This window comes from Staurois parvus, unplaced genomic scaffold, assembly GCF_062004578.1.
Source record: "Staurois parvus isolate SC_StPar_1 unplaced genomic scaffold, SC_StPar_1.0 ptg001090l, whole genome shotgun sequence".
NCBI lineage: Eukaryota > Metazoa > Chordata > Amphibia > Anura > Ranidae > Staurois > Staurois parvus.
Window position 1 is genome coordinate 1,605,187 of NW_028318886.1, and position 226,328 is coordinate 1,831,514.

Here is a 226,328-nt window from a genome sequence, read left to right on the forward strand (position 1 = left end):
AGTCTTTGCAGCTCTTGGCATTATATCTGCTTGCCCGTACAAGGTATGAGCACACAGATACACTGACAGGTCTGCAGGAGTCCTGCATGACACCTGCGATCTGATAGGCTCCTAATAATAAACAAAAATAATAAATGCACATTTTTTTACCTAAAAAAAGATGTACATTTATTTTAAAAAGGTAAACTTAAGTCAAGTCAGGGGCAAAAGAGCATAGTGGATGAGTGTGCTTGGTTTTAAAGTGCCCTTATTCTTTCATTGCATTTCATTCTTCCAACTCCAATCCAAACTTTATTTTGGGAATAGAGTGCTAAAGAAATAAAACCTGCCTTTTTATTTTCCTTTTTGCAGTTGCCTTTGGTTTGCTTTACCCACACTTCATATAAAACGACAGGAGGTGATAGTGAGTAGTCAAAGTGAAGACACAGATTGCAACAAATTTTTTTTTCTTTCAGGAAAATGAGGAAAAGTTAAAACCTTGGTTTATTGTGGTCTGTCTTAAGCTGCTTTCACACAGATCCATTTTTCTTCCGCTTGTGTGTTAAAAAATCAGAAATCAGAAGAAAAAAAAAAAAAAAAAGGGTGACCATGTATTCCTATGGCACACTGATCGGTTATGGGTCCGGTGCGTTTTCCAAAGTCCTGCATTTTTGGTGCAGAAAAAAAAAACAAAAAAAAAAACACCCAAAACACACCTCCCTATTGAAACCAATGGAAAACATGGTGTGTTTTTTATGTGGTTTTTGAGTCACATGTCATGTTAACACACTACAAATGCATTGTGAAAGTAGCCTTATTCTTGTCTTGCTACCCCATAGGCTCATGGTTGTCAGGCAAAAATTTGCTTGACGTATCTACTCTTCTCAAGTATCAAAACTACAACTAAAAAAAAAAACAAAAACAGTGATGTATAAGAAATGTTTTCCTATTAGTTGATCCTGTTTAGCTTAAAAAAAACAAAACAAAAAAAACATCACCATTCATTTTTTAAAATGTACTTTATATATTACAGTCTTCCATACATCACCGTAAGAATGTCCCCATACATTTACATTAAATTAGGTTTCTGGACTTACAAAAAAAGCCGTATAGATTTAGACTCCATGCACACTAAAGTTTTTTTTAAGCTCATAAAAAATGCTGGTAGCAGTGTTTTAGTAGCGTTAGTAGTTTAGTAGCGTTAGCGTTTACAGTACATGTAGAAAAAAAAAAAAGCTGTTAGGGGCCTTTCAGTAGCGGTTTTTTTTTTTTCTGCTGGAAAAACGCTCCCAAAAACTCTACAAAACCAATTTATCTTCTGCTCCTAGACATTGAAGCTCAAAAAATGCTAATAGCCTAAAGTAGTGTGCATGGACACATAGATTGACACTATTTAGCTTCTAGGAGCAGAAAAAAATGCCAATAACAGCATCTAAGAGCTTAAAAAAACGATAGTGTGAATAGAACCAACGAGTGTTTTACAGGTAGATTTACAAAGCACAAACTATTAAATAGGAGGATCAGTCACATTTTTAACATGATCTAATTCATGCAGTGCCTTGTACAATGCGCAATCAGACAAAGAATTGTGAGCCCCCCCCTCTGATCATTACTGAAATATACACGCAATTATTACATTACATATTGCATGTCTATGGATGTTGGAGAGTGGTAAGGCATTCGCTGTGAAATAGATCAAAAGTAGTATTTTCGGGTCAAAATAAAATGTAACTGACAGTAACACTTCCAATGGTTAATTGTAGCAGTAATCACAGCAAATCTTCCAAGCACAAAGTCCCTTTATCTGGATGATTATCATAAAGCATCACTATACAAGGCAGCATCTGGAACAATGCTAAACAATATACTTCCCACTGCCAGAGAAAGGCCCTGCAATTGCATAGAGCGTGGGAGGTTTTCTAAGCAGGGTGGGGGATGGAAAACCACTGCTATTCTTCATTTATTACTTGTAAAAGGGAATATTTATAAAAAGGTCCTGATCCTCTTTAAAGAGCACCACATCTATTGCTGAAGCATACCAACCGTATTTACAAAGAAGTGCTCCGGGAGGACGGAAAAATGTAAAAAAGGAAAAAAAAAAAGGATTTTCCTGGTCAGAGTCCACATACAAAGAGGAAAAAGAACCTCGAAGATCTTCTCACCTCTGGCCATCAGTATACTTTGATCATGCTTGTGTAAGCTTTATTGCAGCAAATCCTCTCCAGGTATGCATATGGACAAAGTGACTACTCATGCACCTTTATGAGGTGTGACAGCAGAGCAGTTCAGGGCGGAAATGCGGTCATACATACACATGTTAACAAGCACCAGCTTAAGTATACCCCAGAATGAGTTTAGGAAAGACAATTTGACAAACACATACATAAATCCATACACTGGGTGAGAATGTTGTGTCAGGTGGTACTCTCAAGGCAGACAAAGGACAAGATTCATCTTACTTTTTGGCCCTGAACGGAATAGGGAGCCTATAGAACATGTTCCATCTCGTACTCTACTAGGTAAAATGGAAAAGCACTGGCTATACATGTAGTATTCATTGTACAGGGTTACCCAAGCAAATAGGTACTGTATATAAAAGTACAAGTTCTTTAAAAAAAAAAAAAAATCCAGCACATTCTCCCTATTCCCCTAAACGTGCTTGCTTGCCTCTCCATAACATCCAGCGTTTACATCCTCGGGCTTTTTTTTTTTGTTTTTACCCCCCTTTTTTTCCAGCGCTGACAGCGAATACACTGTAATTCCTCATAAACATGAACGTGACTGTACTCCAACACTAGAAAACACTAGGGGTATGACATTGCTGACATGGACCACTGTTGATATGGAGAGCAGTTAGGTGGAAGGATTCTAGGTTAGGTGGTTAGATTAGGGGGTCTTGGTAGCACGGGCTTGTCCATCAATCAAAATGCTAGTTAACAGGGTCAAGAAGCACTAGGCACTCAGCTTAGCCCCTAGTTTTCGGAGTTCCAGTGTTCAAGTAGAACCGCACACCCTAAATCATGCCTTGTGCTAGGGTGAGTACTCCAATTTAGCAATCTCAAAGTTGAATTGGTTCATGGAAAAAAAATCATCTGCACTTACAGGAACTTTTAAAGTCTAACTCCAAGCTGGCACAAACTAACTATTTACTGCATTAAGGTCCCTCTCACATGAATGGTCCGATCGAATCCACCTATCCGTTTTTCAGGCTGACCCGATCGAACCGGCATTCTCCTCTATGGAGTGGCGGGTGTAATTGGACATATGTGCGTTTACTCCCACCTATATGCAATCTGATCCGATCTGCCAAAAACAGACGGATGAGATCCTTCCGTCAAGCGAATCGAATGGCAGTCGGGTGTAAACTGACAGGTGGTCTGTTTACATCCGATAGAGGAGAGCAGGCTGTAAATATGCAGAGTGGACATGGACCTGTCATTAGCCTGCTCAGCAGACAGATCCCTTGCCTTGCTGCACAAGTGGATCACAGGCGGTTTCCGCCCCGTGTGAAAGGGGCCTAACAGATGCGCTTACTGGGCGTGCTATATTCTGTAGGAAGTAAGATGATAACTTCCTGTCTTATTCCTGGAACAAAACAGAGTTGGGCTCAGCCATTCACAGGAAGCTTTGTATTCTATGAATCAATACAAAGCTTCATCTGAATGGCAGGGAGGGGAGGGGATGATGTCATGATATCCGCCTCAGTCAATCAGAGAAAGCTTTGCATGCATTCATAAAATACAATGCTTCCCATGAACAGCACTCAGTCTGACTATTTTGTTGTGGGAGTGGGACAGGACGTTTATGTACTACTGCCAGAGCACAGTGTTGTATACTGTAGGCCGCTGAGGATACATACAGTTAATACAGCGAGTGCCCCTGCAGTAAAATAGTTCATTTGGACCTGCCTGGCCCAAACTATTTAAAGGGACATTAAATGTAGAGTTAGCCTTTAAAATTTTTGCATGTATTCCCAACATACGGTAATGTGAACTAAACCTTAGATCGGGATGCCTTAAGACTGAAAATGCTTTTAAAGGGCACCTTGACTGGAAAAAGGTTGAGAAACAGCTTTTGGAGTTTCAGTGTCTGTTTATAGCAAAGTGTTAAGTAGATCGATTTTTACTTACTGAGCACCCAGTGTTTCTTGGGCTCTGATCGCTTTGATCAAAGTTTCTAAGAAGTCCTTAAGCCCCATACACAGAGCCAAATGTCAGCTGGTTCAACAGAAACCAACAGACTTTCATGCCCATGTGTACAATAGTCTGTCAGAACGGCCGACTTCTGTTGAACGGGCATGTTGAAAAACCAGCATCCGATCAGTGCTGGCAGCCAATGGCTGCGAGCGCAGACCAGTGTATTCTGGTGGGTGGGCAGTCTACTAACATCGGATAGTTAGTACAGCAAGCTCCTCCCAAACCCTTTAATTTTTTTTTTCATTCAGCCAGCTGGGTTGAAGGAAAAAAACAAACAAACTGATAGTGTATACCAGGCATTAGTGTGGATGATTTTTTTCCATGGACCAGCTCTTGGAATTATGAAGTTGAGTAGAATGGTGTAAGGGTCCCAGTAACTGTTGGGTTCTACTAATGGACACAACCATACCACAGCAAGTATGACTTACCAGCTAACTACATTCATATTGGACCTTTTTGTATACACCTAGCTAAGAGATGTACTATTTCAGACAACTGTGCAACCAACCAGAAATCAGGTGTACTTCTGTAATTTGTATTCTCTGAATCAGGGGTGTCCAAACTATGGCCCTCCAGGTGTTCAGGAACTGCAAGTCACACGAGGCCTTGCAAGACTCTGACATCCACAGGCAAGACACCCAGAGGTAGAGACTTGTAGTACTTCAACAGCTGGAGGGCCATAGTTTGGACACCCCTGTAGTCTAAATGGTCTTCATCTTTTGAACATAAGGCCCAAAAACCACATAAAAACACAATTTCACCACAAACAAAGTGACTGTGTACACAAATCCCAAGAGGAGATCGTAGAACTGCCCAGTACATTAAAAGGGGTTAGATTTAAAACACTGCAGGGCAACAGATTAAAACATATAGAAGGAAATAAAAACAAAATGCAGAAAACTTTTAGCAGCACAGAAATATAGAAGTATTGCAGCAACAGGTGGCTCAGTATCCACAGGTCAAGGACTTGATAGGCCACATCAACATGAGGACGGTAAGGCACAGTACCAAGTGTCAAGCTTTCTTCTTAGCTTGTTAATTTGTCCTGGTAGAACAGGACATAAGGCACATGGAGGTATAAAAGCAGTCTTTTATGTCCCTAAAAAAGAGACAGTATTAGAAATATTGCACTGGAATTCATGGCTATATCCAAGGCACTGGTTAAACACCAAGTGGATGACGGGTGACACAAGCTGCTGCTGCCAGCTCCTTGCAGAACTCCTCCAGCACTACAACCCCACGACACAGAGTTCCATGACCCAGCCTGCTAAAGGAAACAAAAAAAGAAATTATACTGAAAAGCCATTCAGTGATACTGATAATAACTGGGGAGTTGTTCAGACAACTTATAATAAATGCAGGATTAACAAACTATGACATCAAATATTTGTCATCAAATATTTAAAAGCCAATTCCACCAAAACCTCTGCATTGACATATTTCATGACACCATGGGGTCTAGATTAAAATGACTGAGATGACCATGGGGAAATAAATGCTGGTGTATGTTCGTGACACTAACTTGAACTGAAAAAGGAACTTGGATGAGGAATTTTAACCACTTCAATACTGGCACTTTTATCGCTTCCTGCCCAGGCCAATTTTCAGCTCTCAGAGCTGTTGTATTTTGAATGACAATTGCATTGTCATGCAACACTGTACCCATAAAATTTTTTATTGTTTTTTTTAATGCAAATAGGGCTTTATTTTGGTGGCATTTAATCACCACAGAGTTTTTTTATTTTTTGCTAAATAAACAAAAAACCCAAACCTGTAAAAAAAACAAAAACAAGAAAACAAAAAACAAAACACAAACCAAGGTGTATATATCTGACAAATGATCAATACTGATGTACTGATGGCCAATCTCATTTCTTGAGGCCCGAAAATGCCAGGATAGTACAAATACCCCCCAAATGACCCATTTTTGGAAAATAGAAAGTCCAAAGTATTAAGTAGAAGGCATGGCAAGTTTTTTGCAGTTGTAATTACTTGTCACAATTTTTTTAAAAATGAAGAAATTGAAAAAAAAAATATTCTGATTGCTAATTCCAATGTATTTAATTGATATTAGTGACCATTTTTACTGAATGAAACTTATGCATTCACTCTTTTGTTGTGATTAGGCAAAGCTCATCACATGGTACATATGGGCTGTGATTGGCCCTGTCTGTACCATGTGACCAATCACAGCTAACAACACAATTGTATACAAGGATGGCATGAAAGCAAGCCATCTATTGTCAATTCTCTATTATACAATTGTCATGTGATCTACTGTGATTGGTCACATGATGCTAGCAGCAGGCCGTTGTAAGGCTCTGTCATTGGCTGTGTCCCGTTGACACAGCCGGAGACAGATCGCTGCACCTTCTGACAGGACATCATATGACGCACACTCAAAAGGAGGGGTGTCCCGCCTGGCTGTCAATCTGCTATAGGCCGGTCGGGAAGGTGTTAAATAAATGGGTATCAGCATGATAAAATCCAGTAGAAATAGGACATGGACATAAGCAGACAGAGTTCACTCTTTGTGCTTATAGTAAAGGGATTCTAAAGGCTCAATATTTTTTTTACTTTAATGCATTCCATGCATTAGGGTAAATAATAACCCAGTGTTTGTATTGCCCCCTCACCCCTCTGCTTACTTACCCAAGTCCTATCTTGACCCAGAGCTTTGCCCATCTCAGCGGATCTCGACTCCATTTGCTCACAGAAGCAGTCAATCAAATCCTGTGAGTAGAGAGCAGGGGGAGGGACTGAGCTGCATTGTGTGTATCAATAGAAACACATAGCCCTGCTCAGAAGTGAGCCTGCAGGTGTGCCACCTTAGCAAGCATCTTGCTATAGGGGCATATAAAGAAGAGGAAGAGCCAAGAGCGCCACCGGGGGGATCTCAGAAGAGGAGGTTCAGGGATGACCTTCATTATACTGCAGCTTACCAATACTTAGATATACACCGACCAGCCAGTTTATTATCTACACCTGTTCAATTGCTTGGTAACGCAAATTGTTAATCAGCCAATCACATGGCAGCAAATCAATGCTTTTAGGCATGTAGACTTGGTGAAGACAACTTGCTGAAACTGAGCATCAGAATGGGGAAGAAAGGGAATTTAAGTGACTTTGAACGTGGCATGGTTTATGGTGCCAGACAGGCTGGTCTGAGTATTTCAAAAACTGCTGATCTACTGGGATTTTCACAACCATCTCTAGGGTATACAGAGAATGGTCTGAAAGAGAAAATATCCAATGCCTTGTTGATGTCAGAGGTCAGAGGAGAATGGGCAGACTGGTTGCTGCAACATTCAGACAGTAGGATCACAATTTGGCATAAACAACATGAAAGCATGGATACATCAACGGTTCGGGCTGCTGGTGGTGGTGTAATGGTGTGGTTGATGTTTTCTTGGCACTAGCAAGGTGTACCTAATAAAGTGGCCAGTGAGTGTAATGGCTGCATTAGTTTCTTTTCCATTTTTCTTCCATCTGGTAATCCTGCCAGTAATGCACAATGCTAATTTACTGTACTGTATTTTAGGAGCAGCAGTGTTGACAACCTAGGACAGAAAGAAAGAGGGGTTTTCTGTAGTGCACAGAAATAACATGGGCAGAAGTATGAGTGCACAGGATAACACTGAATTTAGGTCAGGATCAATATGTATTTTTGCACTAATCAAACAGATATGTAAAAAAAAAATGTAAATTAACCACGTCCCCACTGTCCTATAGCAGAAATACTGCTACATGGTGACAGGGCTGCGCAAAATCACATAAATATACGTGATTTGCATCTCCTGGTAGGGGGCGTGTGTGCTGTCATTGGCGGCTACAGATGTCGATCACCGGGTTCCGGTCGGAGATTCCCCACTGGCACCCAGCGATCGCCGAGTAACACTGACAGGGGAAAGATCTGTGTGTAAACAACACAGGTCTCTCTCCTGCCAACAGTAACATGCTGCTGTGTATTTCTCTGCACAGCAAAGGAATACACAGCAGCATGTTTCCCAAGTAAAACACACACAACACATTATGTTAAACAGCACACATTTAACCCTTTGATCGCCCCACACGTTAACCCCTTCCTGCCCAGTGTCAGTGCTTTTTATTAGCACTGATCAATGTATTAGTGTCATTGGACTGTCAGTCATTTCACACCCAATGTCAGAATGCCCGCCGCAGTCCCACTGTAAGTCGCTGATCACTGCCATTACTAGTATAAAAAAAATAAAAATTCCAGTATATATACACACCACCATTATATTGTTCACGTATTCCAATTAATTTACATGTATTGGGATTTTTTTTTTAGCAAAGACATGTAGCAGAATACATTTTGGCCTAAATTTATGACAAACTTAGATTTTTAAATTTTTTTTACTGGGTATGTTTTATAGCAAAAAGTCAAAAATCATGTTTTTTTTTTTCAAAATAGTTTTTTTTGTTTATAGCGCAAAATATTAAAAACGCACAGGTGATCAAATACCACCGAAAGAAATCTCTATTTGTGGGGAAAAAGGACATAAAATTGTATTCATGTACAGAGTTGCATAATGCAGCACCGTATCGCAAAAAATGGCCTGTTCAGGAAAGGGGGGGGGGGGGTAAATCCTCTGGAGGGCAAGTGGTTAAACTGTCTATTGTGTAGGGTAGTTAGTTGCATTGTTTACTGTTTTTTTTTATTGAAGTGTCACCAGTACGGCAAGTTGTACTACATAACATGCAGCATTTTCCTGCTATGCACCTCACCGCAGTGTTGTGGTGTGCAGAAGGCACATAGAAAACAATTGTGCCCTAGTGTTGTGCCCAATATGATCTATGCAGATCAATGCAGCCCAACGCAGATAGTGTGATCAAGCCCTTACAGATCTCAATAACCCAAAGCTGTAATTTACACACAACTGAATAAGCCACAGCAGCGAATAATAGGTAAAAATAGATCTATAAAAATTTTAAAACCTATATAAAACTTTGCAAAAATCTAATAAAATTGAAAGCTATTACAGTTTACTGTACTTAAAACAATCCAGGGCATTCAGCCTTGAAAAGGCATGCGTTTTTCATGCAAACAGGTCAATGGCCAGACTGTTTTTAGCCTTGATATATGGCAGCAGTAAGGGAGATAAAAAGGTGAGTGTCCTGTATTATTTTAACTCTTAAACAGAAGTGGGTTATTGTGAATACTGTTTTTGAGAACACTAAAAAGGTAAAATACAGAAAAATCAAGTATTTTAAATGTTGACTTTTCCATTAACAATCTTTCCTTCATTTGCAATGTGTTGTTGGACTTAGGGAATTCAACCAGTCCAAGAAGAGCTGCTTTCCTTGGCCAAAGTTGTCTCCTCCCTTTTTGCATGTCATAGCCCTCTCCTAATCTATGCTATTACGGGCTCTGCTGGCCCAGCTCCTTCACCCCTCTCTAAAAACACTTTTTCTGTAGCTGCCGGGAAATAAGTGAAAGGGAATACTATAGAGCAGGGGTGTCAAACTGCGGCCCTCCAGCTGTTGCAAAACCACAAGTCCCATCATGCCTTTGCGAGTCATGGTTGCAACTGTCAATCTTGCAATGCCTCATGGGACTTGTAGTTTGGTAACAGCTGGAGGGCCGCCTGTTTGACACCTGTGCTATAGAGTGTCATTTGAGTGACAACTGTCTTCTTGGGCTCCTGACATCACATCCAAGATGGCAGTGTCCAGGAACAGTCTCAGGGCTTTTGTATGTCTACACAAGGGAGGATTTTATGGGTAGAAACGTGTGCAAGAAACATTAAATGCACATTACAATCTTAGGGAAAGATCGGTCTATTTAATGTCTTGTGATCACTGGAATGATTTCCTGGGTCTTCACACTTGTTGCGGCCATTATGAGTGGCTCCTATTCTACTTGCTGGATTAAGATGCCTGGAGCTGGCTCAGCCAACACTCCAGCTATAACTGAAACATAGGTACTTACGATGCCTCAGGGGTTTCCCCTAGCAGCTGTCGTCTCATAAGGTGCAACATCTCCTGGAAACTGGACACTCGCAGGGAGCGCTGAGCAAGATCTGCAACCACCTGCAGCATCACCAAGTGTTAGTTAGATGTGGCAGGTCACAACAATGCATGAAAACATAATAGATATTGGGCAGCACAGTGGCTAAGGCTGGCCGTACACTATACAATTTTCTTACAGATTTCTGCCCAATTTCCTTTAGATTTACCTTCCACTATGTAGTGCAAGGGCCCGCCTAATTAGATATAATTGAAAGTGTTGTTTAGGTTTGACCTCATATTATATGGTTTTTGGTAAATCTAAAGCAAAAATCTCAGGAAAATTGTATAGTGTATGGCCAGCCTAAATGATTAGCACTTCCGCCAGGCAGTACTAGGGTCGTTGGTTCGAATCCCAGCCACGGCACCACCTGCCTGGAGTCTGAATGTTCTCCCTGTGCCTGCATGGGTTTCCTCCGGGTACTCCGGTTTCCTCCCACACTCCAAAGACATGCTGGTAGGTTAATTGGATCCTGTCTAAATTGGCCCTAGTATGTGTATGTATGAATGTAAGTTGGGGACCTTAGATTGTACACCCCTTGAGGGTTAGGGAGTGATGTGAATGTATAATATATATGTAAAGCGTTGTGTAAATTGATGGCGCTATATAAGAACCTGAAATAAATGAATAAATAATAGATATTTCCAGCTAATTGAACTGAAAATCAGTCACACGGCTGGGGGAAAAAAAAACTCAAACCTTGTGTTAAACTGGAACTAAACCCACTGATTTAACTGCTTCCCAAAACAGTAATATTCAAGGCATGCCTTGGGTTAACTGTTAAAGGTACACTCACCCCTGCTCTCCAATTAGATGAGAACCCCAGAGGGGGTTCCCAAGACTAGCAGTGGGAGGCAGACCCATTGAGGCTGACAGCTCCCATAGCTAATCACAGGCACTAGCATGTAACCGCTTTTGCGGCCATCATATGAGAGTAATCGGCCTTGAACACAAATTGCCTGTGTTCAGGGCCAATCACTTCTATCTGATTTCTGCATGAGCGATTACATGCGAGTGGCCATTTCAATTACTAAACAGGCTTATGTTAGCGATCAACCGAATAGTCAAGCCATCAAAAGGCTGATGTGATAGTTGATCACATGTGCAGCACCATGACAAATGCAGATTGAATAGAGGCAAATATGGCAGCTTCATTGGCTGTTAATGATAAGAGGGTTTAGTTCTGCTTTAAAGCTTTGTGAATTGAGTGATACAGCACAATATAAAGGTGTATTTGGGTACTTCCAGACTTCAGACAATGGTTGAATAATGTCATTTTTGGATTGGCTGGTCACCAACTGTCTCTGGGTAGCAGAAGAGATCCCCGTTGTTCTCAGGGAACCAACAAACTAGTGGGCTATATTTTATGCCAATTTATTTTGCTTTCCCAATTATCAAGCCTGGTTCTAGTTATTCCAGGCTGCTCTACATACACCCAAAGGCTTATGTACGAAGGCAATGGGAACAGACATGTTTACAGAGGAATCATTAGGAAGGTTGATCTTTAAGTGGTTATATTGTGCCCACATTTCCAATTACTACACAGTACTACATACCAAGGAACAATGCTGATCCAAACACTTCAGTGCTTTCGAAGTCTGACCCAGAACAAGCATGCAGACTTCAATCTGCCTTTCTTGCTCTCCATTGTTTTATTCTGGGTGAGTTTCTCAAAGTACTGAAGCCAGAAAACTAGCATTTTCAAAAAGGCCAGTAATGGCAGCCTTCACATTTACACTTTACAGAACAGTCTGAGGACGCTTGACCATCACACCCTCTCTATTGCAAAAAGTATGTGGACAAGCCTTCAAATGATCGATTTCAGGTGTTTCTAGAAAAGGGAAGCAATAATATTAATACAGTGTCCAAAGACATTTTATAAAATTGTGCACTTCCATTCTTGTGTCAACAATTTGAGGAAAGTCTCTAACTGTTCCAACATGACTGTGCCTGTGCAAAAAGCCAAGTCGACAAAGACATTGTTTACGAGTTTTGATGTGGAGAAACTCAAGTGGCCTTCACAGAGCCTGGACCTCAGAGCAATTGAACACAGCTCTGGGATGAACTGAAATGCCAATCTTTAGACAGGTCTTGTCTATTAACATCAGAACTTGACCTCAACAAATGTTCCTTTGGCTTACTGGGCATAGGACTATATTAATGCCCATGTTGTTGGAACAGAATGTCCAAAAAGCTCATACAGATGTGATGGTCAGGTGTCCACATAGTATATCTCTGTAGAGGTTTCCTTGGAGTAAAACAACCAACTTGAAGTATACAAGTAGGCTTTGGTTAAGGTCTCACCCGTACGAGCACAGAAAATAAAGACCGGACTCCTGGGGCCAGATTAATATAAGGATTAAGAAGATACTCCTGGATGTGCGGGTGAGGAAACAGGGCAATGCGGGTGAGTAATGAAGTGACTTGTAGATTCATCTCATATGGCTGAAAAACAAACCAGGAGAAACAGATGGGTTGTTAACATTGAGACACACAATAATATGGCCAAACAATTGTGCATGCACATTAACATGCAGGATCCCAGATATTTATAGTCATTAAGTAAGCAGCTATACGTTGAAGATTAAACCCATGCTCCTGCACCACAATACTCTCATGTGATTCAGTACACACCAGTCTTTGAAAAGAAGCTGGCTAATGTCAGCAAGTGATGTGCTGGCCAGAAACAATAAAATACAAAATACCTGATCCAGGATTCCCCCTAGCCGATCAAACAGAACCTGCAGGAACTGTCCCTCGTAGAATTCCTCTCCAGAGGGGCTGGTGCTCAAGGACTGTGGAGCTGATGGCCAATTCCAATTTGATGCCAGCTTACAACAACTCTGATGCTGCGTAGATGAGATAACACAGTGACTATTTACTAACATAAAACTAAATGTTATTGTCTTATCGAAAGAGTTGAAATTCTCAAGATGAACCAGATAAAGACTATGACATATGGATAATGGATCTGCATTAAAAGGGTTAATTCACCTTTATTGAATTTTGCCACAAACATCCCTGTGCATTACCATGTCCTAAGTACATTAACATGGTGCAGAGAAGCACATTGGCTAAATAGTTAGCACTTCCGCCTGGCAGTACTAGGGACGCAGGTTCAAATTCCAACTATAGCACCAACTGCCTGGAGTTTACATGTTCTCTCTGTGCCTGCATGGGTTTCCCTTGGGTACTCCTGTTTCCTCCCACACTCAAAAGGGTTATTTGGATCCTGTCTAAATTGGCCCTAGTATGTGTATGTATGAATGTAAGTTAAGGACCCTAAATTGTACGCCCCTTGAGGGTTCGGGACTGATGTGAATGTATAATATATACAGTTGTGCTCAAAAGTTTGCATACGCTGGCAGAAATTGTGAAATTTTGGCATCGATATTGAAAATATGACTGATCATGCCACAAAATGCTCTTTTATTGAAGGATGATGATCGTATGAAGCCATTTATTATCAAATAGTTGTTTGGCTCCTTTTTAAATCATAATGATAACAGAAATCACCCAAATGGCCATGATCAAAAGTTTACATATCCTGGAATGTTTGGCCTTGGTATAGACACACAAGGTGACACACATGGGTTAAAATGACAATTAGAGGTTAATGTCCCACATCTGTGGCTTTTTAAATTGTAATTAATGTCAGTGTATAAATAGCCAATGAGTTTGTTAGCTCTTACATGGCAGCACTGACTATGCTAGATACTGAGCCATGAAAAGAACTGTCAAAAGTCCTGCGTAACAAGGTAAATGGAACTTTATAAAGATGGAAAAGGACATAAAGATGTCCAAAGCCTTGACCATACCAATCAATACTGTTAAATCAGATGTGTGATGTTAACCTCTAATTGGCATTTTAACCCGTGTGTGTCACCTTGTGTGTCTGTACCAAGGCCAAACATTCCAGAGTATGTAAACTTTTGATCATGGCCATTTGGGTGATTTCTGTTATCATTATGATTTAAAAAGGAGCCAAACAACTATCTGATAATAAATGGCTTCATATGATCATCATCCTTCAATAAAAGAGCATTTTTGGCATGATCAGTCATATTTTAAATATCAATGCCAAAATTTCACAATTTCTGCCAGGGTATGCAAACTTTTGTGCACAACTGTATATGTAAAGCGCTGCGTAAGTTGATGGCGCTATATAAGCACCTGTAATAAATAAATGCTGTGCTCCTTTCTGTAAAAGCCAGCTTACTTTTCTTTTCCAGCTGCTCATTTTATTGCCCTCCATACTGCCATCTGCAGGACAGCGAGGAGAAGGCAATGATATGAGCAGCTGAAAAAGTAAAACATTTGTTTACAAAAAGGAGCACCACATGTTAATGCAGGGAGGATACTGTAATGTGTAGGGAAGTTTGTGACAAAAATCAGTAAAGGTGAACTAACCCTTTTATTTGTGCTTTTTATATTTGCCTAGAGTTCAGCTTTAACTGCAAGTGGCTTACCTGGACTAGAGCATCCTGCAGATAACTGTCAAATCCAGAGTCTGAAGACTTCATTTCCTCTGGCACCAAGGAAAGGAAACTAAATGGACAAAAAGCAGAATGGATCTGAGTAATTTATTCAAAGCTCCTCTTTTATTATATCCACTACCCACCAACCTGGCTTAGCATTTTTTACTGACGGTTGAGATTAGCTCACTTAGATTTAGGATGACCATACACAAATTGGATAAACATTGTATTTTCAAAGAATACTCAATAAATATTGTTTACTGAAAACACAGCATGAACTGCAGGAACATAATTTGTGATTGTTTAATGTGACTTGCTTGATTGAGTATTTAGTCACATCTTACTTGAATCTCATGAAAGATCTTCATTGTGGTCGGCCTATCACCATGTGGTTGGTCTAACCCTTACCACCTGCTGTGTTCCCCTTACCTTCTCATGCTTTGCTCGGCCCCCATGGACTCTCCATGACGTCCCTGGCTTCTTCCCATCATCTGTAGACCTGTGTCCGGGAGCCCATCTGTGAAGTAAGGGTCTTCTTCAAGCTCTCTGCAGGCAATAATTACATTTGTAAAGTTTAAGCATGAATATGCATAGCATGCATTAGAAGAGTAACTATAGATCATATCTACAGTCCCTTTCTGACAATAACGAACATCTCCAAAGTTTTCAGCAACAGACAGAAAATAAATGACTTCCTCAGTGAGTAAAGTATTATGGAGAGCCATTACAGTCTGCAGACTACAGCAGCCGTTTATTACCCAGTCTCTTTTCATACATCTTGTTTTGGCATAGGTAAAGTTGACTAAACCTTAAAAACACCAAATTTTGGAAAGATCCCTCAAACAAAATATGCAATTTCTCATGGATAGCCTAATACAATTTGTTTTTGGGCAATTCACACAGAACCAATATACAGAGGCAGATTTGCTGGACCAATGGCTATGTGATCCCTTTAAAAAAATTGAACACTATGGGGTTTATTTACTAAAGCTGGTTCACTCTGAATCTCGTGCACTTCTGCATAGAAACCAATCAGCATCCAGGTTTTATTGCTAAAGTTTAACTGAACAAGCTGAGGTTGGAAGCTGATTGGCTACCATGCACAGGTGCACGAGATTTTGAGTGAACCAGCTTTTGTAATTAAACCCCTATATGTGTATGTTTTTCATAAAATCTTCAGTTCTTAATGTAAGCCTATGCTTTGCCCATGCCTGCAGCAAAGACAGAACCTGGCAACCTGGCTTTCTTGGGTATGGGAGCAGGTCACTTTCTCCTCTTCCTCCCACAATGAGTGGCCAATTACCGAGTACCAAGACTGTCATGGGGTCAGAGGATCACAAGTGCTGTTTATAGCAGAACTAAAGTAAAAAATACCTCTGTTCCAATGATCCAACATTCACAAGATCCCTCACTAGAAGAGGAGTATGTGCACCTGGAGAAGGGGACCGTTAAATAAACCTGCTTTGCATGGGCAAATCACAAGTTCTCTTTAGACTTTTCCATTAAGACCTTCAACAATGAAGTAACTTACTCTGTGCCTTCAAAGGATTCCACATCCTGCACTCGGCTCTCTTCACTCCCCCCTGACAGGTAATGCTGATTCTCCAGGTTGCGGAGCACCAGACTGTTCAGGGCCATCTCATCAGATGACTGGAACATCTCCTCAAATAGGCGCATTGTGGTGAGACTTATCTGAAAAAAAAAAAAAATTACAAAGAAACAAAAAAAGGTCATGCTTTTTTTAACTGAAATAACTTTTTCCTTCAGTTTGTTTACTTGGCTGTCTTAGAGGACTGTAAAGCAGACAATGGCAAGCAGGAGAGGATAGGGCTATCAAGCGGTGGCCTATCTTAAAGTGCATCTAAACTAAAAAAAAAAGAAAAAAAAAAGAAAAGAAAAATATTACTACATATTGCAGCTCACCAGTCATTAGATACTGTAGCCTAGTTTACTTTATTACCCTTTATTTTCACCTGGTGATCCTACAAATAACAAAATTTCCTGTGCCTTCATATCTTTTTTTTTTATTCAAATATTTATTAAATTTTCACATTTATAATTACATATAAAAAGAGAAAGGAAAAAAGAAAAAAAGAAAAAAAAACAGGGGAACATGAAAGAAGAGCATAATGCATTTCATCTACATTCTCATATAATATTTTTACTCTTATTTTCTTTCTGTTACCTCCTTTTTCTTCCTTTCCCTTCCCTCTACCCTTATGCCCTACCCCATCCCTCCTCCCTCCCACTCTGCATTTTTCTCTTACTTCCATCTATATAAAATTAAGAATCTTCTCCTGGCATTTCTTCATATATATTCCTATGGTGTACAAAATCTTCCCATTTTTCCCATCTCCTGTTATATATCTCCATCTTATCTTCCTGGGTATAGTATAGTTTCTCCATCCTACTAATCTGATTTACTCTTTCTACCCAATCCTTCTCTTTCGGAACTTCCAAGCTATGCCAGAATTTGGGTATCAACCCCTTCGCTGCGTTCACAAAGTACCATATACCCGAGTTTTTATATTTATTCACTGGTAAATCTGTTTTATGTAGTAAACACACTTGTGGGTCTAATCCTATCTTTATTCCTGAGATTTTCTCAATTAAGTTGACTGTTATCTTCCAAAAATTTTGTATCCTTGGGCACTCCCACCAGATGTGAAACCATGTACCAATCTTTCCACAACCACGCCAACACTCTTGTGTTTTCTCTATATCTATTTTGTGCTCTAGAATTGGTGTAATGTGCCATCTTACTAAACTTTTATAGTTTACCTCCACCTCTCTCATACTAGTGTTCTCGTGCGTGAGTCTATATATCTTCCTCTGTTTATCCTCATCTATCTCCACTCCTAAATCCCTTTCCCATTTTTCTATATAGCTTGGTTTTAATTCCGTAGCTAACTCGGTAAGAATTTTATAAATTTTTGCCGTGCCCCGTTTTCCGTCTCCCCGTGATTCCAGTAACCTCTCAAACATGTTCCACTCCTTTCTCCCTCTTATGGGTTTCGGAAGACTCTCAACAAAGTGATTTAATTGGTGATATTTCCACTCATCAATCTTAATAAAAAGTTCCCTTCCACTCTTTCTTAAGTCTTTCAATGTTTTCAACTTCTTTCCGTCCATAATATCTCTTAGTTGAATGTCTTCCTTTTTAATCCATTTTCCCATACTCCCTTCAATACCTGGTGGGAAGTATTCTATATTCCTTAGTGACATTAATTGTGAATTAAAATCCCAGTGCATATACTTGTGTAGATTATCCCAAACCCTTAAAACGTTCAATGTAAACACGCTCGTGGTTTCTTTTAAACCTCTATATTGTGTTGGTGCCCATATGTTTCTACTCAGGTCAACTCCGCTCAAGTCATTCTCTATCTTTACCCATCTTTTCCCCCTTTTATTGTGTGTCCAATCATAAATTCTTGCTAAAACTACAGCATTATAGTATCTCCCAAAGTCTGGCACTCCCAGTCCCCCTCTCTCTTTTCGTCTACTTATCAAATCATACGATATTCTAGGTTTTTTATTTTTCCATATAAATTTTGTTATCATCCTTTTAATTTCTTTAAAAAATGCTTCTGGGAGTTTTATTGGGATCATTTGATATTTATACAAAACTTTGGGTACAATTATCATTTTTATCAGGTTTATTCGTCCTAACCAGGAGGGGATTCCTCCTCCCAATTTCTTCAGTTCCTCCTTAATCTCGTTTAAAAGGGAAATATAATTTAATTTATACAATTTTGAATATGAAGCAGAAAGTTTGACTCCTAAATATTTTATCTCTCTATCTCTCCATGTAAAAGGGAATTCTTTTTTTATCTTTTCTTTCTCACCATTCGGGAGATTTATATTCAAGATCTCAGTTTTTGTCAGGTTGATTTTTAGGTTTGATATTTCTCCATATTCCTTTAAGCTTTTCATTAAATTCGGGAGTGTTATCCTAGGATTACCCACATAGAACAAGAGATCGTCTGCAAAAGCTGCCACCTTATGTTCCGTTTCCCCTATTTGTATTCCCTTTATATCTGCATTCCTCCTAATTGTTTCTAGTAAGGGTTCCAATGTTAACACATACAACAAAGGGGACAGTGGACATCCCTGTCTAGTGCCATTTGACATCCTTATAGGTGCCGATTTTTCACCATTGACCAAAATAACCGCGGATGGCATTTTATACAATTTTCCTATCCATTCCCTCATTCTACTACCTACCCCCATGATCTCTAGAGTGTCCATCATAAAGCTCCAGTTTACTCTATCAAAAGCTTTTTCAGCGTCGATCGAGAGAATCACTGCCGGGGTTTTCCCTTTCTTAGCTTTCTGGATCAACAACAGAGTTCTAATTCCGTTATCTCTACCCTCCCTCCCTGACACAAAGCCAACCTGATCTCCCTGGATCCATTCTGGCATTAAGTCTTTGATCCTATTTGCTAAGACCTTCGCATATAACTTTGTATCTACATTTAGGAGTGCAATTGGCCTATAACTTGAACATTGAGTAGGATCCTTCCCTTCCTTGTGTATAAGTGTTACATGAGCTTGTAGGGATTCCTGTCTAATCTCCATTTCTCCCCCCAGGGCATTCATATATTCCTTCAACTTTGGTATCAATAGTTCACTATATTTTTTATAGTACCTCACGGTGTATCCGTCCGGGCCAGGACTTTTCCCCACCTTAGTGTCTTTTAGTGCTATTTTTATTTCCTCCTGTGTGATTTCTAATTCCAGGGATTTCAATAGATCTTTATCTATCCTTGGTAGTTCTGCATTTTTTAGATATGCCTTTCTTTTTTCTCTATTCTCATTTTCACTATTATTTACTAAGTTTTGAGACTTAATATTATACAACTTATTGTAATACTCCTCAAACACCTTCCCAATCTCTTTAGTAGAGTGAGCCATTTCTCCCTTGGGGTTTCTTATTTTTTCTATGTAATTTCTAGTTTTCTTTTTTCTCAGGGCCTTCATTATATATTTTCCTGGACGATCTCCCCATCTGTACCTCTCCACTGCAACTTTATTAAGTACTCTCCTCATCTCTTCTTCCATTAATATCTCCAATTCTTTCTTCTTTCCTATTATCTTCTGTCTTATCTCACATGTTATTCTGTTTTTATGGATCTGTTCCAGGTCATTTATATCTTTTAAGAGCCCTGTCATTTTCTTACTCCTTTCTCTTTTCTTTTTTGCTCCTAACGCAATCAATATACCCCTAATATATACCTTATGGGACTCCCAGACAGTGGCCATTGAGACATCTCCTGTTTCATTCTCCTGAAAATATCTTTCCATTTCTCGTCTGATCTGCTGATCGATCTCTTGATCTAATAGAAGGGCCTCGTTTAATCTCCATCCCACCCCCCTTGTCAGTTGTCTCCCCCATCTCACCTTCATTATAACTGGGGCATGGTCTGAGAGAGTCATTGTCTCTATTTCTACTTTGGCCACCCTCTCGATAAGTTGATGTTCTACCATTATATAGTCCAGTCTTGAATAAATCTCGTGTGCATTAGAGAAGAAAGTATAGTCTTTTTCCTTTCCATGCATTATCCTCCATATATCCACTAGTTGCCCTTCATATATCTCCTTCTTCAAAGTCTTCATAGACCTACCTCCCTCTCGTTGCACACGAGATGTTGTATCCATCTGTGGATCTAGACATAAATTCAAGTCTCCCGCCATTATCAGTCTTCCCTTTTTAAAGTCCCTCAATTTTCTTAATATCCCTTTCAGGTATACCTCCGGTCTCTTATTTGGGCAATAAATATTCGCCACTGTACACTCTATTTCCTGTAATCTGCCCCTCAGAAACAAGAATCTCCCCTCAGGATCTGTCTCTCTCTCTTCCACCTCCCACCTTACGTTTTTAGCGAACCCAATTGCCACCCCTTTGGCTCTCTTAATTGGGGAGTCTGCATAAAACCATGTTGGATAGTTTCTAGTATTTAATTTGATATTTGACTTAATCTCAAAATGCGTCTCCTGTAAAAAAACTACCGAGGCTTCTCTGTGTTGTAACTCCTTAAATAGCTTAAATCTCTTCCCAGGACTATTCAACCCTTTTACATTATATGTTATAAATTTTATATCTTCCATAATTCTTGAGTACATCTCGTCCCTATGCAGAGTATTTTTAAAACCTTCCCCCTATACCATCTTTTACCTCCTCCCCCCCCCTTACCCTCCCTCTTCACCTCCCCCCTCCCCTGGCCCTCCCTCCTCCCTCCCCCCTCGAACCCCCCCCTCCCATCAGGCCTATTTTTTACCATCTAATCCTTTGTGAGCTTACTGTCACATTTGGATCTTGGCCCTGAGGTTGAACTCTAACCTTGTACGGTTCACCGTCCCTCCATTTCCCTCAATGTTCCCCTTTCTATCCCTTCTTTATTCTTTCTTCTAATTTGCTGCCATTGCTCTTTTCCCTCGACGTTTTCCCCTCCCTCAACCTCCCAGCCTGGAACCTCTACTTTTTGAATGTTAAGTTTGTCAAAAAAGTCTCTCAAATCCTCAGGAAATCTCAGGTATGCAGTAACTCCATTCTTCCATCCGATTAGACACATTGAGCCGCTCCATCTATACTGTATGTTTTGTTTTTTCATCTGTTCTATTAAGGGTCTCAGTGATCTCTTTCTCCATAATGTCTCAGGTGTCAAGTCTGCAAAGATTTGTATATTTTTCCCTTCATACTCAATATTATATCTTCCTTTTGTCTTCTTCCATATTTCTTCTCTCTCTCCAATTTTATTAAATTGAACCACTACATCTCTCGGTCTCTCTTCCGCCCGATCTCGTTGGGCCTTTCCTGATCTATATATATTGTCCAATATGCATGTCTCTGTTCTAGGTCTACCCATAATGGAGTTTAAGATTTTTTGTATCGTCTCTCTTAATTCTTTATCTTGTATAAGCTCCGGAATTCCTTTTATCCTGAGATTTTTTTTCCTGTGTATGTTACCTTGTATCTCCAGTTTATATCCCAGTTTTTTTTGTTCTTGCCTAATCTCTAGTATCTGATTATTCAGTTCAGAAAGAGTTTGAGCATGTTTATTGATTTTTTCTTCTGTATCTTCTACTCTAGTCAAGAGATGACCCAGATCTTTCCGAATAATTCCCATTTCCTGTTTAATTGATTTTTCCAAATTTTTAAACATTTCCGCCATTTCCTTTTTATTTGGGATTTGTAGTTCTCCTTCATTTTCCTTTGACTCTATTTCTCCTGATATTTGTTGATTATTATCCATTTCTACTGGAGATCTGGCGCTTTTATCCATACTGTTCTCCATTATACTTTTTTCACCTGCCCCCTGAGTTCTTTCTGGGGTCACATTACCTTGAGATGTAAATTTTCTAATTGTTCCTGATTGGGCGTGTTTAGGGGCATTCCCTTTACTATTTTTGCTCTTCATATTTTTAACTGTATCCGAGTTCTCTTTTTAAACTTTAAGATATATACTGATAATAAGTCCTTTAGGTAAATTCTACTTTCTTCAAGCTATTTGGTGGTTCCCCCTTTTTCTCTATATATATTTCTTCTGCCACACCAAGAAGCTATCCATAAACAGATTTAATATATAGTCCAGATAGTCTCACTCACCCTCCTTCCCGCTGCTTCGTTCCAGTGAGGCTGTCAGCATTCTGGTGTGGCTCTGCTCCTTTTCCCTTCAGCTCAGGAGGGGAGGGGGGGGGAGAGGGGTTAGTAGAGGAGGGGGGGGAGAGGTGAAGGGGGGGTTTTCCGAGGCTCTTTTTCTTCTCTCTCTCTCCGTTTCTCTCGTGGGTACCGACGGTCATGTAAATCTCTCTGCCCGAGCGGCTTCAGTTTCAAAGGAAGCCAGCCGTTTCTCTCTCCCTCCTCTTCTGTTGGGTCGGAAAGCCGGGGTCTCCCTCTGCTTCAGGAAGCCGGCCGGCTTCTCCGTCTCCCAGTACTGCCCTTCGGCGGGTCACGTGACCACCTCCCGTCACCCGCACTCCCAGCAGTCAGAGGTGAGAGATTCCCAGCCGTCTCACCGTCCAGAACTCCCGCAGCTCCGTCTCCTCCACTTCACTCTCAGGACCCCCCCTCTGCCGTAAGATCTCAGGCGGGGAGTTTAGCAGCTTCCATGGGGAACGTTAAGGGAAGGAGGGCGGTTATCCTGCGGAGAGCGCTCACATCGCTCTCTCTCACACCGCCACGATTAGGCTCCTCCCCTGTGCCTTCATATCTACACTTTTTTTTCTCCACTGTATCTATAGGAGGGAGCCATGATTGTCACACAGACTGGACTTTTAAAAATTGTCTGCATTTGTCCATCTATTACAGGGACAGATTGATGGGACTAGTAGTTTATATACTGTAAAGAGGATAAAGACTTATGGGCTTTCATTTCAGTTTATAGGAAATGGCAAGGATATCGGCATTTGTGTTCTCAGGACTGGACAGCTACTACAGCAAATTATGGGGTGTGCCACTTCTTCTGATGGGGTTTTCCATTTATTTATATTATAAAACATGCAAAAGGGGAAACACCCCATTAATAGAAACCCACCACACTATACATATAAAACAAAAAATATTTTTGGCTAAACTAACCATTTAAAGAAGAATTCCTGGTATCAGAATGTTATACTTGGACCAGTGTAATTATGTATATCCATAATGTAAAGCGCTGAGCAAACTGTTGGCGCTATACAAGTCCTGTATAATAATATGCAATACCTGGCTGGCACCCTGGAAACTGAAAATCATTGAAGTGACCTCCGCTTGCTTCAAAGTGTGTGCTGAGTGACTGCACTCCTGCAGCATTAACACAGGAGGTTGGCTGCTTGCCATGGGCATCATTCACAGAATGCTTTGGAATGCAATGCGTTCTCTGATTGCACGAGGTGAAGTAGTGGGGTGGTGACCTCATGCTCTTCACCTCATCCTGAGTATACTTTGCATTAAGAAGAAAAGCAAAGCATTTTCTAAATGGCACCCGTGCTAAGCTGCCAACCTCCATGTGGGGATTACTGGAGTAGTGATGCTACTTCAGTGATTTCCAGGGGCATCGGCCAGGTATGGCATATTATTTGTTACATCGGTCCATACAGGAGCAATGTAACTATGTACAAAATGTGGATGCCTGGAATTCTTCCCTAAGGTCTAAATTTGACCCACTGCTGCTATAAGGTATACTAGGCCGAGCTGGTTACCTCATCAGAGAGATGGTTGCATCTCTGGATAAGCTGGGATCGGAGCTGTGGAGATCTGTCACTCTTTCTTTCTGGGCCTTTCTCCTCTCCCAGTATAAAAATGAGAAGCTGATGCAGCAATGGTGGAGAGTTCAGATGTTGGAGCAGAGCGGTGAGTAGAGCTGTGCTCTTCAGAATATGTAGTTCTGATCTACAGGAAGAACACAATTATGTATTACCAATGTGTGCACATCCCAATCCAATACATCACCGCATACTGCTAGGGAGTTTTCAACACTACACAGCAATATCAATAACCAAGGTCAAGGCTGGACAAATGCTATAGCTTGGGTAGCCTATATACTTAAAGCAGAGCTCCCCCCAAAAGGGAAAGTTCAGCTTTAATGCATTGTCCCCCGCTTCCTGTTAAGGATTGGTACCTTTGGGGAGCGGGTACCCGAATTTGACATGTACCCGCTCCCACTTCCGCTGTGATCGCCTAAGGCGACCAGAAGCAGAAGTTGTCCTCCTCCCTCCATGTAGTCTTCTGAGACACGTGACAGGTCCCAGAAGACTACGGGACCAATCACAAAGCACAGCGCTACTTGTGCATGCACAGTGGGCACCTGGCTGTGAAGCCGCAAGATGTCACAGCTGGGTGTCCACACTGAAGATGCCAGTGCTGGGGAGAATAGACGGCTGGTGAAACCAGCCATGGTGAGGACACTGCAGGATCATGGGACAGGTAACTGTCTGTATTTTAAAAGTCAGCAGCTGCAGTTTTTGTAACTGACATTTATTTATTTTTTTGCAAATCAACTAAAACTACGCTAAAAAAAAAAAAAAAAAATGCAGCTGTACTAACCCTTTTAAAGTCAGTTCTGTTGCTGTTAATAGGTGTCCATGTTTTCTGGCCCTTTACCATGCTGGCTACAAGTTTGCTCTGAATGGTTTCTAAAGCTGAATTCTAGCCTTCCCCTAAATCTTTCCCCTGTATTGAACTTGATTACTTTGATTTCACCTTTCACAGTGTGCATTAGAAGCTGCAGCAAGTCAGATAGAACGTGCCTCATTTCCTGGCTATCTTTATATCCATCACCCAGTAAATATCCCCATAACATCACAACATACTCTATGTGCTCCCAAATTCCTAACACTCACACTTGCAGCAGTTCGTCTTGGAGTTTTCCCTGCAGGTAGACTTCTGTAATTGCATTTGCTATGGACACAGCGACCATCTGTGATGAGGAAACAAAAGAGGGTTAGCTTGATAGATTCAGATAGAACAAAAAGTCCTAGAGAAACACAGTGAGGGTCCAAAATATGTTTTACCTCATGGGACTCCTGTAATAAAGAGTTACAGAACTTTAACCAGCACAGAAACCTCCGCACGGAGGCCATCTCTGGTGGCATGGTGTCATACTCCTCTTTGCTGACTTCTGTCCTGCAAAGCAGAGAGAATAGATTTAAGAATTATTTAACATTACGATATAGAATATATTGGCAGTAGTCCTGCATCCCACATTTTACTATAAAGCCCAAAAACTACAAAGCTATATTAGGCTTTGCTATAAAGCCTAATATCTAAAAAACTGCAGGTAACCAGTACGTCACGTTTGATTTTCTTTATTTTTCCCCCTAGGGACCCTGACAGTAACACACTTTTTGTGCTAGCCTGACAATGCTCACTCACTGTTCTGTATCTATGCAGGAGCAGCAATGCCTAAGAAACATATTAGGACTACAAAAAACCTTCCCCTTTGCTCATCTCCATAAATAGGGGGCAGTAGTCTGAAGTTTACCTGGGCAATGCCAGTAACAATGTTTGGAATGTCATTTAATGTTTGGGATGTCATTTTAAAACAGTAAATTGGAATGTAAAGTAACAATAAAGAATAATCTGGTGAATTCCCAGACAGCCTGTTTTACTTTAAACATCTTTCGCCGAGAGCAACCTTATGAATGTAGCACCAGGCGGCCAGTCAATTCAGGAGATCCTGCATGCAAGCTCCACAGTGGTGAAATGAGCAAGGCACGAGTGACACTATATGGGAGTAAAATGTTAAAGGTATGATCTGTACTGCATACTTACATTGGTCCTGCTTGGTCCAAAGTACGCATATCTCATACCTGAGGGATCGCTGGGAAGGCTGACAATCACTGTAACAGTGGTCTTGAAGGTCAAGTGGTTTCCCCTCTGCACACTGACCACAAAAGTTCACTGGCTCAGCACTGCCGCCATTTGTAGAATGCCTTGAATTTTTTTTCAATAAATACAAGGCATTCTTAGATTGGACAAGCTGGAGTTTGTGACACTGCCACCGTCTAATCCAATCAGAGAACACCTTGTATTCAGTGAAATACATTGGCAAATTGTAGCAGTACTGAGCAAGCCAAACCCTGTGGTTAGTGTACAATGGGGATCTGGAAAATCATGGCATGGGGCGTGGCCTGATGCTGGACCAAGCGGCATCTTAACCCGACGGCTCTGGCTCTGTTCACATATCCTTAAGATATCCTACACTGAATCCTCACATAAGATGCATCATTCTGTTCCCCCTGACGACGGGCACCTTACTGGGACATTACCGTGGTCAAAATCGGGCAAGCTACGGCTCCATTGGCAGCGGAAAAACAGGCCCCCTTTCACAGGCAGGATGGCACTGGCATCAGTCACTCTGCCTCCACGCTGCCGCCTCCTGCTTCCTCCCAGACAGGCCCTAATGGATTGGTGAGTGCTTCTCCCCCTGAGATCTCTGCTCTGCCTGTAGCCCTCTCTTCTCCCTTGGGCTCTCCTTCTGGCTCTGATAATGAGGGGGATACTGTTCAGCAACCTACTGAACCTACATTATCTCAGATTATGCAAGCCATACATGAATGCAAGACTTTTGACTAGGCAGATAGAGACCATCCATGTCGGGTTCTCTCTGTTGAAACAAAATGTACCAAACTTTATGGCCTAAAATATGCTATGCTTTTTCCAGGATGGGAAAGCTCCCTTTTACACCAAACCAACAGGAGGCAATGTCTTGGCTGGATGACTGTTTTGGACTGGAGCCCAAGAGTGGGTGACGTTAGCTCTATCAAGATCTCCTATACATGAACCCATTTTCAACTCTTTGGGGCTTTCTTCGGAGAACCTCACCAGTGCTGGCAGATCCTGTTGCCTTTAGCTTCTACTGAACTCCTCTTGCGGCGATGGACTGCCCATTTCTGTCTTTCTGGCCCTGCCTCAGGGACTCTTTCTACCCTCTTAAAAAATTTGATTTCTACCGTAAAGAGCCAAAACGGACTTCAGCATACCTTCCGACCTGTTAGTGGCGAGGCCACTGGACGTTCAAGAGTTAATGGGATCTAAGCTCTCTAAGTTGGGGATGGAAGAGCAGGGTGGGCAGGGAGGGTTTTGGGAGGTTCTTTGTTGGAAACAAGAGGTTTTTGTTTTTTTCTTGCTAATGTCACATGCCTTCTCTCCAGTTTTACAGTCTAGTTATTATTATTACTATACAGGATTTTTATAGCGCCAACAGTTTGCTCAGCACTTAACAATATAACGGGAGACAATACAGCAACAATACAGTTCAATACAAGAGGGGAAGGAGGGCCCTGCTCCTTGGAGCTTACAATCTAGAAGAGATGTAGTTGTAGAGATGTGCTCCATGTTACGTGGATATCCTGTGTTTATATCTATGTTTCTACTGATCTTTTATGTCTGTGCTACTGAAAGTTCTTTCCTGGAACCCTAGAGCAGTCATTGGTATTCTCCCTTTTGAAAAAACATAGACCACATACTGTTTGTCTCCAGGAGACCTATTTAATCGGATCTAAACTTTTGGCACTTAAACGTCCTTCCATTCTACCCATACTTCCTACTCTGGGGATTCTGTGTTGTGGGCTAAATCCCTCATAGCGGACATTATCCAAGTGAAAACAGATCGGGAAGGGAGATTTGTTGTCCTTACCATTCAGATTGTCTCTATTATGTTTACATTGGTAAATGTTTATATTCCACCTCCGTTCTCTCCAGATCTAACTAATTCATCCCTTATGACTCTGTCCCTCCCTAGTGGTCCCCTACTCTATGTTGAGGACTTTAACGTAGTATTGGACCCTGCTGTTGACCGCTTGGGGGGTGGTGGTAAAATGTATCAGACACTCTTAGACTGGGTACAAGTGTATAATCTTACTGAAATATGGCGATGGACCCTGATGCTCGTCAGTACTCCTGCCACTCTGACTCTTTTCACACTATGTCATGTCTTGATGTGGCCTTTGCTGCTGTGACCACGCTTCCTTTAGTCTATGCTGTTTACTATCTGCCTGGGGGCATTTCAGATCATGCCCCACTCTCCATGGACCTCCTCCTGCTTCCTTGCACTGGTTCTACACTGTGGCGCTTGAACCCATAGTGGTTGGAGGACGAGGTGGTACAGGGAGAATGTACACAAGGTATTGCTGACTATTGGAATACAAACTTGGACACTGCTGACCCTTCCACGGAGTGGGAGGCATTTAAAACTACCCTCCGTGGGAACCTTTATGTCTGTTACTGGTATGCTACGTAAAAATACTCAAATAGGCACTGAGGAACTGGAGTCAGCCATGGTGACCGCTGAAAGTAATGCTGCTAGCCCTGATCCCCTTACTAGGGTAAAATGGATGCTGAGGCATAGAGATTATGAACTTCGATTGTTAGACCTTACTAAAAAAAAAACAAAAAAAAAAAAAAAACACATTACACAAAAACATGGTCACAAGGCTGGCCGCTTACTTAACTAGGCCTGAATTTGCCCATACTTCTATCCCCCAGATATACTTACCTTCTGGAAAGTTGGGTACAACACCTCTTGAAGTTGCAGATGCCTTTCTGTCATACTATACTGATCTTTATACTACAACAGCCCATTACTCCACAGATCGCTTGATCAGCTATTTGACGCGGGTCACCCTCCCCTACTTGTCCCCGAGTGTAAAAGGGGATCTGGATGTACCTATCTCAGTTGAGGAGCTAGACCAAGCTATTTCTCAGCTATCAGCTCATAAAACCCCAGGCATTGATGGCTTTCCAGCCGAGTGGTATGCCTGTTTCAAATTGCTGATTAGCCCGTTTCTTCTTTGGACGTTTAATGAAGCCCTAAAGCCAGGCACCTTACCTCCCACTATGCGAGGGGCACTTTTTGTTCTCCTTTTGAAACCTCATAAAGACCCTCTTAAATGTGACTCATATATGTCGATTACCCTTATTAATGTTGATGTTAAAATTCTGGCGAACGTTTTGGCCAATCGTTTGAATGGTATAGTGGAGGCCCTGGTGAGCGGAGACCAGGGGGGCTTTATACCTAGTCGCTCCACTAGAATGAACATTCACAGATTGTTTCACAATATGCAATACCTTCATGACTGTTCCTCTACACGCTATTGTCTCTCTAGATACCTGTAAGGCCTTTGATAGTGTAGAATAGCCCTACCTATTTCAGATATTACGTCTCTATGGCTTTGGCGATAATTCCCCTTCTATTAGAGGTCTCCCTATTGATACGATAGAAGAACGCATCTCCCTAGATGCAGACGACACCTTGATATACTTAGCTGGTCCCCACGACTCCTTGCATACTTTACTACAAGAAATTACTGTCTTTGGTGACTACTCTGGCTTCCGGGTGAATTGGGATACATCTAGCCTATTCCCCTTAGATTCTGGTGCTGTGTCTGTGATTCACCCAGAATCCAAAGTACAAGTTGTTACCATGTTCACATATCTAGGAAAAACATGGCCAGCCATCACTGTATTAGCACCAACTACTACAGCAATTGTAAGCTTCCCCAGCAGTCCCTGCAAATGGTACGTTGGACCAATGTATGTATGCAAATCATATCACACCTGGAATTCAGCTTTAAGTAAGCAGCCAAGGCAAACCTCACTATAGATTTTTTTTTTTTTGAAAAGGAAAATTAAATTTTTTCATGAAAAGGATCTCATTTCAATAAGGAATAGCTGAAGTCAAATGATCTTAAAAAAGATGAGGTACCAATTACAAACACAGTTTTAGAGAAAGGAATCTGTATAGAATGACTAAAATATGACCTCCAATCAGTGTCCTCTTCACTGGTGATATCACATGGGTGAGCACTCAGAGGGATGTCATTGTGCAAGTCACATAGTCGTTCTGACAATTGCTGTCTCAGGTCGCTGTGTGCAATAATTCGTGCTGGAGCCTCCTGCTGGGCGGTACGGAGGACCCCAAGAAGAGCCTCTTTTGCTCGAACTGCTACACGGCCTTTCTGTGACTGAAGGGAATACAAGTTAGATGCCTGCTGTACAAACAACATATACCCTTTCCATTCAATATTAAGCCTCCGTACCTGACATAAACACAGTCTGAGTAAAGCTTTGAATAACGTCTGTTTAGGTTTGCAACTAGCGGATCCAGTAGCTGGCTCATTATTATCTTCGGTGGAAGTCGTCCTGTTCACAAGCTCACCCTGTATTAAGAAAAGACAGTATCGCTCAACAGTGAATTTCCTGAACATACAAACTTGTGTGGTGTGACTAGTGACAGGGGGTATAAGAATTATTTATTTATACAGCACCTGCCTTTCTTAAGCCTTTTATACAGATCACTTAACTAGGTATATCATAGCTAACCTAAATAGAATGTATATGGCAATGTCCCTGCCACAGCCTGACAAAAGATTACAGCCAATGCATATGTATACAAATATTGAAAACAATGTATGTTAAAGTTGTTGTAAACCTCTGACAGAAAACATTTACAAAGCATATATTTCTATAGTGTGTACTTGCCTCAATCCAAATCACCAAGTGTGATTTGTTTCTGCAGTCTCCATCCTTTGCCATCTGCATGATATCTAAGGGGACAAGGAGGGGGCCTCCAGCACACAGCCTGTGATTGACAGCCTCACCTATGCATGTTTCCCTATGGGATTGTGTAGAGGGAGTTATGTGCCTGCAATGCTTTTTAGTCTCCAGGGGGAAAAATAATGAATTCAAAAATATGTGCATTTATTATTTTGTCCCTAAAAGGTAAACTTATTCTTTAAAAGAGTTGTAAAGCAGAGAGTGCTACAGATAAACAGGTACAACCTGTATAGGAGGTTTTGTTTTATCTTGATGCATCACCAGAGGCTAGTCAATTTACTGGATATGTGTAAGGGTTTACAACCACTTTTACCATTGCTGCTATATTAATTTAACAGAGGCTCTCAAAACAGGACTCATGGTCTCTGCAAAAGGGAATTGTGTCTCACATTGAGACAGTGTCATCTAATGAATGGCATTCCGCCTAAACACAAATCCACCTTGTGGGCAGAGAATTTGTGACAAACAAAATATACAGATGTGTGAAACCCTTACTCAGCACCCCTAAAGCTATATTGTGTTCATGAAAATGTCCTAAAGGAATGACCACAAGAAAGGGTAATAATGACAAAGTCCAGCCAACTCCTGCAGCTCCTTCGGCAGATCAGGGATGGATTTCAGAACATAAGACAGGGCACTGGCGTAAACCACCAACATAGCACACTTACATGTGGAATACATGAAGACTGGCAGAAGTGAACAGGCTGACCGGCAAGATACTCAGACGACAGGTGGATATAGCTCCGCAAATGGCTGCATCAGATAGCTGGGATGTGCATACGGTCCTCTGGGAAGCAGTGGGCAAGGTGGTGGCATGTACAGCCACAACGGGGAGGAAGCAGCTGTCACAAACGGCATGTGATGTTGGGGTGGGACCTTAAAAAGGAGGCAGAGCCTCTGAAAGACGTTGCTGCCCCACCCCCAATATCACAGGCCGTATGTGACAGTTGGTGCATCCCCATCGCGGCCATACATACTGCTGGCTTGCCCGCTGCTTCCTGGCATGGCTACATGCCCATCCCAACCATCTTCTGCAACCAACGTGGAGCTATGTCTGCCTATCATCTGAGTATCTTGCCTGTCAGCCTGTTAACTTCTGCAGGTCTTCATGTATTCCATATGTCAGTGTACTATGTTGAATAAAGTGGTATCCATGATGGTTTACTAATTCCAGCTCCCCGTGCCTTGCCTTTCCTAGAGAATTTGTGACCAATGTCGTAACAATGGTTGAATGGCAAGCACTCACCAGGATTTTTTTTTCCTAAAAGGTTAGTTCACCTTTACCAAAAAACTTCCTATGCAGATAAAGAGTGTCTGTAAATAAAAAACTGTAAGTCGGAAAGTCAAGCGCAAATATTTCACCTTAAGGGGTCACTACTCACTGCTGCTGTTGAGCACGAAAAAGGAGTGAAGCATATTAATCCAAAAAAAACTGAAAAAAAAATAGACTCCCTCAAGTGTTGGTTCTGGCCAGCTCAGTGGATTGCTTCAAAAAAGGCCTGGATTGTTTCTTAGATACACAGAATATAACTGGATACATTTATAGGTAAAGTTGATCCAGGGAATATCCGATTGCCTCTCGGGGGATCAGGAAGGAATTATTTTCCCAGCAGGAGCAAACTGGATCGTGCTTTGCTGGGTTTTTTTACCTTCCTCTGGATGAACTGTGGGTACAGAAGTATAACTTTTTTTTTTCTATGGTTGAACTGGATGAACTTTTGTCTTTTTTCAGCTAGACTAATTAACTATGTAACTACGTATGTAACAGCGCTGTAAGAGTATAGTTGGATAATATTCACCTCCCAAGGAGGTATACCTTTATTGGTGTAGGGTAAGTCATAAATGAATGACATTAAAAAATGGCAGCCAGGATAATGTGGTGGAACTATCAGCTCCTCACGAATCCCAAGCAGGCAGAAGGTTCCGTAGCAGTGTGTGGCTGAGCCAGCTGGAGATCGTGGCGTTCCGGAGGTGATGTCACCGCGACCAAGGTGAGGGCGGAAGCTGGATCCTGGCCTTGGAGCACAAGTAGAGATGGTAACCATGACAATGTGTTTTGGGCGCATGTGCGATCCCCAGCTGGCTCAGCCGCACACTGCTACGGAGCCTTCTCCCTGCTTGGGATTCGTGAGGAGCGGACGGTTCCACCGAATTTTCCTGGCTGACACTTTTTAAGGTCATTCACTTATGACTTATTCTACACCAATAAAGGTATACCTCCTTGGGAGGTGAATATTGTCCAACTATACTCTTACAGAGCTGTTTTTTTGGATTAAATTAGAAAAAACTGTGCAGTTCTGAATAATGCTTCTGCTATAGGAGTAGGCCATTTATGTACCTCCTGAAGCCTGACTGTAATACTCCCACGATGTTGCTAAAGGAGGCCTCTCAAACACTGAGCTCAAAGCTACTGAATCGGGAAAAGAAAAACAGCATGTGGGGGGGGGGGGGGGTTTGGGAGGTATGTAAATGACCTACACCCATAGCAAGGGTATTATTCAACTTTAGTCAAAGCTGCACAGTTTGTTTTTATCTACAAACACTCCTTACCTGCATAGGCAGGTTTTTTTTTGTAAATGTGAATTAACCCTTTAAATTGAACATGATCTGACCTATAAAGTGCTGAAGTTAACAGTGCTGAAAGCACCTACAGAAGTCTGCAAATACCCATGTTCCAGTCTTCCAATCAATCCCTGTATGCCCGTGGAGCCCCTTGGATCCTTGGCCTAGGCAATACTATCAATTCTGTCAAATGCAGCAGAAATATTAAAAATTTAAAGTTTAGATTTTTTTTTTTTAAACAGTTTAAGCTACTAATTTAATTCTGGATACATTTAAAATAATTTAAAATGTGCTATTTTATTTGAATAGTTCCCCTTTAAAGAGATCATAACTGGGGGGAAGGGAGGAGGGCATGAAGTGCAGGCACCTACAGGTGCATACCTACAGCAACCTCCCAACCTTTTCAAGGCTGAATGCTGGACCACTCTTGCTGGAAAATCGCCAACACTTGCAGGTAGTAGTGAAGCCTGCCGCTAAGCACTGTCTCCACACATTCCTATTAGGCCATCACTATAATGGACACCTCAATGGCCAATAGTAGTGCACAGGAGGCAAGAAGAACAGGCAAGGCATTATCAGGAGGGGCACGTTTTCAGAGAATGGAAAGAAGCTCATATACATTTTGCTTTAAAAAAGTCACAAAGTAAAGTTTTCTAATAGCGATTGGATTAAAAGTACATTAGGAATATCAGCTTCTATCCAAAGCTTGATTGCTTCCACCAGTATACCTCTAGAATGTGAATAATAAGTGAAGAGTCTTTCTCTAGTTTACTGCAGACTGAGGTCAGGAACTGTAATTCCTCCTTATGTGCGGTCACCCCAACAGTATCCCCACCAAGGGCAATCAGTTTCTGTGGACAGAAAAGATAACAGTTATGTGTAAGTATGGCCCCACCCATGATGACACACACACACACACACACACACACACTTATTTATCAAGTAAAAATCTAGACCAGTGGTTCTTAACCTTGTTGGAGGTACTGAACCCCACCAGTTTCATATGCGCATTCACCGAACCCTTCTTAATTGGAAAAATAAAATATGATTTTTAAAATTCAAAACATAGGTATATATTTATACATAGGTGCACAAAATGAACAAAACCGTTAAGAACAAAGAACAAAACCATTAAAACATGATTTTCACACAAAAACAAAAACATAATAATGAATATTTACTGCACGAATCATATGAGTCGGGTGTGGGTCTTCACCTCTGCCGAACCCGCGAGACTGACTCACTGAACCCCTGGGGTTCGATCGAACCCAGGTTAAGAACCACTGTTTTATAGTAATTCATCCCCCATAGTAATTCATCCCCCATATAGTAATTCATCCCCCATATAGTAATTCATCCCCCATATAGTAATTCATCCCCCATATAGTAATTCATCCCCCATAGTAATTCATCCCCCATAGTAATTCATCCCCCATATAGTAATTCATCCCCCATAGTAAATCATCCCCCATAGAGTAATTCATCCCCCATAGAGTAATTCATCCCCCATAGAGTAATTCATCCCCCATAGAGTAATTCATCCCCCATAGAGTAATTCATCCCCCATAGTAATACATCCCCCATATAGTAACTCATCCCCCATATAGTAATTCATCCCCCATAGTAATTCATCCCCCATAGTAATTCATCCCCCATATAGTAATTCATCCCCCCTATAGTAATTCATCCCCCATATTAATTCATCCCTTATATAATAGTAGTAAGTAAGTAGCAAGTAGTAAGCCAAGTCCCCCCTGTGTCAATTCACTTACCTTTGCTCCACGCGTTCCTCTCACCGTATTCCCGCGCCGTTCCAGTCTTCAGGGCGGACTGTGAGAGGAGCCTAGCTCCTCTCACGTTCGTCACGCTGCCCCGCCTACACACATCCTGACAGCCAATCACTGGCTATCAGGATGTGAGTGGCAGCGAGACTGGCCAATCATTGCATTTGAGCGCGCTGCCCTGGCTGTTTTTTTTTTTGGATCACGCTGCAGAGTCCCTGCCGCACGAGAGGAGGGAGGGGAGCGGGCGCCCGGCACACAAGAGCCGCATTAAAGCGTGTAAAGAGCCGCATGTGGCTCGCGAGCCGCGGCTTGCCGACCACTGGGCTAAGCGATGTTGCGTGACCACCTGCAGCCAATGATGGACAAGCGGGGCATGTCATCACGAATCATATGAGTCGGGTGTGGGTCTTCACCTCCGCCGAACCCGCGAGACTGACTCACCGAACCCCTGGGGTTCGATCGAACCCAGGTTAAGAACCACTGATCTAGACAAACCATACCAATAAAGTGACTATGACACTGAAAAGAATGTTGAGAATCACTAAAAGCAGATATTAAAAATAAAGGTCAAATGAAAGTTTTTTTTGGCTAATAAGGGCAAAAGAGGGCACCTTTAGAAAATATTTACAATAGTTGGCAGGATTACTTTAAGAAAAAGGTTAAAAACTAAGGAGCTCTAATATTTAAAGCAGAGGTGTGAGCAAAAAATCAAAAACGACACAATGCAGTCTGTCATTAGCATACGTTTAGCACTTTTGTTTTTCAGAGCTCCCCCTGTAATATTGTTTTATTACAAGTTGATCCTTCTAGTGGATCCATCGTTTTTCCAGTTCCTATAATAAGCAGACAATGCTGCTACTAATTGTTAGGCAGTGACTCAGCACTGTCCGCCTACAACAAATCTAACAAGTTGAAAAAGCAATCTATATTCTGTATTTAAGAAAGGACAAATAAATTAAGGCCTAACCCATTTTGAGCAGTTAAAACAGTAGGATTTGTTTTGTACTGGACAAAAGTTTTAATCCATACAATAAAAGCTGACTGTTGTAAGCACTTTAGGCAGTGATATATGATTTGTTCCAACCCCTTTAACTGGGCTGTTTGACCTGTTAAGTAAAAAGAAAAAAAAAAAAAAACAATGTTATAGTAGGACCAAGTAAAAAAAAAAAAAGAAAGAAAAATATTGTGCTGATGATATTGATTGACTGCAATTTTTGATTTTGTTTATAGTTCCACTTTAAAGAGGAAACTCATCTGTTTTATTAAAAAAATTGAAAGTCAGGAGCTGAAAATACTGCAGCTTTTAACAAACAGGTACTTATCAGCCCTTGGAGTCCAGTGATGTCTTCCTCAGAACGGAGACATCTTCACCAGGCTTTTAATCCCCGGTGACCTCCAGATGCCTCACAGCTAATATGATATAATTCTCACCTAGACAAGGATTAAGGAAATGGAAGCAGGTAACCTGTCAAAGATGGTTCCCACTCCACCCCCTTGAAAAAAAAAAGGCTGCATTTCAGTTATAGTCTGAGGAGAGGAACGTTAATTTTTGGCTGAAGTTCTGCTTTAAAGCTGTTATGGATACTCATCATCTTGGAGGCTAAGGGAGGAGGCGTCACAAGACAGGTACTATCAGAGGTTTTATGCAACCTAATGATTCCAACAAAATGGTTTAGAGAATAAAAAAAAAAAAAGAAGGATTAATATGCTTTTACTACTCACTTGTACAGGTCGATGGATATTATTATAGTGCAGAAGAGGACGCTGGACCTTTGACAAAAGGCGACTGAAGAAGAGCAGAACCTGCTGCCTCATTCCAGGGGGGTACTATGACGGAGAGAGAGATGTAAGTACACTGTGCAGTTACTAAAAGCTATATTTACACACACACACACACACACACACACACACACACACACACACACACACGCACACACACACAATATTGCCAAACAAATTGGGCCAGCCCTCCAAATCATTGGATTCAGGTGTTCCAATCACCTCCATGGCCACAGGTGTATAAAATCAAGCTCCTAGGCATGCAGACTGCTTCTACAAACATTTGTGAAAGAATGGGTCGCTCTCAGGAGCTCAGTGAATTCAAACGTGGCACTGTGATAGGTTGCCACCTGTGCAATAAGTCCATCCGTGAAATTTCCTTGTTACTAAATATTCCACGGTCAACTGTTAGTGGGATTGTAACAAAGAGGAAGCAACTGGGAACAGCAACACAGCCACGAAATGGTAGGCCACGTAAAATGACAGAGCAGGGTCAGCATAATAGCTAAAGACCTCCAAACTTCGTGTGGCCTTCAGATTAGCACAACAACAGTGTGTAGAGAGCTTCATGGAATGGGTTTCTATGGCTGAGCAGCTGCATCCAAGCCTTACATCACCAAGTGCAATGCAAAGCATTGGATGCAGTGGTGTAAAGCACGTCGCCACTGGACTCTAGAGCAATGGAGACGTGTTCTCTGGAGTAACAAATCCTGCTTCTCTGTCTGGCAATCCGATGGACGTGTCTGGGTTTGGCAGTTGCCAGGAGAACGGTATTTATCTGACTGCATTGTGCCAAATGTAAAGTTTGGTGGAGGGGGGATTATGGTGTTGGGTTGTTTTTCAGGGGTTGGGCTTGGCCCTTTAGTTCCAGTGAAGGGAACTCTTAAGGCATCAGCATACCAAGACATTTTGGACAATTTTATGCTCCCAACTTTGTGGGAACAGTTTGGGGATGGCCCCTTCCCGTTCCAACAGGACTGCCCACCAGTGCATAAAGCAAGGTCCATAAAGACATGGATTAGCGAGTTTGGGGTGGAGGAACTTGACTGGCCTGCACAGAGTCCTGACCTCAACTCGATAGAACACCTTTTCAAAGGTGTGGAAATTTTTGAAAAAACTACTTGTCCAGGGACTAAATTGGTGCCCCAATCTACTTGTCCAGATTTAAAAAAAAATACATTTTTACCAAAACCGTATTTAAAATCGGAGGCGATTTTAGGAATGTCTGGGGCTTTTAAAAACAAAAGGGGCTTTATGGTGACTTAAACATGTAACAATTTTAACATTGCTGTTCATTTCCTCCTCCCCTCCCTGCCTGTCTCCAGCACAGCACACGGGGACTAGCAGGGAGGGGAGAGACCTTGCAGTGTCATGAGCACCAATTGGGTGCTTGTCAGGAAAGGGGAGTGTCCGGCTTTTCCTTTATCCCTTTGCCTGAGCCGTTTTTGCATTTTTTGCATAAGTTTAAAAAATAATTTTAGGCCTGAAGATTACATAAACCCCCCAAACATTATATATTTCCTGAAAGCAGAGACTCTAGAATAAAATAGTGGTAGTTCCAATTTTTTATGTCAAATGATATTACTGCAAAATTTCAGTAAAAAACCAAGTACATTAATTTTAGGGCACAAAAAAGCAATAAAATTACCCTATTTTTTTCTATAATATAGAAGATGAGGTTGCACTGAGTAAATAGATATCCAACATGTCAAACCATAAATTTGTGCTCGCTCGTGAAATGGCGACTGAAGTGTCAGTGTCCTATATTTTCTAAAGGCGACACTTATGAATGCCCCTTTAGTGCATATCGCACTGCATTACATTCTTTCCCTGCTTGCCCACAGCAGGGCTAAAAGGTAAAAAAAAATAAAAAAATAAAAATACCACCTGCCCAGCATCCGGAACTACATGTCCCGGGCATCGGGCGATATCAGTTGGGATGAATTAGCAGTGGAGACTGCAAATCAGGCCTTCTCGTCTGTCATCAATGCCTGACCTCACAAATGCTCTTCTGGAAGAATGGTCAAACATTTCCATAGACACACTCCTAAACCTTGTGGACAGCCTTCCCAGAAGAGTTAAAGCTGTTATAGCTGCAAAGGGTGGGCCAACTCAGTATTGAACCCTACGGACTAAGACTGGGTGCCATTAAAGTTCATGTACGTGTAAAGGCAGGCGGCCCAATAATTTTGGCAATATAGTGTGCGTGTATATTTTACACACACACACACACACACACACACACACACCCCCCCCCCCCCCCCTTGCTAGTGCCAAGAAAATATCCGACACACCATTACACCACCACCAGCAGGTTGAATCATTGATACAAGGCAGGATGGATCCATGCTTTCATGTTGTTTATGCCAAATTCTGACCCTACCATCTGAATGTCGCAGCAACTAGTCTGCCGATTTTCCTCTAACATCAACAAGACATTTTCGTCCACACAACTGCAACTCACTGGATATTTTATCTTTTTCGGACCATACTCTGTAAACCTCAGAGATGGTTGTGCGGGAAAATCCCAGTAGATCAGCAATTTTTTAAATACCCAGAGCAGTCCTTCTGGTACCAACAATCATGCCACATTCAAAGTGACTTAAATTACCTGTTTTCCCTATTCTGATGCTAGGTTTGAACGTCAGCAAGTTGTCTTCAGCACGTCTACATGCCTAAATGCATTGGAGTCATTGCTGCCATGTGATTGGCTGATCAGCAATTTGTGTTACCAATCAATTGAACAGGGGTACCTAATAAAATGGCGTGTGTGTGTAAAAAACACATACATACATCATAGGACATCACTCATAATCATGTGGATACATTTTTACAGATGCTAAAAGGGAACCAATTGGACTATACATTATACAATTTTCTTGAGATTTTTGGTTTAGATTTACCAAAAACCATAAAATAGGAGGTCAAAACTAAACAACACTTTCAATTGCATCCAATTAGGCAGGCTCTTACACTACATAGTTGAAGGTAAATCTAAAGGAAATTGGGCAGAAATTGGACAGAAAATTGTATAGTGTATGGCCAGCCTAACAGACCTGCATTGCCCACATCCTGGAGCATCAAAGAAGAGGACAGCGCCACAGCGTGAAATGCAGCAAATAGTAACACCCTTTCTCTACCTCCAAGAGTTAACATGCATTTAACTTTTATGGTGCAGGGGGGCACACTTCCAAGGGTATTTTTCTCCATCCCAGAGGTTGATTTTAATACTAGTACAGAATATCCAGATTCTTGCATGAATCAAATTGCGATTCACTTTAATGGTAATGGACATCATTGCTGTAAAACAGCATACAGCATTAAATTTGGAAGAAACCCTATATGACCACATGTCATGTGTTTAGCAATTTAAGGCTCCATTTACATTTAGCACTTCTGAAGGATGGAAACTGACTGTTGGAAAACGTAGCTTAAAAAAACGTCTGTTTAGCCGCATTTGCATACTGCGTTTATGCACGTTTATGAGCGTTTGCATTTAGAAGCGTTTTTTAAAGATAACCTCAGAGGACCTTCCAAAATGCTCAGAATGCACTGAAAAACAGTAAAAAATTAACTATTTCAGACATTTTGAGAGAAATAGAGAGAGTAGAAGCAGAGAGAGCAGTATTTGTTAAAGATTAGCTTTTTTTTTGTGGTGTTTGGATGTGTTCCAGCTCATTTCTGTGCAGAAATTATTGCAGCAGTGTCTAACATATTTTCTTTCATGTGAAACCTCAAAGTATGGTGTACCAGGTCCATTTGAGTACCGGGAAAATTTTTGCCTTTTTCATGATGAAAAAAGGCTCTGGACAGCATCTGGAAATGGAAGAGTTAAAAAAAAATTCAACCGCAAACGCTTATAAACACGGTTAGCCACGTTTACAAGCGTTTGAACCGCTGATAAAATCTACTTCTGAACGCAAGTTTTCAGCGTTCAAAAAAACTACTGTAAACTCAACTGCCTGTAAATGACATAGTGTACATGGACACATAGGAAAACAATGGGGAGAGTTCAGGGGCTGCTGAAAAAATAAACATGGGTTTATCAGCTGCAGTGTACATGAGCCCTTATTTGGACAACATTGTATAGTGAGTACCTCTGCTTTTGCCAGGGTGCAAAGTGTCTCCAATATCTTGTGCTGTAAAAGATACTCCATGCAGGGTCCAGTATTGTCAGCAGGTCCACTTTTTTCTCCACCCTCTGAGCCTTCTCTGGCCAATGCTTCTCCCTCCTCGTAGACAAGGATGTCCAGGAGCTGGCGGAGCCTCCATGGGATGTCTGTATTACGTGCTTGGCAGGATTCATCTGTGGAAAAAACAAAAGCAACAGTAAACACAAAGTACAATATAAAAGAAAATTGGTGATGTTTAGTGGACACTGGTATGTTTAAAGTAGAACTGCACATTGCATTGGTCTGAACGTGGCCTGATCATTAGCACCTAGTCTCTGTAACTGTATCAAATCATAGAATTACATACCTCCTGAAGTGACTATGTGAAAAAGCTGCTTACAAATAAAGATACACGACACATAAAGATGAGCTGCCTTACTGACATATAAATGTGCATGAAGTAGAAGGTGCTATTAGGTGTTGATGCTACCAGAAGTATGGGAGCTTTGCCCAATCACAACAGCTTAGAATTCAGAAGGAGCATCTGAGACTAAAGGTATGTGCAGAGCAAGAAACTGTCACTAACTATTGGGCTCTGTTATTTGATGTTGTCATGCACACTCAGGTGCTGGGAGAACAAGCTGAATTGCTAAATTAACTAGTTGCCGACTGCAGATAGCCGAATGACGGCTACACTGCGGCCGGCCAGTTCTGAGTGGACGTCATATGACATCCTCCCAGAACGCGCTCTCCTGCGCGCCCCAGAAGGCACGCACCCGGCGATCTCCGTGATCGCTGTGCCCTACGGACACAGCTGATCACATGATGTGGTAAAAGGCCAATCACAGCGGCCTTTTACCACGTGATCAGCGGTGTCCAATGACACGCTGATCAGAGGGAAATGCAAGTGCCGGTTCTCGGCTGCACTGTCAGATCGTGAGGAAAGTACTGCCGAGAACCGGCAGTTGTCAGAGCGGGGATCGGCACCGATCATCAGGGCACTGATGATCAGTGCCCTGATGATCGGTGCCCAGCAGTGCCACCAGCAAGTTCCGCCCACCTGTGCCCAGCAGTGCGCCCACTAGTTCCGCCCACCTGTGCCCAGGAGATCACCCACCTGTGCCCAGCAGTGCACCCACCTGTGCCCAGCAGATCACCCACCTGTGCCCAGCAGTGCACCCACCTGTGCCCAGCAGTGCACCCACCTGTGCCACTCTGCAGTGTCACACACCTGTGCCCAGAAGTGCCACCTACCTGTGCCCAGCAGTGCCACCCACCTGTGCCCACCCACCTGTGCCCACCAGTGCCACCCACCTGTGCCCACCCACCAGTGCTGCCCACCAGTGCCGCCCACCAGTGCCCAGGGGTTGTGCCAGTCAGTGCCGCCAGTCAGTGCCCGGCAGTGATGCCAGTCAGTGCCGTCTATCAGTACCCATCATCAGTGTCACCTATCAGTGCTGCATATTAGTGCCGCCTATCCGTGCCACCTCATTAGTACTGCCTATCAGTGCCCTTTAGTGCTGCCTATCAGTGCCCATCAGTGCCGCCTATCAGTGCCCATCAGTGCCGCCTCATCAACGCACATCAGTGAAGGAGAAAAAATACCTGTTTGAAAAATTTTATAATAGAAACAAAGAAACTTTTTTTTTTTTCAAATTTTTTGCACTATTTTTTTATTTATAGCGCAAAAAGTAAAGCGCCCAGTGGCGATTAAATACCACCAAAAGAAAGCTCTATTTGTGAGAAAAAAATGATCAAAATTTCATATGGGTACAATATTGCATGACCGCGCAATTGTCAATCAAAGTGCGGCAGCGCTGAAAGCTGAAAATTGGCCTGGTAAATAAGGGGGTATAAGTGCCTGGTAGGCAAGTGGTTAAATTGTGTGAATATTGACTGTATTTATCCAATCATGTGAAGTGCAAAATCCTGTCTACTTGTTTCATCATTTCATCTGTACATGCAGAGGTGTGGAAATTTTAGAAAAAAACTACTTGTCCAAGGGACTAAATCATTGTCCCAATCTACTTGTCCCTCATGGCCATCTACTTGTCCAGATAAAAAAAAAAACATTTTTTAACCAAAACCTTTTTTAATGGGAGGTGATATTAGGAATGTTTTAAAAACAAAAGGGGGTTTTATGGTGACTTAAACGTTTAATATTTGTAACATTGCACTGTATATCTTCTACTCCCCTCTCCTGCCTGTCTCCAGCACCAACCCCGGGGACTAGCAGGGAGCAGAGAGATACCATGCAGTGTAGTGAGCACTGATTGGGTGCTTGTTAGGAAAGGGGAGTGTCAGGCTTATCCTTTATCCCATTTTGCTGCCAGAGCTGTTTTTGCGGTGTTTTGCACAAGATAAAAATAAATTATTTTAGGCCTGAAGATTACACAAAACTCCCAAACATGATATATTTTCTGAAATCAGAGACCCTAGAGAATAAAATAGTGGAAGTTGCAATTTTTTATGTCGCATGATATTACCACAAAATATTCCATGTGGTTGCGGGGTGCTTGCAGAGTGACCCATTCATTTGAATAGGTCAGGCTCTGCACTTGCCAAAAGCAAAAGGGGGTATATTTCCTGTCATGGCCACTAAATAAAACCTTGTGGCCGTGGGATGTTCAGTATCTCACAGAAGTGAGTCCACCCTCACATTTTTGTAAATATTTTATTATGTCTTTTCATGTGAGAACACTGAAGAAATGACACTTTGCTACAATGTAAAGTAGTGAGTGTACAGCTTGTATAACAGTGAAAATTTGCTGTCCCCTCAAAATAACTCAACACACAGACATTAATGTCTAAACCGCTGGCAACAAAAGTGAGTACAACCCTAAGTGAAAATGTCCAAATTTGGCCCAATTAGCCATTTTCCCTCCCCGGTGTCATGTGACTCCTTAGTATTACAAGGTCTCAGGTGTAAATGGGGAGCAGGTGTGTTAAATTTGGTGTTATCACTCTCTCATACTGGTCACTGGAAGTTCAGCATGGCACCTCATGGCAAAGAACTCTCTGAAGATCTGAAAAAAATAATTGTTGCTCTACATAAAGATGGCCTAGGCTATAAGAAGAGTGCCAAGACCCTGAAACTGAGCTGCAGCATGGTGGCCAAGACCATACAGCAGTTTAACAGGACAGGCTCCACTCAGAACACGCCTCGCCATGGTCGACCAAAGAAGTAGAGGGCATGTGCTCAGCTTCCTATCCAGAAGTTGTCTTTGGGAAATAGACATATGAGTGCTGCCAGCATTGATGCAGAGGTTGAAGGGGTGGGGAGTCAGCCTGTCAGTGCTCAGACCATATGCAGCACACTGCATCAAATTGGTCTGCATGGCTGTCGTCCCAGAAGGAAGCCTCTTCTAAAGATGATGCAAAAGAAAGCCCGCAAACAATTTGCTGAAGACATGCAGACTAAGGACATGAATTACTGGAATCATGTCCTGTGGTCTGATGAGACCAAGATAAACCTATTTGGTTCAGATGGTGTCAAGCGTGTGTGGCGGCAACCAGGTGAGGAGTACAAAGACAAGTGTGTCTTGCCGACAGTCAAGCATGGTGGTGGGAGTGTCATGGTCTGGGGCTGCATGAGTGCTGCCGGCACTGAGGAGCTACAGTTCATTGAGGGAACAATGAATGCCAACATGTACTGTGACATACTGAAGCAGATCCCCTCCCTTCGGAGACTGGGCCGCAGGGCAGTGTTCCAACATAACGACCCCAAACACACATCCAAGACGACCACTGCCTTGCTAAAGAAGCTGAGAGTAAAGGTGATGGACTGGCCAAGCATGTCTCCAGACCTAAGCCCTATTGAGCATCTGTGGGGCATCCTCAAATGGAAGGTGGAGGAGCACAAGGTCTCTAACATCCACCAGCTCTGTGATGTCATCATGGAGGAGTTTTAGAGGACTCCAGTGGCAACCTGTGAAGCTCTGGGTAACTCCATGCCCAAGAGGGTTAAGGCAGTGTTGGAAAATAATGGTGGCTGCACAAAATATTGACACTTTGGGCCCAATTTGGACATTTTCACTTAGGGGTGTACTCACTTTTGTTGCCAGCAGTTTAGACATTAATGGCTGTGTTGAGTTTGAGGGGACAGCAAATTTACACTGTTATACAAGCTATGCAGTTACTACTTTACATTGTAGCAAAGTGTCATTTCTTCAGTGTTGTCACATGAAAAGAATAAAATATTTACAAAAATGTGAGGGGTGTACTCACTTCTGTGAGATACTGTATACACCCGTGGCCACTGCCTCTGCAGCTAAAGGGGAACGGTTGGGGGGATGGTATTTAAAACAACAACCACGGGGTTTAACCGCCCCTCAGCCGCTAGTGTCAACGTAACCTTAATCAGCTAAATCTGATGGAGGACAGTGAATAAACCAGGAGCTGTCCAAATTAAAAAATAAAGATTTTCCAGATAATAAATGATCAATATAAATGCTTGCAAACAATGAGTAGGTCATTGGTCAAAGTGACCCGATGGAAGTGTTGGGTTACTTACCAGTTGTCTCTAGGTAGTACTGAGTCACTCCTTTCCAGTGCTGTACAAAGGACTGTAGTAGGTCCTGGGCTGGCTCACGCTACACAGGAAGAATAAACAATATTTGAGTCAATGTTCAACACACCTTCCCTCAATAGTAAGCTTTATTGGTGCGTAGATCTTAGTTAACCAAACACCAATAATTTTGTGGATTTGGGGATCCACTCGGATTTATTTTTCAACTCAATTTCTAGTTGTATATTTGGGATTTCAACTTGTTTAGTAAAGCCGGCCATACAAGGGTCGAATTTTTAAAGAATTTTCGTTCGGATTTCACACCATTAGTGAGCCACAGCAGCGCCGATTTTCGAATTTGAGTGATCGGGCATGTTGGAAATTCTATGAAAATCAAACTAATTTCTAATTACTGATGGGAGAATCGTGCGAGAAATGTAATTGAAAAAAAAAAAAAAGGCGCCTGGGCTGTGACCTGGAAAAAAAAGAAAATTCTTGGCCATGAAAATTATTTTCTGTAGCAACATGTGAAATTGAAGGCTTGGTTGATTGAATTTCGAAATCAACGGTGGCATCATCGGATTACAAAACGCACAAAATTTACAATTTTCTAAAGAAAATTATTTCGGAATTCAACCCACGTATGGCCTGCATAAGGCCATTCCAAGGCATTCCCCTAAGCCACATGTATTCACACCCCTTACGGGTGCAGAGTCAGTTACGATTTGACCAGCACAGTGACCACTTCTTGGTGAGCTTGCTCGGGTGGCATTGGAATAGGATCTGAACATGCCCTGCATTGTTTATCCCCAGCCCCTCAGGAGGTACAGACCTGTTATAGGGCTGGAGGAAGTAAACAGTAAACTACCAATGTGATGACGTCACTGCACTTGTGTTGGCACAGTCTGAGTCTCTCTGCTCTGGACTTGTAGTCCTTCCATAAACCGGTCCCTGTAAATGAATGATACAGTTGTATGGGCTGAGCCATGCACAGCCATGATAAAAATCAAATATCCCCAGGGCGCTGCAGGGGAGAACACCCGGCAATCCAGGTAGATATGGAGTGGGGCACGTTAAGGGTGCGGGGGTTGGGAAAGTGTCAACATTTTCCTGTTAAACTCCCTCCCTCCTAGATTGTAAGCTCGAAAGAGCAGGGCCCTCGAACCCCTCGTGTATTGTATTGTTACTGTCTTGTCTCATGTTCTGTCCCACTTGCTATTGTACAGCACTGAGCAAACCCTTTGGCGCTATATACTGTATAATAATAATAAATACAGTGGTAATATGAAACATGGTCAAAAAGGTGAACACTTGTGAATGGGTCCATGAGCTCTTAGCCCTGGTTCACACTTGTGTGGGCCGTGCGGCCCACGTTTGCATAGGCATAGCAGCCCATTCATTTGAATAGGCTGTTGTGCCTGTGCTTTGCACAAAAAAAAGGTTCATGCACCTTATTAACCACTTTCCCTCCTGAGAATTCACCCCCCTTCCTGACCAGGCCATTTTCTGCATTACAGCACTGCGTCACTTTGACTGACAATTGCGCAGTCATGCAACGCTTCACCCAAATTAAATTTGCATCCTTTTTTTCCCACGAATAAAGCTTTTTTGGTGGTATTTGATCACCTGTGCGTTATTTTTTGCGCTATAGAAAAAAAGTGACACTTTTGAGAAAAAAAATATTTTTACTTTTTGCTATTAAACATGTCCAGTAAAAAAATGTAAATAAAATAACATGTCATCATAAATTTAGGCCAAAATGTATTCTGCTACGTCTTGGCTAAAAAAAATCCCAATACATGTAAATTGGTTTACGTGAAAGTCATTTTTATTTTTACTAGTAATAGCGGCAATCAGAGACTTATAGCGGGACTGTGGTGGGCATTGTGACACTGTGGGGAACTGTGTGGTGCTGAAAAATTGCACCACACAGGAAAGGCAGAGAAAAGTGGACTGTGTTCCTGTGTGATTCAGGCATGAACGGGACCTGAGAGCAACAGGAGGCTGACAGTTCCTGCAGCTAATCACGGTCTCTTGCGTGTATTTGCTCATGAAGCCTTTACCTGCAACTGATCAGCACTGGACAGAGTCTGCAACCAGGCTGATCATTCACTGGTATTTGCTGCGTGAGCGATTACATGTGAGCAGCAAAGATTAGCTGCAGCAGCTGCCTGCCACTCTTTGGTTTCAATGGAATTGTTGCCCACAGCTAATCACCAGGACATCCCTGCCGGGTCTCCCTCATGTAAGCACTAACTGCTCTATCAGCGATTACCGTAGCAACCAGTGATTGAGCAGTACTTATCTCCAGCCATCACCCATAGCAACCAGTAATTGATGAGTGCTTATCTCCAGCTGTCACCCACAGCAGCCAATGAATGAGTGCTAATCTCCAATTGTCACCCATAGCAACCAGTGATTGATGAGTGCTAATCTCCAATCGTCACCCATAGCAACCAGTGATTGATGAGTGCTAATCTCTATCCATCAACCAGTGATTGATGAGTGCTAATCTCTAGCATCAACCATAGCAACCAGTGATTGAGGAGTGTGTATCTCCAGTCATCACCCATAGCAACCAGTGATTGAGGAGTGTGTATCTCCACTCATCACCCATAGCAACCAGTGATTGACAAGTGTGTATCTCCAGTCATCACCCATAGCAACCAGGGATTGATGAGTGTGTAGCTCCAGTCATCACCCATAGCAACCAGTGATTGATGAGTGCTAATCTCCAATCATCACCCATATAAGCCAGTGATTGATTAGTGCTTATCTCCAGGCATCAACCACAGCAACCAGTGATTGTGTATCTCAAGCCATCACCCATAGCAACCAGTGATTGATGAGTGTGTGTCCCAAGCCATCACCCACAGCAACCAGTGATTGATGAGTGCTTATCTCCAGCCATCACCCAAAGCAACCTGTGAAAGAGTACAAATCTCCAATTGTCACCCATAGCAACCAGTGATTGATGACTGCTAATCTCTAGCCATCAACCATAGCAACCAGTGATTGATGAGTGTGTATCTCCAGTCATCACCCATAGCAACCAGTGACTGATGAGTTCTAATCTATGGCCATCACCCATATCAACCTGTGATTGAGTGTTTAACTCCAGCCATCACCCATAGAAACCAGTGAGTGATCAGTGCATATCACCAGTCATCACTCATAGCAACCAGTGATTGATGAGTGCTTATCTTTGGCCATCACCCATAGCAACCAGTGATTGTGTGCTTATCTCCAGTTATCACCCATAGCAACCAGTGACTGATGAGTGCTTATCTCTAGCCATCACCCATAGCAACCAGTGATTGCTTATCTCCAGTCATCACTCATAGCAACCAGTGACTCAGGAGTGCCAGTAACCCCAGTAGCCTGCATGTGAAGGTCTTCTCCACACACACATATATATATACCAGAGGCGGGAAGATCCGGCCCAGCAGCGCCCTGACCCCCATGTCTGCATCAGGTCAGCCGGTATTGCCGTACGGTTGCTGTGACCATCCGCTGACGATGTGGCAATACCGGGCCGAGTCCTCACTCACCGACTCCACCGCCTGCTGCAGGAAGGCGCCCAGTCGGCTCCACATTCTCCCCACAAGCCTCAGTACCCCAGCCTCACTAACAACACCCGGGGGTCTGGTAGGCCCGGGGAAGTCTCCGGTGTTTCCTGAATGTCTCCCGCCCCGCCTTCTCCAGCTCCACCTCTTCCATAACACTGACACGCCCGGGCCTTCTGGGTGCTGCAGGGTGACAGGCCGATAGGGAAGGGTTGTCACGTCCCTGGACTCCGCTGGGAGTTGATGTGTATTATTGGAAGTATTATCACGTGCATTCACATACAGGGTTCACAAGGGGCTGACACTCCAATCACAAACACCTTTTGTTTTGCATAGAGCAGGCAAGGGTTAGAGTGTCCCTCAGGTGTTCATACTAGCTGTGTCCCCATTAGGTAGATTCCTCTCTCACTTCCTGTCAGAAGAGCTTTACTGTGGGATATAAAATATATCCCAGTGTTCTGGGGTGCAGAACATGTCCTGCTAACACTTGGCTTGCTTATCTCACCATTACCAGTGATGGGCATTTTTTTTTAATGTGTTGACGCTAAATCTGGGAACATTTCTTATTCACGAACACCAGCTTTTACAGCAATGATTAGGAAAGCACTCTTCCCTTCACTGATTGCAATAGTTGAGGCTCTCATCTCTTGACTGATGGTCACAACCAGGGCATTCTTGCCTAAAATGAAGGCCAAAATCTGGGCACTCTTCTTTTTACATATGGCCAATGTTGGGACACCCTTTCCTTCACTGATGGAATACTACTCTTCACTCATGGCCAATGTTGGGTACACTTCTCTTCACTGAAAACCAACACTGGGGAAGTCTTCTCTTCATTGATGTCAATAGTCAGGGTGCTTGTGCCTTCACTGATGGCCAAAACCAGGGTGCTCTCCCCTTCACTGATGACAGTAGTCAGGGTGCTTGTTTCTTCACAGATGGCCAGCTCCTAGTTACACTTTCCTTCACCCATTGCCAAAATTGGGGCACTCTTACCTTTATTGATGGCCAAGGTTGGGACATTTTCCCATCACTGGTGGCCAATGCCATTGATGGTCATCACTGGGGCAAAAGATGGTCAATGTTTGGGTACTTAACCCTACAATGATGGATAACACTATGGCACTCTTCCCTTCACTAATGGCCAATGTTGGCGCACTCTTTCCTTCACTGTTGGCCAACGTCAGGGCAATCTTCCCTTAAATTACGGCCAGTGCGGGGGCACTATTCCATTCACTGATGGCAATAGTTGGTGTGCTCCTCCCTTCACTGATGGCCCAGTTAGGGCATTCTGTCCTTCACTGATGGCCAAAATCAGGGCACTCTTCCCCTAATTGTGGTCAGGGTTGGGACATCTCTTCACTGGTGGCCACTGCCAAGGCATTCTTCTCTCCACTGATGGCCAACGCCAGGGCACTCTTGACTGCACTAATGGCAATACCTAGGGTGCTCATCCTTTCACTGATGGCCAACATCAGGGTACTCTTACCTTCACTGAAGGTCAGTGTCAGAGCAACCTGCCCTTCCATAATGGCCAACACCTGGGCACTCTTCCCTTCTTTGATGGTTAACATCAAGACTTACATCCCTTCATTGATGGCCAACACCAGTGCACTTTTCCTTTCCATGAAGGCTAATCCCGAGGCCCTCTTTTCACTGATGGCCAGTATTGAGATACATTACCCCAAAATGAAGGACAACACCAGTGGACTCTTCCCTTCACTGATGACTAAGCCCCCATCCTGAGAGGTGACACCAGGGCATTCTTTCTCCCAGTGAAATCCAATGTTTGAGAATTCTTCATCCCCCTGATGACTGATACCATGGCATTCTTCCCTCTACTGATGACTGATGCCGGGGCATTTCCCCCCTCTGATGAATGGCAGCAGGGCATTCTACTTGCCACAATTTATCCACACCCATTTTTCTCACTGCATATCTTTCCCACTACTAGTGTCCCTCTTTATCATGTTTACATTTTTGGAGACATGTTTACGCCTGTAATGTTATTTATCTTGAAGTCAAAGCAGGAGACATCTACTGTAGATGACATAATGGATTACACTGATATGTCTCAGTCAACTTCAGACTACCTCAGGGTTACTTATTTCAGTAGGGTAGGCTGGTATATTACAGACTGCATGCGACCGTCTTATTCCTTCTCTGTGGCTCTCAATGGCATAAGAATAGAAAAAAGGAATGCACCCTCATCTGTTCTTCAGTTGACTTGCAAAACGTTGCAACTAAATACTTCAGGAAATGTTTTTGTCCCCTTCTCTGGGATTAAATATGGAAAGTTGCAATTTGCACTATAATGTGAAGTTCAGAAGTTCCATAAACTTTTCTAGAACTGAGACGTTGTGGCTCACAGAAGACATAATAGGCCCTTTAAAAATGTAGCCAATTGTTTTATGTGAGTTTGACATCCCCTGCTATAGGGTTAGTATAATAACAGATGCCAGGTACTATGTAAATTAAACATATATAAATACAGTATAATACAAAACTGCAGTAGAGTGGACAAAGGGTGAGGAGGCACAGGATACCTGAGAACATGCTGCTGAACACATACTGTACCTTTCTTCTTCACATTCTAGGTGGTCCCCCTACCTATACAGGCTATGCTGACTGCTTACATATTTACTGATATTTAGGTCCTCAGGGACCAAGGTTCAAGTAGTATCTTAGAAAGTCACTTATCACCTCCTTTCACGTTGAAGACAGGTTCTTCCTCAAGGTCAAGTATTCTGATTTCTTTAGTAAGCTAACATCCTGCAGCCTCCCAGATAGGGAGACATCTCCCCCTTACTCTTTGATGTAAGCCCAGAGGAAAGAAAATGCAACATGGTATCCCAATGGGCAGCAGCACAGAGAACAAAAATCACTGTGGGAAAAAAAATGTGTGCTGTGCAAAGCCCTTCCATGAGCATCTTTAAGGTTAATTTACAAGTTGGAGCAGCTGCTATTTTTTTTTTTCATTTTCTAAAATTGGCTTGGGTACACTTTGGACACCTGCAATTGTGATTTGCTGTGCATTCAGTGTGTCCTTGCAGCTTTATAGAGGTTTGGGCTACCTCCATGCATACCTGCCTATAAACTATCCATTTCTATATAGTATACTTCAAAATAAAAACTCTCAAAGATTAGATTTAGGACCACACCATACAGAAGACCCTTGACAAGGCAGTGCAGCTTCCACAGATTTTTTATTTTTTTATGGGAACTAAACTGTCTGAGCACCAGAAACTGAAAACACTACTTATTTAATATTCAAAGCAAACTCACCTATCTTTCCATACTTCATTTTGTTGAAAAATCACTTTGAAAAATACTCCCCCAGTATTTCTAGCTGTTGCCAGCCTGAGTAAGGGCAGATGATTCATGCAGCATTTACTGAATAGGATCCATCTGCCCTTAGATCAGGTATGAAGACAGGAGGGTGTGCTTAAGTGAGAAAGCCCCTACCCTATAAAATTACCTAAAGTTTAAGTCCTCATGCACACTGGATGTTTTTAAAGCTGCTGTTTTGGCTTTTGGCATTTTTTTCTATAACCAGTAAACTCCACAGCATGTTATCCTATGTGTCCGTGCACACATAGACTGTAATCAGCATTTTTTGGCAGGAGTGTTTTTTGGCTGGAAAAAAACCCAGGACTAGTGGGTTTCTAGAGGAGTTTTTTAGCTGTAAAAATGCGCTAACGCTGAAAACTGCAGCAAAGTGGTGTTTTTAGACTTTTTTTTGGTAAAAAAACACTAAAAAAAACGCAAAAAAAGTGGCAAACGCCACTAAACACTATTGCAAAAACGCTAAAAAATGCTGAAAAACTCACGTTTTTAACGTGACTTTACACAGCTAACATTACCAGTGTTATTAAAGCGCCCAGTGTGTAGGAGCCTTAGGGTCCTTGCACACGATACAGATGTATGAACACTGGATCTTCCTGCCAGAAAATTCTTGCCCAAAAAATGCAAGTATGGTAGTGTGTGTGTTTTCAAATGCATATATGCATGTAAAAATTCTGCGCAATACTATACTATAGGAGAGGTGTGATTTACACACGTAAAATACTGACTAGCAATACCAATTTTTGTGTTTTTGTTTTTTTACTGATCTAAATGCAGTGAGAATTTACTGATATTTACACACCTGTGTTTATAGGCTCATTGAAAGCAATGGGAGGAATTCAGATTAGTAACGAAAAAAAAAGGCCTGAATGGTGTGGTTTTTGGTCCCATGTTCTAAGAAGAAAATATTTATATCTGCAAGCAGTGCACTGAAGTGTATATTTACTCTGACCTTTTATTTGTTTCTAGAGAAGCAGCAATGAAGAGTGTCCAGTTTAATCTATATGGTAAAGTATACATTTCTTGTAAAAAAATGTTATATCTTATTATGTTTTGGTGTGTCCTAAAATTTATTTTGAACAGCTCAAGGTGAACATGGAGAAATGCCATTTTTAGATGCCCTAAAAGCAAAATGATTTCCCACAGCAAACAAAATCCACATGGTATTAACTTGCAAGGTATTAAAGGGATTCTAAAGGTTCATTTTTTTTTGTAAAATAACAAACATGTCTATACTTACCTGCTTTGTGCAGTGGTTGCACAGAGCAGCCTGGATCCTCCTCTTGTCGGGTGCCCCGCAGATTCTCTACTGGCTCCTCCTGTCTTGCCGGTGCCCGGTGATTACCGAGGATCTCCAATGGGGGGAACTGTTTTGTTCACTAACAGTTCTGCTCACTGTCAGCTTGGGCACACTGCTTTGGATGGCAGTGTGCTTACAGTGAAGCACACACGCCCCATAGTAAAACTCACACAGCACACAGTTAATCCTTTGATCGCCCCTCATGTTAACCCCTTCCTGCCCAGTGCCATTAGTACAGTGTCAGTGCTTTTTTTTAGCACTGATCACTGTATTGGTGTCACTGGGGATGTCAGTGACACCAAGTCAGTTCCCCCCAGTGTCAGAAAGTCCTCCGCAGTCCTGCAGTTCTGTTATAAGTCACTGATCGCAGCCATTACTAGTAAAAATTAAAAAAAATCCCATTGTATATACTGCCATTTTGTAAACACTATAACTTTCACGTTTTGTTTACTAACAGTTCTCCTCCCTGTCAGCTTGGGCACACTGCTTTGGATGGCAGTGTGCTTACAGTGAAACACACCCCCCCGCCCCATAGTAAAACACACCCAGCACACAGTTAACTCTTTGATTGCCCCTCATGTTAACCGCTGCCTGCCCAGTGCCATTAGTACAGTGTCAGTGTTTTTTTTTAGCACTGATCACTGTATTGGTGTCACTGGGGATGTCAGTGACACCAAATTTGTTCCCCTCAGTGTCAGAAAGTCCGCCGCAGTCCTGCAGTTCTGCTATAAGTCACTGATCGCAGCCATTACTAGTAAAAATTAAAAGAAAAATCCCAAATTTTTTTTACTGGACATGTTTAATAGCAAAAAGTCAAAAATATTGTTTTTTTCTCAAACTTGTCCGTATTTTTTTTTTTATAGCGCAAAAATTAAAAAACGCACAGGCGATCAAACACCACTGAAAGAAAGCTCAATTCATGGAAAAAAAGAATGTAAATTTCATTTGAGTGCAACATTGGATGACCATGCAATTGTCAGTTAAAGTAACGCAGTTCCGTAACGCAAAAATGGCCTTGTCAGGAAAGGGGGTAAATCCTCAGGAGGGCAGGTGGTTAATTATCTTTATGTCCTTTTTCATCTATCTACATTTTCCATTCTTAGCTGCTAATATTCTTGTGGTCAACCTGGGGTCCCTGACTATGACTCTAAATGAAGCGGATTGCATGGAATCCCATTCTCTGTGTCTCAGGACTTTTTTTCTCTCAGATAAATTCTTAGCTACTTCAGTCATGTACATAATGCTTCCAAAGAGTGAAGGGCTAAGCACAAGCTGATGGCAACAGTAAGCAGTCATCAGCTAATGCCCACTTTTTGCAGCCAGCTCCCGTTTGTAACGTGAAAGTGATCTGGTGGCTGTATAGCCACCATTCACTTTCACAGTACGGGCAATGCTTTCTTCCCCTGTGCAATTTGAAGACTTGGCATATTTAGTATCTATTTACTTGACACAACACCATATTTTTTATAGTACCAAAAAATTGGATATTGTATTGTGTTTGTGTGTACTACAATTAACTTTATTATTTTTTTTTCTGAAAATATGCATTTGATAAACAGCTGCTCAGATATCATTCAACATAAAACACTGTGACTTCTAGCTCTTTATTTTGCAAAGCCTCTGCTTTCAGAAAATGTATAATGTTCTGGGGATTTAAAGTAATTTTATAGACAAAAATGCAGATTTTTACATGTGTGCAAAAAATAAAACAAATGCTCTAGAGCAGAAGTGTTTCTTCCGTGGCCACTGTCTGTCCTGTCCTCTCCTTCCTTCTCAGAGGATGTACTACCTCCTTCCCAGGATTTTTCTCCTCTCAGATAGGAAATGCCCTTTGAAAAGATGGTGGCCACCACGCCAGTTGCTTTTGAACATGCACAAGCGGCCATAGTGTAGTAATTTTGTAAGTGTGATTTTATATTTAGGTGTATGTGCATGTCTGGATGTGTGTGTAGCGCTACCCCTTTTGAGGGCCACTGAGTTTTTGGGTCCCCCCTAAGCTCGGCACAGCCAGGCAACATGCAATATCCAACATTCTCATCCAAGTAAAACAGTCCTTGAGCTTGATTTTGTTTTGTTTTTTATTGGGGGTTAACTTGGATGGGGTCAAAGGGTATATGGGATGCCTAACTGTACAACTTTGAGGATGACTTCTTAGCTATAATGGACAGGAATCAGCAACAGTCTTGGGTGTAGAATTACTCACACTGCCCTTTTCCTGTAGCTTAGTGGGTTGCAGCAGCTTTCAGGCCTTATGCTGGGCAGGCTCCTTCCCTGCTGACAAACTGTCTTTACCAGTAGACTGTGGGTCAGTGGAGATTCTTCTGTCCAGCTTCAGCCTTCAGGTAGGGCCCTCTTCCAGGCTCCACACACCAGCACCTTCCTTCACTTCATCTTCCACCCAACTCCCCTACTGGTCAGGCTCTCCCACATTTAAGGGCTTTCCTAGTCACCAGGGCAAGCCTCCTGCCTAGGGATTGGCCAGGTTCCCTCAAACATGCAAATCCAGGCCTCCTCCCTTCCTCCCCCCCTCTTCTAGAAAGTTCCAGCAGTTTCTAGAAGGGTAGGAGCCCCAGAAGCCCTGACCTGTAGAGCCTCCCAGCCTTGCCTGAGGTAACCTCACTACCTCATTCCCAGGCTCACTCATCTCAGACTTCTAAAAAGCCTCTGACTCACTGACTCCCCTGTCGGAGATACTTGGCAATCACTGGATGCCAGCGAGTAATCACCATCCGGGACCCAGTGATTGACAGCCGTATATATACGTGATTTTGTGCACCCGTGCCGCCCTGTAGCAGTATTTCTGCTATAGGGCAGCGCGGTAGTGGTTAATTTATGTGTAATAAAATGTAATAACACAGGGAATAAGTATTGAACACATGAAGGGAGGTGCAAAAAGACATGGAAAGCCAAGACACCAGCTGAAATCTCTCAGTAATTAGAAAGCAATCCTGCCCCTTGTCAGTGCAAATTAATATCAGCTGGTTCAGTCTCAGCTGATGGCTTATAAAAAGGTGTCTCCTTACCAAGGTGTCACACAACAAACATCTCATGATTGGTAAAAGCAAAGAGCTCTCTCAAGACCTTTGCAACCTTATTGTTGCAAAAGAGACTGATGGCATTGGTTACAGAAAGATTTCTAAACTTCTGAATGTTCCAGTGAGCACTGTTGGGGCCATAATCCAGAATTGGAAAGAACATCATTTCACCATAAACCGACCACGACCAGGTGCTGCTCTCAAGATTTCTGACAGAGGCGTGAAAAGAATTATAAGAAGAGTTGTCCAAGAGTCAAGGTCCACTTGTGGAGAGCTTCAGAAAGACCTGGAATTAGCAGGTACAATTGTTTAGAAGAAAACAATAAGTAATGCACTCAACCACCATGGCCTGTATGCACACTCACCATGCATGACTCCATTGCTGAAGAAAAAGCATACTGAAGCTCGTCCTTAGGTTTGCTGCACAACATTTAGACAAACTTGTGAAATATTGGGAGAATATAGTCTTTGGATGCCATAATACACACCATGTTTGGAGGTCACATGGCACTGCACATCACCCCAAAAACACCATCCCAATAGTGAAGCATGGAGGTGGGAATATCATGGTGTGGGGCTGTTTTTCAGCACACGGTACTGGCAAACTTCGTGTCATTGAAGGAAGGATGAATGGAAAACTGTACCAAGACATTCTTGATAAAATTCTGCTGCCACCTACCAGGATGATGAAGATGAAACGAGGGTAGACATTTCAGCAAGGCAATGATCCAAAACACAAAGCCAAGGAAGCTCTGAATTGGTTCCAAAGAAAGAAAATAAAGCTGCTAGAATGGCCCAGCCAATCGCCTGACTTGTATCTAATAGAAAATATATGGAAAGAACTAAAGATCAGAGTTCATAGAAGAGGCCCACAGAACCTTCAAGATTTGTTTGTGTGGAAGAATGGGCCATAATCACACCCGAGCAATGCATGCCACTATTTTCTCCATACAGGAAGCATCTTGAAACTGTCATTACCAACAAAGGATTTTGTACTAAGTATTAAATAAATGTCAGTTAGCGTGTTCAATACTTTTTCCCTGTGCCATTCCATTTTATCACACATAACTTAATTTCTAAACTTATTTGTTTTGGTTTCATTATATGTATGGATTGCATGGGTTGTTACCGACATGTGAAAATTTCATGTCAATAGTATCTTTAGAAATATATTTACTGAGAAAAATGGTGATGTGTTCAGTACTTATTTTACCCACTGTGTGTGTGTATGTATATATATATATATATATATATATATATATATATAAAATACATGGCAAGAACTGTATATAGCAAAAAGCAGCTAGCACAAAAGATAATGACAAAAAAATCTCACAATAACATGTGTATAAAGTGCAGTGCTAAATCATATAGTGAAAACATCCAAGAGTTTACACATAAGTGCAAACAAAACATAAATATCATTGAGAATAATAATGTCCATACATTGTAAAAATTAAGTGATTAATTGCTGGTGTGAATCACAAACAATGTGACATATTATAGTCCATACATGTGCCAGTGATACTGCAGATTGCAAAGCAACAACATTTCCAACTCCAATACAGTGCCAAAGGATCCAGTGAACACTCCACCACCACTATGCACTCACCAGAATGCTACTGGTATAGTAGCAATGATCGATGGTCACTATTCATAATCCTGGACTGGAGATCCTCCTAGAAAGAAAGTTCCACTCCACTAATGCAACATCTGCATGCTTCCTTTTCAGCACTGATATCTCCTCACAGGCTTTTTATGGCTTCTGATGTTTGGTCAGTTTGATAGGCCAGGTTGGAAGATGATGTAACTCCTGTGCTTGCACATGGGAATTAATTCATCTCATCATCTGGCATATGCTTGGATTGCACTTTAAACTGTGCAGCTCAGTTTGAGAGGAGAAAGGTAAGAATCCTCAATTGGTGGAGTGGAACTTTCTTTCTAGGAGGATCTCCAGTCCAGGATTATAAATAGTGACCATCGATCATTGCTACTATACCAGTAGCATTCTGGTGAGTGCATAGTGGTGGTGGAGTGTTCACTGGATCCTTTGGCACTGTATTGGAGTTGGATATATTGTTGCTTTGCGATTTGCAGTATCACTGGCACATATATGGACTATAATATGTCACATTGTTTGTGATTTACACCAGCACTTAATTTTTACACTGTATGGACTTTATTGTTTTCACTGATATTTATGTTTTGTTTGCACTTATGTTTAAACTCTTGGATGTTTTCACTATATGATTTAGCACTGCACTTTATACATACACACAGATATATATATATATATATATATTTCTGACATACATGACATGCATAGACGAGTGGACAAGGAGAGCGGCGCCCTCCAGGGCACCGGGTCCGGGCGGCAGAGCTGAATGAGGCAAGCCGTGGGAGCAGCTGTGATGCTTTGGGAAGGGAACTGCTGTGATAATGAGTCTCTCTCCGGGGCGGGGGGGGGAGTTGCGGAGGGGGGAGGTTGCAGTTGGGGGAGCTGGTGGGTGGCAAGGACTGGATAGGAGGGCGGCACAGATTCTAAATACACTACTGTGTTGGGGTGAAGAAACTGTATATCAAGAAAAGATTTTGTGACTGGTAACACAACATCATTATGGAAGTACAGGCCTGGAAAATAGTAAACATTATTGCATGCATGGAAGCTACCTAGGTGCATATTATAGATTGGATATATGTTGGACAGATCGAATATCTCTATGCATGCTAACGTATCATCAAAGCAGGATTGGGTACTTTGAAGGCTTCTGATAATTGTTTTATTTGCAAATACTCTGTGGACTCTGTCCTGTGCTGGGTCCCAACAAATGCATCTCTCTGGATGAACCAAGTTGCTGCGGGACCATTCATTTTTTGAATAGAGGAGTTTTGCATTCCTTATTGGCTAGTGAACTCTTGCCTCAATCACAATAATTATGACAATAACTATCACTCCTCATCCTTATATTACAACACATTGTCCTTGTGCAGCCATCCAGTCTTTGGTGTCAGCTTCCAAGATGGCAGCTGCAACATTTCTGCACATGTGTGGATAGTCGTGATGCATGGGCTTGAGTTACAACAGCTGCATTTTTAAAATAGCACTTCTATGTCAACCAGAGGTCTCTCTTTGGTTCACAGAATAGTTGCGTCATTGCCAGTGCCCCTCTTGCTACACTCCACCCTTCTGTGAGCACACACTCTCCTGCTCTCTGGCTTTCCTGGTTGCTCCTGGTCTTTTCTCTTTTCTCACCATATAGAATTGAACCAGTGAGTCTTACAACAGTGAAATTCATAAGAAGCATAATTCTTTCCAGTTTGTCCAACGTTAAATAAATCACCCTCCTCTTTGTGTGATCATTATATCCCATTGTGTGCTGTCATGATGTCTCCAGGAAAAGAGAATTTGTTTGTTTGTGTTGTCGGGGCTAAATGCACAGTATGCATTGGGCCTAAGAGGAAAAACTAAATGGTTTATTACTAAAACCTTGTATTTTCCATTTACCAGTTTAATTTTTCCCTTATATTCATGTAGCAAAATAGAGCTACAATTTAATGTATCACATAAAATTCTCCACGTTTCTAACTGTACTTGTATCGATGTTAGAAAATGATTACTCATGTTTTAGATTGCAATTATAGCACTTTCATCAACATCACATTTTTTTAAAAACAAATAAGATAAGACCCTACAATTTACTTCTAAAAGTACCACATTACATACAGTATTGTCAAGGATAACTGTATATTTAATTTGAAAATGTGTTATTCCAATTATGTGTGAGTTTACTGGTTTGGTTTATTGTCCCTGTTAGGGCTGTTTAGTCAGTCTGTCATCATATATAGATTATATGTTCTGCAACTATCAAGGATTTACCTCTCATCAGCCATTGCTTGTGCATTTGTGTTAGGTTCATTTAACATTTTTCGTTGTAAGAACTTTTGTAAAATCGTTTTCTACCAGAGTGATGAGAAAATTTGAAGGAACAGGATGGAAAAATGTTCTCAAATATATAGGTTTCTAATGGTGAATGTGGTTTATGTTTGGTAAAGTCCATTCATTCCAAAATTGATTGTTAAAGACAAACACAATCTTGAACTACTTTCAAACGACATTTGAATGTACTGAGAATTTGAATGTACTGAGAATTCTAAGAATGTTTGTACACATTTTCCTAAGAAATTTCATTGAAAATTCTGCTAATGTATGCCCAGCTTTCAGTAAATGCATGAATTTCTTTCATTCTGCCCACAGGCTTAATTAAAGAAATCCAAGCAGACTGCTCTATCCCAAAACAGTGTGGATAAACAAATCTCCTGACTGTCAGAGTCCATGTGTACTAGCAATTGCTCCAGCAAAGGCCAAGCACTCCTGATCCCTGCATCCTGGTGAGAGCCATTTACCATCAGCTGGCAATGTAGAGTATCAATTTGTGTATCTCCTGTTTCTAGTCCATTTTGCAATTGTTTATTCATTGTATGTCTAAATCTGGCCATACACCAGTAGAATTTAATTAGAAAAGTTTTGTTTTAAAAACGTTTGTCTGATTTTCTAACAGTGAAGTCAAATCGACATTCATTTTCAATAGTAGTGACAAGAAAATTTGACAGAGGAGATCAGCACTGTCTTAGTCTATTGACACTTGCGGCAACTCAGTAGCTGATAGCCTATACAGAGATATAGACAGAGAGCTGTAGAAAGTGTCTGCAGGAACATGATCCAATGATCGCGGGTGCAATGCTTTCCAAGCTCCTGTATAAAAAAAAATAATAAATGCATATGATTTTACTGCCATAAAAATATGCATTTATTATTGTTTATACAAAGCTGAACTTATCAATTAATACAATTGAGATGAAACTCTAAAGACTTTTGAATGGAATTAAGTAACTCGATGGCAAGACAGAATGCTCTGATGAACAATTTTTCAGATTTTCCAGATTCAGATTTTCCATATGTTCAAATGGAATTCTACAGGTGTATGGCCAGCATAAGGCTCTGCTATCAGTAAAGTATAAGCATCCATCAGTGGAAGACTCTGATAAGGTGGTACTCCATAGGAATCTTCTTAATGAGAAAAAACTTGGTGTTCTTAAACTGATAGCCCCCAAAAATAGCGTTTAGACTTTTTTGATTTTAAACTTTTGTTATGTGTAATATATAACATTTTGTATTTTTTTTAGCCCTGGCAAAGCCAAGTGAAATTTTGTGTAGAGGTAAACTGGACAGGTAAATCAGATAAAACTAGACCTGGAAGGGAACCCTTTCAATGAGATTAAGAAGTTACAGAGAGAATCCATGGATTTAGAAAGGCAGCTTTATAACAGTTTTTCATGGATGGGAAAGATGGAAATTGGGTACATTTTTCTAAATCTCCCCCCTGATAACTAACTTTTAGTTAGTTATCATAGTAATGATATTAGTAATACTCCTATTTCCTATATCAATCCAGCTAGTCAGCACAAAACGAACAAAATAAATAAATGTCCCTCATGACTTCTCCTGCCAGTGCTCCACATTACACTTCTGCTTCTTAAAGCAGAGCTCCAGGCTCCCCCCCAAAAATTAAAAGTCAGCAGCTACAAAACCTGTAGGCTGCAGGGAAAGGATGGGGGTTGAACTTACGGCTCAGATCACTGTGTCGCATCTTACTGTAAGTGGGAGTGGGTACCTGTCAAAACCAGGTACCTGCTTCCACCCAAAAAGTGGCAAATGTGGAAATGGAGGAGGGGAGGATACAAACAAGCGGAATTTCTCCTTATGGGTGAAGTTCTGCTTTAATAATCTGAATGGACATCCCCATTTCACTTGGCCTATCCTCACTTTGGTTTATGATAGTATACACAACAGATCAGAATATTAAGTTACCTTTAATAATTATAATAATATTAATAATTATACATCAGAAGCCAAAAATTAAAAAAAAGAAAAGCTTGAACATTGAAGGTAGACACCGGACACATGTAAGAATGAGTGAAAATAAAACATTTGAGTGCCACATAAGGGTAGGGGGAAGGTAATATTCATGAGGACAAGTCAGGAGACACAAGGGACAGGGTATGTGGTTACATTATGGGATGGGAAAAAGAGGCTTTGGGGTATATAGGGAGAGTGCAGTTAAAAATTAGATATGTATATTATGACATAACTTCGGTGAAGATGAAATAGACCAATAACTTATACACACTATAGGCAGCAATTTTGTGGGGGGCAGAAACAACAATCAGCCTAACAGTTAACTGGAATTAGCGGCAAACCCTTGTGTTTTATTTATGTCACTACTCACCAGTGAATTACTGGCCAATAGTTGACCCCTCCACACCAGTACAGCTGTAATGGTACAGGGGAGGCTGGCACAGCAGCCTCCGTGTTCCTTTTACCATCAGCTGCTGCATTTCTGGGTATACTGCAAGCCAACTGTGCCATATAAATTCAGGCTTAGTACCTGGAGGTTGCAATAAATTGAAGAGCAGGAATAAATCTTGAACTGTGCCCCCTTTCTCCTCCATAGTGGCTTTATAGAACACAGTGGCTGCAGTTCATACAAAGATGCCTTTGGTTTGTATAAATGACAGGTACACTTTAATGGGAAAGGAATCAGTACATGTACACGTGTACACAGAAACATAGATATGAAGGGCCTGTAACATTTATGTGGGCAATAAGTTGGGACAGCTGTTGCAAGGAAAAAACATGTACCAAAAAATCCAGCATGTCACAAACCACACGCAGCAGGTGAGCATGAAATAAGCTGCCTTTTTTTTTGGAAATCTGCCATGTTGTTCACTGAAAGACAGGGATGCAGAAAATTGAAAGCATTCACCCATAAACACACACACAGCACTTGGCAGCATATGACAAAGGGGTAGTAGCACCTCTGCCCCTACTTACTAATGATAGTGTACATTTGGGGGTACAAAGCCTGCGTTTAATCTCTAATCTGGGGGGGCGGGGGCAGTGGAGTGATAGAGGCTGTCCATATGGAAATATAAGTGTAAATTAAAGCCCCTAAAGGCTATAGGTGATCTGATATGTCACTGTGATTAACTGTGTATGTCATCTACTATGTACAGGGTTATATACATTAGTGTAAAGCATCCGGTGTGTACAAATGTTCTTATCACCAAGTAGTGTATGGTGTATCTGTTGTGTAATAGTGATCTGTCGTTACAGATTTCAATATATAGAATCTTGTGTGTATAAGTGACCCATTCTATTGTACTATGTTTTGTATTATAAAGACTGAACTTACATAATGAAAGGATAGATTGTGTATATTAATTTGGTCCTAAATGAGAATCTGGGGTTTTCCCTGCTATTGATCTTGGCTCCATGATTGGTGTTTGATGCAAGTTTAGGTTGATTTCTAGCCCTGTGACCTCACCCATATCAGACATGCCAGTTACGCTCTTTTAATCCCATCACAATGCCATGTAACAAGAGTCCATCTGATTATATGACCCCATTGACCCCACTCTTTCCGTGGGTTGAAAGGAGCAGTTTTGTCCCCAAAAGAGTTAAAAAAGAAGCAGTTTTCGTTTCATCTCATTTCTCCTCCACAATGGCAGCTTCACAAACTCTTCCAAAGGCATACCAAAAAGACGCTGGAATTCTTCAGGTGGGAGATATCGCTGGAGGAAAAAGCACAAAAGATACTTTTAGGAATGGTCTAGTAACCTATCCAAAGTACTTTACAACATGCCTAGATAAATTCCACAGAAACTTGAGGTTCTGCCCCATGACATGCTAACCCTATTTCTCTGTCGTGTCTAGTTCACTTATTTGACAGTATCAAATATTGGCTACCATTAGGCTTCTGTTATGTAGCTTCGCATATTACACAACACACGAATATAAATGCCCAAAGGGATGCAGTAAGTGTGTGTTTTTATAACAGAAAATGTATATGCACACTCATAATATTTCACATAAACCTATTTCAGTACAAAGAGAGTGTGCAGAGACTAAAGACGGACCAGGCCCCACAACATAAGGATGAGCTGATGAAGCTTTATATTCTTCTTTCTCACCTCCAGTTGAGTTCTGTCTACACCAGGGGGCAGTTTTTGACGTCCTCTGTTTGATACCATCAGTGTCTCGTATCGGATTACCTGGGAAGAGAACATTTCAGTACACTTGAAAGACAAAATGTGATATACAAAATGTTTAGTTCTGATCTGTCCAACTGGTGTCCAGTGGGACCTTGGCAGGCAACTGCATCCTTGCGCTGTGCAGGACCAAGCTGTCAAACTATAACCGGTCAGTTCTGTGGATTACACAAGACAAGCATCACATCCTAGACATGACATGTTCAAGACAAGCTACAAGCTACTGAGTAGATAGAAAAGTCATGATTGTGATATTTATTCCAGTATTTAAATCAAATAGCTAGGATTGTTCTCTGGCCTCTTCCACTGATATATACTGTAAATATTATCAGTTGGACTCATAATTCATATTTGGGTACACACCTTTTGTTCCAGCATGCTGGGTAGAGAGTTTCCTCTGTCCATTCTGGACCTTTGTCCTTCTCCGTTCTGTGGGATACAAAAATATGTCTAGCAGTTGTGATTCCTGCTGCTCAGCTCCCAGTCGCTTCTCCTAAACCTTTCTACGTAGATGCTTACCTGGAATCCTGTAGAAACAGAAAATCATAAAAGTAAAGTTTCTGTCAACCTAATTTTTTTACAGTTCGCTTTATGTTTGAAGACAATTATCAATTGTTGGTACACTAATATTGTAATCTGGGAAAGGGATGAACAACTCCAGTCCTCAACAAATATACAGGCCAAGATTTTGGGACAGAAAGTAATAATTTGAGATGAAATCCATGCCTTAGGCAAAAAGGAACTCTGCTAAAAACAAGTATTTCAAACTTTATTGGCAAGTTGGGAGCCCTGACAAATTTTTTTATTTCCTACAGTAGTTTGTATCTCCACCATTTTCATAATGAAGATGCCACTGTAGTACAATGTATTTAATTATTGGTTTATTTTCCATTATTTTCTTTGCCAAGAAAAGCATGACACCATAATACATTTTTCCAGTCACAGCAGTTTGGGTAACTGCACATTTTGGTGTGGCAGTCTTGGCCCTGCTGTCCCCAGGAGATTAAACATGTAATTTAGCTTTCAAGTAAACATGCAAAACTGCAAGACCATTGCATTTGGGGATGGAAGTTGTGCTCCCTGCCATAGTAAGTAAGGTAGATCTTTTAAGGTTTTTAATATACATCTGCTTTCCCATAGCAGCCCACAGCAGTAGTTTTTTTATTTTCTGACTTAGAAATACTGTTTATTAAATGACTAAAATTCCTAAAGACTAACTGAACTCTGGAAGCACTTCCTCAAAATAGATTAAAGGACTAGTGACTAGGAGCCAGTGATCCTTCAGCAGCTAATCTTTCCCCTACTACGGATTTACTGTTTTGTTCTGCGTAGCAATGGCCGTCTTGGTCAAGGCAGGACTTTTGCTTCCTCGTGTCACATCCACCAGCAGAAGAACAGTGAGCAGCACAGTAGTGACATCACTAAACCTCACTCTAGATTTCATGAGACCAGCAGTCAAAGGCAGAAAAGCCTTTGATCTCACACTACAGATACACAGCTATGAGGCTGAAGGCAATGCTATTTTTCAAAAGAAATCCAGACAAAAAGTACATTTTCCAGGATACTGCTTAGGCACAATTAACATTTCTAAATTTTACATAGAAACATCAAATCTGCCCCTCTTTGTATTTTTTTTTTTCATATAAATCTACATCTTTTGACTGACTTACTATCTCTGCTGGAAGTCTGTTCTTACTCTGTTCAGTAAAATAATACTTTATAAACATATGCAGGCCATATATGGGTTGAATTCTGAAAGAATTTTCTTTCGTAAATCGTAACTAAGAATTTTCTTTCGAATTTTGCACCATTAGTGAGCCACAGCGTTGGTCGATTTTTGTGTGGCCATTGAATTTGAGTGATCAGGCACGTTGGAAATTTTTTGAAAGATGAACAAATTTCTAATCAATGGTGGGAGAATCGTGCGAGAAATATAATTGAAAAAGAAATGAGCATGAGCTGTGACCTGGAAAGAAAAGAAGATTCCCAGCCACATAAATTCTTTTCTGTAGCAACAGATGAAATTGAAGGCTTGGTTGGTCGAATTTCGAAATCACTGGTGGCACTGGATGACAAAACGCACAAAATTTCTGATTTCATTCAGAATTTGACCCATGTATGGCCTGCCTAAGTTTAGAACTTTTCTCCCGCTAGTTAGAGGTAATATCCTCATGTTGTTGATCTTAGCTTCATAATGAAAATACTCCCCTCTTGAACCTTGTTCACTCACCAGTACTCTATATCGGAAGATTATTTTTCCCTAGGTGCATTATTTTGCATTTAAAAAAGTTGACCTGCAGTTTTCCACTGCTTTGACCAATCTTCCAGCAATGCGAAATCATGTTCCACCTTGCAAACACCTCCAGGAATGTCAACCCTATTGCACATCTTTGTAACATCAGCAGAAACAATTGAGTACTGTCCGTGATACTTTTTTTTTATTTGCACCTTGAAGAAGAAGGGGACATATCCCAAAATCTTGTCCTGAAAATTCTATGTTAGTGCAAATAAAAAAAGTATCACGGACAGTATTCAGTTGTTTCTGTCGCAAGTGCACTCATACGGCTACAGTCACCTCTAACATCAGCAAAAAGACATACCTTACCCACCAAACCTTTACTTATATCACTTACAAGCAGAATAAATAGAACAGGACCTAGTACAGAGCCTTGTGGTACATTACTAGAGACTGGTCTACAATCTTCAGTTTTTGTGCTCAATTCCCCTTTAAGTGATAAACAGTTTCTAATGGTACAAGGTGGAATCACATAGGTATCTATGGGAAAACAATTTTCACTCCTTTTTATAAATCAGTCATAAAATATCTTGCAACAGTAAATTACAGGTAAGGCATGATGTGATAACACCATTCTACTGGTTATTGGTCCTGTTTAAACATTTTGCTCACTCATTTTAGTTAAAGCTGAGTTTTAGCCAAAAAAAATCTTCTTTATAGCTTTAGTGACCTAACTTATGTGTAAATAAATTATGTCCCACATAATGCACACATAATAGCTGCCAGCAATAATGGCATGTAAAATACGACAGGCTGGTTGAACCCAAGTTGATAGATCGATCAACTTGGGTACATTCAGCCTGCCCATACATGCTTCGATTTTTGGCTAGTCCCTGCTCATCAGGCTGAGATTCGAATTGTCTATGACCAGTTTAAGACTATCAGCCATGCTGATCTTCTATAACCTGTAGAGCTTTTAAACATGCATCCCTGCTCACCTGTGCTCTCTCTCTGCTTGTCAGGAGCATGGAACTCTGCAGACAGAAGCTGGAGATAGAGAAAAAATTACTTATCATACTTATGAAAAAAAATTCACTAATTTGTTATATGTGGAATGAATTATCTGCCATACGGACCACATGTAACATTAAACACAAGATGTTTCGTTTCTCAATTTGGACTCACCCTCGATAAGCTACTTCGTCCATATCCAGAATGTATAGCTGAGGAATAAGACAGTGGACATATATAAGCGTGATACAAATGCCACATATGTACATTTTGTAGGTAGATGAGGAACCAGTAATGGGAAGGAACCACTAAAACTTTGACCATGTTGTCAAAACTAATATAAACTAAGTTTAACAATTCTTAGATTTCCCATATAGAAGCTAATCACTAGGTTGTTTTAGAGGCAATTGTCTAATTGGGCTATATATGGGAACACATTGCTCTCCCATCAACCACTATCTACTCAAATATTTGTGAGGGTTCAAAATTAAAGTTGGATATTGGTTGTATACTGTATGCCTGTGACTGCACAGCTTTTTTGTACATGGATACATCTGATGGTCCATCTGATCATAAGGGTAGGGTTAGGAGAACTTAAGTGCTTACGAGTAAGAATCCTGTTGAAGGCTTTGTTGAACAATTTTGTATAAACTTGAACTAAAAAATCATCTGGTACCATTAATCATTTTTTTTCTCTTAAAATATCTTACACTTTCAACTTTTTAGCTAATTATCCTCCACAAAATCTGGACACCTGTAATAAATTTTATTTGCATAAAGATACAACAACCATACTGCTTGCCCTTCTGTAATCAGGACATCCCACATCAGACTTCCCCCAATACTTAAAACCCAGATATGAGGAGAGGTCCGAAGAACAAAACCCTTTTAAACTGATGCCAGTCCTGTGCAGTATTTTCCACAACTGCCATCATTCTTTGCTTCTGCACTCTGTATGATCTGAAAATTTCTTTGTAATTATCAGAAAAGAGAAGAAACACATGAGTCCTTGCTTTGCATATTTGAGCAGAAAGACTACAACTACAGTTTTTTGGGTGAAATCTGCAAGAACTGTACAGGAAATTAAAAGACCATTTCATGCCTTTCTTTACCAAATGCCCTCTACTGCTAAATAATCACTAACATGTTGGCTTTCAGATTCTATGTTAATTGTAGGCTTTAAAGTGAGGTTAGATTGTGAACGGGCAAGGTCTGGAATGCATAGTGCCATGTTGCTAATAGAGAAGTAGACGGGACCTGGAAGAAGAAAAGACTTACGTGTGTAGATTGGTGTCCTGTCAGGCAATGAGCGGGTTTTTCTTTTTGGAGTACCCCCTTTCATCATTTCCTCTTTTAAAATTAGTTTTCCTAGATTAGATTGGATCTGTATGTAAAAGATAAAAAGTGTGAAGGATATAAAACAGAAATGAAGGACAACCTTAAAGGACACCATTTACTAGCGTGCAGGTACCTAGTGCAGCCACCAAACATAAGTAGCTCATTGCTGTTACTTTTCTGCATTCTGGCTCCAGCCGATTATCATACATATTTATCTTGTAAAACCAAGCTGTCAATACCAGTGGCAAGACTTTTTTGTCATGAAAACTGGCTCCTATTTCCTGTAAAGACTCAGAACAAAGGAAGATGCCTATATTGTGCCTTTCTTTACTTTTCATAGCGCCTGGGTGCAGACAGTAAGGGCCGGTTCACACCACATTTTCTGCGTTACAGATACGTTGCTGCATGCACATTTTTTGTGCGCTTTTTCCCCTCTTTTTTTTTTATTCATCTCAATTCAGGACATGTGCATTCCAGTTTGGTTTTGATGCATTCCAATTTGTTTAGGGCCATTGGAATACATGAAAAACGCCGTGCATGCATTTTTGATGCAGATTAACAACTCACTGGACTGCATCTGGTGTGAACCAGCCCTATTGGTCTTGGCTTTATGTCAGAGTGCCTTCTTTTACCTGTGCCTAGGACAGCATAACCCCTAAACTTGGGCCTTAATACAACAATAATATAAGTGGTAGCACATATTTTTTTTATCTTTACTCTACAATGACAGCCACCTTGTTCAGCTCCCTTATCTGTCGATGACTCAGTTCTTTCACATCTTCTCTTTCTTCACTTTCCTCCTCCCCACGTTGAGACTCCCTGCGATATCGTCTCTCAGATTCTGCAGTGTTCAGAAAATTTTTGGTCAACACCTTGACATAGGGCATGATGCATTAAAAAACATGATGCATCATTACTCAAGAATGTGGCTGAGAACCACTCTTACCTACAACAGCCAAGGAAGGTGGACATGGCCAATAATCTGTCTCAATTTTTGCTGGCTGGTTTGGATCAGGAGGTTTTGCAGCTGGAAATTTTGAAGATTCAACTATGGGGTCATCGGTTAGCCTGTGAGGGAGTGCTGACTCTGAAGGGAAATAAAATATTGCTTTTAAATGGCGTTCATTGAGGCATTAGCTGTAACAGCATAACAGCACCTTATGTGAAAGACAAATACAAAAGGCCCAAAATGTCATGGGGATAAGGGAGTGTGAGTTCAAGCAATAAGGCTATGGGGTTGATTTACTAAAACTGAAGAGTGCAAAATCAGGTGATGCTCTGCATTATAACCAATCAGCTTCCAGGTTTTTTGTCAAAGCTTAATTCAACAAGCTGAAGTCAGAAGCTGATTGGCTACCATGCACAGCTGCACCAGAATTTGCACTCTCCAGTTTTAGTAAAGTAATCCCCATATGTATTTTTCATCTTACCTCTCTGTTTGTAGATTGGAGGTTTTTTGTACAGGTTCGGCTCTTTTTGTGAAATTTCTGTAAATAATGAACAGGTTAAATAACAGATAAATATATATTTACGTTAATGTACATATTCAGTGCAGCACCAAAATATTTGAATTATTTAATACCATAGTGAACAAACTGGTGGCTAAGTGGTTAAAGTATATATGAATCTCTACATTGTCCTTGTCTGCATAAGGGGCTTAGGGGCTTAGAAAAGTGGGGGTGGAAACTCCTTGTTGCGAAGGGGGGTGGCAGCAGCAATTTTTGCTGTGGTGATGCAGCATTTACAGGGTAATTGAGCACTGAGGAAGTGATATATTGCCTCCATTCCGTCTGTCGAAAAGCAAATTACCACGGATCGCTTTTCAGAAGTGCGGCAATAATAGCCACACATCTAAATATAGTCGTACAGAACCAATAATTTGTGCAAGTATTCAGGTGATGGATATGTGACATTAAGTGATGGGCTAGTGCAAACAAAAAAATTCCTGGAAAAGGCTTTCAGATTGCTATTTGTGCACCCTGACCCTGGCAGAGGCCTCAAAATCCACTACCCTGCTATCTGATAGTCTGGTATCAGATAAGAATCTGATATTGAATGTTAGAGCTGCAGGAGTAGTGATTAGCTCACAGCAGGGGCAAAGGCTGAGCTTTTTGTGGGCTCAGAATCTCTTGCCATTCCAAAAGAAATCTGGAGGAATTAGAAAGTAGTTTCAGTCATCATTTTTGCCTGACCTTCAGCCATATTCTTAGTTTTGTCTAAAACTGCAACAGGACACAAGAAAAAAATCTGATGGGTTCTAGCAAGTTTTGTTTTTGCCTTTATTGCTGCTGGAGAGTTCCCTTCACTTTCTGCCTTGTAAAATATTTTCAGCAGGACAGGAGGGCAAATCTAGCAGTAAAACAATTATTGATAGCACTAAAACTGATGTTGGTTCTAACAATTCCCCATTCTTTCCAAAATAAGGAACAATATTTTGACTTTACATACTCCAGTGGCCTACTAAGGGGGTTGAGGGTTGCGACTCGCACCGGGTGCAAACCCTCACAGGGTTCTGAGGCCACCTGACATTTCTTAATATTGTATTGCATGGTGCTACTGCAGCACAGTATGTGGATGGGGAACTGAGTCATTTTTTCTTTGTTCAACCTACTGGTTGAATGAAAAAAATAATACTCTGTGGGCTGTCTTACCTTCAGAGACCTATCTCTGTGAGATTTTCTTACCTGGACAGTGAAAGTGTTGAACTCCTGATCTAGGTGAGTTGCTTCCTCCTCGGGGTCCTTGTAAAGTAGAGCTGCTTACTATAGACTTGGTATCAGCCCAAAGTGCTGCGACCTGTTTAAGCATCAATAAACATCAATTTAATCCCTTGAAACTACAAAACTTGTTCTTCATCTAATGTACCATTTAGGTTATCATTATCATTTTGTATCATTTGCAAAGTCCAATGTAACCTTTCTAACTAATTTTACATTAAAAGCACTGCTTCCAACTAGACATGTACACGCTGGAAATTTTTGTTTCATTTCGGGTGCATTATTTATTTGAAACATTTCGTGTTGTCATATTCGTTGTGTTGATCCGATTCATTTTGGGAATTTGTTTTGTATCTTTGGCATTCTTTTTGAATATTCTTTGGTCCAGATGTATTCAAAAAAATGTAGCAGTTTTTCCAGAAGATTCCTATATATTCAATATATTATCGAATTGGACAGGTTCAATATTTTCGGACACTAGTCCAACCCTCCATGAGAAATGGTATGAGTTGATAGGACAATATCGACTGGCATCATGTGCACTCGAATTAACAAATGAAATTAAAATATCCTAATTCCAAATTATCAAACAAATTGAAAAATAAAATTAATTTCCCCATGGGCCCGAACTACTATCGCATCGTGTGACATCATCCGAATGAAACAAATGCATTCATTAATTTTGTTATAACTTTTTTTCAGATATGTTGTCATTCGTTTCTGTGTCCATTTGGAAGAAATTTTTATCTGATAAACAAATCAAAACGAAACAAATTGCACACGTCTACGTCCAACATTGCCAAATGTTTGGGTAATAAAAGGTATGGTGCTTTTCAAGGGTTGGTAAGGTCTGTTCAGAGTTTGTCATACTGGATTAGGATTTCAGCTCTACAGAATAAAATAAAAAACATGATCCTTTATGGTTTTAAAGGCTTTTAGGAACATGTTTGTGCATTGTGGGATATCTGTATTTTATTTGTTCTGTTAGGAGGGCTACAAATGGCTATGTCTATGGAATATTCTGTCTGTATAGATTGAGAGCATTCCACATCTACGTTCAGTAGTATCAAAATTACATAAAACTGAATGGCACTACAATGCTGTATGTACACTCACCGGCCACTTTATTAGGTACACCTGTTCAATTGCTTGGTAACACAAATTGCTAATCAGCCAATCACATGGCAGCAACTCAATGCATTTAGGAATGTAGACATAGTGAAGAAGACTTGCTGAAGTTCAAACTGAGCATCAGAATGGGAAAGAAAGGGGATTTATGTGACTAAACATGGCAAGGTTGATGGTGCCAGATGGGCTAGACTGAGTATTTCAAAAACTGCTGATCTACTGGGATTTTCACACACAACCATCTCTAGGGTTTACAGAGAATGGTCCGAAAAAGATAAAATATCCAGTGAGCGTCCTTTGTGTGGATGAAAATGTCTTGCTGATGTCACAGGTCAGAAGAGAGTGGGCATTCGATTTCAGCTGCAAAATTCAGATGGTAGGGTCAGAATTTGGGTAAACAACTTGAAAGTATGGATCCATCCTGCCTTGTGTCAACAGTTCAGGCTGGTGGTGGTGGTGTAATGTTGTTGGGGATATTTTCTTGGCACTAGCAAGGTGTACCTAACAAAGTGGCCGGTGAGTATATGTTGGCATGCATTGTGAAGTTGTGGTTCAACAAGTATTGCTACAATGTAATAATGTGGGCACTAAATACTATGTACCAAACTGATGATTCTACTGCCCTACTTCATTATATTAGATTTGTCTGAACTTACCTCAGGTGATGGAGGAGGTGATATTGACTTAGGAGACAGAGATCGCTACGAAAACAGAGAAAAGTGTCAAATAAGCATTTAGCAATCCGCTGTATGTATTCTATTATTTTACATGTTTTTGGATTGAAGATTCCAAAAAGAACAAAAGATTGAATGTTTATGTAAGCCGGTTTCAGAAATCACGTGAGAATTTTTAAACAGTTCATTCTTTGGATGAGGACTCACCTCTCGGCTGCGGAGTGTCTCTGTGTTCTCCAGAAGTGTGTATGTAAAATGTGGTTCATAGATCATCAGGTCAGGCCGCTCAATATCCAGTATGGCCTTGTCACGAGGGAGGGCTGCGAGATCCTTGTAACCAATGACACGACTGTCCATGCGGGCCTGAACAGAGATCAGGGGAAGTCATTAAAGCTCAGTTCTGGGCACAAATACTTTCATTTACATATATTCCTCAACCCTAGTGGATATAAATTTACACTAAATGCCTTCACAGACCCAAAAGAGGGACACAGCTTGTCTGCCCACTATAGGCATCCTGCAGAAAACTGCAGGGGGCAGAATACAAGGCCAGTCATCCTGTACAAGGAGAGGGAGTATAGCAGTGACTGGTCTCTATTGTAAGAAATTCCTGCACAGAGGCAGAAGTTGTTTCATGCTGGATTACTACACGTCTAGAGGAAATTTACATAGTAACCAAGATTCAAGTGTGAGAACACATATCTATGGAGAGGTGTCAATATTCCTGCTCTGTTCTTAACCAGAGTTTAGGACATTGGTGGCAGTACCAGTCTACAATGTGAGTCAGATGTGATGGCATGTAATAGAGGTGGATTTCTAGAGGACCTATACCGATTTGCTTGATTATGTTAAAATACTATGATTGACACACAAAGTACTATGAACCCATATAAACTATTTGAATACTGAATGGAGTGGTGTTAAAAAATATTACACCATCTGAATCAAGACAGGGTGAGGTTTCTCCAGTTAATTAAATGTGGACAACAGTGGGAGATGAATGTCTGAATGAATGGGAGATAGGTCTGCTGATAGGAGTGATACCTGATTCCCATTCTGGTGGGCACTTCCCTTTCTGGTGAGGTTTGAAAGTGCTGAAAAAGTTTTGTGCGATAAATAGGTTCAAAGCCTCCAAAGTTTTTGAAATGTATTTTGAAATTTCACTTATGGCCTGTAATGGGTTGAAAAGGAATGTGCATGGTTGAGGGATGAAAAAAATAATATTATCAACCTAGACTGCTATATTGTGGTGGCCTGATGTTTTGGTAAGCGTGATTATGTTTTGATCAGCCCTTGTAGACCATAAGAAGGGTTCTAGTGGGAGGACAAATATTAGTCGGCGAAGCAGGTCAGTATCACTAACTTTACCTGCAGCAGTTGCTGCAGGAATAACAGGTTTGATTCTTAAATGGATCCATCACAGAAGGTTCTTTAAGTCTCCCTTAAAGCTAGGAATACACACACTCTGCTAGATGCTAAATCTAACTTGTAATTTTGGCACAAATGATGTCTTTTTAATCCTTTTTATCTTGATTTGTGTACCATACAAAAACAGAAAAATAACTTTTACTGATATTAATGGCGTTATTTGTTGCCCAAGCCATTACGTTTTAAGGTTGACTTCAAGAATTGCCAGTAGAAACCAATGACAGGGTCTTTGACTAGCATTTGGTGGCATGTATGATGTTTATGAGTCTTGCAGTGTAATCTTGTACTTCCTAAAGCAGGGGTCCTCAAACGTTTTAAACAGGGGGTCAGTTCACTGACCTTCACACTGTTATAGGGCCGGAATATAGTTTGAAAAAAATATGAACAAATTCCTATGCACACCACACATATCTTATCTGTAGTGCAAAAAAACAGGAAAAAATACAATATTTAAAATGCACTTGATACCAAAATGCACTGTACACTGTAACGCACTTGACACCAAAATTCACTGTACATTCTAATGCACTGGACACCAAAATGTACTGTACACTGAAACACACTGGACACCAAAATGCAATGTACACTGTAACACACTTGTGACGGTTGCGGCGTCAGATCCCCAGCCCTTCTCTCCAACTCGTGACCGAAGGACTAGCCAATCTAAAACTGCGCTGTCACGCTCAGCTGCACCCTGCACAAAGATTTTCCAGCTAATGGACCACAATCTATGTACCTGCAGCCTGAGAGCGATTGTTACTGGGTCAAGCTAATTACGCAATTAACCCTTCGCACTGCCACCACCGCCTTTTTGTAGAGAAAAGGAGGAAACTCGCCAATATTAGCAATAACACTATGATGTTTGAATAAGCGTCTGTATACACACTGTCACCGCAGGCAGAGATATACAGAAGTTTAAAAACACACAGTAGCGCTCTTCAGAGACAGGGATTCTTAGTTTACATTAAAGAGCTTTAGAAACAGTTCAACACTTTTCAGAAAATAAGATTTATTACTAAAAAGGTCAAAATGGTGCAATAAACGTATTTGCAGAAAAAGATGTAGCCAATATATATATATAAATACAGAGAGCAATAACACAGCAAAGAGATAACAGAAAGAAGTTTAGAGAGGTAGAGTACTTGCCAAAAATCCTGGGTTAAGCAGATCAAGTTTCAGAGCAAAAGGGTACCGTCTCCCAAGTTGGTTCCGATGTTAAAAGGGAGAATTCTTCAACTTCAACTTACTTCTCCAAACCTGACAGCCCTTTTCTAGGAACTCAGCAGGGTGTCTCCTTACAGCAGAGAACCAACCGCCTCATTTGGGGAGGGGTGTTTTAGGCGGGGGACTCAGGCTAGAACCAAAATCCCTCGCGAGTTATACCAGGGTCAATAGCCTTTCCTAGGTACATGTAACATTCTATCCACGGGTAGGATAATCTGCAGAATGATATTCTGAACATCCAGACATCAAATATGGCATAGTTCACTATTCCAGATAGAACTATATGGCTTTCTGCTCTCCTGTATATGTAATCCAGGGGTGCAAGATATCAGACGACTCGTATTAAGCTGAGGTATCCGAATATGTGCTTTATTTTTATGTAATTATTTCCTAACTTAAGATATGAAATTATAGGAAAAAGTGGGTTTTAAATGTGAGGTCTGTTTTACGGCTACCTAGGAATTCATTGAAGCCCAGCGAAGGACTGGTTTATGGCTTTACGATTATCTCAGATTGAGAAGCTAACAGACACCCGGGCACCAGCTCATTTGGGATTTATAACCATGAAGCTGTCCCGCTGTGCCTGATTGCCTGTGCACTTCTGAACCCAGCACACAGGGACCACGTGTCACTCAACAGAGGGGGAGGGGGGAAGCTGATTTGGAGTAGAAATGATACAAGATGGAGGGCCTTTGGCAAAATGGAGGTTCGCATCCATCTCTCTACGTACAATTGCTACAACACTGGACACCAAAATGTACTGTACACTGTAATGCATTTGACACCGCAATTCACTGTACACTGTAACGCACTTGACACTAAAATTCACTGTACACTGTAATGCACTGGACATCAAAATGTACTGTACACTGTAATGCACTGGACAACAAAATGCACTGTACACTGTAATGCACTGTACACTGTAACGCACTTGACACCAAAATGCATTGTACACTGTAACATACTGGACACCAGAATGTACTGTACACTGTAATGCACTTGACACCGCAATTCACTGTACACTGTAACGCACTTGACACCAAAATGCACTGTACAATGTAACGCACTGGACAACAAAATGCATTATACGCACTGGACACCAAAATGCACTGGACACTGTAATGCACTGGACACTGCAATGCACTGTACTCTGTAAAGTACTTGACACCAAAATGCACTGTACTGTGTAACGCACTTGACACCAAAATGCACTGTACACTGTAACGCACTTGACACCAAAATGCACTGTACACCGTAATGCACTTGACACCAAAATGCACTGTACACTGTAAGGCACTTGACACTGCAGTGCACTGTACACTAACGCACTTGAAACCAAAATGCACTGTACGCTGTAATGCACTTGACACCAAAATGCACTGTACACTGTAACGCACTGGACACCAAAATGCACTGTACACTGTAACGCACTTGACACCAAAATGTACTGTACACTGTAATGCACTTGACAACGCAATTCACTGTACAATGTAACACACTTGACACCAAAATTCACTGTGCATTGTAATGCACTAGACACCAAAATGCACTGTACACTGTAACGCACTGGACACCAAAATGTACTTTACACTGTAATGCACTGGACAACAAAATGCACTGTACACACTGGACATCCAAATGCACTGTACATTGTAACGCACTTGACACCAAAATGCACTGTACACTGTAACACACTGGACACCAAAATGTACTGTACACTGCAATGCACTTGACACCGCAATTCACTGTAACGCACTTGACACCGAAATGCACTGTATACTGTAACGCACTGGACACCAAAATGCACTGTATGCACTGGACACCGCAATGCACTGTATTCTGTAAAGTAATTGACACCAAAATGCACTGTAGTGTGTAAGGCACTTGACACCAACATGCACTGTACACTGTAATGCACTTGACACCAAAATGCACTGTATACTGTAATGCACTTGACACCAAAATGCACTGTACACTGTAATGCACTTGAAACTAAAATGCACTGTACACTGTAACGCACTTGACACCAAAATGCACTGTACTCTAATGCACTGGACACCAAAATGCACTGTACTGTGTAACGCACTTGAGACCAAAATGCACTGTACACTGTAATGCACTTGACACCAAAATGCACTGTACACTGTAACGCACTTGACACCAAAATGCACTGTACTCTGTAATGCACTTGACACCGCAATTCACTGTACTCTGTAAAGTACTTGACACCAAAATGCACTGTAGTGTGTAAGGCACTTGACACCAAAATGCACTGTACACTGTAATGCACTTGACACCAAAATGCACTGTATACTGTAATGCACTTGACACCAAAATGCACTGTACACTGTAATGCACTTGAAACCAAAATGCACTGTACACTGTAACGCAATTGACACCAAAATGCACTGTACTCTAATGCACTGGACACCAAAATGCACTGTACTGTATAACGCACTTGAGACCAAAATGCACTGTACTCTGTAATGCTCTTGACACCAAAATGCACTGTACACTGTAATGCACTGGACACCGCAATGCACTGTACTCTGTAACGCACTGGACACCGCAATGCACTGCACCTGGTGCCTGGTGTGCTCTCCTCCTCCTCTCCTGTTCCAGGTGAAATCAGTGGTTTCCAGGCTGCTGTTCGCTGGTTTCTCCATTTTTTTTTCTGCCAACCCGGGGGGCCAGGTAAATATCTTTGGCAGACCGTAGTTTGAGGACCCCTGTCCTAAAGGTTGGCACTGTACTTGATCGACATATATATTTTGCATACTAGGTAAGGATCTGCTGGTGAGTTTTTTTTAGGAGTTTCATGTCTACATTCAGGAGAGCAGTTGGGAGGGATCCTGTATTGTGAGAGATCCTTGTCTTCCCTGGGAATAACTGCTTTGTGTGCACATTGTCACTGTGCGCTATATAAATCCTGAATAATAATAACTGTATCATCTCTCAAAATGAAGTTATATGCTTGTAGAAAAAGTTTTTGGATGTCTTTGAAGATCTTGTAATATGTGATGGAGCACCCATTAGCCCATGGTGCCTCCCTAGTGTTTGTGGATACTATAGAATGCTCTAATTCTCTAATTGTAATCATAGATTCCATTACGTCCCTAATTGCTCTTGGGATCGGTGGGTGTCCTAAATTTTCTCAAATAGGATTTTGTATCTATTTCTCTAGTGGTTTCCTGGACTGTTCCTTTTACTGAGTGCAAATTATATATTTCTGTTGTAAAAAGACCATAGTTCAGTGTTTGTCTGGATTTATTTAGTTTACCACCTATCAGGGAAGTTGCTTTTGCTGTTTTTGTATGGTTCATAAATCAAGATAAGGAGGATTAAAAAAGCCATCATTTGTGCCGAAATTACAAGTTAGTTTTAGCATCTAGTGGAGTATGTGTATTCCTAGCCTTGAGGGAGATATATAGAACCTTCCTAGAAGGACCGATTTAAGAATCACACCAGTTATTCCAGAAACAGGGTCAGGGTATCAGGCATGTGCTTACCAGTGCAAAGCACCTTTCTGGAGCAGTCCAATTGCACTGCTCTGGGGATTTACTGTATCATTGTTCTTTTTTTTTTTTTTTAATTTAAATATTTATTAGTATTTTTCACATAAGTAACAATAAACAACTTCATCTCACTCATCATAAAATATACGATTTTTTCTTATTGTTTCAATTACCTCCCTCTTAAAACCTTGACTCCCTCCCCCCCCCCCACTCTGCATTTCCTTGACTTGTATCCAAAGCAAGCATAACCTACCCAATTTTTCTCTATAACATTCTACTCTTCACTTTCTCATACTTATTACGAAATTTTCCCATTTTTCCCATTTCAAGAGATATATCTCCAACTTATCTTCCTGTAGATAATATATCTTCTCCATCTCCCTAGTCCAATTTACTCTCTCTATCCACTCCTCCTCTTTCGGTATTTCTTTTTTCTTCCAGTATTTGGGGATCAGACTTTTAGCTGCATTCAGATAGTACCCTAAGCCTAATTTCTTATACATACTAACTGATATCTCTGAACTGTGTAGCAAGCACAACCCAGGGTCTAACCCGATGTTTACTTCAGTGATGGTCTCTATTAAATATATTATTTTTTTCCAGAATATTTGAATCTTTGGACATTCCCACCAAATATGGAAAACTGTCCCCACTTCCCCACACTCTCGCCAACACCACTGTGATTTCTCTACACTTATCTTACCCTCCACACTCGGAACAATGTGCCATCTTGTCAAACATTTGTAATTTAATTCTACATCCCTCAAACTTACGTTTTCGTGAACTAATCTATTTACTTTCTTCTGTTTTCCTTCATCTAACACCACCCCCATATCTCTTTCCCAATTCACAATGTGCAATGGTTTAGTGTTTGTGTCTAAATCTGTGAGAATTCTATATACTTTAGCTACTCCATGTTTCCCATCACCCCGTGAATCCAACAACCTTTCAAACACATTCCAATCCTTTTTCGTTCTCAGGGGCTTTGGGAGGTTTCCCCAAAAACATTTTAATTGATGATAGCGCCACTCATCATTGTTCTGAAGGGTTTTTTGTCAAATTGGATTTGTGTAATGACAACCAAGGCTGTGTCTTATGGCTACAAGATTTTAGTCTTATGTCAGTTTTACAACTTTGTGACATTCCTGTATATTATACTATATATACTGTATATATTAGTATGACTAAAGGCAAAACCTTTGTGGCTAGAACACCTCTCAGGTTCTTATTGCTATCTGTGCCCCCGTTATGGAGGTTCACCCTCTCTATTTGTCCTGGTGATCATTATCACCAAGAGTGGAAGTGAAAGAAAATCCCAAATTTGGAGTTGTCACCAGAACACAAACTAGAGGGGAAATCTTGCAATGGGGACACTAGTTCTAGTGATCCTGGCATGAAAACCAGATATTCCCTTACTTCAAAGGGATTTTCTTACAACTTCCACTACCATCACCTGAAGGGACAAAAACAAACAAACAAAAAGTTTTGGCTTTAGTTCTATAATAATCAAGTCTTCATGAAGTACGCTGCACAAAAAAATTAAAGGAACACTTTGAAAACACATGAGATCTCTGAAGAAAAATAGCATGCTGGACATCTTTACTGATATGTGTAATGTGTTAGGAACATAACATGGATAAATGCATGCACTAGCTGTTGGGATTTGAGCACAGGAATCTCTTGTTTGTTGTATTGTTGGGTCAGTAGCCAGACCTGAACCTTGTAGCTCTCCCCATTGTGTCTTTTCCCCTATGCTAGCATTGTGTCCACAGTAGCATTTGCGTAGGCAGAGCAGAGTAGGACTGGCCATAGAGGGATTAATTTGACGCAGTTGGCCAGCTTAAGTATGTATTGCAATATGTGTGAACTAAATATCCCTATTTATTGCACAGTCTGCTTGAAAGGGTATATACCAGTGTGCAGAGGGCCCTTCAAAATTTCTAGGAACATAAGAATGCCCCATCGTTTGATAGAAATGAAAATTATCAACCTACAGAGGACTGAATTCAAAGACACTCCGAAAATCAAAGTGAAAAAATGATGCAGCAGGCTAGTCCATTTTGCTGAAATTTCATTGCAGCAATTCAAAATGGTACTCAGTAGTTTGTATGGCCCCCATGTGCTTGCATGCATGCCTGACAATGTCGGGGCATGCTCCCAATGAGCTGAGGGATGGTGTCCTGGGGTATTTCCTCCCAGATCTGGACCAGGCTATCACTGAGCTCCTGGACAGTCTGAGGTGCAACCTGGTGGCTTTGGATGGACCGAAACATGATATCCCAGAGGTGTTCAATTGGATTTAGGTCAGGCGAGCATGGGGGGGCTATTCAATGGCATCAATTCCTTCATCCTTCAGGAACTGCCTGCATACTCTCGCCACATGAGGCCGGGCATTGTCGTGCACCAGGAGGAACCCTGGACCCACTGCACCAGCGTAGGGTCTGACAATGGGTTCAAGGATTTCATCCCGATACCTAATAGCAGTCAGGGGGCCTTTGTCTAGCCTGTACAGGTCTAGGCGTCCTTCCATGGATATGCCTCCCCAGACCATCACTGACCGACCACCAAACCGGTCATGCTGAACGATGTTACAGGCAGCATAAACATTTTCTGCGGCTTCGCCAGACCTTTCCACGTCTGTCACATGTGCTCAGGGTAAACCTGCTCTCATCTGTGAAAAGCACAGGTCACCAGTGGCGGACCTGCCAATTCTGGTGTTTAATGGAAAATGCCAATCAGGCTCTATTATTATTATACAAGATTTATATAGCGCCAACAGTTTGCTCAGCGCTTTACAATATAAAGGGAGGCAATACAGCAATTATACAGTTCAATACAAGAGGGTTAGGAGGGCCCTGCTCCTTGGAGTTTACAATCTAAGAGGGAGGGGCTGGTGGTACAAAAGGTATTAACTGTAGGGGATGAACTGATAGGGGAAATGGAAAATTCAGTTATTAGCTAAATGCAGGATAGGCTTCCCTGAAGAGATAGGTTTTCAGAGATTGCCTAAAAGTGGGCAGAGTAGGCAATAGTCAGATAGATTGGGGTAGAGAGTTCCAGAGGATAGGGGAGGCTCTGGAGAAGGCCTGGAGATGAGCATGGGAGGAGGAGACAAGGGAGCTAGAGAGCAGGAGGTTGTGGGAGGAGCGGAGAGGACGGTTTGGGTGATATTTGGAGACAAGATTGGTGATGTAATTTGGGGCAGAGTTATAAATAGCTTTATATGTTATTGTTAATATTTTGAATTTTATTCGTTGGGCAATGGAAAGCCAGTGGAAGGATTGGCAGAGAGGGATGGCAGATATGGAATGGTTGGTAAGGTGGATGAGTCTGGCAGCAGCATTCATAATAGACTGAAGAGGGGATAGCCTGCAATTAGGTAGGCCAATGAGGAGGGAGTTACAATAGTCAAGGCAAGAGATAACAAGGGAGTGAATAAATTGCTTAGTGGTTTGAGTAGTTAAAAATAAGCGTATCTTAGAGATGTTGCGAAGGTGAAGTCTACAAGATTTGGACAGTGATTGGATTTGGACCAGAAAGGACAGATGGGAGTCCAGGATTACACCTAGTACCCTGACAGGAGGGGAGGGACTGATGGTTGTATTATTGATCTTGATGGAGAAGTCAAGGGAGGGGGCATGGGCTGGAGGTAATAATATGAACTCCATTTTAGAAAGATTTAGTTTGAGGAAGTGGAGTGACATCCATGCTGATATGTCACTTAGTAGGTTAGTAATGCGAGAGGAGACCGAAGGGGTGAGGTGAGGAGTAGAAAGATAGATTTGTGTGTCATCAGCATAGAGGTGGTACCTAAAGCCATGGGAGTTTATCAAGTGACCAAGGGAGGAGGTGTAGATGGAGAAGAGAAGGGGTCCAAGGACAGAAGCTTGAGGGACCCCTACAGAAAGAGGAGAGGAGAAGACCGAGTTATAGGTAACGCTGAAGGAGCGCTGCGATAGGTAGGAGGAGAACCAGGAGAGAGCAGAGTCTCGGAGGCCAAGAGAGTGGAGTTTTTTGAGGAGGAGGGGATGGTCAGCAGTATCAAAAGCCACAGAGAGGTCAAATAGTAAGAGTATGGAGTAGTGACCATTAGTTTTAGCAGTTAGTAAATCATTAGTGAGTTTTAGTGTAGTGTAGTGAGCGAAATCCAGACTGTAAAGGCTCAAGATGGTTGTTGTCAGTGAGGTAAAAGCTCAGGAAATTGTAGACTAAGCGTTCTAAGAGTTTCGAGGTAAACAGGAGCAGTGAGATGGGTCTTAAGTTGTTCAGATTGGTGGGGTCGAGTGAGGGCTTTTTAAGTATGGGAGTGATCTGTGCATGCTTTAGAGGGGAGGGGAAGGCGCCAGTAGAGAGGGAGAGATCGAAGATGTGAGTGACGGAGCATAGGATAGAAGAAGAGGGTGACCGTAGTAATTGTGAGGGAACAGGATCCAGGGGGCAGGTGGTGAGATGGCCTTCTGAGGAAACTTCAGTGAGCTCTTCAGTAGTAGCAAGGACAAAAGAGGAAAGTGTTGAGGGAGGTTTAGAATAAGGAATGCTAAGTGGGATAGGTGTCTGTGTAGTGGAGATGCCCCTATGAATTGCATCAATCTTGTTTTTGAAATGATTGGCAATCTCGTACGCAGTGAGTGAGTTACTGGGTGGAGGTGGAGAAAGTAGAGAGTTAAAAACAGAGAAGAGACGATGAGGACTGGATGACAAGGTATTAATAAGAGTGACAAAGTAGGCTTGTTTGCAGCATGGAGGGAGGAATTATATTTTAAGAAAGCAGATTTATATAGGGTGAATACTTGCTGGGATTTGGTTTTACGCCACAGTCTCTCCAAAGCACAATTATGTCTCTTAAGATTTCTGTTGTTGTCAGTCTTCCAAGGTTGTAATGGTCGGGGTCTGATACTTCATGTAGTTAGAGGAGCAAGTGAGTCTAGTGTGGATGAAAGCGAACTGTTGTAGACAGATGTGGCCAGGTCAGGGCAAGACAGGGGAGAGATTTTGCAATAGAGGGGGTCAGTTGCAGAGTGGAAAAGAGAAGAGTTAAAGTTGTGAAGGCTTCTGCGGGTAATTGTTTGCTGCTTGGAGGGATAGGCGTTTGAAGATGAGGACACTGTGAAGGTGATGAGATTGTGATCAGAGAGAGGAAAGGGGGTGTTTGTGAGGTTGTAGGGAGTGCAAAGATGGGAGAAAACAAGGTCTAATATACAGTTGTGGCCAAAATTATTCAACCCCCAATGCTGTAAAGGGGTTTAGGGACTATAGTGTACATTTGGAATTGTATTCAGAATCAAATCCTACAAGGACGTTGTAACTACCCAAATGCAACTAAAATGACATCAATTGTTTATGTAATACAGTAGTAAATGGTTCTTATGTGGTTTCTTCATTGCCACAATTATTCAACCCCTTAAAGACTACCACTCTGAAGAACAGAGGTTCATACAGGTGCTTTCCATCAGGTATTGAAAACACCTGTGGATGTCACCGAGCAGCAATCAAGCATAATAAGCACCAATTAGGCAGCTTTAAAATGACTGTGATACTCAGCTCCTTCTAGACATTTACTGGTGTGGTTACAAACATGGTGAAGGCAAGAGAATGGTCCAGGAAGACAAGAGAAGAGGTGATTTCTCTTCACAGGAAGGGCAATGGCTATAAGAAGATTGCAAAGATGTTAAACATACCAAGAGACACCTTAGGAAGCATCATTCGCAAATTCAAGGCAAAGGGCACTGTTGAAACGCTACCTGGTCGTGGCAGAAAGAAGATGCTGACTTCGACTGCTGTGCGCTACCTGAAGCGTAGAGTGGAGAGAAGTCCCCGTGTGACTGCTGAGGAACTGAGAAAAGATTTGTCAGATGTGGGTACAGAAGTTTCAGCCCAGACAATAAGACGCACACTGCGTAATGAAGGCCTCCGTGCCAGAACTCCCAGGCGTACCCCCTTGCTGTCTCCAAAGAATAAGAAGAGTCGACTGCAGTATGCCAAAAGCCATGTGGACAAACCACAAAAGTTGTGGGATAGTGTTCTGTGGACTGATGAAACAAAATTAGAACTGTTTGGGCCCATGGATCAACGCTATGTTTGGAGGAGGAAGAACAAGGCCTATGATGAAAAGAACACCTTGCCTACTGTGAAGCATGGTGGAGGGTCAATCATGCTTTGGGGCTGTTTTGCTTCTGCAGGTACAGGGAAGCTTCAGCGTGTGCAAGGTACCATGAATTCTCTTCAGTACCAGGAGATATTGGATGGAAACGTGATGCAGTCCGTCACACACCTGAGGCTTGGGAGACGTTGGACCTTTCAACAGGACAATGATCCCAAGCATACCTCCAAGTCCACTAGAGCATGGTTGCAGAGGAAAGGCTGGAACATTTTGGAGTGGCCATCGCAGTCACCAGACTTAAATCCGATTGAGAACCTCTGGTGGGACTTAAAGAAAGCAGTTGCAGTGCGCAAGCCTAAGAATGTGACTGAACTGGAGGCCTTTGCCCATGAAGAATGGGCGAAGATACCCGTAGATCGCTGCAAGACACTTGTGTCAAGCTATGCTTCACGTTTAAAAGCTGTTATAACTGTAAAAGGATGCTGTACTAAGTACTAAGATTGAATGTCACTTGGGGGTTGAATAAAACTGATAATGCTGTGAGCACAGAAAAGACATTTGTGGTTATTTCATTATAACTGTTATGTTATATTTGTCTGACCTACAAGTGCCTCTTTAATGTAAATGTAAGCAAGATGACTGAATGATCAAAAGCAATGTCAAACTGGCCAAAACACTCAATTTCAGTGGGGGTTGAATAATTTTGGCCACAACTGTATTCCCATCACAGTGAGTGGAGGACTGTAGCCATCGTGTTAAGGCAAAAGATAAGGTTAGGTTGAAGAGTTGAGATGTAGCTGAGTTGTTCACATTAATGGAGATGTTAAAATCTCCAAGAATGATAGTGGGTATTTTAGAGGAGAGAAAGTAAGGTAGCCAGGCAGAGAAGTCATTAGGAAAGCGTGACACCGGTCCAGGAGGCCAATAGATCACTGCAATCCTCAGAGCAATGGGAGAAAACAGCAGAATGCAGTGAGTCTCAAAAGAAGAGAAGGATAGAGAGGGAGAGGTAGGGAGGACTTGAAAGGTGCTATGGTGCCAGGCAGTGAGCACAGGGCCCACTAGAGGACGTCAGGCCCTCAGACCACCCTCATGAAGTCTGTTTCTGATTGTTTGGTCAGAGACATTCACACCAGTGGCCTGCTGGAGGTCATTTTGTAAGGCTCTGGCAGTGCTCATCCTGTTCCTCCTTGCACAAAGGAGCAGATACCTGTCCTGCTGATGGGTTAAGGACCTTCTATGGCCCTGTCCAGCTCTCTTAGAGTAACTGCCTGTCTCCTGGAATCTTCTCCATGCTCTTGAGACTGTGCTGGGAGACACAGCAAACCGTCTGGCAATGGCACATATTGATGTGCCACCCTGGAGGAGTTGGACTGCCTGTGCAACCTCTTTAGGGTCCAGGTATCGCCTCATGCTACCAGTAGTGACACTGACCCTAGCCAAATGTAAAACTACTGACTAACAATCAGAAAAAATGAGAAGGAAAAAAATGTCAGTGGCCTCCACCTGTAAAAGCATTCCTGTTCTGGGGGTCGTCTCATTGTTGCCCATCTAGTGCACCTGTTGTTAATTTCATTAACACCAAAGTGTTGTCACTGAGACAGCAGGAAGTGAGGGGATTACTCTAACACAGACACCAATTTAACAGCAGATGGATGTTTTGACCTTTCTCAGCTAATTTAAAAACAAAAAAACAAAAACATTTTTGGCTGGAGTTGAGTTATTAAGCCCCAATATAGTCTACCTAAAAACTTGTAATTTTAGAAGATAGACTTTCATTTCTACAAGATAAGGGGGCATAGTGGTCCTTTGTGCAGAGAGGTGCCTGTCATGAACAGTTTCACTTGATTTCATACCATAAGTAAAGGATAAATTTCTAATATCTATTGTTGTGGAAAGACCAAAGCCAACAAATGACTCACAGTGATAGCAGAAGGGGAACCCGGTACACTGGGCCCTCTGGAGGAAGTGACACTGCCAGGAGACGTAAGTGGGGTCTGGAAATAGAAAGAACAATACTGATATACATATATGCATAATTAGATACTAGTTGTTAAACACAATGGGATTCATTTATGGAATGAAAATGATGTTATTGATTATTGTGTTTGTGGAAAGCAGTCACATCCTAGTTGTCATTTTTCTGATGACAGTTTAAGCGCCAGTAATAATTTGAAGACATTTTGAGGATCTGGTATTTTTTAGCCTGACTGAGAGACTAAAAGCGGCGATAGACAATGCAATTTTCTTTGCTGCGCAGTCAGTGTTGATGGGGGAATCCCTCCCGTGGGGCTAGTGTGTTATCCTGGCAGGGTGGGGAGCTGTCCCTGCCAGGAGAACACAGTGATTATTGCTAGCGGCTATAGCCACTGGCAATAATTGCATGCAAAACTTGACAGGCTGGTTGTACCCAAGTTGTACAACAATCGAATTGGGTACAATCAGCATGGTTTGAATCTTGAACTAATTTTTAACTAATGTCATTGAGCACCTGCAGACATTAGTGACCAAGGAAACAGTTATTGGATAGCTTGAAAGGTCTTGTTTGTTTGCTAATTGCTGATATTTTCCATATGGTAAGCTGGCCTTGAAAAATTTTAAAACACATTTCTACTTTTGCAGTCAAATTTGAGAACCCCCCGCTATATGTATGTAAGGTGTTCTATTCACACAGTATGCATTTTTTTTAACTTACATTTTCAGGAAGAGGTGTCATGGCTGACTGCAAGGTTTCTTGAACAATGTTAGTATGAGCCTGTCCCAAGTCTGTCTTTATTAACATACAATGCAAGATGTCCAGCCTCTAGACCTTTAACCCATTGTTAGGACAGACAGTGTTCAAATCTAGTTACAATTGGTAATGGAGATCTGCACAGTACAGACAGGGTTAATTATGGCATACACAATTGCTCAGCCCCTTCATAAAAAAAGAAAAATACCTTACTTACAGAAGGGTCCAGAACAGAGCATCTAAAAAAGGTAAGCCACAATTTTGTTTATGCTATGCTATAAGAATGGGAATATGTTACATTTAACACCTTCACGACTAACGTAGGCAAATATGCGACTCCACCAGACTGGGCTTTTTTCCGTGGGGCCACTAATTTGCGTATCTGGGAATTATTAATTATATTTTATGAATTATTAATTAATAATTATTCTGGGAATGCGCTGCATTGTGCGCTCCCAGCACAGAGACCAGGGTCTCACTGAGAGTACAAGGTCTCGTAGTAATGATCGGGACCTGGAACACCTGATTCCGGGTCACCTGACCACCGTGATAGCCTCTGATTGGCTATCACAGTGATCAGTCACTGTGAAACCTGCCCCCGTGTTTTCTCTCTCTGGAGGAGAGAGATACATTATATCTCTCTCTGTCCTATCAGAGACAAAAAAAAGTGTGTGTAAAAAAAAATAAAATAATAATAAAAATACCTAGATCAAGGTTTGATCTAGGTCAGTGTCAGGGTTAGTGTTTGGGTGTTTAGATTTGTTTTACTCTTAGGCACGAAGGGGTTAAAGTAGGCATTATCCCAATTTGGCTACAAAAGTGGAAATAAAGTTTAAGGATCCCTCCCCTGCACTGCTTAGTCATCAACCATTAGACTGGAGGCAGAGGGGACTGTCACTTGTATCCATCATGGGCCCAGCCCCCTGAAAAATGTATGCTGTCTGTTACCAACCTACAGCTTTGCGTTAATGTATTTTTCAGTAGTACAGAGTAATTTTAACATGTGCATAACAACCTTGAACTCCAATCTAAAATAACCCCTAATGCTACATCTAAAATAACAACCTAATCCCTTCACTTGCCCCATTAAGCCCCCGGCCACATCAAAGCCGATTTTGAAATCGTGAAACTTGCAGTGAAGTTGCACAATTTAAAAAATCGGGTGACCTGCTGATTTCAGTTGCGATTTGCAAGACATCTGACACAGATGTCTATGCAAATCGCAACAAAAGTAGTGCATGCACTACTTTAGAAATCGGTGCGGCTCCGACCAAGTCGGAACCGCAACGATATGACCGCTGTAATAGTGAACAATAGGGAGCGACTTGGCATACGATTGGCAAGTCGTACGGCATGCAAATTGCATGACAATCGCACCCGATGTGATTGGGGTGTTAAGTTGAACTAAACTATAACCCCTACCATACCGTTATCCTTAATACAAGCATTAATACTGACCTGCACCTATCTCATAAGGCACCAAAATGCTCAACCTGGTCTCTTGCTCCAAGATCTACATGCACTCAGATGTCACCATAAACCAATTTCATGCACATTGCCAGTTAGCTGCAGCCACTGTTCAGTGTATTCTGACATCCACAGGTGCAGCTGTCAGAATATAATGTCCCAGCTGGGGAATTCCTCCATCTACCTCCTTTGTGTGGATGTGAAATCTGTTAGTTATACTAATGCAGGCCATAGACGGGTCGAAAATCGGCCGTTTTCTCGGCCGAAAAAAAAAATCAGCCGATTTTCGCACCGTTAGTGGGTTAATTGGTCGGCCGTTTTTCGAGCACATTTTTTTTATCACTAAAGTTGGATTTTGACGATCGGCCGATTTTCCTGGCAATGATGGGAAAATCGGCCGATCATTTTACCGATAAAAAATCTGCGCATGAGCCATGACCTGCAAGAAGAAGAAAAAGAAGAAGAAGAATTCCAGTTCGCTATTATATTTTATATGAAAAGTCTTGCGGTTGCAACAATGTATCTATTTGTATCCGAATAAAAACATCTGTATCCGAAATGGATACAAATGGATAGATTGTTGCAACCGCAAGACTTTTCATATAAAATATAAAATATAATGGCGGATCTCTCTGCAAGGGACAGAAGTAAAAATTCCGGCCGTAGTCGGGACAAAAATCGGCCTATTTTTTTACCGTTAGTGGTAACGTCGGCCAATTGAACGACTGATTTTTCATTTTTTTTTTTTTTTTTTTAAAACCGGACGATTTTTGACCTGTCTATGACCTGCATAACCCTGTATGGTCATCCTTTTTTAAACAAATTATAAATTAATGCAACACGACACATATTTGCCTCACCTTTGGAAGCTTTTCCATTCAGCTTTTGTATGTCAATGTCCTGTGCGTATACCGGAGATCTACAAGAGATAAAGTAAAGGATAAGGTTACCAGATAAATTGTGTTTATCCAAGAATGATGAGCAATAAAATAATGGTCTAGTCTTGAATGAGCCATCAGTTTATCTGGTTCTGCCACTGTTAACTGACAGTGGTGTATTCTTCTCACAGTCATTACGTTTTCTGTACAGCTATGAATTAGGCCAATGTACTGGGAGATATTCCCAATGCAGTATCAAGCCTGTCTGTCTGCTAGAGGCACTATTGCCCCTCCAAGAGTCCATAAATGGACCACTTATCACAAGCGTTGCACTAAATCGGAAACAACTCTTCTTATAATTGGGCTGTTTATGACCATCCTAACAATTTGTTTGTCCATTAACCTTGTATAATGGCTTTGTTTGTCCATTAACTTTTGGAGGCATTGCAATAAAAAAAGTTGGAATTTCCCCTCTGGGCCTATATATTTTCTGCTCATTGCTGCTGCCATAGGCTTCTGACCATATCAGCCAAGGTGCACACCTACATATGAGTAAGGGTATGTATTAGCATGTTGGAGACATTAGACAAAAGCTGTTCTGGGGCAGGTACTAAAGCATATGGTTCTAAATACCCTGTAAAACTATAGTATATATTATATCAGATTGTAATAATTATAGGAATTAAATAATATATAGGACTGTTTTCATATTGCAGTTATTTGTGTGGGAGTTGAAGCTTACGAATAAAGGTATAAAACACCAGATGGCTCACCAGATCATAAGTAGATGTCCTTAGTCCCAAAAACATTTAAAAAAAAAAGTCTATAAGGGACTCAAACACAAGGAAAATGCATGTAAAGCCAGTGATGGAAGCAACCATTCCCCAATATGCTGTAGACTAGCTCTAGGACAGAGATTTTGTGGTTTAGCTTCAAAGCCATACAACTATTTTGTGGCCATGAGTCAGGCTGCTTTCAGCACAGCTTAATCAGGCTGCTCTGCTCTGTGACAACGTCCCTTAAAGACCAAGAACACTAATTACATCTTAGCTGTCCTGTCACTGTAGTGCAATTTCTGGACATGTATTTTATCTTTAGCAGCTCCTAAACCCACTTGCTGGCTAAACACATCATTATGTTGCCAGACTGAGGGCATATTACTGGCTCTTTTCTGCCAGGTCCTGATGTCTCACAGTTGAAAAACAGTCTTTGCTATCGAAGCACCAGAATGGGCTGGTGGGAAATGGGGTAAGACAGGTCCGTGAAGAGCAATTGTTCATAATATGCCAGGCTTAAGCTACCAGCTCGGTGTTGGCAAACGAAACACAAGCAAAAGTTGCATATGTTGGGGAGAGTCCACATAGAATGGGTGTAGCATAAAAAATATTTCAGACATTTCCAACTTTTTTTGTTTATCAAAAGGATCAATAGTGAACAGAAAAAGTTTTTTTAGGGGACAACACCATTATCAAGAAGCTGTCACTGGCAACATGACACATTGGGGTTGATTTACTAAAGGCAAATAGATTGTGCACTATGAAAAGTGCAGTTGCATTCTGCAAGTGCAGTTGCTCCAGAGCTCAGTAAATAAGGTAAAGCTTCACTTTGCAAAGAATACCCAATCACATGCTAGAAAAAGTAAAACAAAATGCATTTTGTTTGCACATGACTGGATGGTGGAAGTCAGCAGAGCTTCTGCTCATTTACAAGTTCTGAAGCAACTGCTCTTGCGGAGGTCAACTGCACTTTGCAAAGTGCATAGTCTATTTGCCTTTAGTAAACCAAACCCAATGAGTGGTTTGTTGTAGTTGTCACTGGTATAATTCTGCACCATCTGAATCCCTTGCAAGCAGTTTTGCTGGCATCTGGTTCCCTATGTCTATTCAAACATTTGCAAATATTGCTGTGCACTGATGAAGGAAATGTGTGCTTTGCCTCTGAAATGCACTGGCTGTCTTGTAAATCATTATGGCTGTTTTGGATTACTTTATGAATTTGGTCTAGTGCTCCTTGTTATGGTTTAAATCAGAGGCCTCCAAACTTTCTAAACAAAGGGCCTGTTTACTGTGCTTCAAACTTTAGTGGGGCTAGCCTGTGCCAATGGGAGTAGAAAATGACCTGGAATCAGTAGGAGTAAACAGTGTTCATCTTTGGTATCAGGGGATATATTAGTGCCCCATTGTTGGTGTCAGTGGGAGGAATAGTGGCCCATCATTGGTGTCATTGAGAGAAATAATGCCCCATCATTGGTGTCATTGGGAGAAATAGTGCCCATCACTGATGTCAGTGGTAGGAAAAGTGCCTCAATATTGGTATCAGTGGGAGGAATAGTGCCCCATTATTCGTGTCAGTGGGGGGAATAGTGCCCCATCGATGGTGTCATTGGAATAAATGGTGTCCCATTATTTGTATCAGTGAGAGGAATAGTGCCCCATCATTGGTGTCAGTGCAAGGAATAATACCCCATTGTTGGTGTCATTGGGAGGAATAGTGCCCCATCATTGATGTCAATGGGAGGAATAGTACCCCATCATTGGTGTCAGTGAGAGGAACAGTGATCCATCATTGATGTCAGTGGAAGGAATAGTGCCCCACTGTTGGTTTCAGTGCAGGACTTATTGCTCAATTGCTGGTGTCAGTGGAAGGAATAGTGCCCCAAGTCGGATAAAAGTATGCAAAGGGCCGCATTCGGCCCCTGGGTCACAGATTAGAGACTGCTGGTTTAAGTGATAATGAGGATAGCCCTTGTTGCATGTGAGCCACCTAATCAAAGTCAGTGAGCTTTTCAAATGATCATCATCCTTCCCTTTACTACTCTGTATCAATAAGCATCTTGGATTTATCCCCTTGAATCCTAAATGAGGACCACTCATCCATAGAAATTTACTTGTGAACTCCAAGACTGCATACAGCATAGTACATTTGTCCTGAAGAAAACTGCATTAACACAGTGTAGTCCGGGGCTGGCATAATGTTTACTAGCTGTGGCACTTCATAACCCTGGTTAGAATTGGGAGCCTGCCCTAAGCTGAATATTGAGAAAACAGAGTCTGTTGCACACTGTCTCACAGAAAATAATGACCAGTTTGCTATAGACCTTGTTTACCCCAGCTACCTGATCTGCAGCATGGTGCAGGTGCTGGATTCTGTTAAATGTATGGGAGAGGGCATGTGCACAACTGTATGTACTATAATCATTGGTCAGTGCCTAGGACAGCAGAGTAATGGGGCCATCACCAGGCCTTAAAATATACAGTGCTTCTGTAAGGGGTGTTGAGAGGGGCTGACAGAATCTTTAAGGTTCAGGGTACACATAAAGCCATATCTTCTCTCTCTTGTTTGGTGGTCTATACAGCTGAAAAATAGTTCCACCTATTAAGCAATAGCTTGCTACCTTCAGTAGTTAATTCTGACAAAAGCTTTTACTAAAATTATTATAGGACAATATGGGGAAGAGACTGTACAAAAAAGAGTCATCCTTTAGCTGTGGCTAGGGCAGCATGATGTCTAAATATGGCTTTGGATGTAGGTAAGAAACCATGCACATGCCCCAGAAGAGCAGAAAGGATTAACAGTGTTGTTCAGGACAGAAGAATTGTGTTGTATTCAGTTATGGACTACGAAAGTGCTCTTATTTTTTAACGTGTCTCTATCTAAAGGGATTGAATATCAATAGATGAACAGTTCCTCAATAGACCCATCCTTGGCAAACTGCTTATAATTTAGTATCTGGTTATGGACTCCTCTGTGTTTATAGGACTGAAGGGGTTGGATCATATTTGTATGGTTAGTTCCCCATTAGGTGTTTTTCATACTTGTAGGACAGATCTGCTCTGAAGGTGCCTAGTGGGCTGAACCTGTTGCACAGGGTGTGCAGCCATTCTTGTCAGGAGGTAAGGTGAAAATGTTCACCTCTAGTGAAGGAAATTTCTTACCTCACCCCTACTAATGCTGAGAAAATAGTGCAGGTATGGTTAATCTGTATACCTACTGTTCCCCCAGTATCTAAGGACGAAGTAGATCATATGACTGCTTTTATCAAGGTTAGAGGCTCGGTACTAGGGTGGAACTTTGCAGCTGTAACTGAAAAAACAAGTAGCAATAATATAAAATAAAGTATCAAAGTGATTGACATTCATTGTATGTATATATCCATTTAGTCATATTCGACTCTCAATGATCCTATGGGCCAACCTTCTGGGCACCATGTCTGATAAACTTGAAAGCTTTTTTGCCAGGTCTTTCTGCAACCTAATTGCTTGAATTGGGAAAGGCATGCAGAATGTGATAACACATATGCATGCCAAATTTGTTCACACTGTGACAGTGTGACGATCTGTCACCCAGGATTCTCAACTAGGCAGGTTGAGGGGCTCCAGGGTAAGTGTTTGATACGGAGGAGAGTGGCTTTTCACTTTCCTCCTTTGTTTGTAAGGTCTGTTTTGGGATCTGGAGCCTGGAGATTTCAAAGAGATCTGGGAGGGATGAAATCTCCAATCCTGGGACCAGGTTTTGGGAATGGCCAGGAGACTGATGGCACAGGTGTGTGCAGGCCTCTTCATAGAGTCAGGACCAGGGTTCTGGGCTCCACCCCGGCAGCTAGGAGTCAGCAGGGCTCCACCCCGGCAGCTAGGAGTCAGCAGGGCTCCACCCTGGCAGATGGGAGGTCTCTGCCTTGGAGTCAGGTGGAAGCCAGACTAGCTGTGTGCTAGTGGCTATAATTTGGGAAGAGTCTGCAGGAGACAGACATTGAACTGTGTGTAAGCCAGAAGGCTGAATCGTTGTTTAATTTGTGTGATGGTGGAAACCCCTGCGTGGGAAGCTTTATGTTCTGGGACATTTTCTGTAAATAAAATTGGGCAAAAAGGCCCTTAAAGAAAGCGAGTTGCTGTGTGCGTTAACAAAGCTCTACAACTTTGAAGCGAGTTCCCACAACACATATTAGGGCAAATTTAGACAGAAGCCAATTAACCTACCAGTGTGTTTTTGGAGTACCTGGAGGAAATCTACATAGGGAGAATGCAGTGATTGTACAACTGTTAACATTTGTCTTCAAACTGATCTAAGAGTTCTTTTCGGACACACAGTGCTTAAATCTTTCATATTTATTGATTAATATGAGTTACAAGATCAATTCAGTACCTGGCTTCCTAATACTCTGGCAGCAAGGCATATCTGCTTAGAAAGGGACAATTTGGTAAATTTTGTGGCTAGGGATACAGTACGTTTGAACATGATGTTTTGTAGTTCTTACCAGTCTGTGTGTTTCTCTGCATCACGTGACTCCCTAGGTTCTACTCCGATGCTGAAGGACGAAAAAAAAAATCAGAGCATTAAAGCGGAACTTTGCTCATTCAATTTATAGAAAATAATGGTTTTTTTTAGCAAGGAACATACATTCCCCATTAATAATTCTGCAACCAACATTAGTGTGTGCTGTAAATTGCCTCCAGCATTATTCCTGTTTTTTCTTGCTGGAGGCTGCCATTTTGTTGAAGCTCGATATTCGACTCATGCTCGATATTTGGCCCATGTATACTTAGCTTAAGCACTCCCTATATTCCTCTGGAGCCTCAGGTTTCTAAGTCCAGGATTCATGCTGGGCTCCAACTTCTCTCACTATCTTCTGCCACTTTCATCACAAAGTCCAACCCTCTGACATTTATTAGTAAAATGCAGGAGACTCTAATGACCACTGAGGTTCTGGCCAGTGGTCTGTGTACTCAAAATGCACGCCAAAGCCTGGGGGCAGGCACTTAATAAGGCTCTGCTGACCCAAGATGGTCACCAAGGTCAGGAGTATGCAGTGTAGCCAACCAGAACACTGCCTCAGGGGACCAAGGAAACCACAAAGTAACCAATTTTCTTTTGACTTCCTCTCCAGCTGCAGCACCACTCCAGTTGAGTGCCACTTGCAATGGAGAATTGGGATGGCACCTGCCTACACATTTCTTTCTGTTAACCCTTTTATTACCAGGGGTCATTCACCTTTGTTACTAGATTGTATTTTTATTTACAGTCCATGCCAAACTTCTGTCTTAGGGAAGATGATTATTATGGTGGCATGGCAGCCTTGCTGTGAAAAAAACATAAAATTACAGTCTTTATTATTTTGAGTTTATTATTATCCATAGTTTATTAGATACCAACATATTATGTGGCACTGTACTTTAGATAACAAAGGGTAATAAATGGATTTCAAACAAAGTATAAAGCATTAAACAGGTATCAAAGAGGTGTCACCATCAGGAAACCCAAACCGTCCTCTCTGCTCCTCACATGACTTCCTGCTCTCTAGCTCCCTTGTCTCCTCTTCCCATGCTCATCTCCAGGACTTCTCCTGAGCCTCCCCCATCCTCTGGAACTCTCTACCCCAATTTATCAGACTATCGCCTACTCTGCTCACATTTAGGCGATCTCTGATAACCTATCTCTTCAGGGAAGCCTATCCTGCCCTCAGCTAATAATGGAATCTTCTACTCTTCCTACCAGTCTATCCCCCACAGTAATTACCTTTTGTACCACTAGCCCCTCCCTCTTAGATTGTAAGCTCCAAGGATCAGGGCCCTCCTTTCCCTCTTGTATTGAACTGTATTGTTGCTGTATTGTCTCCCTTTATATTGTAAAACGCTGAGCAAACTGTTGGCGCTTTATAAATCCTGTATAATAATATAATAATAATTGCCTGAATGACCTTACAATCAAAGAAGCCAGGAGCACTAGTTACAGTACAGTGGATAAGAGAGATGACAGGAGGAGGTTATTTGTTAGGAATGGTTAGACAGGGAGGAGAAGGTAGTCTGAGGGACTGTTGAAATATAGGAGCAAGCCTATTAAGATGGTGGAAGAGAATTTGAGATCACAAGGGCTACTCTTTAGACGACTTTCATTGGGTGATCTTATGAGTGAGCATAAGCGGGTCTTTGGTAGAGCAGAGAGGGTAAAGTAGCTACAATTCCCTGTGGATGATGGGAACTGTAGTTTCCTTTTACTGCAGAGAGAGAGAGAGGAGATGATATGATGTAATCCCTGCTGTTATACCTTCTCCTTGGCAGAGCAGATGCATTTCTCTGTTGAATTACAGAAATGAGGTCATGAAAATTCAATCAGACTTTTCTCCTAAATGGTAAGGATTTTCTAAATGTTATTAACTGTTTAGTGTTTTCTGTGGGGGGGGGGGTGTAGTAATGGGTGATGATCCTGGAGTTCTTCTTTAAGTTTTAGGGACATTTCAGAGATCCAAAAACAAGTCTACAAAGGCAAGGTGCAACAATTTTTAGGACAGAGGGAGACAAGTCAGAAGTGGATAGGTACCATAGATCTGGTTATCATCTGCATGATATTAGAGGTATCTGGTATTAGAGGTCAAAGGAAAAGATATATTTGCTAAAGAGATTGCATAAATAGGAAAAAGTATCTGGCCAAATAATAAACCTTGGGATCTCCAGCAGAAAAGGTTCTACCAGAGGAAGAGGAGCAATTAAAAAGAAGCTGGATAAAGTCACCTTTTGATTTGGCTCTGATTAGGTCATGTACCAGTTCAGTTTTAGTTGGATTTGCAGGAAGAATGTCAGGATTGAGCTAGATGTGTGGAAATATTTAAAGCTAAATTGAATCATCAAATATCTAAATACAAGTGGCACATGTACTCTTACTTAAAACTTTTGCGCTTTCTGTATTACTTCCAGATCTGTACAGTAATCCAGAGTGAAACCTGTCCTTAGTGCAGAAGCTTCCTGTAATAAAGACCAGTCACTGCTGCTCTCTCTCCTTGTGCAGGCTGACTAGTCTTATATCCACTCCCCTGTAGTTTTCTCGAGGCAGTCTGTAATGTTTGTAGGCTGCTTGGTTCCTCCCACATCTCTGCTTTCTGCACAGGCTATGTATATTACAGTGATGATATCACCACTACTTTTACAAGGTAATAACTGGGTTTGCAAAGGCATTTGGAGAACACAACCGGATTTATATTCTTTCTGCCTATTGAAAAATATATTTGAATGAGTGCTTTTTTTGCCTAGAGTTCAGTTTTTACTCTCTTATATACAAGGTATTAACACAGATTGGAAGGAAAAGGAAAATAGAAATGGGGTGAAAGTTGAAAGATGAAGAGTGTTTTTTTTTCAGTATAGGAAGTATCATTGCATTGTATGTTTGAAGGGAGAGATTGAATAGTTCAGTCGGTGTAGCTGCTTGATTGAAATTATGACAGGACAATGGTGGCTTCAGTGCCATCTTATTGCTCAGGCAGTCCCCCCAAGAAGGGATAATCGCACATGGACACTGGACAGAGTGGGTGATCAATGCGGTGGTTGGGGGAAATAACTGGAACCAATCTTCTATGTGGCTCTTATTGCAACAGCTGAAAGATGGCATATCCTCCTCCCTCTGGCTTTTTAGCTGTTGCAGGGTGAGCTACAAAAGATTGGTTCCTGTAGTTTCCCCCACCCACTGCAATGATCACCCACTCTATCCACTATCAGATTCCCACCTGTGTGTCCCTGTGTGCCCCCTCCCAGGGCTGCCGGCTTCCTTCCTCTCCTGCCAGCAGGTGCAGGGATCTTCAGGATGGAGAGCGGGAGAAGCAACCAGGAATTATGTAATTTACTAGTCCCTTCCTTTTCTAAATGGACACAGTGAATGATTGGTACCAATCACTCACTGTGTCCATTCATAACTGAATCATAGAAAACTGTGTATAATATGCTTCAGTTTATGAACAAACAGGAGCCTCTGTCTCCTGTTCATTCATCTGCCGTGCAGCTGAGGCTGCAGAAAGGAACTGGGGAATGTGTTTCCTCAGTCTCTTTCTTTGTTTCAAAAGTGAGACTTCAGGGGTCTTTAGACCCCTTATATCTCACCAAAGACCACCCCCCAACAGAATTGGGAAATAAGTATAAAAAATAATTTTATGAAAATGTAAAAAATAAAAGAAGACAAAAACTTCTAATCAGACTAAAATTCCACACCCAATATGTAGCATAATTTAGCCACATCCATTGCTGCAGCCTACTACGTGCATTGCAGGTCACCATCTCCCTGATAGTGGCCCCAGTGCTTTTCATTGCCCAGGGCCCCATGATGCTATTAAGATGGCAGTGGATAGCTTTAGCTATGGAGTTAAAACAGTGGAAAAGCTAATTGCATATAAATGGAGTGAGCTTAGAGGAGGTAGTTTGGTGCATTGAGATGGTTCATAGTTCTATATCACTTTTTCTCTCTAAAAAAAAAAACAGTGCAGATAATAGCATCTAGCCTAAACTTTCAGAGATTGCTTGATCCCATTAACTACAGGTCGCTGTTTATGGTAAAAATCCTCTGTTCAATGCCTCATTCATAGCTGCTAGGTATTGCCATGAGTGGCTGTCTCCCAGCACTGTGAAAATTAACAGTAGCTGCTACTGAGAAAAGTTGTGGCACAGACTCACCCCTTCCACTTCGCCATTCATTATGCAAATATTACTATGATCACACAAATCATCGTGTTATGTGTATGGGCCATTAAAATGCCAAATAACTGCTCATCCTCCATTCTCAAAACACAACGCATTGTGTGATCATTGTAACACCCGCAAAATGAATTCCTGAGGGATCAGAAGGGGGTGGTCAAGCGGAACAACTCAATAGCAGAGGCTACTGTTAAACCTCACAATGTCGCAAGACAGCTGCTTGGGACAGTATTTGCTGGGTATGAAGGAGGCACTGAACAAAAGATTTATATCACAGTCAGCTACACACCATTACAAAACCAGTGTTTCGTGCTGTATCCCAAAAAAGTGGTGAGGTCTTGGGAAATACAAACAGTAGTGGGGTGGGGTGTTGGGTTGAGCAGGGGGTCAAAAGAGGCTTGGGAGCATATAAATGTTGAATCGTTAGGTGTGTAACCCTTTGAATATCATGCCTAAATGGTTAATAAAAAATACTTTGTTTTGCTATGATAAGCTGGCTGTACAGAATTTCATTAGAAATGTTTTATTTTAGGAATGTTTGTTCGATTCTCTAATTGTTAGCGGGTTAATTCAACATTCATTTTTGACCATAATGATGAAAATTCAAATGAACGGGATGGAAACTTTTTCTCAAACAAATTCATTTCTAACAGTGCACGTGGTTTTCATTCTGGAAATTATAGAAATTCCAAAATTGAATGGAAAAAGTAAACACAATTTGAATATTTCTATGATTGTTTGTTCACAAATATGCTAGTTTATGGCCAGCTTTAAGGTTGCAGTTAAAATGGTATAGCTTTAATATTTTTTTTTAGGAAATCGATGTTTAAGCCAGTATTCCTTCAATTTTGTTGAACCAGGTATGTACAGTAGCTTATTTGTGACTTGTGTGCCAGGGTTGCTCCTCCCTGATAGCCCTGATCCTTCTTTTCTAAGGTCCCCCACCAATGCTCCTGTCTTTTTCTGCTTTCCCAAAGGGGGTACTCATGCGGGCTCGATCCCAAGCCACACTATGTGCATCTATTGATACACACAGTGTGGCTTGGCCCTGCCCCCTGAGTCACTGGATTTGATTGACATCAGCAGGAGCCAATGGTTCCCACTGCTCTCACTAAGTCCAGTGAGGAGGCAGAGAAAGAGCAGTGCTGTTTATCTTGGGCACAGCGCTGGATCGAGATCAGGCTTAAGTAAGTATTTAAGGGGACGGGGGAAGCTGCACCTAAAAGTTTTTTTTTTCACCTTAATACAGGAAATAGCTAAAAAAGCCTTTATCCTTTACAACCACTTTAAAGCTCAGTGAAATTAGAATTAGCAAGTGATCAATATCGATATACGGATCTTAAGCAAATGTTTCATTAATTGTTGGTAGCAAGTAAAAAAAAACCTCTTTCAATGTGCTTTTACATGGTAAGAAAAACCAGTCTCATGTGAAATGATGGCAGAAGTTTAAAAGTAATGGTGAGGAGTGACAGGTGCTGGACGTATAGTGAGCTGTCAGGAGCCAGTATGGAAGAACTCCGCACCTGTGTCACTGTCTGACCTCTTGTGCACTTTCCATGTGTAAGCTTTCCTCTCCAATAGACTCACTTCCCTTCTCATAGCCCAGACTTTACAGGACAACCTCTACTTCCTCTCCCACTCTATAGGACAATGCAGTCAATGAGATCACTGTGACATGAGGGAAGACAAATATATAAACAAGCTGTACAGAAAATAGGAGGTTTACAGTGTGCCATGTAAATAATTCTCAATTTTCTGACACAGGAAAGAGACACCTTTTAATACCAATATTTTTCTCCAGTTGTCAGAAAACAAAATGGACACACCATCAATACTTCATTTGCCAAACTTCTTGCATTTGCCGACATGAATAAGTCAACACCACCAGCATAAAAAAGGGGTAGTACAAAAAACACGTACCACATAAATACACTAGTGGGCCATCTATAACGAGACACAGAGGAAGGACTGAGCTTTATACACTGAGACACAGAGTGAAGACCGAGCTTCATACACTGAGACACAGAGCAGAGACTGAGTAATATACACTGAGACACAGAGGAAAGAATGAGCTTCATATACTGAGACACAGAGCAGAGACTGAGTAATATACACTGAGACACAGAGGAAAGAATGAGCTTCATATACTGAGACACAGAGCATAGACTGAGTAATATACACTGATACACAAGCACAGTGTGAGCCCTGTACACCAAGACACAGAGGATAGAGTAAGCCCTGTACACCGAGACACAGAGCACAGAGTGAGCCCTGTACACCAAGACACAGAACACAGAGTGAGCTCTGTACACCAAGACACAGAACACAGTGTGAGCTCTGTACACCAAGACACAGAGCGAGTCCTGTACACCAAGACACAGAACACAGAGTGAGCCCTGTACACCAAGACACAGAGGATAGAGTAAGCCCTGTACACCAAGACACAGAGCACAGAGTGAGCCCTGTACACCAAGACACAGAGCACAGAGTGAGCCCTGTACACCAAGACACAGAGCACAGAGTGAGCCCTGTACACCAAGACACAGAGCACAGAGTGAGCCCTGTACACCAAGACACAGAGCACAGAGTGAGCCCTGTACACCAAGACACAGAGCACAGAGTGAGCACCGTACACCAAGACACAGAGCACAGAGTGAGCCCTGTACACCAAGACACAGAACACAGAGTGAGCCCTGTACACCAAGACACAGAACACAGTGTGAGCTCTGTACACCAAGACACAGAGCGAGTCCTGTACACCAAGACACAGAGCGAGTCCTGTACACCAAGACACAGAGCACAGAGTGAGCCCTGTACACCAAGACACAGAGCACAGTGTGAGCCCTGTACATCAAGACACAGAGCACAGTGTGAGCTCTGTACACCAAGACACAGAGCACAGAGTGAGCCACGTACACCAAGACACAGAGCACAGTGTGAGCCCTGTACACCGAGACACAGAGCACAGAGTGAGCCACGTACACCGAGACACAGAGCACAGAGTGAGCCCTGTACACCAAGACACAGAGCACAGTGTGAGCCCTGTACATCAAGACACAGAGCACAGTGTGAGCTCTGTACACCAAGACACAGAGCACAGAGTGAGCCACGTACACCAAGACACAGAGCACAGTGTGAGCCCTGTACACCAAGACACAGAGCACAGTGTGAGCTCTGTACACCAAGACACAGAGCACAGAGGGAGCCATGTACACCAAGACACAGAGCACGGTGTGAGCCCTGTACACCAAGACACAGAGCACAGTGTGAGCTCTGTACATCAAGACACAGAACACAGTGTGAGCCCTGTACACAAGACACAGAACACAGTGTGAGCTCTGTACACCAAGACACAGAGTGAGTCCTGTACACCAAGACACAGAGCACAGTGTGAGCTCTGTACACCAAGACACAGAACACAGAGTGAGCCCTGTACACCAAGACACAGAGCACAGAGTGAGCCCTGTACACCAAGACACAGATCACAGTGTGAGCTCTGTACACCAAGACACAGAACACAGAGTGAGCCCTGTACACCAAGACACAGAGCACAGTGTGAGCCCTGTACACCGAGACACAGAGCACAGAGTGAGCCACGTACACCGAGACACAGAGCACAGAGTGAGCCCTGTACACCAAGACACAGAGCACAGTGTGAGCCCTGTACATCAAGACACAGAGCACAGTGTGAGCTCTGTACACCAAGACACAGAGCACAGAGTGAGCCACGTACACCAAGACACAGAGCACAGAGTGAGCCCTGTACACCAAGACACAGAGCACAGTGTGAGCCCTGTACATCAAGACACAGAGCACAGTGTGAGCTCTGTACACCAAGACACAGAGCACAGAGTGAGCCACGTACACCAAGACACAGAGCACAGTGTGAGCCCTGTACACCAAGACACAGAGCACAGTGTGAGCTCTGTACACCAAGACACAGAGCACAGAGGGAGCCATGTACACCAAGACACAGAGCACGGTGTGAGCCCTGTACACCAAGACACAGAGCACGGTGTGAGCCCTGTACACCAAGACACAGAGCACAGTGTGAGCTCTGTACATCAAGACACAGAACACAGAGTGAGCCCTGTACACAAGACACAGAACACAGTGTGAGCTCTGTACACCAAGACACAGAGTGAGTCCTGTACACCAAGATACAGAGCACAGTGTGAGCTCTGTACACCAAGACACAGAGCACAGAGTGAGCCCTGTACACCAAGACACAGAGCACAGAGTGAGCCCTGTACACCAAGACACAGATCACAGTGTGAGCTCTGTACACCAAGACACAGAACACAGAGTGAGCCCTGTACACCAAGACACAGAGCACAGTGTGAGCCCTGTACACCGAGACACAGAGCACAGAGTGAGCCACGTACACCGAGACACAGAGCACAGAGTGAGCCCTGTACACCAAGACACAGAGCACAGTGTGAGCCCTGTACATCAAGACACAGAGCACAGTGTGAGCTCTGTACACCAAGACACAGAGCACAGAGTGAGCCACGTACACCAAGACACAGAGCACAGTGTGAGCCCTGTACACCAAGACACAGAGCACAGTGTGACCTCTGTACACCAAGACACAGAGCACAGAGGGAGCCATGTACACCAAGACACAGAGCACAGTGTGAGCCCTGTACACCAAGACACAGAGCACAGTGTGAGCTCTGTACATCAAGACACAGAACACAGAGTGAGCCCTGTACACAAGACACAGAACACAGTGTGAGCTCTGTACACCAAGACACAGAGTGAGTCCTGTACACCAAGACACAGAGCACAGTGTGAGCTCTGTACACCAAGACACAGAACACAGAGTGAGCCCTGTACACCAAGACACAGAGCACAGTGTGAGCCCTGTACACCGAGACACAGTTCACAGAGTGAGCCACGTACACCGAGACACAGAGCACAGAGTGAGCCCTGTACACCAAGACACAGAGCACAGTGTGAGCCCTGTACATCAAGACACAGAGCACAGTGTGAGCTCTGTACACCCAGACACAGAGCACAGAGTGAGCCACGTACACCAAGACACAGAGCACAGTGTGAGCCCTGTACACCAAGACACAGAGCACAGTGTGAGCTCTGTACACCAAGACACAGAGCACAGAGGGAGCCATGTACACCAAGACACAGAGCACGGTGTGAGCCCTGTACACCAAGACACAGAGCACAGTGTGAGCTCTGTACATCAAGACACAGAACACAGTGTGAGCCCTGTACACAAGACACAGAACACAGTGTGAGCTCTGTACACCAAGACACAGAGTGAGTCCTGTACACCAAGACACAGAGCACAGTGTGAGCTCTGTACACCAAGACACAGAACACAGAGTGAGCCCTGTACACCAAGACACAGAGCACAGAGTGAGCCCTGTACACCAAGACACAGATCACAGTGTGAGCCCTGTACACCAAGACACAGAGCACAGAGTGAGCCCTGTACACCAAGACACAGAGCACAGTGTGAGCCCTGTACACCGAGACACAGAGCACAGAGTGAGCCACGTACACCGAGACACAGAGCACAGAGTGAGCCCTGTACACCAAGACACAGAGCACAGTGTGAGCCCTGTACATCAAGACACAGCACAGTGTGAGCTCTGTACACCAAGACACAGAGCACAGAGTGAGCCACGTACACCAAGACACAGAGCACAGTGTGAGCCCTGTACACCAAGACACAGAGCACAGTGTGAGCTCTGTACACCAAGACACAGAGCACAGAGGGAGCCATGTACACCAAGACACAGAGCACGGTGTGAGCCCTGTACACCAAGACACAGAGCACGGTGTGAGCCCTGTACGCCAAGACACAGAGCACAGTGTGAGCTCTGTACATCAAGACACAGAACACAGAGTGAGCCCTGTACACAAGACACAGAACACAGTGTGAGCTCTGTACACCAAGACACAGAGTGAGTCCTGTACACCAAGATACAGAGCACAGTGTGAGCTCTGTACACCAAGACACAGAGCACAGAGTGAGCCCTGTACACCAAGACACAGAGCACAGAGTGAGCCCTGTACACCAAGACACAGATCACAGTGTGAGCTCTGTACACCAAAACACAGAACACAGAGTGAGCCCTGTACACCAAGACACAGAGCACAGAGTGAGCCCTGTACACCAAGACACAGATCACAGTGTGAGCTCTGTACACCAAGACACAGAACACAGTGTGAGCCCTGCACACCAAGACACAGAACACAGAGTGAGCCCTGTACACCAAGATACAGAGCACAGAGGAAAGCCCCCTGTACACACGGTGAGAATATTGGATAAATGATCGTCCTTTTTTTTTTATGCATGCTATTTTCATATTGCAAGTGAAGAGGTTACCAAAATTACCAAAATTCTTATACGACAGAAAATTTGAAAGTGATGTAATGTATTTGTTTTGTATTTTTGGACAAAAACTGTACCGATTAAACGAAAATTGTACGATCTGGTATCATGCGAGAAACATTTTCGTGCTTGTCCCTTCAAATAATTGAAATTTAAGTATTAACAATCAGATTATTGTACAATCACTTCAAAAGATGTATTTTTTGTACGATTTTCTGATCGTGTGTACTAGGCTTAAGCCCTGTACATCAAGATAAAGAGCACAAAGTGAGCCCTGTACACCAAGATAGAGAGCAGGGCAGAAACTCAATCCTATACACAAAAACAATGAGCCGAGACTGAGCCCTATACACTGACAAACAAAACAGAGAATGGGCCATGTACACTGACATTCAGAGCAAAGTCTAAAACCCTTACAGTCAGGCAGAGAGGAGAGTCCTATACACCAAGGTACAGAGGAGAGACTGAGCCCAAACACTGGCAGTAAGGCTCAGGGGCGGACTGACAACTCATGGGGCACCCGGCAATAGGGGATCATGGGGCCCCTGTGTCCTTGCCCAAACTAAAAAAAGCCTATGAAAAAGGTACCAGGGGCATCTCATGGGGCCCCCTACTGACCCCGGGCCCTTGGGCAGTACCCGAGTTTCCAAATGGTCAGTCTGCCCCTGGTAAGGCTACTTTTACACTGATCCGCTGCGAAAACACAGCAAAAATGCATAGGTGGTTTTCTGTGCTTTTGCCGCACTTTCTGAGCGTTTTTTAACCACTTGCCCTCCAAAAGATTTAACCTCTTCATGACCAGGCCATTTTTTGCTGTTCGGCACTGCTTTATTTCAACTGGTAATTGCGCGGTCGTGCAATGCTGTACCCAAACTAAATGTATGTCCTTTTTTCACACAAATAGAACTTTCTTTTGGTGGTATATGATCACCGCTGTGGTTTTTACTTTTTTGCGCTCTAAACAAAAAAGACTGAAAATTTTGAAAAAAAATTTATATTTTACACTTTTGGTTATAAAAAATATGCAATAAGCTCAAAGTTAATTATAAAGGTAGGCCAAAATTTATTCTGCTACATGTCTTTGGTAAAAAAAATCTCAATACATGTATTGGCTTGTTTAAAAGTTATAGCGTCTACAAACTATGGTTTATATATTGGAATTTATGTAGCTTTTACTTTCTGACTGCCTATCACAATTCTTGAGGTGCTAAAATGCCAGGGCAGTACAACCCACCCCCCCAATGACCCCTTTTTTGTAAAGTAGACACCCCAGGATATTGCAGATTGCACATTCTTCTTCTTCTCTTGAGTATGGGTATACCACATGTAAGAGACTTTTTGGCAGCCTAGCTACATACAGGCCCCCAAAATCCAATGACCACCTCCAGGTTTTCAAAGAGCATATTTCCTCATATCACTTCCCCACTACCTATCACAGTTTCAGAGGCTCTAGAATGCCAGGATAGTACAAACACCCCCCCAAATGACCCCTTTTTGAAAGTAGACACTCCAACCTATGGGTTTGGAACACTTTCAGAAATTTGATAAGAGGCATAGTAGTGAGTATTCTACAGATATTATTTTTGTAACAGGGTTTTGAAATAGAAAAAAAGAAAAGAAAAAATAAATTTTTGTTTTCTTTTTTCATTTTCCAAAAACGTGGCAGCAAATGAGATCTGCAAAATACTCACCATGCCTCTTAGCAAATACCTTGGAGTGTGTACTTTCCAAAAAAGGGGTTATTTGGAGGGGTTGCTTCTACTATCCTGGCATTTCAGGGCCAACATTAGAAGCTTATGCCACACATCACCCACTCTTGAAGACCAAACCTTTTCTGACACTTTTTGTTCATGTGAAAAAACAGTTTTTTTGCTCGAAAATTACTTTGAACCCCCAAACATTATATATTTTTTTTAAAAGCAGAGGCCCTAGAGAATAAAAATTCTCAATATGGTGTTTTTTTTATTTTACTTTTTTTTATTTTTTTTAAATACTTTTATCAGAATAGTACAATGTTACATAGTAACATTGTACTACTCTTGGAGAAGGGGGAGGGTTGGCAGAGTTTTTTTTTTTTCATGTCTCCTTCAATGCAAAGTTTGCTTTCATGAACCTAACTCATTCATGAACTGTCATCAATGAGTTAAGTTTTTGACAACTCAAGATAGTGATCTGTGATTGGCTGGAGCTGGTCACATGGTACAGGGTGCTGTGATTGGCCCCATGTATCATGTGATAGCTGTGGGCCAATCACAGCTCACTAGGAAAAGAAGCAGAGCTGTTATGAATGAGATTGATTCATAACAGTTTTGCTTACATTGTGATTATGTGATTGCATAGCGTTCACATGATCAACGGGTCCTGTTTACCGGGATCTTCAGTCTGCTGTGTCCTCTGGACACAGCAGTTGCGGTGGGGGAATGTTGCGCCCCCTTGTGTTGGTACAGCCAGAGCGACATACGGGTACGTCGCTTTGCCTGTAGCTGCCACCCGGCTGCAGTACATTGCGGTCGGGAAGCGGTTAAAGGACACGTGACTTTAAAACTGCACCAAAAACGCTACTCAGAGGCGTTTTTCAGGCGTTTTCTATTGATTTCAATGGGAAGAGGCTTTTTTTAACTCACCAAACATGTCCCAAATATGCTGCAAGCAGGAGTTTTTAAACCGCACTGCAAGCACAACGCCTCAGTGTGAAAGTAGCCTAAGAGCAGAGACTGAACCCTTACCCAGGGGTTCAGTAACCTGTAGTTCACAATCTACCAGTAGATCATAGGTGACTGGTAGATCGTTGTCTGGGCTTGCTGACCCGTCATCCCAGAACATTAATCAGAGTGCAATGCAGGGGGATTTGGAGATGTAGTAGGGAGCAAGAGCCGCATAAGCCAATGCCTCCTCTGTAGTCCTGGCTCCTGTCTCATGCGGAGTGATACCAATTGCACTCCACCTCTTATACCGGCTAGTGGTCTCCAGAGTGGTGCCAGCAGCAGAAAAGAAGAGATCTTCAGGTCGGTGTGAAGACACTGGGTGTAATAGTATAGGGCTGCTTTCACACTGATGCGCTGTGGTTTACCCACATTACGGTACAGTGCAGTGTACCTGCAGGTTTGCCATAGACTTCTATTATATCCTGTGGGTTTGGAGCACTTTCTGAAAGCAAACCAAAACTCCTGAATGCTGGAGAAAGTGCACCATACATGAAGGATATAATACATGTCTATGGCAAAGTGCAGCTAACCCAGGAAAGTCACAGATGCACTTGCAGTGCAGGTAAACTGCAGCACATCAGTGTGAAATCAGCCTTATAAGGCCCAGGACAGTAAGAGTTTTTATTTACATTTGAATATTGGGGGGTGGTAAAAACCCAGTAGTTAAGATGTGGTTTTACCAACCCCCCCCCCACCACCCCATCCCAACCACACCCCATTTAGCTGCAGTGGCCAGGGGTGTGCACATGTCACAGCTGCCCTTTTATGGTTGGTTCAAATGAATGAGGCTGCTCTGCAAGTGCCCTGCAAACAAGGGATAAAAGCAGACAGCGTTGTGTTGCTTTCTCACCACCTGCTTTAACTCCTTGGACCCCGCAGAAGCATGCAGTTGTGGGGAACTTGCAGAGTGGCTCCATTTACTTGAATGGGTTGTTATTGGCAGACAGTAGCACCCACCAAAAGCTACAGAGGGTTTAATTCTATGTGTACACCTTTGCTGCTGCCTCAGCAGCTAACGCGGTTGGGTTTCGGGGCGGTAAAAACCACAACTCAACCACGTGGTTTTTATCATCCCCCAACTTTACGTGTGAATGAGCCCTAAGGATGCCTCTGCCGAATGCAACTAAGGGCTTATTCACAAGCTCAGCATTCACTGCTGCTCCTCTGAAAAGCAATACAAGTGTGCTTGACAGGTGGTGAGGAGGCGATATGTTGCCTCTTCATCACCTAATTTTAAACCCATGATTGCTGTGCAATGCACGCGATTGCAATACAGTATTATGGCAATTTGAGGTTTAACTGGTGTGAGGAGGCTACACTGTGCCCGGTGATCTTTGACTTCTCGCATGTTGTTCAGGCAGATCTCCACCTCTCTAAGGTTTCTACCCCACCTTACACTCTAAGAAAGAGGGCAGATATTGATCCAAACCCTGGCATACAGAGCAGAGACAGCCCTTGAATTATGATATACAAAGCAGAGACTAAGATTAGTACAGTGATATGCAGGGCAGAGACTGAAGCTTACTCATACATAGGGTTTACAAAACTATTTTACATGCTTTTTGGCACTTTTTTCAGTCTGTAAAAGCATATCTACTGTATGTTAGCCTATGGGTCCATGCACAAATAGGCATTTACAAGCATATTAGAAGAGAAGTGTTTACAGGCTGAAAAAACTCCATCACCAGCGCATTCAGGAGAGATTCTTTTGAACACCAAAAATGCTGGACGAGCCTAAATGTATCTAAATGCATCTAAACACGATGGTAGACCCGTTTAGCCCTTCAGCGTTCATTCATTGAAATGGCCAGAATAAATTATTCTGCCCAATGGAATCCATTGATGCTCAAACACTTGATGTGCCTAAACAAACCTAAGTGCACTTATGTGTATGCAATACATTTATTTATTTCAGGTACTTATAGAGTGCTGTCCATTTACACAGTGTTTTACACATATATATGTTGTACATTCACATCAGTCCCTAACCCTCAAGGGGCGTACAATCTAAGGTCCCTAACTCACATTCATTCACACACATACTAGGGCCAATTTAGACAGGAACCAAATTAACCTACCAACATGTCTTTGGAGTGTGGGAGGAAACCGGAGTACCCAGAGGAAACCCACGCAGGCACAGGGAGAACATGCAAACTCCAGGCAGGTGGTAGCGGGGTTGGGATTTGAACCAACGACCCTAGTACTGCCAGGCAGAAGTGCTAACTATTTAGCCACTGTGCTGCCCTTTAGGTACGTTTTTTACGCAGCTTTTTCCTACCGGAATTAAAAGGTGTTCAGAGGAGGAAATCCAATGCCCTGCATGAGGCCTTAGGCCTAATTCGCACAGTTGTAAAAAAAACCGCACATACAAGCATTTTTTAAATTGTGGATCTGAATACAGCTACATTGCTTTCAATGAAGCCATTCACACAGGTGCGTAAACATGACATGCTTTCAGATCCATAACACTTAATCCAAAAATCTGTGTCTAAAAACGTGATTGCTGCGTGTATGCATGTGTGAGTGTTTATAAGCACATATATTATGTCTTAACAAAGGGGAAAAATAAATTCTAATAGGAAGAAATTATGTACACATGCATGTTGTTACGCGTCTTTACGTGTTTAAATGTGTCTATATTTATTTATTACAGGTACTTATATAGCGCCATCAATTTACACAGCGCTTTACATATATATATTGTACATTCACATCAGTCCCTAACCCCCAAGGGGCGTACAATCTAAGGTCCCTAACTTACATTAATAGATACACATACTAGGGCCAATTTAGACAGGATCCAATTAACCTACTAGCTTGACTTTGGGGAGTGGGAGGAAACTGGAGTACCCGGAGAAAACCGACGCAGGCACAGTGAGAATATGCAAACTCCAGGCAGGTGGTGCCGTGGTTGGGATTCAAACCGACAACCCTAGTACTGCCAGGCGCAAGTGCTAAGCATTTAGCCACTGTGCTGTCTATATGAAAGTATTTTACTGATCATTGCACAGGAACTTTTCTCCTAGAAAACTCATGTGTAGTAACATCAGTAAAATTTTTACGGCCCTGTGAATGAGGCCTTATACTCAAACTGGTATACATAACAGCCACTGAGCCCTACACATTGAGATCCAGAGCAAAGACTAAAGCCTAATACACAGGGGCCGAATGTTTGGTGGCATTGGTTGGTTCGATAGAAACTGGCTGACATTCGGCCCGTGTGTATGATCGAAAAAGGTCTGCGGATCGGCTCCTGATCAGCATCTCCCAATGGCTGAAAGCACTGACCGAAGTATTCTGGTGGGGGGCCGTCCCCCTGTCAGAACACAATTGCACAGCAGGGGAAATTTCTCTACTAACATCAGATATTTAGTATAGCGGCTACTCCTGAGCGGTCAGTTTTTTTTCTGTTCAACCCGCGGGGTTGAAGGGAAAAAAACTAGTAGTGTATACTAGGTTAATGCAGGCCATACATGGGTCAAAGTCCGAACTAATTTTCTTTAGAAAATTTAAAATTTTGTGCATTTTGTAATCCACTGATACCATCATTGATTTCAAAATTCAACCAACTAAGCCTTCAATTTCACATCATATTGATAAAGAAAAGAATTTTTGTGGTCGGGAATCTTCTTTTCTTTCAAGGTCACAACTCATGCTAATTTTTTTCAGTTTGAAACATGCCAATCACTCAAATTCAATGGCCACATGAAAATTCCTGCAGCACACTAATGGTGTGAAGTGCAAATGATAACTCTTAGTTACAATTTTTGAAAGAAATGTGTTCAGTATTTGACCCATGTATGCCTGGCTTTAAGCAAACCCTATACACTGGACAGGAGGTAGCCTATCGTCACTGGTGCAGAGTGAGAAACATCCTAGTATATAAACAAGAGGCTTATTTTAGAGACCCATTCTGGATATTAGCATGTGTACATGTATGTTCATAGCCCACACGTGGCTATAACACATCCTTGTCTCTTATCATCCAACACCGCATGGTGCACCCCACCCTGAACATCACACGTCCATGGAAACTATCAGCCCAGCCCATCTGTGTGCTGGTCACATGGAAAGATGATAAACTGATGTTCTGCAAGACCTGGACAGTGGAAGGAGTAATATAATTCTAGGCATAGTGATAACTCCACAAGATGACATTATCATGGTGCTCTGTTTTCTGTACTGCATGGCCAATTTCAGTTATGTATATACTGTACATGTGAAAAGAGACTCCGATAAAGATAACACGCACACTTGTTTTTAAGTGCACTTGTTATGTTAGTTATGCAACACTTTAAATATTATACCCAAATGGTTAGTACACTTTCTTTGCAGCACTAGGTCTTGGATTTAACCCCACCAGGTACACAGTATGCAATAAATCTGATTGATCTGCTCTTGTGTGTGCGAGTGTTATGTGGCCGTCAACCAAAACATAGATTAATCAGTTTCTCAGAACTGTCATGCGATTCTGCATTAATATGTCAGGGATGGATTTAAATAGTTCTGTGCCCCAGTTAAATACTACAGAATATGTTGTCACTAAATAATTCTCTTTACTGTAAGTCAAAACACAAAGAATGTTTACATACAATACACTGGCATGCATTTTCATTAATGTAGGCATGCCAGTACATTTACATTGGGCAATGACAAAGTGACTCTTTTACACATAATGATTTATGATCTTGGGAACAAAGAATAGACATGTTGGTATTATACCCAATCAGTCTCAATGCTTCATTTTATCTGTACAGGACAGGGAGTAACAGCTACAACCTGATTGGCTATTACAAGCAACAGCACTAGAGACTAATACAATATAGATTATAGACATACAGTACATCTTCTGAACAGACACATATAAAAATGCCTAATACAAATCCCAGCATGCCCATAAGGACACAGACAAGTACCAATCAATGTAGTCATACAGGGGTTAATAATAGCTCTCGGAAATCAAGTATTAATAATTAATAGAGGATGAGGTCACGATTTCCTTGAACAAAATAAAACCAACAGGAATACATACACATACAGTATTGATCATGAGAGCGGCTGTTTCATGTTTACAGATATATAAATGGCTTTCTTATTGCTGACCATGTACTGTCACACATAGCACTGCCTTTTAGTGTCCTCTGTGGTCCCCGTCACCCTTTACCATTAAATACTCTCCCACTATACGTCACCATGCACAGAGCTGCTAAACCCCTACTGTCATTTGTTTTTATATTTCTGTACAATATGTGTCCATAACTAGAATAAACATGGTTCAGCTTAGAATGACTATCTCGTTTTGCTAGCTGACATAAGCAAAAAGCAGCACTTGGGTTAGGATGTGGTCAATGCAAAACTTAAAGTGGTGCAAATAGATTTCCAGCATGCTGGATAACCCATTCCAACACTGGCATGTAGCACTGAATAGACAACAATGGCCATGACTGTAGTTTAGAGGGCATTCAAATCATGTGCCACTTAACTGTTCAGTCTTCGATAAAAGCATTAATATGCAAAAAAAAATGCACAGAGAAGATAGATTACTAGGTGTGTATGTTCTAATATTATTTAGTGACTCTATAGATCATACAGTTTTCTCTTCAGCATCCTTAACATACAGCATTTGCTAACTCATCTACACTGCACATGGCTGATAATACATTTGCATTGTGTCCTGTTGACAAATTCTAATATAAACTTGTCATGTACAATCCATCCAGCTATTTAACTCCTGATCTTAGGATCATACATGTTCTGCAAGCTCCCATCATATCCCCCTATTCCAGTTCTCCATCCAGAACAACATCTCTGCTGCACACACCCCCCACAGTCCTGTCACTGCACCTCGACCCATGTGGTTTCCTGCTCTCTGATCAGACCCCTAGCCCCCACAGCCAGGACAATGCACCTTAGTCGAATTGGCGGATGTCTCCTGCAGGTGCAGTCTCTTTCTGAGGTCTCGTCTGTGTTCGCAGATATCCAGGCGGTCTCCCACTGCCCCTCCCTGCACTCAGGAGCAGTACTATGCAAGGAACTGTCCTAGCCAGGGAGGGGATGTACAAGGAGCACAGGGTGTCTCTTTAGATTAGAGGGTAGGAAAGGAAGACAATGAGCCAGACACAGGCAGAGGTGTTAGTTAGAGGGGAAAGTGCAACAGATGCAAGAGTGTCAGAGGAAGGGATGAAGGAAAAGAGAAAGCAGTAGAGGTCAGCATCACACAGAATTGGAGAGAAGAGAGATAGCAGGAGGGAGGAGTACAATACAGGCAGAGGAGACAACCTTGGCAGTTTTCAGGAGGGGAATGATGAAACAGATATATACTAATGGGACGCACCATGTCTCTGTGGGCTGACACTGGTATTATGATACATTAAAAGGTTTTGCAGCTAGTCCATTAACTGCAAATTCCAAAGCACAACACTGCAGACTGCTCATGTCCAGAGACATGGTGTGAACCCCCCTATTGATGTCAGTGCTGCCCAGTATATATGGGTAACCATGCACAATGAAGATATTTTACTGCTTTTGCTGGTATGCCACATCCTACAACTGACATATTCTTTTTTTGCCAGCTCAAGTATTCTCTGGTACCAGCCTGTGATGTCACTAATATCAGACTTTTTTTGCCATTCTCTGACACCTTTCTAGCAGGAGTTAGGTTATCAGTAGTCAAAAGGGCCCTAAACCCCCTTTCCAGCACTGACTATTTGAGCATAAATGGAGCTACTATAGAGCTACTTTTCGTGGAGTACCTTGAAAAAATTATTTTGGCCCATAACCCAGCAACCAAAAATCCAGAAAAAAAAAACACATGATACAAATGTTATAAATTGAGTTGCAGTCCAGTGAGTAAAATAGGTATTTGATCCCCAAACAAAACATGACTTAGTGCTTGGTGAAGAAACCTTTGTTGGCAAGCACAGAGGTAAGACGTTTCTTGTAGTTGGTTACCAGGTTTGCACACATCTCAGGAGGGATTTTGGTCCACTCTTCTTTACAGATCTTCTCTAAATCTTTAAGATTTCTTGGCTGTCGTTTGGCAAGTTGAAGTTTCAGTTCCCTCTATAAATTTGTTATAGGATTAAGTTCTGGAGACTGGCTAGGCCATTCCATGACCTTAATGTGCTTCTTCTTGAGCAACTCCTTTGTTGCCTTGGCTGTATGTTTTGGGACATTCTCATGCTGGAAGACCCATCCATGACCCATCTTTCAGTGTTCTGGCTGAGGGAAGAAGGTTCTCATCCAAGATTTTACAATACATGGCCCTGTCCATTGGCCCCTCAATGCGGCAAAGTCGGCCTATACCTTTAGCAGAGAAACAGCCCCAAAGCATAATGTTTTTACCTCCGTGCTTGACTGTGGGGATGGTGTTGTTAAGGCCATAGTCAGCGTTTTTCTTCCTCCAAACATGTTGAGTTGAGTTAATGCCAAAGAGCCTTAGGCTGAGGACAGTAATAGGGGGAGCTGAGGACATGGGGGGGGGCGAGGACAGTAATGTGAAGAGGGATTTTGATGTGAAGGGGAGGGAACTGTGCTGTAAAGAGAGGGACTGTAATATGAGGCTCAGTCCAGATCTGTGCATGCACATTTGCATGCACACGTCGCAGGTTGGGCAGCCCATTTATTTTAAAGTGCTGCCCTACCATAAAGAAAGACAGGGAAGAAGTCCCTGACCCTTCTTTTAAAATTGTGCTGCACCAAGCCACTTGGTGCGTGTGAAAATGTGCCATAAGTGGCGATATGTGGGGATGCATTTAAGAATTATGTATTTGTATTTATTCCAGTTGCGAATAATCACTCCAACAGTTGTTTCCTTCTCACCAAGCTTCTTGCTGATGGTCATGTAGCCCATTTCAGCCTTGTGCAGGTCTACAGTCTTGTCCCTGATGTCCTTTGACAGCTCTTTGGTCTTTTATTGGTGTCTTTTATTCACGTAATATGTCTTATGTGTCTTTTATGCACATAACGAGTTGTTGTTAGGAGCACCTTCTTAAATTGACAGGACTAATCTATGTACCACATGAGCACATAGCCAGTCTGTAGGAGCCAGATTACAGAAGCGGACTGACCATTTGGAAACTCAGGCACTGCCCGAGGGCCCAGGTCAGTAGGGGGCCCCATGAGATGCCCCTGGTACCTTTTTCATAGGCTTTTTTGAGTTTGGGCAAGGACACAGGGGCCCCATGATCCTCTATTGCCCGGGGGCCCCATGAGTTGTCAGTCTGCCCCTGAGCCAGAATTATTTTTGGTTGGTAGGGGATCAAATACTTATCTTACTCACTGAACTGCAACTCAATTTATAACATTTGTATCATGTGTTTTTTCTGGATTTTTGGTTGATATTCTGTCTCTATCATTTAAAATACACCTATCATAAAAATTATAGACCCTTCATTTCTTTGTAAGTGGGCAAACTTATAAAATCTGCAGGGGATCAAATGATTATTTTCCCCACTATAAAGAAAATAATCGAGTACTAAGGTAGAACCATGGCTTCGCATTTTTTTAAAAATGTGTTACAGCATTTAGGTAATTATAAGTGCACCTGCTACAGTTTTCTCTTAGTTAAAAGTGAAAACTACTATAGGGAATCAAGTGCAATACTGTATGCCAACTTGCTTATAATTGTACTTGCTCCTGATGGGTATGAAGGCAATTAAGTGACTAAAAGTCAAGGCATAGACACCCTGAACTAAAGCGACCAACATCCTTAGACCCCCTTTGCATGTACACAGTTAATTAGAACAATGGTTTAAATGCCATTGTTTTATTACTCATAATTGCTTGGTATTAAAAACTTATGACAGTAAAAAGTCTAAATCTGGCACCCTTCACCACACACCCTATATATAAGGCAGTGTTGTCTTTGGCAATTTACACCAGTCAAGACGTTACACACCTACTGAGTTTAGGTCATACACTCCTCATAGTACAGAGCAACTTCAACATGCATACTAAAGTCAGAGTTATCAAACCCAAACTCAATATTACAACCACACCTGGTTACCAGATTAAACAAGTAAATGGGTAATGATAACCCAACCAACCCAGGAAGGCTGACCAGTCCCAAATTGCATATTAACACAAAGGGTTGTGGAAATTATTAAAAAAAATACTTGTCCAAGGGACTAAATCGAGGTCCCAATCTACTTGTCTTGCATGACAATCTACTTGTCCCGATAAAAAGAAAAAGATAATTTAACCAAAGCCAGATTTAATTCTGAGGTGCTTTTAACAATGTCTGGGGCTTTTAAAAACAAAAGGGGCTTTATGGCGACTTAAACTTTTAATGTTTTTAACATTGCGCTGTTTATCTCCTACTCACCTCCTTGCCTGTCTCCAGCACCGCACCCGGGACTAGTAGGGAAGGGAGAGACCTTGCAGTGTTACGAGTACCGATTGGATGCACATCAGGAAAGGGGAGTGTCAGGCTTTTTTAACGCTCAGCAGAAGAGCATCTGCTGAGCAAGTAAATGAGGCACTGGCACCAATGGGTATAAAAGTTGTGGAGAGAGAGAGAGAGAGCCAACAAAATTGCACCTGTACTGAAATCGCATAGAAACCGGAATGACATTGAAATTTCAGTTCACATATGTGTGAACCCAGGCTAAAGTGGATGCTTGCCCTTAGCTGGACTACATTTAAAAAAAAATCACTTTCCCAGCACCTGGACCTGTATGTCCCGGGTGTCGGACAATATAAATTGTGCATCCCTGACACATCAACATTAATATTGAAAAATTTCCAACAAAGTTCTATGGATCAGCAAGCTGCTGGTCAATGTGCCGTCCGAACTGGTGTAATGTGACAAAGACAACATTGTCTTTTACACAGTCATAAGTTTTTGACACTAAGCAATTATGAGTAATAAAGTATTAACTTTTAAACAATTGTTCTAATTAGCTGTGTACATGCCAAGGGGGATCAAGGATGGTGGTCACTTTAGTTCAGGGTTTGTATGCTTTGACTTTTAGTCGAGTTTTCTCTTAGTCACCCTGCAATCCCACACATTTCTGTTGAGTGCAGGGGTGGACTGACCATTTGGGAACTCGGGCACTGCCCGAGGGCCCAGGGTCAGTAGAGGGCCCCATGAGATGCCCCTGGTACCTTTCATAGACTTTTTTGGGTGTGGTTTGAGTGTGGGCGAGGATACAGGGGCCCCATGATCCCCTATTGGGGGCCCCATGAGTTGTCAGTCCACCCCTGGTTGAGTGTGTCAGGGAAATCCACCTAATGCAGCTTCCTGCGGTTGTAAGGTAACAATACTGCACTGCTCCTGAGTTGTGTTTAGAGTTGCCACTCTCATATAAACTGTGCATTATTGTACTACAGTAATATGAAACATGTTGCTGGGAGCATGGCTATCAGCATTGACGCTGCTGATTCACAAGCTTGTCAATCAGCATCTGACCACACCTAACCTTGTCTACTGCTTTCTGTATTGACAGCACTGCCTCTGTTGATGAAACCCTCCCAGTGTGAGCTGCAGTGTTTGGGAGAGGGAGTGTGTAAGACACAAAAGAAGGAGAAGAGTAAAGAAAGTTTTTTTTGTTTGCTGTTTGGGGCTTGAGCATCACATAGTAACTGGATTTGGGCTTCACTAGACTGTCTTGCAGAAGCATTTAGATGCACCTTAACTACTTTAGTACCATGCTATAGCCAAAAGCCAGTGCAGTTCTCTTGTTTTGGGAGGGCATTCATGGATGTCCTCCCAGAACGCGCCTTGCATGCGATTCCTGGGGCATGCATCGGGTGCGCTCTGTGACTGCTGTGTCCTTTGGACACAGCTGATCACAGATCTTGGTAAGGGCCAATCACAGCGGCCCTTTACTATGTGATCAGCTGTGCCCAAGCACAGCTGATCTCATATAAACAGACTTGTCAGTTCTCAGCAGTCTTTTCCTCACATGCTGTATCTGTGTGAGTAAAGGACAATCAATACCCAGCAAGGCTGTCAGTACTTTGTTTACACTGATAATCAGTGCCCATCAGTGCAGCATATCAGTGCTGCCTGTCAGTGCCCATCAGTTCAGCCTCATCAGTGCCTCTTCATCAGTGCCCATCAGTGCAGCTTATTATTATTACTATTATACAGGATTTATATAGGGCCAACAATTTGCTCAGCACTTTACAATATAAAGGGAGACAATACAGCAACAATACAGTTGCTTATCAGGGCCTATCAGTGCTGCCTCATCAGTGCCCATTAGTGCACATCAGCACAGCCTCATCAGTGCCCAACAGTGCAGCTTCATCAACGCACATCAGTGAAGAAGAAAAATTACTTATTTGCAAACTTTTATAACAGAAATTAAGAAAAACTTTTTATTTCTCAAATTTCTTTTTTTCGTTTAACAAAAAAAAAACCAGCGGTGATTAAATGCCACCAAAAGAAAGCTCTATCTGTCTCAAAAATGTATAAAAATTTCATATGGATACAGTGGTGCATGACCGTGAAATTGTCATTCAAAGTGTGAGAGCACTGAAAGCTGAAAATTGGCCTGGGCAGGAAGAGAGTGAAAGTGCCCTGTATGGAAGTGGTTAAGTGGTAATTTTATACAGTGTTTTCATACAGATCATGGCATGATGCCAATTCAGATGCAACATAGATACGAGCTAAATTATCATATGGTGTCAAGTTTAGCCTTCTAATTAGTTACACATTAATAGGTCATTTTGTAATTGTATAATAACTAATGATCATTCTTAGTCTACAAGCTATTACAGTATAGTACAGTATATAGCGCCAAACATTTTGCTCAGCGCTGTACATTATAGTGGGAGACAGTACATGAGACAATACAGTAACAATACAATACAATACACGAGGGGTTCGAGGGCCCTGCTTCTTGGAGCTTACAATCTAGGAGGGAGGGGATAGTGGTACAGGAGGAAATGGCTGTGGGGAATGGAGTGGTAGGAGGAGTGGCTGAGATCGGCTGTTAGGTGAGGGCGGGGTAGGCTTCCCTGAAGAGATGGGTTTTCAGGGTATTAACGTGTATTATCTCCCTGTTAGAGCAGTAAGACCCTGTGGTAAAAACAGACACTAAACATGGCATATTACCAAAGTGCTATCAGGATAACATGAAATAAAATGAAAGGTTTTTTTTATTGGCAGTTTTAGCCTTTTCCAGCAAACTAAGGAGTGTGCTAGTTTATTAGCCCTGAGCTCAGGCCAGGGATGAGCCAGCCCCTACAGAGGCCCTATTGCCCAAGATTGACATGACATTTTTGCTCCTGGGAGAAAATCCAAGTCATTAAGAGGACACATACTTATTTCCTATAATTACCGATTGCTACAAATGCCTAATAGTGACTGGTTCTCTTCGTGTTTCATATACCATGTCTGATTCCCTGAGATGCTGTATAAACAAATATAAACGTGGTAACACTTTTACAGTTGACAGGATCCTGTTTGTGAAAGACTAATCTTGGCAAGACTGGCAAAGGGGAGCATGGGACAAATTCCTTGGGGTCATTATTTGTTCATGACTCAGAGATTATGGCAAAGCCTTTATCTGTAGGACATATACAGTAACTGCTCAATAAAACATAACATATGGTATATTGGATCACATGATATATAGTTTTTAATAGAGTAATTGTCCATTATAGAGTAAATGCTATTTTACAAATATCACTATGCTTTTTGTGAGACAAATAGTTATAACCATGACTAACCTACAGGTGAATTATAACTGGAAATCTTCTGACTATACCTCATTTATGTAGCAGAACACCTTATTCTTCATAATTCTCATTTATAATAAACAAGTAACTACTAGGGCTCGTTTACACTTGCATCAAAATGTGGCACTGGACACGCTTTTTTAAAGCACTCTGAATGCCAATCAAAGCACCTGTCACTAAATAAAATGGTAAGCTTTCAGTCCTGCTCCCACGTTGCATTTGCTTTGCTTTAAAAATTGTACACATGTCACTTTCTTGGTGCTTCAAGTGCCTCCAAAGCCTCCATAGAAGCCTATGACAAAGCTTGTTAACAGCAGCTGCAGCTTTTGAGGGGCTTTTATTCAGAGTTAGCTTTACTTTATGTTGGAGGTACTGCAGGTATGAGATATCCCAGAGTGCATTGGGAAACCAACAAGCGAACCGGAAAGACATCACCAGCAATCAACTTTCGGTTCATATGTATATATTATGAGAGTGTCTGGTGCAGACGTCACATCTGGTGTGCTATGTGGAGCAGCAGGAAATTAAGTGGGGTCTGGGCCAGAGTCGAGCAACTAGCAGACGGCACATGTGGTGTGCAACATGGGAATGCTATAGCAGCATGTGAGTGGGGACCAAAGAGAGAGAGAACTGAGCAGTGGAAAATCAGCAGAGTTGGCGGACTGGAGCATGAGAAACTAGCGATGTCACATGTGGTGCACAGTGCGGGAGCAACATAGTGGGAGGTAAGTGGAGAACAGAGAGAGAAAAGGATCAGCAAAACAGAGGATCAGCAGAGTTGGGGATTACTACTGAGTTGGGGATCAGCAGAGCTGGGGGTTACTACTGAGTGGGGGATTAGCAGAGCGGGGGGATCAGCAGAGCTGTGGGTTACTACTGAGTGGGGGATCAGCAGAACTGGGGGTTACTACTGAGTGGGGGATCAGCAGAACTGGGGGTTACTACTGAGTGGGGGATAAGCAGAACTGGGGGTTACTACTGCGTGGGGGATCAGCAGAGCTAGGGGTTATTACTGAGCAGGGGATCAGCAGAGCTTAGGGTTACTACTGTGTGGGGGATCAGCAGAGCTGGGGGTTACTACTGAGCGGGGGATCAGCAGAGCTGAGGGCACTAATAACCTGGAGATCTGCTGAACAAGGGTACCGGTAGTAGCTAATGATCAAAACACACACAGGGCATTTGCCAAGCTTCATTAAAGCTTCAAAAAAAGCACCACCAAAGCATCAAAGAAGCATCAAAAACACATCAAAAAAGCATGTTGAAGTGGTAGGTGCTCTAATCTGTGCTAAAGTCACAGCAAGTGTAAATGAGCCCTTACTGTACCAGACTGCCTCTGCCAGAAGTAGCCAGCTTTCCATGGTTTTGGATATAGATTCAAGATAACACAAATATCTTTACCTAAAATGCTAAATTCTCCCCATTATATCTCTGGCACTGACAAATGTAAATTTCTATATGTGCAAGTTTCCTTTATATTACTGGGCACATGAAGCAATCATTTCTTAATTTTGATGTGTACGGCTACTGTAGTTTTGCACTCAAGTCTCCTTTCCCAGCACAGACCTGGGACTGCACATGGCAGTGTAGGAAATTGACTTGGGACAGGTCACCTCCATGTATACTTTTTTTTTCCTATGGTTGGAAGCACACACAGACACAAAGCAAACGCACAAACTCCATGTAGTTTACATTGGAATATAATTCAGGATGTCAGCACTGTAAAACAAGAGTTTGAACTGCTTCCATGCTGCATGATGTGTTCATGCCTGTACAAATATACATTGACAATACCAAGGCTTAGATATAATACTGGACAGGGATTTTGTAATTCCCTTGGAATTTCTAAATTTTTTTGTGTTGGAGTCAATTTCTGCCAATTACCAGAAGATAATTTTTCTTTGATGGATGGGATATATCCCTCATCCACTTTACAGAAGGGTTGAGGTCACCATACAAAGCTTAAAAAGCACAGATTAAAGCATTGCCTGTGACTGTCTTAGGCTCCATGTACACACAGAACGTTTGGAAAACACCTCTGAACGATGGAAACTGCTGGAAAATGTAGGTTAAAAACCGTCTGCTTAGCCGCGTTTGCATACCGCGTTTATGCGCTTTTATGTGCGTTTGCGTTTAGAAGTGTTTTTAAAGATAACATCAGGAGACCTTCCAAAATGCGCAGAATGCACTGAAAAACAGTAAAAAAATAACTATTTCAGACATTTTGAGAGAAATAGAGAGAGCAGAAGCAGAGAGAGCAGTATGTGTTGAGATGACCTGTCTTTTCTAGTTGTATTCACTAAGGATCCCATCATGAGCATAATGCGGCACGTTCTACCATTTTTTCCTTTGCGCAAAACCTGAAACTGATTGCGCTGGTGTGCTAGGTCCATTTGAATACATGGAAAATGCTTTGCATGCATTTCTGATGATGAAAAAAGGATCTGGACAGAATTTGGATATGGAACAGTTAAAAAAATGCTTCTAAACGCAAATGCTTATAAATGCGGTTAGCCATGTTTGCTCATGTTTACAAGCGTTTGGCGTTTGAAACGCTGATAAAATCTACCCCTGAATGCAAGTTTGGTGCATTAAAAAAAATGCCTGTAAACTCAATTGCCTGTAAATGACATAGTGTACATGGACACATAGGAAAACATTAGGGAGAGTTCAGGGGCTGCTGAAAAAAAAACGCAGAAAAAGTCCTGAATGTCAGTTTATCAGCTGCAATGTACATGAACCCTTATAGAGCTTCAGTTATTTTAGAAGCATTCATATCATGTGCACTATACCTATGTATCAACTAAAGTGTGAAGAAGACTAACATGGCTTTTAGTAGCATATGGATCACTCGGAGATAAATTTTTTACTTTTCCTCACTTTTAGTGTGAGGATTACCTGTAAACAGCCATCATTGAACTGTAAGCTCCATGGCCCAAAATGAAATGAAATGTGAACTTGTATGCTTTCTTTGAAAGGGCTGCTTAAGTATGATAGATTCATAAAACAATTTATAATATTAGTAGAATTGCAAGGATGTGGTTGATATAAATGTTATGAGACTCACACCTACAGAATACAGGATATGTGATTTCAGATGTGTGATATTTTCCTCTGTTCAGTAGCAGCCTGGAATGAGGAGCAGTAAATTCCTACACTGGGTGAGGATTTGCTGCCCTGCCCAGCACAGAGATCGTCACCTGAGTGGGTCAGGATCTTCCACCCAGGTCTGATGGTATTTTACAGTATGTTCAGCTAAAAACAATATGCAGGCAAACTGATTATGTGTATATATTGCAGTGGCTCTAGTGCATATCTTGTCTTAGGCATCAAAGTATCCTTTATAAGAACTGTCTGTACTGTCTTTCACTGCACTGGAAATTGACAGGATAAGCAGTATACACAGTAAGCTAGGAACAGGGATAGCAGAGGTTGTGGTTTCAATCTGGACTGTCCTACTGGGGGCCTGTAGGGGCAAATTAGCCACATCCAAATGTAGAATTAAATCATTTCACTGAGATGACTGGAGAAATAATGTGGAGGGGATTACAAGAGGTTTGGGGACTTAGGTGAAGAAAAGGAGATTTGAGGGTCGGGGATATCAGGTACTAGAGGTTACAAGGTGGGTCTGTTAGCTATGGAGGAAGTTCTAGTGGTTGGGTATAGATCTAGGACAATGGAAACAGAATTGACCTGTTCCTTCTGTACTGAACTGTATTGTAATTGTACTGTCTCCCTTTATATTGTAAAGCACTGCATAACCAGCTTAGACTGAAAGCAAAAAAAAAACACAGAGACTGAAAGCAGAAAAAAAAAATCTCTGAGAGAGCTCTGGCACTTCTGGCTGATCATAACTGAACTGTTCCACCTTTTTTTTTATTATTATGGGGCAGCACAGTGGCTTATGGTCCTTGGTTTATATCCCATGCAGGACCCTATCTGCATGGAGTTTGCATGTTCTTCCCTTGCTTGTGTGGGTTACCTCCTCCACTCAAAGGACATACTGGTAGGTTAATTGTCTCCTGTCTAAATTGGTCCCAGTATGTATATGCGTGATGTGAAGCCCTTAGACTGTAAGTCCCTTGAGACTGATGTAAATGTACAATATGAAAAGCACTGCTTAAATTGTTGGCACTATATAAATACCTGTTATAAATAATTAAACACTTTAATAAATTTGAATAAAATATTAATAAAGCATGGCCCACTAGTCCACACAAATGTAGTTTATATGTGTTAAACTGTAATTCTCAGCTCTTGTATGTATCTTTACACAATCCTATATCATTACATTGTCCATAAAAATAAAGAGTAAAAATCATTATAGAAATTTGATGTAATCCACCAGACTGGACAAAATCATAAATAAATAAAATGTCAATCAGCAATTCATGAATAATGGATGAAGCCATCATTCAAATTTATGCAGTATATATACACAGATATAAGATATTTAATAATAATTCCATCATTGATTTTACATATCGGTAAGACATTACAAAAATGGCAAATTCATAGGTCACATATCCATTAGGGATAGGGTCACAAATTGTTTTATTCAATTAAAAGTTTTTCACTCTTGAAGCAACTCTAGATTGTTAGATTAAAAACCTTTAAAAAAATGTCCGTGGACAGAAAATAACTGATACTTACCTGTCCTGCTGCCTGCGCTGTGAAGCTTCAACCTGCTGAACCTGCTAAACAATGCACATTTTTTTTACCTGCTAAAAAATTGTGCATTTATAAATTTTGTCCAAAAGGTGAACTTATCCTTTAAGTACTAATTGTAAAAGGTAGACTGCCCTTTACATTGATAACATAATGACTTCTGCAGCATTGGTGTCAATGGTTACTAAACGGAGGAGAAATGTAACCAAATTAACAGAAATGAACAAAATTATACAAAAGTAACATTGTGTTACTTTGTATCTTTCTATATTGTGTCTTGAGCAGTGTTATTCATAAAGTAACTAATTCAAAAACTAAAACGGTACTATACCAAGGTATACAACCCCATTCAGGGTGATCTCAACATACAGACACTGTAGAAAAGTCACTGTCTCGCCGTTTTGACAGTGTTTTATAAACACTGATTCAGGCTGCTTTTTTTGACAGCTACAGCTGCCGACACCTGCTCTGACCATGCAGCAATCCTGGCTTTGATTAATCAAAGCTGACATTTGCTGTATACTGTGAGGGGTCCCAGCAACAGGGCAAATACACTGGATGTGCCACACACATCCTGTGTACAATGATGACTTTTTTTGGGCATGTCTAGCACACCCAAAGCCTGGAACTAGTTAATTAACTATAAAGGGTGATAAGGAAATTTTTTGTTATTGGGCTATTGTAGTTATATTTTTACATATTTTTTAGTGTATAATTGTACAAACACAGAATAACTTGCTTTTATGAAAAAATTGTATGTTATTGGAGTGCCTTAAATGTTCAACTATTTTACTGGCCTCCTTTATATATAAAGAGACATCACAACAGACAGCATTTGCTTAGAGATAAAATTTGCCTGACTTAAAGGCTAAGTTCACCTTCTGGGAAAAAATAAAAAGCGCACATATTTTTTCAGGGAAAAAATGTGCATTTATTATTTTTTCCCTCAGGAGCCTGCACATATGATCAGTTGATCAGGGGTGCAATGTCAGGCTCCTGCAGACAACCCTGCATCGTTCAGCCTGTACCTCTGATACAGGTTGTCTGTTTACAAGCTGCAAGGTGAATGAAGTACGAGAGTGCTCATCAGCACCCTCGCAGTTCATTGAGAACTACAAGTTGTTAAACGCAATGGTGGTTCTCTCATTCACAGCTGTGAATTAATTATGTGTATATGTGAGCGGAGCCCCACACAGCTGCTCTATTTTCAAAATGTGACAGCGGATGTGGGGAGAAAATCCTCTGCCCACTGTCACAGGGAGGAAGGGGGGTCGGGGGGCAGGGGGCAAGTCTGAAGCATGTTACACATTACGAAAAACAAAAAAAGAAAGCGCCAATCAACAATATCAATCCTCTCCAGCAGCAAACCTTTAACCCAAACTATTGGTAAAATGTAAAAAATCAGCAATAGGAATGCGCTAAATATATATCAAAATTAACATCATAAATATATGTGTAAAAAGTCCAAACATAAAAAACTTTTTAGTGAAAATAATCCATAAATTTCGTGTATATAAGTGTACAAAAGAAAGTCCAACACCACAAAGAACAGAAAATTTTTTCTTCTTTAAACATATAATTCCACCGTGCTTTATCCACCACCAAATGAATGGAATGAACTCACCAGAGCTCAATGCTGATTATGCTCGTCCATTCCGTATACTTGATCGCTTGCTATACCAGTGTCAGGTGGACACTTCATTTTGTGAGTAGGATGCAATTGAAATAAAAGTTTTAAATGGTTCTTACTTGCTGCACCATCATGCCTTTTCTTTATTTTTGAGTGATTTTACTATACAATTGGAGGATGATCGTTGTATAAGGAGTCTTGGCTATACCTCAAAATCACTGCAGAGTATTGTTCCTGCTATCTGGAAGTGTCTATACTATAGAGTGCTACTTCATGATCTACTTACTCATCGCTCCCAGAGCAAACGCGCTTGTGCTGATTTATAATCTAATCAGCATTGAGCTCTGGTGAGTTCATTCCATTCATTTGGTGGTGGATAAAGCACGGTGGAATTATATGTTTAAAGAAGAAAAAATTTTCTGTTCTTTGTGGTGTTGGACTTTCTTTTGTACACTTATATACACGAAATTTATGGATTATTTTCACTAAAAAGTTTTTTATGTTTGGACTTTTTACACATATATTTATGATGTTAATTTTGATATATATTTAGCGCATTCCTATTGCTGATTTTTTACATGTTACACATTACACCTGAATTATGGGTGTATCCTGCTCTGAAAGGTGAACTTATGCTTTAAATTGTAGACATGATAAATGCTGAGTCCCCACTCTGACTTATTGACATCTATAAACAGGCCTTTTTTCATCAAAGTGAGTAGGGAGGCTATGAAAGTGTAACTAAAAGCAATACTTTGTTTCTCATTTTGGGAGGGTTATGACTCATCTTTTTTTTTGTCATCTGTGTCCCATTGGGCAGATTTCTCTTCACTTCCTGTCCCATAGCCAATACAGGAAGTGAGGAAATTCCTCAAAAGTGAGGAAATCCTGGGGTGTCACCAGGGTCATCAGAATTAGTGTCCCCATTGGAAGATTTCCCCTCTATTAGTGTTCTGATGTCAACCCAAAATGTGGAATTTTCTTTTACTTTCACTTTTGCTGATTATGATAAATAGTACAAATAGAGAGGGTGAATCTCCCTAATGGGGGCTCAGACAGCAACAAACACCTGACAGGTTTTCTAATCCCTCTCCACTATATCCAAAACTTTTGCCTTTAGTTACACTTTAAATTTGAAAAGGAACCCAAAGCTCCACTTTCTGTCTCAAATGAAGAGTACTAAATAATAACATGCAATATTTTATATTCACATGACTATTATATATTACATACATGCTTATGTATGTATGTATCTTTCTTTTAAAGAACATTTAAAGGCTACCGTGTGATAATCTAAACATTTCTCAAATCCCAGGCACTATGCGATTTACAAGCCTTAAAGTAGAACTTTAGGACTTAGACTCCCCAACCTCCCCTTTTTTTTACCCCTACTTACCTGGTTGCAGGTCCTGCACATTGAAAGTACTCACCGGCCCAGTGGATCCAGCATTGTCCTCTTGAGATCCGCTTTGTCTCTGGACCTCTCTCAGTTCCAAGCCGCCATCTTCTTCTGTGATGTCATTGATAAGCTGCTCGCTTTCCCGGGTTAAGCCGATGGCTTCACCGATGAGGTGCCGCCTGCCCCCCCCCCTTTTCCCAGTGAACAACTATTCCTCCTGGGACACATTGTCTCACATCCCAGGAGGCATAGTTGTTCATTGGGAAAAGAGGAGGGGAACCAGGCAAAGTGCATGTCATTCACATAGGTTTGGGGTCACCAAACTTTCTAATCAAAGGGCCAGTTTACTATCCTTTAGACTTTATGGGGGCTGGACTGTGGCCAGTGGGAGTAGAAAATATCCTGGCATTGGTGGGAGTGAGCAATGACCCATTGGTGTCAGTTGGATGAATAGTGCCCAATTGTTGGTATCATTGAGAGGAATAATGACCCTTCATTGGTATTGTGGCAGCACCCAAATATTGCAGACTTCGCCTTTAAACTTTAACATTTCTAACAGCCTCTGTTTGCAAGGTCATCAGCTCACTTCCCCTCTCCTTTATTTCCTGTGAAGTAATGTGTTCCAGTCTGTAGCTGGTACTCTTATTTTTAGCTGGAGATAAATTATGTAGCAAGGCCATATTTTGAATTGCTTAGAAAGTCTTTTGAATGTGCAGAAAGTGAAAGAGGAAATATATGCATTGTGACGTAATTGCTGATATGTATACCCTGTGAGATGCTTTTCAAGGCACTTAGCTTGCAGACACGAGTCCTTGCTAAGTCTCAACCAGCGCTGGTTAATAAAAAGTTTGTTTTCCTCAAGTTCGTGTCTGGAGTTTTACCTGGTATTCTCAAAGTTGCCATTACAGTATCAGTGTGAGGAATAGTGTCCCATCACTGGTATCAGTGGGAGGAATAGTGTCCCATCACTGGTATCAGTGGAAGGAATAGTGCCACACCATTGGTGTCAGTAGAGGAATAGTGCCCCATCATTGGTATCAGTGGGAGGAATAATACCCCATCATTGGTGTCAGTAGAGGAATGGTGCCCCACTTTTGGTGTCAGTGGCAGGAATAATACCCCATTGATAATGTCAGTGGGAGGAATAGTGCACCAAGGGCCAGATAAAGGCAAGCAGAGGGCCGCAGTATGGAGACCACTGACCTAGATGAATGACTTGCACATGCAGCAGAGGAGAGAAGGGGTGGATGAGAGGTAACATGCCCTGGGAGGTGAAGTTCCGCTTTAAATAAAACTACTTTCTTTACCCTAAGTGAGCTTAATCTTCCTTTTATTGTGCCTCATATGCTCCCCTCCCAGACACTGCAGCTCACAGTTTGAGAGTTTCAGCAACAGATGGCAGATGCACTTACAGTTAAGTTCTGAACCACATATTTTTTTATGGGAGGCCATAGTTCATTTTTAAGTCCTGACTATGATAAAGAAACAATTCTATACAAAATCAAAATACATTCGCCTTAAAAATAGGAGCTTATTATTGAACAAGTCCAAAAGTCTTATGAAAGTGGTTTTATCTATCTCCATTGGATGTAGACTGCACCTTCACTTCTATTTGTATAACCGAGGTCACACACATAACAGTGCCCTGCTCTTTAACAGAACCACATACATTCACTATACACAACATTACACAGTATAACAGCATGAACTGTAATTATGTGGAAGTGTCTCACTAGTTTACCTCCTGTGTGCAACTCTATATCATAACAATACAAACAAAACTGAGTTACTGCCCCCCGGCATAATATTAGTTTAATATACTTTTCTTGACAGTCTGAAATGTTTGCTGTGTAAGAACTTGCTCCAGCGGGTCCAAGAAGGTCAATCCTTTAGAGGCCAGTACTAGCAGTCATGTAAAGGGAGAGAATGAGCCAAAGATGGATAGAAAATCATCAGGGCTCCTAGTGTTGAGGCCACCAAACAAGTCTTACGGTTTTATATAGGTTTGGGAATTCACGGGTGGTATACTTCTGCTATAATTAGCTTTATAACACTTGTATAACCAATCATTCTACGTTATCTTTACATTCTATATAAAATGCTTTTTTTTTAAAGTGTTACTAAACCCACAACAGTAAAATCATTCTGTGTATGCAATAAAACATGCTTGCTATAGTCACTGTGGAACCTAAGGGGTTAATACTTTGCATTGTGTAAAAAGTCTGTTTGATCCTTTCTTCTCTGCCAATCCTCTTGTTGAAATGACCACCTGATACAGACTGAATCCGTAGTCACATGCACATGCTCAGTTTGGTGTGTATTGCTAGAGAGGTTTTTTTTTTTTTTCTTAGGAGAGTGCATGTGATCAGCGCAAGTGCCAATGAGCACTGTCCAGACAGACAATCTAGGAGGGAGGGGATAGTGGTACAGAAAGAAATAGCTGTGGGGGATGGAGTGGTAGGAAGAGTGGAGGAGATCAGCAATTAGTTGAGGGCGGGGTAGCCTTCCCTGAAGAGATGGGTTTTCAGAGAGCGCTTAAAGGAGAGGAGATTAGGTGATAGTCTGATGGATTGGGGTAGGGAGTTCCAGAGGATGGGGGAAGCCCTGGAGAAGTCCTGGAGATGGGCATGGGAGGAGGAGACCAGGGAACTAGAGAGTAGGAGGTCTTGTGAGGAGCGGAGAGTACGTTTTGGGTGGTATAAAGATATCAGGTCGGTGATGTAGCTTGGGGCAGTGTTATGAACAGCTTTGTACGTCAATGTTAGTAATTTGAATTTTATGCGTTGGGCAATCGGAAGCCAGTAGAGGTATTGGCAGAGGGGGGTGGCAGATACAGAGCGGTTAGTAAGGTGGATGAGTCTGGCCGCAGTATTCAGGATAGACTGAAGTGGGGATAGCCTGTGGTGTGGTAAGCTGGTGAGGAGGGAGTTACAGTAGTCAAGTCGTGATATGATAAGGGAGTGAATGAGTTGCTTAGTAGTTTCCAGGGTTAGGAACGGACGTATTTTGGAGATGTTGCATAGGTGGAGTGTACATGAGTTTGTCAGTGATTGGACCTGGGGCTGGAAAGACAGATTGGAGTCTAGGATGACACCTAGTACTCTGGCATGGGGGGTGGGACTGATGGTGGCATTGTTGGTCGTGATGGAGAAGTCGGGGGCGGGGGGGGGGGGGGGCGTGGGCTGGGGGGAAAACTAGGAGCTCAGTTTTGGAAAGGTTTAATTTGAGGAAGTGGAGTGACATCCAATCCGATATGTTGTTCAGTAGGCTAGTGATTTGGGTGGAGACTGAAGGGGTAAGCCGAGGGGTAGAGAGATAGATTTGCGTGTCATCGGCATAGAGATGGTAGTTGAAGCTGTGAGAGTGTATAAGTTGGCCAAGGGAGGAGGTGTAGATGGAGAAGAGAAGGGGCCCGAGGACAGAACCTTGAGGAATGTTAGGTGGGGTGGAGGCCTGGACAGTGGCGAGGTTGGAGGAGAGGGATGTTGAGGGGGTTTTTGTGTGAGGGATGCTAGGTGGGGTGGAGGGTCTTCTGCTTACCTTTCTTCTGGATATGGCTCCCTCCTGGTCCGACTAGTCACTGTTTTATTATTATTTTAGTCTCTGTGAGTAGGTTCTGTGTTAGACACAGGCATTGATAGACTCCTTGGTTGTATCCAGAAGAACCACGCACCAGGAGACAGGTAAGTATCCATGCTAATGTACACAAATCCCATGTATCACTAGTATCCCCCATTAGTGTGTTACTTATTTGTGGTTTATTAAATATCTGATTAAAGAGGCTCATTCATATCAGATCAAAGTTTACTTTACAATTTGGGACCTCACAAACTAGTGCACTATCGTCACATTTTTGTACATCCACATTGCACTAATCATCCTGACAGCTTCCGGGTGGAAATTGACTGATTCTCAACATCTTGAAATTCTAAGACTGCTTTCACACTGCTCCAATGAAAAAAAGCAATAAAAATGCATATGCATTTTTGCTGCATTTTTTTGCTGCATTTTTTGTAATGCATTTCCAGTGCATTTTTGGTGTGTTTTCTGGGTGTCTATTACCCAGCATGCACCTGAGAGCTTGGACTCAAAAAATGCACAAAAAAGGCAACACTGGTGCATTTTTTATGCACTTTTGCCATGTTTTCTATTAATTTCACCTTACCAAAGGTGCTGCAAACAGGGCTTTTTAAAATGCACAGCACCCGAAGCACAGTAGATTTAAAAGGGAATGTTTGTCTTTTAGTTTCTTCAGCAAGGTAAAACCTCAGAAATGCATCAGTATGAAAGGACTCTAAGTTGTGTTTGCCACCCACATGTTCTTTTGCAACTTCCCCAGATATACCAGTGACCTACCTACAGTGGATATAAAAAGTCTACACACCCCTGTTAAAATGTCAAGTTTCTGTGATGTAAAAAAAATGAGACAAAGATAAATCATTTCAGAACTTTTTCCACTTTAATGTGACCTATAAACTGTACAACTCAATTGAAATCTTTTAGGGGGGGGAAGTAAACATAAAAAACTAAAGGCATTAGCAGGGGCGGACTGACAACTCATGGGGCCCCCAGGCAATAGGGGATCATGGGGCCCCTGTGTCCTTGCCTAAACTCAAAAAAGCCTATGAAAAAGGTATCAGGGGCATCTCATAGGGCTCCCTACTGACCCCGGGCCCTCGGGCAGTGCCCTAGTTTCCAAATGATCAGTCTACCCCTGGGCATTAGATATACCATGCAACACAGTGAAGACAGTCATCATCAAGTGGAGAAAATATGGCGCTACATTGACATTACCAAGAACTGGACCTCCCTCCAAAATTAATGAAAAGATGAGAAGAAAACCGATAGTCTGGAAGGCTGCCAAGAGGTCAACATTAAAGGAGCTGCAGGAATTTCTGGCAAGTACTGGCTGTGTGGTACATGTGACAACAATCTCCCGTATTCTTCATATGTCTGGGTTACGGGGTAGAGTGGCAAGGCCTTTTCTTATGAAGAAAAACATCCAAGCCTGGCTAAATTTTGCAAAAACACATCAGAAGTCTCCCAAAAGTATGTGGGAAAATGTGTTATGGTCTGATGAAACCAAGGTTGAACATTTTGGCCATGATTCCAAAAGATATGTCACCAAAAGGACACCATACCCACAGTGAAGCATGGTGGTGGGAGCATCATGCTTTGGGGCTGTTTTTCTTCAGCTTGAACTGGGACCTTAGGTAGAGGGAATTATGAACAGTTCTAAATACCAGTCAATATTGGCACAAAACCTTCAGACTTCTGCAAGGAAGCTGAACATGAAGAGGAACTGGCTTCACCAGAAGAAGATTAAAGATTTGGAATGGCCCAGCCAGAGCCCAGACCTTAATCTGATCGAAAATTTGTGGGGTGATCTGAAGAAGGCTGTGCACAGGAGATGCCCTTGCAATCCGATAGATTTGGAGTGTTTTTGTAAGGAAGAGTGGGCAAATATTGCCAAGTGAAGATGTGCCATGCTGATAGACTCATACCCAAAAAGACTGAGTGCTGTAGTAAAAATCAAAAGGTGCTTCAACAAAGTATTAGTTTAAGGGTGTGCACACTTATGCAGCCATATTATTTTTCTGTTACTTACCTCCACCTAAACAATTTCAGTTTGTTGTTCAATTGAGTTGTATAGTTTATAGGTCACATTAAACGTGCAAAAAGTTCTGAAATGATTTATCTTTGTCTAATTTTTTTACATCACAGAAACCTGAAATTTTAACAGGGGTGTGTAGACCTTTTATATCCACTGTATTTTTTTCTGAGAAGACCAAACCTTAAGAAGGTAAGTATCCAGTGAAAGACTTTTCTTTTTATAGGGCAGCAGCAAGGGGGAGTGACAAAAGTACGTTTTTGACTTTATGGTTGCGTTAATTTGTCTGCTGCTAGGAATTATTCCAGTGTATTTCCAGTGTAAACTATGAGCTCTCAGAGTGTGCACACTAAATAATTATCACCAAACCTCATTGTTTTTGCATGGGACCCTCTGGGTAATTAAAAAGCAGGAAGTTGTCTTAAAATTGAGACCTTCTGAAACTGTAGAAGAGTGCCCCTTTATTTTCCTTCCTTATCGACAGACTCCATTTGCCTCAGTGCCCCAGGTTCCCATCATCCCTTATGAAGGCCATACATGGGTTGAATTCTGAAAGAATTTTCCTTCAAAATCGTAACTAAGAATTCTTGTTCAAATTTCGCAGCATTGCCTGATTTTCATGCGGCCATCAAATTTGAGTGGTTTGTTGGAAATTTTTGGAAAAACAAATACATTTCTAATCAATGATGGGAGAACGGTGTGAGAAATATAATCAAAAAAGAAATGAGCATGAGCTGTGACCTGGAAAGAAAAGAAGATTGCAGCCATTAAAATTCTTGTCTATAGCAACATGAGATGAAATTGAAGGCTTGGTTGGTCAAATTTTGAATTCAATGGTGGCACCATCAGATTACAAAATGCACAACATTTCTGATTTTCTAAACAAATGTTGTTCAGAATTCGACCAATGTATGGCCTGCCTTAGGGGTTGATTTACTAAATGTGAAGACTGCAAAATCTAGTGCAGCTGTGCATGGTACCCAATCAGCTTCTAACTTCAGCTTGTTTAGTTAACTGCTTCCCAACCGCCTTATAGCAGAAGTACTGCTACAGGGTGGCAGGGATGTACAACATCACGTATGTAGGGGGTGTGCGCACATGCTCCCTGCCCGTGCCACTATTGGCTCCTTGGCATGTCAATCACCTGGTCCCGGCCACCGATTGATGTAAACAACACAGATCTCTCCCCTGTCAGCACAAACAGGCTGCTTTGTATTGCTCTGCACAGCAGAGCAATACAAAGCAGCTTGTCTACATAGTAAAACACACACAGCATACTGTTAACCCTTTGATTGCCCCAGATGTTAACCCCTTCCTGCCTAGTGTCATTAGTACAGTGACAGTGCTTTTTATTAGAACTGATCACTGTATTAGTGTCACTGGGGATGTCAGTGACAGTTCCCACCCAGAGTTTAGAATGACCGCCGCAGTCCCGCAATAAGTCGCTGATCGCCGCCATTACTAGTAAAAAATATATACATATATATATATACTCCCATTTGTAGACGCTATAACTTTCATGTAAACTGATTAATTTACACCTATTGGAATTTTTTTAAGTAAAGACATGTAGCAGAATACATTTTGGCCTAAATTTGTGAAGAAATTTTATTTTAATTTTTTTTTACTGGCTGTTTTATAGCAAAAAGTAAAAAATATAATTTTTTTTGGCAAAATTGTTGATTTTTTTTGTTTATATCACAAAAAATACCACCAAAAGAAAGCTCTATTTGTGGGAAAAATGGTCAGGAAGCGGGGTAAATCCTCTGGAGGGCAAGTGGTTATGCTTTGATAAAAATTTTCAAAAAAGCTGACTGGATTTTATGTAGCAGATATAAGAAGTGCCACAGAAAATGCAAAATAAATCAAATAAGCAGCACCTCTAACCAAAAAAGGTAAAATAGTGTACAAATAAAAAGTGCACTAATTATTCACAAAACATGCAAGGATAAATAATAAAAATAAATGAATTCATAAATATAAACATAAGTCCAGCCACCATAACAGTGATAGTCCAATATCAACTTAATGTCAATCTTGAAAATAAACACCTATGTGCAAATCCGACACCAGATGAAATGAATACACTCACCAGAGCTATATGCTGATTATATTATAAACCAGCATGATAGCATTTTGCTCTGGGAGCAATGATCTGCAGGATATCCCAGTAGAGGAACAGCAACCAATAGTAATCCAATCAGCACATATGGAACAGCTAAGCAGCAAATGATCTTCCAATAACATGGGCAAAGCTTGAGGAATAAGAAGAGATATGATGGTGCAGTACGTTTAAAACCAGTAAAATTTTATTAATAAAGTATTGCACTCACAAAGAAGGTGTCTAGCCGACACCAGCAATGACAGCCTCTAAAATGCCACATCCACAAGGGAAAAACCAAGGGACGAACCTCCTGCACTGTGATCAAACAGCCGACAGCTGGGAGGAACGTTCCAACATCACATCCACTAGGCCAGGCCCAACGCGTTTCATCACTTGACGTCTTCAAGGGGCGGATTTTAAGCAGAGCTGCACCAGATTTTGCACTCTCCAGTTTTATTAAATCAACCCTTTAGAGCCCTGGACATGCCCAGAGGATATAACTACTAGATTTTCCCACGCTCTGGGACCATGCCTGAGAGGACAGCAATTATTGGGCACATGAGTTTTCAACAGGTATCAGGCCCTCTAGTGTTGTAATCAACATGCAGGCTGCTGGTGAGCACAAGAGCAAGGAGCTTCTTTCTTGTAAGCCCCAGTCACTGTACAGACTAGCTTCAGCATACTGCCCTTCCAGTGGGGTGACATTACTTTCAGCCACCCTTAGTTCCAGACCAAACACTCCTCCAGCCATAACTTTTTGGAGCCTGTCTGGAGTTCCCTGTGACCCACTACTTCTAACAAGAGAGATGGTAAACCCCAATTTCCAGGGAACCACAAGCAACGGAATTTGTTCTAGTCTGTGCTACATTGTTTTGCAAGTGCACTTTCCTGATACTTTATTATACTGTATTGCGCTGCCACCTAGTAAGCAAGTGTGGTGAGTATTCCTAAACATCCCTGTTACTGAGATAGCTTCAATGACTGTTATTCTTTTTTTCAACATATTCTGTTTAGTCAATTCATCCCGTGTTCAGTAAACATCCTCCATGTCCAGTAATGCGCATCCCTTCAGTAAACATCATTACTGTTTTGCTGGTCATTTGGATGATACTTTTACATAACAAAATCAATAAATCACCCTAACTAGGGAGCACTTTCCTTAACACCTTCCCGCCCGGCCTACAGCAGATTGATGGCTGGGCAGGACACTCGCCGTTGTAACTGGGCATCATATGAGGTTCTGTTAAAACGAGCCGCAGCAGTGCGATCTGTCCTTGGCTGTGTCAACAGGACACAGCTGATGGCATATCACTTCACCGGCCCGTTGCCAGTGTCATGTAACTGCTGTGACCAATCACAGCTCAATTGTATACAATAGATGGCTTCCTGTCATGCCATCCATTGTCTACAATTATGTTGTTAGCTGTGACTGGTCAAGGCAGTCACATGATACAGACAGGGTCAATCACAGCCCATCTGTATCATGTGATCAGTCTTGCCCAATCACAGCTAATCAGAACAAAATACTGAATGAACCAGTTTCATTCAGTAACAATGATTACAATTTTCAATGGAATACATTGGTATTAGAAATCATAATGTGTTAAAAAAGAAAAAAATCCTGGTCACTTGCCCAGAGTAGTTCAATGCAGGGGCGGACTGACCATCCGAGCACTTGGGCACTGCCTGAGGGCCCGGGGTCAGTAAGGGGCCCCATGAAATGCTTCTGGTACCTTTTTATAGACTTTTTTGGGTGTGCTTTGAGTGTGGGCAAGGACACAGGGGCCCCATGATCCCCTATTGCCCGGAGGCCCCATGAGTTGTCAGTCCGCCCCTGGTTCAATCTTACTATGATAACATTGTATTGCTTTGGTCACAGTGTGCTGAAAAATAAAATAGTAAAAAAAAAGAAAAAATGTAAAAAAAAAAATAATAGAACCATTTGAAAAAAAAATACATATTCAATTATTATTATTATTTTCACCATAAAAATGTAGCAGAATACATTTTGACCTAAATTTATGAAGAAATTGTATTTATGTGCAAAATGTTATAACAGAAACGAAGAAAAGTGCGTGTTTTTTTTCAAAAGTTTCAGTTGTGTTTTGTTTTATTTAGAAAAAAATAAAAAACTCAGTGGTGATTAAATACCACCAAAAAAGCCCTATTTGTGTGAAAAAAAATAATAAAAATTACATATGAGTACAGTGTTGCATGACCGCGCAGTTGTGATTCAAAGTGCGACAGTGCTGAAAGCTGAAAATTGGCCTGGGCAGGAAGAGGGTATAAGTGCCCGGTACTGAAGTGGTTAAAATCGGAGAGCAGTTAATGTACAGTTAAAGCAATTTTAAACCCAGCCTTTTTCTTCTTTCCTTTAATGACACCTGTTCATCCTGTTATTTCCACTTCCAGACCGCCTTTTCTGCCACCTTTTGTTTACATGTAACAATCAGTATTTTGTGCTAGAAAATTACTTAGAACCCCAAAACATTCAATATTTTTTTAAGCAGAGGCCCTAGAGAATAAATAGGTGGGTTTTGCAAATTCTATGTCCAGCAAAAGTGGCAGTTAGAAGGTTGGCTTTAATTTGTTAGTTAAGCCCATCTAATTCTGCTAGTACAACAATACCACCCACTCCCCAGATGCTGTTGTTCAAAGGTGTCTCCATTGTTTCTCCATCCAGAGTGGAGACACCCTAAGTCAGTAAGTGTGTTCATGGCTGGATCACCAGAGGAAAGTAAAGGTAAAAAAAAAGAAAACCAATGCAGCTACCACTTTTAGCCTGGGTTCACATATATGCGGCACAGTATATCGCATGTGATTCGCACAGGAACTGCACCACATTCCTGTGCAAATCACATGTGATTTGTGCGCGGTGCGATTGGAGCCATACATTTTGTATGAATCTAATCGCACCACACCCACACCAAAAACGTGCAGGACCCTTTTTTTGGTCCACACTAGAATCAGATCACATGGGTATTCACACCTTTGCGACCCGTTTCTGCACATTGCAGCGCGTTTTACAGACCACTTTCGGGGTGTTGTTAACATACACACCTGCAGCGGTTCCCATGAAGGGGGTGCGATTCTGATGTGGTGCGGAATTCACACAGAAAATGCTGCAAATTCCACACCGCATCATTGTGAACCAGGGCTTAAAGCGGAGTTCCACTCACCCTGTCAAAAAATAAAAGTCAGCAGCTACAAAAACTGTAGCTGCTGACTTTTAAAAAACAGCCACTTACCTGTCCCTCAGTCCTGCGGTGTGTCCCTTGCAGCCCGTTTCACCGGCCATCCTGTATTCCAGGAGGCCGGCATTTTCAGTGTGGGCACCCGCCCTAGGCGATCGGACCAGAAGTGGGAGCGGGTACCTGTCAAATTTGGGTACCCGCTCCCCCCCGCCCCCCAAAGGTGCCAAACCTTAATGGGGAGTGTGGGAGCAGTCCTTAAAGTGGAACTTCCCCTTTTGGATGGAGCTCCGCTTTAAGGATTAGTAAACTGCAATATATTACCATTTTGTTTTTGGGTTTAATACTGTTTTGAGCACCTAACATCCAGCAAAATAAATGTGTCTGAGGAGATTACACAATATCATTTTAAAGTGTTGCCCGAAACAGGGAAAACTCACATTTTATCATGGCATCACTTTTATCATGGTTAACATTGCCCAGCTATGGCAGTATGAGCAAAAAGCACACACACAACCTAGAATGCAAATCTCTCCTTTGTGTGAATGGCATGTTTCTGTCATTAAAGTGGTGACTCCACTGCTTCTCAGAGTGGGATCTGAGTCTCTCGGTATGTCAGGGTCATAGTCACCATCCTGTGAACAGGAAAATCCACACAAATGCGTTTCATGAACATATACAGATGTTATCACAGACTGTGCTCTCAGCAGCATCCTCACATTACTGCAGCCTATGAAATGTAAAGTGGTATTAAACCCCAAACAAAAAATGGAATATATTGCAGCTTACCAATTATTAGATATAGGGGCTGCATTAGTTTTCTTTTAGGCTACGTAAACACCTATACAGGTTGCATTTGAGCCGTTTCTGCATTGCGTTTTGCATTTTTGCACTTGCATTTTTTACGCGTTTTTGATGCATTTTGCTTTTTTTTTGCATTATTTAAAATTTTTTCTTGTTTCTAGGCAGATTTTAAATGCAAAACACATAAAAAACATGGCAAAAACACATAAAAATGCAGCAAAAACACAATACATTCTTTTTGGCAGCGTTTCCATTGAAGTCTATAGAAACAAAAACGCAACTTTTTACGTTAAAAAAAGTCCCTGACCCGTTCCAAAAAATGCACCAGGTGAAAACACACAGGTGGGAACATGTCCCATAGGAAATCATGTTAAATGGACTGTACTGCGTTTCTGCAAAACGCAGAACGCTGCCGAAAACGCTTAGGTGTGAGCCTATGGTTAAAGGCTTTTCACCTCTGTTTTCACCTGGTGACCTGGCCAGTAACACATCTCCTGTATTAGCGTTCCCTCTCTGGATTAATGCGCAGGGGGGCACCTTTGGACAGCAGCATTCTTAGGCTAGGTGGGAGGGGAAGTGTTAGATGTCCTAGCAGATTTACTTGTAAATACGCAAACAAATTGAAGGCAAACTCTAGCTAATATTTTATAATCAATTATAACAAACAATTTTTTCCAATTGAGATAAAAGTTTTACATAAATAAATAAAAGCTGATTATTGTAATTATCCCCGCTAGTGTTAAATGGTTTGTCTCATCCCTCTAACTGATACATCTGCAGGACAGCTTGTTCGTTCGAAAAATAGACTTATTGGCTGGATTTCCAGATGAAAATAAAAGAAAGAATGCCTAAAAAAAGAAAATGAATACAGCCTTCACATCTAAGAAATGGTAATCTGTGATATAGTAAATGTTTGCTCTTGGGTTTAATACCACTTTAGAGTATTTTTATACAAATAGAAGCTTTTTCATTATTCTTGTAGGCTAACTTGTCTAATGTATCTATTATTTGCATTGAAGAAGATGCACTAATTCCCATATAATACATATACATCTACCACATATCTGTCATTGATTCTGTGCATGCACCTCCCTTCCTGCTCTCATTGACTTCCCATAGGACTTTCATAAACTGACAACTTCTCAACATGTCCTCGTGCCTTGACACACGTGTCTGCTCCAGTAGCTCTGTCCATCGTCTCACACACTGAAGACCTTTCTGTTTAGGAACTGCTATATTTAATCTACTGAAGGTAGCTTGTACATATACACATATGCTCACATTTGTGTACACATAATGCTCTGACCACAATCATTGTAAATAAGAATCTAAAAGTGCACTCCTGTATACATATCCTATGCACCACACATACTGAAAAAATACATGATTCACCTTTGACTATAGTTTCTACTGATGAACTACAAGTTTCATAATTCCCTGCCAGCCTTCATTGGAATTTACAGCTCCCTGGCAGCTGGATGGCCAAGGTTGCTCATGGTCATCTGATTTTCCAATTTATATGTATCAATGACCACTATGTTGCTCTGATTCTAGAAGTCACATTCATGCCATAGCTGCAGAGATATATTTTAATCAGAATGATGCTATATGCAGTCTGCAGTAATGTACCATCCATCTATCAAAGTGAATATTTAGATTTATCTGCACACTCAGTCACACTAACAAATGATCAAGATGTATAAGTCTAGACATACTATGCACAAGGAAGTATACACACACCTGGATATACAGTACATATATATATACCTTCACAATGGCCAGGCCCAGCTCAGTGTTACGCAGTCACAAGATGCACAGTCACATTTCCTCCTCCCTCCCCATGTTACCCCCTTTACGCACCCTCAACTCTTCCCTGTTCACCCTGCCCACCCCCTCATGCTTGTCAGCCCCCCTCCTCTCCCACCATGGTGTTACCGTAGGTTCCCGTGCAGTACAGGCACTGTCAGCATCATCTGCTGCTCCTGACTTCTGTAACTATGGTAACAGTTAATCCTCAGCATCACCAGGGAGATGGCCGGTCCCCTCCCTGCCTGCAGAGCAGCAGCGGCCCCTCCCTGCAGCACATCTCCATCCCTTCCTCCCAGCCACCAGACCATTTATTTCCACACAACAACAATTGTTTCACCTTGCTGCTGACAGTCATCCTCTGGCTGTATGCTATTATCCTCTCAGTAGTACTAAAAGGGGGCAGATACGGTCTTAGATTAAAATAATCGCTTGGAGTACAAATCAGCTGCAAATCTGGTGCTGGCAGTATATTGCATCCCCTCTCGCAACCTAATTGCAGGGCACATTGAAATGACCTTTCATCTCAGTAAATCTTTCTAATGGTGTCGTACCAACCCCCAGCCCAAGGCTGCGCAGCATCGCAGTGTGCGCGAAGATTAAAATGGATGTAAACAGGTAAATATTATTGCTTCAGTGATCCACAGATGCCCACATCCACATAGACATTAGACTTCCCGAAATAAATTGCCCTAAATGATAGATTAAGATGCAGCTGCTAACACTAGGCTACAGCTCATTATACAATGCTTAATGCAAGAACAAGGAAAAAAAATTTTTTTCAGCTAACACTGTTGATGGAATCCTTTCCAAGGGGCCACAATATCTAAACTAGGACAGTGTCATCATGTCATATTTACTAAACAGGGCTAAAAAATATTTTGTGTGTGTGTTTTAATTGTGTTTCTTCAACTCCAATAGTTTGTAAAATACCAGAGAATGAAGATAGTAAGAACCGATTTGCAATTTTCCAAAAACTAGTTTTTGTTTTTAACAAGGGCGGGCCGAGGGGTAGGCAGAAGAAGTGGCAGACGTGGCTACTTCAGCAGAAGGGGCTGCAAAAGGGACAAGACCTGAATCCTATGCTGCTGAAGTAGTTCACAAATCGGGGGGGATAAGATGTGTACAATTTTACCTTGTCCTGGTGGCTGAAGGACCTTGTCCTGGTGGTGCTTTTAAATAAATCTTGCCCAATTTTAAACTTTTAAAGCCCAACTCCAGGAATTTTACAAAATCTACCCTTGCAGTGGGACCCATTTCTGCAGCCAAGAAGGATTTGAAGGTTTGCTCCTCTTTTTCCTCCTTGCTGCCAGGAATGTGATTCCGACACAATGGGAATCAACTTCCACCCATACTATGAAGGAATGGAGTGCTGAATTGAGCTGTTTACAAAGAGTAGAAGAATTAATGGCTCAACACAATGACAGATACTCTACATATATTGCCCCGTGGGCTTTCAGGATCGTCTTCTTGGGGGCAGCAAATTTTAAAGCCATTATATACTGTCTGTCAATTAGACTTGAACATAGGAAGTGCTCTACCCTGAGCTGATTACCAATGACCACTTTTTTCTCTGGTTCCCAAGGCTCTTGTTTTCCCTTCCCCTCCTAAACCCTCTTCTTTATTCTTCTTCTCTCTCTCTTCACTTACTGCACATAGGCAACAGAAAGATCCTTGTAAGGGCAAAAAGTATCCAGAGAGCTGGCCTATCTTGTACCTGGCTTGAGATCAATGTTAATAAATCACCTCAACCATGTACTTTTGCAACAGTGGGGTGAGACCGCACTCTGTGACTTCATGGGCAAGATCAGCCTTCTTCTATGTTATCAATCAAAGTTGAAAATGTTTTCAGATACACTGCTGGACACCACTATGTGCCTTTGCCCTGTCCCTGACAATGTGTTGGAATATTATTATTATTATACAGTATTTATAAAGCGCCAATAGTTCGCTCAGCGCTGTACATTACAAAGGGGGACAGAACATGTGACAGAACAATACCAATACAATGTGATACACGAGGGGTTCGAGGGCCCTGCTCTTTTGAGCTTACAATCTAGGAGGGAGGGGGTGGTGGCACAGGAGGAGATAGCTGTGGGGGATGGAGTGGTAGGAAGAGTGGAGGAGGTCGGCAAGTTAGCAGGGGGTGGGGTAGGCTTCCCTGAAGAGATGGGTTTTCAGGGTGTGCCTAAAGGAGAGGAGAGTAGGTGATAATCTGATGGGTTGGGGCAGGGAGTTCCAGAGGATGGGTGACACCCTGGAGAAGTCCTGGAGGCGGGCATGGGAGGAGGAGACCAGGGAACTAGAGAGAAGGAGGTCTTGTGAGGAGCGGAGTGTGCGTGCTGGCGGTACTTGGATATTAGGTCAGTGATGTAGTTCGGGGCAGTATGGTGGACAGCTTTGTACGTCAGCATTAGGATTTTGAATTTGATCCGTTGCGCAATCGGAAGCCAGTGGAGGGATTGGCAGAGGGGGGTGGCGGAAATGGAGCGGTTGGAAAGGTGAATGAGCCTGGCAGCCGTATTCAGGATCGACTGAAGCGGGGATAGCCAGCGGCGAGGCAGGCCAGTAAGGAGGGAGTTGCAGTAGTCGAGTCGTGATATGATGAGAGAGTGGATGAGCTGTTTAGTGGTTTCTGGAGTTAGGAACGTGCGGATTTTGGCGATGTTGCGGAGGTGGAGTCTGCACGAGTTTGTTAAAGATTGGACTTGGGGCTGGAAGGATAGGTTGGAGTCCAGAATGACACCCAGTACTCTGGCCTGCAGGGCGGGTTTGATGGTAGCGTTGTTGGATGTGACGGAGAAATCAATGGGGGGTGGTGTCCGGGCTGGGGGGAAGACAAGAAACTCGGTTTTGGAGAGGTTCAATTTAAGGAAGTGGAGCGACATCCAGTCTGATATGTCGCTCAGTAGGTGTGTGATTCGGGCTGAGACCAAGGGGGTGAGGTGGGGGGTTGAGAGATAGATTTGTGTGTCGTCGGCATAGAGGTGGTAGTTGAAGCCGTGAGAGTGTATGAGTTGGCCAAGGGAGGAGGTATAGATGGAGAAGAGAAGGGGCCCAAGGACAGAGCCTTGAGGGACCCCAACAGAGAGGGGGAGTGAGGGGGAGGTAGTAGCATTATAGGTAACGCTGAAGGAGCGTTGTGACAGGTAGGATGAGAGCCAGGAGAGAGCAGAATCTCTGAGGCCGAGGGAGTGTAGTTTTTTGAGGAGGAGGGGGTGGTCGACTGTGTCGAAGGCCGCAGAGAGGTCAAGGAGTAGGAGCACTGAATAGTGGCCATTAGCTTTGGCGGTTAGCAGGTCGTTGGAGAGTTTGAGTAAGGCAGTTTCGGTGGAGTGTAGGGGACGGAAGCCGGACTGTAGGGGATCGAGGAGGTTGTTGTCGTTGAGGTGAGAGCATAGGCGGGTGTAGACTAGGCGCTCGAGGAGTTTAGATGTAAATGGGAGCAGGGAGATGGGTCTGAGGTTGTTCGGGTCATTGGGGTCCAGGGAGGGCTTTTTAAGTATGGGGGTGATGTGTGCATGTTTCAGAGGGGAGGGGAAAGTGCCTGAGGAGAGGGAGAGATTGAAGATGTGGGTGAGGGAGCGTAGGATGGAGGAGGAGGAAGGTCGTAGGAGTTGTGAGGGGATAGGGTCGAGGGGGCAGGTGGTGAGGTGGGCATCAGAGAGGATCTTGGAGACTTCCTCGATGGTAGTAAGGTCAAAGGTGCGGAGTGTGGGGGGAGCTTCAGTATGAGGAATGCAGGGTGGGGTGGAAGAGGAGGTCAGAGCAGTGGTGGGGCCATGGGAGAGGGGTGATGAGGGGGTAGCTGAGTGAGGGTGAAGGGGGTTGGAGAGAGTTTGAGCAGCGATGAAGTCCCTGCGGGTTATGTCGAGGGGGGATAAGGGGGTAGCTGTGTGAGAGGGGACGGGATGAGAGGGTGTGTGAGTTGCGGCAATGTCCTTGCGAATTGTGTCAATCTTGTTTTTGAAGTGATTGGCAATCTCAAGGGCAGTGAGTGATGTGCTGGGTGGAGGGGGGGGGGGTGGAGAGAGTAGAGAGTTGAAGGCAGAGAAGAGTCGGCGAGGATTGGAGGAGAGTGCCTTGATGAGGGTCAAGAAGTAGGCCTGTTTGGCAGCATGGAGGGAGGAGGTGTAGGTGTGGAAGGCAGATTTGTAGCGGGTGAAGGCTTGTTGGGATTTGGTTTTGCGCCATAGTCGCTCCAGGGCACGACTTTGTCATTTGAGGGTTTTGGTGTGATCAGTCTGCCAGGGCTGGAGCGGTCGGGGTCTGATGTCGTGTGTGGTTAAAGGCGCTAGTGAGTCAAGGGCTGTTGAGAGCGCATTGTTGTAGGCGGTCAAAGCCAAGTCAGGGCAGGACAGGGGGAGGATGCGGTCGTGGAGTTGATCAGCTGCAGAGTGGAGGGAGGCAGGGTTAAGGTTGCGGAGGTTACGGCTGGTAGTAGTGTGACATTTGGAGGGGTAGGCGTTGGAGGACGAGGAGATAGAGAAGGTGATCAGGTTGTGGTCAGAGAGAGGGAAGGGGGTGTTAGTGAGGTTGTGGGGAGCGCAGCGGTTGGAGAAGACAAGGTCCAGGATATTTCCGTCGGAGTGGGTGGTGGATTGTATGCACTGTGCAAGTGCAAAGGAGGAGGTTAGGTGGAGGAGACGGGCTGTGTCTGGGTTGTCGGGGTTGACAGGAATAAACCTTTATTCTTTAAAAAAAACTTTCAACAAGGTTAACTTCAATTAATCTTATTAACAGTGAAAGTAGATGTAAACCCTAAGTGAATGACAGTTAGCACTTTGTATAATACTCAACTGGCATGTTAAAAATACCATATTTGTTTTAAAGCAGACCTCCACCCAAAAGGAGAAGGTCTGCTTTAAGGCTTTTTCCCCCGCTCTCCATTAAGGATTGGCACCTTTGGGGAGTGATGGGGGGGGTACCCCAATTTGACAGGTTCCCACTTCCATTGTGATCGCCTAGGCGATTGGAAGTGGAAGTTGTCCTCCCCCCCTCCCTCCCTGTGTCCCAGAAGACTATGAGATCATTTACAAAGCACAGCGCTACTCACAGATGCGCAGTGGGCACCCGGCTGTGAAACCGCAAGCTGTCACAGTTGGGTGCCCACACTGAAGACGTTGGCACTGGAGACAGAGAACTGCTGGTGAACCCAGCTGATGTGAGGAGGACACCGCGGAATGTGTGTTTGTTTTAAAGTCATAGGTACACTTTTTGTAGCTGCTGACTTATATTTTTTTTTATTTTGTCTGGACCTCCGCTCTAACCTCTTTTTTTTCACCTTTTGTTGCATCTCGGGGCTGGTGATCTCCTGAAGCTTGCATGCAGCCACTTCATGTGAAGTATGTGTTTCAGCAGTGGCTGCATGACAGGTTTACTGACAAGAGTGAAGCATCCCTACATAATGTAATGTAACTGCCCACTTGTAGTCTCCATCAGAATCCCATGTGACAGGGAGACAATGCAAGAGAACACTTGGAAACAATGTCACCCTAGAACAGGGGTGTCAAACTCATTTTCAACTTGGGCCGCATCAGCATTATGTTTGCCCTCAAAGGGCCAGTTGTATCTCTAAGGCTAGATGTCCAGAGCACCCCACCTGCCCTTACATCAGATGTTCAGAGCTCCCCCTATGATCAGAAGTCAAGCCCCCACCTCCCTTACATCCCTTTCCTTGTGCTACGTCCAGGAAGAAGCTAGGGGCAGAGCTTGAAAGCAGAAAGTGCAGGGTCTGGAGGAGGACCTGAGGAGGGCTGGAGTCAGCTTCTGGAGTCTGCTAAAAGCGGAGGCCAGGGTATGGCTGGAGACGAGGGAGTGCTGAGGCTGCACAGAGAGGTGCAGGATCTGGTGGAGGAGTTTTGTCCTCCTCTCTGCTGCTGACTGCTTAGATAAGGTAGGGGAGGAGATGAGGGGGTGGTTGCAGGAGAGGTGTGACTGCCACATGATATGGCCTGGAGGGCCAAATTCAACCCACGGGGCTTGTGTTTGACACATTTGCCTGCCTTCGAGCAAGAATAGCCAGAACCTTCATGGTAGGGGCATCAGGTATTCTTTTAAAACAGAAGTATGGATATGGTTTTTATTTAAAAATCATATTTACCTAGGTGGATGCAGCATCAGTCTGATGGTGCATCTGTCCCCCTCCGGCTGCAAGGGTGAGAACTCAGCGATCACATGACCACTGATCGCTGAGTTCTCACAGCCGCTTTGAGCAGAGAGAAGTGTCAATTACGGCTGTATGCTCTGCCCCCCCACGCTCACTGGAGAGCTGAGCTTTGAAAGGGGAAGGAAGCAGCTGGCTCAGGCTCTCAGCAGATCACTGCCAGACTCTGAGGTGGATCCTGACTTTACAGAGCTTTAGCTGTACTTCTCCTTTAATGAAGAGATTTAAAAATAATGAAACTGCGTCTTGAAATTACATGAACACTTTTAAGCAGTTTTAAAGGCATTTTTTCAAATTAAAATAATATACATAGTTACATAGTTAGTCTGGCTGAAAAAAGACAAACGTCCATCCAGTTCAACCAAAATATAAAAAAAAATGTTATAATCCTATACCCAACATTGATCCAGAGGAAGGCAAAAAACCTCAGCAAAGCATGATCCAATTTGCTCCTGCAGGGGAAAAAGATTCCTTCGTGATCCACCGAGAGGCAATTGGATATTCCCTGGATCAACTTTACCTATAAATGTTTGTATCCAGTTATATTGTGTGTATCTAGGAAAGAATCCAGGCCTCTTTTAAAGCAATCTACTGAGTTGGCCAGAACCAACTCTTGAGGGAGTCTATTCCACATTTTCACAGCTCTTACTGTGAAGAAACCTTTCTGTGTTTGGAGATTACATTTCTTTTCCTCCAGACATAAAGAGTGCCCCCTTGTCCTCTATGATGACCTAAGGGTGAATAACTCTACACCAAGTTCACTATATGGACCATCTATGTATTTATACAGGTTGATCATATCCCCCCTAATCTCTTCTCAAGAGAGAATATATTCAGTTCCTCTAATCTTTCCTCATAGCTGAGCTCCTCCATGCCTCTTATCAGTTTGGTTGCCCTTCTCTGCACTTTCTCCAGTTCCCCAATGTTGTTTTTGTGAATTGTTGCCCAAAACTGAACTGCATATTCCAGATGAGGTATTACTAATGATTTGTACAGGGGTAAAATGATATCTCTCTCTCTGGAGTCTATACCTCTTTTAATACAAGAGAGGAATTTGCTCGCTTTAGAAACTGCAGTTTGGCATTGCATGCCATTATTAAGCTTATGATCTACCAGAACTCCTAGATCCTTCTCCACCATTGACTCCCCCAGTTGTACTCCCCTAGTATGTATGATGCATGCATATTCTTAGCCCCCAAGTGCATAACCTTACATTTATCAACATTAGACCTCATTTGCCACATAGTTGCCCAATAAAACAGTGCGTTGCGGTCGGCTTGTAAGTTGGAGACATCCTGTAAGGACGTTATTCCACTGCACAGCTTGGTGTCATCTGCAAAGACTGAAATGGTATGTTTCATCCCAGACCCTATATCATTTATAAATATATTAAAAAGTAAGGGTCCCAACGCTGAACCTTGGGGTACACCACTGACAACCCTAGACCATTCAGAGTATGAATCATTAACCACTACTCTCTGAATACTGGTTTTTCCAAGCCTGTAGACTTTATCTTACACATTAGCGTGTGGGGGGAACTGTGGGGAACCGTGTCAAACGCTTTTGCAAAAAGTATACCACATCCACCGCCACCCTTCTGTCCAAGGTTTTCCTCACCTCATCATAAAAAGAAATCAGATTTGTTTGACAACTTCTGTCTTTCATGAATCCATGCTGTCTGTTGCTTAAAATATTTTTTTCCAGCAAGAACTCATCTATGTGGTCTTTTATTATATTCTCCAGTATCTTTCCAACTATAGAAGTTAAACTAACAGGTCTATAATTTAGTAAAGATTTTGACCCCTTTTTAAATATATGCACCACATTGGCCTAACGCCAGTCCAGTGGTACTATGCCAGTCATTAAAGAGTCCCTAAAAATGAGAAACAATGGCTTTGAAAAGACAGAGCACAATTCGTTAAGGACCCGTGGGTGTATGCCATCCAGTCCAGGTGCTTTATTCACCTTTATTCTGTCTAAATATTTCTGGATCATATCAGTTGTGAGCCAATGTGGATCATCTGGGGCTGTGTCAATACCATGCCCATTGTGGACAAGAGCTCCCCCATGCTCCTTTGTATACACAGAGCTGAAGAAGGTATTTAATAAATTTGCCTTCTTACTATTAATATATTTGAAGAATTTTTGGGGGTTTGTCCTTCTATCTTTTGCAATCTGTCGTTCATGTTCAATTTTTGTAGCCTTGATTTCCTTTTTTCAGATTCTGTTATAATCTTTGTAATGTTTAAGTGATCATAGCGTTCCTTCATTTTTATATTTAATAAAAGCTCTTTTATTATTATTTATAGCTTTTTTGACTTTGGCCATAAGCCACATATGTCTGATTGTTAGCCTTTTAAACTTGTTGCCCATGGGAATATATTTTGCAGTGTGTTCACATACAGTCTTTTGAAGAACTCCTATTTCTGTGTTGTGTTCATCGATACCAGTATTCCATCCCAATCTATCTTGGAGAGCAGCTCTCGCCATGGAAAATTAACTCTCTTAAAGTTGAGTGGTTTTATTTTTCCCACGTGTGCTTGTTGTTTACAGCTATCAATAAATGAAATCATGTTATGGTCACTGCTACCCAGATGTTGTTTTATATGGACATTAGTAATAAGCTGTAAACAACAAGCACACGTGGGAAAAATAAAACCACTCAACTTTAAGAGAGCTAATTTTCCATGACGAGAGCTGCTCTCCAAGACAGACTAGGATGGAATATTGGTTTAGCTGATGCGTTTCGAAGGATGTTCCTTCTTCATCAGAGCTCTAATGAAGAAGTAACATCCTTCGAAACGCGTCAACTGTTCCCTGAGTGTCCACCAATATGATGGGACTCGCGCAGGTCTTACCATTCCATAGTTCCTTTGAAAACTGACATGCTTGAAATACTTCATTGTTTGTGAGTATATTTTTGTATTCAATAAATATCTGGTCTACTGAGGTAATGCGCAAGGTTGGTGCACTTCTTTTTTGTTTTTGCTTCACAGTATTGGTCGGGCTTCCCCAGCCTTGTTTGGAGCTGCACAACCCCATATGCACAGGTGGTCGAATTTTTTCAAGTTCTGGTTCCATCTATCCACCTCCTTTGGGTCTCAGAGCGCAGGAGAGTTCGTTTCTATTTTGACCTTTCCACTTACACCAGGTCTTTAGTCGTGCATTGAGATCTCTAATCTTTCCCTGTCTTTCCTGAGTTGTGCATGGCACAGGTAATATTTCAGAGAATATCACCTTGGAGGTCCTTCCCTTAAACTTGCAGCCTAGTTCTTTAAATTGATTCTTATTGAGCCTTCACCTTCCATGTATTCTGTCATTGGTTCCAACATGGACCAAGACAGCTGGGTCCCGCCCAACCCCACCCAGTAATTTATCAACCCGGTCCACCACATGCTGAACCCTGGCATCAGGGAGACAGCAAACCATTCGGTTGAGGCGATCCTGGCAACAAATTATTCTATCAGTCCTTCTGATTATAGAATCCCCTACTACCACCAACTGTCTAGGCCTTCCTGCACTACCTTCACCACCCCTCCCAGATGATCTGCCCTCCCAGCTGTTAGAAATAGCAGAGACATCCAGGGCTGCCACCCCTGAGCTTGCCACCCCCACATCTTCACCCAACTTGGCAAATCTATTTGGGTGCTCAAACCCAGGGCTGGCCTTCCTTTTCTGTGAGCCCCTACCACTCTGTCTCGTTACAGTGACCCATCTTCCTACCTGATAATTCTGACTAGCCTTTCCACCTTCCACATCAATCCCATTAGCTACCTGCTCAGAGAGCAGAAGACCCCTTTCAAGGTTGTTGGTTCTGCCCAGTGTTGCAGCTTGCTCCTCCAGATCTCTAACGCAAGCTTCAAGAAGGTCAACCCGCTCACATCTGTCGCAGCGGTACCCATCCTGGAGCTGTTGCTCCATTGTTGCATGTATGCGGCACACTGTGCTCTGCACAAAACCTTCAACCCTGCTAGTACTCATCCCAAAAACATGTTATACTCTGCGCAATTCCCAATACAGCAGATCTTAGATTTCAGGAGGGGGAGCAGGACTGGGAGCCAGGCCTGGATCTAGGAGGGTGCTGGGGTGGGCTGTTCCCCCCAGATACTAGTTGTGCCCCCCCCCTCTAGATCTCTGAGAGTGCATTCACTAATGCATACAGACTTGATGGGGACAGTTGATGTAAGGGGCATTCTAATAAGGCAATTTATGTAAGGGGGACTCTAAGCCCCCTGATTTATTTACTGCACCCTCAGATCACATAGGTAGATCCGGATCTGCTGGGAGCCAGCCAGGTGTACTGCATGCAAATGTGCTGACAGAAAGCATTCTGATAAGAAGAGAGAGCAGAGTGATGACCTCATCAACCACTTGCTGCTCCTTCCTTGTTGTTTTAAAAATGTTTGCCTCCCACCTTGTCCCTAGTTTGTATCCTAGCTTGTCTTCTGATCCCTGGCTGGAGGATACATGCACTAAATAAAGGACTTTGTTTAAAAGTGTGGCTTTATTGTTTATTACAGTAAATTCCATCCTGCCCAGGATATTTACGAATATCCTCTGGTATGGGTAATTTTTCCAGTCTGCTGTGCCAGCTAGTTTTTGAGGCAGCTCCCATGTGCTTGGTGGGCCTTTGCATGATGCTTGGGGTAAGGTCTCAAGATGTGTAGAGATTTAGAGTGCCAAAATATGGTTGCCAGTCCAAATAACGTTTATCCATTAGCAGGGCTTAAAATTTCAAGTCCTGAGCTACCAGCTAGGCCTTAGAGTTACTCGCCACCAACAAACACACACAAACAGAGACACCTGTACACACACACAGACATGTACATACACACACACAGAGACACATGTACACACACACACATGTATACACACAGAGGCATGTACAGACACGCAAACACACAGATACATGTACATACACAGAAATACACACGCACAGACACATGTACATACATACACATGTACACACACAGACATGTACATACACACATAAACATGTACATACACGCACAGAGACACGTACACACACACACATACAGACACATGTATACACACACAGGCACGTACAGACACGCATACACACAGATACATGTACATACACAGAAATACACACGCACAGACACATGTACATACATACACATGTACACACACAGACATGTACATACACACACAGAGACACGTACACACACACACATACAGACACATGTATACACACACAGGCACGTAAAGACACGCATACACACAGATACATGTACATACACAGAAATACACACGCACAGACACATGTACATAAATACACAGACACATGTACATACATACTCACACACACACACATGTACATGCACACACACATGTACACACATACATGTTAAGTGCTCTCTCCTCTCCCCTGAATCCACCACTGGCTGACATAGAGGATCAATTAGGTAGGCACACACACACCCCCTATAAAAAGTTGCAGTACTTCATTTGTTGTTCACTCACAGATCTGGGTACTGCACTCTAGGGGGAGGCAGAGAGCACAGCACACTCTTTTCTTTGCTTTCCCTGCGCTCAGCTATTGAGCAGTCTGACGGCTCCCAGTGCCAATGACAGATCCGGTCTGAGCTCCGAGCCTGCTCAGCAAGACGGCCCTGGGGGACACACTCGCCCCCACCATAAGTTCTACTCGCCATTGGCAAGCAGGCGAGTGGAAATTTCAAGGCCTGCATTAGAGTACTAATGAAAAAACAGCCAACCATCTTTTTATGATGAATCAAGTGATGATTTCACATGATAGTTATATTAAGTGATACACCCTAACTTAGCCCAGTGTCGCATCATCCATGGGTGCAATGTGTGTGCTGCACACAGGCTCCAAGGGAGGGGCCCACTGTGCCCTCAAACATTGCACAACATGAGGAGACACTGGTTCCCTGTCTTTTTTGCCAGGAAGGACCATGCAGGCTGCACATCATAGTTAGATCTATGCCTGCTGGAGGTGGAGCCCAGTGGGAGCTGAACCCCACAGAAGTCAACCATATCTATATTACAGTGCATCCAGAAAGTATTCACAGTGCTTAACTTTTGCCACATTTTGTTATGTTACAGCCTTATTCAAAAATAGATTAAATTCATTTTTTTCCTCAACATTCTACAAACAATACCCCATAATGACAACGTGAAAAAAGTTTGTTTTGAAATCTTTGCAATGCATTAAAAAAAAAAACCACATATACATAAGTATTCACAGCCTTTGCTCAATACTTTGTTGAAGCACCTTTAGCACCAATTACAGCCTCAAGTTGTTTTGAGTATGATTCTACAAGCTTGGCACACCTATTTTTGGGCAATTTCTCCCATTCTTTTTTGCAATACCTCTCAAGCTCCATCAGGTTGGATGGGGAGTGTCGGTGCACAGCTGATCATGTGATCAGGTAAAAGGCCACAGCGGCCTTTAACCACATGATCAGCTGTGTCCAATGACACAGCAGATCATCGAGTAAATACAGTTGCCAGTTATCGGCTGCACTTTCCTCATGCTGCCACAGCATGAGGAAAGTACTGCTGATAACCGGCAACTGTCACAGAGCAGATCGGCACTGATGATCAGTGCCCAACAATGTCACCAAGCAGTGCCGCCCAGCAATTGCGTTCATCAGTGCCCAGCAGTGCCGCCAGTCAGCACCGCCCATCAGTGCCTATCAGTGCCCATCATTGCTGCATATCAATGCAGCATCATCAGTGCCTCCTCATCAATGCCCAACAGTGCCGCCTCATCAGTGCAGCATATCCATGCTACCTCATCTGTGCCCATCAGTGCAGCCGCATCAACGCAGTGAAGGAGAAAAATTACCTGTTTCCAAAACTGTATAATAGAAACAAAGACAAACTTTTTTTTTTTCAACATTTTTGCTCTTTTTTTGTTTATAGTGCAAAAAATAAAACACCCAGTGGGGATTAAATACCACTAAAAGAAAGCTCTATTTTTGTGAAAAAATGATAAAAATATAATATTGGTACAATGTTGTATGACCACGCAGTTGTCATTCAAAATGTGAGAACACTGAAAATTGTCCTGGGCACGAAGAGTGTAAAAGTGCCCAGCAGGCAAGTGGTTGAATAAACACAATTTAGTCTAAAAATCTGAGGTTGCCATTTTCCCTTACAGCTTTCAAAATTTGTAAAATAACCCCAAGCCATATATGTTCTGAAAGCATATGACCTGTAGAATAAAAAAAATGTGTTATTGATTTTTTAGGCCTCGCAATAGTTACATAAATATTGATCAAATTACTATTTTCACTGAAAATATTCTAAAATTATTACTGGTGGGCACAAACTCAACATAGTTTACAAAATTCCTGCTAAATTCCTACTTAGGCCTCATTCACATGGGGTATACTAAGGATACACATGGAAAGCCATTTTTACCTTCACAGGGATGCCCAGGTGTTCCATGCATCCCTGTGCAGACAGTCCTATTCATGTCAATTGGGATGCAGCGGCTGCAGTGATGCAGCAGCTGCTCCCAACTTGACTTGTGGGTGTTTGTGCATGGCCCTGACAGCTGAACTCCGGGACATGCACATGGACCCATATGGATGTCAAATTTGGAGCAGCAACTGTGTCTGTGCAGCTGCTGCATCCTAATTGATATCAATGGATCTGTCTGCATGGGGATACACGGAAAAACTTCATAGAGAGAATCGGTGCTGCTGGGTTTAGTGAGGTGGGGAGAGGAGAAGAGAATAACAAGGGAGAACTGTAGGTGACAGTGAGGGGGGGAGGTGCCACATTTTAGGTGAATAGCTCTGATCAGCAGATTGTCATCCACTGATCAGAGATATTATTTTATTCAGCTATTGTATTCAAATCTACCAATGCATTTAACACTCCCATCCCTCCCAGAATGACAATGCTGCTGTGTCCTATGCTCATTCCTGCAGAGTCTCACTAATACTGGAGGTGTCTTACTGGCCAGATCACCAGGGGAAAACGGGGGAAAAGCCTATAAGAAGAAAACTGATGCAGCCACCACATCTAATGATTGGTAAGCTGCAATATATTACATTTTTGGTTTTCTATTTAATGCTGCTTTAAAAAAATATATTGCATGTATATTGTTTTTTTCATATTTTGCAGGAATTGTCGAGGGCTTTTAATCTCACCATGGTGTGTTTTTAAGAATTTGCGTAAATATAAAGTGTATATTCTATATTTCAATGAGTAGTCTCATTCTTTGTATTCCATGTATTATGAATACATAGAATACAACAACCCCCCCCACACACACACGCACGCAATGTTGGGTGTTTGTTGAGCTTTAATTACGCTTTTTTGGGGTTGGGTTACATATTGGTCTTTACCAGGAGCTCCTATGTCACTTGCTACTGATCTCGGAACTCTGCCTTACTTACTACTGAACCTCAGTATTCTGCTTCACTTTTAACCACGGCCAATATTCAGCGCAATAAAAACCACACCCAATTTCTGTAGATGCACTCTCTTTTTCTTGCTCAGGAGGGCTCAGCCTATGATCCTGCTCACAGGCCCACTGATGAACAGGGTCAGTCCACACAAAACTAATACTTCCCTTACAGGTAGATACTGTAGTCATGGGCTGCTTATATCCTTTTGGGACTTGAGTCCTAAGATCTCCTTGCCATATTTCCTGGCTCTGTTCTACCTACCTTGAAGTTTTGGAAGTTACCATAATCCGTTTGGTGTTCCCACTCCTCCAGTTACATAGTACCCAATTCAAAAAATAGCACTGAAAGCTCAGTCTGTGAAGGTTCTCATCCGGGTCTTTGTATTTCTTGTAGTAGTTAGTCACATTCAACAATGTTAAAGATTTTTCTTGGCTTATCCAAGACAATCCAAGGTTTTTAAGTCTCTTCTGAAGAAGCGGCTTGGATAAGCTATGAAATGTCTTCAGTATTACAGAACATGAGCAGTTGAATGTGACTAACTGCTACTAGATACCAGAAAGCAAACTGCCTAATTTCAGATTGGATTGACATTTTCTATTACAAACACCTGGTCATCCTGCCATGGCTTGGGTCTTCTTCCAACAGGATGATAACACAGACTCCCCTGTAGTGAAATCATTGCATTGCGGTCACTCTTTTGAGCGTTGTGCTGTCACTGGCAGAAGAGAAGGGTCCACAGGATGTCACCTTTGAGAAAGCTCCTCCTAAACACCAGTCAACACTGGTTATGTCTATCTCCTCCCTATTCATAGTGACTGACAGCACAGTGCTGTTCACATCACCTGATGAAAGAAGCAATCATGTGTCCATAGGAGGTGACAATGGGTTCCCTCTTTAATCCCTCCTGCTATACAGCAGTCTTCAAAATTCTGTAGCCTGTGCAATGACATCACAGAGAATACTAAAAAGGCCTCCAGCATCCCTGGAGCAGGTAAGTAAAAAAAAAGTAAATGCAGGCAGCAAAAGGAGCAGGGGCACATTATTTAAAAAAAAAAATTACTGTAGATGGATTCCAAATTGAAAACAGAAAGTATATACGTGTTGTCACTTTCTACATAGATTCAAAAAGAAAAAGGGGGCTAGGGTGCTACTGCATTTTGGAATAATAGTTAGAATCATGGAAATCATGCCTGCATACACCTGTGGCTAAGATTCATCCAGAACTGTAGGTTTATAGCACAGAGAGAGCTTAAAATTGCAGAGAATTTGGGAGCACCAAGATAACAAGTCAGGTTAAAGAAAAGTAGCAAATACTCTGTTCAGCACTGCCTTCTTAAAAGAAGAGGCGCTCATGTGTCATCAAATCCATTATAATTATAGGATAGTGGGTGAAGCCATGGAAACAATTTAAGATTCACCACGTGGCCAGTTCTTTGTGCCGAAATGCCTCTGAGCATCCTGATACATTATTCTGAACCCCCTGTATTGTATTGGATAATAATAAGAAAAGAAGACTGTTATAAAGATGATATTATTATTTGTTATTTTATAGTACACCTCTACTGAGAAATATGACCTTATTCTGAAAATGCAAGTTGTCTGTCTTCGGTCAAAGTATTTCCTTATGTATCTCCTTGGAATAGGGAAGGTCACAGATTAAACAGAACTTCTGGATCTGCATACTTGTTCTTGGTCAGGGATTCAGAAAGTGGGACCTCAAATTATCATGACAGCCAGGGAACTAGAATTTAAAAAAAGTGGTTCAGCACTGGTAGCTTCCACATTTCTTTTACACCATTTAACAATCTTCCCATATGTTATACAGTTGCAAGAAAAAGTATGTGAACCCCTTGGGATTACGTGGAGTTTTGCATGAATTGGGCATAAAATGTGCTCTGAATGTCATCTAAGTCACAACAATAGAAGAACACAGTCTGCTGAACATAATACTACACAAACATTAGATGTTGCCATGGTTTAATTGCACATAACATGTAAACATTCACAGTGCAGGGAGGAAAAAGTATGTGAGGCCCTAGCTTAATGACTTCTCCCAGAGCTAATTGGAGCCAGGAGTGAGCCAACCTTGGCTCCAATCAGTGTGATGATATTGGATGTGTTGCTGACAGCTGTCCTGCCCTTAAAAAACACACACCTGTTTTGGGTTTACTGGTTTCAAGAAGCACTGTCTAATGTGAACCATGCCTCACAGAAAAAAGCTCTCAGAAGACCTACGATCAAGAATTGTTGACTTGCATGAAGCTGGAAAGGGTTACAAAAGTATCTCCAAAAGCCTTGATGTTCATGTGTCCACGGTAAGACAGACTGTCTACAAATGGAGAAAGTTTAGCACTGTTGCTACTCTCCCTAGGCGTGGTCGTCCTGTAAAAAGGACTGCAAGAGCACAGCGCAGAATGCTGTATGAGGTAAAGAAGAATCCCAGAGTGTCAGCTAAAGACCTACAGAAATCTCAGGCACATGCTAACATTTTTGTTGACATATCTACAATAAGGAAAAGATTAAACAAGAATCGAGTACATGGGAGGACACCACGGAGGAAGCCATTGCTGTCCAAAAAGAATATTGCAGCACGTTTGAAGTTTGCAAAAGAGCACCTGGATGTTCCACAGCACTACTGGCAAAATATACTGTGGACAGATGAAACCAAGATTGAGTTGTTTGGGAAGAACACACAACACTATGTGTGGAGAAAAAAAGGCACAGCAAACCAACATCAAAACCTCATCCCCACTGTAAAACATGGTGGAGGGAGCATCATGGTTTGGGGCTGCTTTGCTGCCTCAGGGCCTGGACGGATTGTTGTCATTGATGGGAAAATGAATTCCAGAGTTTATCAAGACATTTTGCAGGAAAACGTACGACCATCTGTCTGCCAACTGAAGCTCCGCAGATGATGGGTGATGCAACAGGACAATGACCCAAAGCATACAAGTAATTCGACAAAACAATGGCTGCAACAGCACAGAATACGCCTCCTGGAGTGGCCCAGTCAGAGTCCTGACCTCAACCCGATTGAAATGCTGTGGCATGACCTTAAGAGAGCGATTCACACCAGACATCCCAAGAATATTGCTACACTGAAACAGTTTTGTGAAGAGGAGTGGTTCAAAATTACTCCAGATCGTTGTGCAGGTCTGATCTGCAATTACAGGAAACGTTTGGTTGAGGTTATTGCTGCCAAAGGAGGGTCAACCAGTTATTAAGTCCAAAGGTTCACATACTTTTTCCTCCCTGCACTGTGAATGTTTACATGTTATGTGCAATTAAACCATGGCAACATCTAATGTTTGTGTAGTATTATGTTCAGCAGACTGTGTTCTTCTATTGTTGTGACTTAGATGACGTTCAGAGCACATTTTATGCCCAATTCATGCAAAACTCCACGTATTCCCAAGGGGTTCACATACTTTTTCTTGCAACTGTATGTATTTTATGCACATACAGGTGAAACTCGAAAAATTAGAATATCGTGCAAAAGTTCATTTATTTCAGTAATGCAACTTAAAAGGTGAAACTAATATATGAGATAGACTCATTACATGCAAAGCAAGATAGTTCAAGCCGTTATTTGTCATAATTGTGATGATTATGGCTTACAGCTACAATCCAGCCCCCTACAGTCCGGCTTCCGTCCTCTACACTCCACCGAAACAGCCTTACTCAAACTCACCAACAACCTGCTAACCGCCAGAGCTAATGGCCACTACTCAGTGCTCCTACTACTCGACCTCTCCGCGGCTTTCGACACAGTCGACCACCCCCTCCTCCTCTTGTCCTACCTATCACAACACTCCTTCAGTGTTAGCTATAACGCTACCACCTCCCCCTCACTCCCCCTCTCTGTTGGGGTCCCTCAAGGCTCTGTCCTCAGGCCCCTTCTCTTCTCCATCTACACCTCCTCCCTTGGCCAACTGATACACTCTCACGGCTTCAACTACCACCTCTATGCCGACGACACGCAAATCTATCTCTCGACCCTCGCTCACCCCTTCAGTCTCCGCCCGAATCACTAGCCTACTGAACGACATATCAGATTGGATGTCGCTCCACTTCCTTAAACTGAACCTCTCCAAAGCCGAGCTCCTAGTTTTCCCCCCAGCCCACGCACCCCCCCCCCCGACTTCTCCATCACGTCCAACAATGCCACCATCAGGCCCACCCCGCAAGCCAGATTACTTGGTGTCATTCTAGACTCCAATCTATCTTTCCAGCCCCAAGTCCAATCACTAACAAACTCATCTAGACTCCACCTCCGCAACATCTCCAAAATACACTCATTCCTAAACCCAGAAACTACTAAGCAACTCATCCACTCCCTCATTATATCACAACTCGATTACTGCAACTCCCTCCTCACTGGCCTGCCTCACCACAGGCTATCCCTGCTTCAGTCGATCGTGAATACGGCGGCCAGACTCATCCACCTCACCAACTGCTCCGTTTCCGCCACCCCCCTCTGCCAAACCCTCCACTGGCTTCCAATTGCCCAACAGATTTAATTCAAAATGCTAACACTGACGTACAAAGCTGTCCATAACTCTGCCCCAAACTACATCACCGACCTGATATCCAAATACCACCCAAAATGCACACTCCGCTCCTCACAAGACCTCCTTCTCTCTAGTTCCCTGGTCTCCTCATCCCATGCCCACCTCCAGGACTTCTCCAGGGCATCACACATCCTCTGAACCTCCTTACCCCAATCCATCAGACTATCACCTACTCTCCTCTCCTTTAGGTGCACCCTGAAAACCCACCTCTTTAGGGAAGCCTACCCCGCCCTCTGCTAATTGCCAATCTCCTCCACCTTCCTACCACTCCATCCCCCACAGCTTTTCCTCCCATACCACTATCCCCTCCCTCCTTGATTGTAAGCTCCAAGGAGCAGGGCCCTCAAACCCCTCGTGTATCGCATTGTATTGTTATTGTACTGTCTCATGTAATGTCTCCCATTGTAATGTACAGCGCTGAGCGAACTGTTGGTGCTATATATATACTGTATAATAATAATAATAACAACAGCTCATGAAAACCCCAAGTCCACAATCTCAGAAAATTAGAATATTACATGCAATCAATAAAACAAGGATTGTACATAGATGCATATGTACTCAGTACTTGGTTTGGGCCCCTTTTGCAACAATTACTGCCTCAATGTGGCATGGCATGGAAGCTATCAGCCTGTGGCACTGTTGAGGTGTTATGGACGACCAGGATGCTTCAATAGCGGCCTTCAGCTCTTCTACATTGTTCGGTCTCGTGTCTCTCATTTTTCTCTTGGCAATGCCCCATAGATTCTCTATGGGGTTCAGGTCAGGCGAGTATGCTGGCCAATCAAGCACAGTAATCCCACGGTCATTGAAGCAGGTTTTGGTGCTTTAGGCAGTGTGGGCAGGTGCCAAGTCCTGCTGGAAAATGAAGTAAGCATCCCTATAAAGCTCGTCTGCGGAAGGAAGCATGAAGTGCTTCAAAATCTCCTGAAAGACGGCTACGTTGACCCTGGACGTAATGAAACACAGTGGACCAACACCAGCAGATGACATGGCTCCCCAAATCAAAACAGACTGTGGAAACTTCACACTGGACTTCAAGCATCTTGCAGTGTGTTCCTCTCCATTCTTCCTCCATACTCTGGGTCCTTGGTTTCCAAATGAGATGCAAAAGTTGCTCTCGTCAGAAAAGAGGACTTTGGACCACTGAGCAACAGACCAGGCCTGTTTTTCTTTAGCCCAGGTAAGACGCTTCTGACATTGTTTGTTGTTCAGGAGCAGCTTGACAAGAGGAATGCGACATTTGAAGCCCATATCCAGGATCCGTCTGTGTGTGGTGGCACTTGATGCACTGACTCCAACCTCAGTCTACTCCTTGTGAAAGTCCCCGACACTTTTGAACTATTTCTTCCACTGAAACCAATGATGGGGTACTATTCTTCCCACAAATATCATTGATGGGGCACTACTCCTCCTACTGACCACCAACCCTGAGGCCATGTTTGTTCTCATTGATGCTAGGCCTGGGACATTTTCTACCTCCACTGACCACAATCCAGCCCCCCTAAAGTCTGAAGGATAGCAAACTGGCCCTTTGTTTGAAAGGTTTGGAGACCCCTACTCTATAGTATTATCCTTTCGCTCCTCCCCTGCATATGTAGGGAGGTGAGGGGAGTGGCTGAGTAGCTGGGCAAGCACAGAGAGTAATACCACACTCCTAGAAGAGGAAAGGACTATCACGCGCAAGTAGGGAGTGGGCTTTGCTGGGAAACTGACTCTTTCTGGAGGAGACTATTTTAGCAAGTTTAAAAGCACATTGCCTGTAAGAAAGTAATTTATGGAAAGGAACAACACTGCCAGCAAGCATTGATTTTCTGTGATTTTACTGTACCTGCATTTTTACCTAGGTCTCTGAAGTATACAATCTATGTACCTGCATTTTTACCTAGGTCTCTTTAAGGAAGTATACAATCTATGACTTGCTTCACCTCTTCACTGTGTCAGTAGTCAGCAGGATCACCCTGATCCAGCAAGGCAGTGTGGCCTCTGCAGAACATATTTTACATTGTTCATGCAGTACTGCTCACAGTGAGAGAAACCTGACCCAACACATACAAAAACAGTATTTGGATGTGTTAAAAGAAAAGGTTGGGGATGTACAATGTCAGCAAATACCAGAGAGAGAGCGAGAAAAACAGGGAGGGGGAGCGAGTACACTATGAAACACTAAACTGAAGCACAAGCCAGAAAAGTCCCATTATATCAGTGGAATATACGTCATCGATAGATCTGGGAGCCAGGATAATGCTGACAACAGCTGACACCTAATATTTTTCTCTTTTATTACTGCTGTTTTTAGGACATTCATGAATTGCTGGTAAGCTGCAGCCAGTTGTTGCTGTGCAGCCTCCCCATCATCAAATCCTTAATCCAAACCTGCCTTGTTTGATAATGGCATAGATAACTGCACTTCCATCACCGGTTAGTGATCCATTGAAATGATGTATAAAAATAATAAGTTAACTATTTTTCATTAGGAAAACAAATCCAAGGCTAGCAGGCAGTAAAGAACTGACCATGCTTGCATAGATTGCTGCTAGGACCCCTGTAACTATTTTGGGCAGCATTCCTATGCATACAAGTTGGAGGAAAAGATACAACAGCTGAGTGATCAAAAATATTTCCCAACACCCTGGAAGTTCATTGTATGCAATGATAAAACACAGAGAAACTGGGCGCTCAAACAGATGTCCCTGGAATACTATTGTTTAACACCACGGGGAAGGCAGCTCACAGATACCACATGAACTAAATGGAAAAGTACTACAAAGATCAGCAAGGAGCGCTGTTCCAGGTGCAAGAATGTCATAAGCAGAGCCCAAGAGATGAATGACATATAGTTCCTTGAAAAAGTATTCATACTCCTTTGAATTTTCCACATTTTGTCATGTTACAACCAAAAACGTAAATTTATTTTTTGGGGATTTTATGTGATAGACCAATACAAAGTGATACATAATTATGAAGTGGAAGGAAAGTGATAAATTATTTTCAAAACTTTTTACAAATATATATCTGAAAAGTGTGGCATGCATTTATATTCAGCCCCCCCGAGTCAATACTTTGTAGAACCACCTTTCGTTGCAATTACAGCTGCAAGTCTTTTTGGTTATGTCTCCACCAGCTTTGCACATCTAGAAAGTGAAATTTTTGCCCATTCTTCTTTGCAAAATAGCTCAAGCTTTGTCAGATTGGATGGAGAGCATCTGTGGACAGCAGTTTTCGAATCTTGCCACAGATTCTCAATTGGATTTAGGTCTGGACTTTGACTGGGCCATTCTAACACATGAAGATGCTTTGATCTAAACCATTCATTGTAGCTCTGGCTGTATGTTTAGGGTCGTTGTCCTGCGTTGTCCTCTGCCCCAGTCTCTAGTCTTTTGCAGACTCTAACAGGTTTAATTTTAAGATTGCCCTGTATTTGGCTCCATCCATCGTCCCATCAACTCTGACCAGTTTCCTTGTCCCCGCTGAAGAAAAGCATCCCCATAACTTGATACTGCCACCACCATGTTTCACGGTGGAGATGGTTGGTTCAAGGTGATGTGCATTGTTAGTTTTCCGCCACACAAAGTATTTTGCTTTTAGGCCAAAAAGTTCAACTTTGGTCTCATCTGACCAGAGCAACTTCTTCTACATGTTTGCTGTGTCCCCCACATGGCTTCTCGCAAACTGCAAACAGGATTTCTTATGGCTTTCTTTCAACAATGGCTTTCTTCTTGCCACTCTTCCATAAGGGCCAGATTTGTGGACTGCACGACTAATAGTTGTTGTGTGGACAGATTCTCCCACCTGAGCTGTGGATATCTGCAGCTCCTCCAGAGTTACCTATCTGTTCTTGGCTGCTTTTCTGATTAATGCTCTCCTTGCCCGACTTGTCAGTTTAGGTGGACAGCCATGTCTTGGTAGGTTTGCAGTTGTGCCAAACTCTTTCCATTTTTGTATGATGGATTGAACAGTGCTCCATGAGATGTTCAAAGCTTGGGATATTTTTTTATAACCTAACCCTGCTTTAATCTTCTCCACATCATTATCCCTGACTTGTTTGGTGTGTTCCTTGGCCTTCATGATGCTATTTGTTCACTAATGTTCTCTAACAAACCTCTGAGGGCTTCACAGAACAGCTTTATTTATACTGAAATTAAATTACACTCAGGTGGACTCTATACACACCACACTTTTCAGATATTTGTAAAAAAAAAATTTATCATTTTCTTTCCACTTCACAATTATGTGCCACTTTGTGTTGGTTTAAAATCCCAATAAAATACATTGACTTTTTTGGTTGTAACATGACAAAATGTGGAAAATTTCAAAGAATATGAATACTTTTTCAAGGTACTGTATATAATATTTATTGAGACCATGCAACTTGATCATAATAAAAACCTCCAGAGAGGAGGCTGCTTACAGACATAGATTTTCTGAACCTGACATCTCTTGGGCTCTGTTTATGACATTCTTGTACCTGGAACAGCGCTCCTTGCTGATCTTTGTATGCAACGATTACCACTTAGGACTAGATTTCTAACTTGGCTACACAGGCTTTGGGGCCGGACAGTGGTTTTCAACCCTAGCGAAAGCAGTGCCTGCAAATTCTTTTAAAACCTTTTATGTCGCAACAGAAAAAAAAAGTTTACACTCATATGAAAAAATCATGGGAATGCAAAATATGTATTTAAAATATAATAACACACAAGACACACTTTTTTTTAGCAACACAATGCACAGGACACTATAGAGTCTATGTATAAAACATTCACTATACGAATTTGCCAAAGATCCGCACAGTCAGAACAAAAATTGCCATAAATGTGTAGTTCCTATGTCACCAACAAAATCTAGCGGCCATAAATTTTTTTTTCCCTGATTGAGATATTTCTGGAAAAAATGCATTATGGACACTAGATGGTGCTGACAACATAGGAACTAAACATATTACTTAAAATATGGCAATCTTTTATTCTTGAAATAAAGTATTGTTGTTTCTGCACTACCCTGTGATAGTGCAGTGATAGTGATAGTACACATAAAAACAGAAATAAAAAAAACTGATTGCAGCCAACACTGACATGCACACCAGCACCAATGATAATATTATTCCTTGAAAAAGTGCAGCACAATCATAATATAATCAAAAGAAATGCACTACTGACATGCGTTAATGTGCAATTCCAACTTCAGTGGAATATGATCTAACAGTTTCAAATGGAATATGAATTCATGTGAAAACAAATTACATGCGTTAACATGTATCAAAAATCATACTAACTAAAAATACCACAATATAAAGTACATATATAAATGTGAATAAAATATATTATGTACAAAAGTCCAGTCCACAATTTGGTTGATATACTCCAAAGGTGCTCAATGTCCAAAAACAATCTTCAGTGATAATGGCTCAAGATAAACTGTCACACTAAAACAACCAACACAGCACTTCATGTTGAATAAACAGTACTTAGGAGATTTGTAAGCCTCAAAAGACCTTATATGAAGCCCTGTCATAAAATTTCCATCTCATAAGACATCATTCATAAATCTTGATATAATAGCTCGTGATAACTTCATACCAAGCATCTATCTAAATGTACACTGCTCAAAAAAATTAAAGGAACACTTTGAAAACACATCAAATCTCAATGGGGAAAAATATCATGCTGGATATCTATACGGATTCCCCATTGTTTGATGGAAATTAAAATTATCAACCTACAGAGAACTGAATTCAAAGACACCGCGAAAATCTAAGTAAAAAAAATGATGTAGCTGGCTAGTCCATTTTGCTGAAATTTCATTGCAGTGACTCAAAATGGTAGTTTGTATGGCCCCCACGTGCTTATATGCATGCCTGACAATGTCAGGGCATGCTGCTAATGAGACAACGGATGGTGTCCTGGGGTATTTCCTCCCAGATCTGGACCAGGGCATCACTGAGTCGGATAGACTGAAATATGACATCCCAGAGGTGTTCTATTGGATTTAGGTCAGGCTTGCATGGGGGCCATTCAATGGTATCAATTCCTTCATCCTCCAGGAACTACCTGCATACTCTCGCCACATGAGGCCGGGCATTGTCATGCACCAGGATGAACCCAGGACCCACTGCACCAGCGTAGGGTCTAACAATGTGTCCAAGGATTTCAGCCCCATACCTATTGACAGTCAGGGTGCCATTGTCTAGCCTGCAGAGGTCTGTGCGTCCCTCCATGGATATGCCTCCCCAGACCATCACTGACCCACCACCAAAATGGTCATGCTGAATGATGTTACAGGCAGCATAATGTTCTCCACGGCTCCTCCAAACCCTTTCACATCTGTCACATGTGCTCAGGGTGAACCTGCTCTCGTCTGTGAAAAGCACAGGGTGCCAGTGGTAGACCTGCCAATTCTGGTGTTCAATGGCAAATGTCAGTCAAGCTCTATGGTGCCGGGCAGTGAGCACAGGGCCCACTAGAGCCCTCAGGTCACCCTCATGAAGTCTGTTTCTGATTGGTGGTGAGAGACATTCACACCAGTGACCTGCTGGAGGTTATTTTGTAGGGTTCTGGCAGTGCTCATCCTGTTCCTTCTTGCACAAAGGAGCAGATACCGGTCCTGCTGATGGGTTAAGGAGCTTCTACGGCCCTGTCCAGCTCTCCTAGCCATTTGGTAACTGCACTATAGCAGAATGACGGCTATAGTGTGGTTATTCAGTTCTGGGAAAGCGTTAGATGACGTCCTCCCAGAACGCGCTCCCAGCGTCGCAAAGCCAGCGATCTCCGTGGTCGCTGTGTCCTACCAACACAGCTGATCACATGATGAGGTAAAAGGCCAATCACAATGGCCTTTTACCATGTGATCAGCTGTGTCCAATGACACAGCAGATCACGGAGTAAATACAGTTGCCAGTTATAGGCAGCACTTTCTTCACGCTGTCACAGTGTGAGGAAAGTACTGCCAATAACCAGCAGCTGTCACAGAGCAGATCAGCACTGATCATTAGGGCACTGATGATCGATCAGTACCCTGATGATCAGTGCCCAACAGTGCCACCCACCAGTGCCCAGCAGTGCCACCCATCAGTGCTGCTCAGCAGTTGTGCCCATCAGTCAGTGCTATCATTCTGTGCTGCTAGTCAGTGCCGTCAGTCAGTGCTGCCCATCAGTGCCACCTATTTGTGACCATCATTGCCGCATATCAGTGCGGCATCATCAGTGCCTCCTCATCATTGCCCACCAGTTCCACTTCATCAGTGCCACCTCATCAGTGCAGCCTATCAGTGGCCATCAGGGCTGCCTATCAGTGCAGCCTCATCAACGCACATCAGTGAAGGAGAAAAATTACCTGTTTGCAACATTTTATAATAGAAACGAAGAAAATCTTTTTTTATTCAAATTTTTTGCTCTTTCTTTGTTTATAGTGCAAAAAATAAAAAACACAGTGGCAGTTAAATACAACCAATAGAAAGCTCTATGTGTGTAAAAAAAAATCATAAAAAGTTCATATGGGTACAATGTTGAATGACTGCGCAATTGTCATTCAAAGTGTGAGAGCACTGAAAGCTGAAAATTGGCCTGGGCACGAAGGGAGTATAAATTCCTGGTAGGCAAGTGGCTAGATTAATTGCCTGTCTCCTAGAATCTCCTCCATGCTCTTGAGACTGTGCTGGGTGACACAGCAAACCTGGCAATGGCCCATATTGGTCTGCCATCCTGGAAGAGTTGGGTTGCCTGTGCAATCTCTGTAGGATTCAGGTCTGAACTGTCATGAAACACTTCAACACTTCTCAGCACACTTTGCTCAGCACACTGACTCTGTCAGAATCAAATTTGTACAACAACTTAATATTATAGCCCGTTCATTTTACTGTTGCTTGCAAACTATTTTTACAATGTCTTTTTTGTAAATTTTTTTCTTGCACCATTTTTCTTTTCATTAACCGCTACCTGTCCAGTTCAATATTCAGTGTTGTGATAGTTTGACTGACAGTTTCTCAGTTATGCAACACTGTACCCAAATAAATTTGATATCATTCTTTTGAGACAGATAGAGCTCTTGTTTGGTGGTATTTAATAACAACTGGGTTTTTATTTTTCATTATATAAAAGTTAAAAGACTGAAAATTAAAAAAAAAACAAATAAAAATTCCAGCTTAATATAAACACCTCCAAAATGACCCCTTTTTAGAAAGTGGACACTATACTGATTGAATTTTTGCCATTATTTTCAGAAATGAGGAAACATGCTGATATTTATGTAGCGCCAACTTGGTTATTGTGAGGTATTGTGAGGTAAATTTATTTTTTGGCTTGTGGTGGTGAGTGAGCCTGAATTTACTGTGGGTTCAGTGTGAAGTCAGGCTGGGTTACTCAGCAGGTTGGAACTATATTGCCTCCACCTGGTTCTGGGGACCAATGGAAGCTTCCAGAAGCCAGTGGGTGGAAGGGTGGAGACCTCAATCTGCATATTCATGGGAGTCTGACCAATACCAGGCTAAGATGCCCTGGTAGAGTGGTAGACCAGCACATAAATATGAGAGAGCCATGCTAGAGTCAGAGTCTGGAATTGAGTGGAAGATGGAGGATTGAAGTGCCAGGCTGGAGGAGGATGCTGAAAGTGGGAGCTCCACTGCCCTGCAGTCCACAGGGAAATGACTGCCTGTAAAGCCTGGAAAAAGAACCAGCCCAGAAAAGTCTGAAATCAGTTCTGTCCACAGCTGCAGGACAAGGACAGTGTGAGTGTGAGTACTTCCACACCCCCAGGGCCTAGAAGGGAGAAGTCTGCTAGATGCATGTTCTTGGCAAGTTGTCAGGGGCCAGTTTAATGTTTACCCAATTCCTTTCCTGGGATCAGGGGGGGAGGAGGATCAGGGCTGCTCTGTGCAACACCACTGCACAAAGCAGGTAAGTATAACATGTTGGTTGTTGTTTTTTATTTTATATATTACCTTTAATATAACTTTAAACTCCCACCCCTAAAAACTATCCCACAGTTGATTTGTCAGTGGCACTTACTTTAACCCCCCTCCCCCCAAAAAAACCCAATCCCACCATAATTGTTGTAGGAATTTTAACACCCCCCCCCCCCCCACACTGGAGGTCAGCAACACATTACATCCACATTCTCCATTAAGGACACTGTTTAGTTACAATAGTGTACATAAAGTGGGTAAATAATATTTTAAACTTGTTAAACTGACTCTATAAATGCTCTAAAAATGATAGAACATAGAAAACAGAAATATTTTAATCTCTATTACCTCCCCTTTTGTGTGGCAGTGAGATCAGAATTGGTACAGCTGATACCATGAAACATATGATGGGCACAAAGAAGTCTTTTGCAATATCACTTGTATACACAGTAAGGGCCCTTTCATGCGAATATTCCGATCAGGTCCACCTGTCAGTTTTTCAGGCAGACCTGATCAGAAGCTTTATGCAGCCTTATGGACAGGAGGGTGTAAACGGACCTTCAGGTCTAAAAAAAAAGGACATTTCCCTTTTTAATTTTTCCAAATCTAAACATAACTGATTGAAGGTGGCCTGATGTAAGTGAACAGGGAGTCCCTTTACACCGGCCACCCATAGAGCTGTCACAGGTTCGCCTCTGTTTGTTGGGCACAAACTGAATGGGCTTGAATGTAAAAAAAAAACTGGCATTCATCCTGTTCAGCTCATTTTCAGCAGGGATCTGCTGACTGATCCCCTGCTGAATGCAGCCGACTCTACTCTGTGTAAAAGGAGCCTAAGGAAGTATAGGCCTCTCCAGGGGCGGACTGACCATTTGGAAACTCAGGCACTGCCCGAGGGCCCAGGGTCAGTAGGGGGCCCCATGAGATGCCCCTGGTACCTTTTTCATAGGCTTTTTTGAGTTTGGGCAAGGACACAGGGGCCTTATGATCCCCTATTGCCCGGGGGCCCCATGAGTTGTCAGTCCGCCCCTGGGCCTCTCTGAATGCTATTCCTGTCTGCAGAGAGGTTTGGGATGTACTAAACTGCATATTGGGATGATTGAATTATTGGCTGCAATGCTCAACACTCTCATTAGGTGTCAGTATATCTTTACACACATTCATGGTAATGATGTTGTTGTTACTCAAAATATGTTTTTCTTTTCTGCACTGCTTGATACTATGTTGCAGGTAGTAGTGGCTAATGGTTCTTGTTGCATGGTAGTAGTGGCTAACTCTTCACTTACTGATATATGTGCAGCTGTAAAATGGCATCATAGTAAATTTTACAGAAATAAACAGGAAACATTATATAGATTTACTGATTTCATACAGTACACGTATGTGTAAAGCACTATATTTTGAAATGTTTTGTTAGGAACCTGTAAAATGATTTTTAAAAAGTAAAGATTAAAAATTACAAACGCCAAGGAATAAATGTATAAATTTCTGACGACAATGTGGTTATTATTCATCTGCATGGGGATTATGGATTGAATATAGTAGTTACACATCCCATACAAAATACATTTCACCATTTTAGATAAAAAAATATGAGTAAAATCACTGTTATGTTTGGGGATTATGGGGGGAATATTATGGTTACACTTAACCTATTCCGGATAAGCAAATGCATATCATTATTTTTCTACATGGGGATTATGGGTGCATTTTTGTGGATACACATACCAAGGATCATATTTGATCTATTTCTGAAAAGATTATGGGTATAGTTATTTTTCTAAATGGGGATTATGGGTGGAATATCATAGTTAAACATGCCTAGGTACACATTTGACACCTTTCTGATAAGAATATGAGAATAGCTTTTTTCTACATGGCGATTATGAGTGGAATGGGTTTTTTTTAACATGCCTAGGAACACATTTGACCTATTTCTCATAAGAATATTGATTTTTCTACATGGGAATTATGGGTGGATTATTGTGGATACACATGTCAAGGACCATATTCGACCTATTTCAGAAATAATTATATAGCTATTTTTCTTCATGAGTAATATGGGTGGAATATCATGGTTATACATGCCTAAGAACACATTTGACTTGTTTCTGATAAGAATATGTGAATAGCTATTTTTTCTATATGGGGATTATGGGAGGAATTTTGTTTTTTAACATGCCTAGGAACACATTTGACCCCTTTCTTTTGATCAAAATATGAGAATAGTTATTTTATTACATGGGAATTATGGGTGGATGATTGCAGATACACATGCCAAGGACAATATTTGACCTGTTTCTCATAAGAATATGGGTATATTTACTTTTCTATATGGGGATTATGGGTAGAATATAGTTTTTTAACATGCCAAGGAACACATTTGATTTGTTTCTCATAAGAATATGAGAATAGTTATTTTTCTGCATGGGGATTATAGGCGGATGATTGTAGATACACATAACAAGGACCATGTTTGACCTATTTATAAAATTATTATGGGTATAGTTATTTTTGTACATGTACATTACGAGTGGAATATCATGTTTAACCACTAGCCTACAGGGCACTTATACCCCCTTCCTGCCCAGGCCAATTTCCAGCTTTTAGCGCTGTCGCACTTTGAATAACAATTGCGCGGTCATGCAACACTGTACCCATATGAAATTTTTATTATTTTTTTGTGACAGATAGAGCTTTCTTTTGGTGGTATTTAATCACCTCGGGGTTTTTTATTTTTTCTTAAACAAACCAAAAACCACTGAAAATCTTGGAAAAAAAAGTTTTTTCTTAGTTTTTGTTATAAAATTTTGTAAATAAGTGATTTTTCTCCTTCACCAATGTGCGCTAATGAGACTGCAGTGATGGACACTGATAGGCTGCGCTGATGGACACTGATAGGTGACACTGATGGGATGGACCGTATTTGACCTATTTCTGAAAAGATTATGGGCACAATTATTTTTCTACATGGGGATTATGGGTGGAATATCATGGTTAAACATGCCTAGGAACACATATGCCTTGTTTCTGATAAGAATATGAGAAAATATATTTTTCTACATGGGGTTATGTGTGGAACATTATTTTTTAACATGCATAGGAATGCATTTGACCCTTTTCTGATTAAAATATGAGAATAGTTATTTATCTGCATGGGGATTATGAGTGGCTACACATGGCAAGAACCATATTTGACCTATTTCTGAAAAGATTGTGGGCATAATTATTTTACTACATGGGGATTTTGGGTGGAATATCATGGTTAAACATGCCTAGGAATACATTTGACCACTTTCTGATAAGAATATGAAACATAGTTATTTTTCCACATGGAGATTATGGGTGTAATATTGTGGATACACATGACAAGAACCATATTTGACCTATTTCTGAAAAGATTATGTGCATCATTATTTTTTTTACATGGGGATTATGGGTGGAATATCATGGTTAAACATGCCAAGGAACACATGCGAATTGTTTGTGATAAGAATATGAGAATAGCTATTTTTCTACATGGGGATTACGGGTTTATTATGGTGGATACACATGCCAAGGACCATATCTGCACCATTTCTGATAACAATATGTGTATAGTTTTTTTTTTACATGGGGATTATGGGTGGAATATCATGGTTAAAAATGCCTAAGAACACATTTGACTTGTTTCTGATAAGAATATGAGAATAGTTATTTTTTCTATATGGGGATTATGGGTGTCTTATTGTGGATTCCCATGCCAAGGACCTTATTTAACCTGTTTCTCATAAGAATATGGGTACAGTTGTTTCCCTACATAGGGGTTATGGATGGAATATCATGGTTAAACATGCTTAGAAACACATTTGACCTGTTTATGATAATAAGATTAGTATAGTTATTTTTCTACATGGGGATTATGGGTGAATGATTGTGGATACACATGCCAAGGACCATATTTGACCCATTTCCCATAACAATATGGGAATAGTTATTTTTCTACATGGGGAACATAGGTGGAATATCAAGATTAAACATTGCTAGAAGCACATTTGACCTGTTTTGGATAAGAATGTGAGAATAGTTATTTTTCTACATGGGATTATGGGTGGATTTGTTTCTCATAAGAATATGAGAATAGTTATTTTTCTACATGGGGATTATGGGTGGATTTTTATGAATACACATGCCATGGACCATATTTTAGCGTATGTACTCTCCAGCGCCTCAGGATATGCACAGCCATAACTGTGAAGCTGACAGTTTGCTCACCGCTTCACGTTTGAAGAGATATAAGTGGTCTACAGTCACACTCACTACTTTGAACTGATAATCATCCATTATCCACTAGTCTTTTTACTTTTATTTTTATGATGTTTATTAATATTATTATTTTTATCATCATTGCCAGTGTTACTACTATGATTATTTTCATATACATTATTATTTTTTTTTATATATTTTATTTAAAAAAAAAAAAAAAAAAATGTTTTCTATTTATTTACATTTGCAGGTGCTATATTCATGTATTTTTAATAATTTTTTATTTGCTTTGTTTCTTAGTGCATGCATATCTCTTTGTATATGTGTGTATGCATGTGTATATATGTATGTATATGCGTTTATAAAAACTACAAAAGATTGCACTTTAAATAACCCCCTCCAACTCCTCATCTTATAACAAGTAGAGGAGGTGGAGCTTTGCTCCCAAGGCATCTAGCCCTGGTTATTTTTTACTACTTGACCTCCATACAGGTCGGTCATCAGCTCTGAGGAAAGGGATTCGTCCCCGAAACGCGCCAGACATTTGACCGCACTGACAGTGAGAACACCTTGCCCGCAGTTGTGGCCATTGTCATTTTTCTATGCTTTTTAGATACATGCTTCGTCTGTGAGTATGTTTTTATGATTTAATTCCTACAATAAACCTTGGATAATGCACTAGGTGTGTGCGCCACCTGTTTTCTCTCTATCCATGGACCATATTTGACCTATTTGGCTTTTTGTTTCTCCACCAATACAAACAAAAGAAATAAACATGACAATGCCTACACTTTTGTAATTGCAATGATTTTGTGGGCGAAGTGGTACATTATCTGACAGAAATGCAGGGGTGCCAAATTTTTGGCCATGACTGTATATTACTTGGGACCAGGGGCGGACTGACCATTTGGAAACTCAGGCACTGCCCGAGGGCCCGGGGTCAGTAAGGGGCCCCATGAGATGCCCCTGGTACCTTTTTCATAGGCTTTTTTGAGTTTGGGCAAGGACACAGGGGCCCCATGATCCCCTATTGCCCGGGGGCCCCATGAGTTTTCAGTCCACCCCTGCTTGGGACTTGTAACCAGGATACTGTACCCATAATACCCACATAAAAAAATATTTATATTCTACTTTTAGGCGATCCCTGAAAAACCTTTTTTTCAGAGAAGCCTGTTCTTCCTCCACCTAACAACTGTACATTTATTTTCTGCATCAGCTCATTCCCCTCCAATTATTGCCTTTTGTATCACCTGTCTGTCCCTTTTAGATTGTAAGCTCTAATGAGCAGGGCCCTCTGATTCCTCCTGTATTGAATTGTATTTCTAACTGTAATGTCTGCCCTCATATTGTAAAATACTGTGCAAACTGTTAGCGCAATATGAAACCTGTATAATAATAATTCCCAAATTCCTATAAGAAACAGGTTACATATTTTAAACTGGATGTGTACCCATGATAGTGCCCCCATAATCCCTATAAATAAAATAATTTTACCCATATTCTTATCTAAAAAGGTAAAATGTAAAATGTAGGATGTATAAACATGATATTCCACCTATTATCCCCATGTGAAAAAATATTTATATGCATGTTCCTATCAGAAATAGGTCAAATTATAGTTTTCGGCATGTGTATCCACAATAATGCATCCATAATCCTCATGTAGAAAAATAACTATAACCATAATCATAATAATGGTTCATAGCATGTGTATTCACAAAATCCACCTATAATCCCCATGTAACTATAACCATAATCATAATAATGGTCTGTAGCATGTGTATTCACAAAATCCACCTATAATCCCCATGTCAAATGTGTTGTTAGGCATGTTTAAGCATGATATTCCACCCATAATCCCCATGTAGAAAAATAACTTTACCCACATTGTTATGGGAAACTGGTCAAATATGGTCCTTGGAATGTGTATCCACAATCATCCACCTATAATCTCCATGTAGAAAAATAACTATTCTAATATTAATATCGTAAACAGGTCAAATGTGTTCCTAGGCATGTTTAACCATGATCTTCCATCCATTATATCCATGTACAAAAACAACTATACCCATATTCTTATGAGAAACGGGTTAAATATGGTCCTTGGAATATGAATCCACAATAATCCACCCATAAACCCCATATAGAAAAAATAACCACTCATATTCTTATCAAAACAAATCAAATGTGTTCCTAGGCATGTTAAACCACAATAAAACATCCATAGTACCCATGTAGAAAAATAACTATTCTCATATTCTTATCAGAAATGGGTCAAATGTGTTACTAGATATGTTTAACCATGATATTCCACCCATAATCCCCATGTACAAATATATCTATACCCATATTCTTATCAGAAAGGGGTCAAATGTGTTCCTTGGCATGTATAACTATGATATTCCACCCATCATCCCCATATTGAAAAATAACTATACACAAATTGTTATCAGAAACAGGTCAAATATGGTCTTTGGCATGTGTATCCACAATATTCCATCCATAATCCCCATGTAGAAAAATAGCTATTCTCATATTCTTATCAGAAAAAAGTCAAATGTCTTCCTTGGCATGTGTTTTCACAATATTCCATAATCCATAATCCCACTGCAGAAAAATAACTATTCCCATATTCTTATTAGAAAAAGGTAAAGTATATTCCTCAGCATGTGCATGCACAATCATCCACCCATTAGCACATGTGGAAAAAATAGCTATTCTCATATTCTTATTCATATTCTTATTGGAGACAAGTCAAATATGTTCCTAGGCATATTTAGCCATGATAATCCACCCATAATTTTCATGTATAAATATAACTAAACCCATAATAATTTTAGAAAAAGGTCAAATATGTTCCTTGGCATGTGTATCCACCATAATAAACCCATAATCCCCAAATTGAAAAATACTATTCTCATACTCTTATCAGAAACAATTCAGATGTGTTTAACCATGATATTCCACTGATAATCCCCATAAAGAAAAATAACTATACCCATATTCTTGGAGAAACAGGTCAAATATGGTCCTTGGCATGTGTATCTGCAATGATCCACCCATAATCCCCATGTAGAAAAATAACTATTCTCATATTATCTGAAATGGGTCAAATATGTTCTTAGGAATGTTTAACCATGATATTACACCCATAATCGCCATGTATAAAAATAATTATGCCCATGATCTTTTCAGAAATAAGTCAAATAAGGTTCTTGCTATGTGTATCCATAATAATACATCCATAATCCCCATGTATTAAAATAACTATTCTCATATTATTATCAGAAACAAGTCAAATGTGTTGCTAGGCAAATTTAACCATGATATTCCACCCATAATCCCCATGTAGAAAAAACAATATACCTATAATCATTTCAAAAATAGGTTAAATATGGTCCCTGGCATGTGTATCCACCATAATAAACCCATAATCCCCATGTAGAAAAATAGCTATTCTCATATTCTTATCACAAACAATTCAAATGTGTTCCTAGGCATGTTTAACCACGATATTCCACTCATAATCCCCATATAGAAAAATAAATATACCCATATTCTTAGGAGAAACAAGTCAAATATGGTCCTTGGCATGTGTATCTGCAATGATCCACCCATAATCCCCATGTAGAAAAATAGCTATTCTTATATTATCAGAAATGGGTCAAATATGTTCCTAGGCATGTTTAACCGTGATATTCCACCCATAACCACCATGTATAAAAATAATTATACCCATAATCTTTTCAGAAATAGGTCAAACATGGTTCTTGCCATGTGTATCCACAATAATACACCCATAATCCAAATGTAGAAAAATAACTAGGCAGATATTCCTGCAGCTCCTTTAATGTTGCTGTAGGGCTCTTGGCAGCCTCCCAGACCAGTTTTCTTCTTGTCTTTTCATCAATTTTGGAGGGACGTCCAGTTCTTGGTAATGTCATTGTTGTGCCATAATTTTTCCACTTCATGATAACTGTCTTCACTGTGTTCCATGGTATATCTAATGCCCTGGAAATTCTTTTGTACCCTTCTCCTGACTGATACATTTTAACAATGAGATCCCTCTGATTCTTTCTGCGGACCATGGCTTTTGCTGTAGGATGCGACTAAGAAAATGTCTGGAAAGACCTACTAGAACAGCTGAACTTTATTTGAGGTTAATCAGAGGCACTTTAAATGATGGCAGGTGTGTACTGACTCTTATTTAACATGATTTTGAATGTGATAGCTTAATTCTGAACACAGTTACATCCCCAGTTATAAGAGGGTGTGCGCACTTATGCAACCACATTATTTTAGGTTTTTTATGTATACTTCTCCCCCTAAAAGAAATGATTTATCTTTGTCTCATTTTTTTACATCACAGAAACCTGACATTTTAACAGGGGTGTGTAGACTTTTTATATCCACTGTATATATTAGATAGAGGTTTACCTAAAGTGTTATCTCTAAGTAACGTCTCCAAATCAGATCTATAAAAGGCAACCGGTGTTACTGGAAATGAGTACAAAAAGCATGTCTAAGTTGTAAGTATCTAAACAAAAATGTATTTGAGAGGCCATACTGTTGTTTCAGGCTGTCGAATGTGTGCAATTCTCCCCCAGAGGAGATTTGGTCAATGTACTTAATGCCCTTCACTGCCCAGATGTATGGGTCAGGGATCAAAGCAAATTCAGACAACCTAGAGTTACACCATAATGGGGTATGTTGAGAGAGAAGTCTCTCAGGAACCAGCTGACCTGTTTGAGCTGTAGACCATGCCCGTAAAACTGTTTTCATCACCCCAGTCAATGGAAGAGGAGTCGCTGGGCCGCGGTAGATAAGGTTCCTCAACGCCTCATAGGAGGCCAGACTTGAGGCTTCAAATACAACTGATGCATTAGATTCATCTGTGATTAACCAATTATTAGCATGTGTTAGCATAGCCTCCAGATTATACTTAAATAAATCAGGGCATGCCAAGCCTCCCTGTTGCCAGGGTCTCTGCCACGTTGACAGGTGAAATCTTGGCTGCTTCGAACCCCAGAAAAAAGAAGTGAGGTAGGTATTGACCAAATGAAAATATTTATTCTGAATCCAGACAGGTATAAGAAGCCGGCAACAATTTCATTTTAAAGATATTAATCCGACCCACTAACGTCACTGGAAGATTGTCCCGGGCTTTCAATTTATTTTTTAAGTTATGTAACAAGGGGGCCAAGTTCAGTATACAATAGTCAGAAGGGGAAGGGGAGATCGTAATTCCCAAATATTTAATTTGATTATCCCACACTAAAGGTATAGCAGGGTCAATAAGTAAGACTTGTGACTATCGCCAATTAACATGTAACCCAGAGTAGGCAGAGAACTCTGAGATAATCTTTAGGGTCTCCTTAAGAGAGGGGCCCGGATCATTAAGGAATAGAATGAGATCATCAACATACATAGCTAAATTTTCTTCCAGGACCCCGACCCAAATACCAACCACCGCTAGGGAGCGTCTAAGAGCCACAGCTAGAGATTCCATCATGAGAGCAAACAGCTGGCGAGAGCAAGCAACTCTGTCTGGTGCCTTAACCCACCTGAAAGGATGCCACATGTCTCTCATATAATTTAATCTGAGCTGTCGGGTAGGAATATAGCAGGCGAATCCACATTCTCCTAGTCATGTTTAACTATGATATTCCACCCATAATCTCCATATAGAAAAATAATTATACCCATATTCTTAGGAGAAACAGGTCAAATATGGTCCTTGCCATGTGTATCTTCAATAATCCACCCATAATCCCAATGTAGAAATATAGCTATTCTCATATTCTTATCAGAAACCAGTCAAATGTGTTCCTAGGAATGTTTACCATGATATTCCACCCAAAATTTCTATGTAAACAAAAAACCATACCCATAATCATTTCAGAAATAGGTCAAATATGGTCCTTAGGATGTGTATCCACCATAATAAACCCATAATACCCATGTAGAAAAATAGCTATTCTCATATTCCTATCACAAACAATTCAAATGTGTTCCTAGGCATGTTTAACCATGATATTACACTCACAATCTCCATATAGAAAAATAACTATACCCATATTCTTAGGAGATGTGTATCCACAATAATATACCTATAATCCCCATGTAGATAATTAACTATTCTCATATTTTAATCAGAAAGAAGTCAAATGTCTTCCTAGGCATGTTTATCCATGATATTTCACCCATATTACTCATGTAGAAAAATAGCTATTCTCATATTCTTATCAGAAAGTAGTCATATGTGTTCCTAGGCATGTTTATCCATGATATTCCACCCATATTACTTGTGTAGAAAAAAATCTATACCTATAATTATTTCAGAAATAGGTCCTATATGGTCCTTGGCATGTGTATGCACAATCATCCACCCATAATTCCCATTTAGAAAAATAACTATACTCTTATTCTTACCAGAAACAAGTCAACTGTCTTCCTAGGCATGTTTAGCCATTATATTCCATCCATAATCCCCAAGTAGAAAAAAAAACTATACCCATAATAATTTCAGAAATAGGTCAATTATGGTCCTTGGGATGTTTATCCACAATAATCCACCCATAATCCCCATGTAGAAAAATAGCTATTCTCATATTCTTATCAGAAAGGTGTCAAATGTGTTCCTAGGCATGTTTAACCATGATATTCCACCCATAATCCCCAGGTAAAAAAAAATAACTATACCCATAATCTTTTCAGAAATAGATCAAATATGATCCTTGGCATGCGTATCTATAAAAATGCACCCATAATATCCATGTAGAAAAATAATTATATGCACTTGCCTATCTGAAATAGGTTAAGTGTAACCATAATATTCCCCCCATAATCCCCATATATAAAAGTAACCCATATTTGTATCTAATAAAACAGTTCAAAATGTAGTGCTTTACACATACGTGTACTGTATGAAATCAGTAAATCTATTCCTATTAATATATTAAGTAATGTTTCCATTATTATTTCTGTATAATTTACTATGATGCCATTTTACAGCTGCACATATATCAGTAAGTGAAGAGTTAAACATTAGCCACTACTACTTGCAACATAGTATCAAGCAGTGCTGAAAAGAAAAACATATTTTGAGTAACAACAAAATAATTTACATTTATGCCTGTGTATAAATATACTGACACCTAATGAGAGTGTTGAGCATTGCAGCCAATAATCCAATCATCCAAATATGCAGTTTAGTACATCCTGAGAGGTTTCCTATTACCCCAACTATAAGTCAAGGTCATCAGAAGTATTCCCAAACTCAAAATAGTGTAGAGAGTCCCACCATACAGGTATTAAATGGTGTGGTATACAAACAAATGAAAAGTCATTTAAATGAGTACAGGTATAGAGTATAGAATGTGCTCCATTCTCTATACATTAGACTGTTGAATGAAATAGACTTACTTACTTACTTACTTGGATGAATGATCCTGTACTGTGCGTAGCTGATGTGTGGAGGAAATGTGCCCAATGTCACTTGTGAGAGTGAACACCCTCAAGGAGATGTAAACATTAACAATGAGAAAATAAATTCACATTCGGGTTGTGGAAAGGTTAAGCATTCCACTTTGAAAAGTAGACAGTGTAGCTAAAGCATGCCAAGGCCCAGCACACAATAGATGGCTTGTGCAGTAGTACAATGTAAATTGTAATGATGACATGCTAAGTGCAGTAACTGATAGTAACCAAACAGAAAAGTGAACCGTGAATATTTCTGGACTCTGCACTTAGATTTATTAGATAATAAAACACTTGCCAGCACATCTAGCATAACTCCCAATTGTCCCTCATTTAGGACTGTCCCTCTTGTGAAACCAAATCCCTTTTTTTACGCTTTCCTCCTCTATTGTCTTTCTTTTTGGACTGGTGTGTATTAGCAATATTACTATTTGGATACTAAATGTGTTCAATTAGACCAAACTGCTTATTCGCACCACGGCCATGCATTAAAGTGCACAATGCTACCCATCAGGGCTTGTGTGAACAGGCCCTAAACCTTTCATTTACTCTTTTTAATGGCTAATTCCAAACTTTAGACTATATTTCACAATACATCAATATTTAGCATATAACACGAAGCATTGTCACATAACACTACCCCCCTAAACCCAAACCACCACCCATTACTTAAATCACGGGTGCTTCCTGATGTAGCTTGTTGCTGATCTTTTAATTTATCCAGGTCTGGGATCACTCCCAGTCAAATCTTAAAAGCTCCATCCACAACCAGGACATAACACAGCATGCAAAGAGCAGGGTGGTGATGTCACAGCAATTGCAGTCCAGCCAGTACTTCCTTCTGCCCTATGTAGCTGGGTGCAGAGACGCTGGCATGACTGTGCTTAGTACACAGACACTGCCGCTGTCTTCTCCTGCTTGTCTCCATTCCTCTATCCAACTCATCATGCTGTCTCACCTCTTCACACAATCAGGAGACAGAGAGGACAAGGATGACTGTGACACAGCTGCACTGGGTCTTGGGAGCTGTAGTTTGTGGGGAGTACAAAGAGAGCTTCCTGGGTTTGTGTTTTACTGAATGGGCTCTGCTGAGACCAGTGCTGTGGACAGAGACCAGAGGCAGTCACAGAGAGTGCTGGGAATGGAGCCACTGACGACCGGGTTACTGAGCACCAGAGACAAATGAGTGTTTGGGAAAAGGTTTGCTAGGTGCCAGAACTGTTGAAAGGTTGCAGCTGTGCTGACTTTACTGCTGTTTAGCAGTAAAAGAGTAGTAGCTCCAAAAAATGAGCCACTGCATGCAGGCTTGAGATGATGAGAGACTATAATTAAGTGCACCAGCATACAGATTGGGCCCCACTGTGTAGCCGACTGGAGTTTGCAGGTCAGGTGCCAAATACTGAACAACAGCCTCCCAGAGGTTCCTATACATATATTCATACCTACTCTCAGGGGGATATACGCAGAGTGCATTATGAGATACCCATTAATAATTTATTGCAGAGGAATTACCATGAGACTTTTAATTACTATTGTTACTATTTCTTGAGCACCTAAAAAATCCCTTTTCTTCTCATATAATGCTGCATATTCACAATATGGGATGTGGTACTACCTGCTTTCCAGCCCACATGAAATAAACATAAACTTTTAATTACTATTAATCCTGATCATTGTTTATACTTTTCATTGATTATACTACTCATCACTGGTGTTGCTTTGACTAGTTTAATCTTGCTTAGTACCAAGATGATGGACACTGCTAAGCTATAGCATAGTAACTACGTCAGTTAGTTTACTGTGTTCAAGCAGGTTCTTTTATCCATTTATTGATACTTGTGCTTTCCACTTACTTTTCCTCTTGACAATATGCCTACTATACATACAACTAAGTAGCCTGGTTTCTATTACCTGATAACATAGTTGCGAGTAGGACTCTAATACTTGAGCTCACATATTTGCAGGTATTTTTAGCATTTCATTACCTAATCAGGTTCATCAGAGGGGACTGAGCAGTTCATCCAGTTGTGGCAAAGAACAGAGAACTCAAGTAAACCAAGCGACTCCTCTGGGGGTAAGTGCTATACCTATAGCAGAGGTCTGTACCTCCACACAGTTCTGAGGCTGGGGGGTATACAATGCAAGAGCCTGTGCATGCACATGCTCTGCACTGATCGTGGATGCAATGCTCCGCAAACTTCCATGCATAAAAGCAGTAAGTTCCTACAATTACTATTTTTTTTGCAAAAGGTGGACTTTAATTATCACATTTGTTATTTTGAAGAGCCAGTATAGTGGAAACGTACAGGTGAAAAATGCACCTGTGAGCTTAATATATAACTAAACTGTACCTGAGCACAACAAACTGAAAACAATAACTAATTCATTTTTAATATTCAGAGCAAACTCAGCCATCCATCCTTGTCTCCATGCTTTATTTTGTTGAGAAATGTATTTCTAACCGTGGCTGTCTGGAGTAAGGGTAGATGATTCATGTAGCATTTACTTCCTGGAATCCATCTGCCCTTAGCTTGGGCATGCAGGCAGGAGAGTGTGCTTAGCCAAGAAAGTCCCTCCTTCAGATGAAAGAAAAAAAAATGCCCAGGAAGACTCCTGGGATATATGACATAATTTTTGCCTAGGTAAGAAACCAGGAAGCAACTGAAGAAATGTAATAAAAAAAAGCTTAAAAGAAGTAAATGTAATATACTTTCCCATCTATTTAACAATGCTAGCAGCATAAGGATTAAAACTGGTTCATGTTGACTGAAAGAGCTTTGTTCCGCTTTAAACAATCATGTTTTGGGTATTCATTCATTGTGTCGCATAAACTCGGGGTGTGGCCTACATCTTTTATTCTAAAAGGTGTATCCAGGTATAATCTCCTTTAAAGCAGAACTAAACTCATGAAAATACTCACCTCCACCTTCCAGCAATGCAACAGGTACATCCCTTGCTGGTCGCTTTCATCTTCTATCTGAGCTACTTCCAGGCACTGGGTTTTCAGACTCTTGATTTGGTCAGGAAGGGATGATGTCATCCCATGCATGCGCATGCCAGTCAGTCATTCTAGCACAGGTGGAGTGTGCCAGAAACGCACACTAAGTTGAGCATGCACAGCACTATTGTACATTCAGTAAAAGATTGTGAACAAGCAGAAGAGATATAGCTTGTCTCTGGTGCAATAAAGAGCTGCCTGCTCACAGGTTATTAGTTACTAATAGTCCACAACAATAAAATCAGTCTGTATATGCAGTAAAGCATGCTTGTTATACTCATTGTGGAACCTAAGGGGTTAAACCTCCTCATTGTGTAAAAAGGCTGTTTGAACCTGTCTTCTCTGAGAGTTTTTTTTGGGGAGGGTGCATGTGATTGACACTGGGCCAATCAGCGCTGTCCAGGCAAAAGATCAGGGGTCAAGCAGGCCTCATAGGACAGTCAAAGGAGAATGAAAATTCCTTCCACAAGATTGGCCAATGCTCATCCAGGCACTAATAGAAGTCAATTGGAAAAAGGAAGGGGGTAGCCACCTAACATGACACGTAAATATGTGTCATATAAATATCTCCGTCTCACTGATAATTAGTGTGGATTTATAAACCCAAAAGCTTTACATAAAACATAGCAGCATGACAAGAGCAACACTGCTCACAAAGAGTGGTTATTAGAAAATCCAAGCGGAGTAATGTAATTTAAATGTTTAACAAACAAATTTTATTTGATCACATGGATCATATTGAGGTTAGACAGAGACATGGTAAACAAATCTTAATAAAATCACTGAATTAAAAACATTCGGCGTCTCCAGAAATAATATCCGGCAATCAGGAATCCACATAAGGCAATAAGGTTCCTAACTACTAGATCAAAGGATTTCCATATTTTCCATATAATGTCTGCATAAGGGGAGCATTCTTCAAAAACTGTTTTGGTGACCACATCCTTGAATAGAATGACCTCCTAAAAATGGAAAACCAGAAAAAAATGAGGAGATCATAGTAGAGGGAACAAATAATAGGAAATGTATGCTGACCATATGCAATAACAAAACAACCTCATAACAGGTATATATGTTATTCCATTACCTTCTCATAAACTTGACCATCATATAAAGATGGATATATGGCCTTCCTGGATATCCACCCCAAATGGAAATGTATCCACAGTAGTAAGTGATTCTAAAGGTATATAAATGTGAAACATAAATATAAGGCTACCAGCAGACCTGAATAAAGCTAAAATAGGGGTAAAAAAATCTAAAGAATATTACCATACAAAAGATCAAGGGGACTCCTCCTCACTTGAAGTAAGTATGTAAGTAAGTATAGTAATATTCCCCCATAGTAAGCATAGTAATTCATCCCCCATAGTAATTCATCCCCCATAGTAATTAATCCCCCATATAGTAATTCATCCCCCATAGTAATTCATCCCCCATAGTAATTCATCCCCCATATAGTAATTCATCCCCCATATAGTAATTCATCCCCCCTAAGTAATTCATCCCCCATAGTAATTCATCCCCCATATAGTAATTCATCCCCCATAGTATTTCATCCCCTATAGTAATTCATCCCCCCTATAGTAATTCATCCCCCATAGTAATTAATCCCCCATATAGTAATTCATCCCCCATAGTAATTCATCCCCCATAGTAATTAATCCCCCATATAGTAATTCATCCCCCATAGTAATTCATCCCCCATAGTAATTCATCCCCCATATAGTAATTCATCCCCCCTATAGTAATTCATCCCCCCATAGTAATTCATTCCCCATATTAATTCATCCCCCATATTAAGTCCCCAAGTCCCCCCTGTGTCAATTTACTTACCTTTGCTCCGCGCGTTCCTCTCGCCGTGTTCCCGCGCCGTTCCGGTCTTCAGGGCGTCACAGGGCGGACTGTGAGAGGAGCCTAGCTCCCCTCACGTTCGTCATGCTGCCCCGCCTACACACATCCTGACAGCCATCCTGACAGTATCACGCTCCGCGGGCCGGATTAAGAGGTCCGCCGGGCCGTATACGGCCCGCGGGCCATAGTTTGCCCATTGCTGACATAGACTGTATTAATCAGTCTGGACTTTACATATTGACTACCTGGCTGCCTACCCCCATAGTCACTATTTTCATCCAGACCTGATCTTACTTCAAGTGAGGAGGAGTCCCCTTGATCTTTTGTATGGTAATATTCTTTAGATTTTTTTACCCCTATTTTAGCTTTATTCAGGTCTGCTGGTAGCCTTATATTTATGTTTCACATTTATATACCTTTAGAATCACTTACTACTGTGGATACATTTCTATTTGGGGTGGATATCCAGGAAGGCCATATATCCATCTTTATATGATGGTCAAGTTTATGAGAAGGTAATGGAATAACATATATACCTGTTATGGGGTTGTTTTGTTATTGCATATGGTCAGCATACATTTCCTATTATTTGTTCCCTCTACTATGATCTCCTCATTTTTTCTGGTTTTCCATTTTTAGGAGGTCATTCTATTCAAGGTGGTGGTCACCACAACAGTTTTTGAAGAATTCTCCCCTTATGCAGACATTATATGGAAAATATGGAAATCCTTTGATCTAGTAGTTAGGAACCTTATTGCCTTATGTGGATTCCTGATTGCCGGATATTATTTCTGGAGATGCCAAATGTTTTTAATTCAGTGATTTTATTAAGATTTGTTTACCATGTCTCTGTCTAACCTCAATATGATCCATGTGATCAAATAAAATGTGTTTGTTAAACATTTAAATTACATTACTCCGCTTGGATTTTCTAATAACCACTCTTTGTGAGCAGTGTTGCTCTTGTCATGCTGCTATGTTTTATGTTTTAACTAATAGAAGTCACAAGACTGTTCTAACTTCAGATGAGAAAAAGTATTTAGCAGTTTATATTTACTAAAATAATTGCATCTTACTGTTCTGTGTACTGTGGAAGGCTGGATATAGTGAATGCAGGGTCCTTAGTTCTGTTTTATAGAGTATGTAAACCCAACATTTCATATTCCTATGTGCCTACTGTACCATGTACTTGTATGAAAAAGTATCCTGTTCTCTTTGTATTGTTTTTTTTGTATGAAAACCCTGGTGTTCCTGACAGTCCCTTTGCTTTCCTATTAAAAAGTGACCCCTTTAAGCAGGAGAGCACAGTGTAGTCAGTTCTCTAGCTGTGCTGGAACTCAGCCTGCTCTCCTTCAATGATCAGAATTCTGCTCACACCCGCACAGTCATTCACTAAGTTTAGTGTGCTGCTGTTCCCCCAGGCACCCCCACCAGCTCTCTATTTTCAGATGCAAAAGGAGCTTAGAGGGTATATCACTTAAAACAGGGAGAAAAAAAAAGGGTTTTATATTTTTAGTTTTTTTGTTTCATGTATAATCAAAGGTTTTGCCTATCATTTCTATTTTGAAATAAATGGGTAGTTTTACAAGGTGAGGGTTTACAGTACATATACTTTGAAGGGTAACTCTACTTTCAAGAAAAAAAAATATTGGCAAACGAAAAAGATAATAATATAGCGTATACAATTGCAACACAAGCCATATTGTAATTAAATGTTATTAAAAATGACCTTTCCTTTTCAATCTGCAGCTCTGGAATTCTATGTACAGTTCAATGCAATATGGTTACCTGGGGGAGTTCTGTACACAGATAGTGCACAGAACGCCCCCCAGGTATGTATTTCCTGCTTGTGTAATAATTTAATTTTGAGCATCCTCTGCAACAAAAATTGCATTTTTGGTGAGATATTCCCAAAGATAAACACGTCCAAAGGGATGCAGACCCTGCAATTTTCCTCATTAGAGCCCTGCAGGTGCAGCATCTAACTGATAATTACAAAAAAACTCCTACACAGATTCACTTTGCACATGGACGCAGACAAAAAAACTGCTATTTCTTCAGAATAACAAAAGGTAGAATCTGCAACAGAGTTTGTTAAAAATCCTTGCAATGAACATAGATCATCCAGAGGGGAATATTTTTTTTTTCTCAACAGAAATGGAGTTACACTTTAAGGCCTCATGCACATAGGATGTTTTTTTTTCTCCAGTGGACACCTTTGGCAGGAAAAAGCAGCTTAAAATAAAATGCATAAAACAATTTTGCACGCACATTTAGGTGCATCAAGCATTTGGGCATTCATTGATTTCATAGACCAAAATATTAATTTATTCTGGTGACTGTGATGAACAATTGCTGAAAATCTAAATGCATCTAGTGTTTAGGCGGTTTCAGCATTTTTTCTGCGCAAAAGCTCCTCTCCTGAATGCGCTGGGGGTATGTTTTTTTTCAGCCTCTAAAACGCTCCTCTTCTAAAACACCAGTAAATGCTTATGTTTGCATGGCCACATAGGTGAACATAGAAGTATGCTTCCAGGCTGATAGAAAAAACGTCAAACTCTTGTAAAAGCAGCACTTTTTGTAAGCCCTGTGTGCATGAGACCTAAATGTCTCATTATTGAAAGTAATATATATTGAATGTAAAGCCAACATTTTCTTTTTTAGTTTTGGATTATAACCTCTGTTGGGATATTACTTTTGTCTAAGGTTCTGTTGGAGAGATTTTCTTTTGCTCATTTTTACAGTAAAAATGGTTTCCCTGGACAGGAAGTAGGAGCAAATCTCTAACAATAAAAACAACTTTTTACTTTTACTACAAATAGTCAAAACCCATTTCAAGCAAAAATCTAGCATAAAGGTGTTCAGCAATACAAATTTAGCAATCACAACTGCTTACCTGCACTTAAAAATCCAGAAGCGCTGCTAGTCTCCTTTGTTGCTCTGCTGGCCTATGTGCAGAGGACTACAAAACTGGAATCATCGATGTCAGCTTACTCTTCTGATCCTTATTCCACATTGTTTTTCCAATAAATGATAGTGTTTCTCGTCAGTATAAAAATTTATATTATGGGATATTTAAGGTGGCGTGCATATGGAGTGTCACTGTGTGTATGGCAGGAAATCAGCTTTTACATTATCTATTATGTGCAGACAAACACTCAGTTCCGAGCTGAAAGTGCTGATATATGTAAAACTGAAGAACCTCTTCTTCTTGTATAAACATGGTCCTGTCAGATATTTTCCATTACCCCAGTCCAATTTAAAACTGGGAAAGACTTTCACTCCTGCCGTCTGCCTGTTAAATACTGTATATGTAAACTGAATCACTAAAATCAAATACATAAGCTTTAAAGGATAAGTTCACCTTTTAACAAAAAAGAATAAATGCACATTTTTTGCACATAAAAAAATGTGAATTTACTATCTTTTGTTGTAGGAGCCTGGAAAACATAGTATCAGCAATCAGTAGATCGAAGGTGCCAAGCCGGTCTCCTGCACACTGCTCTCTCCAGCTTGTTCATTTCTACCTGTGGAGCACCATGGTAGTTCATGTAAATCCTGTCACTGTTCTAGATTGTGGAGATATATTCATGTCCTATAATATAAGTATATGAGTTTTCTTCAGGGCAGCCATTCAGACATTTGGTAGAGTTCAATGATAAAATCCAATCCTATAATAAAATGGGAAATTTTCTAAGTGATCCTTATGTTGAATATACACTTATTTTAAAATGAAAAATGCTAAATACCTGTTTGTATTTGTTTAAAGGATATGATCACCTTTGGAACAAGTTACATGTTCCACCTGTTTTTAGGGTGGGACATGTAACTTATTCCCATAGCTGCAACCGTGCCCACCCCCCTGTACCATCTGTCAGATTTGAAAACAGCGCTTCCGTGAGGGGCGCTGCGCCATTCATCCACGGACTTCCGTGAATGAATGAACTACAAGTCCCAACAGCTTCAGTGGCTGTGGGTTTGTAGTTTTTGATGAGCTACCACGATGCTGTGGAACACCATGGTAGTTCATTAAAGGCTTCATGTCAGTATATCTGCTTGCCCGTACATCCCGTACGGCAAGCAGATGTTCTGATAGGTCTGCAAGAGACCTGCATGGCATCAGCGATCTACTAATCGCTGGTGCAATGCTTTCCAGGCTCCTTTGGACAAAAATAATAAATGCACATTTATTATTTTTGTACCCCTGTACATCCTACGGACAAGCAGATACACATTGACAGGAAGAATCAATGAACTACCAGGGCACTCAACAGTGCCGTGGTTGTTAATTGAGAACTATAAGCTGATAGATGCAAAGGCTTTTGGGACTTGTAGTTTCCTATTCACAAAACTCCGTGAATGGAGGACACAGCTGGGTGAGTTGAACATAGCACTGCCACGCTTTTTTTAAATTGTGACAGCTAGTGGGGGGAGAAGATCCTCCTCTAGCTGTCACAACGGGATAACGGGGGTGCGTGGGGCGGTCCTACATTAACATGTTATACCCTGAATATAAGTGTAACCTGTTACAAAAGGTGAACTTATCCTTTAACATGTTAATTTGAAAATCATTTTTAATATATCTGCAGCTTTCATTAAAATAACACCAAGTGATCCTGTAATAAAGGCCCTTGTTTGCGCTTCCTTTTACAGTGACAATGCGCTTTCCCTGGTTCTTGACTGTACGCGTATTTTGTCATCCTTCTAATGCAGATTACAATCGGCTGTGCTCATATTACGCATGCATGGTTCACTGGTGTCACCATTGGGAAGCCCTCCCAGAGAAATGCCATGCGGCCCATCCCTGGAGTGCATTTATGTAGACAAGATGTGGCAACAGTGAGATGCAACAAAGGCAAAAACAAACATCTCACTGGGAAAAAAAAAAAAGTATAGCAATTGTTCATGATACACAGTGCTTTCACAGGTTAAATGTTATTCCAGTAACGATTAGATCTAGACCATACCACAACTTCCTTTCCTTCCATTATTGGGACTTTTGAGGTGAAGTACAGAATCATAAATCAATGTGGTAAAATTTTACATGTACAATTTTATTTAATACAAAGTTTAAAAAAATAAAAACCATACAGTGTATGTAAAAATAATTGACACAGTAAACGCTCGTTCATACATGGTGCAGGGACATCTATTTTTCTGCATGTGTTCTGCCAGGGAACAAAATGAAAATTGCTCTCTATGTGAACTGTTCACCCCACAACACTAGTATCACATGCAGATTTTTTTTCTGCACAGGAATCTGCAATGTATACTATACAAAAGTATTGGGATGCCTGCCTTTACACGTACACGAACTTTAATGGCATCCCAATCTTAGGGTTCATTATTGAGTTGGCACAGCCTTTTAGAACAGCTTCAACTCTTTTGGGAAGGCTGTCCACAAGGTTTAGGATTGTGCCTATGGGAAGGTTTGACCATTCTTCCAGAAGCACATTTGTGAGGTCAGGCACTGATGGCAGACGAGAAGGCCTGGCTCACAATCTCCACTCTAATTCATACCAAAGGTGTTCTGTCAGGTTGAGGTCAGGATTCTGAGGGTGCAGAACAATCAAGTTCCTCCACCCCAAACTCGCTCATACATGCTCAGTCATGTTGAAACAGGAAGGGGCCATCCCCAAACTGTTCCCACAAAGCTGGGAGCATGTAATTGTCCAAAATTTCTTGGTATGCTGATGTCTTAAGAGTTCCCTTCACTGAAACTAAGGGGCCAAGCCCAAACCCTGAAAAACAACCCCACACCATAATCCCCCCTCCACCAAACTTTACACTTGGCACAATGCAGTCAGGTAACTACCATTCTCCTGGCAACTGCCAAACCAAGACACATCCATCAGATTGCCAGACAGAGAAGCGTGATTTGTCACTCCAGAGAACACATCTCCACTGCTCTAGAGTCCAGTTTACACCACTCCATCCGACGCTTTGCATTGCACTTTGTGATATAAAGCTTAAATGCATCTGCTCAGCCATGGAAACCCTTTGCATGAAGCTCTCTGCACACTGGTGTTGTGCTAATCTGAAGGCCACACAAAGTTTGGAGGTCTTTAGCTATGGACTCTGCAGATAGTTGGTGCCCTCTGCACTTCAGCATGCACTGACATTTTACGTGGCCTACTACCTTGTGGCTGAGTTGCTGTTGTTCCCAGTTGCTTCCACTTTGTTATAATACCACTAACAGTTGACCATGGAATATTTAGTAGCAAGGAAATTTCACAGATGGACCTATTGCACAGGCAGCAACTGATCACAGTACCACACTCGAATTCATTGAGAGCAACCCATTATTTCACAAATGTTTGCAGAAGCACCCTGCATGCCTAGGTGCTTGATATTATGTACCTGTGGATATGGAGGTGATTGGAACACCTGAATCCAGTGATTTGGATGGGCATCCCAATACTTTTGGCAATATAGTTTATATAAAAAAAAAACTCTGCCGTACGTATGAAAACTGATGTCTCTTCAAGTGAAATCTGCGTGTCAGTTTCCATGCACGTATGTATGACCAAGCCCTTAAAGTGGTTGAAAACCCTTACATATACCCACTGCAATGATTGGCCTCAGGTGATACACAGTGATGAAACAAAACCTCCTACATAGTTGCACTTGTTCATCTGTAGTATTCTCTTCTTTCCATCCAAAGTCAAGGATTTATAAAGCTTGTCTGAGCCTTCAGAAACCTGGGGGCAGGGAGCTGAAATTACACGTTGCAGAGCTCAGTGAGAAAAGCTCTGACAGCTGATTGGAGGAAAGAAACACCCTCCTCCATACAGCACACAGAAAGAGCTGTCAATCGGCAGTTGTGTACTGGAGCTCCCTCTCAATCACCTTTTTCTCTTGCGGTCAGGAAAACCTGTCAGATGTAACTCATGCAGATAAAAGTAACAAGGCAGCATACAGAAATGCCTAAAAGTGGCATGCACAGAATCTGGTGCACCTGTACATAGTAACCAATCTGCTCCTAGGTTTTAATGTCAAAGCCTAATTTAACAAGCTGAAGTTAGAAACTGATTGGCTACCATGCACCAAATTCTGTGTGCACCACTTTTAGTAAATCTCCCCCTTAGTGCTCTTGAGACAAATACACACTATATTTGGATTTGCTTTGTTCATTATTCATGTGAGATTTACAACCACTTTATATCTGGGAGTACAAGATAAAGCACTATTCACCTGTACCTGCCAATGTTCTATATTAATCATAAATATACAGCATGCCAGCTCTTTTTTTTAAATAGGTTTTGTACATCAGGCTATATATATTTGTTATGATTCCATGATCCTCTACAATTTAATTACCTCAGTTATCCTAATGAAGTAGACAATGAAATGCAAAAAGAATTACAACCACCTCTTGCTTACAGCTATGTTGTGAAGTGGATTGAGCAGAGTAATGCAATAAAGAATATAGAGCCATCACACTGTATTTGAGTACATGTATATGCTTTATCATAGAACAGATGACAGATAGAGGTGGATGATTAGAGGTATAGTAATGTATTTAACCATGAAAAATGGCCAGGGGTGCTGGTTAATGGGGGGGGGGGGGGAGAAAATGTCCATTATTGGTGATCAGCCAGAGGAAAATATGCCTAGCCTTTGGTTATGAGGTAGAAGACACTTCTGGAGTCTGTCTGTGCCAAATGACTACAATTAAAACCTAATTATTACTGCATTAGTATTTATGTTCTAAGTTTCATATGTTATTTTCATTTTTCCCATTGCTCCACTTTATTGTGCAACAAAAACATAAACATACCCAATATATGCCAAAAATGCTGGTAGGTTAATTGGTTCCTGTCTAAATTGGCCCTAGTATATGTATGTAAGAATATGAGTAAGGCTGGCCATACATTATACAATTCTCTTGAGATTTTTGGTTTAGATTTACCAAAAACCATATAAGAGGAAGTCAAAACTAGCAACACTTTCAATTGTATCCAATTAGGCAGGCTCTTGCACTACATAGTTGAAAGGTAAATCTAAAAGAAATTGGACAGAAAAAAAAAAATTGTATAGTGTATGGTCAGCCTTAGGTTGTAAGCTCCTTGAGGGCAAGAACTGATATGACTATACAATATATAGTGTATGGATGCTGCTGTGTATATTGATTACACTTTAAAATTTCCTCTGACTACAGTAGCTATAGAAAAGAATCACCCCCTTTAAAATGATCACTTTTCTGCTTTGCAGCTTGAAATAAAGCCAGATGTTTTATTTAGCTGTGATTACATTAACATGTCAGAACATTATATATTTAAAAAACCCTGACCACAATCAACAAGTTGGAAAAAGTATCACCCCCTTGTGTCAGTGTTTTGTTGAACCACCTTTTGCTTTAAAATTCCAGCCTTTAGTCTGTTGGGATATCTCTACCAACTTTACAATATTTGCAGAACTCCAAGTCCAGAAAAGTTTGAGGGTGACCAGTTGTGGACTGCAGTCATTCCACAGATTCAGTGGAGTTTAAGCTTGGGCTCTGACTAGGCCATGCAAGGCTAGTCACCTTTTTATCCTTCAACCACTGTGTGGTAAATTTTTACTGTGTGCTCAGGGTCATTGGCATCAGGGCCTGCATTGGGGGAAAGCTGAAGAGAGCATGGATGAAGAACTAAGCATTATAGCGTATTCCCAGATAGAGATCCTATTACAAGCATGTGCTAGGATGGAGTATATAGATTACAGACACTTGTTATAAGCTGCTACCTTATATGCCAGAGCATTGCAAATGCACTTTGTTGCCAAATTGGAATAGTTGCTACAATATTGCAATTATAGCACAGGTGCTGGCAGGGGTGTATATTTGCCACAAGGTAAACAGCATTTGCCTAGGGCAGCATTTGAGGGGGGCAGTGCTGCCTCCCCCCACAGGAGTGACACACAGGAGCTGTTATCCAGGCTTGCATGTCCCCACTCCCTACATGGGAATGGATTTGACCTGTGATAACCTGCTGAAGGATTGGAGGAGAAGGTGTCCAGTGTCCTGCTCCCCATGCCAAATCACTGCCAGATGCTGTGCCATGATGTGTGGGTTGCTTAGCCCAGCTAGACCCACTCTGCCCATTTGACATTAGCCAACCCTTTAATCTGCCCACACCCCCAGGAATCAGGATCACATGGAAAAAAAACAAAGCTTGATAGTCCAAGGCATCTGTATGGAAATGGCAATACTATCAATGCAAGGCTTCCTGTCTACTCAACATTAAAACCATTACATGCTGTATACTTAGGCAAGGATCAAACCCAAGCAGTTTCAGTCTTCAACTTTACTGCACATAAAACATTCCTCCCTCCAAGCTTCTATTACTTCCTTAGCATAGGGGATTGAAATCTTACCCCAGCAGCAAGTTTAATGAACCTCCCTCATTAGACTGGTTATTCTCATTTTGTGGCAATGCACAAGCAGCAGTGCCATTGATATTGAATCACTTTCCATCATATGCTACCAAACGCATGCGGTTTTCAGTGTGGTGTAAAAGTAGTTACATTTAAGATTCATTGCTCTTCCAAATGACTGGGCTTACTTAATACATGCTCTATATGGGAAGTAAACATTAATGGGTCAAAAGCCCAGGAAGAAAAGTTAAACACTTCCCTGACAATTCCACTCTTTAATGCGGCCAAGGCCAGCATCCCAATTTGTTGGTGGAGTGCTGACCCTCCTACAAAGACTCTGGTTTGCTAGGGTCAATGACCTCAGGGATACGTGGACCTTACAGCCACACTGCATAACAAGGAAGAGTCTTGCACTAAACCTGGAGACCCTGGAACCAGTTTACACTGATGCATACCTCAATGAGAAGCTCAACTCCCAGTGAAGCTTTTAGTCCCTTTCCGGGAGAGGGGTGACTGCACTCTTACCCCCCCCATATGTGTGACACTGTCACATAATTATTATGATCCTTCAGACATTGGCAATACTGCCATTTGTTTATTGTACACCCTTTTCTGTTGTGAGCCATACCAGTCTCAGCAGTGTCATTAATATGTGTCAGTTTTCCTCAGACAAGTTTTTGCAAGCCTAGTCATGGTGTATGTTGTATGCTATGATTGGATACTAGTTTGTACTTTCAAAAATACCAGAAGTCAGTCCTAGCAGTTCTGGCTTTGCTACCTCTTGTATTTGTTATACTTGAATGGTGATCTGCTCATGGTCAATGTTTTGTAGTTTTAAAAACTTTGAAAACAAAGGAAAAAAAACCCCGAACACCTACAATCTGCAACCAACACTTAAGGAAAATATGCAGTCTTCAAAGTCCCATTAAAGCTTTGAATGCCATAAAACAAAGTGGCCTGTCCTACCAAACCAAGTTTGAATACTGCACCATGTCAATTTTATGATCTACAGAACAGCAGTCAATAGAAAGGTAGAAAAAAATGCCAAAGCTCAATTCCTACAGAAAGTTTTAATTTACATGATACAGAATGAGTTTCCAAAAAACCTGACCAAATACAGAGATACTAGACTGATCTTAGGCTGGGCAGGTCTCCTCTAATTGCTTGTAGGTAGTCCACAATGTGGCAGGCAGTGAAGAATAGGAGGAGTATGGATTTGAACAATTAAATAGAGACTGGAGGAGACAATACAAAGACTGGTAGCACCTGTAAAGAGAACCTTAGTTTACAAATTAAGTTATTCGGGGGGGACAAAAAAAAAAAAAAAAAAAAAAAAAAAAAAAAACACACTACACAAGTCCATCCAACACGGGATCTCTGATCATATTCAGTCTCAATTCTCTAACATTTAACTATTCCTTTTAATCTTGCTTCTGCAACAAACATACCAGACTTTCATAAAACAGCAGGCCAATTGCAGATAACTAAATCTTGAAGGGGCAGCATTGAGGGCTGCATCTACTTGGTAGTTGATTATGGCACTAGGAAATTATAGTAAAAATCAGAAGTTACAGTAAAAGCCAATATGATATTTAACCCCAGAGAAAGTGCCATAAAACAAAAATCATGCAAGCAATAAACTATTTAAATATTCATTAAGCCAATGGGCTGCAAAGGTGGCCACATGTAGAACAGGCACAGTAAACATTTATTAAACAGACCCAACTATGGTAAAATGACCGTCACGTTTAACAGTTCATCCTATTGTAGCCTTTCAGTCCTTGAGCACACTTTTAAAAATCCCCAGGTCCTTGCACTAGCTATTAAATAATGGTTTTGGAGTAAGTCAATCATTCAAATGCCACCTTCTCAATCCTGAGTGCTGTCTTCCTTCTCTACATGCTTTACCTTATATCAGTACTCATTTCTTCGTGGGCTTCCTTCCTCTCCCTGCTCCTTTGCCCTGGGGGAAAGAAACAAAATTAAAATCCTAAACTAGTACCTTTTCACCAGCCTGTATTTCATAATACCAATCAAGATTGCCTAGATTTTTTGGCTAGGGTGTATGTAAAATTCACACTATAATAAAACTCATTACTATTCGGACTGAATAAAGGTAAATGTTCTAGTACCAGGTCTAAAAGTTTACAAATTTGTTTGCATTAGATCCAATAATCTAAATTGGAAATCATTTAAAAATGTTGACACTTTAGTTTACCAGTCCTTAGAGGTATTGCGGCATTTGTGTTTTCTTCATCTGGTGATCCTGCCAGTAACACTTGTCTTCGTCATAGACAGTGTTGCAGGAACATAGTCATTGACAGGATTAGGAACAAGGATTAGGAACAATTTCTCCTCCATCAGGGAAAAGCACTGTAGAACTGGGCAGGGTCAGCAATTCTCTAGATTCCAGTGTAGCAGAGGCATAGCACACAGGAAACTTAAAACTATCAGGCTCCATGCACACTGGGTGTTTAACACTGGTAACATTAGCTGTGTCAAGTCACATTTAAAAACATGAGTTTCAGCATTCTCATGTTTTTTTTCACACCAAAAAAGTCCAAAACGCATTTCAGTGTTAGTCCTCATGCACACCTGATGTTTTCGGCTTTTGATGTTTCTCTACAGCCAATAAATTCCCCAGCATGTTATCCTATGTGTCCATGCACACAGACTAATCAATTTTTTTTGGCTAGAAACCCCCCCCCCCAGGACTATTGGGTTTCTAGAGGAGTTTAGCTGTAAAACATGGCAAAATGCCACCAAATGCTAAAGCCCCTCAGTCATGTTTTTTAACAGCTAATGTTACCAGTGTTCTCAAAAGGCCCAGTGTGCATGGAGCCTTAGAGCATTTGTACAGCCAAAAAGAGCTCCTCCAGAAACCCACTAGTTCTGGGTTCTCTTTCCAGTTAAAAAACGCCCCTGCCAAAAAACTGATTACAGTATATGTGCAAATAGGATAACATGCTGGGGAGTTTACTGGCTGTAGAAAAATCAAGTGCCAAAAACAGCAGCTGTAAAAATGTCCAGTGTGCAAGAGGACTTCTAGATAGCATTTTGTAGCAGAAACAAACAGTGAAGGTAAACACTCATTCACGTTTCATTTTGGCTTCATCACCTAGGGTGCCAAGACCTTGTTCTAGCACTGCCTCAGTTAAAGCAGAAATCTGGCCAAAAAATGTTTTGAACCATGCAGTGATCTGCCTGCACTGTGTGTCAACTGACTGTGTCTAGGGGGTGATAAGTGATGATATACTTACCGAACCCACCCATCTATGAAGCACAAGACCTATCCCTGCTGCTTTGCCCCTGCCCCCCCCCCCCAAGCCAGTGGTATTGTGAATTGACCGTTTCTAACATAACCAGTTTACTGATGGATGTGGGGTGTGTGGTTTTCCGCAGAGGACAGGGCAAGTATAGCTCTTCCCTAAACCCCAGGACAAAAGCAGTTTTCCCATGCAGTGTGGGCACAGCCCCACTGCATGGGAAAATAATTTACATGGAGTTCTGCTTTAAGCTGCACTAGTATGGCAGGTTTTAACCCTTCTAAACATCAGTAGAAGATACAAGTAGACACTTAAGGAAACATACCTTTTTGACAGGACTGTCTTCCTCTTCAGAACTTCTGTATAGGAGATTTAGGATTACTTAGCAAAATAAAGTAAAAATAGGAATACAAGCATCCAGATACAGGGGAAACAGTGTGAAATGAAGCCTCAAAGTATCCCAGAAAATGTGCAGAATTCTAAAACCCAATCAATCATACACCCAGCACCTCAGGTTAATACTTACTCATCTTCATCTTTTTCAATTTTCTTCTTCTAGGATAAAGACACTAATTACCAATTGTTAAAACACCAGAAGAGCTATTCCAAGATCACTTGTAGTGAATACATCTCATAACTGGCATAGCAGATGTTTGGTTACATTTACAAGGACCAGATTTAGTTCACAATTTTCTGTCACATGCCAACGCTCAGATGTTGGGGTCCATGCCAAGAGGAGGTGGGAGAAGAACTTAGACCAGTGGTGCAATGCCAAACAAAGGAAAGTATTGGCTGAGAAAAATAGGCCATGAATGGTTAGCCAGTCAAGCCAAATATCCTAGAGTCTGTATGCAAAAATGTTTAGAGCATGTTCTACCTGTAGGATCTCATCTATGTAAATAGTACAGATCAATTTGGACACTGGTGAGGATCCCTCCCCCCACAAAAAAAAAAAAAAAAAAAAAAAAAGCGCCATTTGTCCCATTGGCTGGTTTGTCACCAAGCAAGACATTTGTGCCGGAAGTAGGAAAACCTTATATTCACTAGATGAGAGAACATCTACTCCCCATTCAAAGTCCCAACCAGTGACTCCAAATCACTAGCAATGATCCTCCCTGCTCAGAGGGTTGCTTGCCACCAGCAAAGTTTTACCCATGGCAACTGACTAATGGGCTGCCATCCAAGACACCTTTAGCCAGACAATACATTGTAGGGTTCTTTCATCCCTACCCAGGTCACTCCTTTATAAAGAACCATTTCTGCATTTTACACTTAATGCTCGGGTTATTTTTGACCTTCAATATTTTGGGTCAGGTTCATTTTCTGCAGACAGTACCAGTTGTAAAAACAAAACAAATCCCTGTAGATATATGGGGCCTAGACTTCTGTTCAATTCCAGATTTAAGGGAAAACCCAAAATGTTTTACCACGTAGGAACAGTTTGTTTTAAACAAAATAGTACAGGATACTGGCCATGGGTTTGCCAAAGCAGCCCTGCAATGCCTGGGGCCCATTTGAAGATTTAAAAAAAATGAGCCATAAGAGATGGGTAACCCACTTATTTTGTAAAGCAACTTGATGGCTTAAAAGCAACAATTTATAAACAAAGATTTTTCTTCAGGTTGTACATAGACTCAAAAGAAGCAACCCAATGCCCCCTCTGCTGGTTCAAGAGTGCAAAATAGGCAACATTTGTGCCAATCACTAACAGAAAGACATACATTGTCTAGGACAGGGGTCTCCAAACTTTTTAAACAAGGGGTTAGTTTACGGTCCTTCAGGATTTAGGTGGGCTGGACTGTTGCCATTCCTTGCACTGATCCAATCAATGGGGCACTATTCCTCCTGCCAAAACCAATGATGGGGGCACTACTCCCACTGACTAGATGGGGCACTATGCCTCCCACTGATAACAATGGGCCACTGTTCCCCATGTAGGAAATGTCTTGGCATCAGTGGGATGAAATACTGCCCCATTATTGGTTTTAGCAGAAGGAACAGTGCCCCATTGTTGGCATCAATGGGAGGCATAGTGCCCCATCTAAAATGTCAGTGGGAGGCGTAGTGCCCCTTCATTGGTCTTAGCAGGAGGAATAGTACCCCATTGATTGGGTCAGTGCAAGGAATGGTGCCTCATTTGTGTCATTTCCAGGAATAGTGTCCCAAGGGCCAGACAGTCAAGCTAAGGGCCACAGTTTGGATACCACTGGTCTAGGAGGAAGCTTGCTACATTGTCAAAGGGGAGAAAACAAAAAAACGCAGTTCCTGAAGTAAGCTGTGGAATGTTACAAGTCAAAGACACTTTGGAATTGGAAGAGAAAGGCTTAGCTCATAATGTGGGGAGCAAGATATTGTAAGATTTTTCCCTGCTGGATCAAGCTGGATTCTGTAGCTTGTTCTAGACCAGTGGTGCTTTTTTTTATGACACTACATATACACACTAAAATATTCTGGCTTTAATATACATACAAAAAGTGTTAAGATCAGCAAGCCCAAATCAAGTCCAACACCAGATTGTGGATCAGAAACCATGCATAATCTTCTAGTGCCCAGCAAGTTGCTTCATGCAAATGTGCTCCACCACATGCTAATACATTGCACTCACCAACCATCCATGACCTCTTGATTAAAAGAGGTAATGCGCTTTGTGTCCAAGGCTTTGGAACTTAGATAGCCTCAATATTCTCCCAGTTTTCCCCATAATCCAAGATCATAAGTCAGAATGGGAGACTCCTCATAGTGTAGTATGTTTATTGTAAACAGATAAAACCAACAAAAGTACACTCACAGCTTGTGCCCAATCCTTGGCACAAAAACTCAGCTCTAGACTGCCATTGCCACTCATGCAATAGAGTCAGCGTGCGTTCTATTGACCGGAAGCAGATGCGACGTCAACAGACCCGGAAGTGGCTGGATAAAACACTGCCTCTACACGTTTTGCCAATCTGGCATCTTCAGGAAGGTATAGAGCGAATACCAAGGATTGGGCACCAACTAATGTGAGTTTACTCTTGTTGGTTTTATCTATTTTTACAACACTGACAAATCTTCTGATTTATGATTGATGATTGAGTAAATTGGGAGACTATTGCTATCCACTGATGTGCCAATGCCTTAGGGACACAAAGCACATTAGACCTTTTAATCAAGAGGTCATGGATGGTTGGCGAGTAATGTATTGGCATATGGTGGAGCACAGAGAATTTGCATGAAGCAACCCATTGGGCACTAGATTACACAGATCCATAATCTGGTGTGGGACTGATCTTTAACACTGTTTTCATAGGTTTAGATTACAGCTGGAATATTGTTTGTTTAGCATGTATGTAGCGCCATACCTTACTTTAATATTTTGTTCAAACTTGAGTGAGTGCCACTTAAGCATGTTAACTGATCGTGTGTCAGTGAAATTGTTCAGAGCTGGGTTTTTTGGAATAGCATAATGACCATTCCAACCTCCCCCCCCCCACAGCCAGTGAATGCTAGTGGGAGGGAGAAAAGCAGCTGGCTTTCAACGGGGGGGGGGGGGGGGGGGGGGGGGGGGGGGTTGAATCAGTTTCTGTATATGCCACCCCTGCAGTCCAAGTGTGAAACAGAATGTGATTGGGAGGTTGCACGGGCCCCCTGGGCCAAGGGGTGAGGTAGCCATTGCAACCCACTAAACCAGTGGCTGAGGAGGTGTGGTAAAAACCACCTGCCACCCCCCCCCCCCCCCCCCCCAAAAAAAAAAAAAAAAAAAAAAATACAAATGTAAACAAGCCCTCACTGTCCTGAGCTCCCTATAAGACTGTTTTCACACTGATGCTCTGGTTTACCTGCACTGTGGGTGCAGCACAATGCTTTCTGAAAGCACACCAAAACTCCCACATTCAGTTGGAGGTCAAGTGCCACATCAGAGGGTTGATCAGCCCTGTTCTAGATCAACTAGATGGGAAGATACAGCTATACAAGGTTAGCACAGTGAATGGGTGGCACATAAAGTGGTTGTAAAGGCTAAAAGTTTTTTTTACCTTCATGCATTCCAAGCATGGGGGAAAAGAAAAAAACCCCACACCCGTGTGCAGCAGCTCCCCCAGCACCCTCATTGCTTACCCAAGCTGCATTGTTATCCAGCAATGTGAATGACTGGGTCTGACTCCTCATTGGAGGGCAGCAGGTGCCATTGGCTCATGCTGATGTCAATCTCAGCCAGTGAGGTGAGGGTGGGGCCAACCCACAGCTCCAGGTGTGAATGGACAGAGCAGGTGCCCCCATAGCAAGCTGCTTGCTGTGGGGGCACCTAACAGGAAATAGGAGCCAGGAGAGCCTGCAAGGGACTCAAGAGGGATGATTCAAGCTGATCTCTGCAAAACCACTGCACACAGCAAGTATAACTTTTGTAAAACAAAGAACCTTTAGAATCCAAGATGTTCCTGTGAGTCCATACTCATATGTACAGTTAGCTTAGGATCCAAGGTGCTCCACAGGATAAATTTGAAGCCCTACAGGGGCACTTGCAAGAAGGGATCTGCACTATTGCTACCTTAGGTTTAATTGTAGGATCAAATCCATCACCCCAATACCAAGCAATTCAGCTGAACTAGTACCAATACAGACCAGTGCTTATTATCTTTGCCACAACTATCCTTAAATTAATCTTACTGCTAAACCATTTTGTTTCTTCAGGCGAGATGTGGAACTGTTTGGGCCCTACTAGTCAAGTTCAGCTTGATTCAGGTAAAATAAACTGAACACCATAGACTTAATTCACAGAGCTTGCGTGCAAGGATAAGGAGGGAATAAGATTTTGCAAATATTTTGAAGTTTTCAGTTGAAAAAAATAAGGCTCTTTATGCTGCTGTCTTCACTTACAATGGAGTCCATTTATATGCTGCAAAAAAAATCCATTGGTGCGAATGGGCTACATTGCTTGTGCAGCAATGAAGGCCAATCTGCTTTCTCTAAGAAGGGGAAAAAAGAAAAAAAAAAAAAAAAGGAGGGAAAAAAGAGAAAAATCAAACAAACAAAAAACGACCACATACCTTTGCCTGTCCTGCCTTTTTGGAAGCTGCTGGCCTCTTTACAGCTTTTGGAGGAGATTCTATATCTTCGTCCTCTTCTTCCTCCTCCACCTCCTCCTCACCTTCTTCCTCTGCCCAGGAGTAGTCAGCTTCCACTAAAAGGTACAAATAGTCATTTCTCTGGCGTACCTAGTCACCTATGAAAATGTTAAGTTGCCTGTCATGCTGATGCAATAGCATTAGTGCCAGGTATGCAGATTGTTAGTACCAACTTTTATTTGAGGTCTTTTCAAAAAGAAGATAACTGTTAAAGCCAGAGGATAGCCAGGAAAATAGTATTTCTGGGTGGTACACAATGACAGCCACACATTTAGTTTCCTGATGCAGAAAACCACTTTAAGGCTATGTTCACACTAGCGTTGTGTGCAGGCGGCAGAGGCGTTTGGGAAGCGTTTTTACCGCTTCCCAAACGCCTCAGACAATTCTGCACATTGCAGCACATGGTGCTGTTCTAACGGGAGCGTTAGCGCCGCGGCAAAATGGACGCCTCTGGTCTAGTCTGGAGGCGTTGAAGCCTCCTATTCTAGTCTATGGTGCCGCTCTGCAAATGCCCAGCCGGTGGTTGCGGGGCGTTTGCGGAGCGGTAACACCGTTTAAACTTCATTATAGGAGTTTGTGTGGTGTTAACACTTGGCAAACGCCTAGCAACCGCTGCTAAACCACGCATGCGGCGTTTGCCGGGCATTAAACACTCCGCAAATGCTGGACCAACACTTGCGAAACGCTATAGGGGCATTTGGCAAATGTTAGTAAAACAGTCAAGTGTGAACGAGCCCTAAAAAGTTTGTCAGTTGTATGCCCAACCTACTGCTGCAATTTAGTCTACCAGGTTTGCTTCTTCCACATTTTTAACAAACAGGAAAGTGCGTTTTGGCATTATGCAGGCATTTAAGTAGAGGCTTCTGTTCTGAAATCACTACCAAACCAGTCATACAGCACTGGCCCTCAGTTATATTCTGACCCACCCCAATTTCTCTCCCTCTTAAAATCAACCCAAGTGCATCTGCTTACAGAAGCTACAGCATAACTTCTTGTGACAACTCAATACAGGTAATCATGCATTTACCCTAATCAAGCAAAAAAACTTTCCATGAATGTACACCCATTGCAGACGTTCTGACAATGCCAGTTACCCAGCTACCTTTGGCTTTTGCGTCAGACCCAAAACAAGTATGTAGCAAGTAAAGTCAGAGCACCCAATTTGCATCCTGCTTTGGGTCAGGGCAATGGGAGCCTACATCCTGACCATGAAAACTCTAGGCATTACTTTTCACATCTTATACAAGGAAAATTCTTCAATGTCCATTTCTACTTTATGTTCTTTGCATATTGTAGAAGCAAAGCATGTTCCTTTAAGCAGCCATTGCAAATCAGATTGATTAATTAAGATATCAAAATGGGTTGTATCATCAATAGTTCTATTGCCCTGAAAGGTACCCAAATGAAGTCAATTCAAACTCTGGTAAAACATTGAATGCCTGGTTAATTACTCCACACCTAGCTGCTTAGTCTACTGTGGCTGTACATCCAGGGCCGGTGCTTCCACTAGGCAAAGTAGGCAGCTGCCTAGGGCACACTGCCACCTAAGGGCACAGCACAGCACTGGGATTCCACCATGTCATGACTGATCCTTCAGCCGAGCCGGAAAAGAAAGGACAGCGGAAGATGCCGTTTGTCTGAGGCCAGTGTAACAGCTAATCTGCTGCTTCTTCCGGTATTCCTCTCAGACTCAGCTCCTTACTGCAAGCTGGCTGGCAGCTGCTGATCACTGGAGTTCCAGCCCTTCTCTTCCCATTCAGACGCAGAGCTTGTGGAGGAAGGTAATGTCTGACTGATGTCTTGCATTGGAGTGACCCAGCCAGCCATCCACCACATGTCCAATGTGCCAGTGAGTGATGACATGATCACTCAGCCTGCTCTTCTAGTGCCTGCTGACCTGGGTAAGATCTGTCACTATGTGGGATCGCTCAGTTCAGGTGTGTGGGCTGGGCTGCCTGCAGGCACAGCATTTTATCTCCTCCCATTTCCTGGGGAATTCCAGCCTGGGATCTGTCAGTTGCAGCGAGTAGAGGATGATGGATCCACTCACCCTACTGCCAGCCACAGATAGTCCGTCTGCGACAGTGATTTTGTCGATATCTGTGCTGGTGGCTTTTTATTCTGCAGACTACGAAATTTAGCAGTTTTAAGTTGTTAATTTAATAGTCAATAGACAAAAGTCTAGCACCAGCCCTGTGTACATCATTGCCATGACTTCAGTAGGGAACCACCTGGTCTGTCACCTCCCAAGTTTGGCAAGCCTCGTCTCACTTGTTGGTAACCATGTTATTCCCAGTTATGAAAAACTAAACCAATTCAGATCTTGTATACACATCCCTTTGGCATCTGCCTAGCTTGTTTGCACAATTTAACATGCAACTTGCAGATCATTACTCACGTGCAACATGCTGACCACTAATATACACTGGCCCAGATCCAGACTTCAGCTGGAATGTGACTGGAGGAGTCAACTCAATGCCCACCATGGTAGCCTGCAAAGTGACAGGAAATTGGTTCAACATCCCCACCAACATCATGGAACATTTTTCAGTTTCAGTGGAAGCTCACCATTGGTAGGATAGATGGCTTTAGTGTAGCAATAGGAACAGGTTTTGTCTCACTTCCTTCTACCTCTTGAGGGACTATTTCTACTATGTGAAACTCATCCTTTGCATTATTTCCAAGACATACCTAGACAATACAAACACAGTGAGGCTCTAGGCTAGAAAACAAAAGCAATGATGGGGGGGCAGTTTAACACAAATGCACATTCAGAAAATCAGCTTTACAACTACCCTAGGTCAGGCCTCCATTTGCATGGACCAAACTGACAGTTGGAAGGGCTGTAGTAAAAAAAACTACCATAGTTCAATAGATCAGTAGCTTGTTAATTAGGACTTTAATTTGGGAAAAAAAAAAAAAAAGAGAAGATTTCTTGTAACAGATGCCAAAAAGCTGAGCATACATAAGAATTTATCAAAAAACTGCAACATGCTACCAGATTGACATGCTACCAGATTGACATGCTACCAGATTGACATGCTACAAGGTGGTAGACTGTACAAGGCTAAAGCAATACTCACTGTCCTTAACGCCAACTGATGCTCACTTTTGTCTTCATCTGACACTTTAAATACAAAGGTCTTGTTCTGTTCGTTCAGCTCACACCCTGCATTAGCCAGACACAAGTTACAAACAGAAGCTGCAAGTTTAGGCCATTCTACACAGAACATTGCTATGGCTGTGAATAAATTTTACATTTTGTCAGCTTAAGAAAAATAGTCTACAGAGTTAAACTAGGATCATCCACATCCAATTGTCCTTGTGTATATTTATACAGTTTTAAGATCAGACCAGGTGTCCAAGCCTTTAAAAACCTTATATTTAGAAGGCCGAGTCATTTGCTCATTGCATATACAGGCTGGGTTCCTGTTTCCCCAAGCCACAGCAAGTAGCTGAAGTTCATCAGACTTCTGGGTGTAACTGCAGAGTGACAGACAGCACACCTCAATCATTCAGGGACAGAGGAAAACAAAGCATCTTTTATTTCAGAAAATTTAAATTTTGAGAGGTCTAGTTCCAGAAAACATCTGCTGATCTTGCATTTCAAAAAGGTTAACATGGCTATACTCCAGTTTACACATGCCATCAGGCAATGCCCTAGTGAATATTTGGTAGCCTCAAGAGTGCCACTAGACTAGCATTCAAATTAGGAAACAAATGGACAGGTTTGCAATGGGTTGCGGCTTGACTGTGTAGCCTGGTTTGGTCAAGCATGACAGTAGTCAGTGGCAAGTGATAAAGCTCACCAATACACTTGACAGACACATAGGGAACCAAAGTGTGAAGACAAAGGTTGAAGGACTTCTACAGTCTGAGCTTTTCTGTACTGGCACTGCAAGAAGCTGATTCCAAGATTCAGATACATTTCCTGTTGTACCAATGAATACAGGACTACATTTGTGTTTTTTATATCTACTAGCTGTTCACCAATATTACCTGTGTATGTGCTGGACAGCACTGCCGATTGCAGTCATGGTTGCACACAACTAGGACATATCCAAAAATACACACCTTTATAATGTTTTTTTTAAAATATGATAGCTTCACTTTTCTGGTTTACAAGTGAGAACTTTAAGGGGAAATAAGTCAATTTACCTTTTTATTTTATTTGGCCATTGTTGGTCTTTTCTTGCTTTTGGTAATTCATGCTATATCTTAGTACAGTACCTAGTTTTCTTATTTGGCTGCCTGTGTTAAAATGTAAGAACACTTCCACTAGACCAGTGTTTCTCAACTCCAGTCCTCATGGACCCCCAACAGGTCATGTTTTCAGGATCTCCATTATTTTGCACAGGCGATTTGATCAGTTTCACTGCCTTAGTAATTACCACAGCTGTTTCATCTGAGGGAAATCCTGAAAACATGACCTGTTGGGGTCCATGAGGACTGGAGTTGAGAAACACTGCACTAGACCATTGTTTGAAGATGCATTTTGAGAGGTCACTACATAAGCTGGTGCTGAGATTTTGTATTTCTTGTGAAGCTGCACCTTTACCTTTTCATGCCCTGACAAGAGTCCTTTGCAACATGTATTCCCATTAGTGGCAAATAAGCCAAGATAGCATTATATAAAGAGCTGCAGAAACTGCACTATAGAAATCTTTTATATCAAATATTATGCTTGCAATCTGACCAGTCTGGTGACTATGGCAAGCTTTAGCATAATTAAATCCTAAAAATGTAATCCATGACATGGATTACAGAACTCCAGGTATCACCATTTATATCCAATGTGCAATTAGATTTAAGGGGCAATTGCAGTGGAACAACCTTGTATGATAGATAGAGATTCACTACAGCTTAAGCATCCAAACCCCAGCTTGACTGGCATCCCAATATATACTTATTATATTTTGTTGTGATAGATTAAAAAAAAAAAATTTAGTTTGTGTCATACCTATTGTACAAAGCCTGTTAAAAGCCAAAGAAGCAGAATTAAATATCGCACTCAAACCACTTTTCAGGAACACAGCATTGTGCCCTGTATCTGCCACCTGTAGACAAACCTACTGCACCCAATGGCAAGTCACCCCCCCCATTGGGATTAGTCAGCAGATCTCAAGTTCACATTCAAAACTTGCCATATCATTGCCACTTTAATTTTTACAGCATAGCTATACTACCATATGCCAGTTCTGACCAACTATACTTTCTGCAAGGCAAGTGCCCATTAATGTGTACTTCATAACCATTTTTTTGGAAAGGTTACCCCCATTACTTCCATGAAACAGCATCAGTCTTCCACTTACCCCATATGAGAGACACTGGTTTCTCCAGCTTGCTGGCGTTACTGACAGTAGAATCCATCTTTCTGAAATTGACAATAAAGCATCAACACAATTGATAGGTCAGGTGCTGTAAAACCACTAACAATCTTTGGGGTGCTGGAATTTCTTGGTCTGCAAACAGCTGCTATTAGAACCAAGAGGGCCCCATACAGCCAACCTGACAGGTGCAGCCGCCCCCCCCCCCCAGTAAGTGATTGGTACTGATCACCCATTGTGTTCATTTAGGAAAGGAAGGGCTGGTAAATGGGACATACCAGACATTTCCCACACTCCTTCCTGAAGGATCCTATTGTGTTCTTGCAGTTGCTGGTGGAAAGGAGAGGAGGAATGCTGGCAGCACTGTGGGAGTAGAGACACAGCAGGGCCTGGGCAGCAGAGGGAAGCATATGGTGCAAACGGAGGGTGATAATTACTGGAACCGATCCCCTGTATTGCTCTCTGCAGGAGGGAGAGGCATAGAAGCCAGATCTTGGCTCCTGCAGAGAGCCATACAGGGGATCGGTTCCAGTAATTCATCCCCCCCCCCCACCACCACCATGCAGATCACCCTCCCTGTCCACATCGGATTCACCTAGCTGCCTGGGCCCTGCTGGCCTGTACAGGATGACAGGTGGTACCCCCTTATCCATGGCCCTGTCTGCACATGTTCTTTGGCCATTATGAGTGCTTCATTGATTATGTATTTTATAATGTGAAACACAGAAGGTGCTGCAATTCAGAAAATGTGGACACCCAAGAACACCCAAAACTCCCAGGTGGACAGTATGCAATTAGGTAGCAGATTTCAGTAGTGTCATAGCCAAGACATATGGATCCAGAGGCTAACCATGCTACAAAAATACCACTTTTGGACAAGAAATTTTGCAACAGAGGATTCAGGGCAGGGGCGGACTGACAACTCATGGGGCCCCTGTGTCCTTGCCCAAACTCAAAAGCCTATGAAAAAGGTACCAGGGGCATCTCATGGGGCCCCTTACTGACCCCAGGCCCTCAGGCAGTGCCCGAGTTACCAAATGGTTCGCCCGATTCAGAGTTTCAACTATATTTTTATATACTGGCCAAGTCAGATTAAATAGAGTGCAGCCAGCATGCATTGGTTTGGAGGAAGAGATTTTGACAAGCAACTATACAGCTTCTTTAGCAAGCACCTTGGATCAGGGACCTGGGATTATAAATTGACCATGCATTATACAATCATCAGTACAGTCTTCAATCCAACTATATATTGCAGGGATCTGCCTAATTTGATACAGTTAAATGGATTGTTCAAGTTTGTCCTCATATTGCATAGCTTTGGTAAAAGGAGATTGTATAGCATATGGCCAGTTTAAGACTGGGTCAGGGACATTTAAAGTAGTATCTGCATTAAAGCATAGTTATACTTAATGGATTAGTTAACCTTTCCAAAAAAAAAAAAAAAAAAAGGGGCGCATTTTGTTGTAGTAGGAGCCTGTAAAGCAGAGTACCAGCAGTCAGCAGATCACGCATGCCTTGCAGGTCTCCTGCAGACTTGTCAGTATCTGACTGCTCATACATGCCATATGGGCAAGCCGATACTTCAGACAGGAAGACCCAATGAACCATCACAGCACCATGGCAGTTCATTGAACATTAGTACAGGGAACTTCTCCCTGTACTGCTGTTACAGAGGTGATAGGGGAGATATCAGTTTTTGTACTAATTTTCTACCAGAAAAAAAAAAAATCTACACAAAATAGCAAAACAGAAGTGCTTCTAGACCACCTAATGTGCAGGGACAGTTGCTTCTACAGGCAAAACACCACAAAAAGCAGCTTTCTAAAGCCAGCGTGCATGGAACTTTAAATCAAATTTGTTTTTTTTCCTGTGTCTCATTACTGATACACCATAAACTTGATTGGGCTGTAATGGTATCTGCCATCATGCCAGTTCTAGTGCAATGGCTTAACTAGGTTTAGCTACACAGTCATATGGACTGCAATCAGTGTACCTACATAGGTGTTGCCTTACTTTACACTGCAACACTCCAAGAAAATCCCTGCTGTGCACACCAGTACCTCCAAGCCTTCCCAGCCCACCAAGGTAGCCTTTATAACATTAGCTGCATGTAGCACCAGTCTGACCACTTTATTGATACACGTCCATAATCACAACTATATAATTAGGGAGATATTAAATACAAGTTTAAGTTACATTATTAATGCACACTGTACTAAAGTAGCACATTTAATATTTTTAACTCACTGGATATCAGGCTATCTTTAGTAAATATTAAATACAGAGCCTCCCCTCCAACACAACTCCCAAGACATCAGTCACACAGAAATAAAACCCAGTGGTACACAAATACTCTAAATGAACTACCTGTAGTTCCCCCATAATACCAGCCATCCCACCAGCTATTGTAACCTGAATGCACAGCTAACCCATCCCTACCCAGCAGACCTACTCTTCCAGAGCTGTCACACAAGAGCAGAGCTAGACCCCTGCTGTAGGGTTATTTATCAGGGAGGTGTTACACCTGACATTAATGATGACCATGAAATGTTTAACCCTTTGTGTGGGAGATTCTCTAGCACTGGGATTTGGATAAAGAGCCATTTATCAGTGAACCGATCCACAACCCCGGATCAGCCTGTGCTCAGTACAGCAAAGTGCCCCCCCCCAAGCACTGCTGTTGGGGATCATTACAGAATAAGCTGGACAGAGCATTTAAACAACGTGTTCAATTGCACAGATAAAATCTAAATTGCAATGTTGTTTCCATTTTTAAGATAAAGTTTCATTGAAAATTATATCTTTCTGTTTTTCACCACACATTTTCTGATTTTGAATTCAGTCCAAATTACAGAGTTACACGTTAAAAATCAGTTTTAGGGCCAGTTCATACAGAATGCAGTGTGCGTATCCTGCACCACATTCAAAACACATTGGGTGTGCGATCTGCTGTGAGTGTTAATGTATTGCTAATGACACCCCAAGCTCAGACCGCAAATGCAGAGCATATTCCTGCACTAGATCACATGGTACCACACTACCATGCGATATGGTAACAGTGCGTTTTTAAAAGTACTGCATGCATTACTTTTGGTGTGATCCAGTGGGATTTCAGCCCATTCAAATGAAAAGGGTAAAAATTAAACCCCACTGAATCGCACAGGAATGTGGACCATGTTCCTGTATGATTCAGGAGTGGACCAGCCCTGAAACTTAGGCTGGCCATACACTATACAATTTCTGCCCAATTTCCTTTAGATTTACCTTCAACTACGTAGTGCAAGGGCCGGCCTAATTTGATACAATTGAAAGTGTTGTTAGGTTTGACCTCAAATTATATGGTTTTTGATAAATCTAAACCAAAAACCTCAAGAAAATTGTATAATGTATGGCCAGCCTTAGTTTACACTTGCAGTCAGGGGCAGTAAGGCTGGCCATACACTATACAATTTACTTACAATTTTTTGTCCAATTTCTGCCCAATTTCCTTCATATTTACCTTTAACTATTTAGTGCAAGTGCCCGCCTGATTGGATACAATTGAAAGTGTTGTTTAGGTTTGACCTCATATTATATGGTTTTTGGTAAATCTAAAGCAAAATTTTCAAGAAAATTGTATAATGTACGGCCAGCCTAAAAATAGGTAATAGAGTCTTAGCTTTGGCCCCCCAGTCCAACAGGGGAATTTGTCCATCTGCACTATATAGTGTGAGCAACCTGCACTGAACAAAAAAAAAAATCCATGTGTATGACCACCACTACTAATCAATTACTTTTTTCATGCTTTAAATAAGAGTCATTTATTCAGACCATAAATACTACAACCACATCCAAACTGAATGAAAACTTTGCTATATCTGTTTGATAAGTGATGCAGTCGTGCGCTGGAGCGACTATGGCGCGAAACCAGATCCCAACTAGCGTTCACTCACTATGAATCCGCCTTCCACACCTACACCTCCTCCCTCCATGCTGCCAAACAAGCCTACTTTCTGATTCTTATCAATACCCTCTCCTCCAATCCTCGCCGGCTCTTCTCTACCTTCAACTCTCTACCCTCTCTGCCCCCACCTCCACCCAGCACCTCACTCACCGCCCTCGAGATTGCCAATCACTTCAAAAACAAGATTGACACAATTTGCAGGGATATCGCCGCTGCCCAGACCTCCTCCCCACCCATCTCCTCTCACACAGCAACCCCTTCAACACACCTCTCCCTTGGCCTCACCACTGTTCAGACCTCCACCCCACCTAACATCCCTCACACTGAAGCCCCCTCAACACTCCACTCCTTCGACCTCACTACCACCGGGGAGGTCACTAAGGTCTTCTCCGAAGCCCGCCTCACCACCTGCCCCCTCGACCCTGTCCCCTCACAACTCCTACGACCTCCCTACTCCTCCATCCTACACTCCCTCACCCACATCTTTAGTCTCTCCCTCTCTTCTGGCGCATTCCCCTCCCCTCTGAAGCATGCGCACATCACTCCCATACTCAAAAAGCCCTCCCTGGACCCCTCTGACCCGAACAACCTTAGACCCATCTCCCTGCTGCCATTGACATCCAAACTCCTTGAGCGCTTAGTCTATAATCGCCTAAGCTCCCACCTCATCGACAACAACCTCCTCGATCCTCTACAGTCCGGCTTCCGTCCCCTACACTCCACCAAAACTGCCTTACTTAAACTCACCAACGACCTGCTAACTGCCAAAGCAAAGGGCCACTACTCAGTGCTCCTACTCCTCGACCCCTCCGCGGCTTTCGACACAGTCGGCCACCCCCTCCTCCTCAAAAAATTACACTCCCTTGGCCTTAGAGATTCCGCTCTCTCCTGGCTCTCGTCCTACCTATCACAACGCTCCTTCAGCATTACCTATAACGCTACCACCTCCCCCTCACTCCCCCTGTCTGTCGGGGCCCTCAAGGCTCTGTCCTCCGGCCCCTTCTCTTCTCCATCTACACCTCCTCCCTTGGCCAACTGATACACTCTCACGGCTTCAACTACCACCTCTTTGCCGACGACACGCAAATATATCTCTCGACCCCTCGCCTCACCCCCTCAGTCTCCGTCCAAATCACTAGCCTGCTGAGCGACATATCAGACTGGATGTCGCTCCACTTCCTTAAATTGAACCTCTCCAAAACCGAGCTCCTAGTTTTCCCCCCAGCCCGGACACCACCCCCCACTGACTTCTCCATCACGTCCAACAATGCCACCAGGCCCACCCCGCAAGCCAGAGTACTTGGTGTCATTCTTGACTCCAATCTGTCCTTCCAGCCCCAGGTCCAATCACTAAAAAACTCATGCAGACTCCACCTCCGCAACATCGCCAAAATACGCCCATTCCTAACCCCAGAAACCACTAAACAACTCATCCGCTCCCTCATCATATCACGACTCGATTACTGCAACTCCCTCCTCACTGGCTCCCCTCACCGCAGACTATCCCCACTTCTGTCTATCCTGAATACGGCAGCCAGACTCATCCACCTTACCAACCGCTCCGTTTCCGCCACCCCCCTCTGCCAATCCCTCCACTGGCTTCCGATTGCCCAACGGATCAAATTCAAAATGCTAACACTGACGTACAAAGCTATCCATAACACTGCCCCAAACTACATCACCGACCTGATATCCAAATACCACCCAACACGTACTCTTCGCTCCTCACAAGACCTCCTACTCTCCAGTTCCCTGGTCTCCTCCTCCCATGCCCGCCTCCAGGACTTCTCCAGGGCATCACCCATCCTCTGGAACTCCCTACCCCAATCCATCAGACTATCACCTACTCTCCTCTCCTTTAGGCACACCCTGAAAACCCACCTCTTCAGGGAAGCCTACCCCGCCCCCTGCTAATTGCTGATCTCCTCCACTCTTCCTACCACTCCATCCCCCACAGCTTTTCCTCCTGTACCACTATCCCCTCCCTCCTAGATTGTAAGCTCCAAGGAGCAGGGCCCTCAAACCCCTTGTGTATCGCACTGTATTGTTATTGTACTGTCTTATGTATTGTCTCCCTTTGTAATGTACAGCGCTGAGCGAACTATTGGCGCTTTATAAATACTGTATAATAATAATAATAAGTGCACAAAAACATATTGATCCTGTCATAAATTCAGAATTATCCTGTGTGCACTTCGTGTTGTGCGTTCATAGATAGTCTTCTTCATACCTTGGTTGTAATGAGTGGTTATTTGAGTTACTGTTGCCTTTCTATCATCTCGAACCAGTCTGCCCATTCTCCTCTGACATCAACAAGGCATTTTTATCCACAGAACTGCCGCTCACTGGATATTTTCTCTTTTTCGGACCATTCTCTGTAAACCCTAGAGATGGTTGTGCATGAAAATCCCAGTAGATCAGCAGTTTTTGAAATACTCAGACCAGCCCGTCTGGCACCAACAACCATGCCACATTCAAAGTCACTTAAATCCACTTTCTTCCCCATTCTGATGCTTGGTTTGAACTTCAGCAAGTCGTCTTCACCACTTCTACATGCCTAAATGCATTGAGTTGCTGCCATGTGATTGGCTGATTAAAATTTGTGTTACCAAGCAATTGAACAGGTGTACCTAATAAAGTAGCTGGTGAGTGTATATACGCTATATTGCCAAAAGTATTGGGACACCCCTCCAAATCATTGGATTCAGGTGTTCTAATCACCTCCATGACCACAGGTATAGAAAATCAAGTAGTCAACAGCTCACCCAAGCTCTACTGCTCATCAAAGAAATGTGAGTGGAGCGCTGATGGTAAGGCTGGTTTTTAGATCCAAGATACATTACAGAATAGCCAGCAACTCATATGCTTATCATATATGCTTTATTGACACACAGTAGAGGACATAAAATCCATAAAATCTGACGTGTTTCGGCCACTGCCTTTGTAAAAGCTTTAAGGTGATAAGGATATGAGTTGCCGGCTATTCTGTAACGTATCTTGGATATAAAATCAAGTACCTAGGCATGCAGACTGCTTCTACAAACATTTGTGAAAAAATTGGTCGCTCTCAGGAGCTCAGCGAATTCAAGTGTGGTACTGTGGTAGGTTGCCACCTGTGCAATAAGTCCATTTGTGAAATATCCTTGCTACTAAATATTCCACGGTCAACTGTTAGTGTTAGTGTAACAAAGTGGAAGCAACTGGGAACAACAGCAACTCGAAGTGGTAGTCCATGTAAAATGACAGAAAGCACATGCTGAAGCGCACAGTGTGCAGAAATTGCCAACTGTCTTCAGAGTTAATAGCTAAAGACCTCCAAACTTTGTGTGGCCTTCAGATTAGCACAATAATAGTGCATAGGAATGGGTTTCCATGGCTGAGCAGCTGCATCCAAGCATTACATCACCAAGTGCAATGCAAAGCATCAGATGCAGTGGCGTAAAGCATGCAGCCACTGGACTCTAGAGCAGTAGAGACGTGTTCTCTGAAGTGAAGAATCAGGCTTCTCTGTCTGGCAATCTGATGGACGTGTCTGGGTTTGGTGTTTGACTAGTATTTGCTTGACTGCATTGTGCCAAGTGTAAAGTTTGATGGAGGGGGGATTATGGTGTGGGGGGTTATTTTTCAGGGGTCGGGCTTGGCCCCTTACTTCCAGTGAAGGAAACTCTTAAGGTGTCAGTCAGCATACCAAGACATTTGGGACAATTTCCTGCTCCCAACTTTGTGGACACAGTTTGGGGATGGCCCCTTCCCACCAGTGCACAAAGCAAGGTCCATAAAGACCATTTTATTATACATAACTTAATTTCTGAACTTATTTGTTTTGGTTTCTTTGTATGTAAGGATTGCATGGATTGTTACCGCCGTGGGGACAATTTCATGTCAATAGCACCTTTAGAAATATATTTACTGAGAAAAATGGTGATGTGTTCAATATTTATTTTACCCACTGTATGTATATACTGTATATATATATATATATATATATATATGTACAGTATTCGGCATAGATGCGTACACCCCTTTTAACAAGTAAGATTTTAATCAATATCTCAATGAACAAAAGAACAATTTCTAAAATTTTGACAAAACTGAGTTTTATAGAACATTTGATTAGCTTATTACATGAAATAAAGTTACTAATATAATTTAGATTACAAAATCTTCAGTTTTACTCAAATTAGTTGATGCAAAAATGAATACACCCCACAACAAAAACTACTATATCTAGTATTTTGTATGACCTCCATGATATGTAAGGACAGCACCAAGTCTTCTAGGCATGGAATGAACAAGTTGGCGACATATTGCAACATCGATCTTTTTCCATTCTTCAAGAATGACCTCTTTTAGAGCCTGGATGCTGGATGGAGAGCGATGCTCAACTTGTCTCTTCAGAATTCCCCATAGGTGTTCGATTGGGTACAGATCTGGAGACATACTTGGCCACTGAATCACTTTCTCCCTGTTCTTCTTCAGAAATGCAACAGTGGCATTAGATTTGTGTTTTAGATCATTGTCATGTTGGAAAAGTGCACGATGACCAAGGGCATGGAGTAATGGTAGCATCTTCTCTTTCAATATAGAGCAGAATATTTGTGAATTCATGATACCATCAATGAAATGCAGCTCCCCAACACCAGCAGCACTGATGCAGGCCTACAGAAGGACACTGCCATCACCATGTTTCACTGTAGGCACTATGCATTTTTCTTTGTACTCCTCACCTTTGTGATGCCATACAGTTTTGAACCCATCAGTTCCAAAAACATTTATCTTGGTCTCATCACTGCAGAGTACAGAGTCCCAGTAGTCTTCTTCGAGAATTTTGCTTTAGATTTACCAAAAACCATATAATATGAGGTCAAACCTAAACAACACTTTCAATTGCATCCAATTAGATGTGCCCGTACACTACATAGTTGAAGGTAAATCTAAAGGAAATTGGGCAGAAATTGTAAGAAAATTGTATAGTGTATGGCCAGCCTATGTAATGCCTTTTTATAATCAACTGTCTGATGGACACCTGTTTAATGAATAATTACACTCACCTGTAGTTGAATTCTTGTTAATTAGGATTTTGTTGTCTAAAATTTAGCTTTGCTCCTAATGCAGGCCATAGACAGGGAGAAAAACGGCCGTTTTTTTTTTTTAAAAACGAAAAATTGGTCGTTCAATCAGCCGACATTACCACTATTGGTAGAAAAAAGGTCGGCTGATTTTCGTCTGTCTACGGCCGGCAATTATATAGAATTTATGCAGAAGAAGAAGAAATAGAATATGCAGAATAAGAAGAAATAGAATATGCAGAAGCAGAAGAAATAGAATATGAAGAAGAAGAAGAAATAGAATATGAAGAAGAAGTAGAAATAGAATACGAATAAAAAGAAGAAATAGAATATGCAGAATAAGAAGAAATAGAATATGCAGAAGAAGAAGAAATAGAATATGAAGAAGAAATAGAATATGAATAAAAAGAAGAAATAGAATATGCAGAAGAACAAGAAATAGAATATGAAGAAGAAGAAGAAATAGAATACGAAGAAGAAGAAATAGAATACGAATAAAAAGATGAAATAGAATATGCAGAAGAAGAAAAAGTTGCAACAGTGTATCTATTTGTATCCATTTCGGATACAGATGTTTCTATTCGGATACAAATAAATACTTTTAAATGTCAAATATAATATCGGACTGAAATTCTTTTTTTTTCTTCTTCTTCATATTCTATTTCTTCTTTTCCTCTTCTTCATATTCTATTTCTCCTTCTCATTCATATTCTATTTTTTTCCTTTTCTTCTTTTCCTTCTTCTTTCATGTCACTGCTCATGCGCATTTTTAAATATCGGAAAAAGATTGGCAAATTTGTCCATCATTGCCGCGAAAATCAGCAGAATGACAAATTTGGCAGATTATTTTCCAGCAGGACCGATAATCTAAAAGGTCAAAAATCACGAGAAACAGCCAACCAATTACCGCACTAACGATCCGAAAATCGCCCAATTTTTTTTTCAGCCGCTTTTCGGTCGTTTTTCATCTCATTAATGGCCCGCATAAGACTTTCATTGGGGTGTATTCATTTTTGCAACATGGTCTTGAATGAATTTGTTAGCAAAATACTTTTTTGTGTGTGCAAATTAACAAATCTTATTTGCAATCAATGGCCCTTGAATGGCCATTTGTGGTAGTATTTTGTAGTATAGTGCTTGGGGGCCTCTTAATGGTATCAATTCTTTCATCCTCCAGGAACTGCCTGCATACTCTCACCACATGAGGCCGGGCATTGTCGTGCACCAGGAGGAACCCAGGACCCACTGTACCAGCGTAGGGTCTGACAATGGGTCCAAGGATTTCATCCCGATACCTAATGGCAGTCAGGGTGCCATTGTCTAGCCTACAGAGGTCTGTGTGTCCCTCCATGGATATGCCTCCCCAGACCATCACTGACCCACCACCAAAACGGTCATGCTGAATGATGTTACAGGCAATGTTCTCCATGGCTTGTCCAGACCCTTTAACGTCTGTCACATGTGCTCAGGGTGAACCTGATCTCATCTGTGAAAAGCGCAGGGCGCCAGTGGTGGACCTGCCAATTCTGGTGTTCAATGGCAAATACCAATCGAGCTCTATGGTGACGGGCAGTGAGCACAGGGTCCACTAGAGGACGTCGAGCCCTCAGGCCACCCTCATGAAGTCTGTTTCTGATTGTTTGGTCAGAGACATTCACACCAGTGACCTGCTGGAGGTCATTTTGTAGGGTTCTGACAGTGCTCATCCTGTTCCTCCTTCCACAAAGGAGCAGATACCAGTCCTGCTGATGGGTTAAGGACCTTCTATGGCCCTGTCCAGCTCTCCTAGAGTAACTGCCTGTCTCCTGGAATCTCTTCCATGCTCTTGAGACTGTGCTGGGAGGTACAGCAAACCTTCTGGCAATGGCATGTATTGATGTGCCAACCTGAAGGAGTTGGACTGCCTGTGCAACCTCTGTAGGGTCCAGGTATCCCCTCATGTTACCAGTAGTGACACTGACCCTAGCCAAATGCAAAACTAGTGAAAAGAGGAGTAAGCGAAAAAATGTCAGTGGTCTCCACCTGTAAAACCATTCCTGTTTTGGGGTAATCTCATTGTTGCCCATCTAGTGCACCTGTTGTTAATTTCCTTAACACCAAAGAAGCCAAAATTGATTAACAGCTCCCTCTACTACTTAACTGACCAGATCAATATCCCAGGAGTTTAATTGACTTAATTTATTTTACTTAATTATTTCAGGTAGTTATATAGCACCATCAATTTACGCAGTGCTTTACATACATATGTTGCACATTCACATCAGTCCCTAACCCTCAAGGGGTGTACAATCTAAGGTCCCTAACTCACATTCATACATACACATACTAGGACAATTTAGACAGGATCCAATTAACCTACCAGCATGTCTTTTGAGTGTGGGAGGAAACTGGAGTACCCATGCAAACTTCAGGCAGGAGGTGCTGTGGTTGGGATTCGAACCAATGACACTAGTACTGCCAGGCAAAAGTGCGAACCACTTAGCCACTGTGCTGCCTGTATTGATGCTATGCTCTGATTAAAAAGTGTTTAATTTTTTGGAGCAACATATATATATATATATATATATATATACACACTATATTTCCAAAAGTATTGGGATGCCTGCTTTTCCACATACATGAACTTTAATGGCATCCCAGTCTTAGTCCGTAAGGTTCAATATTGAGTTGGCCCACCTTTTTCAGCTATAACAGCTTCAACTCTTCTCTATGCACTATTGTTGTGCTAATCTGAAGGCCACACGAAGTTTGGAGGTCTTTAGCTATTGACTTTGCTGACAGTTGGCGATTCCTGCACACTGTGTGCCTGAGCATGCGCTGACCCCGCTCTGTCATTATACCTGGCCTACCACTTTGTGGCTGAGTTGCTCCCAGTAGCACAGCAACAGTGCGTAGAGAGCTTCATGGAATGGGTTTCCATGACCGAGCAGCTGCATCCAAGCCTTACATCACCAAGTGCAATACAAAGCGTCGGATGCAGTGGTGTAAAGCACGCCGCCACTGGACACTAGAGCAGGCGAAATGTGTTCTCTGGAGTGATGAATCACGCTTCCCTGTCTGGCAATCCAATAGACGTGTCTGGGTTTGGCGGTTGCCAGGAGAACAGTACTTGCCTGACTATGTTGTGCCATGTATAAAGTTTAGAGGAGAGGGGATTATGGTGTGGGGTTGTTTTTCAGATGTTGGGCTTGGCCCCTTAGTTCCAGTGAAGGGAACTCTTAAGGCGTCAGCATACCAAGACATTTTGGACAATTTAATGCACACAACTTTGTGGGAAGAGTTTGGGGATGGCCCCTTCCTGTTTCAACATGACTGCACACCAGTGCACAAAGCAAGGTCCATAAAGACATGGATGAGTGAGTTTGGGATGGAGGAACTTGACTAGCCTGCATAGAGTCCTGATCTCAACCAGATAGATCACCTTTGAGATGAATTAAAGTGGAGACTGCGAGCCAGGCCTTCTCATCCAACATCAGTGCCTGACCTCACAAATGCGCTTCTGGAAGAATGGTCAAACATTCCCATAGACACACTCCTAAACCTTGTGGACAGCCTTCCCAGAAGAGTTGACGCTGTTATAGCTGCAAAGGGGGGCCAACTCAATATTGAACCCTACTGACTAAGACTGGGATGCCAATAAAGTTCATGTGTGTGTAAAGGCAGGCATCCCAATCAGGGGCGGACTGACCATTTGGGAACTCGGGCACTGCCCGAGGGCCTGGGGTCAGTAGGGGGCCTCATGAGATGCCGTTGGTACCTTTCATAGGCTTTTTTGGGTGTGGTTTAACCTCCTTAGCGGTATTCCTGAGTGTAGCTCAGGGTAAAATTTGAGTACCAAGAGCGGTAACCCCGAGCTACACTCGGGCTTACCATGCGGTGTTGCTCAGGGAGTCCCTGCAGCACTTACCTTGTCCTTCGCTCCCGCGATGTGTCCCCTGCAGCGTCCCCGGCCATCTCCTCCGGCCGATGCCGGCATCCGTCTTCCGGTCCCTGTGACGTCGGGACGTACGGGCGCCGGAACTGGCGGCAAATTTGAAATTTTTTAAAAATGTCATTTTTTTAAAAATGACTATTACATAGTAAAACATTGCTGTTTCAATGCATTTCACATACATTTTGTCCCTAGTGCTTTGTCCTGTACCCTGCCTGCATTTTTACTGTTCTTTCTGCCTGGAAACTTAGAAAAGTCCATGGCATCCAAAAAGCTTCCCTTTACGTCAAAAGCGGTTTTAGACCAGCTAGAGAACAGCGATAGTAAATCAGAACCACTTGCAGAATTGAGTGATAATGATTCGTGGGGAAATGTGTCATCAGACACTGAAAACGATTTTGCGACTTTGCTCAGCGATGGGCGAATTTACCTCTATATTTCAAATTTCAGTGTTTTTGGTTTGATTATATTATTGAATTAAATTTATTATATTATTATTTTTTATGATTATTTATTAAATTATAATTTATGATTTCGTGTTTCAAATTTTATCCTACCCGGGATGTTTAATAGACTCTTGTTCGGACAGATTTCAGTGAGTTATTCCTAAAAATTACAGCCTACAATAAAATACTACATATTTCCATGCAAAAAAATGGTATCGTTTTAAGCACAAAAAATCGGAAATAATCAGACCGCCGAGGAGGTTAAGTGTGGGTGAGGACACAGGAGCCCCATGATTCCCTATTTCCCGGGGGCCCCATGAGTTGTCAGTCCGCCTCTGATCCCAATACTTTGGGCAATGTAGTATATATATATACATATTCAGTATATATAGCGGTGGACAGGAGATGCAGAGGCGAGTGGTGGGTGTGGGGTGCATACGTGAGCTGTGGATGGGAGGTAAAGAAGTGAGTGGTGGACAGGGGGTGCAGAGGAGGGACTGTGACTAATGACCCCTGGAAGGGACATGTATTACTACACTTCCAGGGTCACTGCTGTCTTACCTGTGTAGCCAAGGATGCAACTATTCAAATAGTTGCATTGAAGGGCAAGGGAGACATTAAGGGGTTTATTTACTAAAGCTGGAGAGTCCAAAATCAGACTCACTTCTGCATAGAAACCAATCAGCTTCCAGGTTTCATTGCCAAAGCTTCATTGAACAAGCTGAGGTTAGAAGCTGATTGGTTTCTATGCAGAAGGGAGTCTGATTTTGGACTCTCCAGCTTTAGTAAATAAACCCCTAAGAGTCTAACAGAGCCCCAATGTCTGCATAAAAAGGACCTGTGACCTGCCCATGCTATCACGTGTGGAGCCATGGCAATAAAATAAAAATCTTAAAGAAGCGTAAACAAAATTGTACAAAATAAAAACAAATGAAAGCACCCGTGTCACCCGCAATATACAAAGTGCAGTGTAGGGTGAGCATGTCTATGTATACATCGGTTGCGCCTCACATGTGAGGTATTGTCGCGAACGTTGGAGTGAGAACAGTAATTCTGCGGCCATAGTTCACGGTTAGCTCTAAACTGATGACCTGTAAAGGTGTTTAAAGCATCACTATGGACAACTTTTTTGGTATCATCTTTTCTGCAATTCCACTTTCGTGCGCAATTTTAGGATTTCACATTTGGTATTTATTTATTCAACACAATTCCGTCTTTAATATTTTACCAAAAAAAAGGTTCTTTTATTGTATTTGTTTGCACTCAGATTAATGTTAGTATTTTTTCCTTAGCCTATGCATTTGATAAATAATTACCACCATTTTATTCACCAGGGTCTTTGCTTTCAGAGACTATATACCATTTGGGGGGTTTACAGTCATTGTTAGCAAACAACGTTGATTCTATGATGTCCACAAAAAATAAAAAAAAACTTCCCCGGTAGACAAGTGGTTAAGCCCCCAAAGATAAAACAGAGTGGAGGGATCTATGGCAAGGGCGGCACATAATGCGGGTGATGGAAGGAAAATGACGTGTCACTCCGGTCACATGACACACCGCAAACACCGCCACACACATCTCTTCTGTAG

The 226,328-nt window shown here is 41.8% G+C and overlaps 3 protein-coding genes and 2 long non-coding RNA genes across 9 annotated transcripts; 1 reads left to right on the forward strand and 4 right to left on the reverse strand.

The window, feature by feature from the left end:
- Positions 1–465: 465 nt before the first annotated feature.
- On the reverse strand, positions 466–49,293 carry FHIP2B (FHF complex subunit HOOK interacting protein 2B). Of its 4 annotated transcripts, none has more exons than XM_089658711.1 (17): positions 49,016–49,293; positions 45,471–45,549; positions 40,943–41,151; positions 36,789–36,893; positions 34,011–34,133; positions 30,204–30,323; positions 29,926–30,128; positions 25,176–25,287; positions 25,005–25,081; positions 23,865–24,054; positions 16,216–16,376; positions 15,114–15,230; positions 14,676–14,754; positions 12,912–13,055; positions 12,511–12,651; positions 10,129–10,229; positions 466–5,439 (listed from the first exon to the last, which is right to left on the reverse strand). In XM_089658711.1, the coding sequence occupies exons 1-17, from the start codon at positions 49,058–49,060 to the stop codon at positions 5,337–5,339; spliced, it is 2,109 nt and encodes a 702-aa protein (XP_089514837.1). In that variant the 5' UTR covers positions 49,061–49,293; the 3' UTR covers positions 466–5,336. The 4 variants fall into 4 exon arrangements, with proteins under 4 accessions (XP_089514837.1, XP_089514836.1, XP_089514838.1 ...); XM_089658710.1 differs by having other exon boundaries at positions 466–5,442; XM_089658712.1 differs by lacking the exon at positions 49,016–49,293 and adding an exon at positions 48,887–48,987 and having other exon boundaries at positions 466–5,442.
- Positions 48,972–158,047, forward strand: LOC149440351 (uncharacterized). Its single transcript, XR_016307650.1, has 6 exons — positions 48,972–49,112; positions 53,345–53,382; positions 60,966–61,099; positions 72,824–72,942; positions 157,776–157,879; positions 157,972–158,047. It is a non-coding gene; the product is annotated as an uncharacterized LOC149440351 (long non-coding RNA).
- Positions 55,266–58,009, reverse strand: LOC149440352 (uncharacterized). The gene is made up of 2 exons (XR_016307647.1): positions 57,448–58,009; positions 55,266–56,600 (listed from the first exon to the last, which is right to left on the reverse strand). It is a non-coding gene; the product is annotated as an uncharacterized LOC149440352 (long non-coding RNA).
- On the reverse strand, positions 62,563–143,947 carry DMTN (dematin actin binding protein). Of its 2 annotated transcripts, XM_089658714.1 has the most exons (17): positions 115,690–116,017; positions 96,521–96,571; positions 91,249–91,307; positions 88,113–88,187; positions 74,131–74,286; positions 73,906–73,950; positions 72,089–72,200; positions 70,835–70,891; positions 70,351–70,491; positions 70,139–70,245; positions 69,345–69,450; positions 68,241–68,278; positions 68,054–68,102; positions 65,339–65,346; positions 65,183–65,248; positions 64,742–64,822; positions 62,563–64,342 (listed from the first exon to the last, which is right to left on the reverse strand). In XM_089658714.1, the coding sequence occupies exons 3-17, from the start codon at positions 91,264–91,266 to the stop codon at positions 64,229–64,231; spliced, it is 1,173 nt and encodes a 390-aa protein (XP_089514840.1). In that variant the 5' UTR covers positions 91,267–91,307; positions 96,521–96,571; positions 115,690–116,017; the 3' UTR covers positions 62,563–64,228. The 2 variants fall into 2 exon arrangements, with proteins under 2 accessions (XP_089514840.1, XP_089514841.1); XM_089658715.1 differs by lacking the exons at positions 65,339–65,346; positions 115,690–116,017 and adding an exon at positions 143,811–143,947.
- Positions 158,048–198,709: 40,662 nt separating the features above from the next.
- NPM2 (nucleophosmin/nucleoplasmin 2) lies at positions 198,710–211,393 on the reverse strand. The gene is made up of 9 exons (XM_089658761.1): positions 211,336–211,393; positions 209,107–209,192; positions 208,592–208,714; positions 208,422–208,515; positions 205,946–206,079; positions 201,451–201,479; positions 201,250–201,283; positions 199,567–199,621; positions 198,710–198,924 (listed from the first exon to the last, which is right to left on the reverse strand). The coding sequence occupies exons 1-8, from the start codon at positions 211,391–211,393 to the stop codon at positions 199,580–199,582; spliced, it is 600 nt and encodes a 199-aa protein (XP_089514887.1). The 3' UTR covers positions 198,710–198,924; positions 199,567–199,579.
- Between the last annotated feature and the right edge of the window lie 14,935 nt (positions 211,394–226,328).

What these genes read in the sequence shown, in the direction of transcription:
- FHIP2B (XM_089658710.1), bottom strand. Translation starts at nt 49,060, where the DNA reads ATGTGGAGCCGACTGGGCGCCTTCCTGCAGCAGGCGGTGGAGTCG. An exon ending in TGCAGCAGGCGGTGGAGTCG is followed by an intron (nt 45,550 to 49,015) that starts GTGAGTGAGGAC and finishes CTTCCTGTGTAG; the next exon opens with CGTGAGCCAGCCCAGGACCT. An exon ending in GCACCCTGGCAAAAGCAGAG is followed by an intron (nt 36,894 to 40,942) that starts GTACTCACTATA and finishes TCTCCGTCATAG; the next exon opens with TACCCCCCTGGAATGAGGCA.
- DMTN (XM_089658714.1), bottom strand. An exon ending in CACCTCCTCCATCACCTGAG is followed by an intron (nt 72,201 to 73,905) that starts GTAAGTTCAGAC and finishes ATGCTTAAACAG; the next exon opens with GTCGCAGCACTTTGGGCTGA. An exon ending in GACGAAGTAGCTTATCGAGG is followed by an intron (nt 68,103 to 68,240) that starts GTGAGTCCAAAT and finishes CTCTATCTCCAG; the next exon opens with CTTCTGTCTGCAGAGTTCCA.
- NPM2 (XM_089658761.1), bottom strand. Translation starts at nt 211,393, where the DNA reads ATGGATTCTACTGTCAGTAACGCCAGCAAGCTGGAGAAACCAGTGTCT. An exon ending in ACCAGTGTCTCTCATATGGG is followed by an intron (nt 209,193 to 211,335) that starts GTAAGTGGAAGA and finishes TGGCTAATGCAG; the next exon opens with GGTGTGAGCTGAACGAACAG. An exon ending in TAGTGGTCAGCATGTTGCAC is followed by an intron (nt 206,080 to 208,421) that starts GTGAGTAATGAT and finishes TGTACCTTTTAG; the next exon opens with TGGAAGCTGACTACTCCTGG.